The 284,103-nt window shown below is 39.8% G+C and overlaps 3 protein-coding genes across 6 annotated transcripts; 1 reads left to right on the forward strand and 2 right to left on the reverse strand.

Moving 5' to 3' along the window:
- Window positions 1-24,415: 24,415 nt before the first annotated feature.
- LAMC1 (laminin subunit gamma 1) lies at window positions 24,416-161,318 on the reverse strand. Its single transcript, XM_081323230.1, has 28 exons — window positions 160,820-161,318; window positions 93,531-93,835; window positions 85,301-85,431; window positions 80,774-80,940; window positions 74,711-74,899; window positions 69,348-69,465; window positions 69,059-69,157; window positions 68,259-68,395; window positions 63,912-64,034; window positions 63,613-63,802; window positions 61,435-61,547; window positions 57,908-58,129; window positions 57,166-57,354; window positions 52,090-52,335; window positions 50,338-50,491; window positions 48,320-48,462; window positions 45,738-45,916; window positions 45,245-45,401; window positions 43,640-43,845; window positions 40,680-40,759; window positions 39,210-39,347; window positions 35,224-35,368; window positions 33,739-33,888; window positions 32,776-32,890; window positions 30,655-30,854; window positions 29,756-29,914; window positions 29,253-29,352; window positions 24,416-27,734 (listed from the first exon to the last, which is right to left on the reverse strand). Exons 1-28 carry the CDS (start codon window positions 161,193-161,195, stop codon window positions 27,478-27,480), a joined length of 4,788 nt encoding a protein of 1,595 aa, XP_081179356.1. The 5' UTR covers window positions 161,196-161,318; the 3' UTR covers window positions 24,416-27,477.
- SHCBP1L (SHC binding and spindle associated 1 like) lies at window positions 161,203-213,914 on the forward strand. Its single transcript, XM_081323235.1, has 11 exons — window positions 161,203-161,380; window positions 190,092-190,593; window positions 192,015-192,164; window positions 193,097-193,311; window positions 196,511-196,597; window positions 197,151-197,369; window positions 200,420-200,525; window positions 202,710-202,866; window positions 203,990-204,237; window positions 210,970-211,092; window positions 213,664-213,914. Exons 2-11 carry the CDS (start codon window positions 190,330-190,332, stop codon window positions 213,895-213,897), a joined length of 1,803 nt encoding a protein of 600 aa, XP_081179361.1. The 5' UTR covers window positions 161,203-161,380; window positions 190,092-190,329; the 3' UTR covers window positions 213,898-213,914.
- A 13,789-nt stretch (window positions 213,915-227,703) lies between these two features.
- DHX9 (DExH-box helicase 9) lies at window positions 227,704-280,867 on the reverse strand. Of its 4 annotated transcripts, none has more exons than XM_081324967.1 (28): window positions 280,765-280,867; window positions 279,747-279,885; window positions 278,780-278,920; window positions 278,065-278,179; window positions 272,711-272,832; window positions 269,404-269,552; window positions 264,120-264,166; window positions 263,014-263,150; window positions 261,447-261,536; window positions 261,191-261,352; window positions 260,939-261,016; window positions 259,595-259,786; window positions 258,785-258,926; window positions 254,608-254,690; window positions 250,663-250,819; window positions 247,877-247,977; window positions 245,167-245,380; window positions 244,838-244,932; window positions 244,564-244,637; window positions 237,846-237,998; window positions 237,337-237,497; window positions 235,818-235,929; window positions 235,450-235,611; window positions 235,215-235,342; window positions 233,606-233,835; window positions 230,850-230,965; window positions 229,891-230,094; window positions 227,704-228,553 (listed from the first exon to the last, which is right to left on the reverse strand). In XM_081324967.1, exons 2-28 carry the CDS (start codon window positions 279,855-279,857, stop codon window positions 228,271-228,273), a joined length of 3,759 nt encoding a protein of 1,252 aa, XP_081181093.1. In that variant the 5' UTR covers window positions 279,858-279,885; window positions 280,765-280,867; the 3' UTR covers window positions 227,704-228,270. The 4 variants fall into 4 exon arrangements, with proteins under 4 accessions (XP_081181093.1, XP_081181095.1, XP_081181094.1 ...); XM_081324969.1 differs by lacking the exon at window positions 280,765-280,867 and adding an exon at window positions 280,483-280,675; XM_081324968.1 differs by lacking the exon at window positions 280,765-280,867 and adding an exon at window positions 280,353-280,675.
- Between the last annotated feature and the right edge of the window lie 3,236 nt (window positions 280,868-284,103).

Consider the following 284,103-nt stretch of genomic DNA (forward strand, 5'->3'; position numbering starts at 1 on the left):
TGGATTTTAACTTTAACTCAGTTTCATTATCTTCTTCAAGTTTCAAGTTTGAAATGGAGTAAAAATGGCACTGGAATGTTTCTCTCCTGTGTGAAGTGACTGTGTTTGAAAATTGTTATATTTCGCTACAAAGCAAGAGATTCAATTTGCAACTGACTTTATCCAGTATCGGATTTTGCTTATTTGAAAGCCTGTTCCCTTTTCTTCTTATTGAAGGTTAAGAACTTTGGGAGAATTGTTATTTTTTTCTTTCCCCCCCCCCCCTTTTTTTTTTCCTGAACTTTGATTCTGCTGGGTGAAAGAGGAAATCAAAACCTAAGAGATGGCTGCGAGACGTGGGGGAGGGCCTCCGCTTTCTAAGAATGTTATTTCCTCACCTATACCACAAGCTGCAGGGCAGACTTCGATGAAACCTACAGTACAACCACCCTCTCCCCCACCTCCTGCATTTACACTGACAGACATTCAGCAAGTTGTGATGCAGTCAACACAAGTTTTGAAACAAGAAATAGAGAAAACAAGGGAAGAATTTGTTAATCAAAACAACCAGATCAGGGAAGATATAGTGCTTGCACTCCAGGGTTTGGCTGCACATATAGAACGCCTGGATGTTCGTGTGGACTCAGTTATGGAGTATGTGGAGAATTTGGAAAATAAAATTATTGATGCTGAACAGAAGATTGATAGAGCAGAGGCCAAGATTGAAAGAAGACGAGGTTACTATATCAGAATACAAGAACATGGAGTTTGCTTTGCGTATTAGAGGCCTCAAAGAGAATCCTAAAGAAGATTTGGAATGGGAAATAGCATGAGCAGTGGCTCCTGTTTTGAAATGTGAACCTGAAGAACTGCTTAAGGAAATGGATAAGACATTTAGGGTTAACTCCTGGATTGCTAGGCAAAAAAGTCTACCTAGAGACGTAGTGATTTATTTTTCCAAAAGATCAACCAGAAATTCTATTATCCAGGCTTTTTATCGGGAAAAATTTCAGACTGCAGGCCAAGATATTATGATTTTAAAGGAGATACCTTCAAAAATTCTTAGAAAGAGGAAAGACTTTGCCTTTTTGTCTGATGAGCTTAAGGAGCGACAAATCCAGTTCAGATGGGAAATACCTATTGGAATTGTGGTAAATTATGAAGGGACCAGATACAGATTGGATACAATCTTAAAAGCAAAAGATTTCTACACTAAGGTCCTGAAAGCAGGTTTACCACCATCTCCCCGAATTAAAAGAACAGAAGCAAGACAAGATGATAAACAATTGAGTGAAGGGGCAATGTCATTGCCTCTTGAGGAGATGCAGAAGGCAGAGGCCATGGAGCAGAGTTTGGCATTAAAGGAAGATCCAAAAGAACAGAGGATGACAAGAGCTGCATATAAGCGTATGGAAAAAGAGCAAAAACAAAAGCCTGTAACTGGTCCAGTTACGCAAGATGCGGCCGTTTCAGAGCCTGTGGGAGGAGCACGTCCTAAGAGAGCAACAGCTGATCTTCAGGCCATGTTCCAAAGGCTCATGGTTACCAGAGATGGTGAAGTTCCTGACATGGAATGTTAATGGGTTAAATTCAACACAGAAAAGAAAGAAAGTATTTTTCTATCTGAAACAACATAAAATGACATTAGACACATATTGCATTAAAAGATCAAAAATATTTGATTAATTCCCGATTGGGAAAACATTTTGCATCTTTTGCTTTGGACAAGAAGGCTGGAGTGGTTATTTACTTAAGAAAAGACTTTTCGGCAAGATTGATTGAATCGGATAAACAAGGGAGATATGTTAGTATTGAATTAACACTACAAGGAAAGAAAGTTCTTCTTATTGGATTATATGCTCCAAATCAACAACAGCAAAAAAAATTAAAATTTTTACATCAGAGACTAATTGAACTGGATTACAAATCTGTTATTATGATGGGGGACTGGAATGGGGTTTTGGTGCCATCTGAAGACAAGAAGGGATCTTCTAAAAACTTTTTAAATTCAAAATTGCCTAAAGCTTTTTTTTATTTGAAGGAAGATCTGGAATTAAGAGATGTATGGCGGGAAAGGAATTTGAGAGATAGAGATTTTACTTTTTTTCGGATAGACATAAATCTTTCTCCAGGATTGACTTTATTTTGATTACTACTGATCTTTCTTCTTCGGTTAAGAACGTTAAGATTTTTCCTAGGACAATGTCTGACCATAGTCCTGTTTGGTTGGAGTTTTTTGCTGAAGACGCTAGTAGGAGATCCTGGAGGCTGAATGAGAATTTATTTACAAATGACTTGTTCTTGCAGAAATGTAGAAAACATATGAAAGAATTTTTTGTCACAAATATGCATAAAGGTACCTCGATGGAAATGGTTTGGGATGCTAGTAAAGCCTATATGAGAGGGGTTTTGATTTATATGAATAATGCTTATAGGCGTAAGCAAATGCAAAAACATTTAGATATTGAGGAAGAGATTAAAACTAAGGAGAAAAAGTTCATTTTGAATCCATTGGATAATAATTTAAAGATCTCAATACATTTATTGAAAGAACAATTTAATATGCTATTGGCTGATCAAGTAGCCACTAATTTGCGCTATGCCAAACACAATACTTTTTGTAACGCCAATAAGCCTGGTAGATGGTTGGCTTATCAATTAAGGAAAAAACAGAAATCACGTACTTAGATAAAATAGAATATAAAGGAAAAGAAGTCTAAAAGAAAAAAAAAGAAAATAAGGAAGCAAGAGGAGAGTCCTGTAGGTCTCAGAATTAGAAATCAGAAAATAATTCCAATCTGGATCACATGTACATGATACATCTATGAAATAATTTCATAAGACTAGCGCCCTCCCAGAAAAATAAATAGTCTACCTTCTACCCCAAAACTCTTATCAGAGTGATGATTTGAAAATCAAATGATCTGAACTTGAGACTCTCACTGTTATTGTTCTTCTGGACTTTTCTTTCCATTCTTCCTCCTGAAGCAGATTGTTCTTGAAATCAGTTCTGGTCAGGCAGAGTCACTTTCTTCTCCCATCCAGCCACATTTCCAAATTTCTCTGAATGTATTTCACACCTTCTGTACTTTACAATCTCAAAGCACCCTCCCCTCCACATGCAATATGTACACATACATCATGCACAAAATAGCAGGATACCTACAAGTTTGGTGTTCCAGTATAAAGACAATTAGAGAGGGTATCTGATCTTGCTAGTATAATGGGTTGGAATAAAATCAGAGATAAAATCTTTTATCTCTGTTTACTATATATTTAAGTTCACATATGTCCTTCCTTATATATTTGTATCCTTAAGAATGGAATTTTTGCCATAGTAGCAATCTGTGGCTGTGAATGACTAACTGTTCACAGAGTTCATGCCCTTAAAGGAGGCAGGATTTAAGGATATATGCTGCCATACCTTATCTCTCCCTGGTGTGAATGAAGGCCAGCTTCTTAGAATAACAATTAGGGCTCAATTTATACTGTATATCAGGTGTGTCAAACTGGCAGCCTGCTGGCCAGATGCCTCATGCCACACCCGCCCCAGCACTGCAAAGGCAAAAAAGGTCATGATACATCACATGACATGATCAAGTTTGGCTCCTGTGCTGTATATCAACATTGCTACTGCATGTTGCTTTTACATCACAAACATTAGCCATTGAACATTAGCCATCGCTCTTGCTTCCTTATCAATTGTAAAGCAATTCATTCTGCAATTCATTCTTCATTTGGGATCTTCTATCACTGTGTGCACCTACTCAGTCTTTGATGAATTTACTACATAAGTAGATCTTATACTTTGGCTCTTGCTTTTGACTTTTCTGGCTGCAAGAGACCAATGGCGCAAGACTAGCTGTAACCTACTAATTTTGGACTTATAAAACATGTAGACTTTCTCCAAGTTGTTGGCTTTCTTGATAGGTACACTGAGTGCTTCTGTACCGGAGACACATTCCTTGTGTTTCTAACCACAATTGGCCAAATAAAACATTCTATTCTGTTCTATGTGATTCATAACTATATTAGCATCCAAAGCCAAAATAGCCATGGAGGAATTGTGCCCAGTGACTTATTGAGGAAGGAGCTTTTCCACAATAGACTGGCAAAGCCAATTGGCGTTGTCCTGGAGGAACCCTAAATATTTATTTATTTATTTATTTATTTATTTATTTAATTTATAGCCTGCACAAGAAGTTTTCTATTGGGAGAAAAAAGAAAGTGTTGTTCTCAATTTGGACCACAGAAAAATCTGACCACCTGCTTAAACATTGCTAATAAAATTAACTTGAATTACTAAAGAAGATTTTTTTAAAAAGCAAATGAAGTGTGGGGGGGTGTTCCAGTTTGCTTTCATAATCACTGCAAATTTGGAATTAAGTAATGGAAATTATTCTGAAGAAGTGCCACAGATGGAAGTGTGATCTTGTGTATATGGTAATAAATGTGAACATCTACCTGTTTATTTAGGTACAACCTAAATGCCACTTAAATCATAATAAGTTCTTCCTCCCTTTTTTCAACAGGTTCCAGTTTGCCCCTATCAAGCATGAACTTCAGTTGTCTTGGCAGTTGATTTGAGTATGAGGGTTAATGTTTCAATTAATTTTGGGGACAATCCGTTGATTCTCTTTTTAAAAAAATCATTTGTTTTTGAAAATAAAAGTAGGCCAAGAAACTTCCGTTTCTGGTTGCTCCAGTCAACTGTGTGTAACATGTATGTGGAGGAAAAGGTAGTCTGAAATGTGGGGACAGAGTGTGTTTATTAAACAGACAACCACTGAGATCAAATAGTCTTTTTTGGAACCAATTGTCACTTTTATTTGTATTATACAGGTAGTCTTTTATGGACAACAATTCATTTAGTGACCATTTAAATGGCACTGAAAAAAGTGACATGACTATTTTTCATACTTATGACCATTGCAGCATCCCCATGGTTACATGGTCCAAATTCAGACGCTTGGCAACTGACTCATATTTATGATGGTTGCATTATCCCAGGATCATGTGATCATTTTTGTGACTTTCTGACAAGCAAGGTCAACGGGAAAGCCAGATTCATTTAATAACCATGTTACTAACTTAACAACTCCATTGATTCACTTAACAACTATGGCAAGAAAGTTCATAAAATGGGACAAAACTCTCTTAACAAATAGCTCACTTAGCAACAGAAATGTTGGGCTCAATTGTGGTCATAAATCAAGGACTACCTGTACTTCCTTGATTTATCCTGGCTGCCTTTCTCCCCAAAAGACAGCTAAGGCAGATTAAAATTTCATATAAATGTATTTAGTCTTGGGTAAGAACTTCAGATGTATCTTGAAGAATATTTAAATGACCAAATAACCTCAAAACTATTGGGAAGAGAAATTCCAGCAATAGTTGGTCAGTTAGTTAAAACATGCAGTACTTTCTGCTAGTGGGCTTTGTGGGCAAAAGATTGTCTTTGGCTTCAGCATTCAGAACTTACCTACATATTCACTACACATTCACAAATTCTTCATTTTAATTTAGTTTACAGCTTATTGCTTGGCCGACTCTTAGGAGTATCCATTTCCTAAAGGAGTGATAAGAGACAAAAAGTATATATACTGTGATTAGCAAGAGTTTGTTTTTCAAAGTCTGCAGACTGATTGAGAAAGATAATGTCTTTAAGTGCAGAGGAAACATTCTGAAATCCTTCTCTGTGTTTTTTTATTTGATCTATAGGTCTTTCATTTTGTATTAGGATGCCCAGACTCCCCATATGGAGTTCAATTTCCCTGTGTAAAGCTTCTACAGTATAAGACTGGTTGCTTATCCAAGTGGCAGTCTGGTATCATATACCTTGTATTTCAGTGATTTGGCTAGATGAAACTGTAGGAAGCCAGCAAACACGCCCCCCCCCCCGAGAATAAAATATTTTGGGGAATATTAAAAAAGGCAGGGTTGAATATTTCCCCTGAAGGAGAAATGTTAACAAAGGCAGAGAGCAGCCCCAGCCTCAAGCAAAAACAAGAAGAGATCAGTCTTTAGGAGATTTTGTGTACATTCAGAAAGATTGGGCTACTCTATTCATAAGCAAAAAGCAAACAGACTCCAGATAAGCAACAATCATCCTGCTTATTTGTCTGGTGTTAATTCCTGCTTATCTGGGTGTTGCCTACTGAAGAGGGAGTGTTCTAGGTCTTTTGGTTTCCTTCTTAGCTTTTTTTTATTGTCTCTTTTGAATGTGTGTAAATGTGATTTATTTCTATATGTTTTTTGTCTCTACATAATAAAAGACGTGAATCCCAGGCTCTGTCTAAATTCAATATTATAATGGCAGCTAAGACCCCCTTAGTCAAGCCATACTTGAACTGAGGCAGGCTGCACATATTCCCTCCCCCCCATTAAAAAAAAACCACAAATGTTTAACCAAATGAAAATATTGCTGCTTATGTTTAAGAAGATTGATGGATGTCCACAACAATATTAAACACTGAATTATTCTCACTATGGCACACTGAAACTATTTGCAAGCATTGCTAAAATATAGCAATGACTTTATCTAGGCATCAATGACTACCTCTTCACTCATATAAATTAGCCTCAGGGACTCCTTTCTTAAGCTTAGATTGGAGTCAAATTCCATTGCTGCGGGGCTGTGGCGGATAAAAGAGAAGACACGCCCTGCTGCTCAGTTCCAGTGATCAAGCAATATGAAACATCCTTGGCGAGACTGGGGCTGAGGTGTCAAGCAAGGCAGGAAAGTAGAGTCTCATTTGGCCTTGCCCTGTCTACATCCTCTCTGGAGAAGCACGCTCCCCAGTGAGGGTCAAAAGTCCTTGGGTAAACTGTATACAGTAATTCTTTTTCTTTCTAATGCTTTTCCTGCAAATGCAGAGTCCACTTTCTTCAGATCAACCAAGTGTTGATCCATTGGTTGTGATAGAAATTGACTGACTGTCTTGTCACCTGCGCTTAGTGTTGTGGGCTGAGAGAGTGACTGGCCCAAAGTCACTCTGCCATTTTTCACATCTAAGGCAGGATTAGAATTCACAGTCTCCTGATTTCCAGACTGGTGCCTTAACCTCTATAACATACCTGTCAAACCTGCGACATCACGTGATATCACACAACATATCAGAACTTTTTTCCCATTGCTGGCAATGGGGTGGGCGTGGTTTTGTCGTGACATGTCTGGCCCGTGGGCCGGCAATTTGACACCCCTGCTCTAGAACAATCTGGTTCTCATGTCTGTATGATCTATATAATACTAAAACTCTCATGTCTGATTTGTCATCTTCAATTGAGTGAAATTGGAAGAGAAGGGACAACAACTATTGAATGAAGGTAACTCAAGTGGACTAAGTTAACACAGTGCCGAGACCCATGACTCCAATGGAAATGAAATTTGAGGAATTTGTTGCCTCTTCAGTGCCACTGCACTGCTGCTGTTCAGCAACATTGCCCCCTTAGCATGGTCAGCTGCACTCACATGATCCTCATTTTTGATGTTCCTTGATGCTTCCGATAAGTCTATGGGGAAACTGCAAGAAACTGATATGATTGCTGATGCTTCTTGCTGTCTTCCCACTAGCAAAGTCCTTGCTTGTGGGAAGCTTGCAGGGAGAACATCAGTGGAAAATGCAGCAGAGAAGGTCACAAGTTGCTTGGGTAAGTCTCTCCCCACCACCACAGTGTCCTCCACTCCCTTTGCAGTCATACTGCACTAGACATTTACTCATTCCTTTGGTCCTTCCTGTTGTGTAGTGCGTTCTGGAGAGCAGGAAAGACGCCGGGATGATGAGTACAGCATAACAGCTCTTTATTAGGTGGAAGTGACTGTGTTGGGGAATAGGGGCTACCTGCACTCTACACAGCCAACCAATCAGATTGAACCTCTGTTTCCCGCCGAAACTGCTTCCCGCCAAAACAGTTACAGTTCAACGCCTCCTGGTGGTGACTCTTATACAAGTGCTTTAAAGGTAAAGGTAAAGGTTCCCCCGCACATGCGTGCTAGTCGTGCTCATCTCCGTTTCAAAGCCGAAGAGCCAGCACTTGTCCGAGGACGTCTCCGTGGTCATGTGGCCAGTATGACTAGACGCCAAAGGTGCACAGAACGCTGTTACCTTCCCACCATAGTGGTCCCTATTTTTCTACTTGCATTTTTACGTGCTTTTGAACTGCTAGGTTGGCAGAAGCTGGGACGAGTAACAGGGGCTCACTCTGTTACGCGGCACTTGGGACTCGACCCGCCAAACTGCCGACCTTCTGATCGACAAGCTCAGCGCCCTAACCCACTGAGCCACCGCGTCTAATTTACAAGTGCTTTAGATGTTCCTGAAAAGCCCAATACATAACACTTCCCCTACCCAGCAACAGCCACTTACTGCCTTCGGGGAAGGGAAGGAAGAACAAGGAGGGAAGGGAGGGAGAAACAGGAAGGATGAGAAGGAAAGGAGAAAAAAGGGAAGGGAGGAAGGACTGAAGCAATAAGGAGGAAGTTAAGGAAACGAGGGAGGGAAAGGAAAAAGGAAGTGAGAAGGGAAGGAAAAGAAGAAGAGGGAGGAGGGAGAGAGAAAAAGGATCGTTTGTTATGCTCCCTGCCATCCTCCCATGTGCAACATCAATGAGTAAACCAGCAGAATGTTGGATGTCACTCCCACTCCCAGCAATTTTTTTTTGCCTGCCCATGGTCATTCTTTTTCTCTGTTTGAGTATATGTCTCTGAAATGATGACCAGTGGGTTGTTGGTTGTCTGGTACATACAAAATGAGGACCTAGATTGTTGGAGGCAATAAACTGACTCTGTAAACTGCTTAGAGAGTGCTGTAAAGCACTCTGAAGCAGTATATAAGTCTAAGTGCCATTGCTATTAAAGATCAAAACCAAAGTGCCTTATTTTGGTCATTGACCAGCCAAATGTACTATAAAACATGGGAATAAAAGAACATAAATATCTAACAAGATCAATAAAAGACAATGGGATAAAGGATAAAGCTGAAACTTTCTGAGTTCAGGCAAACCACTTTGAACACTGACAATACTAAAGCTTCATTGAAGGTATCATTGTAAATAAAGTTTTTAAGCTGGATACAAATAAACAGAGGAGGCAACAATTATATTACTGCTATTACCAAACTTGGAGGAAGTTTAATCAAACTGTTCCTAGTGAGTACCTGTCAAATCCTACTGACTATTATTCAAAACCTATAAAATAGTGCATTGCTCTGGCCAATTAAAAATAATAATTGAGATAAAAGGGTCAGTACAGCCTGGATATTGAACTAATGAAAGTCATAGACAGTAAAGAAGCACATCAGGTGTTCTTTCAATGGCTCCTGAGTTAGGCATTAATTATGTGGGATTTTATGGAATCTGCCTAGACCGCAGGGGTCTTCAAACCTGGCCCTTTTATGACTTGTGGACTTCAACTCCCAGAATTCCTCAGCCAGCATGCCTGACTGAGAAATTCTGGGAGCTGAAGTCCACAAGTCATAAAAGGGCCAGGTTTGAAGACCCCCTGGCCTGGAGCTTTAATTTGGAGACTCTTGCAGTGTATGAGTGTCAGAGCCCTTCAAAGTTTTAATATGATGGTCAAATTAAGATGTCTAACAGACTTATGATGGTAACTTGGTTCTCTAGGACGGTAGTAGGAATTAGGCTGCATTCACTTTGATGTTTATCAAATATTTGTTTTCTGGGGCTCTTCCTAGTCAGCTCATTAGTACATGTCATTCATTAGTACATGAGTACAGGCACCATGGGGGTGGAGCTAGCTTGGATAGACAACAGACGCTGAATTTCTGCCTCCTCCAGACCATCGCAGAGAATTGATTAAGAAATATAACACCCAATTAAGGACTATGAAAAGTTAAGAGATTATGAAACGTGAGTTACTTCCCTTGCTTTCCTCCTGAAGTTTGGATTGTATTTGATTCAGTTTTGGACATTCTCCCAGAGAAGCTTTGAATCTGGATGTTTGACTAAGAGACTTGAGAGGCTTTTGAAGGCTGATGGGGAGAGGAGGGGCCCTATGATTGAAGACTGATAGGAGAAAGAATTTGGAGAGAGTTTAAAGGAGTACAGCTGAAAAGATAATAGCTGATTTATAAGTGTACACTGTGAAGGCCCATTACTCCCTCCTTTCAGTCCTGGAGAAAGTGAAAATATTAAACACCTTTAAGACAGAGCCTTGATAAGGCATGTGTAATAAAGATAGTTGCTGCCTTTAGATTTATTTATTTCCATTATGTTGCTTTCAGGGAGATAAGTTGATAAGGACAAGATAAAGGGAGGAAGTGACGTGTATGGACTATAGACTATGTAAAAATTCTTAGAAGGTTAAGAGCTCTTTTTTGGTGGTTGGATGTCAGATGGGAGAACATGATAAGGTGTTAAAAAGTTAGACAGCTATGATGCATCAGGTGAAAAATGATTTGATTGAGATATGTGATCGTCAGCATCGATCAAATTTAAGTATATGTAGAAAAGTGAAGAAAATGAAGCAAAATTTATTCAAGCAGTACTTTGGGCTACCTTGATCCTCCCAGATGTCCCCTTTACAAGTTATGATATTGATACAATATATAGAGTTGGCCCAAAAAGGTTGGGAAGAAAATTGTCGAGAGATATTGTGGTACGACTCTGGTCATTCGTAAAAAAAGAGCAATTGATGCGCAAATTGCGAAACATGTCATCTATAATGTTTGAGGGGCATCAGATACAAGTTTTTACAGATTTATGCAATGAAGCTTTACAAGTTTGTCAAATATTGAAGAAAAATAACATTAACTACAGCTGGGGATATCTGGGGTTTTTTAGATTTTCTTATGGTGGAAGGTTTTACAGAGTTGAAACAAAGGAGAAGGCAATGGAGAAATTAAGGGAGCACGGAATCATCAATAAAGAAGATCTACAGGAGAAAGGGAAGCTGGATGAAGCAACAGGAGTTACAAGTTCGTTGTAGAGATAGTATATAAGTATTTGTAATATTATAAAATATGTTTGGGTGTAGAAATTAAGGGTAAAGATGGTCAAGGGAGGTGGAGTGGGTGACTAAAGTCCTTGCAGAGATGGTTCCTCTTCCCCTCCCCCCCCCCCGGAGGCCTGAAGCAGCAGAGAGGAAGATCTCCTGAAGAAGGGAAGGGGGACAATATATATGTATATGGGTGGGTAAGAGGTTATTTATGTTTTGGACGATATGGTTACTTTGTAGTTTTAATTTTGTAAGAGATCAAAGGGAATATGTAATATAAGGAATAGATGGGGAAATCGTTGAAGGTAGCTACATGGAATGTACATGGCTTGGGGGAAAATATAAACAAGCAAGAATTGAAAAATCAATTAACAAAGAGAAAATAGATATTGTATTTTTACAAGAAACACATCAAAAGAAAGAAGGGGTGAATGAACTTAGGTTATATTGGGCTGATGTATATGAAAAGGCATTTGGTATATCAAAAGCAAGAGGGGTAGCAATCTTGGTAGCTAAAAGATGTGAATTTAAGATAAAAGCCATAAAAAGGGATGATATGGGAAGATTTCTTATAATTCAAAGCTTGATTTATGGACAAGAGGTCACTTTAGCAAATTGTATGCACCTAATACAAATCAGAAAGTTTTATAATAGGGTATATAAAGAAATAGAAGAAATAAAAAAGGTTATGTGATAATAGCAGGTGATTATAATATGGTTATGGATACAGGAATTGATAAATTTAATCCATCAAAAGCGGAAATAAAGTATAATAATACAGATTTAAGAAAATTTATTAATAGAAATAGATTAAAAGATATTTGGAGAGAATTACATGGCAATCAAAAGAGTTATACATATTTTTGTAGTAGACATAAAAATTTTACAAGAATAGACTATATATTTGTAACATCGGAAATATTATCTAAAATAATGAAAGCAGAGATAAAAATAATTAAAACATCAGATCATCCAATGGTAACTATGGAAATGGAAATAGATTTTGATTATAAACAGGTAAGTAGATGGAGAATGGATTCGAGGATTTTTAAAAATAAAGAGATTTTAGAGAAAATGGAAAGAGAATTAAAAGACATATGGACTATAAATGAAGAAGGAGGTAGTAATATAGGTGTAATATGGGATGCAATGAAAACAGAGGTAAGAGGTTTAGGGAGAAAATATTCTTATAATATAAAAAAACAAAAAGAGAAACATATAAAAAGGTTGGAGGAGGAAACTAAAGAACTAGAGTGTAAATATATAGAAAGTAGAGAGAATAGGTGTCATGGTTCCAACAGATGAAACTCTTCAAAGAACTTTGAGGTATTGTTTACCTTAAAGAATCTTTATTCAAGTAGCATAGCATCGGCAGGTCGATAGCAAAGCCAAAATCTGAATTGAAAATCTCCCCTGAGCACATAGTATCAAGCACAATTCCCTCCTCTAATTAACAGTCATAAATCACATTCTCCAATTAGTTTGAAATGCAGGCTTTCCCTCCTGTTCTCCAACCCGCCATTTCTTATCATCTCTTATTTCAAAAAAACCTTGGTTCTCACACTATTACAATATTGTTATGTCCAACTAACTCCCATACACATTCCTCCCCCTCCCCCCTAGTATCATCTAATTCCAACTCTAATTCTAAGAGTAAAACATAAGAAGGAAAATGGCTGCATCTCCATATGTTGTCAAAGCAAGAACATCCGATGTTAGCAACATCGACATCCGCCCCTGTTCTGTTCCAGCCTATGACCGGCCCTGTTTGAATGTCAGGGACAACCCCTTTTTATAGTCAACAGGCTGGAAAAAACTCAACCAAATTTATTTACAAAGAGTTCAAACAAGAGTTAAACCAAAAGTTCAAACAAGAGTTAAACAGGAATAACAGACCAGGACTCTAGCAGACGATCTTAAAACGGTTGCCTTCAGCAACCAGCACCTCCCACACCTTCCCCTTTTATCAGCAGTCCCAAGGTGTGGCTTCTCATTGCCTTCTCCCGAGTTGCCTCATTGCCTTCCTCTGTTCTGCTCTGCTGGATTCCCTCAGGCTCCTAGCATCCCTGAATAGATCCAGCTATGAATCATCTACATCCAATACCTCGTGCTCACACGGCTGAGTCTGAGGAGGAACATGACGGGAGGGGTCAGGCTGAGAGTCCTGCAGTGCATCAGAGCCTCCCTCTGATACCAAAGGCTCTCCAAACCCCTCCTCCTCCTCCTCTTCAGAATCATCAGACTCAGCTGCCGATACCACAGGCTGACTTTGAATCACAACAGCCCCCCCTTTAAAAAAGGACAGATCCTGTAATGTAAACAAGAGCATATGTTAGGGACTGTCTCTCGGTTTGTTAGGGTGTTTCCTATATAACCTTTTGATGATTTTGTCAACTTTCATATCACTAGATTTCACCCAAGTGGCTTCAGACAGCGAGTATCCCTTCCATTGTACTAGGTACTGCAATTTCCCTTTAAAAATTTGAGAATCAAAAATACACTTTACTTCATAGTGAGTCTGACCTGCCAGTACGAGGGGGCTGTGTGCCTTCTTAGGGGAGGTCTTAAAGTGGAGAACCGAAAAGATTTCAACAAGCTGTAATGGAAGACAGGGTGAACTCTCCCTAAAAGCCTAGGGAGTTTTAATTCTATGGTGACCGGGTTGATGATCTTTACGATGGGGAAAGGTTCCAAGAATTTTGGTCCTAATTTCTTGCTGGGTAATTTGAGGCGTAAATATTTAGTCAACAGATAAACCTTTTCCCCAACTTGGAATGTTCTTTGAGGAACCCTCTTTTTATCTGCCTGCTTTTTATAGGTCTCAGAAGTCTTTTTTAAAGCAGTTTTTGTGGCTCTCCAAACTTCTTCCCACCTCCTCACCCATTGATCAAGTGTCTGAGAAGCGGAGTGCACCTGAGGGTATTCCGGTATTGGGCTGAACTCTTTTCCTGTGGCTACTCTGAAAGGCATGAAGCCATTACTGCTATGAACAAAGTTATTGTAAGCCACCTCTGCAAAAGGAGGAGGTCGGTCCAGTTTGTTTATTGGTACAAAATATAGCATCTGAGATATTGCTCCACCATCTTGTTAGCAGATTCTGCAGTCCCATTAGTAGATGGGTGAAAAGCAGATGATATTTATTTATTATTTATTTATTTTATTTATTAAATTTTTATACCGCCCTTCTCCCAAAGGACTCAGGGCGGTGTACAGGGCAATAAATATCAAAATACAAATACAAAAGTTTAAAAAGATTAAATAATTATGCCCAATATAATACAATAATTAAAAACTATGCTAAAACCCAAACCCAAACCCCAAACCCATCAGACCAGGCCGGATTGTTCAAATAAATAGGTTTTTAGATCGCGTCGGAAGGAGCGAAGGTCGGGGGCCATCTGGAGCTCAACTGGCAAGCGGTTCCACAGGTCTGGCGCGCCCACAGAGAATGCCCTCCCCCTGGGGGCCACCAATCGACATTCTCTGATCAGAGGCACCCTGAGGAGGCCCTCTCTGTGGGAGCGCACTGGACGGAGGTAAGTTGACGCCGGCAGCAGGTGCTGCCGTAGGTAATCCGGACCCATGCCATGTAGGGCTTTATAGGTCATTATCAGCACCTTGAATCTCACCCGGAGGGCAACTGGCAGCCAATGCAACTCGCGGAGCAGAGGTGTAACATGGGAGTATTGGGAGACCCCCAACACCACTCGCGCGGCTGCATTCTGCACCAGCTGAAGCCTCCGAGTGGTCCTCAAGGGCAGCCCCATGTAGAGAGCATTGCAGTAGTCTAAACGAGAGGTCACAAGGACATGAGTGACTTTACGCAAGGCATCCCGGTCCAGATAGGGTTGCAACTGGCGCACCAGGCGAACCTGAGCGAAGGCCCCCCTAGTCACAGCTCCTATATGATCTTCTAAGGAGAGCTGTGAATCTAGGAGGACCCCCAAGATGTGAGCCCTATCTACGGGGGGTAATAACTCACCCCCCATGATTAGAGATGGAATAATCTGAATTTCCCGAGATGCCGGCACGCACAGCCACTCAGTCTTGTCAGGGTTGAGCTGAAGCCTGTTCCTCCCCATCCAGACCCAGACCGCCTCCAGGCAATGGGACATCACGTCGAGGGCATCACTGGGGTGGTTTGGGGTTGAAATAAAAAGCTGGGTATCATCAGCATACTGATGATAACCAACTCCAAAACCACGAATGATCTCACCCAGATGCTTCATGTAGATGTTGAACAGGAGGGGCGAGAGGACCGATCCCTGAGGAACTCCACAAACTAGAGGCCTCAAGGTCGACCTCTGCCCCCCTGCCAACACCGACTGCGAACGTCCCAGAAGGTAGGAGGAGAACCACTGAAGAACTGTGCCTCCCACTCCCAACCCCCTGAGACGCCGCAGCAAGATACCATGGTTGATGGTATCAAAAGCCGCTGAGAGGTCTAACAGGACTAGGACAGAGGAACAACCCCTGTCCCGAGCCCGCCAGAGATCATTCACCAGCGCGACCAATGCCGTCACCGTGCTGTACCTGGGCCTGAAACCCAATTGGTACGGGTCCAGATAATCAGCTTCCTCCAAGAACAAAGGGAGCTGATGCGCCACCACGCTCTCAACAACCTTCGCGAGAAAGCGAAGGTTGGAGACTGGACGAAAGTTATTTAATACAGCTGGGTCCAGGGCAGGCTTCTTGAGGAGGGGTCTCACCACCGCCTCCTTCAAGGCGGCGGGAAAACTACTCACTATTACAATATTACAATATCCCATACACTTTCCCCCTCCTCCCTCTCAGTATCATCTAATTCTAACTCTAAGAGTAAAACATAAGAAGGAAAATGGCTGCATCTCCATATGTTGTCAAAGCAAGAACATCCGATGTTAGCAGCATTGACAAAAGGATTGTGTTAGAATTATCAGGTAAAAGAAAAGAGTTGCAAAATATTAAGTTAGAATAGGTTCAAAGAAATCTAAATCTGACGATTTAGAAGCAAAGACACGGAAGATGATTTGGCAAAGAAAAAAAGCCAGAATAAGACTGAAAAGGAATGAGCTTGAGATCCACATATGGGACTTAAAACAGAACAGACCCAAATAGATAAGACCCGGACCGGTTCCAGAGGGCGCTTGGGCCTATACCTATCACCCTTACCCACAGCCCAGTCGATGCCCTGGTGGAAGCCTGGGAAACGGCTGCCGCCAGGGCACTCGACTGCGTTGTACCCATGCGACCTCTGACCCGTCGCAGATCCCGCTGGGCCCCATGGTTCTCTGTGGAGCTCCGGGAGATGAAGCGTCGGAGACGAGGTCTAGAGAGCGGTTGGAGGTCCAGCCGATCCGAGTCCGACCGATTGCAGTTAAGAACCTTTATAAAGTCTTATCTTGCGGCGATAAGGACGGCGAAGTCTAACTACCTTGCCGCCCTTATCGCGTCCGCAGATAATCGCCCGGCCGCCCTGTTTAGGGTGACGCGCTCCCTCCTTAACCAGGAGGTGAGAGAGGATCCCTTGCAGGGACGAGCCGAGGAGTTTAGTCATCATCTGGCGGACAAAATCGCTCTGATCTGGACCGGCTTGGACTCTGACTGGGCAGAGTCTGAGGTGGAGGAATCAGGCGGTCTTGAGCACGTTATCTGGACTGAGTTCGACCCTGTTTCCCCTGATGATGTGGACAGGATCATGGGGAGACTGAGCACCACCACCTGTTTGTTGGATCCGTGCCCCTCCTGGCTAGCTTATGCGGCTCGGGAGGGAACACGAGGCTGGTTCCATGCAGTAATAACTGCTTCTTTGAAGGAGGGTGTCTTTCCTGCCGCCTTGAAGGAGGCGGTGGTGAGACCCCTTCTCAAGAAGCCTGCTTTGGACCCGGCTGTTTTAAACAACTATCGTCCAGTCTCCAACCTTCGCTTTCTGGCGAAGGTTGTTGAGAGTGTGGTGGCGCACCAGCTCCCTCTGTTCCTGGAGGAAACTGATTATCTGGACCCGTACCAATCGGGCTTCAGGCCCGGACACAGCACGGAGACGGCATTGGTCGCGCTGGTGAATGATCTCTGGAGGGCCAGGGACAGGGGTTGCTCCTCTGTCCTGGTCCTATTAGATCTCTCAGCGGCGTTCGATACCATCGACCATGGTATCTTGCTGCGGCGTCTCAGGGGGCTGGGAGTGGGAGGCACCATTTTACGGTGGTTCTCCTCCTACCTCCAGGGCCGCTCGCAGTCGGTGTTGACAGGAGGGCAGAGATCCGCCCCGAGGTCTCTCATTTGTGGAGTTCCTCAGGGGTCGGTTCTCTCGCCCCTCCTGTTCAACATCTATATGAAGCCGCTGGGCGAGATCATTCGCGGTTTTGGGGTGGGGTATCACCAGTACGCTGATGATACCCAACTTTTTCTTTCCACCCCGGACCAACCCAGTGATGCCCTCTCCGTGATGTCCCGGTGCCTGGAGGCGGTTCAGGTCTGGATGGGGAGAAACAGGCTTCGTCTCAATCCCGCCAAGACTGAGTGGCTGTGCATATCGGCATCTCGGGTTAACCAAGTTATTCCATCCTTAATGATGGGGGGTGAGGTGTTACCCCCCGTTGATAGGGCTCGCAACCTGGGCGTTCTCCTGGATTCACGGCTCAATTTTGAAGACCATATAGGAGCCGTGACCAGGGGGGCTTTTGCCCAGGTTCGCCTGGTGCGCCAGTTGCGTCCCTATCTGGACCGAGACGCCCTACGCACAGTTACTCATGCGCTTGTGACCTCCTGCTTGGACTACTGTAACGCTCTCTACATGGGGCTGCCCTTGAAGACCACACGGAGGCTTCAACTGGTGCAGAATGCGGCCGCGCGAGTTGTAATGGGGGTCTCCCGATACTCCCATGTAACACCTCTACTCCGCGAGCTGCATTGGCTTCCGGTTGCCCTCCGGGTGAAATTCAAGGTGCTGGTTATTACCTATAAAGCCCTACATGGCCTGGGTCCGGGTTATTTGAGGGAACACCTGCTGCCGGCATCAAATACCCTTCGCCCAGTGCGCTCCCACAGGGAGGGTCTGCTCAGGGTTCCGCCGGTGAGAGATTGCCGGCGGGTGACACCCAGGGATAGGGCCTTCTCAGTGGGAGCGCCTGCCCTCTGGAACCAGCTGCCGGTGGAGCTGAGAACTGCCCCCGACCTCCGATCATTCCGCCGGGGCCTGAAGACCTGGCTCTTTGAGCTCTCGGGCCCAGGCTGAGGAGAAATTTTTAATTGGGGTTTTAATTGTGTACAGGGTTAATTTAATATTTTTTAATTCGGTTTTAACTTTTGTATGTTGGATTTTTTAATTCCCTGTAAACCGCCCTGAGTCCTCAGGGAAAGGGCGGTATATAAATATAACTACAATAAATATAACTACAATGTATTCTGAATATAAGATATTGTAATGTCTTGAGAAAAAGAAAATTTTAGTTATATAAAATTTAGAAGCATAAATACTAAAATAAGAATGGTATATTGTGTTATTAATTTTCTGAGGTGAATGGTAAAAATTAATATATAAGGTGTATATTCTAAACACTAGATTTTGTGAGGAATTGTCATAAAGGAATTGTGGTTAATTAAAAATTTGGGAAAAATAAATATAAATCATTAAATTTAAATATTAAGGGTAAACTAAAACTGAGAAAAGCTTATTAGATTACTGACAGGTTAGATAGTAGATATAAAGAGGGGGGAAAGGACATATTAAATATGAAGATAAAAGTTTTGGTCATTAAACTTGAGATTTTTCAAGACCTGAGAAAATATTACCTTATATTCTTAATTTGCTGATACAGATTGCGAGAGAAGAGGTATACTTTAAACATTAGACTGTGAGGGAACTCTGATAGAAATTGGGGTCATTTAAAACTTGGAAATGATAAAAATCAATGTTAAATTTAAAATATCAATGGAAAATTAAAATTAAAATTAAAATTAGGTCATTGATTGTCTAAAAGTTTGAATGTTAAATTAATTAAGATATGCATAAATTGAAGATTATTGGTGAATATTAGAAAGTTATTTTTTGCATGATTGATAAAGTAAGAATTTTATTGGTTTGTGAAAGAGACATGTACATATTAAGGGGGAAAGAGAATTAGTTATTGTCAAATTTTGAGATTGGTATGGATGATATTCAATTGTAATGGAATTATTGTACCCAATCACCACATTGCTTTTCCAATATGTAAATGTAATATGAGAAAATTAATAAAAAAACATATAAAAAAGAAATCTAATTTATTTAAATAGGGAATTTTATGAAAATAGTAATAAAAATTCTAGAATGTTGGCTAGAGCCACACGTTAAAAAGGCAAAAAGCCTGATTGGAGTAATAAAGAACGAAAAGGGAGAAAGATGTAACGTGATGAGAGAAAAATTGTTGATATTTCAGAAGTTTTTTTGAAAAGTTATATAAGGGAAAGGAAATAAATGTGAATGAAAGTCAGGCATATATAGAAAAGAATTTAAACTGAAAATTTGAGAATATGATAAAGAAATGATGGAATCACAAATAGAAGAGGAGATACTGGAAGTTATTAATAAATTGAAAATAGGTAAAGCACCAGGGTTAGATGGACTAGGTGCAGAATATTATAAAAATTTTAAAGGATTATTGGTGCCAAAGATGAGGTTAATGTTTAATAAAATAATGGAAGGGGAAATTATTCCAAGTTCCTGGAAGCAATCTCTGATAGTATTGATAGCGAAATCTAATAAAGATCTTACAAACCCAGGATCATATAGACCAATATCCCTTATTAATCAGGATGCTAAGATTTTTACAGCAATATTGCCAAATAGATTAAATACATTTATAGAGAATTATGTTAAAAATGATCAGCATGGATTTATAAGAGGCGAACAAATGTCAGATGTAGTAAGAAGGGTATTAAATAACATAAAGAATCAAAAATTAAAGGCTGGTTTATTAGCATTAGATGTATTTAAGGCCTTTGATTGTGTGGAATGGCCTACATTGAAGATATTAATAGAGAAGTTAGGCTTTGGAAAAAAGTTTAGAAAGGTGATAAATCAACTATACTGAGAGAATAAGGCGAGAATAGTTATAATTGATGGTGTTACAGAGACAATAACCTTAAGCTGGGGAATAAGACAGGGTTGCCCCTTATCCCCAGTTCTATTTGCATTATTGATGGAGGTTTTGGCAAATACAATCAGGAAAGATTCAATGATTGAAGGAATTGGTGTATATAAGAAAAATAAAATAAAATTATTTGCAGATGATACATTACTAACGTTTCAAAATCCCATAGCTACTATAGAGAGGGTATATTCACATTTGAATGAATTTGGGAAATATAGTGGATTGCAAATAAACTGGGAAAAATCAGAAATTATGTTATATAACCATAGTAAAGAAGAAATGGATGTATTGAAAGAAAAATATAAATTAAAAATAGTAGATAGTATTAGTATCAAATATTTAGGTATTGACATTCCAAAAAATATTCAAGAATTAAAGAAGATAAATTATGAGAAGTTAAAGAAAGCTATAAAAGATAAAATAGATAAATATGGAAAAGTAAAATTAACATGGTTTGGAAGAATTGCAGCAATAAAAATGAAAGTTTTACCAAAAATTAATTTTTTGTTTTGGATGATCCCAATTAAGTTTTGGAATTAAAAGAAAAACAGATTGCTGGAGGTGTATTGCAATGGAGGCAAGAGAGCAAGAATAAGCAAACCATTATGGTATGAACCATTAAAAAGGGTGGGCTGGGTCTTTCAAATATTAAAAATTATTGGGTAGCTAATCAATTAAGGGTGGTCCCAGATATTATAGCAGTAAATAGAGATTTATTATGGAGCAATATAGAGTTGAAGGAATTAAGGGAAATAGGTGATCCTATAGAAACATTGGTTTAAAAAGATATTTAAAAAATTGTTAAGAGAATTCAAAATCCCTTTTTAAAAAAATTGATAGAATTATGGAATAAATGGAGATATCGGTTAATGCCAGGAATTTCTCCTTTAACACCAGTGGTAGAAATGGAGAAATTCCCTAAGATTGAATTGACAGAATGGATTAGTAATTTTTAAAAAATCAGATATATAAATGGGAAGACTGGAAGAACAAGATAAAGAATATAATACAATTAAAGAATGTTTTATCAGATACTAAATTAAATTGGTTGAATTTAATACAGTTAGAGAAATGGATAAAAATGGAAGAAAAATTCAAGGTGAAAAATTAACAGTTAACAAAATTTGAAATGATTAAAAAAGAAAGTGAGGAAAATGAAGAATATATAGATAAAGGAAGAATTGGGAAAATATACAGAATATTAACTGAACTAGAAGATCAGGCAAAAGGTTTAAAATTAATCTGGGAAACAGATTTAGGAGAAATAAAGGATAAAGATTGGAAAAATATTTGGAACAGAAGAGTATATAAGAATATGTCAATTAGAGTTAAGGAAAATGGATATAAAGTGATATGGAAGTGGTACCTAACACCACGTAATTTAAATCAAATAGATGTTAAATATACAAATATTTGCTGGAGGTGTGAAAAAGAGGTAAATTTAGATATGTCGCCAAGGATTGCATTACTGTTACTGGTGGAAAAACAAGAAATAAATGAAGCAAAAAAGGAATTGATTGTAAATTTGATAATAGTAGCTAGATTAGTGATGGTTAAATATTGGAGACAGAATTGGGCTATTCAAAGAAATGAGTGGTATAATGAAATATGAAATATGGCAATAAATGAAATTAACAACAGAAATTAAATTTTAAAAAGGGATGATTAAAGTAAATAATTATAATGAAATATGGGATGATTTTATAAAAACAGTCTTGTTGGAAGGCAAAGGGAATAAACCTGCTCAAGAATATATGCTGTTTTGGAGGGGATAAGGGCACAATTGAAATGTATTGTATATTGTTAGTTGTTATATGAGAAAAAATATAAGTAATAAAAATGGTCTCCAGGGGGGCAGGTGCACTGTAGTATTTGTATTTTTATACTGTCTTTTAATTTAGATTTATATGTATTATGTTTGTATTATTTGTATTTGAATAAAATAAAATAAAGATAATGAGTACAGGCACCATAATGGTGCAGCTTCTCCTCAAAATCAATTTTTTTGATAGACAAGTCAGCTAACACATATTGTGGTTAATGCCAAGCCTTGGTCAATTTTAAGTAACCTTGCTCTCATATGAAGATCAACTTATGTTGATCTTCATATGAGAGCAAGGCATTGATGAAGACAGTTGAAGAATATTTTTTAGGAAATATTGGCTGAACAGAACCATCCTGTGAGAAGCTGGAATAAATATAAAAGCATTTGATAAAGGAACTGCACAGATGCCTTTGCTGAAATGAGCTTTATTGCAGCAGAAACAAACCAGGCATCCCAAGGATGGTAAAAGGCTTGAAGAATTGTTGCATAATGTCACATAATCTCTGTGGGTGTGCAAATTAGTCAGATATTTAGAGGTGTTTACTTGTTCTGTATTGTGCCCATTTACTGATAAGGAAACATTGGGAATGCTGTTAGGAATTCCTCTGAAGGATTTCCTCTTACTGGCCCCATCTGTTAAGTGTGAGTGAGCAATTTGATGGCCTAAGTCTGCAAGCTGTCTGAAATACAGATGCTCAAAATCAATACTATTAAATTTTGCCATTTGGAAGTAGGAAGCATTAAAAAGTTCTCTAATATACTTTAGCAGACTGCTGTTGTGGTTGTTTAAAAATGTAATTGCTTAGTTTAATCCACAAACCAAAGAACAGCCCAACACAACAATGAACCCTCCATACCTTCCAACATCAATCTCTGTCCACTGGCTTCTGGCCATTGAAAACATATTAAATGTGAAACACTGAATTTTGCAGCATTTTCCATCAATGATCTCAGGCCACAAATTCCACCAGTGGTATTCCTTAACATCATTCCTAGTTACTGGTATTCCCAGAGATTTCTGTCAATTCTGTCAACTCTTAAGTGCTGACAGTTTTTAATTAGTTGCCTATTAACCAGTCATTTGAATCATCAACTGTGAATTCACATATAAAGGTTATTAGTTGCATTGAGACCCAAACAGAGCTTCCTTATAGAATTATTTGACAGGTGCCTGACTCGCCTGTATATGTTACTAGGAACAATTCCTTCCAAACCTTTCCATTCCTAAAACTGACACAGGGGATCCAAAGGATTAGTGAGATCACAAGACCCAGCAAGATAGGCGGATGGGTTATGAATTCACAAATGACCAAAGAATTGCAGTTATAGTAACATTTGTATATTGTGATTAATGAATAAATAGCTTGCTCCTTATTTGAGAGTCTGTTCAATGTAAAGTGACAGAATAGGACAGCCCAGCCAGATCTCCAGTTAATTGTAGTAGGAACATACCTGGACAAAATGGTTGCTGATGCTGCCATTTCTCTTGTGAAGAGAGTGCAGAGAGGAAAGGGACAAGGCTCTTTGGCCAGCTCGTATCACAGTTGAATGATGGGCACAATCCATTTGGAGCAATACAGGGGAAAAGATTACATTCCGTCAATGGATCTTGAGGGCCAGAAATAAACACCAGTCCCAGGCAACGTAAGAGTTGAACAGTTTGAATAGAAAAGGGAGAGCATGACAGATATCCCAGAAATGAAATCCTATTACTCAGAGGTTGGGAGAAAGTAATATGTCTTGACTCAAGTGGAAGGCTGAAATCAAACCTGACAGAAAGTATCTGGGCAAGTAACGACTGTGTCCCTATGAAAAACATGGGAGTCTCTCTTTAGAAGACATTGGCTTTTCAGCTTGACATCACAGACACCAAAAAGGTTACTGTCTCTCTGTGTGGGTTTTGGTGGAGGGGAGGGGGAGAAAAGAGGAGAGTAAGCATGGGGCCAGGTCTTTACCTTAGATAAATCAGAAATGATAGAAACATTGGGGAATATGAGTAAGCCTTCTATAGAATGCTTCATCAGAGGCTTAGAATAAAAAGGTTTAAAAGGCAGAAATGGCCACAGGGTATGCCTTTATTGAAAAAGAGAATCAGGACTCAGTTTCATTTGAAAAAGATAGCCAAAACATGTATGCATAGGAAGCCCTTGTGAAAACCTCCCAGAAAGCCAACATAATCTGCTCTACCTCTTCCTGGAGGTGTTACGGAATTAAAATTTTCCATACTGGAAGGAACAAAAAAAAAAGCAGGCTCTGGAGGGAAAACATATCCCTCATAGATGGAGAGATTCATTTGGGTCAGGAGATACCCCAACAGATGAGATGGAATAACAGGGCAAAACCACAGCAAGTGTGATATAGTCAAATCCCTATTGATCTTCTCCAGGACACCGATTACTGAGAGCAGAAACAACCAGGGACTTGAGAAGAAACAGCTAGGAGAGCCCTCTTCACCTTCCCTACAGAATCTGTTGGCAACAGTGATCGCTTCATTTACACAATGGTAAAATGGGCCCCTTATCCCATCCCAGAAGCTTGATACAGACCAGCAATGCTTTCCAAATGAACAATCAAGAATCCAGAATATGAGGGGTTACAAATATTCAGACTTTATTATAAATAAGAAATACTGTTTTATACAAAAACTGCCAAGTGTTGCATTTTTATTGTTTGTGTTCACTGCTCCTTAAGCAGCAAGACCAGAGGTTGAAAGCAAAAAAAAAAGAAAAAAAAAGAAAGGGGGAGTGAAGGCACATACAGAGGTGCTCACAGCTGTTTGTGTGTGTGTTTTAAATGAGGGGAATTCTTCAGGAGGTGTTTCCTGTGGCACCTATTTGTATGCTTCTGTGAGCAACTGTTGCATTATTTTGTTATGCAAAGTAATAACTTGGACCTATACAAATGTGATAAAGGCTATTATTAACACAGTATTTGTAATTAAGAGATTCAATATAAAGTCTCATTTATTTAAAAAATAAAACAAAATCTGTTACTTAAACCCAGTTTGTTTTTTAAGGGAAAAAAGGGGGAAATGCTAGAAAGGCAATGAAAAGGCCAGAAGCACAGAATTTGAATTCAATTTTGTTACTTTAATATATATATATATATCTATATCTTCTTTTTTTGGCAGGTGATACTGTTAAAATGCAGCCATATGACTGGCTTGGTCAAATGGAAAATACTGGTGTCACTTTTGGATTAACTGCTTCATGTATGAATGCAAGGAGGACACAATTAAAGTTTGGGTGACCTGTTAGAATTGAAGGCACTAGAAAAACATAAACCAAAGCCGAAGCTGAATTTTGATTCTTTTGCACATGTTGAAAGCTGAGCTCAAGATCTGCTAATAGGCCTACAGCAACAATGTATGCCTGATAACAGTTTGAGAAATACACAAAGAGCTCATGTGCTTATAACCATTCTTAATTTCCTTTTGTGTAAAAATATGGTGTGCCTGGGAGGAAGGGATCTAGTTCAACCTGTTCCCTGAAATGATTGTCTTCTTTGGGGAAGATTTATCTGTGAAAATAAGAGCAATATTATATTTTCTACAGAAGCCTAGCAAGAAGCTCATAGCCATAACATCAGAATAAATTCAAATTGTTAATGGAAACCAACAAGGCAATCCAGATAAGCTTTGGAATTCAAGTGATATTTTGCTCCCACTATAAAAACGGGAGACAAATCCAGATCTGCTTCCTATTCTGCACCATGCTGAATCTCAGTGGACAAAGTATCATTAAAAGGGCCCAAAATATGTTAGCATTTCATGAGTGATAGGGCCCCAAATCCTTTGGGCATCAGTGCTGGTTTCAGAAGACATGGGCAAGAAGGTGGCCCTCCAGGGCAAAAAAATCTGAAGTTAGTGTCACGGAATATATTAAAGACTAGTATGGGAATGCAATGGGGCAGGTCTGGACAGAGGAAATGCTTGATCACCACCACCATCCCCTGCAAGGCACATCAAGAGAAAGGAGGAAAGGGCCTAAGTAGGATGTTAATTGTGAAGAAGTGAAGGGGAACTGTGCCTCTCCAGAAACAAGACCAATTATATTTCCACAGGGGAAGTGGAGAAAGAAACAGATGTCCTCACACAATAGCCATAATTTGAAACAAAGACATGAAACCCCCACATTCACACAAAAATATAACTTTGAAATAATTAATAGCACCAGTGTGTGTCAGATAATAAAAATTCTTCCCCTCTACACAAACGTACAAAGTTGCATAGTGTTGAAGGGTTGGTACACACAGTTCTCAAAAGGCAGGGGGGAGGGATGGAAGCATCAGACCACACTAACGAGGAAACAACAGAGGCCGGTATGATTTTCTCTAGTTCACAATGATGTATGAGAGATTATGAAGAAAACAAACCTTCTACCTACAAAGCTTTCCCAAATAGAAAAGGGGCAAAACGTCTGAACAGAACAGACATTCATTCTGAGTTGCAAGCAACTCAGCTAGTCAATACTGTAACTTCTATATGTTTGTCCCTAGAATTGGGCCTGGCCATTTTTCTTATTTTGCCAGGAAAAAAAAGAGAGTATATTGTACTTTATTGGGATCTGGTACTTTCAGGAAAGAGACATACTCTTCATGGCAAAACCACCTCTGACTTGATATAAAGAGAACTGAAAAATCTTTTGGGCTTGTTTTGACAAGATAAAAGTTACAACAGCTTAATATTTTGGAGGGAAACCTAGCAAGTAAAGTTCTTTCTGAATGAATTGTTTCCCCCCCCCCCCAAAAAAAAACATGAAATGTTAAAATCTCTTTTTCATTTTTAAGAGGAAAAAAATCTGTCCATCTTAATCCAGTGATAGGAACAATTCTGGCCACAAGCAGGTTTTTCCAATTAAAACTGAAGCACCTGACTTTATTCTTACAGGCCCAAATGCATGCCTGCTTTACCGGCTGAGCTTTAGCACCATGGAAAACTAATATACCACTCCTTCCTCAAGACTCCTCAAAAGCATTTCTGAGAACAGTCTCAGAAACAAGATATACATATACATATTGCACACTAGAAAGTTCTTAAAAGCTGGCAGCTGGCTACCAAAGCACTGAGTGGCTACTAGTCTAAGAATAGGCTCAACCTTTTCTCCTTGTTTGGGGAGAATGCTGATTCTGAAACCCACCTGCATTTCTTAGAATGGGTGGTTATCCTGGCCATTGCCATTTAATACTTTGGTAGCCAAACCGTTTCCTTCATAGATTAACAACAATTTGCAGGAGGGCAGGAGATACAGGAATGGAAAAGGGAATGGAAAAAAAGAGCTTGTGTTTGTGCCCTCCCTCACTTCAGTTCTCAGTACAAAGTCCATCATACTGTAAATTAAAATTTCTGAGAAAAAGAATGTAGAGTGTTTGAGCAGTGTATAGAGTGTATGTCTTCATATCTTTCTGATGCCCCAAGGCTGGTAATTAAATTGTTTTTAGTTCATATACTTGTATTCCCCCCAACCCCCGAACTAGGAAAGAATGGACTGAACTGTGTGGGAGATGAGGTCAAGGTCCTGAAGAACATCATCTAGGAATTAAGGCACTCCACAGCCAAAACTGTTTCACCAGTCACTGAGGGAATGCCCCCCCCTGCCCTTGGCACACCCTTAGGGTTTTTCAATGGATGGGGTATTGAAACAGCCACTTGGCAAGGTCTTCTTGATGTCCTCTAAATTGCCAATGTCTTTCAAAATGGTGTTGATATCCCTGTTATATTCACTGATGGCACTAGCTTGCTTTTCAGCGGCTTTCTCTAATTCGGATACTTTCCGGTCCAAATCACTATCCTTCATCTGATTTTTTGCAGCATTTAAAGTATCTTCAATCATGCTCAGCTGACTCTGGTCCACAGGTTCCACTCGCGCTACAGAGATAGAAAAGTACAAGTTAGGAAGCCCCCTCAATCTATTACAAAAAGTTATTTCCAATAATAATAACTCACTGTACCCAGAGAGAGAAACATCTGCTGCTACTTAGGATTGAACTCAGAGCCTCTAGACCACCGAACCGCTCCCTAAGGCTTCTCTCTCACATCATGGTTTAATTTTGCAGAGCAGCCATCACTCCAAGCTGAACCATACAAGATCTCAGCCAGTTGCAGGATACTGGAAGCTATGCAGCAAACTAGGCTACTGTATAATCGTCTCTCATTTGTACTGAGACACTTGGGAAGATTTTTTCTACTCAACCTTGCATTTTATTGCTCTGACCTTTTAAATACTATTGGAAGATGTGTGGAATTTTAGAGAAACAGACAGGTTCTATTTAGGATTTAAAAAAAAACCCTTAGACTTCTAGAAAGAGCTTGTGATACTCAAATAAAACTTATTTTTTCTCTAAAAAAGCAGATTGAAATATATGTTAAATCAAATATATGGTTCTGTGTTTCACAAAACTATTTGCTAGATTGTTGTCTGAAGAGCTGCTGTGTAAACAAAAACAAAAACAAATGAAAGTTCTCTTTGGCTCACAACATTAGTTTTGTGTTTTTTGGGTCCTGACCAAGGAAATCTCTGCTAAGCAATGGGTTTGGAAGGGGAAAAAAAGAAGTGTGAGGGATAGACTATTAACATATGAAAAAGAGGACATCCACAGGTAACGGATCTGTGTTCAATATACATACCAATGTAGTTTTAATATTTTTTTAAGTCTTGGTGATCCTTGTTTCTAGTTTTAAACATACCAATATAGAAAGACAAAAAATAAGCACAAGTGTTTAAAAAGGCCCAGGACATGAATGATTCAGCAGTGGCCATCAAAAGTGCTTCTGTGTTTCATTTAAGAAATTAATATGCTAGCATCAAATACAGTGTCAATTTTATGAGGATTACTATAGGTCTGTTACTCACATTATTTTTTTAATTTTTTTCATTAGCCTACATAGCCTCCTTCCCAATACGATAATTGAATATATGAAGGCTGTTACTTATATTTTAATTAATCAGAAATTTGGATTGCAAATTGCAATACTGTCTACTTGATAGTTCTGGGGTTGCCTGCTTATGTATCTTCATTTAAATCACCATACTCCATTCTAGATCTATATATTTTAGTATTTAGAATAAGTCCACAAGATGTTTAGATCAACTTTCCCAGCTGCTTCCAAGGTTAACATAGCTGTCGATACACACCAATGTTACTACTGAAAGTGCAGAGATAACCAGTCATGTTGAGAAGTACTATCATCCATCTTTCACAAACAATACATACTCCAAATGTTTAGATTATAACTCAAACACTGCTTGCCAAATATCCTTGCTAGCTAAGACTCATTAGTTGAGGATCAAAACACCTTGAAGATATAGCAAGAGGCAATAACCTGACTTGTTTATGGCAGAATTTTCTAGTAAATCATCATCTGAAAGGAAATAGGTATAAATACCTAATTTTTCAAGAAGTTCATTAATCATATTCAGCAAACTGTTCACGGAGTTCTTTGCCTTCTTTGCATTATCTTCTGCTTCCTGGGCTGCTTGTGTAGCCTGTAACATTAAATGTAAAGTATGCGTCTTATCCAATGACTCATGGGTAAACACACAGTTATGTGGAATGATACCATGTCCTAATACCAAACTTAGAGATTGAATTGGGATGTCCACTTTTACAAATGCCATGTTAAAATAATTGACTAACAATTGCACTAATATCCATTTTCTCTCATTGATGCTTAATGTCATGTCATTTGCATACGATGGCAAATGTCACCAGAAACAAGGTAGTCAAAGGAGGTATATTATGTGATTTCAGTGGTAAGAAGAGTTTTGCAATCTTATGACAAGAAACCTATGTACTTTTACCTTGTTAAAAAAAGATTAAGTATAGTACATTGTGATCTCTATAACGGATAAGAATCTTGGGGTTTTTTTAGCAATCACAGTTACTTACCATTCCTGCCATCATCATATCTTGATCCACACTTTGTTGCTTTTTGTTTAACTCTTTCTCTGCTTCTGTCAATTGCTTTAGCATGTCATCAACTTCTTTGTCTAACTCGGTAACAGTCTTAAAGGTGTTGTCTGCAATCTCCTTTGTAGCACTAGCATTCTAGAATTAGCAGAAATTAAATTCTTGAAGATACTGAACATATTCCAAGATTAGAAAATTAGACCAAAAGCCAAACAACACAGAGGACTGTTTACTTATTTCAACAGAGATCCATGTAGATTTGCACTTAACAGGTTCCTTAATTTAATAGTCTTATTAATGCCACAAGAACATTTATGAAAGATCTCAAGCTCTTTAGTCCAGGCAATCCAAAATTGTCGATGACTGTGACATTTGATCACAACAGTCCTCCTGTCCCATTTGTGAATCTTGGTAGTCTTTGTCATAATTTTCTCTAACTAAAGGGGAAAGCATTAGAGCATCTTGCACTAATCTTTCTCTTACACATGGTGTCTTGATCTAGGTCAGGGGTCTTCAAACTTGGCCCTTTTATGACTTGTGGACTTCAACTCCCAGAATTCCTCAGCCAGGCACACTGGCTGAGGAATTCTGAGAGTTGAAGTCCACAAGTCATAAAAGGGCCAAGTTTGAAGACTGCTGATCTAGGTGCTACTGAATTTCTTTTAATTGTTCAGCTGATATGGCTGGGCTACACACGTTCTCTTCCCATCTCCAGAAAGAGCTAGGCAACGGTCTTGCTAATAGGCTTTGCATTCTCCAAGAAAACTATAGAGGCCTGGGTTTATAGACAACACAATTCTGCCAAGAATTGGGGGAAGACACTGCTTTTTTAATGACTCAGAACTCTGCTACCAATATATATTTTTCCCATGACTTACATTATTTACAGATGTAGCAATTCTCTCAGCATCATCGGCTTTGTTTTTTGCTTCTCTGGCATCAGCAGCCGCATTGCCTAGTGTCAGTTCTGCTTGGCGGGTCTTACTATTTGCATCCATAATGGTCTGGGTAATGGCAGGAATTTTCCTAAGAGCTTCTTCAGCAGCAGTCTTGTTATCATTCACACGCTTATCGAAGTCTGAAACCAAGGGGGGGAAAGTGCAGCTACAGTAGATCATACAAAATCTGTTCAGTCCAACTTTTTAGTCCAATAGCAGTCAAATTAATCCCATTGACCGTTTGCAAAAGCAAAGATGAAAATCATAGTATTAATCCCAGGATGTCATAATCACCACTATCTGTTACTAACACTTTATTTCAACACTGAAATAAAAATAAAGGTCTCCCTTTTCCAGTTGTTTTCAACTCTAGGGGGTAGTACTCATCTCTGTTTCTTAACCAAAGGAGCCAACATTGTCCGAAGACATTTCCGTGGTCATGTGGCCATTATGATTTTACGCTGAGGCACATGGGACCCTGTTACCTTCCCACTGAAATGGTATCTATTCATTTACATGCTTTTGAAGTGCTAGGTTGGCAGGACCTGGGGCATGTAATGGGAACTCACCCCATCATGTTGGTGCTTGGATTTAAACCTGGGCCATCAGCTTTCCAGCTGACAGCTCAGCGCCTTGAAATATTATTTAGCTATCATTGGCTGACATATTTTCCCTACAGTATATTCTATAAGACATTCCCCCCATGTGAAGTGAACAACTCCTTTGTTTTATATTTGTTCCTAAAATCTTTATTTATATGTAGCTATAATTCTGAAGGAATTATGGCTTGTGTCTGAAATGCATGATGGAAACTTGCATCAGATGACTGTAATATCCCCACTTCATATTGTCCTTACCTGCCTTGCACATACTTATGCCCTAAAATGCTTTAAAACACAATTCCCATTGGCCCAATCAATGATCAGAGTTGATGATAACTGTGAACCAAAATTTAGGAAGAATTAAGACATGGAAGGCTGCCTTATTTTTACTGACAGTGACTATTCACAGTTTTAAATAGAAGATGTCTTTCTTATTACTATTTGGAGATACAGGGAGTTGAGCCTGGGAACATCTCCATGCAAAATGCATTTTCCACCACTGAGATGCAATTCCTGGAAAACAACAAGGGTCCACATGATTGTTTATTCTTCCTTTTAAAAAAATCTGGGAACACAGCATGAAGCAAGGAAATGAATTTTTCAGTGTTGCAGCCATTGCCCTTATTTCCAAGAACAGGCATTTTTAGGGGAAAAAATAGTGGTTAGTTTGAAGCATTCTAAGGTACTTTTGTGTCTTGCCTAGTTTTTTCTTGCTTGTTATTTGCATTTTGCTATTTTGTGTGTGCAGAGGTATTTTATCTATTATAGATATTTGTGTCTGGTATGTAAATCTTAAAGAATTATCAATTGTTTTTTCTTTTCTTTTTGTGAAGGTAAATATAGTTTGGCATTGGGACTCAGATCCCACTTCTGCCTTGTGTTCAAGTCCTTGTTCAAAAATTTGTTTCTGCGCCTCACTTTTCCTTTTATAAAACAGGTTTTATAGCAAAGAAATAATGATTTTTAAAAATTAAAAAGTAGTCTTAGGATCTGGAGATTAGGTCCTACATCTCCCTGACATTTGGCTCAGAGAGAAATTATGTTCCTTTTAGTCTATTGGTTTGTTTTTCTGGAAAGTCCATGTTTTATAATTGGCCACACTCACTATGGCATGTGTTTTGCAAGAATATTGCAAAGCTAGCAATATCCTCCAAGTAAAAAGTCTTAAAGGATTTAGGAACCTCTGCCCTTTTCTTTTTGCTGATTTCAATTACTAGTTCCTAGCCTTACTTACCAAGATTCCTGTCCATTCCCAGGAAACTGAATTCTGCCTTTCCCACAAAGTGAAACACAACTGTCCTTTCAACAGAATACATTCTACAGTAGAGGTAGAGATGGTAAGAACCAGAATAATAGACTTAGCAAGACAACAGCTTGATTCCTGCTCAAAGAGAAGTCTATTCTGGTAGGACATCCTGCCATTCTGTCACATGGTTCCTCAGGAAGTTAGGCTGCCTACCTTTCAAATTGTTGAGGATCTCATTGGCTTCCCGGAGTGTGTTGCTTCCCTTCTTGGCAGCTTCTTCAGCCAAAGCTTTGGCAGCATCTGCTCGAGCCAAAAGCTGATCAGCAGTCTAAGCAAATACACAGCAAGTTATCATATGTGCTGTTCTGACCCAAATTCTAATGTTCAAACAGCTTCAAAGAGAAAAGCAGTTTGCTCAAAAATGCAAAGTCATTTCTATATTTATTTCTATTCTATATGTATCTATACTAACAAAAAAGGCATGAGGCAGGGATAAAAACTTGGAAATCTAATTTACTGAGATCCCACTTTCTTTCTCATCTTAATTTTACTTGCAAAGGTAAGTCTAAAGAACAAAGTTTTATTATCCTTTATAAATAAATTTCACCTTTGATTTGGATAAAAAGGAAGGGTTGTTGTTTTTTGTCACTATCAAGAAAGTAATACCAGATTCAAGAAAGGATAAGGTCTCTAAACTACACAAAGTCCCCAACCCCCAGTCCATGGACCAGTACCGGTCCACAGCATGCCAGCAAGTAGGACGCACAAACAAGCAAAGCTCCATCCTTGGGATGCAGACAGTATTGAAAACCACACTCCCTCTGGTCCGTGGAAAAACCTTTCTCCATGGTACTGGCCCCTGCTGCCCAAAAAATTGGGGACCTCTGCTTTAGCCAATTGTTATCACATGAAAAAATATGTGGAATTACATGGTAGATTGGTATCATTCTAGTAGTTATAAAATGTAAATAAAACACAAATAAAAACAAGTGATGTGTACCAAACAATGTAGTCTTTATGCTGATAGACACTACATCTTCAAGAAAACGATCAAAGAGCATAATGAATTACCATTACAGTTCTGCAAAATGTGGTAAGTTATGAGTGGGTACGTACACAACACAGCGTATGTTCTTGACATATCAGGGACAAGAATATATGCTAGTTATAACTGACCTGCTGCTCTGTCTTGCCTTTCTCCAAAAGATTCTGAACTTCCAATTCTTTCTGTCTCATGTCTTCTCTCAGATCTTCATAATTTTTTAGTTTGTCTTTAATGAGCAGTTCTAATTCCTGAGCTTCCTCCTTGATGTTCTTTGCCTCATTCTGAAATATGGAGAAAAGGCAGGAAGAAAAACAGCTTCAGCGAATTTAAGAAACTTAAACTGATATTTCATCCTACACATTCAAGAGACTCTTTCTTATAAAACTATCAGCTGATGAACTGGATCAAACATGCCCCTTAAGGAGATTCCAGACCTGATGCAGATCTCATTGTGCTCTCTGTAGCAAATCTTTGATTAATGGAATGCTGAAGATGTTGTCTTCAAGAATACTCAAGAATCATAATCTTTTTCCACAATTTCTTTTTGAAACATTGCACAATTTAAATGGACTGGGCACTTGCCATTATGCCCAGTGCAAGCCTTCTCCTTCAACTCGTTTCCCCCCCTAATATATTAAGATGAAAGGGAGGGTTTTGCAATGTTTTAATAAGGCTGAAGGTATGCCTTGGATGGTGGTGAGTAATCAAAATACAGCAGATTTGACTTCCTATGGTTTCCACTATTTCTGTATAACCAAAAAAGGAAAACTGAACTAAGGAGGCCACTGTCTCTGCAAGGAAAAATCAGGGTTCCAAGATATTTCATAAGTGTCTTTCCAATCTATATATTTGTTTGTTGGTCCTAGGAGGTCCTAGGAGTAGAGACCTCAAAAAAAGCTAAATCATGGTGGAACCTGATTAGTAACTGGAAGGAAGATCTTTAGGAAATCCTGGGTGGTAAACTAGACTGGGAAGTAAAAAAATATTCTAGTATCAAGCTCTTATGACCAAGGAAGCTAGATTCACATAGTGAATTTTGAATCAGATTTAATGCCAAGAAAAAAGGGCTAGCTTATACTGTCCTGGAAACTAGATATATATACCACAGCCCTCTCTTTTTCTGGTTAGTACATTAAGACAGAGTAACTTTGAGCCATCTAATCCTTCTTTTCACAGACTCCTAATAGATGCCTTGTTTAAGAGTTAAATCTGAGAAAAAGTACTTGTGGTCCTCATCTATCCTGTTTTTAAAACCTTTCCCTTTCCCAGACCCAAGAATGCTGATACATTCAGAAGAAAATGAAAAGATCTGCATTTTCAAGAAAAGGACATGGATGTGTCTACACAAGCATCATTAAGACTGGATGTATTTGAGAACAACTTTAGCTACTTTCCAAATTGTATTCATGTTAGATAGCTTTAAAACATTCTACATACTTTGATTTAAATTTGGGGTTATTCCGTCTTTTTCATGATTTGTTTTAAAAAGCATTTCATAAATAATTCCTCAGCCAAAGTTAAACTTCAAGTATTGTCACCTAAGATATGCCAGTACAATTTTCAAGATTTGCTAACCATATCTAAATGCCTTCAGCAAGGAGCCCATCTCAAAATACCTCTAGCCCTGCAGTGTCTATGGATGGCAGAGTGGTCAGATTTGCGTAGATTTGTAGAGCTTTTTCTGCAGCTTCTTTTGCTTCTGCAGAGACCTTATTTGCCTGCTTTTCTAGGTCTCGGGCAATATTCTTTGCTTGGTTATACCTAAGAAACAAAAATATTCCATTAGTGTTCTTTGTGGTTTGCTCACCTAAGGCTGGAATGAGAAATGTCTTTGTAGCCAATGATAATTTGGAGGGAACGTTGAGATCTGCAATATGGGTAGGACCGTGTGTCACATGAAAGGAGGAGTTAAAGACTCCACACCTTTGATTTAAGAATATTGTTTTTTTCTTTGAGCTTGATGCTCAATTTTTGCCAAGAGAAAATAAAACTCAAATGGGAAGAGGCATTCAATGGCAGGGCACAAATTTGCCACAAAAAGCCCTTCTTCTTTATTTAAGCCCTTCTATTATCTGTTAAGGGACGCGGTGGCTCAGTGGGTTAGGACGCTGAGCTTGTCGATTAAAAGGTCGGCAGTTTGGCGGGTCAAATCCCAAGTGCCGCGTAACAGAGTGAGTACCTGTTACTCGTCCCAGCTTCTGCCAACCTAGCAGTTCGAAAGCACGTAAAAATGCAAGTAGAAAAATAGGGACTACTACGGTGGGAAGATAACAGCGTTCCGTGCCGGCCACATGACCACGGAGACGTCCTCGGACAAGCTCTTCGGCTCTTCGGCTCTTCGGCTTTGAAACGGAGATGAGCACCGGCCCCTAGAGTTGGAAACGACTAGCACGCATGTGCGGGGGAACCTTTACCTTTATTATCTGTTAAAAGGCAGAAAGGAAAACTTCCCCTCATTCCAATTTGACCTCTGGAGGCTATGTGAGTCCAAACTGAACCGTGAGAACAAAAACATGATATATTCTGTGATATCTTTACAGGTAGTCCTTGACTTACCACCATTAGTTTAGGGACAGTTACAAAGGCACTGAAAAAAGTGACTTTATGATCATTTTTTACACTTACGACCATTACAGCATCCCCATGGGCATATGATCAAAATTTGGGTGCATGGCAATTGACATGCATTTATGGCAGTTGCACTGCCCCAGGGTCATGTAATCACCATTTGCGACCTTCACAGCCAGCTTCTGACAAACGTAATGGGGTAAGCCAGATTCGCTTAATGACCGCATGATTCACTTAACATCTTTAGTGATTCACTTAACAATTCTGGCAAAAAAAGATTGTAAAATGGAGCACAAATCACTTAACAACTGTCTTGCTTAACAGTGGAGATTTTGGGTCCAACTGTGGTCATAAGTTGAGGACTATCTGTAATATAAAAAACCAAGGCAATACAACTGTTAATGTGCTCAATTTAAATCAAGAAAGCAACAAGCTCAAATCTGCCTTCTGCTTTGGAAGTTTATTGGCTGACATCAAGCCAATCCTTCTCAGCCTAATCCACCTCAGAGAGCTGTTGGTATAAGAATGAACTATGACGAAGGAGTATTTATGTATGTTGGTTTGAGTTCTTAGAAGAAAGGTGAGGCTCAAACATAACAAGTAAGTAATTAAATACATGTAGGATAACTTCCCAACATTTAAACAAGCCAAATTTCACTTTGTAGCTTTCTGTATTGTTAAAACTAGAAGTTAGTATTAATTTGCTTGAATCCATCTACTCCTTAATCCTCTAGCTTCCAAGTTTAATAGCAGTTCCAAGTTTATTGGAGCTGACAGCCACCAGCTTTTCTACAGAAACTATAGCAAACTATTTGGCTTCAAGTTTATGCTTTAAGACCTACATCTCTGGGGAATACATCTAAGCCAGTATTTCTTAACCTTAGCAGCTCTCAGGTATGTGGACTTCAACTCTAAATCTTAAGAATTAGTATGAGAGCAATGTAATTCCTAGAAACGTTCTATTCCTATTCTTATCCTTAAGACCCCCAAAGCAAGCCAAAACAGGCCAAAACAAAAAAATAAATGGGGGAGGGAGATTTGGATATATTGAAATGTGGCCATTTTAATTCTTTAATTTAATTCCAGCAGTGTGATCTCACGTTACTGGGACTAAACACAGCCTTTAGCTACTCAATAACCATGAAAAATGCTTTGAATTGGTCCTGGATCTTATTTGGTTCAATAAATCTTTATTTTAAAAATCGCTCATTTTCCCCCTGCAGCTTGCAAGGAGATCCGGCCAGATCCTGTGCTCTCTTGAAATGAGTTTCATAAGCAGCATGTAGCACTACTATTACAAGGTGTTTTACCAAGACGCTGTTAGGGCTTGGCAAAACATCTTTTGATGAAGTCATTGCTGGGATTCTAAAGCCAAAAGCTAAACACTTGCATTCTAAATCTTGGCTTTAATCTCAGATATACACCCAGATTGAGCAGCATCATTTCAAATGGGTTGATTTTTCTGAGGTGATTCCTCCCCCCTGCCCCAATCTTTTTTCCCCTGGATTAGTCAGTATAGCAGCAAAGCCAATAATACCCCTGCTGTTATTTGTTTTCACTGAAATGAATAATATGGGGCAGGTAAATTGAGAGAAAAACAGCAGTTAAGGCCAGACAGAAGAAAAGTGCTCACAGCCATAGTTTGTCAACTTGCCTGGTAAATTACTGCTTTTTAAAAAATGGTATTTACTACAGGGAAGCTAGAATTCATGTGGGTTCCTTGCGTAAGGGGATGATATGCTTTTTATTTATTTACTGGCAGGCAGGTAGCCTTGCCTGAAAAAAAAGCAGATTAAAAAATGATGGGGCTTCACTGGATTATTAAAAATAGAATGTTCAGGTTGATTTGTTGAGCTTTGGGTTTCAGATATGGATTTCTACAAATATTGGTTTCAGAGCAAGGAGTCTGATTGTTTCATACAACTGGAATCCTGGAAATTCTTCAAAGTTTTGCTTCTGTCAGAAGACAGCCAATTCTGAATAATCTAATGGAATGTCCCCAGTGCAGCTGTTTTATAGCAAGCTCAAACATATGTTTTGTTTCATATACATGGCTAGTGGTCATCCTTCTGAAGGTAGAAAGCTGCGTAAAAAGGAAATCATGGGTTATGAGTAATACTGATTGGTCACAATTTTTGGGGTATCTGAATATTTATTTATTCCAGAAAAATTCACCTGCTTACCACTTATCCTGGCCACTCTTGAAAGGTGACTGCAACACTATACTCATAGACAATGAGAACCATGCTAAGAGTCACAAGGCAGCTGTCATATACAACAGGGTTTGTGATCAGGGGGTCCCAGTAGGGATTAAAGGATTGTTGCTATTGTTATTGTAGTTGTTATTTTCTGTTTTGCTACTAGTATAAGCAGAAAGTAGTTGGGATATAGGATCTGTGATTGCATGCAGCAGCTGACAAAGGATCTCAGAAATCTCTTCTCCACCCCCACCCCTCAAGTCTATTGTTTTTCTTATCGCATTTCCTGATTTCCAATGATCTACCTCTTTTCCTCTATTCTTTATTCTTCCTCTCCACCTTATGTATATTTGATAATTTTATTAATCGATTGGGCGTCATTGAAATGGGACCCAGAAAAAGATATTTTCTGTTCTTTAAGCACTAGTTAGAACACATTGAAAGTTCTGTCCACAAATGCTTTTTACTGCATCATTACAACCTAAAAATAAATGATGAATAACAAGTATGTGCTTATTTCTATTTAATATATTTGCTCTTGAGAAATAGTTGTTTTGCTATAATGTTTCACTTCAATAACAAGAAACCTTAGCTAGCAAATGAGACAAGGAAGTTCTTGTTCTGTAAAATACAATTTGAAATAAGTTTAAGTGCTTTTGAAGACCCGTATAGTTCATAGATATCCCTCTTTGAATTCTTTAGACTGAGACAAGAATTAAAAAATAAAAAGAGAAACAGCTTTTCACAATTCTTTAAACCACCAATCTGAAAAGCAATTCAGATGTTTTAAAACAAAACAACCATGTGCATTAGAAGTTTCCATGTTTTAGACTTACTTTCTATTTAGGTCACCAATGTCATTCATTGTTTCATTCTCTCCTGCTAGTGTGTCCAAGAGTAGCTTATAAGCTTGTGATGATGTATGGTTTGCTTCTTTAGCTATTTTCTCAATATTATCTGCTTCCGCTTTATGCCTGGGACATAAAAGGGAAGGAAAACAAATGTTCTGAAGTATGCTACTATTTGTATTTTCCTTTCTAAGCATCATTATCATCATCATGTATGCATGGTTTCAAAGAGACCAATAATATGTCATCCTGTTTCAGTTTCAACTGCATGGCTTGAATTGTGCTTCTGTTGATAACTAACTCAATCCAAGTTAAACAAGAACCTGTTTCTGTGGCAAATACACCATCATGGAGATTCTGAGAATGGGGCTAATTTCTGGCCTAGCATCGTCCTCTGGAGAGCAAACACTAGTGCAGCCTTCATTGCACGTTATCCCAGCTCCATGCTTCCAATCACCTCTGCTTTCCACCTTTGACCTAACTCTGCAAATGCCTCCATTCCCAACTGTTGGAAAGGATTACCACAAAGATTCTCCTCTAAATCTTATGGCAAATTACATCATTCCCATTGTTCAACAGTATTGCTCAAACAGGAAATGAGTAATGCATAATGGGGGGGAGAGAGAGAGAAGGAGGTGAATGCCATGACAACAAATTAAAACTCAGTTTGCTAGAACATGTCCTCAAACCAAAAGATGGAGAGAAAAATCTAGCTGAGGCTTTAGTTTGAGCAAGTGAGTCGCAGAACGCCATAATCGCTGTAGAAATATACTGTAGATTAGAAATAAGATTTTTCACTCCCTCTGAGTCCCTTCTTACAAAATGTTTTCTATTTAGAATCAGAATCTATTAAGAATTAGAATTATATGATAAATATAAAATACAAGAGCAGCCCACATTTTCTGTGAATAGGAAAATCATGGGATTCCTTCATTTTTAATAAAAAAGTGGACAGCCTATTCTTTCCACTGAAAACTTTACAACTTTAAAGAGAAAAGCTGCATACACTAAATGCTCTTTTACAACCTATGTAATGCAGTATATATGTACTGTATGTATGTATCTGTATTTTTGCAACAGATAAGATGTAACTTTTAGCACAATTAAATAACCAGAAGCAACACAATTCAAAAAGAATAACAATGTATAACTGCCCCATTACAGGTTTCTTTCAATCAGTTCTTTTCAGAGCTGAAAAGAGAAGGGGATTGTTTTTTAAAAGGAGTGAGATGTGGGGATAGCAGAAAGAATATGGAAGAAGAGAACATTCCCTCCACAGAATTGAAGAGGAGACCTTAGGCTGAAGGAGATGTAGGGAAATTTACCATTTAATGCATGATGGACTTGGCAAAAAGTTTAAATAAAGTAGGGTGATGGCAGTCTACTGGGCTCCTCAACAATCTGCCAAATACAGGCATGGTTAAAATTATCCATGAGAATAAAGGGAGCATCTCTCACCGTTCAGCCAGTTGGCGAGCTTCTTCTGCCAGGACAGTCATGTTGTTGGGGTCACTGGTTGATTCAGGTGGAGTGATAGACTAAAAAAGGAACCATAAAACTTTCAAAAACCATGTATTGCATTTTACAATACTACAAGCAAATAACAGTTGCTTGTATCAGAGATAAGAAACAGAGAGGTGTTGCTAAATCAGGCAATCTAGTGTTGTTCATCTATTTTGTCTGGACCCTGCAGGGCTGAAGTTTGCAGTGCCATCATTTCCTGTGAGTTCTACCACATGTACACATTGTACATTAAAAAGCAATAAAGACAGAAAATGTATATCCTGATATTTTATGAGGGAAAAAATTATAATATTTGAAATCTGAGGTACAAATAATTGTTATCCAATTGCTGACAATTTATTATCTTTTAAAAATGTGATGAGAACACTAATACTGGTCTAATGATCACAAGGTTGAAATAGAAAAATTAGAAAATTCAACAAAGAAATAAATAACTGTCAAATTAATCAGACTGATGAAAACTGAGTTATATTTTTTCTGTATTCTTCTCTTCTAGGTACCAGTTTGTAAGTCAGAGCTTAAAATATGGGATTGAATATTAATTGTCTACAAAGCCCCATTCACAAAGCAGCTGTAAAAGAAATTGAATCGGTCACTGGAAATTCATGAAGCTGTTTTCAAATACAAGCAGAAACTGAGAAAGGCAGGGAGAAAGCAATGTTTTTCTGGCTATTCACTGTATTTGTTAAAAATACAGTAAAACAATTCATGATTGTTCTTAAAACAGTTTCACATGATGTACTGACAGAAAAAATGTCCAGGGGAAGAAAAGCACATCAGGAAACGTAGCCAGAAAACCTCGATTCTTGACCACTATGGAAAATCAGAGACTTGCAGAAAGAACTTATCAAGAAAAAATAAATACCTTTCAAGAGGAGACATAAGAGATGCTGCAACTAATTCAAACAACAATGACTTCAAACCACAAAGAAATCCAAAATAACTTTGAAAAAATAAACCAATCCATATCCAATTTAACTTTACAACAAAAAAATCCCAGGAAATAACAAAAGAGAAGGAGCAGATAAAACAGATTACTGAACACAAATTCAAGAATAGAGACTCAAAGATGAAACTTAATACAACAAAGAAGTATGATTTAACCCAAGTGGGGAAAAATTACAAGAAATATTGGTTTTGGAAAAGGCAACTTATACTTTAAGACCACAAGATAAATTTGAGGATAAGAAAAAAAACTGGTCAAAATGGATTGCAGAGACATCAGGAACATCACTAGAACTGGAAAGACAAAAAATGATAAGAGATACAGAGAGAAAAAGAATGAAAAAGATTTTCAACAAATATGAAAGAGCAAATGCCTCTTACAAAGATATTGTACTTGACTTATTTTTTATATCTACAGTGACACCTACAAGAATATGGAAAGACACTTTGATTCAGCAGAGTATACTGATTAAAGATATTGGGCAAAAGAAGAAGGCCAAAGTGAAAATTAAGAAAATCGATGATGGAACTTATCAGAGAGAATATTTAAAAAAGAAACACCTGTTTGAACATGGTTAAAGTAATAGAAAGTTTTTGGATATGAATTTTACTTTAAGAGGGACCAGTCCCTCAAAGAACATAGCACTCTCTCTTTCTTCACTTTTCTTTTCTTATTTCTTGATATATTTTTTACATGAGAAAAAATAGAATCAAATGTCTAAATGTAATTATCTTTGAGAAAATCTTAACGAGTAAGAATGTCTTGAATATTGTGGGAAAAACAAATGTAAACAAGAACTGTAAACGGGATCTATGATGAGGCAACCAGAATGACTAGATAGAAAAGAAATATTACATTCATGTGATTATTATTTGCGGAAATATTAGAAAAATATATATTCAATTGTTATCTATCAAAACAATAAGAATTGTATTAACTTAAGGTTGGTAAAAGAGAACATTATGGGAAGAAGAAGAAATCAAGTAAAGCTATTATGTGGACTATAGATCATAGAAACCAACTGTTTTAAATGTAAACCCAGACAACACACTGTTTACCGAATATTAAAGTAACCATGTTAAAAAATGAATAAAATATATTATATAAAAAAAGGAAACGCGTGCATGCTTATCTGTATGAGAGTGCAAATTATTTCAATAATGTTTCTTTACGAATACCAATCTTGGTATCAGATTGCAGAGAGAATTTTTTATATTCAGCCAAAGAGCAATGCAATGGGGCATTGCTTGATGGAGATGCTTCAATCCCAATCTCTGAAGTGGGGCTACAGAAAGAAGAAATGAGCCCGCTCAGGGCTTCTGAGATGGTCTCCTTGCATTGTTCAACTGCTTTGGTTTAATCGAAACATTTTCCACAGAAGACTATTAAAGCCAGTCCAGTACGTGCTTCCGAATGAGTTGACAGCATCACTCTGGTACCTAAATGAGGGGCTCCATGTTTTGTCAAGCCACCCTGAAGGAGTGCTTGTCAAAGGATTTATCAAGACCAAGAGACCCTTCAAGACTTTGCACATGCCCACACCAGCAGTGCTTGAAAATGTTCTGCAGCAGGGCCACTTTTTGTTCTGCACTGGGAGCCATCATATTCTATACATTGGACCATCTTGTGTAATGTCTCTTACTCAGCAAAAATATACCGCATCTTTAGTTCATTTGAGATTCTCATTGTAAGTCCATCTTACAATTTTACTAGGTATTGCTCGGCTTTCATCATTTCCCAGCATGATTTCACAACCACCACCCCCCCAAAAATGGCTAAACATTTTGGGGAGGAAATAAGCAATATTCATTATGCAAGTCAATGCCTGTAATAAAGATTTGATTCAGCAATATTCATTTTTGAAAAGCATCATTCTGGCACTTATGAAACCCTGATTAAGCCCATCGCAAGGTATGAAATGAAAAGAGAGAATGCAAATCTCACTCACCACATTGGCAATAGCCATCCTTGCCCTGTGGAGCATATTTGAAGCACTGTCAATTAGCCCCTCTGTGTTTTCCACCTGGCCCTGAGCTTGCTCAGCCAGGTTTTCTGTCTGTTTCACTGTATTCTGGATGTTCCTCAGCCGACCAAGTTGACTAGAAAGTGTTCTGTTAATTTCCTGCAGACGATCCATCAACCCCTGGTCGACATCTGGAATGAACAAAGGAACAAAAAATCACACAAAGAAATGGGCAAATACAAGTTTATTATCCCATGTTTTTATCACTAATTGATTTTATGAAATGAGAGAATGGACACCTCTTGTCTCAAACAGAAAAGTGACATAAATCCAATGAATAAATACAACAATGAAAGGAGATTGTGAACTTCTTTAAGGTTTTGCTGGGATTTGCCAAAATCATGACCATAGAAAATATGAAATACTGAGCATAGATTTTTACATAGGAGCTTCACAAAATGACCTTTCATCTCTAGAACAGTATGAGTTTTGTACATCTTCAAAGGAGAGAATTCTCCACTAGGATCAAATACAGCACACCAGATAATTCAGTAAGAAATGTTCCACTGTTGTTGTTTTTTTCAATTTATCTCTTCTGTAAAGTTTTTCACTTATCTCAAACACAAATCAAGTTAAATGTATCTGCTAACATACATGACCTTTTCTTTCCTTTTTCTTTTCTGAATGACACAGTATAGTTTTAAAATAACTAGAAGTAAAAATTTTAGGTTTTGTGGGCTTAATAATATTCTAAGAAGCACCACTGATATACATAAACAAGAAACTGAGAAGAAAACCCGCTCAACTTTGTTTCTATTGCTCAGAGTTTAGGACTGAAGTATTCCTCTAATCCTTTATTTCAAAGTACAGTGGGTATTAGTATATAGGCATGCATTTGATTTATCAGTTCCCACTTTCTCTGTGATGAGAGACATTTGAAAAGCTCAAGATAAATCTCTCTTTTGTAACTGAATCTTTGGATCATAAAGTTCGAAAATGGCCTTTAAACATAATCTATAATAGTTTAATTTAAATTTAATCTGATACAATACTTTGTAATATAATCATTAAAATGTAAAATGCAGTTCCAACTATTACTACTATCTCTAACATGGAGGCTTCTTTCTTCAGTGTTACTATCAAAACTATACCTCTTCTCCCACAATGGAAGAATGTACGACGATGATGATGAAGAAGAAGAAGAAATCTGCAGAGGGCAAAACTTTCATTAGACTAAATACAATCACTATATTTATGGCTGATTGGGAAGCCTTTATATTTTGCGTGAAACAGGAAAAAAAGCAAAAGCAATCATGATTTGTGGTTCTGATTCTGAAAAAAAACTGGATAAGAGAAAAAACTGAGCAAATAAATTGGAAAATTCTAATTCTTTCTGTCTCTCTTTCTGCACTTTTCCTTTTCTTCTTTCTTCCTTTGCTTTTTTAATTTTTATTAGTTTTTGTCAGGGTTTTTGTTTTTTTGAAAAACATTTATATATAAACACATATACACATAGGAATTGATTGCTTCTGAAATATATTATAGGCTGCTAAATGGTATAATTCAATTAACTGAAGATCGCTAACCTACCTTTGATACTTTGGGCATCTCGAAGTAAATTCATGACTTCTCTTTCAGCTTCTTTCAGTCTATCTTCAAAAGCCTGGTCAGTTATAACGTCATCACCTGTTCCTATGTTAGTTATAAGATTTTCCAGATCGCGCAGCCTCCCCCGTTGCTCCTCAACCTGAACAAATGAGACAACAGGGAACAACAAATCAATAAGACAAGTACACAGGTTTAGAAGGCTCCAGATAAAAAAAAGGATGAACAAAAAGATGCTGAAAATATGCAAAGTGGCTCAGGGAAGAATATACAGATTCCTGGAGCTGTTAATGTAGCTTTTGTATTATTCCGGTTGCTGCTGTTGCTTTTAAGTAGGCAACATTATATTTTTTGCCAGTAGTACATTTCTGTGCCAAGCACAAATGCATATCCTATTAATTTTCCCCATTATAAAAATAGGTAACCTCTAAATTGGCAAAATTAGCTATAAACTGGCAAATTTTGTTATCAGTATGACCTTATCTTTCACCAATCTGTAACATGCAGGACATTCTTGACAACCAGGCCAGGATCGATTGTAGAAGTAGTTTTCTTCACACTGGTCACAGCGGACTCCCACAAAGCCTTCTCTGCACTCACAGTGACCTTCTTCTTTGCACTGAAGGGAACGGGAACCTTCTGGGTTACAGTCACAAGCTGAGGGAACACAAGGCATTTAAATAATGGTTAGGGAAGAAGCACACGAAAAAAGAACAATCTGAAAAATCTTGTAATCTTGGGATATCTATAAGACCAATGAATTAACCTCTTTCAAAAGTCAATGGATTGGTGCTACTACTACACTATGGCCTTTAGCTACTAGGAAAATCTTTTCATTGCTCAGAAATTTGGGGCTCAATTGCAGTCATAAGTTAAGGACTACCTATTTATGGTTCCAGCTCTTCTGAAAGACAAAGTGGAACAAGGAAAGATTCTCTGATGTTGTTGTTGTGAACACAGCTTTCTGAAGCAACAATGATAGAAAGCAGTCTTTAAGTGAATCACCACAGGTTGAAAAATCACCTGACCTAGGTATGAGTCAGTTGTCAACCATCTGAATTTTGATCACATGATCATGGGGATGCTACAAAGTTCGTTAAGTGTGGAAAACAGTCACAAGTCGCTTTTTCAGTGCCATTGTTACTTAGAACGGCCACTAAATCAACTGTTGTAAGTGGAGGACTACCTGTACTCACACGAAGGAGAGGTTTATTATATCATCCTGCCCAAAACAGCTTTGGGACAGGAACTCACAAAATTTCTATCCAGTCTAGTCTGCTAGTTTGGACTTTGTAGCAGTTGCTGTCCTAAAATATCTTGTGGAAATATAGTCGAAAAAGTCTCCCATATGACATGCCAAGAAAATAACAGCAGTGAGGGATCCTGTCTAACCCTGATGGCTCATTTTTTTTATCCTGTCTGATTCACTATTCTATCATGAATATAGACTTACCATGAGTTACTTTACAACAATGATGCAGCAAATGTATCTGTAAATAGTCTGATTCAATGCGTCATACCTTTCCTACCTAGCCTCGGTTAGGGCGTGCCTCTCAGTGACTTTCAAATATATCTACATCTTTATCTATATATCTGCTAGTCAGAAATGCAAGATTCATAATCGTTCTGCACCTTTAAGGCACTGCGTTTGAAGAAATTTAACAGAGTACTTATACAGGTGTCCTCAACTTACAACCACAACTGAATCCAAAATTTCTCTTGCTAAGTGAGACAGTTGTTAACCGAATTTTGCCCCATTTGATGACCTTTCTTGCCACAGTTGTTAAACAAATCGCTGAAGTTGTTAAATCAGTCACACGGCTGTTAAGTGAATCAGGCTTCCCCATTGACTTTGCTGATCAGAAGTTCGCAAAAGGGGATCGCATGACCCTGGGATGCTGCAACCGTCATAAATATGAACCACTTGCCAAGCATCTGAATGTAAATCACATGACCCTGGGGATGCTGCAACGGTCATCAGTGTGAAAAACAGTCGCAAGATCCCTTTTTTCAGTGCCAAGCAAAGTCAATGGGGAAGCCAGATTTGCTTAACAACGTGATTCGCTTAACAACTGCAGTGATTTGCTGAACAACTATGGCATAAAATGGGGCAAAACTCATTTAACAACTGCCTTGCTTAGCAATGGAAATTTTGGGCTCAGTTATGGTCTGACAAAAGCAAATGTTTGCTCTACATTTTTGTTGTGTAATGTTCACATTCAGAGTTATATTTGCTATTGCTGTAATTTGTATTAGTGGTCCAAATGCCAGCTCCACTTACAAACCAGGGTATGTGACTTAGACTCAAAAGATTATGCTTCAATTAGTTTTCCCTCTTCCCATTTTGCATCAAATGACACCAGGCTGTATCCCAACAACATTTCAAACTGCCCTTACAGTTTTCCATCAATAAGTTTATGACACAGAACAACGGTAACTCCTCAAAAGGAGAAGAAGGAAGTAGGGTAATTATTTTGGAGATGACAAAAGAGAAAGCACTTGGCATTCCCAAAGCCAACTCTGGTCTATACGTCCCCCTCTGCAGGAAACTAGTGTTATATATGAAGTGGATCTATTCATCCAAGACTAATTTATTTATTTTTTTAAAGTAAGGAAATGGTGAGGATTAAATAAATAGGCATGTATGTCCTAAATTTTACACTTTCCACGTTCTCAATCCGAATTAGTAGCTAAAGGCCACATTCCGCAGCAACAGCGTAGGAGTGTAAGAGCCAAAAAACAGGTCAGTTCTGGAACAAAATTCAGGGCAAGTGTTTATGACAAGAAGCAGCAGATGGTCTACTAGTATATGCAATCTGAATGCCCTAGAGACAGAAAGCAAGACTCATATAACTGCAAAAACATCCTTGTTGGATTTGAAATGAGAAAACATGCAAGAGGCAGACAAAGGGGGGGGGAAGAATTAAACCTCTTGTGATGTCCAAGTCTAAGGAAACACTAATGGCAATAAACAGATTCTCCATACAGAGCAACAGAGATGGAAAACAAATGGATGAGGAAGGATTGGGACAGGAAATGCGTCTTCCCCACTCCCCTTACGTTTGCAGCCTTCAGGACCAAATCCAAAATGGTTGGCTTCACACCTCTCACAACGCTGGCCAGTAACGCCTGGCTGGCACTCGCATTGCCCAGTCTGAATGTCACAGTGGCCATTAGTGGAGCCCAGAGGATGGCAGTTACATCTAGTAGAGGAAGAACAATGCATACATCTCAATAGCAAGGAACAGAGGTAAGGAAACAAGACTGCATATGCCTGTCATTTTCTGATTTGACTAATATGTCATAAAAAACAAAACACGTTGCCCAAAAGGATGAAAGTATGGGATGAAAGACAGATGTCATTTGCCTACACAATTGGTCAAAAGGGAATGCAGCACTCACGATAAACCTCCAATTAGAAAATATCTACTTTCTGTGAATTAAACCAGTTTCAGTAATGCAGTATTTGAGGAACAATGAAGACTTTTACATTTAAATTTAATGGACAATCAAATGGTTTTAACACAAGGTGCCTATTATAAAATAAAATAAGAACAATATATAGGTAGTTCTCGCTTTTGAAGTTACAAGGGAGTCCCCTCCCCCCAAAAAAGCTACTTATGACCTGGTTCTGAAATTTCAATAGCTGCATACAGTACACCCCAATGTTCACCTGACTGCATTTTTGGCTCATTGCAAAAGCTCACCTTTATGGCCAGTTGCAGTATTCAGCAGTCATGTGATCATGATATGTCCAATGATATAATCAGTGCAAAAAAGTGATAAAATCAGATCCAGTCACATGGATGCCTTGATTTATGATGTCATGATTTATGGTTGTAAGTCAAAGACTATCTGTATTTGAACTAACTCTTAGTATCTTCTAAGCCTTGATAGAATTTTGAAAGCTTGTTTGGCATGAAATTTGAATTTCCTATCCTTCATTTTAGTCCAAAGTTTTTTGTTCCATATACAACCCTTCAGAAACATTATCTTCCTCTAAACTTGAAAATTGATACAGATAATGTAACTTCCTAGTTATATAATAAAATCTGAATCTCGTTATGGCTCTGGTCCTTTGCAAACAGGACAGTCTGACCGCTGTAGCTGCAATAAATAAATGAGAAAGCCTGATGTTTGTTGTTATTTCCACTCTCTATTTGACAAAGCCAGATACATGGACTCCGGGGATGGTTAGATTGGATACAGGTTTTGAAGGACATCAGGGAGCGAGGACAGATTGCCTGATCCCCACAGGCCTCCCTTTCTGAAGTCAGCATTTAAAAATTGAAAAGACGTAGCCTCTAAGAAACTAAATTCTCAGATCGGTTCCTCTGCCCCCACTTTAATGTTGAAAGTTTCTCTGTCCTTAAAGAATAGTTCGCTTTCTGTTCTTTTCCTTTTAAATGATTTGCAAGTGAAGTAAGGTAAAGACGAAGACTCCTCAAGCAGACTTCAACTTCTGGGGATTTTGATGTCCATGCAGTTTTCTCAAGAAAGGGGTTTCCTATTGTGTTTTGTGATGCTTTTTCATCTCCTGGTCCATCCTGCCCCCTTGCTATTCAATCTAGCTTCCCATTCAAGCATCAGCCACACTGAACCCTGCTCAGCTTTTAGAGAACATCAAAGTTGGCTAGGTGCTGCCATCTGCTGCTGACTAATGGGAAGGTCCAACAACAAAAATAAATCAATAGTCAACGGCCACAGCAACTATCTTGTACGTTTGCATGCTGCTCAGTTGAAAGTGCTACACACAGTAGCAATCAGAAAAGAACTCTGCTTTATGGGATTAACAGTTTAAAATGCACCAGTGGCAGGAGAAGCAGAAATAACTGGGGAAGAAAGTTGACAAACATAATTTCATGTATTGAGGCTTCATTTCAGAAAAGGTAAGGCAGTATCGTTATTTTATGAAGGGGAGACTGACGGGGCAACCTGCTGGAGATGGCTTTCTTTAAAAGTCAATTTTCATAGCTGGTTTTAACGAAAGCGCCTCTATTCTTGGGAAACCTGGCTGATGCTGTCCCATCCTCCAGGCCACCAGTAGTCAATTCCAGCATCAGGAAAGAAGAGCTCACCTTTCACAGCCACGCCCACTTTGCAGGTTGTAGAAACCTGGTTCGCAGGAGCTGCAGTCCCTCTCTGTGACATGTGAAAGGCATTCACACTGGCCTGTTACCTGATTGCAGCTTCTCTGTAAATTTGCTGTGCCGTAAGGATTACAACTGCAAGCTACAAGAATAAAAGCAAGAAAGGCATCAGGACGGGATTTCCAACGAGAAGTAATTCAGAGGACAATTGCAGGAAGCCTAGGGGGCACTGCAATTCCCATTTTCACGCTTCGAAAATAGGAACCCCTTTGAGTGCAAGAGGGTCATTAGGCAAAGGAAATGGAGAACCTCCAGTTTAGTTTTTAGTGTCTTTGCTCACCAAATATGTGCCTACATATTGCAATGCATCTCAGTGGGATAAAAGAGAAAGAATACTTGGCACAAACTATAAACAAAGTGTTCCTCCAGGGATGGGGTGGGGGAACCATTTCTTCTGATCACATCACAAACAATGTATAAATACACAAGTTGACAAACATAAGCCCACTTTGGTCAAGCCTTTGGATGGAATAAGTAAATCCTCCACTCTTCTCCAGGTTCCAAAAGTTTCTGCAGGCATCGGTTGATGGACAGATGAGGATTTTAGATTATTTTCAGGGTGTAACTGAGACATCTTTCTAGTAGTCAATTTTCTGCATGGGGTATTTCAAATATTGAAAGATGCCTCAAAAGAAAAGTTAAGAGGATTGTTCTTTATTATATTTGCTCCTTTATATTAACATTAGATTCTAATACTAATTAGTTTAGAGGAAAGCTACCAAGATGGTGGGGAAGCCAAATTCTATGAGGAAGGGTAAAGGAATTATCTTTCATTCAGCAGACTCAGATTCCACCAAAGCTTCTGTGCAAACCCTACAGATATGCTAGACAGACAATTTATGTAAGCATAGCTCTATGAGAGCAGCTTCTGAAGGAAGGTCTTTGCTTGCTCTTAAGCTACTGTTGGGGGTGTGTCGTGGAGAAGAGCTTTCCTCCTGATGAAAGGGGCAGACTGATATCCTAGAACAGGGGTCGGCAACCTAAAACACTCAAAGAGCCATTTGGACCTGTTTCTCACAGAAAACATTGGGAGCCACAAAACCCTTTTGACATCTAAAATAAAGATAACACCGCATATATCCTTTTTTTACCTTTATGCTATGTATAAAAAAACTATAGTGTGTTGCATTTATGAAATCAATGAACTGCTACAAAGAAAACAAATTTTTATGCCAGACAAAGAGGAGAAAAAAACCTTTCTCCTTCATCCCAACAGGTGAAAACAATTTTAGTAGCTTATCTAGCATCTTTAAATACACCATAATTATCCCCATACCTCATCTCTTAAAGTGGTGTGTGTGTGTGTGTGTGTGTGTGTGTGTGTGAGAGAGAGAGAGAGAGAGAGAGAGAGAGAGAGAGAGATGGATGCTGCTTTCTGCGGAGACGCAGCGCAAGGATAGGGAGCCCGCCCAATAAGCTTGTCGGAGAACAGCGTGAGGCAGAAGATCGGAGACACACACACACACACAGAGAGAGAGAGAGAGAGAGAGAGAGAGAGAGAGAGAGAGAGAGAGAGAGAGAAGGGAAGCACAAGTGCCTCTCTCTGTCTCTGTCTGCAAATGGTGGAGGAGGACTGGGAGCCGCAGTAGAAGGCTGAAAGAGCCGCGGGTTGCCGACCTGTGTTCTAGAAGATCATTGGACTGTGACAAAGGCATTACTAACTGAGAAAAATCCACCTACCTTTGCACTTATCCTCCGGATTCTGAGCTAAGGGATTCCCAAAGAAGCCATCTTTGCATCGGTCACAGTAGAAACCAGCTGTGTTATAAATGCACTTCAAACATTCTCCTGTCAAGCGGTTGCAATTTCCAACTGCGTTGGGATCAATGTTGTCACTGCATTGGCAGAGGCGGCAGAGCCTGACAGGGCCATTTTGGCCAAGAGGGTCTCCAAAATAACCATCATCACACAGCTCACACCTTTTACCTGCAGGCCCAGGAAACAGATATATTAGAACATGCAAAAATAAATAAATAAATACTGTAATCCATGCAAAAAATGGGTAAGGCAGGAAAAGTAGCTGAAAAATTATGGAAAACTTCCATTTTTCAGTCCCAACAGTGAAATCAAAGGATAAATGCTTACAGAACTGTAACCAATATGGGCTGACTGAAAAGGACAGACTTCAAGGAATGCCAAGGCTTCCTGAAACAGTACAGGTAGTCCTTGACTTACAACCACAATTGAACCCCAAAATTATGTTGCTAAGTGAGTCAGTTAATTGAGTTTTGCCCCCTTTTATGACCTTTCTTGCCACAGTGAATCACTGCAGTTGTTAAGTTAGTAACACGGTTAAGAGAATCTACCCCATTGAGTTTTTTTCAGAAGGTCGCAAAAGTTGATCACGTGAACCCAGGACACTCCAACACTCATAAATATGAGTCAGTTGCCAAGTATCTGAAATTGATCACATGAACATGGAGATGATGCAATGCAAAGTTGTGAAAAATGGTCATCAGTCACTTTTTTTCAGTGCATTTGTAATATTGAATGATCACTAAATGAACTGTTGTAAATCAAGGACTACCTGTAATTGAAAAACCCAATAAATAAGCTTGCTCATTAAAAATACAGCTCAATGAGGGCTCAGTATCCTTAAGAGCAGACATGTCAAACACAAGGCCCGGGGACTGGATCTGGCCCGCAAAGTGGTTTCATGTGGCCCGCAAAGCCATCCTGGAAAGAGTGAGGGAACGTCCCCCGCTGCCTTGGCCCTGGCCGGCCGGGAGCCAATGTACAATTTCGTGATGGCCATCTATGCTGAAACGCATTCAGTCTTAGCTCCACAAGGCTATCTGGAAATAGCGAGGGAGCAGCCCCTGCTGCATCATCCCCGCCCCCTGGGCGTGCGCTGGGCAGGTATCACCCTTTGTGAAGAATGAAGAAATGTACCATCGCCTGGAAATGGCCAGCACATGGCTCTGCCTACTTCAGGCAGGCTAGGGGCTGGGCAGCGTTGTGCTTCTCTTCAGATTCATGCCACCCGGCTCAGCCTCTCAGCACTGTGAGACCGCCCCACCGCCTGCCAAAACCGGGGCAGGCTGGGGGCTGGGTAGCATTGCACAGGTAACATCAACTCTCATGCTGCTCATGGCATCCCCTCCCCCAGAGCCCACCAAGCCGGATATGTGAAGTAGGCAAGGGCCCTGTGCTGGCCACTTCCAGGCGATGGTGCATTTCTTCATTCCTCACGAAGGATGACATTTCCCCAGCTACGTTTCTTGCCTGTTTTTCTCCCTCCCTCATCTCAAATATTTTCCCACCACTCTTAGGAAGGAAGGAAGGGAGGGAGGGAGGGAGGGAGGAAGGAGAGGGAGGGTCTGAGGGAAGTCTTGCCTTAGTCCTGCCCTGCTGCCCTTTCACCATCCTCTTGCCCCCTCCTCCTGGACTATCCTGGGGGGTCTCCCATCCTATTGCTAAGGAAGCTTTGGATACAAAGCCAGATCTCCTCACATGGAGAGGGAGTGGGCCTCCCTCTTGACTTTGCCCTCGTACCCATCATGAGCAACCTGGCTAAGGAGAGCAAGCACAGCAGAAACAGCCTTGAGGAGGAGGTAAGTGCAGCTGGGCGCCCCCTTGGGGAAGTGGGACTGGGCTTAGTGCCACGGGTGCTTGAGGGCTGGGCTGGGCATTTGACCTCCGTGCCACCGTCCAGCCCCACCCCCCGCATGGCCTGAGAGGAACAGTGAGGCTCCTCCAGTGGACCATGTCTTGGCACTTGCCTCAGTCCCATCTCCTTCTGCCAGAGACCCTCAGATCTGTCCCACTCCTGCCCAGGCCCCCATAGGCACCCTTGACACGAACGATGTAGAGCTGGCCATGCCCATCCAGTAGGCCACACGCACTCCAGCCACGCCTACCCAGTAGGCCGTGCCCACCCGGGTCCCCCAAGGGCAACTGCAATGCTGATGCAGCTCTCAATGAAATTGAGTTTGACACCCCTGCTTAAGAGGCATTATGTACTGTGTCAAAAAAGTGAAACAGAAGATGACAACAAGGCGTAATGTCAGTTGGATTAGAAGTGCTTTAAAGTTCCTTCCAGACCTATGATTCTATATTCTAGGAATGACTAGAACCCTGAAGGAATCTTTCCCAAGACGTGCTTATTTGTTATTCAGATCTTTTTGTACAGAGACAGAAGCACAATTTGGCTTACCAGTTATACACCAATTATAACAACAACAAAGGAAGAGAAGAAAGAAGCTTGTCCAAAGCCAATGAAAACACTTAGGAAATAAGGATTACATTTTCCATTCATAAATACAATATTTTAACCAGACGCTTTGGAAATAATGCTCCAATTATTAAAACACCCACTGCAAAGCACCAAAAATGACCATTGAGGCAGTCCAGACATAAAAACTCTCCTCTGTAGTTTCATGAAATGACTACATTGCAACCTTTTTTAACAAGACTTAACTTGGGCAGCCACTAGATAAGTTGCTCATTTTCTAGCAATAGCTATGTCTTGCAATAATTACTTGGCATCTTCCTTCCATTATTAATTGGTTCAAATTGGTTTCCCTGTATTTTAAGTTTTGTATCTGTGTTTATTGGTCTGAAGATGGTGATGGCAAAAAGAAATAGAAGGAAATGCTGAGTAATAAAATACAGAAATACAGGAAGTTTCTTTTAAAAACTATTCTTACTGATAACGGGAAGGGAAGGGAAGAGACGGGAGTGACAAACTGACATGCGATATGGATTTCAAGTGACATGCAGAAGCTGCATAGAACAACCAATAAATTTATTGCTGTTTGAAAATGGGAATGTACTTACTTTGACCAAGCTATAGCTGGTAACAAATTCCAGACATAAGTAGCAGAGCAAAAACAAAGAAAAGGCAAAAAGAACATAAACCATCATCTGACAAGAAGAAACATTAGAAGAATGGAAAGATCAAAGGCTAAATGGAAACCAGAGTTTAACAACACAATTCAGTAACGTTTCAAAGGAACTTCCTTAAACAACCTTTTCCCAACCTGGGCATTCTCTAAATGTGCAGACATCAACTTCTAGAATTTCTGAGCTAGCAGACCTACTGCTGATAATTTGGATAGCTGGAAAAGTGCCAAATTTGGGGAAATCTGGGATATAAGAAACGAGACTTAATAGCAACATTAAGAGGGAAAACCACAATTCATTTTATAATCTAAGAGGGAGGCAAAAATATTTCAGGAAAAAGTACATAAAAGGAGAACCAATTTATCATATACTTAGTAGGATGCTTTTTGCTCTACATCAGGGGCCCCTAACCCCCGGTCCGTGGACCACACTGGTCTGCAGCATGCCAACAACCGGTCCGCACAAACAAGCAAAGCCCTATCCATGGGATGCAGGCAGCACACAAAATCACGCCCCCTCTGGTCCGTGAAAAAACCTTTCTCCACAGAACTGGTCCCTGGTACCCAAAAGTTTGGGACCCGCTGTTTTACATCATAGAATATTTATCCTAATGGGTTCCAAATATGCATTAGGTTACATGAATTTTTCCACTTTTTAAAAAGGTTTTCTTTACACTAAGTGCATAGGGTTCCTACACAAAATGGGATCATTTATAGACTGAGATCACCCATTTAAAGTTTTGAAAAGTGTAAGCATGCACTAAGCTCTAAATGCCACCTTTCTATAAAATCCGTAGCTTCTAGGTTATGGTAATGGTTATCTACCGTAGCAATCGATAGGAGAGATAAAAAAAGAGAAACAAAGAGCCTTCAGAGAAATCAGGATTTAGGCCTGAAGCACGACTGTTCAGACTGATAAGAAAAAATAAAATAAAGAACACTGGACACACCCTCAATAAATCCAGCATTCAGAAATGCACAGCAAAGTTTATTTTGTATTTACTTTTACCAGTCAGACAAGTTGGGTCATGGACAGACACTCTGTGCAACCATCTGAAAGCTGCCTCCTCCAAGAGTGACACATTTGCCAAGATTGGCCAATTTCTTTATTCCTTGGGGTCAATTCTGACATTGTTCAGTCATTAAAAAGAAAAGAAAAAGGAGTGTAATTTCTTCCACCAGCTGTAATGGTGATTGGGTCCAAGCATTTACTGAGCCCATTTTTAAAATGCTATTTTTCTTATGCTTTCCTGGAAACCTGCCATACATGTTTTTGAAACTGAGCTTTTCTATTTTAATGGGCCTAAGGTTGATTTCTGTACTGAACGGGTAACCAGGGTCAACATATGAAATTCTGCTGGGGAAATAAATTCTTTGCCCTAGGAAAGAGAGGGAGGGAGGGAGGGAGGGAGGGAGGGAGGGAGGGAGGGAGGGAGGGAGGAAGGGAGGAAGGAAGGAAGGAAGGAAGGAAGGAAGGAAGGAAGGAAGGAAGGAAGGAAGGAAGGAAGGAAGGAAGGAAGGAAGGGGGCAAGAGTTGTTATTAACATCACTGCCTCATCCAGTAATTTGAGTTAGGATTGCCTAAAGAAACTGGGCAAAGTTCCTATTTTTATGTTTTTGACCAGATGATTGCCCTAGCTCCAAGGCTGTCATAGGAATTGCATTTCCAGAATGATCGATCCAGATATTGCCATTTCCATCATTACTCAAATAATTCTCCTTTGCTTGTTTGTTGAATAAAAATGAGATTCAGTATGGTTGAATTTTGGAAACATTTGCTGAAAAAAACATAGAACAAATTCATAAGACTACTTTCTCTTTGTATCCCCACTCTCAATTACTCCTCTATCCAGCAGTGCAACAGAGATTGCCAAAGCTACGCCTTCATAATGAGAATTCAACAAGAGCATACCTGTGGTTCCAGCTGGACAACTGGTACAGACCACTTCCTTGGTCTTGGGAACTACAGCACAGCTTGACCCCCCGGGACAGGGACATGGCTGGCAATCTGAGGAGGTAGCTGTGGTGGCATCACCATAGTAACCATCACTGCACTTCTCACAGTGAGGACCTGCAGTGTTATCTCTGCAGTCACATGCTCCTGGGGGTAAAGAGAGGAAAGCTTATCATCCAGAGGCTGAAACTCTAGGGCAGCTATCTCATAGGAGATTCTCCTGAGGTTGCACAATACCCTGTTTTAGAGGCAGACAAGGGAAAGGTGTAGATAAAGCAACATGCTTTTATGCGTAAAAGAATGGAACATGACATTTAAATACTAAAATAAAGAATATTAGATTAGGGCATTCATTTAAGGTGAGTCTAGGTCACGGGTATCAAACTGCCGGCCCAGGGGTCAGATGCGTCATCGGGAAGCCACGTCCACCCTATTGCCAGCAATGGCGAAAAAGCTCCATACGTTACACGACGTCATGTGACATTGCAAGTTTGACATGTCTAGTCTACGTCAATGTTTCTCAACCTTGGCAACTAGAAGATGTGTGGATTTCAACTCCCAGAATTCCCTCACCAGGTGAAGTCCATTTATCTTTAAGATATCAAGGTTGAGTAGCACTAATCTAGATAATCATTACATTCAAGACATCAAAGAGCAAACAAAACCTAACACCAACAGTGTCCCCCATGATTCTTTTTACCAGATTCAGGGTTGCAGGTTTCACTGTGCCCATTGCAGAAACATGGCACACAAGGACTATAGGGTCCGAGATTTGGAGTCTCCCTTCTGTAGCCCTGGGCACAGAGTTCACAGAACTGCCCCAAGTATCCTGCGGGACACACACAATTCTCCACCCAAGTTGCTGGTGTTCCAGGCCCAGGGTGAGCGCTCACGATAGTAACATCATCCAAATACCCAGCACCTAAAGAAAAAAATAATAAAGATGAGTAAGATGTACAGAAGTTGTTGATAGCCTCCATAACACAGTAAAGCAGCTCCACTGCTTCCAGACAAGGCACACAAAAGTACAGAACTGGATTTGTTTAGAGTTTCCAGCCATAGCCACAAGTTATTTTTTCTACTAGCTTTCCCATTTGCATTGTTTTCTGACTGGCTGATATGAAAGAAGAGAAAAGAGTTCCATGAAGCAACATCTCAAGTGTCACCAATAACCTTCTTTTACTATTCACAGCATTTTCTCCCATATTTTTAAATTGATATCTGGGAAGGGAGCAGAGAGTCTGTCTTGTGGGTTTCAACTTGACATAAGCCCCCAATTGGTTGGTATATCTCATTTCTATGTCTTAAGAATCCAGGATTGCTAGTGATTTATAATCTTAACAACATAAACAGAGCATTTAAACATGCACATGTGCACACACAATAAAATACAATTACAGAACAACTAAACATTAAGAAAACCAAGATAATGGCATCCGGCCCTCTCAATTCCTGGCAAATAGATGGGGAAGAAATGGAGGTAGTGACAAATTTTATTTTCCTGGGCTCCAAGATCACTGCAGACAGGGACTGCAGCCAAGAAATTAAAAGACGTTTGCTTCTGGGGAGGAAAGCCATGGCAAATTTAGACAGCACACTAAAAAGCAGAGACATCACCCTGCCAACAAAAGTGTATATAGTCAAGGCTATGGTCTTTCCAGTTGCAATGTATGGCTGTGAAAGTTGGACCATAAGAAAGGCTGAGCAACAAAGAATTGAGGTCTTTGAACTATGGTGCTGGAGAAGACTCCTGCAAGTCCCTTGGACTGCAAGGCGATCAAACCTGTCAATCCTAGAGGAGATCAACCCTGACTGCTCTTTAGAAGGCCAGATCCTGAAGTTGAAACTCAAGTACTTTGGCCACCTAATGAGAAGGAAGGACTCACTGGAGAAGAGTCTAATGCTGGGAAAGGTTGAGGGCAAGAGAAGAAGGGAACGACAGAGAATGAAGTGGCTGGATGGAGTCACTGAAGCAGTAGGTGTGAGCCTAAATGGACTCCAGAAGATGGTAGAGGACAGGAAGGCCTGGAGGAACATTGTCCATGGGTTCGCGATGGTTCAGATACGACTTCGCAGCTAACAACAACAACAATAGAACAACACTTCTGTCATAATTTAAAGCATCAAGTACATTTATCCAGCATTTATCCAAACTTATTTCCAAGACCCTAAGGAATAATTGTGCATTCCTAATACTTTGGCTGCTTTGTTCTTCTTTGTGTCAGAATTAGAGATGATTGGGGTTGCATGTCAAAATGTATCTTCCGCACTGGTCAAAAAGTTGTATGGCAAAAATACTGTATAAAACAATCATTGGGGGTCTTTTTGATTGTTAAAACATTGGATTTACAGGTCATGCTTGCACCCTGCCAAGTGTGCTACTCTAACGTGCTGCTTCAATGTTTTAACTAACCAGTGTAGTCTGTTGCCTTAGGAAAAGGATTCGAGGAGATTCACTTAGTTCCCATTCAACACAATGATATACTTCCATCCAAGACATTTTGTGAAGTTATTAACATTCAAGCATTAACACCCAGGCAAAGGTTATTTTCTAACAAATGAACCACATGCTATAATAATTTCTTGGTCTGGAGCCAAGGTGAGGAAGAGGACCCTGGCCATCTTCCTTTACTCACTGGATTAGCCCTTCCTTTGCCTCAATCATGGTTTTGCCTTAGATAGCAACAAAAGGGAATTATGATGCTGGGTCCCCTCATAATCAATCAAGACTTATCAATCCACCCCAATTTATAGTTTTAAATCAAAGATTTTGGAATATTCTATTCTTGTATTTTTTTTTAAAAAAATCACAATATAATTATAATTAGAAAGGAAAGAGAGGTATTACAGTTAAGGGCATAGGGCACATTTTCTTTTATTTGTAAGAAGCTGCCCATCTCACATGAAGTGACTCTGGGTAGCACACAATAAAACCAAGGATTACAACATTTTGCCAACCCATCTGGTTCCTAATTTGTAAGCAAAGTGTTCAAGGAGTTAGTATTACTTTAAGACCAGGGCCTACCCATGATGTCAAGTTACCAATGTGGGCCAATGTCTTGCCTTTGTACAGTAAAGGCTGAGAGGCACACAGGTGTGGCAACCAGCCAAACATTCTCCCTGTAAAAGCATGGGTGGGTAAGGAATGCAAGAAACTTATTTACACACACCATTCCTTCTGCATATATCCTCAGGGGGAAAAAAACCTGGAGCAACTCCCACCTTTGCAGATTGACAGATGGATTGGTATTTCAGGGCTGAATTAATGTTCCACTTTGAGGAAGTTCAGCAAAACCAGGCATTCTAGAGAAAAGAGCATTTCCTTCCCCCTTCTCTCTTAGCTTTCAACTCAACCAACACTGGATTCCTCCTCAAAACTGGGCTTGCCCTATAACTGCTGCCTCAGAACAGCTTGAAGAACAGCTGTGCCTCACGTACACCACAACTTCTACGGTGCTGGCTGTTGATGTAGAATTGTTTATATCTGGAGTGGTAGTTCCAGCCACAACCTTAGGTGAGCCTGCATGTTAACAATAGAAGAATGTAAACCATATCAGAATCTCTCTGGTCTCCCTTGTGAAGTCATTTCCTCCTTAGGTATGTGGAGTCCTTTAATGCAACTATATGTCCGTGTGCTATATTTTTGGCAACCTCTTTATCACCCTGATTTAAGAAGCCCCAGATAAGTTTTGTATTTTGGGTATAGGTGGCAAGCTACTATGCATACTGAGCTCATTCAAACTGCAAACGTTCAGGGATAGGGTGGGATGGCATCATAAGGAAAAAGTGAAGAATTCTAATACATCAACTCTTCAATGTGGAGATATTACTATAACCAATTTTATGAAATGGTTAGAAGGATTGTAATCAAGGAATGTTCTTAGATAAGGATGCACATTCTCTCAGTCTAATGACCCCTTTGGGCTTTGTTTGTTGAAAATTGTACCATAAATGAGTGGGGCCACCATTTATGCAATAAAATAGTTAACACTACAATATTTTTTAAAAAAAGAAAAGAAACAGGCATGGAACATAAAACCAACTAATCAAGCTCCATCTTTCTGATTAAAGCAAAGACTTGTTTGAACAAAATGGTTTTGTCATGCAACAAAACATTTCAAGAAACACTACAAACATTCCAAGAATTCTATAAAGTAGATGCAACTGCAAAGAAAGGTATTTCTTGACATTCATTCAGTTTGATTTCACCAATTATCACCAACTTACTTCTCTCACTGTAGATCCCACGAATCTTGATAGCTGTTAAGTTATGGAGCAACTTTTGGAATTCAAAGGGAGTGAGAGAAGGCCTCCAGGGGTAATCTGTTGCTTCATGGAGCCTAAAGGGAAGTAACATTGAAACAGTTTTAAATGCCAAAGAATTAACTTGAGTGGTGGACATATTTGCTTTTAAATGAGATTTGCCTTATATTATTGGGTAGCAGCATCTCTCTCTTTTGCTAGGGTTCATTAAAAAAAGTCCATATGTGTTTGCCTTTTTCTTTCTCTGTCCTTGGGCAAGTAAATATTCACAACTTCCCAATCACTTCCTGCATTTGCACTTCAGACTAACACAAGTTAAAACATAGGAAACAGCCACTGTTACCCTGTTTCCCCAAAAATAAGACCGGGGCTTATATTAATTTTGCTCCAAAACATGCATTAGAGCTTATTTTCCAGTTAGGGCTAATATTTGGGGAAATACGGTACTAAATGTGTCCATCTGGCTGACAATCTTAAGTGGGGCTTATTTTGGGGGTGGGGCTTATATTACAAGCATCCTGAAAAATCACGCTAGGGCTTATTTCATGGTTGGGTCTTATATTCGGGAAAACACTGTAGTTAGTCACCTGAACAGAGGACCCATTACCTACCCAACAACATGGTCATAAACAAATCTATTGTAGGCTATAGATATGTACTTTGTAAGGACAGAGGTATTTTGCTTCACCTCTTAATCCATCAACTAAAAACAGTTCCCCTCTCTGCTGTTTAGGAAACAGACAGAAGGTACATTCGAGTCTGAACAAGACTTCTGCATGTATCGGGTATTACTTACTCCTCACCCATTCCCTAGGACTAGGACGCTAAGACATCTTTAATGCAAGCCTGATCAAACACTCTTAACTTTTTGGAGAGGAAAGAAAGAATGGGGTCCATAACAAGGGTGGCAGAGATGCGAAGGAGATAAGGTCATGTCACAGACATAAGTAGCACCAGCATTGGTGTTTTTTTCTTTCTAGTTGCAGATGGGTGGAATTGAAACTATATTACTCATACATTATTTTTGCTCAAAGGGGCAGGAAACCATGCCTTCAATTTTTAGCAATTCTGTATGAAGGAAACTCTAAAACAATCAGACACACGTAGCTCTGAGGCCTGGAGTTGACTACTTCTGTTTTAGTGGTTTGATTTCAGTCTGCAAAACCTGCCTTCTGGACCATGCTTTCCAGCAAGCCCATCTAAAGTCATTCCAATGTCCAGGACAGGATAGGACAGAAAATTATGCACAGGAAAGAGACTAGCTAGAGAAAGGTGCTTGAGTTTACTGTTGAAACCAAGCTGTTTTTTTCATATAAACTGCCTAGATGGGAGATCGGCTAAAAGCACATATAATGTGTGGTGTGGAGGAGGGGAGGGAGAATGAGGAAAATCAAGATAAAGGCTGCTTCCTATCAATTTGCAACTGCTGCTTTCAACTATATCACTCATATAGCCTTCCTGCACATCTAACCTTACTGATTTGAAGCTTCAATCAACTTAAAAAGAAATGCTAAATTGCTGGACTTAATGTTTTAATAGAATGTTCAGCTGAAAACTCAGTGATAGTTAAATGCTTACAGCAGCATGGCTTTAAAACCAGCAGAGCAATAGCAAATATTATTTTTCCTCTATTAAAGTTAATGAGAGTGCAAAGTGCTTAGTTTTGGCTGGGTTGTAGCACTCTCCACTCCCTGCTGTACATAATTAGTTGATCGGTGAGGGGCTGTTCTGCCCCAAGTATTTTTAAAAATAAAATCTTACATAACCATTAAATCCATCATAAAAGCAGCTGTCCTCTCAAGTATAGAAGAAAATAAATATTTCAATATAGTGTTCTCTGCCACATTATTACTATCACAGAGCAAAAGATGATAAGAGTTGTATCTCTAAAAACTGCAGTTAAAGAACCACAATTTGGTATTTTTTTTTCAAAATAACAGATTTTAGTAACTTCTAATTCCTCAAGGACTTATAAAAATCATTCATTTTGCACTATTCATTGACAATTTAAGATAAAAAAATATTCCATTTATAGTAATTTGTTCTAATATTTTAAGCTGTGCAAATAAAGAGCTTTAACCAGAATCTTTTCCTCCAGGGAGTCCTGACATTTTCCAGATTAGAAAATACAGACACCTTTACCTGAATGAATATTTCAGAATGTTCTCGCTGGGATAGGAGTTGCCTTGAGCAATCAAAGGTATAGATACTCTTAGTCCAGCACCTTCAAGGATTATGTCCTCAGCAGACAGGCGAGTGTCCCGCTTATCGACCCGAAAAGAGAATGACAGGTTTTGCCCATAACTTAGCATTTGATTTCCAAGGAATTTGCCTGAGACAAAAGCAACAAAACCCACATTCAAGTAAAGGTAAAATGTAGAAAGTTTATTGGCGAACATACTTATATAGTCTATGTATAAATAATCATTCTTCCTTTGTACCTGGTGCAATGAAGTAGATGGGAAAAGGTGTATCTGAGATTATGGATATTTCTTGAGTCTCAGGTATCCAGCGAATTGAGATTTCAGAGCCATCTCTCTGTTCTGCATGCCAGTTTTCCTTTCCTGAAAACCACAAGAAGAAACCATCTTATGTTAAAAGTTGAATTCGCTCTACTTAATACATTTGAGAAATAACTTGAATATCCACTTGCTTTGTGAATTCTATCATGAAAAAGAAACAATTTCAACACTGATTGAAAATAGTTTATTACACAAGCCATGTAGCAAGAAAAATCCTGCTTCAGGGATTATAGAAATTGCCAGCGCGTGTGTTATTAAACTGGTAAGGATAGATAGACGACTTGATTTTATCCATAAGAGTTTATTTATCATATTTAGAGACTTGCCCAGAGTTGCTCTGTGAGTGAGATGGGTGGTCTCTAAATCTGATAAATGAATGAATAAATAAATAAAAATCTTGGGTTATTAAGCTTGGGTTATTAAGTCTAAATTGGAGCAGAACAGGTCTAATTCAGCCATCTGGTACTTTGTCTCCTTCACAAATGTTGAGATTATCTCTACTCACAAAGTAGCAATGAAAAGAAAATATCAATGTGTCTAGTCAATGGACTTTTATTGATAATTTGATCAACCACAATTTTATATATGTACAATGAAGTAGCTACAATTTTCATTTTTCTACTCTTTTCCAATCATATCATTTGCAAGTTATGAGCAGAACTATTTGCTTATGCTTATTGGTTACACATGTTCAGTATATTATTTCATGCAATAAATCTTCTCTTACTTTGCTTCTTACCTACAGCAGATAAACCCACTCTAAAATTAAAAGTTTTACCAGATAGCAAAACTCACAAAGCAATAACTAAAGGTAAAGTTTCCCCCGCACATGCGTGCTAGTCGTTTCCGACTCTAGGGGCCGGTGCTCATCTCCGTTTCAAAGCCAAAGAGCCAGCGCTTGTCCGAGGACGTCTCCGTGGTCATGTGGCCGGCATGACTGGACGCCAAAGGCGCACGGAACGCTGTTACCTTCCCACCGTAGTGGTCCCTATTTTTCTACTTGCATTTTTACGTGCTTTCGAACTGCTAGGTTGGCAGAAGCTGGGACGAGTAACAGGCGCTCACTCTGTTACGCGGCACTCGGGATTCGACCCGCCAAACTGCCGACCTTCCGATCGACAAGCTCAGCGTCCTAACCCACTGAGCCACTGCGTCCCTATGCTAATCTGGAAGCAACAAATCAAAATAGAGCTTGACATTACAAACACATCCAATTTTGGGTTTGTTTTATCTGTCGTGCAGACCAGATTGTGAGACAGAGGTACGTGGCTTAATACAGAGCTTTTCAAATTGTGTGTCATGGAAACCTAGGGCTAAATAAAGAGTTAAATAAATAAACATGATTTTCAATAACTGGAATTTGCTTCTTGATCAAGGGTTCCAGGACTATTTTTAAACTGACAGCTTCTATGGCCTGAAAAAAAGTTAAGAACCTTTGTCATTAATTGATGGTTATCACAATGCCTGAACAAATGTTCACATCATAAACATGCAACAACTGTTGCAACAACTGTAAAGCTAAGGGGAGTCAGTTTTTGTAATCTCAAGGCCCCAATAGTCTCAGAGGAGCACTATTTAATATTTTCAAAGGTGGCTGACTCTTTAATAAAGTTGCCTAATTTAGCAGCATATAATGCTGAGTGGAGTGAAGAATGCATGCCTAATGATATGATGGGTAAGGGCTAAAACAACAATTTGTTTCTTGAGAGAACTCCTCAAGATATCAACTGATCGTACACTTTTCCCTATTCAGTACTTACAATGGACAATATAAAGAAATACATCTGGTATTACATGAATACTTTTGTATGCATGTGTGCCTTCAAGTCAGTCTTACTCCTGGGGACTGTGGAAAAGTCCTTTCAGTTTTCTTGGCAGGATTTCAGAAATAGTTTCCCATTGCCTCCTTATACAATTGAGAGAGTCTAATGTCACTCAACTGGCTTTGTGCCTAAGGTGGAACTAGAACTCACAATCCCCTGATTTCTACCCTGATGTCTTAGCCACTACACTAAACTGTCTCTCTTCAGTCAGCATAGATCTGCCATTTCTTCCTCTCTAATCATTCTTCACAAGATGCTATTCAGTGTATCAATTTTCTCTGAAAAGAAGAGAATGGAATTCTGAAAATAATTTAAGTTATTTGATTTTCTCGTTACTACTTGAAGAAATATTTATATCCTCAAGGTCTAAGGCAGGACTCAAGCTGGTCTTCAAGTTTCTAATCTGATACTTTAACCTCTGTATCAAATTGCTTCTCTTTATGTATACTACTGTCTACAAAATAAAAAGAACATTGCTATTAGGTGAAAGGTACACGGTGAGATGAGACAGTGGAAGACCTAATGTAAAAAGATCCCCCAAATGATGCTATGTGCAAAGGTTTGAACACTGACATTCTGGAAAGTAAAATCACAGGAGAAATTTTCAGGAGGTGACGGAATACCGGTAGAATGTTTAAAATCTTGTAAAATTATGCTAATCGATAAGCAGATATGGAAAAAAACATTACAAGTGACCATGTGATTGGGGGAAAATTATATTCTAAAAAATAAAAGAGCAATACTAAAGAATGTTCCCAACAATTGCACTTATCTCACATGCTCAAAATGTTGCAATCCAGACTTCAACAATTCATAAAATGAAAATTGCCACATGGATAAGATGGGTTTAATGGAAGCAGAGGCAGCCAAGATCACATGGTGACATATGAAGGATAAGGAATAGGAGAAAAAAGTTTTAAAAATATATATATTTAATGCTTTACTAATTACATTAAGGCTGTTGACTATGCAAATCACAACAAATTAGGGATGGTTCAGGGGATAGCAGGCCACCTCATCTGCTATTGAAGAATTGGTTACTTGACCAGGAAGGAATCATTAGAATGAAATATGGAATGGTTAAATAGTTCCACATTGATAAAAAGAGTGTGCCAAGGTTGCTTATTGTCAGCCTTGTTTATTTAACTTGTACAGAGAATATATTATGAGAAATATTTGACTAGGAGAAACAGACAACAGAATTAAAATTGCTGGGATAAACATCTATATATCCTTTTAATAGCTGAAAGTGAGGAGGATCCAACTAAACTCTTGCTGAAGAGGAAAGAAAAAAACAAAGCTAGTCTACTGTTCAATTTTAACCAAAAATACACACACACACACACACACACACACACACACACACCCTCAGATGATGTTAATGGGCAATGCTAATAACCAAATGGATATAGGCAGAAAAGAAGCTGAAGTAATAAGCAGATCTGAACTCACAGGCTCAGAAATTCAAAGGAATTGTGACTGTAACCATAAAAGAAAGACAAGCGCTTTCAGAGAAAGGTTTTGACAGAATTAGACATCATATGATTGAAGTGTAAAGACACCACACGGACAACAAGGGTAAATATTGTGAAGGCTCCAGTTTCCCTAGTTGTAACCGTGGCTGTGAAAGGTGGACCAGCATGAAGGGAGAGTGAAGAAAAACAGATTTCCTGAACTGGAGCATTGATCTGGAGGAAAATTTTGAGAATACCTTGGATTGAAAAAAGAACAAATCACTCAATATTAGCGGAAATAAAACTAGACTGTTCAATAAAAAAATGAATAATAAAGCTAAGTTTAAATAGTTTAGAAATATAATGTGAAAGTAAGAGTCCCTGGATAAGATTCCAATGCTTGGAAAAATGAAAGACAATTAGAAAAATATGGCAAAAGAAGATGGTTACATAAACATAGCCTTAAAAGAATTCAAACAAGCATTGCTAACAGTCCTGATGAACTGAATAACTGAAAAACAACAACAAAACTTGCTATTATACTTTGATTTTTAAAAGGTTCTGGAATTGCAAAGATTAAAAAAAAACTATTCTTGGCCATACAACAGACAACTCTGAGCCAAGCTACGAAGCAACTGAAGCTGAAAGTTAGAAGTTGTACAATACAATTGATTACATAGCACCTACTTAAAAGATTATAGCTTGTTACGGCATAATTACATGTTTCATTCTCCTAATTTCTTAACAAACTGACTTTATTTAAAATTAGCATAGGCAAGTTAATTTGATCTAACGTCTATTTTATTTTATTAATTTCAAGTGTATCTTAGTTTTTATTACTGGAAGACGAAGTATATTATATCATGTTATATTTTGAATGCACATGAATTCTTCTGCTGAAAATAAAATAAATTGATGAATGGGTTCAAAGTATTATGGCTTACAGGGCATGATAATCTAATCCAAGGAAAACTGAAGTTTAAACTTACCTGTTTGGAAGGTGGAGGTAATTTTGGAGGTACTGTATCCAATAGCATTGGTACAAACAGAGGAATGTCCAAAACAGAAACAGGGAATACATCCCCTAGGATTGTCAGAATCCAGATTAAAAAAGCCAGGCTTACATCTAAAAGTAAAAGAAAACACTGAAATCCATAACCTGTCTTTTCTGCTTTTGCATTCATATATTTAGGAAAGACTTTAAGCTGGGCTAAAAGCCATATCTATAATACATTATGCACACCAGTGACAGAATTTCACGCTAAAATGTTATAGCATTCCCCTTCATTTAAAATCACAGCCAGCATCCTGAGAAAATGCTGTGAGATGAAAATAAAAGAAGGCAGAATTTACACTGACAATTCTGACCACTAAACAAAAGGAGCTTTGAGTATAGAGATTTACCTACAATGAGCATATCTTTGTGTTGACTATATCTATGCACTGAAGGAAGGCATTTCTACAGATATGCTCACGTACAGGGAAGGCTAATGACCTGAATCTGTCACAATCAACTGAATCCACTTTATGTTTTCTACAACAGTATTATCATATTATGGCAATGCTAGTACTTTCTATAGCAAATCCTACTGCTACAAAAGTCTTTTTTTTTCAGAAACAGACACATAGTTCTGAATGGGCTGCACTTCTGCAAGTTGGATAGCAAAAATCTAGGCAGGCGGACTGGAATACGGCATATCTGCCAAGAGTCACTTCCCCAATAATAGTAGGGAGGATACAAGAACACAATCAGTTCAGCACTTGATTCCACATACTGACATTGTTTTACCTTTCACAGTTGAACCCTTCCACGTTGTCCTTACAAGTGCAACGCCCTGTTTCTACATTGCACTCATCTGTGCTGCCAGCTGGATTGCAAGAGCAGCGTCTGAACAAGAAGAAAGAAGACTAGTTGGAACACTGGAAAGAATGAAGAAACCACATTTCAAGAGGCTGGAACCAGAGATGTGCAAATGTTCTAACATGGATTGCTTGATCCTCTAATAGAAGAGTTTGCACACATCTAGACACAAGTCTCTCCATCTTCACCTTTACTTATAGGATCAGGTCACGTTTACCTGCATCCAGCCTCTGTAAGAGAATGGAAGCCAGGCTGACATCTATCACACTTGTCACCCATTACACCAAGTTTACAACTGCAGCGTCCATAATTGTCACACTGTGTGCTGAGGGAGCCTGTGAAAACAAAACAAGTACACTTAGAAGTCCTTTCCCACAAAAATCCATTTTTAGTTTTCTCTTAATAATTCCTTTTGCAAAATTTAGAAAGGAAAAGCTTTTCCAGCTACAGTTATTTTTATTTATTTTTAAATAAATTCATTTCAAAAACAATTTTACCTGGAAAAAATGAGGGAGGGAGGGAAGGAAGGAAGGGTGAATTTCTGATATTGTACTTTTAAAATAATTTTGTAAGAATGTAGTAATGTTGAATAATTTCCTCAATTTCCACAAAATCTCGGCATTGCCACTAGTAATATGTAGTAGTTTGAATACATTATCTCCAGTATAATCTAGAAAGAGTTTGGTTAATGTAGTGCATTTTAGAGAACAGCACCATTTAAGAATAATTTATAAATTATGCAAATAATCTGAAATACAAATTCAGATGAAATACATAAAACTGATTCACAGAGTGCGGTAGAAACTGGATTGCAAACTTGCTGAATGACAAAATCAGTTGCTACTGTGGGGCAATTTTTATTGCACTTCTTCTTTAATTATGCTGCTCTCTTGCTTCCCATCTTACTCTTCATTTCCCCACAATGACCCATTACTTGGGATTAATCTCCATTTTACTATTATCATTTGATGACAACTGCATAATAAGCTGAAAGAGAGTTGGAGGGGACTAGAGAGCGTTTGGAGATCCAGTCGATCCGAGTCTGACCGAGCACAGTTAAGATCTTTCACTAGATCTTATCTTGTGGAAATGGAGGTGGGGAAGCATACTTACTTTGCCACCCTCATTTCGTCCGCAGATAATTGCCCGGCCGCCCTGTTTAGGGTAACCGGCTCCCTTTTAAATCAAGGGACAGGAGAAGATCCCTTGCGGGGACGGGCTAAGGAGTTTAGTCAGCGGCTCGGGAGGTTACACGAGGCTGGTTCCAGGCAGTGATCAATGCTTCTTTGAGTGAGAGGTGCTTCCCTGCCACTTTGAAGGAGGCGGTGGTGAGGCCCCTCCTCAAGAAACCTGCTCTGGACCCAGCTATTTTAAATAATTTTTGTCCTGTCTCCAACCTTTGCTTTCTTGCGAAGGTTGTTGAGAGCGTGGTGGCACAGCAGCTTTCGTTGGTCCTAGAGGAAACTGAGTATCTGGATCCGTACCAATTGGGTTTCAGGCCTGGGTACAGCACGGAGACGGCATTGGTCACGCTGGTGGATGATCTCTGGCGGGCTCGGGATAGGGGTTATTCCTCTGTCCTGGTCCTATTAGATCTCTCAGCGACTTTTGATACCATCGACCATGGTATCTTGCTGCGACGTCTCCGGGGGTTGGGAGTGGGAGGCACTGTTCTACGGTGGTTTTCCTCCTACCTCTTGGGCCGTTCGCAGACGGTGTTGGCAGGAGGACAGAGGTCAACCCCGAGGCCCCTTGATTGTGAGGTGCCTCAGGGGTCGGTCCTCTCTCCCCTCCTGTTCAACATCTATATGAAGCCACTGGGTGAGATCATATGTGGTTTCGGAGTGAGGTATCATCAATATGCTGATGATACCCAGCTTTTCATCTCCACTCCGAACCAACCCAGTGATGCCCTCGACGTGATGTCCCGTTGCCTGGAAGCGGTAAGAATCTGGATGGGGAAGAACAGGCTCCAACTCAACCCAGCCAAGACCAAGTGGCTCCACGTATCGGCATCTCGTGTTGTCCAAGATTTACCATCTTTGGTTATGGGGGGAGAGGTGTTGCCTCCCGTTGATAGGGCGCGCAACTTAGGCATCCTCCTGGATGCACGACTCAATTTAGAACATCATATAGGAGTCATGGCCAGGGGGGCATTTGCCCAGGTTCGCCTGGTGCGCCAGTTGCGCCCCTATCTGGACCGAGATGCCTTACGTACAGTCACTCATGCACTCGTCACCTCCCGTATAGATTACTGCAACGCTCTCTACATGGGGCTGCCCTTGAAGACCACCCGGAGGCTTCAGCTGGTGGAGAATGCGGCCGCGTGGGTTGTGATGGGAGCATCCTGATACTCCCATATTACACCCCTCCTGCGTGGGCTGCATTGGTTGCCAGTTGCCCTTCGGGTGAGGTTCAAGGTGCTGGTTCTTACCTATAAAGCCCTACATGGCTTAGGCCTGGGATATTTACAGGACCATCTGCTGCCAGGAATGACTTCCCATCGCCCTGTGCGCTCACTCAGGGCGCCGTCGGCCAGACAATGTCGGCTGGCAACCCCCAGGGCGAGGGCCTTCTCTGTTGGGGCGCCTGCCCTCTGGAATCAGCTCCCCCGAGAACTTCGGATGGCCCCAGATCTCCGGTCCTTTCATCGTGACCTAAAGACATACCTTTTCTAACTGGCCGACCTGGACTGAAGATGGGGGTTTTAATTTTGTTTTAATTTTTATTGGTTTTTAGTGGGGCTTTGTAAATTTAATCTCTTTTAATATTTGTATTTATTGTGTTATTGTTGTTTTATTGTTGTTAGCCGCCCTGAGTCCTTCGGGAGATAGGGCAGCATATAAGTCCCATAATTAAATTAAATTAAATTAAATTGCACCCAATCACTTGCCCAACTGTGGAGTATGTATTTGAGGAAGTTTGTAAGATAATTTGGGATCCAGCAGGAGGAATCTGACGCTGAATAGGAGACACAAATCTCCCCTTTCTTACTTAGCAAGAGGCTGCAAATTGTAAAATATACCACTTTTGGATTATGTAATTCAATGCACAAAAGAAATGTCACAAGGAAGTAAAGTCCAGATGTACATAGATTAAGTTGCAAAAAAATAATTCTCAGTGGAATCTGATTTTTTAAAAAAACAAACATGAGGAAATCTGATTTTAAAAAATCAATTAGGGCTTCTACTGGTTTGGAAGAGAACAAACAAATTTTTAAACACTCAGTTCGGGTTTTATATTCATTCATGTCTTACTGGTGACTTGATTCAGGGCAAAGGATCCAATAACTACGTTCAAGAATTCTGTGTCATGACAAGTTCCAATGATTTACTTAGTGGCAAAGATACCTTTTCCCTGACCAAATAAATCAGGGGTGTCAAACTGCTGGCCCGCAGGCCAGTTGCATCATACGGAGGCCACGCCTACCCCAGCTCCAGCAATGCAAAGTCGCCATTCGTTGCAACCTGTCAGGTGATGCGGCAAGTTTGACACCCGTGAAATAGATGAAGCAACTCTTGGTGATTTTATTCTGCATTTGTGCATTTCTACTTGTGGTTTTCATTCAGAGTTGATTGATAAACTGGGGAGATGTCAGCTGTGAGTCTCCTGTTTGGAATTCATTTCATTACATCTGAGCCATAATCAAACCTTTTAGAGAGATACTGTCTCTAAAAGATATCAATTTCTGAAACTGATTCAGTAGTCAACAGATAGGATTTCTAGATATCTGAATGAAATGGAGGAACTATTTCCCCATATCTAAAATAGCGTGAGTTCTGTTGTTTCCTATTATTAACTTAAGTCAATTATTTCAACTCTTTAAGCTAATTTACAATGCAAATATATCCAAGTGGAATGCATTCAACTGTTTATTTTGCTTTTCAAGTACAGAAAATATCAATACTTTAGAGTCCTCATCTTTGACATTCTTAGATCACTAGGATTCCTAATCAACGTAGCTGAAATTATTGCTGTATTGAAATTATGGGAACTGCTATCCCAACATTTTTTGAGAGTGTTAATTTGGGCAAAGAGAAACTAACTCCTGATTTTTAAAGATGTCTTTAATTCATTTTTAGGGATTTTTTTCCAAACAGAATCAACCCCCAGAATTTAAACAAAAGGGAGTTATTTAGCTTATTGAAGCCTTTAGCATATACAATCAACATACTTCTTTCTAGTCTATAATTATTTAGAAATAATTACTTAGATAAAAATATTATCTTAAATTAACCCCAAATACACACTGATTGCCTGTGTGCCATGAAATTTATTAAAGGGTTTTACTAAGGTTTGTAAATTATTCGTGAATGCATGATAAAACATGATAACTCTACATTGATGCTGCGCTATTTATACTTGAAACAAAATCAAAACAATTTGCATCAGCCTGTATTTGGAGATCTCAGCTTGATACAGTAAATGATTTTTAAATTAAAAATTTTTTAAATTGGATGTCTTGACTGAGAGTACGTATAACTTATTTGAAGCTTTCAGTCACTTATCTAGATCCCATATTAATGTCCAAATGCAAACGTCCGCACATCATGCTTATCAGAGCGATTAAGATAGACATTGAGGACACACCTGGATATTTGAAGCCCAAAGGATCATTTAACTTCAAACTACAGGTAGTCCTTTCTTAGCAACCATTCGTTTAGCAACTCCTTGAAGTTACATTGGCACTGAAAAAAGTAACTTACAATTGGTCCTTGCACTTATGTCTTTCACAGCATCCCCATGATCATATGATTGTGATTTGGGCCTTTGACAATCACTGCACATTTATAATAATCGCAATGTCCCATGTTCATATAATCACCATCTGTGTCCTTCCAGCAAGCAAAGTCAATGTGGAAGCCAGTAGGAATTTGCAAGTCATGGTCAGATGATACTGTCGCATAACAGTGTAACTGCCATCACTAACCGGGATGGTCACGTGGTGTTTTTTGCTTCATTACTGTTTTGCTTAGCAACAGAATTGATGGTCCCAATTAAGGTCATAAAGCGAGGCCTATCTGTAGTGCTTTCAGCTTTCTCCCCAATTACCAAAACTTGGCCATGTTTTCCTCACATTTTGAATTAGAAAACCCATGAAAACTCCAGCAAAATTCTCCAAATAAACTTAAAATAGTTCTAAAGTAACAAGATTCACCTCTTACCCCTACCAGGTCTAATATAGCCTTGACTACTTTGCATTAATGTTGAGTTCGATGTAGCCTTTGGCTGTAGGGGGGAAAAAATAAAATGTGACCTAAAGCCATCCAAAGTTATCCATCCCTAATTGAGATCCTAAAACTAAGCCCTAAATTTAGACCTTTGTAGTGTAGTTTTTCAACTTGCAGATACTCTTTCCCATATACTTGCCATTCTGGCCATAGCACCTTGCTTTCCACTTTAATGCAGTTTACCAAGATCTCCAATCGCATACATTATGATTTAATGCAAACCTTTTTCTATTATACGACTCCAGTACTTGTAAACCTGGAAGTGTGCTAAGAATGTCGTTTCAATACTATGGAAAATATTATTATAGAATAAGTGAAAATGCAGAAAACCAGTATCCTTAACCCTTACCCACAGGACTGCAGTTACATGGCAAGCAATCCGCCTCACTCCCCAGGCGGTAGAAGTTCTCCCGACATCTCTCACAATTAGGTCCATCAGTGTTACCAAAACAGCCTGTGCAGTGTCCACCATGACCGGTGGATCGGTACAGCTCAGGATCAAAGTAACACTCCTGTGATCGTCCATTGCAGCTACAGCCTGTGTGTAGGAGAGCACAAAACCAGGTTAGTTTAAAAGGCTGTGAGGCGTGTGTGCACAGGGGGTTAAAATTCTTTTCCAAACTGTCAACTTAACATTGCAACATTGCTGACAGATCTGGGAACTCAAGTTCTCTTAAAATAAGAGTTAAGGCAATTAGAATGCCCCCAAAATTAAAAGTGACAGGCAGAGGGTGGACAACTAAATTATTACTACCTATTTGTGGTGACAGAATCATTTTTTCTTCAATGAAATCTCTATTTTTATCATGTTGAAAACATGAATCACTTCTTTCATTCCCCTTTAGAGGCTGCTTTTAAAGAAATAAAATAAAACAACATTACTGTGGTTTCTCTTTTTCTACTTCACAGGGATACCACAAGTACCACAGAAAGACAGTATCAGTGATACTCCTGGATTAGACAGTTCAAGCTCTGACTACAGCAGAAGACCTTAAATTGGATTTAAATGAGAAAGATAAAAAAACCTAGGTCAAATATTACCAACTTCCAGATGTGTTGGACTTTAATTCTCATAATTTATTTCCCATTCATTCAAAGCCAGAATGGCCTTTGGTTATACTACTTTGAATTAAGAAACACAGAAGGGCCAGGATGATTGGATTCCTTGCTACACCCTCCCAGTATGAAAAACAAAAAAATTAGTAGAGCTTTTTCTTTCATAACTCAAGTTAATTTCTCCCAAATCTTGAGTGCAAATCAAGATATGAGAATCTGTACTGAAGATGCTTCAATGGAAAACTCTGAACTCCTCCTGTGCATGGGTTCTTTACTAAACCTTGGCTTACAAGCAGAAAATGGTCCATGTGATCAATTTGTACATCTGTATAATTGGGAATACAGAATAAAATCATGGCCTAAGAGAATAATGGAGTTTAGGCTGCCAATCCACTAATTCTAAATAGTGGTCTCTTCTTTCCAGCTAAGTAGATAAGGAATAAAACTACTTGGGGTGGGGGTGGGGGTGGGTGGATTTGTATTCTGTAATGTGAAATATGGTGCAACTGCACTGTTTCCACTTGACATGGTTGACTTGATTACACACTACAAAGTAACTAGCACACCGACTGAATGTTGGGCTTGGGAGATGTTGCTGAAGTTTCCACCGGACTGTCTTCCCAGCTGTGCTACAGTTTCTACCCTTCCCACAGCCCTCCCACACAGTTACTCTGCTCTCTGGCATGCAAACTTCAGGGAAAGATAACAATGAGACCAGACTCCCCCCAGCTGCATCCTGTGAGAAAAAATATATGTGCTTCTGCTTTTTTTAGTATAGACAGATGTAACTGCTCATGTCTAGGATGTGAAGCAGAACAAGAGCCATTAACCACCATTGGCTTTATTAAGTTTTCAGCTGAAGTCACAGATTTACATGGACGAATTCATTCTGAAAATATTCTTTTAATTTCACCAAGCTTTAGTATTGAATTTTCAAACCTGTGGATTAGGCTGCACTTCTCTCAACAAGAAAAAAAGTATGATATAGTTTCAAAAAACAAATTACTCTGGAGTTTACTTACTTCAATGTAGATAGTAATTTCAACCCATGGTCAATAGGTGTGCAACAGCAGCATACAAAGCATGCCATGGATAAATGCTGGTATTCTAGGCTAAAAGCTATGGCATTAACTTCCCAAGCCCCATTCCATGTCTGGTTGGCCAAAGAAAGTGCTATATATTAAGCTATCACCAGGCTCATTCTATAATTCTCAGGAGGATACCTATCCATTACACATAAAGGCTCATTGCTCTAGATCAGGGGTGTCAAACTGCTGGCCCACAGGCTGACCACTCACCCCATTGCCGGCAATGGAAAAAAAAGTCATGATATGTCACAACATGTCATGTGACGTTGCGAGTTTGACACCCCTGCTCTAGATCAGAGGTTATCAAAAGTCGTGAAACTATGATTTGTTACTTAAAGGATTTAGCCTAACAATGCAATTTATCTTGAAGGTCTTTTGTTGAAAATTATTTGTGGATTATATTTATACCTATTTTTGAGCAAGAGAGAAACCTGAAGCACTATTTTTGGGGGAAACTTAAAATATTCTCTTAACTCTTTCTGGGACCTGCTCCCTACTTTCTAGCCTGTGTTTGGCAAGGGAGTGACAAAAAGCTCCAATGGTGAGCATCTTACAACTGCAAAAGATAATCTGGATCAGGGTGAATACAGATAGTCCTCAACTTATAACCATTTGTTTAGTGACCATTCAAAATTACAACAGCACTGAAAAAAGTAACTTATGATAGTTTTTCATACTTATAACTGTTGCAGCATCTTTATGGTTGTCTGATCAAAATTCAAGTACTTGGCAGCTGGCAGGTATTTATAACAGTTGCATTGTCCTGGGGCACAGGTCGGCAACCCGCAGCTCTGGAGCTGCCATTTGCAGAGAGAGACAGAGACAGAGAGAGGCACTTGCGCTTCCTCTCTTCCCCCCCCCCTCTCTCTCTCTCTCTCTCTGTGTGTGTGTGTGTGTGTGTGTGTGTGTGTGTGTGTGTGTGTGTAAAAAAGAGAGTGGTCTTATGCTGTTCTCCAACAAGCTAGGCGGGGCTCCTGCCTTTGCTGCATCTCCACAGGAAGTAGGAAGCAGCAGAAAGCAGCATATCTCTCTCTCTCTCTCTCTCTCCCCCTCCCTCCCTCCCCCTCTCCCCTCCTCTCTCTCCCTCTCTCCTATCTTCTGCTCACCTGGCAAGCTGGCTTCACGCTGTTCTCCGACAAGCTGACAAGCTTATTAGGCGGGGCTCCTGCCTTTGCTGCGTCTCCACAGGAAGTAGGAAGCAGCAGAAAGCAGCATATCTCTCTCTCTCTCTCTCTCTCTCTCTCTCTCTCTCCCTCCCTCCCTCCCTCCCTCCCCCTCTCCCCTCCTCTCTCTCCCTCTCTCCGATCTTCTGCTCACCTGGCAAGCTGGCTTCACGCTGTTCTCCGACAAGCTGACAAGCTTATTAGGCGGGGCTCCTGCCTTTGCTGTGTCTCTGCAGGAAGTAGAAAGCAGCAGAAAGCAGCATATCTCTCTCTCTCTCTCTCTCTCTCTCTCTCTCTCTCTCTCACACACACACACACACACACACACACACACACACACACACACTGAGTGGGGGAAGAGGACTGGCAGACCAAGGGCAGGAGAGCCAGCCCAATAAGAATGTGTGTCAGCTTGTCGGAGAACAGTGTGAAGCCAGCTTGCCAGGTGAGCAGAAGATCGGAGAGAGGGAAAGAGAGGGGGGGGAGTGGGGGAGAGAGGAAGGGAGGGAGGGAGAGAGAGAGAGAGAGAGAGAGAGAGAGAGAGAGAGAGAAACTCATGCACAGTAGCCTCTATTTCTTTTTAATTAAACTCTTCAATCAAGGGCCCTCCTGCACACACGTAAGTTTTGCTTTTCTCTGGGAAATGGGTCCAAGTGGCTCTTTGAGTGTTTAAGGTTGCCGACCCCTGTCCTAGGGTCATGTGATCCCCATCTGCAACCTTCCCAGCTGGTTTCTGACAAACAAAGTCAATGGAGAAGTCAGATTCACTTAACAACTGGAAAATTCACTTAACAACTGCCATTATTCGCTTAACTGTGGCAACAAGGGTTGTAAAGTGGGACAAAACTCACTGAACAACTGTCTTGCTTTTAACAACAGAAATGTTGTGCTCACTTGTGGTCAAAAATTGAGGTTTACCTGTATTATAATTTGGTTTAGCAGAAAAACTATCTCTTTTTCCTCCATATCACTGTCACAGATGCTGAACTAGAGAACAGATGTTGAATTAAGTTATTTTCAGCTCACTGAGCAGTTTTTTGGAAGTAACTAAGAGGAGTAGACTGTTCCCAAGATCTCAGAAACTGATGCTACTACTACATGCTAAATCACAGTCCTTGGTCTAAGAAATCTTCATTGCCTCGAGCTCAGATCCTGAGTTACAGGAAATACAGATCTGTGGTCCAGGAAAGCAGCCCTCTCCTAAATATTCCTTTCCTACCTTGCCTCATGTCCTTACACCATTCAACTGATTTTTTTTTCTTGCTGCTTTGTCCAATTGCTTATACAGCAAGAAAAAGCTTTACCTGTCATTGCCAGATTCCATAAGTTGTGCTCTATTCTATGGAGAAGTAGAGCTTAAAACAGGACTGTTTTTATAGCATGCAGTTCTCACCAAAAATACAATATTCTTTATCTGAGCTTCAACCAAAATGCTAAAAAAAAGATTCTAAATTGTATGTGTTTTCAATGTTTACGGGCCAAAAGAAATCTTTGCAGATCAAAATCAAAACCAAAGCAGAAAGACAGAACTGTATGTCAGCAACTAAGTGAAAGAAGTCACTTTGTTAAGTGCTTTTATTTCTTGTTTTGAAGTTTTTTTCCTACAAGTAGATCAGAAATTTCGTTCCTAATGAAGTTATGAAGAAAAAAAGGGATATTTGCCAGAAGATATACTGATACTGTCACCTTATAACAGATGTTCAGGTGTCATTATGTCACTACTCAGCTATATACTTACAACAAAGTATTGTAAGCCAGCTCTGCAATTCTTTTTGTTACCACCAGGTTTCTAAGAATATTAGAATATTGGCCGATTAATTTTAAAAAAAAACCAGTCACTTGAACCTCTTTGGTTGTGGTGAAAATTGTAGGTTTCAGAGCTAATTTTAACATGGACAAATCACTCAACCTACCCTGTGACTGTAAACTGATTTTCTAGCAATCAACTGTTGTCAATCAAACAATCATATTTTTGGGGGGAATCAGCATTTTACTTTCTTATCAACACTTTGTGAGGTGCAAATTAGAATCCATTTCTCAGATCACTTTATTTTCTATACTTATTTCTTTTAATATATATGTTGTTATTTGTGTGTTTGACACAATTCTGCAGAAATTCCAAAAACAATGGAGTTTTTCAGCTTTGAGAAAACCATTACCACTGTTACCTTTCAGCCAAAGAGTTTATGATGTCTTTAAAGTTCATGGATGTGAACAAGGGCACCTTATGAAGGGGGGGTCATAAATGCCAAGATGGTGGGTTTGACTGTGTGATCAAAGGCTGTGTGCGACAAACAATCAGGGCTTTGATCATACAGTTGTATTTCTCATTTTGACTCTTTTGACTCTCCACACTGTGGACATCCTGGATGGAGATAATATTTACAGAAGCCTTAGAAGCTGCAGAGATTTCAAAATACAATTTCAAGTAATCAAGAAACAAGGTTCAAACACATTTCATGGCATCTTGATACTTTTTAGTATTATTAGCATCAACAGAATATAAGAAAAAATTGAGGACCAGCTGTTTATCTGCTGTATTTGAATACTTCCCTATTCTTGAGATTTTTTAAAAAAATCTGGGTCATTTTATCTATTTATTTTGGCACACTGAACAATGTGTTCAGTTACAGATAGTTGAACCCAGAAGACCATACTAAATCAAAATATATCAAGTTGAACCCAGAAGACCATACTAAATCAAAATATATCAAGGAGAACTGCACTTTTATTTCACAAGTTAGATTTGCCAAAAATAAACAGAGAGAACAAACAAGTAGTAGGTTAATGTGATCTAGTTTTAAGATACCAACAGGAACATTACCTAACTTTCTGCAATTCCCAAGACATTTTTATCACACACAAAGAGATAACATGAACAAAGACATGTAGGATAAAGTTAAAAATATGCTATGCTTCTGCACTGATACAGAATAGCCAAGGCAGGAAGTACTACAACTTGCCAAGAGGAAAAAGGAAGAAAACTTATTGAAGGCACTTAAAATTGGCTACCACTCCCTTGATAGTAGGAAGTGGTGAAATAATTTGGCAGAAAGGTTTGTGATAAAACCATATTATTTAAAAACAACCCCAATATACACTTACGCAAACATTCATTGGCACTCTCAGCTGTTGCTCTTCGCCAAGGCCGGTCATTGTAGAAAGGAAGGCATTTCTCACAGTCAACCCCAAAGGTATTGTGTTTGCAATTGCAAGCAAGCTTTCCATATTCATTCTTCACACACTCGCTTGCATGGCCATTACATTTGCATCTATAAGGCAAAAACAGGTTTTAGGAAAACTATATACAGTCTGTCCTCCAGCAGTCTAGTCTTCCCACATAAGCAAAGACTGACTCATTATCAGAGAGATTGCAGGACTTGAATGTTCCCACCAGAAGAGAGATCTTGCTACAGTGCAAGCTTCTTAATAAAAAGGACTGAGAGCATAAGCTCAGTTTTGTCAATGATTGCCCATACCAAACCAAGATTGCAATTAAAAAAATACCAAGTTTTTGACATCTCCAATTTAAAAATGTGGTTTAATAATGTGACTGTCATAAGGTGCATTTAAAAATTCCACCATGCTGGTCTCCCAAAGTTCCTATCTGGATCCAAATTACCACACCTGTCCTCCTTTTACAACTGCAGATGATTTTTTCCCAGCAAGCCAAGAGATGGACAAAGACCAATTCTGCTTCAGAATACAAGCTGCAACCACAGCTTACATCTTTAGCCAAATTTGCTGTTTTTTTGCACTTCATCCTTAAAAATAAGGGCTATCTGTTGAAGTTGGCAGCTATTCAGAGATATATATTGACTAAAAGTTTAAAATCTAGTTCTCTGGTGAAGAGCCTATGGCACATGTGCCACAGGTGGCACGCAAAGCCGTCCCTGTGTTCATGTGCGCCATCACCCCAGAGGGAGGCAGGGCCGGGCTGCTCCCCTCCCCCTCTCCACGTGCGCCAGTGCTTTCGCTTTCCTTCTCTGCACCGGGAGTCAGGGAGCAGCTGCAAGAATTGGCGGGGAGAGGTGAGAAGCCAGAAGCAGTGCTGAGAAAGAGGTGTCAAGACGAGCTCAAGGGCCAGGGAGGGAATGGGGGAAAAAGATCGCTCTTGTCACGATCACCCTTCTGCTGGCCACTGGGAAGCCTGGTGGCATGGTTTGGCATGGCTACACTGAAAAACTCCAGCGCCCCGGACTTGCAAGTGAGTTTTGGTGCTCCCCAGGCGGCAGTGGCAGGGCGATCTGTGTGGGGGGTGGGGGAGAAATGGCAGTGGCAGCACAATGATCTGTGCGGGGGGGAAACGGGCGGCAGGGCAATCCGTGCGGGGAGGAAACAGTGGCAGCAGCAGGGCACTCTGTGCGGCAGCTCGGCCAGGGCTCGCGGAACCGTCCGCTCCACACTTTCCATTCCCTGAGGCACCAATCTTCCCTCCCCCCGCCATGGCAGGCTGCCACTCCCCACACTGTGGGCTGCCTTTGCGGCCCCTGGGAGTCAAAAGCCGGCTGTGACCACTTCACCCCTGGTCAGAAGGCACCGGCCACCCAGGGCACGGGGTGGCGGGGGTTCTGCTCTCCCAAAAGGCCACCAACTCCTGGCTGGCAACCTGCCCAGCGGCCCTGCCCTGTCAGCGCCTGGTTGGGGCTGGAGGTGGAGAGGCCACGCCGGGGATCTGGCCATCACCGCCCAAGCCTCGTGCTGAGCAGAGGACTGAGCCTCATCAGAGGCTTCCTGGCTGAGGCTGCGGAGGGGCACCCAGCAGGGCAGGGCAGCTGCTCATGTGCGGAACCCCTAGATGGCCACCGGGTGGCGGCGAGATGGCCTGGCTTCCCCTCATCACTGCTGCCCATCTGGGCTTTGCAACCCAGCGCCCCCCTCCCCCCACAGCTTGTAAGGCCAGGGTCGCAGCTGGAGCGCAGGCATGGCCAGAGCCACTCAGCCCTCCGGCTGCCTCCTCCCGGCCATGCGGCGGATCCTGCAGCACTGCCTGCCACTTTTAAGAGGAGTGGCCGTGAGGGAGGCTCCTGCCACAGGACTCCAGGCAAACAAAGGTTGGCCCACCGTGCCTGCCTGCCCACTTCTTTCAGAGCTGCACAGAGTCCCCCCTGCACACATGGGTGGCGGTCCCCCATGCGGTGGCAGAGTGATCCATGTGGTGGGTGGGGGGGAAAACCTGCCCCACTTGTTCCATGGCCACTTTTGGCTGAGCCGCATTGCAGCAGCATTGGGCACAATACGCGAGGCGGCAAACAGCTGCGTCACGCCAAAACTGGCCGTTTGCCACCTCCTGCCCAGTGCCACTGCCATGAGGCCGCAAAAGAAGCCAGGCAGAGGTAAGGAACCGGGTCAGGGCTCTGTGAGGGTTGGATTGGGGCGGTGGGAGAACGGCACTCTGCGAGGGTTGGGTCAGACGCATATGGGGCTGCTGTCTCACTTTCCATGCCGTACCAGGTTGGACTGGGCACGGAGCCTCCTCGCCGCTTTTTCCCCCATGGACATCGGGAGGGGAGGGCCCACCCCACCTACCACTTGTCCCAGGGCACCTGCCACCATCCCCGCTCTCCAGCCCATCACTGGCCAGCCAGGCGCAGATGGAGGCCGGAGGAGAGCGAGAGCCGTGGCTGCCTGGCTCCTCTGCCTGATGATGCTTGCAGGATAGAGGAGGAGGGCTGGCTGGGGACCGGCGCAGGGCTGCCCACAGGGGGAATCTGACCAGCCCCAGCCTGGGGGGGAGAGGTCGAGGGAGCCTGAAAGGAGGCATCCCGGTGCACCCAGCTGGCCGGCGATGGGCTGGAGAGCGTGGGATGGCGACAGCTGCCGCAGGACAAGTGGTAGTGGGGTGGGTACTCTTGATGTCCATGGGGGAAGAAGCCGTGAGGAGGCTCCGTACCCAGTCCAGCCCAGTCCCAGCATGGAAAACAAGGCAGCAGCCCCATGTGCGTCCCCATGCACGAGCATGCCCCCGCCCTGCCAGGCAAGTGGAGCCACGGTATCTGCAGCAGAAGAGCGTAAGTAGGCAGCGGAAGGCACGAGGAGCCCCAATCCCAGCACAGCCCCTCCCCACTCTCCTCCGCTCCCCACAGAAGAGCTGAGGGGCTCAGGAGGCTCCCCCCATCCCCCCAGGGAAGAAAACCATCGCAAGACACTCTTCTGTTTTAATTTTTTTTCCTTGTTGCTTTTTGGAGTTTTCATCCTGCTTTCGTGAGATGGCAGCATTTGGGAGGGGGTGTAGCTGCCCCCTTTCCCCCCAAGCCATCAGCTGAGCAAGACGCCCTCCTGTCCACTGCTCCACCCACCAGAGACCCCCTGGATCTCCCCCAACCCTGCCCGGCCCCCACAGGCATCCCTCCCCAGGAGCAACATCGAGCTGGCCATGCCCACCCTGGCCACGCCCACCCAGTCTGCTGTGACCACCATAGCCACACCCACCCAGTGGGCCACACCCACCCGGCACCCGGCGATACATCAATGGGTTTGGGGTTGCAGTTTGGACACTTGATCTCTAAAAGGTTCGCCACCACTGATCTAGTCTCACGTGTCTCTGATTGAATATATTAAGCTCCATTTCTTGCTTACTGACTTCTGAATTATTTACATAACATTTTAGAAGTAAGTACTTTACAAACTTAGTTGCTTTGCTGTGCCCAAGATTCTAATAGTGAACATTATTCAATTTCCATTTTACAGGCAAGGACAATGACATATAATGAGGGCCATAAATTCCGTTGAAAGCCAATATGAAATGTTAAATCATCCAGCATATGATCATAACTATCCCTTTGCCTATGCACCCTGAAACACTGGGGAAGGGCAAGCATGTAACATTTTTGGAAGCATGAACAAGATCAGTCTGTAAAGCAGTTTCAAAGTAAAGAAATACACATCCCTAAGATATGGGAATGCATGATGGACTGGGAAGCTCAACTTTTATTTTACCAATGGATGTGCCTCCCCTTCTCCCATCTGTCTTCCCCTCTCCCATCTGCATTTGAGGGTATGGATATTGGCCAATCTTACAAGACTGCTAAGGAAGGTGTTGCTATGAGTAATGTTATTGGAAAAGTAGTAGATAAGTTTTTAAGAAAGACTTTTGGCTTACAAACAGAGCCAGAAGGTAGAGAAGGAGTTGTAATTAATGGAAAATACCAAAGTGAAATAACAAGAGACTTTTCTTCTATGTGATAATCATATTAGCCACATTAGGACAGATACTGTAATTAAATCAGTGGCTGTACTTTTACCATAGTAAGCATATAACAGTTAAAAGCAAGACATTTATTTTCATAGGGATCCAAACTGAGATGAAATTCAGTATGAATAAAATTCAAAGACACCTTATGGATACAGAAATAGTGCTTGGATCAATTAAATATTAATGTAAAGTTACAGTAACATTTTTATTATATCACATTTATTTTAATGAACATGCATTTTAAAAAGCCTGTCTCAAAGAGAGGCTGAAATCATGCCAAAGCCCTAAAATAGCATTTTTCAACCTCAGCAATCTTAAGATGTATGGATTTTAACTCCCAGAAAACCCCATCCTGCATGAGAGTTTGAGAAATACTGCCCTAAGCAAGCAATTATTTAAGCTATTAGAAAGAGAATCACTTGGGATTCATTACTTACCGGCCACCCACAGCAAAATCAGAAATTGCGTAATAATAGGATTTGAGAACCTTGGGGTCATTAAATACTTCGTCTCCAAAGGTATTCAGGCGATTGAGGCTTACTCGGATATCTGTAGCTGTCACCCACTCCTACAAGAGAAAATGGAAGTTAAACCACATAATCTAAATCAGTTATGACCAAGAAAACCACAGGAAAAGCTTAATACACACAAAAGCCACTGCTTTCCAAACATGAAGAAACCAAGGTCATTCAAATCATTCTTTCTCAAGCTTAGCAACTTTTGAGTTGTGTACATCTTAAAGTTGCTGAGGCTAAGAAACACTGATTTAAAGGAAGTGGGAGGAAGGAAAATAAGAGCCACAAGTATGAGAGTAGTGGTGGTGTAGAAGAGATGGAAAAGGAACTAAAATATGGGCTAGAATGATGTAGAAAAGGACACTTACTAAAGACAAAACAGAGAAAGATCTTTTTGAATACAGTTTAAAAATACTAGACTAATTCCTTTTTAGTAAAAGATACTACCAGAGACCCAACTGTTACATGACATCACATACAGCAAAAAATTACTGGTATTTTTTCCCCAAAGAATCCCAATTTGCCATGAAATACGTTGAAACTGACATAAGCAAATGACATCCAACATTCTTTTTTTAAAACAAGTTTTATTAATTTTTCAATTTTACATCAAAATATGAAAATGTTTAGAAAGCAACGTGATGATTGGGTAATCAATAGTCCAGTAACAAAATCATTTGTACCTATCCCAGGTTAAATCATCTAAAATTCCCTCTCTGTTTCCCATAATTACTATGTCACAATCAAGTTAATATTTATAGTTATAACACAATCAGTTAAGATATTTATCAATATATTTTTACTTATAGTTATCATGTCCTGTTTTTAAGATTTTACCAATTTTCAATTACGGTGTTCCAATTTAGCCTTTAAGATCCATAGTATTTAACTTTCAGGTAACCCAGATTTCCCCTATTTCATTATAGTTATCATATCTAAAATACACATATTGCTTAGTTAGATACCTTCTTATTTTATATCACAAATACAGATATATTCCATTTGTCCATATATCACAGATATATTCCATTTGTCATCCCAGTACCTCATCACTTACTAATAAAGTATCCTTTATTGTCTCAATCTAACTTCCATATTATAAGTCAAAACTATATTCTAATAGCTAATTTTAATTTCCCTTGAAGTCTAAATCCTAAATATTAAATCAAATAATATCTTTTAAAGTCTCCCCTTGACCCATTAAGTAAAATTTTAGGCTCTTCCATTATAGAAAAAAATGGGGGGAAAAACCACATTTTTTTAAAGTCTAACTCTGGCTTTCTTTTTGTGCCAAGCAGGCTTCCATACTAGTGCCTTTAAATCCTCAAATGGATCTCCCTTCATTCCTACACATTATTTGAATCAAGGGAGACCATCCAGTTGTCAATTTTTCAAAGGAATTGGCCCCTTTGTAATCATTAAATTGTTGCTCTGATAGTTCAAGTCTCTGTGTTTGGATCAGTATATTTGTCATCAGTTCAGTCTGGTCTTCTTCTTCCAGTTTCATCTGGCTTGGGTGAGAGGTCATGTCCAGAGTTGAAGTTGTGTGGTTGTCTAAGTTTTCAGTATGTTGTAGTTGTAAGTCTTTAGAACCCTCCATCTTAGTGTTGTTTTCTTCAGTTTGTGTTGTTTTTGGGGTTGCAGGTTCTATAGTTGAGATCAAGGTTTGGCTATCGAGGTTCTCAGTAGATTGTACTTGTTGTTCTTTAAAGTACTCTGTCTTGATATTAATTTCTTCCTCTTCTATTGCTTTTTGGATTGTAGATTTGTCAGTTGGAATCAGGGCTTCATTTTGTAAATTTAGGCTGGCACCTTTGTCTTTCAGTCTGGATTTTGTAATTTCAAGGATTGTTTCAAGTATAAGTTTATAGTTAAGTTGTGGATAGTATTCCTCCATTTATAAGGTGTTTACAGATAGTTCTTTAGTGGAGGCTATTTTTAATAGAAGTCAGTGAATGTCCACCTCCACTATTCCTGGGAGTTGTTTTCTCCACCAGCTGTTTCAAATTCTTATCTTTTTTAGATAATACCAAGGTCAGCTAGGCTGTAGCCAGGTCTCACAGTAAAAGGTAAATTTCCTTGCTGTTCCAGGCTTCACCACAAGATGTCCTTAGTAGCATATAAAATCCTTTTCCAAGCTCCAGTTAAGCTTTTATCCAGTTTAAATTTTTCCTCTTTTTTTCCAGCTTAACAAGTAGATAGGGTAATAGGTCCCCGTAGAAATAGGAACTTTTTGGGACCCCAAATATCCAAAAGGAGCAAGTCCAATTTTTTAGTTGTTTAATTTAGTTATAGTTTTCTTTCTTTTCAAAGCTTTAAATCCCCGAGTAGGCAGATGCCGCTATTCCAAAGGGGGGGGGGAAGAAATTTTCAAAACGCTCCCACAGGAAAGTAGTTGGGGGAATAAGAAAGGTAGGGTCTCACCCAGTTCCTCCACGTTGCTTTCTTCGTGCTTGTTAGTGCTTTTGGCTTCTGGCTGGTACTGCTTGATGTTTGGCCATGTTGATGGCCGATCTTTTCTTCGTCGGTCCAGAGAAACTGCTCTGGATCAAATGGAGGGGTTGATGCTCCTCTGTGATCAGTCGGAGGGCCTCCTCATGGTCGTCACCCATCCAGCGCGACTTTCGACCCTTTTCAGGGTCTTCCAATAGAGGAAAACTGGGTGGCGGGGAGGAGAGCTCTCTGTGCATGTCTGCCAGCGCCACGAACACAAACCGGAAGCCCAACATCCAACATTCTTAGTTCTATAGTCCCTAGGACAGATGCTTTGCTTTTGATGTATTGTAATTTCACATGTTTGAGTGAGTTTACTTACTTTTGGGGTTAAACAGTTATTTAAATCTTTATTTAAGGATCATCTCTTCTGAGCAATGATATAATTAACAAAAAACAGATATCCCTTCCAGTCTTGCATCTTTTTTGTGTTTGTGTGAGATCATAAAAGGAAGCAATAGCCATCTATTGTCTTCCTGCTGTTTTTCAAATCTTTGGTGCATAATTGAGCATCTTCAATAATTAGTGCATCTTCCAAAATAAAGCTAATAATGCATATGAAATGTTTTGTTCAAAACAAAGTCATTATAGCATGAGACCACACATCATTCAAACCTTTGTTGCAATGTATCAGATCTCCAACAATTATTCAGACCATCAATTCCTTAATACAAGTTGCATAAATATTCCATGCATTGTAAATATTAATAATTTTAAATTCATACAGGTATGGCCCATAGATGTCAGAATCCAAACTTCCACTGACATTCAATACTCCAAGCATCCCTAAACTTCGGAATATCTAGTTTAGTGTGTTCTAATTTATTTTTTATTAATAGCTATTTACAATTATTTTGTAAAGAATATGATACCTGTTTCCCTGTATTTCTATTACTGCAAAGGGTTCTGAACAACTTTTTTGTTTACTATATGAAATGTTTCTATATACATGCAGACATACAGAGATGGAGACTCCCCAGCCTAAATTGCTATTTTGAAATATCATGTAACATGAATTAATTCATCAGAAATGCATGCTATGTGTGTGGGAGGAAACATGTCTACACATTTTTGGAAAAATTATTTTCAGTGAAGATTTGTGATATTATCTGGACTTTAAAGGATTAGCAGCAGAAAGATCAGTTGGTCTCTGTACATAACAAATGGAAGCCTCTGCATATTTGGAATATTAGAACATCTTGAAAAGGTTGACTTGCTATCAATTTTGAAAACATGATTGTGACAGTATGTATATACCAATTTTCTATGCCCAATACCCAATTTTGTCCACTTTTCACTTTCTGGGGAAAATCAATCAAGGGACACTGAGCACTGTTTCTATGAAATAAAAGGAAGAAGGAATTATTAACCTGTACAGTGTTAATTTTTATTATTTACAAGCTGGATTTCGGAGGGCATACGACACAAATCCTGAGCTCCAAACATTTACTTAGAAGTAATTGCCCAGCTCAACAAGCAGAATCTTCAAATTTAGATAGCTTATGCTTCAAAACTTTCCTCTAAGTTGCATTTCTGATTAAATTATGGCTTTCTTTTATCCTTAGTCTCAATTAAGAAATTCATATAGTTTGCTTCTGTTGAATGATCTTAACATTATCAATTTTGATTTCAAGTCCACATTCTAATTCTTCAGCCAGATTTGCCCCTAGTGGCCATGCCGACCACCAAGCTTCTAGCTGAGAAATGGGCACTCTTTGGGATAGTCTCTGTGATCAAGTAGAAATCTTAATCAGTTTGTTCATTGTATCATCAAACTCTTAATGTTCAGGGGGCATGAAATGGGCAAGCTAATTGGCTTACAAAGTGGAAGACCTGGCAAAGATATGTCAATGAAAATCCTAATGGCTAGAGCAGTGATGGTGAACCTTTTAGAGACCGAGTGCCCAAACTGCAACCCAAAACCCACTTATTATCGTCGGGTGCCAGGTGGGCATGGCCCATTGGGTGGGTGTGGCCCATTGGGTGGGCGTGGCCCATTGTGTGGGCGTGGCTGTGGTGGTAACAGCAGACTGGGTGGGACTAAAAAGTTCAATCAATCAATTCCAACTCTGCAAGATCTTTTTTTTCCCCGTGAGAAGTTGAAATTGAGTGATTGAACCTTTTTTTTTTTTGCACATAGTGGCGGAGGCCTAAAGCGAAAAGGTTTTATAAAACCCAGCTGAAGGCCTAGGACTGGGGCAATGGCAAGTGTGCCCACAGAGAGGGCTCTGCGTGCCACCTGTGGCATGCGTGCCATAGGTTCACCACCACAAGGCTAGAGGGTTGTGACTTTGTCAATCCTGTGAATCACAATCTTTGTGCACTGCATCTTGCCTATGTTTAAAGACCAGAATCAATACAGAATCATCTACTAAGCAAATGTAATTATTTTTGCAAACCTTTTTGACATGGTTTTACAGCTAACAAAGCTCAACAATTATATTCCCAGTCACAAATGCTTTGCAGTTCCATTTGTTGTATACTGTTACTTTTTGTAAGCGCCCAGATTGTTGACCCAGATTGTTGACCCAGATTGTTGGGGGCAATTAAGCTGACTTTGTAATAATGCCGCTTGGAGGTGTGTGTGAAAGCCCTAATAAGCAGGCATATACATAGAATGAAGGCTACTGCTAAGCCTGTAAGCCACCCTGAGTCTTCGGAGAAGGGCGGGATATAAATGGAATTAAAATAAAATAAAAATAAAGAAATAAATATGCAAAAGCAAACAGTTTAATCTTCCCCAGTGGGTGCCTTCCACACATGGGTTGGAATTATGGTTCTTCTGCAAGGTGCAATGGGGAGGCTAATACAGTGCATCATTTAATGGACATTTAACCAAGCTGAGTGGGCTTAGTTCCAACCTCAGATCCTTATATGGTTGTGTTTTTTTGCTCCATGTTTTTTCTAATTTTTCTCCACTCCATCTCTCTTTATCTTGGGCAAAACAAGTTACGTTTGCTTGAGGCAAGGATTACTACATATACGGAAAGCAAAACAAGCAGCATGGAAGCATGGTACAAAGAACACCAGTCACTGTCTAGAATTACACTGAAGCCATCTCACTACCCGCATTATAATCAAGTTATATCCCTATGAATGTGGGGATAGAGTGGAATTTAGTGCTGTGACACACCTTCCCTGCCCTCTGTCCCAAACCATCTAGAATGCTTCCCAGTTCTCAATCCAAAAATTGCAGGAGAAAATAAAAGAATTTAAAAACATAGATAAGTACTGGGGTTTCCTTTTCCACAAATATACACCTAGAATGTCCAAAACACACTGTAAATACAATGTGTACTATGTTGGTGTGTAATTTTTATTCCCTGCTCGGTCTCGTTGTCTTTGCCATGGTTCATTTGCTACCCATAGTTGTTCAAATGGATGTCCACCTTGAACTTCTGCTGCCTGTCAGAACTAAAAACAACTACTGTCACCATGCTTTTAGTAAAACTGAACAATCACTACATAACAGCATTTATGTTCACAGTATCTCAAACTCTTCCTGTTCATTTCATGTAGAATAGATTTAAAATTATGTTAACAATAACTTGAAAAGGAAGTGAATGGATCCCACAAGAGAAAACAAATATCATTACAATTCAGTGCAAAACTTTTTTCCCTTAAAAGGGAAAGTCTGGATTTCTCATTAGAGGTGTGAATCATTATAAATTTAACTAGTCAAAAGTTGGCACTGATTTTCTCCCACCAAAATGCTAGAATCTGGACTATGGACCAGGGGAGCAATTAAAACACTCTCCTAGTTTTACACCTAGTCTTGTTTTGAATTCAGTATATGCAGAAATATATGCACTCACTGCCCTAGTACAAGTAAAGAATTGTGACCTCTAGTCCAGACTGGTTTGTTCGTAATCCAAAATCTTTTTATTACATGCTAAAAGTTGCTTTACAGAAACTTCTGAAGGCAGCATACTTTATACTTTTCTTGCCTACGTGCATATGCATGCATTCTCCCCAACTGACACAAAATTGCCTCTCCACTCTTCATATAGGTAGTTCTTGACTTATTAATGGAGATGCAATTATGGTCATAAGTTGTGATGGACATTAAATAGCACAGGGCTGTGCCCAATTTTATGGACTTTTTTGCAGTGGTTATTAAATGAGTGCATGTCATACAGCAAATGCTGAAGTCATTAAGCAAATGCTGTGGTCAATTAAGTAAATCCATTACAGGTAGTCCTTGAATTACGAGTGTAATGGAGCCTGCTCATTTCACTGGTAACTCGAAAACTTGTAGAGTGAATGTTGTATGTTGAACGAGATCACTCCCTTGCTAATTAAGACGCACGTGGCTCATTAAGTGAACATGAAGTATCTCAAGGTGGGAAAGGCCATGGATGGCCTAGTGATGGAACAGGTCTCCCTGAACCCCTAAGATACCTCATGCTTCCCCTTCCCTTCCTGCCACACCAGATTCCCCTGGAAAAGATCTGTCTCCTCTCTGCGGTTCCTGCTGCTGCCCGGATCTGAGGCCAGGGGATGCTTGCGCAGCCCTCACATGGCCCAATCCAGGCTCTGGAGGCCTTTTCCAGGCAGCTGCCACCCAGATCTGAAGCTGGGGGACACTTACATAGCTCTCCAGCAGCCCATTTCCAGGTTGCAGCAGCCTGGAAAAGTCTTCCGGTGCCTGGATTGGGCAGGGGGGGGGCTGTGAAACCGTCCCCTGGCCTCAGATCTGGGCAGCAGCAACCTAAAAAAGGCCTCCAGAGCCCAGATCCATCCTCTGGAGGTACACTGAAGCATTCCCCCAGCTTTGGTTCCATCCTCTGTTGAAGAGATCAGAGGCCTAAAGTACCATGAGATCATACGAGATCAGTAGCGTGAGATCTCGCCCCACTGATCTTGTGTGATCTTGCATTACTTTAGGCCTCTATTCTCTGTGAATGCACCAAAGGCCTGGAGCAGCCAAGAAAGTGAAGGATCTCAATCTTCGCAGGGTGGAGATGGGGCGGGGGTGGGGAGGGAAGGAATAACCAAAGTGAACGCTCGTAACTGGGGGATTACCTGTATTTGCTCTGGAGCATTTTTGTTGGAAAGGGGAAGTAAATGTCAGTAAATCACAATCATATGACTGTGAGGTGCTTCAAATGGCCATAAATATGGACTGGTTGTTGAGTGTTCAAAATATGGTCACGTGACTGTGAAAAGAGGGAGGGGCACTGCAACTTCAAATCTGGGTCATAAATAACTTTTTGGAGAGGTCTGTTTTAAGTTGAGGACTGACTGAATAGGAACCTGCACATAGAGAAGTTAATGCTTCCTCCCCCATCTTGATTTCCTCCCTATGTATATTATCTTTAGCAACCAAGTCAAGTGTCAAGTAAGTTTTGGAAAGGATTTATAGGGAGGGATAGCAAGGAAGTATGATCCTTCTCTTGCATTCTTTATTTGTGAAATAGCCATGACAGTAGGCAAAAATGGAGAGAAAGTGAGTTTGCTGGTGCCACTAAAGATCTTTTGATGTTATACCCTGGTTGACCACCTATGAACTAAGCATGCCAATAGTCTATATAGGACCCACTCTGAAAAGAATGAAAGGTGTCAGTTTCCCTAGGAAAAAAGAGATTGACGAGATTTTGGAACTTAAGAAATGAAACACGTCAGACTTAGTCTTTTATCCAATTCCAAGTTTTCTTACCTGCAAGACAGGACTGTTATCAAAGTTATAAGCACTGGGCCTTCCCTCCAGGGTTGAGAAGGCCACATTGCCACCAGTGAGTGGTGAGATGTCACTGAACTCATCTGTACAAACGGCCTGCTGTTCATCTTCCCAACTCTTGACAAAACCTCGATTGGGTTTGTGATATGTTTTCTCACAGGAGCCACTGTAATATTGGTAGGGCACCCATGGACCATCTTCCTGAGTGCGCTTGTAAATGGCAAAACTCTCTGGACGGCTGGTATGGAACTTTAGGCGTACATAGGTAATATCAAAGGCTTTTCCTACAAAGAAGAAAACAAAAAAGATATTGGCAATGCAGTCAAAGCTGTTAAGTTATTTTTGCTTGATGGTAACATACTGATGTAAATTTTACTATCATTAATTTGCTCTTTTTTGATGCCATTATCTTGGAAGCCTTACAGACAAAGAAGCAATTTGAACATTCTGAAAATAAAGCAAGCAGGCAAGCACAAATGTTGTAGTACCTAGATAAGAATGGGTATTTTTTGCACTGCATTTTTTGTTTTTACTTTTGGTGTGGCATAGTATGCATGCAGCCCAGGAGAATCTGAGCTGGAAATCCTTGTTCAAGCTTCATTTCAGGATTAAGCTGTATGTTGCCCTAACAATGTGACTAATCTATCAGTTTTATGTCTGTATATCCTGTGGGCTTGATATTTATTTATTTAAAATAGGCACTGTAAAAAAATGCCAAGATAATATTTGTCAAGCACTTTATTTAAATGATACTTTTTTCCAGTTCACTACAAGGGGAAAAAAGGTTCCCACAAACTCAACTCCTGTACAAGTGAATTCAATGCTGCTGACAATGGAAGAATAAGATTTATTCTCCTGTAATGTATATTCTCCATAGAAGATAATATACTGTCCTTCCACTTTCATTTTCCCCACAGTCCACAGATGATATGAAAAATGCTGAAGCTAAGCCAGAGAACTGGTGCAAACAGCCTCCTGGTGTTACAATTGGCATCTCAGTCACTTCATCATTTCATGTCAAGGTATCAAGGAAATATTTTAACAAGCTAAAACCTAACCATGCTAGGAAGGAAAAAGCACATAGGAAGCTCCTTTGACATTATATCTTCGTGGATAATCAAATAAATAATAGCATGGGGTTTACAAGCCTTATTAAGACATAAAATATGAGTATGCACCCCACTCCTTTCCCATAGTGATGTAAAAAATTTCCATTGCCACCCCTCCGGATTCTTTTAGTTGCTGGTGTATCTCCAAATATAGCTAATAAATGTCACATAAACTATTATGAGATATTCTCTTTCTGGGAATCTGTGTCACTCCAAAACTTTTCTTTTTTCAAACCATTTGTTCAATGTTCTTCTTCTGATAAACTTTTCTGTATGTTCTGTAACAAATCCCGGAACTATGAAGATTATCCAAGAAATAACCTGGCATTCTTCAGCTGTTTGAGATTTACAGCTCCTGTAATCACTGATCATTAGCAAAATCGACTAGTACAAATGAGAATGGCACTCCCAAGTATCTGCATTCCCTTCTTCTAATCTATGTTTTTGGGAAATTCTTGCAAGCCTCCAAAATTACAACTATTACACCACAGAGTTTAAAATTTGTCTAAAGTTTCCACCAAATGTTTTCTAATTTAAAAAAAATGCTCTTACTTGACCAAACGCAGACAATTCTTACCTAATCTAAAAAATCAGAATAAAAGCTCTTTTTAATTCTAGGACAAATGCTGCCTTAATGTACAATCATCACCCACATGAACTGAGAATGTTTGTAGAAGGGTGGTTCTCAACTTTTTTATATCTTATGTGGCACCGGTCATTCTGTCAAATACCATGGGGTCCCCATCACAAACAAAACAAAATGTTTATCTTTCCCAGAAAGTCTATCTGTATGTTTGCAAATATTGTAGAATTCCAGAACATTGTATTTAATGTTTTAGTAAAAAGCTTCAATGATTTAACATGGGTCCCATTTAAGATTGGTTACAGAAACTTTCCTCAGCTGGGTCCCCTTCAAGATGTTAATGCTAAATATAGAATTCTCCAGTTAACATGACCACTGCTGGGAATTTTGGAAATCAAAAGTCCATACCTCAGGAGAACGTTATGATTTGGAAAAACTCATGTTAGGATATAGTCCACATTCTTATTTGGCTGTTTGCAGATATTCTGTTCACAAACCATTTAATGCACAGCATATCCAGCCTTGACTGGTCCACATTCAGACTGAGATTTGTATTTTGCTAAGAATGGACCAAATACAGATCAAAATTTGAGCACTTATTCAATATATGTATATCCCTGATGGAGATGTTTCACAAGATGAATGACTCATAATTGGTGAAGTAACAGAAAAGTTTTTTTATAAAAGGTAAAAGTTTCCCCTGTCTAGTCATACGGGATGGTATTCATCTCATTTCCTAGTCAAGTGAGCCAGCATGGTCCAAAGATACTTCCATGGTCATGTGGCTGGCATGACTATATGCTGAGGTGCACAGAACACTGTGTTACCTTCCCACTGAAGTGATGCTTATTTATCTACTTGCATTTGCACGCTTTCAAACAGCTAGGTGGGCAGAAGCTGGGCCAAGTCATGGCAGCTCACCCTGTGATACAGTGCTTAGGTCTCTAACTGCTGACTTTCCAGTCAACAAGCCCAACATCTTGAGGCTTGGCTATGCTGTGCCTCAGGAGTAGCACATAAGAGAAGGTAGGAAGGGAAGAAGAAATTGGGAAAATTGGTGGGTGAGCCATTGTATAGCCCAGGAGTAGGCAACCTCGGCTCTTTTATGACTCATGGACTTCAACTCCCAGAATTCCTAAGCCAGCTGGCTCAGGAATTCTGGGAGTTGAAGTCCATGAGTCGTAAAAGAGCTGAGGTTGCCTACCCCTGGTATAGCCAATGTAGGAGCATGCAGAGGTGAAAGGGAGAACTGAATGAAGCACATCAGCCTAGCCAGCTTGCTCTGTCAGATCTTCCTATTTTGTTTTGCTTTATTTGCCTCAACCTGCAACTATCTAAACATTGAGTTTCCGCTCCACTGAACCATCGTCACCCCTAAACAGTTCAAAAGAAACTGAACCATTCTGTGTTTATTTTGAGCCCAAACCAAAACCCATTTCCTATTTCAGCCCCCCTAGTAACTCTCTGTGTTAATGGAAAATATTGTAAGAAGGAAGCTGAGGAGATTTTGTGTGGATATTCCAAGAGACTCTTCAGCAACAAGACCAAAAGAAGATAACAGTACTACATATTCAAGAGCCAAGCTGAAATTGCAACACATTGGAGTGAATTCTCATTCCAGCGAGAATGTTCTCAGCTATAAGAAATATACAGCGCAGAAGGAAGGGACAAAATTTGGGTATAGCAACAAGGAGAAGGAATCTAGCATTCATTTAAGCAGACAAAAACAATGCAATTAATTCTACAAAAGTCCACTAATGTAGCATGAAGATTTTTATAGCTTTAGGATCTATGCACAAAATCACCCCTCGCTCTAAAAGGAATAAGTCAGTCAAGGGAAAAAAAACCACACAAAGGCAGACACACCCTTTTCTGAACTGTAAATAAAACAAACATTCCTAAGCTTTGGGGTTCAAGAACACAGGCACTTCTGTTAAAGAAACACTTTCAGAAATTTTCACCAATGCCTTGACAGCCTTCTATTACATAGTAGCAAGAAAGGACAGTGCTTATTGTTTCCAAGCTTTGGCATGATAGAAGCTCGGCTGTCTGTCTGGATGGACAACAGGGAAACATTTTACTCAATCAAGACAAAAGAAGTCTGAGCTATTCACAGCATAGTCGGCCATCCACTACAGCATGGGCTGAATCCTAGGGACATGAAGATAAATGAACTTGTAAAGCAGTTAAGAACTAGAGGGGAAGTGCCACTGTGGAATCAGAAATATTTAATAAGAATTATAACAGTGGAAAAGGCTTATAAAAATGCTTCAGAAAAACCACTGTCAATCTCAATCTTTCTTGGCTATGAGAAAATTTCCCAGAACAAGGTATACAGCTGTACACCAGCTGTTACTATTTCACATCAGACAGGGCAGTATGCATGCATGCATGTCCACATACACACACTCATATCCAACAAATGACTTCTGCAACCAGGGAGGGAGGGGGGGAGAGGGAGAGAGAGAGAGAGAGAGAGAGACAGAGACAGAGACAGAGACAGAGAGAGAGACAGAGATTACCCTTTGCCTTAACCACTAACCATAGTAGCATTATTTTTCTATATATGCAGTTCAAACCTAACAGAATTCATAGCTGCTTCTAGCACAGCAGACATCCCAAATTACATGGATTTTGTAGGTTTTCAGTCAGAATTACCAATCATGCCTCATTTTAATGCACAAATGATCAAACTAGGATCAACCAATAAATCCAACTCCCTAACCAAACTGAAATCCTAATTAATTAAATAATTAAAGAATCTATGAGAGATAGCTATTTTAAGCCAATTTTAATACATCTAATACAATGGAACCATCACTTCCTTGACATAGGTATTTGCACTTGGCATAAAGTGAATTATTTGTGCATTGTAATATTATAACACACACTCCATCTTTTCATATTTACACAGTGATGTTGCCACAAGTACATAACGATTAACATATAACACTTTTGGGCACCTGAGTTCCCTGATATTAACAAGAATTTTTTTTCCTAAATAAGGTTTTAGCAAAACACCAAGGATTTTTTTAAAAAAGAACTACCATAACAAGTGTTCATATGGAAAACCTTAATTCACATGGAGATGTGCTTTGCACGCAGTGTGACACAGGACTTCCTAGCATGATGAGAGATCCATGCAAAGAATGCCATCCATCCAGATGCTGGTCTGAGTTCCCTGCCAGCATTGCCCAGCTCCTTAACATACAGATTTGCAATAGGGAAAGAGGGGAAATGCTGCAGTTTTTTCACCTAAGTTTATTTACAGGTATTTTGGGTTCATGTGAGGACCTTGTAGCAGGGTATAATAATTAATGCAAACTTCACTAACTCGTTTGCAATGTTCTGAACTTCCTGACATTTTACCAGTAATACGCAGAAGAAAGCCAATTTTACACATATCTTCCTTTCCCTGCCTTTACGGTGGCAGCAAAATAAACTGTCACTTCAAATACCATGACACAATAACCAGGGTATGCGTACAAATTATATTCATACTCTAGGGTTTTTTCCTAACACAAAGGTACACATATTTGAGCCCATAGACAATTGTATGAAAAATTTGAGTGGTTTTACTAGCAAAAGAGCAGCATAACTGGACTAGCAGTTCTTGGCTACATGCAGTACTAGCTGCATTGTGATGATGATAGGTAAAACTGTTGTAATTTAAATCCTTTTGATATCAGTGGAAAGTACAGGGAACCCTCATTTAAGGACCACAATTGAGCCTGGAATTTTCAACTACAGTATAACAAGTGTAGGTCCAATATGAGGACTTTGTACAGAAATATATATGTTTCCTAGCTATAGGAAACAAGGTCTGAAAAAGCAAAAATTCTTAAGCTTTGATCTGAAAAATAAATAAAAATTATAAGACATTTTGAAAAGGAGTGATGTCAATTGAACTGAACAGAAATCACTAAAATTAATTAAGAATCTAAGAATTCATACAAGATTTTCCTGTCTTTTTCCAACGGCTGCAGCTAAAAACCTGTCCCCAAATATTGGCTGGCCTCTAGAAGAACAGAACATCAGAATCTAAAAACAAACAAACAAATAAGCAAACTATGAAACTCACAGGAAGTTGCAAGAGTAGAGAAAAGAAATCGGATTAATAATAAGAACCTCTTTATGACTTCTCCTTCCTTGATCAGGATAAAGTTGATGCCCCTTAAGCAAAGAAAAGTAAGAGAAATATGAATTTTGATATCAGGAACAAGGAGAGAATTCAGTCTTTGTTTTATACAAAGCAATAAAAGTATAGATGAGAAAGATAAAATAGAGAGCTTCTCTGCAACCCCTTTGTGTCTATTCACTTCAGTGAATGCTATTTTTATCCAATCCCTCTTCAAATGTTACCATTTCCATGAAGCCCTGAAAAAAAGATTTTGGACCCATTTCTTATTGGTATGACTAACTAAAAAACTATTAAAAAATAACTAACTAAAAAATTAAAAAAGAAAAAATATTATTCCTGCCTTTAACCCTTCCTTCACTTTCTCTGATATTTCTCTATCATGATTTTTACATTGTAAGCCCCTTGAAATACTAACACCTTATTTTTGAAATATGCTAATTATGATTGTTACCAAAATAATCTGAATATCAACCATACTTATTTCATTCTGCAAAATTGTTGACCATAACATGAAATTTAAATGGCCTGCTAAGCATAGAAGTTTTCCACAGATAAAAGCAAAGCACAGAAAGATTTGCAAAGTACTGTATCTTAAAAATTACCCTGACGTATTATTGTTTTGTATGTCAACCATGGAAGCTGGCTAACATGAAAGCTCCCAACTGTGCTGTGTTGCTGAAGGACTGCAGGGAAGGACATTCAAAAACTGGTTTTCTTTTCCTACATGCACAACAGGACCTTGGGAAAAAGTGGACAAAATTAAAGATGCTAAAACGCTTTGAAGTCTGTTCTTCAGCCATCACTGATGAGAAGAGCCTGCTTTTCACTCCCACCCAAATCTCACACAATTCAAATAAGGAAGGAAAACAGAAGAGGAGCAGGCAAATACAAGGGAGGCAAAATGTAAGCTTTTTGTCCAAGATAGCTGGTAAGTGGGTTATATAGAAAATACACCTTACTTTTATAGATCTTATTCTGAAAAGAATGTGAATTTATTAAATATTTCTATTCCTTTCGCACAGAATAGACATTATCCTGGATATAATTGTATATATATCTACAAATTGACTTAGCTATTATTAATTGGTTAGCACTCCAGGTTGGAATTCTACAAGTTTCATTGCTCAGTACTGTAACCAGGAGCATAAAACTGGGGAAAGTTTTTATCCAAATAACTGATCCTTCCCATTGAATAATTCCTATTCAATGTTCTAAAATTAATTACTTCCATGCTTAAGTGCCAAAGCAAACTACTTCATTTCAGCCACAAGGTCATTGCCAAAATATGAGGTTAACTAAACTTAACTAAATTAATAGAACCAGTGAGAGAACAGATTCACCCAGAGGTCTCTAACAGACCTTCTGGGAAGATTTTTAAAGCAAGGCAGGTAACCAGAGTCAACTTCAGTATAGGCTGCAGGTCTGTACTATAGAAAAAAGTCTGATAGGATGAGTTGGTGGGGATTTTCATGACAGCACAGATTTGCAGAATAAGAGAAGCAGAAATCCCAATAATGTACAAAATGAAAAATTAGTGCCAACCCCCCAATAAAAAGTATTGATTTCACCCAAGATGCTGTAAAATAATTTAAGGTTCTCTTGCTTGAGCAGGGGGTTGGACTAGAAGACCTCCAAGGTCCCTTCCAGCTCTATTCTATTCTGTTCTAATGTCTAAAGTATGATCAATCTATTACAAATAGCAAAGGTTTATACATTAGTATTATTATGGTTTGGGACCAGATTACCTTTGGGACTATCTACTGTTCTGCCCAGTTCGATAGGAGGAGCCATCAGCTAAGAAATGTTGCTGATGGAGACCAAGAAAAGGATCTTTTCTGACTTAAGTGCCTAGATATTTCACTGCCTCTGAGATTACCTTAGTCTGCTGGCCTTTCACAAGGTCCTGAAAACTTGACACAACTTGCCAATTTTTCAAGACCTGGGATCCTAGGTATGTGATAAAGATCGTTTTGGATTGCTTTATAATGTTCAGCTGCTGTATGTTTTTATTTCTATGTTACTGTATGTATTTTATCTATTTTATTGTAAACTGCATAGTCACATATATGAGGCAGGATTATATATATGTATCAAATATAATTAATAAATAAACATCTCAGAATTTAACACAGAAATGGTGAATCTGAAAGAAGGCAAGATTCACATAAAGGTTTTTTTTAAAAAAATATATAAAACCATTTCTCCTTCAATGATTTTGCCTAGAAACACTGCTTCTGCCTGGAAAGCCTAGGTTGACATTTGTCATCTATGCTTCACAGTGCATACTTGACAGTTAGTTATGCAGAGGGAGAGCGCCCTTGAAGAATATAACTTCAAGGCCATGCTAATTTCCTGCCTCTTTATGTGTGAGTACAGAACATTGCTGGCAGCAAGGGCCTGACTGAGATGTCCCACTATACATAAAACTGTTGTTGTTAGTTGCGAAGTCGTGTCCAACCCATCGCGACCCCATGGACAATGTTCCTCCAGGCCTTCCTGTCCTCTACCATCTTCTGGAGTCCATTTAGGCTCATGCCTACTGCTTTAGTGACTCCATCCAGCCACCTCTGTCGTCCCCTTCTTCTCTTGCCCTCAACCTTTCCCAGCATTAGGCTTTTCTCCAATGAGTCCTTCCTTCTCATTAGGTGGCCAAAGTATTTGAGTTACATACAATTAATAAGTGCTAAAACAATCAGCACCTACCCTTTTTCACTTTATACAAATTTTCTACAAAGAAAGAAATTGGTTTCATAGAGTCAGCAAAACTGGAAGCATGGGAATTAGGTCTGGAGAGATGTTGACCTCTTATACTAATTGGCAAATTGATGACTGTTGGGCTTTCAGACAAAGACAATGTACTATATGAAAAATATTTTATTTGTTATAGGGTCAGATTCTTTCCAAGAAAGACCTTGGTAACTATTCATCAACCTATTCATTAGGTAGCAAAATAGATGGAGAAACCAGGATGAATTAGCGATAAGGTTCATTCTAGGCATGTGCAAAACTCCGTTTTATGAAATAATCTAGAGAATGCCAGAATATGATGGTTTCAGTTGTCACAGAGAGCATTCCAGATGAAAAACACCTATTTAGGCATTAGATTATCCCTGGAATATATTGAAGCAGAACATTTTCTTTAGAAATCATAGAACAATCCCCTGAAATGCACAGCCTGGAAGAGGAGTAAAATGTTTCATTGGGGGAGCAAAATATTTTGGGAGTCCTCGGGAATATTCTATTCCTGAAACTAGTGAACTTTGTACAATCTTGACATCCTCTAATAAAGTCAATTAAATTTATGTATTAGAGAATGGGATAGAACCTCGATTTAAGGCACCTTGGAAGACTACAGTAGAGGCATATTCAAAGATACACTGTCTCTTGTGGCAAGAAAGGAGGGATCTTCATGTGAAAGGCCATGCACAACTAAAGTCTGGAAGTGGTCAGCACCCCAAGATTACAGAGGGAAGGAGGCAGAACAGGCATTGTGGGTTAACTGTGATGTCGTATAGGCTTATCAATCATCCCAATGAATGGAAACTAAGTAGATAACTGAGATGCTTGAATAGAAGGGGATGAAAAAAGAATATGAAGCTGATGATCAAAGCACATTAGGCTCAGTATTATGCATCATATGCAATCTCAGGAACATAAGGAATTATCCAGACCATGAAAAGCCTGATGACAAGAGGCTCATTATCCAAACCATAGAAAAGATTTATGGCTCATATGAGGATGTAGAATGGAAGGAAACCAGAGAAAGACATTCTCCAAAGGCAGAATGGTTGCTAGGGAGCTCGTTTTGGTCCAATAATCACAATACTGAGCATGGAGGGGTACTAGGGAGAACAATCTATTATGTGTTCTTGTCTGTAAAACTGACTGTCAAGTTTGAGGAGATTCAGATAAAAGTATATAGTCCAAATCCAGCAGCAGTCTTACTGGTAGAATCAAAGATGGGGGCAATTGCTATGGTGATGCATCAGCAGCTGCAGAATTGGGGGGGGAGAGGGGGGGTTCTGAGAAACATCTTTTTGTCTTTTCCTTCTGATTGGGACTGATTGTAACACATTTTTTAGAAGATTTGGGTTGTGTAAGAGATTTCCTTGGTGCCAGGAGATTAGAACCTGAAATGTGGTTGAAACAAGGCTGCTATCAACTTTTATGACATAACAAAAACTTTGGGTGAAGATAAAGGTAGGAACTTCAGGGGAGGATAAATTTCAGAATCTGCAGCTCTAAAAACGTACTCCATAGTGACCTGTAAACGAGAAGAGCTATTGCATCAAACATGTTTGACAAATGCCTGCCAATGCTTAAGACAGTCTACTATGTGAGTTTCCCCAAACCACAAGACAAAGGTTTTGTCCATTTGAGGAAAGAAATTTGGCATTTACAGAATGGGAGCATCAAAGTGTGCATGAATTAGACAAGGATAACCTGTCTCCAACTTCCCTCATGCCCCACACAGGCAGTATGTCAAGTAATGAAATATTATGTACACGAGTACATTAAAACTACCGTATATACTTGAGTATAAGCCGAATTTTTCAGCCCACTTTTTGGGCTGAAAAAATCCACTTCGGCTTATACTCCAGTGAACAAAAAAAAAAAAGAACTTACCGAGGACTTGCGCGCGGCCGAGGCTTCGGTGCTTCCGGGATCGCGCGCACCTCTCCCAAGCCGCCGCCGTCCAGAGACCTGCCGAAGTTTGGGGAGGTTTGGGGAGGTGCGCGCGCACCTCCCCAAACCTCCCCAAACGTCGGCAGGTCTCCGGACCTCCGCGCCCTGCCTGCCGGCGGAGGGTGGATCCGCGCTCCGCAAGCCTCTGCCGGCGGCAGGGTGCGGATCCAGCCGGCGGCAGAGGCTTGCGGAGCGCGGATCCACCCTCCGCCGGCATGCAGGCAAATCCTGCTAAAGGGCTTTTCCCCCCCACTGGATCCGCGCTCCGCAAGCCTCTGCCGCCGGCGGAGGGTGGATCCGCGCTCCGCAAGCCTCTGCCAGCGGCAGGGCGCGGATCCAGCCGGCGGCAGAGGCTTGCGGAGCGCGGATCCACCCTCCGCCGGCATGCAGGCAAATCCTGCTAAAGGGCTTTTCCCCCCCACTGGATCCGCGCTCCGCAAGCCTCTGCCGCCGGCTGGATCCGCGCCCTGCCGCCGGCAGAGGCTTGCGGAGCGCGGATCCACCCTCCGCCGGCGGCAGAGGCTTGCGGAGCGCGGATCCACCCTCCGCCGGCGGCAGAGGCTTGCAGAGCGCGGATCCAGTGGGGGGGAAAAGCCCTTTAGCAGGATTTGCCTGCATGCCGGCGGAGGGTGGATCCGCGCTCCGCAAGCCTCTGCCGCCGGCTGGATCCGCGCCCTGCCGCCGGCAGAGGCTTGCGGAGCGCGGATCCACCCTCCGCCGGCGGCAGAGGCTTGCGGAGCGCGGATCCAGTGGGGGGGAAAAGCCCTTTAGCAGGATTTGCCTGCATGCCGGCGGAGGGTGGATCCGCGCTCCGCAAGCCTCTGCATAACTACATAAAGAATGTAAAATTACATAGATCATTAAATTTGGTTTCAATAGACATTTGACTTTAATACAACGCCATTCCCATAACTGGACTATAACTTTGAATCTTTACTACTGAAAAATAAAGTGGGAAATATAACTGTGCACTGAAAAATAAAGTGGGAAATATAATATTGGTAATATGTTAAGGAATTAAATCAGAAACATGTCTGAAATCAAAAGTTGTAGGATCCTAAAAATAATCTTCACTTTATTTGATTTCAAATCACTTCCCCTATCTATAAATCTAAACTTCAGTCTTATTAACACAAAACTGATTTGCTTCCCTTCTTTGTGGCAAGCCTACTATGGAAATGCTTGATCTCTCAAACAGTACTTCATCATGGATTACACCCTCACTGAAATCTGCTACTCACTTTTTATCATTCACAATTCAAACAAATGGAGATTGCTTTCCATTGCACTCCAGAATGCTTTTGATAAGGAGAATATCTGTAGCTCAGGGCTGAAATGAGAGGTCCTTGGTTGTTTTCTTACAGACTTTTCATTACCCAAACTAGGTAACATCATCGGTGCTAGTCCTAGTTTGGGTAACAAAACCTTTGCAAGAAAACAACCAAGTTCAGAAAGCACCAAGGATCCCTGTTTTGATTTTTTTTTTTCAGACATGCTGGGGAAAGTTGAAATCCCACTTCATTTCAGTCCCTTTAACCACTGGCTAATGTTCTTGGGGAAGTAAACCTGGATCTGACTGGGTGCACTTGAAACAGAAAACAAACAGCTCCTCAATCACTCCGGCCTGTGAAAGCCTTTACACCAATTGACTATTGGGCCAATCCCAAATTTTGCCTTTATTCAGATGCCAAAAATACTAAGGATGGGTAAAGGATGGGCTTTCTGCTAAAAAAGAAAATACTGCTTTCCGAAGCAAAAAAGGATTAGCTTTATTCAATATGAGAGTCCTACGTGCTGTAGTTTACATTTACTTAAAAGGTATTTATCACCTCCAGTTAGTAGCTTAAATATTTTATTTGACAAATTGGGTATGTCTAGTCTAATGAAGAGAAGGGTGAGGGGTGACATGATAGCAGTGTTCCAGTATCTCAGGGGTGGCCACAAAGAAGAGGGAGTCAAGCTATTCTCCAAAGCGCCTGAAGGCAGGACAAGAAGCAATGGATGGAAACTAATCAAGGAGAGAAGCAACCTAGAACTAAGAGAAACTTCCTGACAGTCAGAACAATTAACCAGTGGAACAGGTTAAAACTGCCTTTTGCAATTGACTAATGGCGAATTTGTCAATGCTAATGGTGTTCAAGTGGTGCTCTAGTTGTTTTGGGATTGCACCCAAGGTGCCTATTACTATTGGTACTGCCGTTGCTTGCCTTTGCCACAGTCTTTCTATTTGTATTTGTAGGTCTTTGTATTTTGTTATCTTCTCCAGTTCTTTCTCATCTATTCTGCTGTCTCCAGGCACTGCCACGTCCACTATCCAGACTTTTTTGTCTTTCTTATCGACAATTATTAAGTCAAGGGTGTTATGTTGCAGGTGCTTGTCTGTTTGAATTCTGAAGTCCCAGAGCAGTTTAACTTTATCATTTTCTATGACTTTCTCTATTTTATGATCCCACCCGTTCTTGCTTACAGGCAAATGATATTTCTTGCAGATCTTCCAATGCACCATTGTTGCTACTTTGTCATGCCGCTGCTTGTAGTCAGTCTGTGCGATCTTCCTGCAGCAGCTTACCAGGTGGTCCATTGTTTCTTCAGCTTTTTTGCATAGGCGGCACTTACTGTCTGTTGCTGTCTTCTCAATTTTGACTTTGTATGCATTTGTCCTTAAGGCTTGGTCTTGTACAGCCAGAATTAGTCCCTTGGTCTCTTTCTTCAACTTTCCTGCTCTTAGCCATTGCCAGGTGTTGTTATTATCTGCTTTCCCAGCTATTTTTTTAATGTACTGGCCATGTAGTGCTTTGTCTTCCCATGCTTCTATTCTGTTCTTCATTTGGTCTTTCTTGTACGTCAGTTTGGTCTCTCCAGTAGTCAGTAAGCCTTCCTGATACACTAATTTCAGTGCATCTTCATCATTGTCCTTCAGATATTCTGCATCAGCTACCACACCAGTTAACAATTTGAAAGTTGTTGGTAAGCAGGTAATTGGCCTGGTGTTGCCCCTTTTGCTGGATTTTTCATTATTAGGTAGGTTTTCCCAGTTGTTAGCCACTTTTCAATTTCTCCTCCTTGTAGTATATTGTTGAATTGCTTGGCAATGAGTTAGATGTTTCAACCAAAACCCATGCAGTTCATCTTCACCTGGTGCTGACCAATCTTTGATCTTCCTTGCTCTTTTTTCTACCATTTTTGTTGGTATTACTAGATCTTTTATTTTATTTTAAATCTTCTGTTTTATTTGCATCCACCTCCTTTAACCAACCCGCATCCTTGTTGTGTTTCTTTGGGTTATCCCATATCTGCTTCCAGAACTGCACTGTTTCTTCCTTGTCAGGTACTGACTGATTCATTACAGTTTCTCCATTGATGGATTGGTAGAAACGTCTCTGATTGGATTGAAATTGGAGGTTCTGCCTATAATTTGCAATTCAAGCTTCGTATCTACTGATTTTCCTGGCTATAACTGTTATTTGCTGCTTTATTATTTCCTTGATCTTCCTTGTTTCTAAGTGGTATTTCTTGATTAGGTATTCTTTGGTCTTCTTGTTCTTCAGCTTCTTTTCTTTCATCTGTTCTAGCTTGCTTACATGTGATCTTAACTTGCTGACCTTATTTTCTACTCTAACCTTCCATTTTTGTGGTGCACCGTTTGTTTATTTTTCTTCTTTGTTGATTTTGCATCCCAGGTATTCAGTTATAATTGCAGCTGTGCTGTACATTAGTTGGTTTGTTTCTTGCAGTGAATTGGTGCTTATACTTGATATTGCAGTATTTGCACCTTTTAATGTTTGTGCTAGCTGTTTCTTTGGAACAAGCTTCAATGCAGGCAGCCTTATTCTGTTATTTTTGTGCTGTTCTAGATGCTCAGTTATTCTTTGTTTCAATTCTTTAATTTCTTTAGTTAAAGAGATTTGTTCTTCCTGAGGAAAAGGCACCTGGTTTCCAAACAGTTGTATATCTCTGCTGGATTCCTTCACTGCCAACTCCTTCTGGCTTGCCTCTACATTCTGAATTACTTCTGGCAAGGCCCTGATTTCTTTGCCCTGGGTAAACCTTTGCAGTTCATCCAATTCTGTTTCTGTGAATACTTTATTTCGTATTATAAATCGGCATTGATCTGCTAGTCTCTGTTCTGTTATTTCTGATTCTGAATGTTGTTCTTTCCAGAACTGGTGCATTCATTTTAGATATCCTCTTTTTATTGGACTTGATCTGTAATAACAGATCATTATTTCTTTGTTTTCAATCACTGTGTATTTGCGACGGGTAAACACCTTTTCTTCCAGTAATTCTGCAGCTGCTGGCCCTGGCTGCTCAGCCAACAGTCCCGAGTCCTGTAACCCATTTTTCACCAGATGTTCAGGAACCCCAACCTCTAGCGTGGACCTTGTTAACCCGGGCAACATCCGAGCCAGTATGGCATTCTGAAATTTACGTCTCACCATGTTTTTTATGGGAGAGACACTCTTTGTCTGACTCCTCTTATGAGACCTGTCCAGTATGGTTGAACCTCTGGCATAGTTCTCATCTTCTTCAGAGTACACAAGCCCCATAACCACGTCAAGATAGTGCCTCACTGGGGTTGTTGTTGTTGTTGTTAAATATACACACATTGAATAGTAGAAATAGCACTTCAAATGTTTTCCAGAGGACATTCATCATCACTTATGATTGCAAAAAGTACATGAAAACAGTCCAGTTATTGCAGTCTCAACACTATAGTCCTCATTTAGCAACCACAATTGGTATCAGCAAATTGATTGCTAAACAAAGCTGTTACTAAGGTAAACCATGACTCTACTTATGATTTTACTTCAGCTTTCCTTTTCTTTACAGACCTGCAAAGACCACAAATAAAAGAATGTCTAGTTTAATGAAGAGAAGGACGAGGGGTGACATGACAGCAGTGTTCCAATATCTGAGGGGTGGCCAAAAGGCAGAGGGGGGGCAGGTTGTTCTCCAAAGCACCAGAGGGAAGGACAAGAAACAACGGTTGGAAACTAATCAAAGAGAGAAGCAACCTGGAATTAAGGAGAAACTTCCTGACAGTGAGGACAATCAACCAATGGAACAGCTTGCCTCCAAAAATCATGGGCACTCCATCACTGGAGATTTTTAAGAAGAGACTAGACACTCACCTGTCTGAGATGGTGTAGGTTCTCCTGCTTGAGCAGGGGCTGGACTAGAAGACTTCCAAGGTCCCTTCCAGTTCTATTCTATTCTACTGAATTGGTTGTAAAGTTACTTTTTTATCACTGTTCCAACTGTGAACAGTCGCTAAATGAGAATTAAGGCTGTTCAAAGTCTGTTATAAACATATTTGATTTGATAAATGAGGGGTTCTTCTAATTAACCTTATGAAAGCAGAGGAGCTTTCCAAAGTCTTCCCAACCAAACACTTAGAAGAGAGGAGAGAATATCTGCTATCCCTGAATTGGGAGAAAATGTACCTTTCTTCCTACAACCAGAAAATTGTAGGCTCTATAGTAATCAGTGATACCTATCCCATTGCATCTTGTGGTCAGTGGCAAATGATGAAGCAACAAGACCAGAGGCAGCCCCTGGATGAAATTTGGTCCATTTGGAAAGAAAAATGAAAGACACAATGGCTATTATCATATCACTTAAGGACAGTCTTGAGGCTGAGATTTTCAGAGTAGATCTCTGACTGAATTAGTTACACACCAAGACAAAACTGCATTGGACATGTAAGCTCAGAACAAGCAAATTCAACAAAACCTTTTAAAAATCTCCCTACCAAATCTATGTTTGCCTGTAACTGTTGTGCTTAACTGAATTCTACTGATTTGGCAGAAAACATACTATATAAATGCAATGAAAAACTAAGCTTGGATATAACATTAAACACTTTTGAAGCATCTCCCTCTCCCTGTTCTCTTTGCCTTTGAGTCAGTGTTGACTCCTGACAACTGCCTGGACATGTCCCTGTAGTTTTCTTGGCAAAATTTCAGAAGAAATTTGCCTTTGCCTTCCTCCTAGGGCTGAGATAGAGTGAGTAGCTCAAAGTCACCCAGCTGGTTTTATGTCCAAGACAGAACTTGAACTCACAGACTCCTGGTTTGTAGCCTGGTGTCTTAACCACTACACCAAAAATGGCTTAGAAGTACATCCCACTGGTATTTGTTTTTATCATGCTTCACAAGTTAGGTCAAGATCTCAATAAAAAGAGCTATTTGTTGTATGCCACCCAGACATTCTTGTTTGTGAGATGGACAGCCGAGGGAGGGAGGGAGAGAGGGAGGGAGGGAGGGAGAGAGGGAGAAAAAGGCAGACAGACTGACTGACTCTACGGAAGTTCTGGAAAATCTACTCTTCAAGGGTTTTTTTCAATCATCCCTGTCATTAGTGTGAACTACAACAAGCTGTGTTTAGAAAGGGACAGATTTCTCATTCTTTGGCCCATGAATCAGCACTCGAACATTAGTTCTTCTCTAGTTTTGTAAAAAATAACTTCAGACAGAATATGTTAACCATGGTAGAGCTCTACATGGTAATACAGTAAATATACTTAGGGAAAAGACAACTCATCATTTTCAGATTCTTGCAGAGACTGTATTGGAGCAGGCACTGAAAAAAGCAGTACTAATCTAGATACCTTTAATGCAGAACTACCTTGTGAGTCAGTTTGTTTTCACCTGTTTTGCCATTAGGTTAATTTTCAAAAATAATATTAAAGACCACCAAAGGCTGACAGAAGGAAATGACTTCCAGAGGGGAGAGAGGTTTCAAGACAGATCCACGCCTCTACATAAACATTAAAGGAAGTGCTGTAGCCTTGGAATCTATTATTAATACAGAGAAAGGAAAAAGTAAGTAAAGATGCTGTGTTAAGTGAATAAAGGAAGAATGCCCCTTTCGTGTCTTCAAAGCACAAAAGCTCTCTTGTTCCCTTGCAATTCAGAACGGATGGATAATTTATATCACAAACTATCCCTGCCAGCTGGCTTGCCTACTACAAATGACAGATTGTGAGGATTGCCTTCATAAGATAAGCCTGAATTGAAATTCTCCTAGTCTTATGTTCTTCTCTGTTGCGTGAATTTTTGGCAATACTTCCCCAAACCCAGCACAAATCACTTAATAACAATGCTAGCCTGACTCTGAGGCCAAAAGCTCATCTAAGGAAATTTGGGGAAGCATATATGTGTGGGGGGAGAAAATGCTACTTGAGCGAGAAAACAGCCATGGGAGAGCTTGTTGCTGCCAAGATGCACTGCCACAACCAACAGTAAAAAAATCTTCTGAAACAGCCACAAATTCTCTCTTGTTGACAGATACTAAAAATCAGCCATATAATTTTCATTACCTATATTGCCCTTCCAATCTCTTGTTTTAATTATCAGCAGTACTAAGAACTAGCTTGAATTGCAGCCTGATTTCTGTTCGTAACTATTGGATTGCCTGAGCACATTTAATCCCTAAAATAATCTATCCCAGCCTCCATTCAGACACACAAATCCATATTCCAAAAGTTTACCTCCCTACCCTTGTAGACAGAAACTCATCTGCAACAAGGAATACAGTGTCAGTATATTTCCACATGTCAAAAAGGTCCACGATAACAAGTGAATATACAATCCTAATTTAGAATATAACAGCTAGAAAGCTGTATTTTTCCTTTCCAATAAAAGGAAAATAAAGGTTAACCCACCAGCCACCCCAAACCTCATTTTCCTTAACTCTAGCTCTTTCCAAGTACAGAGTGAGACATAAGAAGTTTGGCATGCAGCTTTAACACAGGACTATGACCACACAAGGGGTGTTCTGTTCCATTTGGTCCTTTCAGATTAAGCACAATGGAAACATTTATCTGTGCAAAGCATGGAACCCTTTTAACATGGTTATTCTCACCCATCATTGCAATGGCTCTCAGCTGAGACCAACACAGTGTGCTGGCATGCTGAATCTTCTTACAGAAATGCTAGCGAATCAATTTAAACACATCCTAGGGAGGGTAATTTCTGGATAAATCTATACAAGAAATATCAATTTTGATTAGTCCTTAGAAAGCCTAAAAGAAAACACAACTTACCTGTTAGTACGTTGATTGTGCCAAGTAATTGAGGATGATTAAGACAAGAGGCTAACACAGGAAGTCCTAAAACTCTTTTACTCCAATATTATTTTTTTAATCTCAGAACAAAATTGGGGAAAATAATAGTGGAGAAGGCAAATTGGCAGGGAACAAGCATAGGAAGGAAAAAGGTTTAAATCTTTTCTCACTTTTTGACATGAAATCAGACTTCTCTTTACCCTTTATTCTTTTGGCTCACTCTACTGAGAAAACATACATTTACCACAAAGATGCATGTGGTTTCATTTTAGCCATTCTCCTTGTTTGAGCCTGAAAACAAGAGCTTTCTAAGATTTTAGTGCTATTTTTCCATATGTGGTGGAGGCACTGGAAGAGAGGAAGCAGAACAGTGAAGTGGGCAGACAAAATAAATCTCAGATGAGTAGAGGAGGTGGTAGCTATTTTCCAGAAATGTTTTGCAACGCTGCCATAATGTTTGGCTGTAACACTGTTTATAGGGCTGCACTCCAATATGAAAACAACATAAGATACCATTAGTTACATACATTAGGAAGCAAAAAAAAGTCCAGATATTTTGGATAATAAACCTCAGGTGTTTAATCCAATGCAAAAACAATTGAGAGTTCTTATATTTTATTTTTCAACTTCCTCTAACTCTTCTCCTATATGTCACAGACCTCTTTAATATATATAAAATTCACACACATCTATTAGAATTAGCCCCCTCAGGTTCAAATTAAAGGCTACTTAAAATTTTATCTTTTAAAAATTTTGTCTAATCTTATCTTGGAGATATTGATTTGTTATTTTCAATTAATACTAAACCTAATTAAAGGAATATATAGAATTAATTAGTTAAGTCTGTGAATAAACCAAAATTGTGAAGAATTTTTTTTAAATGATCTTTTTAAAAGAAAACATATGTCATAGCATGTCTATAGTATCAAAAAAGGTCCATGTTAGCCACCTATGAATTTGTAAATAATATCAAAGATTGAAAAGGAAAAACTACTGCACAGTTAATTAATCAAAAGCACTTATTTGATCGAAAAGATAATAAGCTTAACTTGAAAAGTTAATCAAACTTAATTTACTCAGTATTGAAGCCTTATTTTAAATGAACATTAATCATGTTCAGGGAAGAAGGCAAAAAAACCGCACATTTTTTCAGAGAAAGCAGAGAAAGCAGAAGCTAAATCTAAGGTATGAAATGGGCAAATAACAAACTGGTAGAACACATAACCTGCCTATTCATGAAGTCCTGTCCCCCAAGAATCCTGCTGTGGCAATGAACTTCAATTGTGCCCTTGTCCCAATCTTCAAATGCAATATTCAGACCTAGGACACCATGTACGATGTAGTACCTAGCTAGGAACACAGTGTCAAAGTATACCACTGTAATTCTACCCCTCTTGCAAGTCTATGTGCATATCTGCACATGCATGCACACAAACACACACATCAGGTCCCTGTTATTCTGTGGAGCACCTGAATGGGCAAAGCTTAGCAAGACTGAGGTCTCACTATAGTCTCACTATAGTCTCTTGTGAGTCAGGCCCATGCTCATCCAGGATTAAATCCCCTTTCAGGCTCCCCCTCCCTCCCTCTTTTTCAGAGGTCACAGGAGGGGTCTGGCTTTAAGACCTTTTGATGGTGTTGTCCCACCCTTAGAAGGTGGGGGGGAATCATTGCTCTCCAGGGCAGCTTACTTGATGTCAACAGTGATGTTTTTTGAATGCTACGCAAACTTTTCTTTTGTTTCTCTACATCAGAGATAGACAACTATGGGCCCTCTGGGTGTTTAATGACTTTAATTCCTGGCAGGAATCTCCAGCTGCTGTTGCAATTCATTATTACATTCTTCCACATATTCTTAAATGCTGGTGACTTAAGAGCTTTTTGGTTGGTGGGGGAAAAGGAGGAAAAATCTATTGTTATTATTGTTAATTTAGCGTTCTAGATGCTAGTACCATTTGAAGCATTTCCAGCACAAAGCCCACTGTGTATGACAATACTGTCATAAAGAAGGGGGATGGGGAGACCATCCCATTCGTTTAAAAAAGGCCATTTTTGCCATTTGGAAACAAATCTGTGCTATCTACAAAGTTCCATCTTTAAGCAAGAATGGAACAGGAAACAGTGGGACCCGCTGGGAAATTTAGCAAGACCTTCAGGATACTAAAGCTACATTAAAACTCCCACCACCCCATTAGCTCATGCATTCTTTTAATGTGGTCTGGAACAAAGAGCCCATTGAGTTTGGCATGTAGGCGGCCTTAGACAGCATTGAGCTGTCTAACACATTATTCTGTGACAATCTGGTGTAAGACTGAGCTCTTGATTCAAGTCAATTTTTCTTATAATTGCTGCTCACTCTGTTACGCCAGGAAGCAGCTGCCTTTTGCCTTGGTCCATTCAGAGAAAAGTGTTCTCTCCCTCTCTTTCACACACGCACGCTTTCTTTCTCACATATGCAGACACAACAATGGTATTTAAAAAGCAGAAAGTTCACAATTTTTTCTTACGCATTTTACTTCTAAAATCTAAAATCCAATTCAGTGGAAACTACAAGCTACTCACGCTTAGAAAAACCAACACAGGATATTCTTAATAAACAGGGATCCATAAGTTATTGTGCCTATAACTTGATGGAAATCAATCAAAAATTTGGAACATGGGGTGCAGTGGGGAAAAAGAGAGAAGGTTAAGGAAACGTATTTGCAAAGCTATAAATTTAGCCAGAATAAAGTCAGACATGTACTAAGTCTACTTTGCAACATGTGTCTCTGGAACACAATACAGGTAGTACGTGACTTATAACAGTTCATTTAGTGACCATTCGAAGTTACAGCAGTGAAAAAAAAGGCTTATGAGTGTTTTTCGCACTTACAACCATTGCAGCATCCCCGTGGTCATGTGATCAAAATTCAGAAGCTTGGCAACTGACTCATAGTTATGTCAGTTGCAGTGTCCCAGAATCATCTGACAAGCAAAGTCAATGGGAAAGCCAGATTCACTTCAAAACCATATTACTAACTTAACAACTGCAGTGATTCACTTAATAACTGTGGCAATAAAGGTCATAAAATGGGGAAAAATTTACTTAACAAATGTCTCACTTAGCAACAGAAATTTTGGGCTCAAAAGTGGTCATAAGTCGAGGACTACCTATAGATGTATATTCTTCTAACTACAGCTTGCAAGCTTTTACAGTAGTAAAGCTACTTGCAAGAGAAAAGAATGTCAAATAGAAAAATAATGCAATAAGTCAAATGCAGCATAAAAGGGGCGTTGTCTTACCTGAACGCCTTTTCTCAGCATGATGACGGAGAATCCATGAATGGGTTAACTCTGTCTTCCTGCCCAATTAGACTAAGTCAGTCAAACTTGCCACGTCTCTCCTGGGCCGGGACACCTCCCAGTCATGACGAAGGCAAAGCAAATGATGACAGTCCAATGTGTTGTCTCCTATACCCCTGACACAGGACCTGACGGACACTAAGGGGTGGGTGTGGATTCTCCATCATGCTCTGAAAATACCGGCCTTGAATCTTGGCTGGTGGACGGACCAGGATGGGGAACCTGGTCAGGACCAATCTTAGCAGTAGCGCTGGCCTTATGAAGCAGAGATTTAAAGAGTGCCGGATTGAATAGACCAACAAAGGGGGGGGAGGATCCGGAGTAAGATCCCCATCCTCTGAGAGCGGCATTTCCATTGGGTCATACTCCTCAGAAAAAGATACTCCGCTGCGAGGAGACCGGGCGGGAGAAATAGGGTCAGAATATTCTGGTGCTCCCAACTGGACTTAGTCTAATTGGGCAGGAAGACAGAGTTGAGGCCACCGATTCGGATGTACCGTATTTTCCGGCGTATAAGACGACTGGGCGTATAAGACGACCCCCTACATTTCCTGTTAAATTATAGGGTTTGGGCTATACTCGCCGTATAAGACTACCCCTCTTCCAACGCACACCAAATAAAAATTAAAAAACATCAGATTTGATTTTAATATGGTAATTTTAATTCAAATGCTTATGACATGCAGGTGCTTAGTAGGAAAACTGTCACTTATAAACATAAGGCTGTTTGTCATCAAACATGTAAACATAAAACAGTGCAAGTGGATTAAACTATAATAATAATAATAATAATAATAATAATAATAATAATAATAATAATAATAATGTTGGAGGGGACCTTGGAGGTCATCTAGTCCAACCCCCTGCTAAGGCAGGAAACCCTATACCATTTCAGACAAATGGCTGTCCAGTCTCTTCTTAAAAACTTCCAGTGTTGGAGCATTCACCACTTCTGCAGGCAGGTTGTTCCACTGGTTAATTGTTCTAACTGTCAGGAAGTTTCTCCTTAGTTCTAGGTTGCTTCTCTCCTTGACTAGTTTCCATCCATTGCTTCTTGTCCTGCTTTCAGGTGCTTTGGAGAATAGCTTGGCTCCCTCTTCTTTGTGGCAGCCCCTGAGATATTGGATCACTGCTATCATGTCACCCCTCACCCTTCTCTTCGTTAAACTACACATACCCAATTCCAGCAACCGTTTCCTATTTTCCTAATTCACTTTTTCACTTTTCCTAATTAACTCTAAAGCTTTCCCTGCGCAGAGCCTTAAGTAACACCAGCTGCCTGCAATTAGTGCAGGTTCGCATCCCACCAGGCTCAAGGTTGACTCAGCTTTCCATCCTTCCAAGGTAGGTAAAATGAGGACCCAGATTGTTGGGGGCAATAAGCTGACTTTGTAATAATGCTGCTGGGGGGGGTGTGAAAGCCCTAATAAACAGGCATATACACAGAATGAAGGCTATTGCTAAGCACATTGATTTGTGCTTTAAATTGTAAGCCACCCTGAGTCTTCGGAGAAGGGCAGGATATAAATGGGATTTTTTTAAAAAAAGACCAAATGGGAGATCCGCTCCAGGTTTTCCAGCCAGCCCTGTCCCTAAATTTTCAGCATCCAGCGTATAAGACGACCCCTGACTTTTGAGATGATTTTCATGGGTTAAAAAGTAGTCTTATACACCGGAAAATACGGTATACCTTTGTTGACGTTGTAAGGCCAATCCCTGGGCAACCGCCCTGGAGATCAGAGCTGAAACTGCTCTGGCGACCACACTCCCTCTGCCTCTGAGGCATCAGTCAGATACCTGGTCCCTGGGTAAAGGAAACCATCTGCTCCTGCTCAGCCCTGAGAAGATAAGGTTTGTCATCATCATCCCCCTTCGGAGACCAGACCCTTTGGGCAGACGAGGGAGGAGGAGCAAGCTGTGGCCCAAATACAGATTCCTCTGCCAGAGAAGAGTCCTGTTCAGTGCCCATCGTGCCGTTTCTGGGCCTTGGCAAACTGCCTTTCTAAGGCCTGGTGCCTCCTGCTGGCCTCTTTCTCTGACACCTTGGAGGACCTTTTGCCAGAGATGGCCTTGGCATTGGCCTTGAGCTTTCCAGCAGCCTCCAGTTTGGAGGACTTATGCTTTGGTTGCGCAGGAGTGTTGGAGGCACTGTATGAAGCCTGAGGTGTGGTGTTGTCTGCCATCACAATTGGGAGATATCTCAGTGGAATGTTGAGAGGGATCTCAAACAGAGGAGCAGAGTACTAATCTGAGGCTGTGTGCCACTCCCAGGGATCAATAAGTACTCTATGGCAATGGTGGCTGCAGGACCAACTTAATGGACAACTGGCACACCTGCAAAGCTCCTGATGGACCTAAGACCAGTTGAAGCACCTTTGGAGCACAGGCCAAGTCTACTGTGGCGGCGGATCACCTCGGTGATAACAGCCAGCTCACTAGTCCTAGTTGGTGGTGGTGAGGCCAAGAATGGCACGGCCAGCACACATCTTCTGTTGGAATGGACAATGAGATAGCTAGGTTGAGGCCTAGAGCTACAGTTGAAGCCTCCTATACTTGACCATCCACTTTGAAAGGTTTGGGGCAAGGCAAACAATGATTGTGCTACAGTCAGAAGGGATCTGAACTCAGAACCCTCTGCACTGATTGGGAGATGAGGAGCCTGAAAAAGAACCCCTGCAAACTGGCCAGAGGCTCAGGGACCAACTTCCCTGAGCTGAAAGGCAAGGTAAGCACCTTTGAAGCCTGTTTTTTTGCGGGGGGGGGCTGAAATCTACCCCCCTTCTCAGAAGCTAGCAAACAAGGCTGCACAAGCCTTTTCAGAGGAAAAGCAATGCGATAGTGGTACCCAAAATGGCAGCCACTACTACTGATAGTGAAAAAAGAGAAGCAACCTGTCCTTCCACCTTAATTCAGGAGAAGGCAGGCAGTTCTGAGCCCCTTCATGTGCCTCTGATGCTATCAGCACGCTGAAAAAGGCAGCAAAGCCTTTCTGACGAAGAGCCTCCTCTTGGCCAGCTGCTGGTAAGCTGGAATTCAAAATGGCGGCCACAACTAGCGTGCCGCAAAAGAACAGCCTAGGACTTGTGAGAGAAAGATAAGATCCTGAAAAGAACTACAGCGAAAGCTATCTAATTGAGAAACCTTCCCCACGGACTTGCAACAGTGAAAACAGTTGAGACCTCCGGAAGGCAAACTCGATTCTGAAAGGAACTACAGCAAATGCTATCTAATTGAAGAATCCACGAAGGGGGAAAAAATACATATGACCTGCTTAATTACCCAGAAGAGATGACTCAGCAAGATTCTGGAGCCAAAATTACCACATCTATTCTGGGCACAGACTAAGTCATGACTGGGAGGTGTCCTGGCCCAGGAGAGGTGTGGCAAGTTTGACTGACTTAGTCTAATTGGGCAGGAAGACAGAGTTAACCCATTCGTGGATTCTCCATCTATCATGCTGGAGAATCAGCCCGACAATTGCTTGGAAGGCAACAAATAAATGCCTGTGTGGATGCCTTATCACTTCCCGTCTTATGTTCTGTTTATTTAGTAAGGATATTTTCTGATTTTATTGAGGATGTTTTATTTTTTACATCCAACATTAAATGCCAGTGTGATGGTACAGTTAAAGTGCTGGAATAAAAGCCCATAAATCCAGGATCCAAGCTACCCTTAACCATGAAAACTCACTCAAATCCTTCTCCTCAGACAACCCACATAGGATTGTTGTTGTGGGAAAAATTAGAAGTTGAGAAAGCTACATATGCTGCCTTAAGCTCCTGAATGAAAAGGCATGGTATAAATCAAACAATAAATCCAAGAGAAAACTTGTTATTTGCACAAGGCCATCCAAATCAGGATTAGAATTGTTTTACCATTCTGGCTTTAGGAGGTTCATGTAACTGAGAAAGAATAAATTTCTGATTTTTGGAAGCCTGGAAGAGTTAAACCATTTGCCAAATGAGTTACCAATACAAAAACTGTTGTCATGCTACATGGCTGTTCACCAGCCTGGCTGAGAATTCTACATCAGGGTTCTCCAGCCATTTTTTGATTGGGGGGATCTTACCTGGAAGGTTGAGGGCATGTTTAGCCCTTTAACAGCAGGCTGCTTATTCAAAATAGATACTACAGCAGACATGTCAAACACAAGGCCCGGGGCCGAATCCGGCCCGTGAAGTGGTTTCATGTGGCCCGCGAAGCCATCCTGGAAACAGTGAGGGAACGGCCCCCACTGCCTTGGCCCTGGCCCAGAGACCCTCAGATCTGTCCCACTCCTGCCCAGGCCCCCATAGGCACCCTTGATGCAAATGATGTAGAGCTGGCCACGCCCACCCAGTAGGCTACACACACTCTAGCCATGCCCACCCAGTAGGCCACGCCCACCCTGGCCATACCCACCCGGCCCCCTGAGGGCAACCGCAATGCTGATGCGGCCCTCAATGAAATTGAGTTTGACACCCCTGTACTACAGTGAGCACTGCCAGTTACCAAGTACCAATTTATCAAAAGACTACCTTTTATCTTCTCTATCTCCCCCCCCCCCCACCATACACGCACACATTCTTGCCACTTTTCCATATAGGTGGGTCACCTCCAAATAAGATACTGGGCTCCTCAGCTTTATTTCCTAAAAAAGCTTATGGGCTTATTTGGGAATATAAATACATTACAGAAAACAAAGATGATACTTAAGATTGTTGCCAGCATGCCTGGCTGAGAAATTCTGGGAGTTGAAGTCCATAAGTCATTAAAAGGCCAAGTTTGAAGACCCCTGCTTCTCTTCTTCTGTTGTTGTACCGTATTGAGTTTTTGAGGACATTTTTAATATATAGAAATGCAAGTGGGGAAAAAAATCTAATAACAGGGAGACTGTTGACATATCAGCATCACTGGGCACCATTTTGGGGACCTAGCTGTATGTAGTCCTCAACTGCAATTGAGCTCAAAATTTATGTTGCTAAGTCAGAAATTTCTTAAGTGAGTTTTGCCCCATTTTACAACTTTTCTTGCCACATTTATTAACTGAATCACTGCAGTTGTTAAATTAGTAACAATATAAATCATGTGACTATGGGGATACTGCAATGTTCATAAGTGTGAAAAATTGTCATGAGTCACTTTTTAGTGCTGTTGTAATTTCAAATGATCACCGAATGAACTGTTGAAAGTCAAGGACTACCTGTACACAATTACTGAGAGAAACATGACATGCATGGTATTAGATGAACACTTCAATAATGATAGGATCATAATTTCAGCTGGGACAAGAACACTTAAGAACAAATCCATCTTAACTGCTAATTTTATCTATTACAAGACACATTATCAAGCTCCTGCAAAGCCAAACATTCCAGATGGAAAGAGAGGCCTGTACATTTTGAAAAGCAGAAGCAAATTTTAATCAGCTAATCTGTTCACCACTGATTTCCCAGTGAGCAGGGAAACAAATATTGCAATTCGTTTCCTTGATGGGTTTCCCAGCTCTGGTGGCATTTACATTATTGTAAACATGCATTGTTTAATGCAGTTAGACACTGCTGTAATTCAAGGTAAACTTTTCCTGAAATATATGCTGTTCCAACGCAAACACAATGAGATTTAGTTGAAAAGCACCCTACTTGATTGCTGGCCACACCTGAAATAAAAAGTGTTATTGCAAATGATATGAAGTCATCGATGGCACAGGTTAGAAAACACTCTTGGCTACAATCCTGAATTAAAACTGAAGACCAATGACCCACAGCTTTTAAATTTAAACTCATCTGTGCTTAGAGTTTGCATCTGAAGAGATAGATAAAAAGGCTATGGTATCTTGCCTGAATTTAGAGAGAGATTGTATGTCTCAAAGCTGCACAAGCTGCCACATCTTTACACTCCTCCAACTCCTGACAGAGTTGTTGGCTAGCAGCCACAGTACAGTGCACTGAAATAACCCCATCTTAATATGTCACCTGGGAAAAGTCTATGACTATTCTAGAATAACCTCTGCTGAAATGAGAAAAAATGCTACACCATTTTGGCAACTAAGAGTCACAACAGTACTGCAGTTTCAGAAATAGAGGGTATTTATACAAATAAGTGTCCTTTGCAGTCTAAAAATCTTGATGTTTAAAATCTTGATTATAAAAACATTTACCAGAAAACATAAAATTAACCAATTCAACAACTTTAGCTGCAGCATGAATCCACAGTTGCACCTTTTCCATCTTTCTCTCTTACTCAGGGGTCCCCAACCCCCGGTCCATGGACTGGCACCAGTCCACAGCATGCCATAAACCGGTCGGCGCAAACAAGCAAATCCCCATCCGCGGGATGCAGACAGTATATGAAACCACTACGTCCCCTCCAGTCCACAGGAAAAACCTCTCTCCCCGGAACCAGTCTCTGGTGCTCAAAAGATTGGGGACCTCTGCTCTTACTCACTTAATCAGGATGTTATGCAGTATTCAACAGAAAGTCCATGTTTTATTAAATATTCTGTGCAAAACCTTCCACTGAATGCTTCAGTTGTTTTCCATATACTGTCTAAATAACTGGGTCAAAAACAAATATTGCCAATCATTTCAACTGTAAGGGTTACCCAAGATTGATAAATTTTTGAGCTGTGATTCTATAATCTCAGGTGTTCCATAGACAGATAAGAGAGGATAGGCCAGAAAAACTGACCATCTCCAATTCATAGAATTCTACGTAGACTAGCGCCTTAGCATAAATGTGTATGTGTATCTATATTCAACCAAGGGTCAAGAGATTATAGACATTATTTTAGATTGTAAGTTTATGATTGTGGTTTATGCAACCACTGAGTTATATGCAAGTATTAAGAATTATCACATACAGCCTGACATATTTTTCTTCTCTACGAAGCGTACAAAACTTGTTTTGCATTATTCTTGGCCACAAATTTAGTCACAGGCACAGTGATATCAACAATATTATATTAGGTATAAATATTCCGTAAATTATTTCCCTAAATGCTAACATGCACCTGCTAAATAGCCTTTTAAAAACAGTATTCAATTTATCAATCTGAGCTATAGTGCCAAAGACAACTAATTCCTAGTACAACAGACACGATAAAACATTTGATTCTAATCAGATCAATGGTCCAATATTTTGACAATTGTTTGTCAACTACAACTGATAAATAATTTTAAAAAGTTAAACGATTTAAAGGAATTGAGCAATCAGAATTCTGCCAACGAAATAATAGTTTGTAATGTCATGCAGCTGGTGTGATACTATATTTTTTCCCATACAAAAATCTGAATTATAGAAATTTTCATCCAAAACCATTTTTTAAATGTATGGTTCTTTTCCCAAGACAAAAAGCTGCACTGGAAAAATATCCAAGAATCTCCTATATTCTGTTCTTGGCAAGCAGTTTCCCTTTATAACTGATGCTAGCTTCTGATGAATTTTTAAAAGAAAAGGCTGAACTTATTCTTCACTCTCCTTAGTCAGTTACTAGACCAGATTACAAACCATGGTTTTAAGATTACAAATAATCCTCAGCCAAAGGCTCTCCTATCATTTCAAAATTAAAAAGCACACTTCCTCCAAAAATTGTCACTCAACGCATCTTTGGAGATAGATGGGAATTCAACTCAATTTTATGCCAAAGGGGATTGGAAGGCAAAGGGAAAGTATCCTGTTTACCTTGGAATGTGCAAAGCAAGCTACCTCTGTACACCATGAGTAGCATATGCATAAAAATCAGTGCTTTCAAAAGATTTATCTGCTTGTTATCTGGTTACTAAAGCTCATTTAATGACTGCCTTATTTACTGTTCATTACAACAGTGATAAAAAAGTTAACTTTACTATCACATTTATGGCCTTGGTAAGTGGTCTATAAAGGAAAGGAAAGTTGAAGTTAAGTACATAAGCACAGTCACTGTTTCACTTAGTGACCACTTTGCTTAATAACCAAGTTTCTCTTCCCAATTGGGGTAGCTAAACAAGGACTACCTGTAACATAATTCCAACAGCATCTTAAACTACCAGATATAAAATAGGAGTAACACCACCACAGCTCCGGTTATGCACAACAGAATGCCAATTTAGATGAAGGCACGATTAACCCAATATGTCAACCTAGCATCTTACAGGGATCTTAGGCATCTCCAATATAAATAAACTTTCTCTGATTTTGATATATTCTTCGTGTTTTGAATTCAACTGACAGAATTCTCAGAGTAGGTATGACAGAACTTGGGAAAAGTTAATATGGTCTACCACAACATTTTGTATCTCCATTTCAGTTTCTAGTCTCAATTTGTTACAGTTCTATCAATGATTTCTATATTTCTATTCTATACCATTTTTGTAATTACCTTTCTCCCAATGCAAGGATTTCAGAACAGTGAATGTTCCTTACTTTGTGGAAGAATTTCCCCCAAGATATTTGTTGTTTGCTTCTCCTACTACATTTTAAGCTGTGCTCAGAATTACTTTTTGGATAAAAATTGGTCTTCGTTCACTGGCAGGCATCCAAATATCTACCAGCTTGCAAGGAGCAAACGTTCTTGGCCTTTAGTGAAACTCACATTGCTTGTTCTTAACTATGGCAGAGGTTAAAAATAGCAGGACAGATTGTACAAATAAGAAAACCTGGCTTTTCCAAGCCCCATAAATGTATCAAAGAGTTGAAGAAATTTGTTTGACTAACAGAATGAATCTGGGCAGCAAGCTGAGACAATGTTTGTGCCTCTGCCCACTGGATAGTTTAGAGTGGGGTTATTATATTATGTTATATATTATAACACAGAATACAGAATATAATACATTCTGGTCGATTTTAAAGGTGTTTAAATATATTTGAAAATATGTTGTAGCTCCCATTAATTCAAATTCTTCAAAACAAGGCAATCTGTCTATCTAATTTATAATGCCACCCAATTCAAATAAAGTGATTCTGACCAGCATAAAAAACAAACAGTAAGGTAAAACCAAAACAAGTCCGCCATATAAAATGGCAACATAAAAAACAACCAAAAAGGACTCTCACTCAACTGGTTCCCAGTGCCTGGGAGAAGAGCAGGATTTAACAACTTTCTTAGACAGCATACTTGGGTTGTTATATATCCAGGAATAGAAGAGGGGAGCACAGATTGTTCCAGAACACAGGGGTAACCACTCGAGTCCTACAAAATGACAAGATTTAAAAATGAGCATAGAGCTTGCGTTTGTGGTTGGTTGTGTATGGGGAGATGTTCTTCAGAGAAGGTAGTCTTTCAAATAACTTGGTCCCATGCCATGTAAACTTCCTGATGGTTTCCAAGGACAGCCCCATGTAGGCTACATTACAAAAGTCCAGTCAGGAGTGACCCAGGTGTGAGTGACTACAAACATTATTCTCTATCCCTTGAGTGCAGCCTCTGGAAATATCCAGATTGTGGGATATATCTCTAAATCTACACATCCAAATGGACTAGCTAGGGGAAAGTTGAATTTTTCCCTTCATTTCCATTCAAAATGGAATAAGGTCACAGTAATCAGAGTAACATTTTTCATATTCAATTTGGAATCCTTATTTCTCCCACTGTTACCCAACTTCCTTTGTTATCTCCTGATTAAATTGATGTTGCAAACTCTTTGGGAAACTTGCAATTTTTCAATGTTTACAGAATTCTTAATATGTTGCTTAAAATGTTGCATAATCAGCTTTTTTTCCTCTGTGCATCTGTTGCATATCTGCATATTTATTTTTATTTAAATATATATTTAGACTGCTTTTCAAGGTACAGTATTTTGACTGGGAGCCACCAGAGTTTGTTATAAGATGGGCAGCTATATAAATGTTTAAAATAAATACATATGCAACTGTCAGTATGTCAGTACTACATTAAATTTTATCAGCAACTATGATTTCAGACAGAACAACAAAGCACCTAGAAATCTCTCACAAAACTGCAGCACACAGATATTACTGGTCTGAGGAACATTTCATATAATTAAAATCAAAGAAAGCAAAAAACTCTCCAGTTTCCATGCTATTACTCAAGTATGACCAAGAAACAAACAGAACTCAGGATTGCATTAAGTAATAAGCATTTGGTTGACTCTTACTTTGATTTTTATCCACAAGGATGAATCCTAGCTAGGAGCATCTTTAATGGAGAAGGATGGAGGACACTGGGTTTGTGGAGCTTCCCAAATGCTTCAGGAGTTGAATTTAAGAGGGGAAAAAAAACATAATGCAAACATTGATATCTCAAAGGAAGCTTCTGGCTTGCTCTCACTTTCCTCAAAAATTATACCTAGTTCAAGAAGTAGCCCATTCAGATGAACAGTTTATGCCAACCCTTTATCAATTCTCAATTAAAGCTACTAATTTTAGTAAGGATGAAACGGAAACCTTTACTAACTCAAAATATTCAAGATAACAAAAGGGTCTGCAAAGTTAAAGCAGAAATTCCATATAGTTTCTTTGAACAATGATCCTGAAAAAGATACATCCTTCATATTTCCAGGTGGGAATGGTCACCAGGAGGTCTGCCAAGTTCATACTTTGAGTAGATCAGCTACATCTGTTCACTGGCCCAGTGTCTAAACATCTGACAAAGCACATCTTGTCCTGTTATTTTACTTTGCTTCTTTGGAGTGGTTTATTTTCCTCTGTTTTTTAGAATATCACAGCTGCAGCTAAAAAACAATCTCTCTGTAGAAATCCCAATGGATACTGGGCTGCAGAACACTATGGAAAGTATGGATCATTGTCCTCCATAACTCAAATAAATGGCCACATGTCCATATTGCAAAACAGTACCAATCCCTACTCCTAAACTCAAATATCCTAAATCAAAGGAGATCTGACTCCCAAGGAACACTGCAGGGAAGGGAAGGAGAGAGGAAGCTACCTCTTGGCATGGAAATATTAATTCTGATTCCAAAGTCAGCAGGTCATTTACAAGGCAAGAAAACATGTGTCCATCTAAATAAATACCTAACAGTTTTAAAAACATTTCAAAAATTGCTACCTTGTGCTCTATGTGCTTTAAGCAAATTCAGTTTAGAGACAGGGAATGAGGTAGAACGTGAGACCATGTCTAGTTTTTAATCACAGTTGTACTTTTAACAGCCCAATTTTCTAAACAATAACTTAAATTTACACATATGTAAATTTGGAGCTTATGGAGCGAAGGAACTGGATGAGGCTGTTGGCAGGCCCAGAGGAAGAGAGAGAGGCTTTTGGAGGAGTTGGCAGCGTGCTCCAGGGGCGAAAAGAAGCAAGGCCTCTTTAAGGAAAAGGTGGAAGAGTCAGGATCAGAAAAAGGAAAGAAGGCGAGGTTGTCAGAATACAAGCGAATTTGAGGGCTAATCCACATGGAGCCCCATTTCCATCTGCCCTGTTTGCCATCGTTCACTCCCTAGAGACTAAAATGGACAATGTGAAATTTGAGCAGGCCCCGAACAAGGAGTATATATCGGAGGTGGTGACCCTTTGAGAGCTGTATGCAACGAAATTTCATTTTGATGTATGCCAATTGGTGTACATTCAAAGTGACAATAAAGTTATCATCATCATCATATGTATGTAAACCAAATCAAGAGGCTCCATTTAATTTTATGATTGAACCTGATTAAATATACTGAAAATTGCAGCTAAAGCATCACTGTAGTCTTTGCTGCTACCCTCAAAGACAAAATATAAGGGGAAAAATGGAGAAGCATAACAAGCAATTAAAGAATAATGCAAAAATGTGAATACACACCCAGTCCAGGACTAATATTTTTGCAAACAGAAAACCACAGAGAACCACAAATAAAATAGAACTGGGTCTTGTTCCAAACACAGACCATAAAAAGGCAGACTAGATGTAAACCTTATGTGCCAGCAGTCTCTAAGAACCAGCCTCATAGTTAGGATGATCTTTCCCTCTGGAATGAGCAATGTCACAACAACTCATCCTATTACTTCTGTTACCTCGACAGCCCTAAAAGATGTTTACTTTAAAATGAAACTTAATGAAACTTTACTCCAGCCATTTCTTTGGACTAACCACAATCAGAACAGATTGTTAAGTCACTGATACATTTCAAGGGTCTCTTCCACCAAAGGTTCCTAATGCAGACTCTATTGCAGTTCTGGGTCTTGTTTTCCATGCCAGTATGTTCCCTATTCCTGACTCTGGCAGCTTTCTTACAGGATCCCAGTCTTTCTCCTCACCACAGCCATTCTGTTTCCTGGGATGTTATTGAGAAATCAGCAACATTTGCTCTGCAGTATGTCCAGGACAGATCATTCCACAATTCTGGTACTTGGGATCACTTTCATGACAGGCAAAGGAGTTTTACCTGGAAGCATCTGCGTTCAAACCATCTGCTTTACTTCCCAGTTACAACCTCTTCATTCCAGCTTCCTCTTTCTTCCCAAACCATGAATATATTCATTATGCAGGCCACAAACCACAAGGCAATGTTCAACAGATTGCATAACACAATTCATGTACCACATAATGAATACTACCATTCTAACAGAAGCAACTGAAATAGTTTACCAAGAAATGTAATTTTAGCATAATCTGCCTCTGTATGCAGATGTAGTGGAAGATCTATAATACTGCATCAGTAATTACACAAATGCTAGCAGAGCTCTCTTTTTTATTAATTAGTCATAATGACTATATTTGAACAATGAATGAAGTCACTTTATAGACTTATGGCATTCAGACTGATGCAAACAACATCTTTTAAGCATTGTGTCTTTAGCAAACATTTCCAAAACAAAGCATTCTGGATACATTTGAAAGATAAACAGGCACTTTACAGCCTAACCTTTAAGTTAGGAAGTATATAAAGTATATAAAACTATCTCATGATCCCTTTCTCAGTAGTCAGCAGAACTTATGGATAGTGTCTAGAGCAAAAAACCCCACATTTAAAACGAGTGGCAAGATGATATCTGGGCAGGATCTATCCAGTCCTGAAGCAAAGGCAGCTTAAGTGGAAGGGTCAACTCCATCATTGGGGTTGTGGGAAATAACAAAACCCAGATTTCTGTAAATGTACTGAAGAAGTTAATGAAACAAATTTAAAGTGCTTTGGTCTTTCTTTCCCAACGCACTTAAGCAACAGCCCAGATAACTGACTGTGTGGGCCAAATTTATCAACTACCCGTTGAAGTTTAAAATATTTTTAGAGATGCAACAGCTGACCTTTTAAACTGCAATGCAGAAGATGAAGCCACTTGCTCTGCAGCCCATCTACTGGTTATTCCTGTTTCTCTGAGGCTGACCGCTTGGAAGGACTGGAGAGAAAGTACAGTTCTCTATACAGGTACAATTTACTTCCCTGTTTAGCGACCATTCAAAGTTATGATGGTGCTGAAAAAGTTATTTTACAACCGGTCCTTGTACTTATGTCAAAGTCCCCGTAGTCATTTGGATTTCGGTTAATTGCAATCAGTGGTCGTTTATGACAGTCACAGCATTCCATGGTCATGTGATCACTATTTGCATACTTCACAGCTGGCTTCCAACAAGTAGAGTCAATGGAGAAGATTGCAGAAAAATTGCAAGTCACAGGTATGTGACATCAATTATAATGGCTGTGGGTGATTTACTCAACGACCACAGCAGGCATGAGGCCATGAGTCCAACAGTCACATGATGTTTTGTTTAACAACTGTGTCACTTCACAATAGAGTTGCCAGTCCCAATTGTGATTGTTAAGCGAGAACGACCTTTGAAGGCTTTTATTTTCCTCTTCCCAGTTAAACCATGATTAAACTCTTCCTATGATCCATAAACAAGAAAATGCAAGGATCCAATCTGGGCCAGTCACCGGGACCAGAGGTTTTGTCTTCCAAGCTTTTGGACTCATGCTGGAGTCCATCTTCAGGGAACTTCTCTCTAGCAGTATGTGTAATATTTGTAATATTTATATGGTACCTCTTGTATTTGGCTTTTTAGAAGTTGATTGGAGTGTGTTGATGGCTGGCTTTTAAGTCATTAGCTGTCGTTTGCTTGTGCTGCCTAGCCCTCACCTTCTAAGTACTTGATAGGCTGGTGGTAAATCATCACCCCTGTTGATTGATGAGGGGCCTGTTTCTCAGGCTTCAATCACTTCCCTGGCTGTTTTTGTGCCTGCTCGTTCAACAATCTTAGTAGTTGCAAACTTGAATGTGTCCTTGTTCATTGCAATTTGAGGATACCAATGAGTTTGGGTGTCCTTGTCTAACCACTCGCCTGTGTTCTTGCAATCTGGAGGTTAGCTTCCTCCCTGTCTGTCCTACATAGTCACAGGGACAATCCATGCAGGGGATTCAGTAAATTGCATAGCAAGTATATCCCACCACCAAGCAATCTTTACAATGCATAATTTGTCCTTGTATGGTATCCTCTGGGTGGTGTGCAATGTCCACTTGCAGATCTCAGAAGCTGCATTCTACAGTTTCCAAAATGTTTTTGATGTATGGCAGGGTATGCCATGTGATCAATCTTTTCCCTTATTTCTTCCTTTCTCTCCCTACTGTATGTGCAGACATCTTTTGACGAATGATTGTGGTTATCCATACTGCTTGAATTGTTCATGTAGGTACTTGCTGTCTAGCTGTTTGGGTTGCTGGGACTCCAGCACCAGTCCGAAAGCTCAGAAGACAAAACCTCATGGTCCTGGTGACTGACCCAGATTGGTTCCTACAACGTTATCCTGGGACATGCATATTCACCTTCATTAGTAAGAAAATGCAACCTCAAAGCATCCCTAGTGGAATGGGATAGTAGCAGCAGTTTGATGCCATTTTACATGAGTTCAAAACATGAATACTGGCGAGTGTCAGCCTTCCTCAACTTTCAGGCAGTGCTTTTTATGTTTGGGCGGGTACCTCTGAATCAGTGTGGACTTCTGGCAGTTTTATTGGCAGCATTTCAAGTGATTTGCCTTTGCCTTCTTCCTAGGGATGAGTATGTGTGACTGGCCCAAGGTCACTCAGCAGGCAAAACTGGAACTTAAGGCCTCCCCATTTCTAATCACTACACCAAACTGGCTCTCTTCAGTCAGCTTACAGCTACTATTTCTTTTTCTCTAATCAGTCTTCACAAACTGCTATTCACTGTGCCAATTTTCTATGAAAAGGAGAGAATGGAATTCTGGAAGTAATTGAAGTTTGTTTGATTTTCTCAGTTACTATTTGAATAAATATTTATTTCATCAGAATTTTTTTTAACATGCCAGACCTAATTCTGCCAAGAGTTTTTAATTCTTTGCTATCTCTTTCTCATACAAACTCCATAATAGGAAAAATGAGTGCCAAAACTATTCATAACTGCTGCTGCTTTGTGGGAGGAGGGCCATATTAATTTGTGGTAGCTAACAATCAAGAGGAGCTGGGAAGCAATTTTTCAGACAAGTATTTTCTGAAAAGGCATAAATAACTTTTTATGTAGTTCATGAAAACTAGTGCCTTTTAACAAAATCTATTAGTCTGAAAAAGGCATTACCACACTTCTTTGGACAAACCTTTATCATTTATCAGAACCAAATTTAGAGAAACTGAGATTCAAGATAGGGAAAGGAGTGAGACAGGGTGCCTGTTTACCTCTGGAATGAAAACGGCATAAGAATTGCAGGATTGGAAGAGACGATATCAAAACAAAAGTAGAGGTGAAAATTAACCATGTGAGATATGCAGACAACAACACTTTTCAAGCCAAGAGTAAAGACTTAGAAAAGCTTGTTATGAAGTCAAACTGGAAAGTGAAAAATGAACATTAAGCACAATATTAAGAATTCAAAAATAATATCTTTGCTAAAAGGTTTCACTTAGCATTTGAATAAGTAGCGGATTTATATGATGTATAATTAGCTTGTAGTTATTTTATTAAGAGTTAAAGTGTGATAGAATTTAATATCTTATTGTTGTTTGCATATTTTAGATTATGTTTGTTTGTATTTTTATACCCTGTATTTAGCTCTGGGAAGTCGGGGAGGGGGGAGGGGAGGGAAGAGTTGAGGAGGTTTGGGGAGAGGGGAGGGGGAGGGGAGGGGTTTTGTATTCAAAAATGTATTGTAAAACTTTTCAATAAAAATAATAATAATAACATCTTTGCTTACTTGACAGAGAAGAAAAGGAAATGGAAGACAGTTTTGTTTTCTTAGGTTTAACAACAATTAAAACTAGACAACGATGGAGAACTTAAACAGGAAATTAAGCCTTGGAAGGAAAGCAATGTCATGAAGGGTTAGACTATTTCCATATCAGTAAAAAATCTGAATGCTTAATTCAATATTTTCTCAGTAATGTATGGCTAGGAAAGCTGGCCACTTCAAATTACAGATTTGAAGACAATAACTATAAGCACCACGGGCTCGAAGAAGGACCAATTTGTGAGTCCTGGGCCAAATCAAGGCTGATTTTTTTTCTTGTTTGCTTAGTAAACAAAAATTCCTATTTGTAAACAGATAATGTTCCTAATAATGTACCAGAGCAAAAGATTACAGTATGTTTAGCAAGACTGAAGGAAGTGGGAAACAATGGATAAGAAGAGTAGATGAGATCAAAGAATGTCCTTGGACGAGCTATGAATTACTTCTTATCTTCAAATACTGAATGAACAGAGAACCAAAAGTAAATGTGGACAGAAACAGAGATCTGGCAAAGTAATGGAATCACTAATTTTTGTCTCCTGGGACCATTATATAGCAACCCACATCTATAAGTAAAATGCTAAAATTTCATTTTCACATAAATCTAAACAATGAAAAGTTAACATGATAATAAATATGTTGTGAGTAGTACTTGGAGGGTAGTGGCATGTGGCTAACTGACATTATGATCTAGAAAAGGCTTACAGAACAGGACAAAATTAGCAAGCAATTTTTAGAAATTCTTTGTTTCTATTACTGTATTTACTTAAATTGAATGACATCCCTCCTGTAATGTTACCCAGCCTCACACATGCTTCAAGTATTTCAAGCTACTGCTTCAGATGAACATTTTTGTTGCAATGTTACATGGCCAAATATATAACCCATGATTCTAAACCCAGTAGCAGGGACCAATGGAACACACATTGATCACCATATCTGAACACTCATTAAGTGACAAGAATAGAATATAATAGAATAATAACTTTATTGTCACCTTGAATGTATGCTAATCGGCATACATTAAAATGAAATTTCGTTGCATTCGGCTCTGAAAGGGTCACCACCTCCAATATACACTACATAAATATGACATACATATATAAATAAATATTATAATCTTGCAAGTTTACCAGATGGATGGCATAGGGAACAAAGCTATTACAGAATCGGGTAGACCTGCTGGAAATACTTCAAAACCTCCTCCCAGAGGAGAGCAACAGAAACAGACCGTAAAATGGGTGTGTGGGGTCTCTAACCATGCTTTGAGCTCTAAGCACATAGTACTTATAAGCAGCATCCTGAATAGCAGGGAGCAAGCTTCCTATGATCTTCTCAGCTGTCCTTACCATTCTCTGTATGGACTTTCTATCTTGAGGCACTGCTGCCACCAAACCAGACAGTGATGCAGTTTGTTAAAATGCTTTCAATCATGCCTCTGTAAAAAGTGGCCAGGACAGAAAGATGTGCTCTCCTCATCTAACGCAGGAAATGCAGATGCTGGTTTGCACGCTTCACTAAGGATGACCAATTCAGACAGTTAGTTATCTGCATCCCCAGATACTTAATACTGTTGACCACCTCTACAGCTGCATCCTTCTTGGTGCAGCAGAGTTTACCCCATTGTTTGCAAGTTCTGGAAGCTCACAATCAATAAAGGTAAAGGTAAAGGTTCCCCCGCACATGCGTGCTAGTCGTTTCCAACTCTAGGGGCCGGTGCTCATCTCCGTTTCAAAGCCGAAGAGCCAGCGCTTGTCCGAGGATGTCTCCGTGGTCATGTGGCCGGCATGACTAGACGCCAAAGGCGCACGGAACGCTGTTACCTTCCCACCGTAGTGGTCCCTATTTTTCTACTTGCATTTTTACGTGCTTTCGAACTGCTAGGTTGGCAGAAGCTGGGACGAGTAATAAGCGCTCACTCTGCTACGCAGCACTCGGGATTCAACCCGCCAAACTAAACATACTAAACAAACTAAACATACTAAACAAACTAAACATACTAAACCCCTACAAATTTTCTAAAGATTTTGTTGCTCAAATTGAACAGGCCATGCATGCATCCATATTCATAGGTAAAGGTAAAGGTAAAGGTTCCCCCGCACATGCGTGCTAGTCGTTTCCGACTCTAAGGGCCGGTGCTCATCTCCGTTTCAAAGCCAAAGAGCCAGCGCTTGTCTGAGGACATCTCCGTGGTCATGACTAGACGCCAAAGGCGCACGGAACGCTGTTACCTTCCCACCGTAGTGGTCCCTATTTTTCTACTTGCATTTTTACGTGCTTTCGAACTGCTAGGTTGGCAGAAGCTGGGACGAGTAATAAGCGCTCACTCTGCTACGCAGCACTCGGGATTCAACCCGCCAAACTAAACATACTAAACAAACTAAACATACTAAACAAACTAAACATACTAAACCCCTACAAATTTTCTAAAGATTTTGTTGCTCAAATTGAACAGGCCATGCATGCATCCATATTCATAGGTAAAGGTAAAGGTAAAGGTTCCCCCGCACATGCGTGCTAGTCGTTTCCGACTCTAAGGGCCGGTGCTCATCTCCGTTTCAAAGCCAAAGAGCCAGCGCTTGTCTGAGGACATCTCCGTGGTCATGACTAGACGCCAAAGGCGCACGGAACGCTGTTACCTTCCCACCGGAGTGGTCCCTATTTTTCTACTTGCATTTTTACGTGCTTTCGAACTGCTAGGTTGGCAGAAGCTGGGACGAGTAACAGGCGCTCACTCTGTTACGCGGCACTCGGGATTCGACCCGCCAAACTGCCGACCTTCTGATCGACAGGCTCAGCATCCTAACCCACTGAGCCACCGCCTATTCCATATTCATAGTGGCATTCTAATGTTTATATCAACATCAGAGTTTTTACTGTATATATTTTGATAATTTAATATCAGTTCATTTGGTTTTCCTACAATCTTAACATGTGAGAAGAGAAATGCCAGTATTGGATAAGGATTTCTTTATTCTTAAATCTATTCAATTTCTCTCTCTCTCTCTTAAAATGCATTTTTTGCTTTTGTAGGTTGCTTATGAGGAAAAATGTAACTATCTTTCTATCACTATATCTGATGCTGGTTCTAAGCTAGTTATAGCAAAGCATGAGAAGTACAATGAAATACTGCAGCATCTGTCTACATGAGGAATGTGGCTATTAATCATTACAGTCAGCCTGGATCGGGAATCTTTTCTAATTGTTAACAACTTTACTGATTGAGTGGCTATTTCAAAGATTTGAAGATTATATTTTAATGGATGAATATTGTATATTGCTATCCATACAGCTACATACATGAAACTACATCTAAATTCTGCATCACTGCCAAGTCATACCAGGTGGTTATGAAAGAGAAGAGAATGATATTCCGATTCACAGATCTCCTACAGCACAGGTGTCAAACCTGATTGTGTCATGTAATTTATCGTGACATTATCGCAAAGTTTTTTGCCTTTGCGGAGCCAGGATGCGCATGGCCTACACGTGACACATCCAGCCTGCAGGCTGCCAGTTTCACACCCCTGTCGTACAGCATCTCTTTGAAACAAAGCAAAACCAGGCAAGTATAGTCAAACATATTCCATGTTGAGTTCTCAAGGAATAAATGTATTCAGAAATAGAATCAAAACAAACAATACACAGATTTAGGCAAAACTTAAGATGCAGAAGACATCAAAAGTATACTAACGTTTCTGAGAAACAATCTCCTTTGTTGGCTGGAGTCACACATAATGCTTAATCTTAAACTATGGAATACAAGCCACATTATTTTAGTACAATGTGTGAACAGTCAATACATAGCATAGTGTGGTTCATTTCCTTACAGCTTAGAATAATACATGAACCCATCCCTTGCGTTAATTAGATTACTATGCTTGTTAAACAAATCATGGTTTAAGCAAATCACAATACATAATGTGTCAACCCAACCAGCAAACACTGGAACTAGGGAGACCCAGGTTCTAGACCCACAGAAGCTCTTTGGGTCTGTCACTCTCCCTCTCAATCCAACCTACTTCATAGGTTTCTTTTTGTGGGCAAAAACCGGATTATAAATGACGCTTTGAGCTCCAGAACAAAAGGCAGGAGATACATTTATAAGAAAGCATAGGGTTAGTTCTAGAACAGTTGAGTTCCATGCAAAACCACTTAATTTAATGTTTACAGACGTGTGCACATGCAATATTTAATAATGTATACTCTGACAGAGAAAAAAGGCCCAGCAATCATTAAAAAATAAGTGCTTTTCCTAAGTAAGTCCTTACTGTTAGATGATTCATTTTAGCAACCACAGAACTTCTCATATTTAAAGTCATGGAACTGTTGGCATTTTACTTAATGTAATGGTTCCATGCCTTGCAATATATAGAGCAGCACTGAAAAGTTACATCTATACTTTTGCAGATTCCTCTTAATAATTTTATTCATGGCAAGTTAAACAAATTGCAGCTTAAACTCCTGCCAAAGAAATGGGCATTATTTGTGCCAGATTTCTTTGCTAATTTTTGCATTACGGTAGTAATTTCATGAAAAGAACACATTTCTGTTTCAGCAAGTAGCATTTTTTAATATTGCTCCCTGTGATCTCTTTAAGGAAAATGAATCCCATGACTGCCTGACTCTCATGACTCAAGACTTCTCCACTCCCTTGAAAGGTTCTCCCTTCACAAAGCCAAGCAATGTAAAACTATCTAAGGTGCCTGCCTTCCAAGTACCTTATGGCTTTAGTTACATTTCATCTTTTAATATATTTCTCAAGAGCAACCAACAGATTATTCATAAATTCCTTCAAACTATTCCTAAAGCTAATACAATAGACAGTAGAAAGCTATGTGTTTCACTAGAATGTAATATGAATATTCAAACTGTTACAAATGGACAACCCAAACAAAATTCCCACCCAGAAGAAAATAGCTAAAATCAATAAATAAAAGTGATCGCTAGGCATCAGAAACAGGGACTACGTTGTCCTGAGTCCGCCTGCATGTAATATATGTAGGTTTTCAGCCACTTCATCCCAGACTACAAACTTTCAATTGGCTCAGTCCAGGTATGGACTGTGGGCAATTCAAACTGGAGACAATTTCAATCTTATACTTAAAAAGACAATTTATGATTTTGAACGAATCAGCATTTGGGGCATGTTGCCCACTGAAATGAAGCAAGTCTAGTTAAGTGACATATTGACCAAGATAATGGACAACAAAGGTAGATAATTCCATGCGGCTTCCAACTGAATCAGTTCCAGTGGAATTAGAGTCACAAAGCTATGTCATGCTTACCTATTCCCTACAGAGGTTGACTGGAAGAAGTCAAAGCCAGAGCAATGAATCATGCAGAGATTAGATAAGAAAGTACACTCCTCTATTTCCTACTAAACAGAGCAACAGCTACCACAATAAAAGGACAACAAAGGCTTTCAAAGAGGCCAAATTCCTCATGACTTTCCTATTAGTTTTTATACAAAAATATAAATATTACATTGTGATTTCAGGTACTTTCCACTTTGATTCAGATTTAATAGAAACTAATTTAACTGTATGTGTCAGGAAGCACCCAACAAAGTCACTTTTTCATTTATTGATCATTACTTATTATTTACTGTTATTTTCTCAGTTATCATAAGATACTACAAATCAATCCTTATCCATTATTCTTTTAAAAAAGCTTGATGCCTTGTGATTCCATTACTGTACCTCATTTTGAACAACTCTGTTTTTACTAATCTTCAAACTTGAGTTTTATTTTATCCATTTTTTAAAAAAATCTTAATATTTTAAATGGCTTGACTGATAAGTGTTATAGTGTTTCATATACCTTATATCCTATTTAAGAATGCAATTTTCAACAAGCTTCTTTAAAAACAGAACACTAGCACAATATAGGTTTATTGTATATCATGCTAAACCATACCTTTTATCAGAGATTATTTTAATTACAATTTCTAAATTAGCCATAGTGACTTAGATTGTGTTAAAGCCATAAATTGCCCAGATGTTTTGGAGATCTCCCATCATTCCTCAACTACAGCTATGTTGCTAGGACTGACATGAGTTGTACAGAAAAACCACATGGAAAGTTCCAGATTGGGAAAGGCTGTTTTATAAGCCACTCATGAGCAATTTAGTAACAACTGTTTATATAATCCTCAACAGAAGCCAGGCAGTATTTGAATTCCAATGTGACAGATTTGAATTATTACCTCTTGTCTACCACTCAGCAGCAGTTAGAAGGCTTCAATGAGATTAATATCCATTAACACTGTAACGTACATTTAGAAACAGATTCAAGAGACCAAAGTCTACTCTTCTCCATTTCCAATCAACCCTGTAACATAAAACCATATGGGAGCCATTGTTTTGCTTCTATGGTTTGTAGAAAGTTTTGTAGAAGCTTATCAAGAAAACAGGAGCATCAGATAAACTTCCCAGAATGTTTTCCTTAAACCACCACAGTTTTTCTTTTTTCTTTTTATTTAGTTTTTATTAATTTTTTATCGAAGTATAAAATACAATGAAAAAAGCGTAGAAAACTGAAAAGAAAGGGAGGGGGGAAAGGGGAGATAGTGTAAAGGAGAAAAGAAAAGTTTTTCTTATACCAGTTGATGAAATGGTCTAACAAAGATAGCAAGCCAAGGAACATATTTGTGGCTCTGAAATCAGAGACTCAATCACATGGAGCTCTTGAACCTTAATGTCTGATGACCAAAACATCTAAATCAGGGCTTTTCAACCAGTGGTACAGGTACCACCTGTGGTACATTGGCACCTGGCAGGTGGTACGCGACCAACCTAGAAAAGTGGTAGCTGGTGGGGGGGGGAGGATGAGCTGAACCAGTAGCAGCACCGCACAAGCCTGAGTGAGAGATGGCTGGGGCTGCAGGGCTGTCAGGGGCTCAGCAGAAGTGCCAGGATCAGCGCCAGGCCCCAGCTTTTGCTGAGCCCAGAAGAAGCACCGATCAGCTGGAATGTTGCAGCATCTCCAGGGTCTTGTGATTTACATTCAGATGCTTGGCAACTGATTCATATTTATGACGGTCACAGTGTCTCAGGGTCATGTAAAGTGACCAAAACCTGCTGCAACCACCCAGCAGAGGGGGGGGATAAAAACCAAACACCCTCCCACCCCACCCCCGCTGCCAATCCTCAACAGAAATGCTCACAATAATTAAAATCTCGGCCAGGAGGAAAAGCATCGCCGTGCGGGCAGGCAGGTGTCTTGCTCGGCTGTGGCTTGCAGGGCACTTTTTTCAGTGCCATTGTAACTTCGAACAGTCACTAAGCGAACTGTTGTAAGTCGAGGACTACCTGTACTTCATCACATTTTTTCCTTTTTTTTTTTGATCATCAAGTTTTTGACACCTTGCTAGGGGACTGGTGGTACTTGAATGTTGCCATATCCTAAAAGTGGTACAATGGGTGAAAAGGTTGAAAAGCCCTGATCTATAATACCATCAAACATCCACATCTGCCTATCCCAGGTCCTTGGTAAGGACTCGATAGGTAGACAAAAATGCCAAATCCAGTTTGAACATCTGGCTGACTGTGCGATGAATAATAATAATAATAATAATAATAATAATAATAATAATAATAATAATAATAATAATAATAATGATGATGATGATGATGATGATGATGATGTGGCTGTATAAGAGAGGACAGGTACACGCAGAGCAAGCCTAAGCAGCCCAACTTCTGCACCTCTCCGAAAGCAAAGTTCCAGTTTATGTGTTCCATGAAATTGCAAGGCAGAATCCATAAGTAGGTAGTCTTTGACTTATGACCAATCGCTTAATGACAGTTCAATGGACCCTCCAAAAACTACTTATATATAACATGTTTTTGAAGATACAACAACTTCACTCCCTCTCCCCTCCCCCCCAGTCATGTGATTGTGTTATTGATGCTTGGCATTTGGCTCACTTTTATTGCTGTTTGAAGCATCCCACCATCACCTTCGCAACATCCTTGTTGGTTTCTTGCATTTATCTTTGGTCTCCAGCAAAAATGCCCATTGGGAAAAATTGATTCACTCTATGACACCTTGCTAGGCAAGTGGTGGTACTCAAGATGTTGCCATATCCTAAAAGTGGTACAATGGGTGAAAAGGTTGAAAAGCCCCGATCTAAATGATCTATCACCAGATAACAGAGGAACAGGCAACCAAAGTGCCAGATGTTACCAGCACCCAATCAACCAGATCATAGTGGAAACAATAGGATTTTGGAGCTCTGCAATATTTAACATGCCACAGCATCCACATGTTGGGATGGCAGCACAGAATATATTCTTTGAAAAGCTTTAAAGCAGATGCTACTGTAGAGATCTTTTACTGCCCCAAATTAAGACACATTACAGTACAACATGTGGCTGCTAAATAAACTCAAATATATGCCATTTTAAACACTATGTTACAGAAGTCCTGAAAAAGAGTGCCTCTACCATCTATTGCTCCTGATCTCTACTTCAGGTATGTCATGCTCCATGTTTGTCCTTAAGAGTGACTTTTGGGGAAGAGTTCAAGTGTCATTATGGCTGTTTCCTGGCCTGAAGTTTGTTTCTAGAGTTCAGAATTCACTGGTAATTTCTTACTATGTTATATATCTGGACATTGCTTTAATACCACTACTTAGATGTTTATATCAGATTCTCTGATGTAAGGACAAAATTATGGCATTTATGTGATTGCATAGTCACAGACATTGCATTTTGGCATCTTGCCATTTCCTGGAAACCCCACTAATTTGGCAGTTAATTTCACAGGCTGTACAGCCACTTTTTTAACATGGGCACCACCTAGATGTGTGGTCCTCCACTTCAGACTTCCCAATCAGCATAAACGCTGCTAAAAAGATTGCATATCTTGGTTGGGAAAGGCTCCGTTATAGTATGCATGTCACACCCAAAATTAATGGCTGAATTCAAATATTCTCCATAAAAAATAAATTTAGGCTGCAATCTCTATTCATTTACCTGTGATTAAACTGGGAAGGAACTCCAGTTTAAAAGGAAGATAGGGTTGTTCTAGTAAAAAAACATTTTATCCAAACAAATGCAAAATATTACATAGAAATGTATATTAGAATGCTTGGAACTATTTTCAGATGTACGCAACTGAATACCATACTTTTTTCTCTAATTACTTTAAGAAAAATCATGAAGGCATTGAAGGCAGACAACTAATGATAAAACTTTAAATGCATACATAGTCACACACATATACCCCATGTTAGGGGCAGGGATCAAGAAAAAAATAATAATTACAAGCTTAATGATAGAAATGGCATGCCAGCTGCCCAATCTGACTGACATCATGAAAGCAACACATCAGGGTATTTGAGGGCAAATGTATTCAACCAGAATGAAGATGCTTAATAGAGATGCTTTCTGTCAATATCCTCTTGCAATCTTTCAGATCTGCACCAATGAGCCAGCAACAACTTGCACAATACTTCTGAAAGACTTGTAAACAAACATTAGGTTTCCAACAGCAATTGCAAGTCCATAAACAAATCTTCCTGCAGCTGCAGCACAGCTGGTCCAAACATCTTTGAGATTCTTGTGTTAATCCCTATGTGTTATAAACAAGAACACAAACTGTCCTCGAAGTGGAAAAAAAGGATCTTGTAAATTGCACAATTCAGGTAAGTCCCAGCCTCCTTTCTGTCCATCTGCTGAATTTGACAGCCTTCTTTTCAGCAAGATTAGCACAGAAATAAATAAATCAAAAGGAAGGACAGACATTAGTGATTAACTGCTCCTTCAGTACTATGCTGAGGTATAAACATGTAAACATAAGCGTAATTTTTGAAATTACAAATTAGCTGTCCGCACATATACCTTTACCCATGGTTAACAAACCCACAGTTTATCTAGTCTAATATTCTTGTTTTAAACAATATACCAAACCATAAACTAACCACAGGTTCACAACACTCTATACAAGTAGTCTTCAACTTACAACAGTTCATTTGGTGACCGTTCAAAGTTACAACGGCAGTGAAAAATGTGACATGTGATCGTTTTTATCAACTTCAGTGATTCCCTTAACAACTGTGCCAAGAAAAGTCATAAAATGGGGCAAAACTCACTTAAATGTCTTGCTTAACAACAGAAATTTTGGGCTCAATTCTGGTCAAAAGTCGAAAACTACCTATATGAAAAAGCAGTTGACAGCGTTATGATTCAGTATGCTATTTGAATAGTGGCAAAATCACTTTTACATTATTCTACTCAGTACAAACTAGAAGAAAACCTTTAACAAGTTAATATTCCAACAGCTTTTTTCCAACATACCGTTATAACTTGAACTATCATAGTTGCTAAAAGAATAGCAAGAAAATAGCTCTGCAGAAAGTACACAAACTCATTTTTTTGGCTTGATATATTTCTCCATCATAAGAAGTGTCTCACCAAGGAAAATAAATGGGAGGGCACTTTTACAACCTGTTCACCAAGAAACTTATGTTATTATGCACATTATAAATAATTACACATCATTCCTTTCAACTGAATCAAATCAGAGAAAGGAAAATATTAGAAGGTGATATCAAAAAGCATTTAGCTGACATCCCCACCAATGCAGGAAATGCTTTGCAGTAACATCCCTGACAATTTATCTAGGTCTACTTAAAAGCACATGAAGAAGAAGGCTCTAATAATTTCCCATAACAATTTGCTCCTGTGCCTTAGCTGTTCAATATTATAATCAACTATATACAAAGGAACAAAAAGATATATAAACAGTCGAGTCCATAATATGGGATTATTTCATGTCATTCAAATTAATTTATTCCTAGAAATTCACGCCCTACACTTCAAAGGAAATCTGTGAGAAAGATTTTCAAGATTCTAACATCTATGCTGAACACTTTGTATTTTCTTGGGAGGACAATGGGGTATAAATTGATTAACTGACATAAACGATGCATATTTTTTCCTCTTTTTCTAGGTGTCTCCAAAACTGTATCACAGAAATAATCCTGGGAATGTCCATGCACACTTTTAAACACAGGATCAGATAGCATTCAATGCATTCCACTACAAATCTGCTCTATTTTTCAGCTTCTGCCAAAATAACTTTCTGTGAAGTAATAAAACTCATGTTCACCAGCTTTTCCCCACACTCTATTGGTTGTGGTAATTCTTAGTTTGAGTTTGTGACTAGAGTACAAATTCATTCATAAACAGATAATTTTCCAATGACAAGCAAAAAAATTATAATGCAGTTTTCTCAGTCATTTCAGTTTTCTAAGTGGAAGGATTTGAGAGCTCCATTACATAAACCTCTATTTGCAGATGAAAGCAATACTAAACAGATAAGTTTACCTTTTCAACTAAGAGGGAAAATAATCCTTTGCAAATTATCAACTTCTAAGAAGATAAAAGTAGTCCTCGACTAACAACAGTTTAGTGACATTTGAAGTTACAACGGCATTGGAAAAAGTGACATGACCACTTTTCACACTTACAACCATTTTGGCATCTTCATGGTCACATGATCAAAATTCAGACACTTGGCATTTGGTTCATATTTACAACGGTCGCAGTGTCTCAGGGTCATGTGATCACTTTTTGAGACTACCTGACAAGTAAAATCAAACAATAGCAATAGCCATGTTATTTACTTAACAACTGCAGTGATTCACTTAACAATTAAGCAAGAAAGTTCATAAAATGAAGCAAAACTCACTTGACAAATGACTCACTTTGCAACAGAAATTTTGGGTTCAATTGTGGTTGTAAGTCAAGGACTACCTGTACTGCTCTGAACCTTTCTGCTCTGAATGGACAACCCTAGCCTAGCCTGGAATATCATACCCTTTTCTTTCTATTTCGAAGGGCTCTGAATTCTGTTTGCCACCAAAGAAAGCTTCAGCTGGTGAATGAGTACCTGGGTGGTTCTCCTTCCCAAATGGTTAATTGCCCTGTGAATCTGTTCAGAGTTCCAGGCACAAACATCCAGAGGACCAAGGTTACTGGTCCTTTCCTCCACTTGCATCCTAGCAAGATGAGCTAAGTTTGGTATGGAATGAACTTAACACACATACCTGTTCACAACTCACCATTTATTTGGGGATATTTGATTATTTAATAATTCATCATATGGAAAACTCTAGGATAAATTCCCTGGCATAACTGAACTGGTCTCTCAAACTGAACTCCATTTTTAACTTACTCTTTCATTTTCATGTAATCTTTCTGAATATCTCAATCAATCCACCCAACTATCATGAAGTACTATATATAAAATGTGCTGAGCCCAATTTTGTTTTTGCTTATTTATTGAACAAATTTATATGACTGCCCAACTCAAACACAGGTGACCCTGGGTGGCTTTAAAAATCTGTAACATAAAAGCCATCAACTCACCACTACCACCATTACTCAAGCTGCAGCAATACAATCAAATCAACCATTTGATCAGCTCCATTCGTGGTCCCCAGGCCCACTGACAAAGCCATATCTTCAGGGCCTTTTGGAAAAGCAGCAAAGTTTTCAACAATTCTTCTGATCAATATTCCTACACATGCTAGGGCTAACAGCTAACTTCATGGTAAATTTTAAAATGATCCTGTGCCTCTGTACCACGACATCAGCACATGAAAGAAATCCAGTGTTTTTGCCAAAACGTTTTTCCTCTTCCCTCCCTTTGAAGCTCTGTCCCCTGAAACCTGCTTCAGAGGGTTCCTCGAATTTCAAAAGCAAATTTCAGGTGGGGGGGGACTATAGGAAAGAAGAGGCATTCAATCTGCCAAGAATTCTGCTGAGGGAAGGATGCATGGATGTGGATGGGGTGGGAAAAGGGAGGAGGGAGAATAGGAGGGAAGATCACCAGTGGTTTTATTTTGCATTAGCTAAACCTTAACATATAACCTTATATTAAGGCAGCACAAACAAGCCATGATGCCTCACACAGTTATGGTGACTGTTAGAAAGAGGTACATGGATTACATACTGTATATAGTTTGAAGAAAGTTAAGAATCTACCTCCTGTATACATAGTTTATTTGAAGATGCCAGATTATTTAACTCACCAGAAGAAAACCAATATGCTAAATATGATTAATGTTTTCTTCCAAAAGGCAAAGCAAAAGAGATGGTTGAGACTGTGAGTAAAAAAAAAATCAGAGTGTGAGAAACTAGCTGTATGTACAGATGTATGTATAACTAGGCTGCTTAAAAAGCAGAAGAGCAGTGAGTCGTGTAATGCAATTTAATCAGTTAACTCCTGCCTGGAGGGGGCATTAAGAGGGAGTGGGAGAAAAGAAACTTTTCTAAAATTCCCAGCCCTATGTATGGTCATCACCAGCCATAATCTCTAAAAAACACAGCATTGATTTCCTTCCTTCCTTTACTTTCCTTCTGATAAAAAGTGGCAATATTAATAAGGCAACCCAACGACATAGATCTGCTTAAGCCAAATAAAAGTAGTAGACCCAACAAACCTACATCAAGAGTTAGGATCAAAGTACAGAATATTCCTAATCCCTTTGCTGAGATTACTTAAATTCTCTTCATTTCAGGCAGGGAGAAAATGCTGTTGACATTAGTTAATGAGGAATTAGAATCTTTTGTGATATTCTGCAAATCCCCCCCAAATTAATGAAGTGATTCCCATCTAAATTCTACCAACTTCTTTTTTAGACCTCTCCCTAATGCTGAAGAGTGAATACTGAAGCATATTTTGGTACAACAGAGTATTTGCCCTTTCTGCAAAAGATGCCAACTATCTAACCTCTCAAAAATTAATAAAAATGTCACAAGTCCGTTCCAGACAACCCTGAAAATCTCTAAAGGGATTTGATCTAACATAAAAGTCTTATTTCTGCTTTTCCTATTGAAGGGTCTGTCCTTTTAATAGTATACCAAGATAATGCTCTACTAAAATAATAAGTGGATATTGGACTGTTGTGAAATCACCAACATCAACATAAGTCAGGAAGTCTTTGGCCCCAGATTAGACTAAACTTGTATATGATTTTAGGAGCTGCATAAGACTGAGTGATTATCAAAGTAAATAAACAGGTGTAGAATCGAGTATATTCTGATCTGATATAAATTCAGTACCTAGTATTGTACAATAAGATGGTTAGGCCAGATTTATACAACCTTGTGTTCTTTAAATTAGAACGCAAAGATCCATAAAGTAGAACCAATTGAACACTTTTCAACATCTGCACACCCTTGAACAAAGCACACTTTGTTCTTGGCTTACCTGATCTAACCATGTGTGAATAGGGTGAAGTGGCTATTAGTCTTTTAGTAAAACAAGGCAAAATTCAAGAGTATCCCTATTCTCTCCTTTTACTGTTACATAAATTAGTGATGGGAGGGAGGGGGTTGCTAGAACAAAGGAAATGGAGAGAGGATTACCCTTCCCTACCTTGGTATGTAACAAGTCTGATATCTGACAGAGCACAGTGGATCTGCTTTTTCCATTTCAAAGTTCAAGATACCAGACACTGCAAAAGTTGCTAGGATAGCAACTGGGCAGGATGGGACAGCAAACCATGGCCAATACAAATTTTCCATTGTGTATTTCTTGGCTATCCATGGATATCTGAGATTAACGCTGAAGATAACTTGCAAATAATGCAAATTCATTTCTGGATTTATGGAGCAAACACATTTTTGAGAACAAATTTAACCCAAAAATCTGTTTTGTATATAACAACTAAGCTCAACTCCTCACATAAAATTCCACTTAAAATTAATCAAATTTTCATCACTTTAATTGCCTGATTTGATGAGATGGACAAAGATTATTTTTTTTTGCTGCTATGGTAGTAGGAAATACTTGATCAAGTATATCGCTCCACCAAGAGCTAAGCAAAACTCAAGTGATTTTTCACTATTTTATACCATTGTGGTAAACAAGCCATCTTAAATAATTTTAAAATTGTCTGTGGAGCACAAAAGTGCTACTGTTTAATGCACTGCAGGTAATCCTCAACTTACAGTCACAACTGGGATTGGAATTTCCCTCATAAGTAAAACCAGGTCTTGTCACGTACTTTACGATCATTTTTACCATAGCTGTTAAGCAAATCACACAGTCCTTAAGCAAAGGACTGGTTTCCCCAATTGACTTTGCTTATTGGAAGCTGGCTGGGAAGACTGCAAACCATGATCACATGACAAGATGCTGCAACCATCCTAAATGTCAGTTACCTAGTGCCTGAATTGCAATCACAGTACCATGGAGTTGATGTGATGGTTGTAAACATGAGAACGGTCATAGGTCACTTTTTCTGAAGCCATTAAACAAATAGTTGTAAATCGAGGACTACCTGTATTATATTTACAAAAAGATATTTGTAAAACAAATTATACTGCAAGTAATAATTTAAAATAATATGTTAGCTAAAATTGTATTATTTCATTATTTAGGATTACCTATTTTGTCATTAGCCTAAATAAGATTCACTCTTAATTATGCTCCAACATAGGAATCTATTAGACAAAATCTGTATGATTTAATATTTTTCTTAGGGTTTCTCATTTGGCAATGTCTTTAATGGATGTTCACATAACTTTCAAGGAAGACTATTAATAGGCAGGGCTAGTTACCTATTCCACAATTTCTGAAAGCATAGAATGAAAAGAAATAAAATACTGAGCACATAAAGATTTCCAGTCTTGTGACTAGAGAAAAAAGTCAAGAGTAGTGTTGGCTATGCCATATGAATCTTTGAAGTCAAAAAGTACACAAGATTTCCTGTTGGAAGGATTTTCATGTCCTTCCTGTTGTCAGGATTTTTATATCCTTCCTGATAACAAACAGAAACAGTTATATGCAGAATAAGCAAGAAGTAAGCTATGTTTAGTTAACTAGTTTAAAAAGCTTACAATTCATATAAACATTTTGTTTTCTTTTGGTTTGTATCATTTGTATTTTTAGATATATAACTTCTTTAACAGTAGTTGAAATGAAATTAATCTATTTTATCATTTGCATTATTTGTATTATCACTTTTATTTGATTCAAAAACTCAACACAGTTATAGATACACATACAACTGTTCAATTAACTAATTAAAACAATTAACTATTAACTAATTAGAATTAAAATGCATGCAATAGTTTTAAATACCCATCTGAACTACTAATTCTTTTCCTTTCACCTAAATATTGTGTTGTGTACATTTCAGAAAACTCACCAAGAAATACCTTCTTACTTCCCAGTTACTTGCAAATCTGTTCAAACAGTAATCAGATTATAACTTCAGCAAAACGAAAAGTCATTATGCATACTTCCTCTCCACAGATGCCACATGCAGGATGCCAGAGCTGGCCTGCTCCATTATTCCTGATTGACTTGATAAGTAGTGACTTTATTTACTGCCAGGGTTCTGTACAAGGGCTTAAATCCCTTTGTTCTTCTCACTGTGTTTTATTAGCACAACAAACACAAATGGAAGAGAACCCTACACAAGAATCAGTGTATCTGAGGTCCCTAGATACCGGTGCTACATACGGTAATTGAAACAAAAGAAGAAAACATTGTGCTTGTGCTCACCTGCCTTCAAAATGATTCCAAACCATTCCTAGGAAGGATACTGTATTGGGATTTTTTTTTAAGTTAAAGTGCTTTTTTTTGCTGCTGTGGAGTCTCTTGACAACTGTGCCTGGACAAGTCCCTACAGTTTTCTTGGCAAGATTTTCGGATGTGGTTTACTACTGCCTTCCTCTTACATTTGAAACAGAAATGACTGGCCCAAAGCCACCTAGATGGTAAAGGCAGGATTACATCTCACAATCTCCTGGTCTCTAACCTTGTGCCCTTAATTGCTCTTCAGGGCAGTGTTCCTCAACCTTGAAAACTTTTAAGATGCGTGGACTCTAACTCCCAGAATTCCCATGCTGTTTGGGTCGCGCCCCGCCACTGCCTCCCAAGCCAGCCGATGCGCATGAAAATTCTGGACAGAAGGCGAAGGTGGAGCTTGGGAGGCAGTGGCGGGACGCAGCACAGCCACAGCAGAATTCCCTCCACCAGAGCCAGCTGCGTGCTATTTAACCCTAAGCTTCTGGACCAGAGCCTCAGTCTGGTAAGGAGGCAGAAGCTCCAGGCAGGGATGGCGGCCACAACAGGGCAGGGCAGGCAATGAGTGGAGTGCTCTGCCGCTTCCCCCTCAGAGATGCAAGCGCAAGGCAGCTCTGAGGCAGTGCCTGTCTCCTTTAAGCCCGCCAAGGCTCCGGTCTGGTGCTTAGGGTTAAATAGCGCACAGCTGGCACCAGCCAGGCTGTCCCAGGATTCTGCTGTTCCTCACGGCAGCAGCACCAGTGCGCCTCGTGGCCTCCTGCTCCATTGCAGCCACAAGCAACCAGACAGTGGGACAGAGTGGGTAGGTGGCTGCAAAATAAGACATCCCCTGAAAATAAGCCCTAATGGGTCTTTTGGTCACCCCAAAAATATAAGACCAAGTCTTATTTTTGGGGAAACACAGTATGTAGGACAAACAGGGAGGAAGCTAACCACTAGATTGCAAGAACACAAGAGAGCAGTCAATGAGGAGACTCAAACTCACTGGTAGCTTCACATACAAGGACATACATTCAATTCTGCACCTATTATGATTGTTGGTCATGTAGGTACAAAGATAGCCAGAGAAATGACTGAAGCCTGGGAAACAGGCCCCTTGTCAGTCAACAGGAGTGATGATTTACCAACAGCTTATCAAGTACTTAGGATCCAAGGAGTTGGCAGCACAAGAAAACAACAGCCAATCGCCAGCTACCAAACATACCAATCAACCAAAAGGAAAGCACCATATAAATATGAAGCATAGACTAGCCCAAAGGACATATTCTGGTAGAGAGAAGTTCCCGGAGGAACAAGGTTTACCACCAGGTTATCAAGTACTTAGGATCCAAAGACTTGGCAGCACAAAGAAACAATAACCAATCACCAGCCATCAACACAACAATCAGTCAAAAGGAAGGCATCATATAAATAGGAAGCATAGAATAGCCCAAAGCAAATAGAGAGAAGTTCTCTGAGGATAGGCTCCAGCAAAGCTGGTCCCAATGACCAACCCAGATTGGATCTTGCGACATTATCCTGGGACACCTATATTTGCCTTCATTCATCACAAAAGATACTGCCTATTTCTGGGGTATAGAGATAATCATTTTAAATACTTACATAGAGATTTCAGGATTGCTGAAATAATATATACTGTGATGTATCATGGCCTTGCTCAAATATTTCTATCTTCTATTTATAGTATTGTAGCATGCATAGTAAAGATAAACTGAAAATAGAATTTGGGTTGCATTACAAAATTCACTGTTTTAGAGCTGTGGTATAACAAAAGCCATAGTAACACAAGCCAAAGTCTTTTACTGCTTACAGTCCAGGCTTCTAAGTAACATTTCACCACTATTTGAAATTTATCAGAATATCAAAGAAGTGCATTTTTCATCTTCCTCTATTCCCCATAAACAGCTCATCTATTCAACTCAGCATCTTTGTATTAAGTGTGTTATGTTCCAATCATATAAACAAGCATTTTTCAATTTCTTACTTCTCATGTTCTCAACAGCAACTCATCTCTAACAAATAACAATCCTTTCAAAACAGTAAGAGAATGTTTTATAAACCTGGAAAAAAGTCTAAGACCTCATTCCACTTCTCTTTAGTGTACAATACATACAAATGACTGGTATGGGAGTGTGTAAATAAGCAGGCTATAAAAGATATCCTAGAAACGTTTCTGGATTTATATGCCAACCAGTAAAAAAGTGTTTTAAAGATCCTAGTAAATACTGTCCTCACATAAATGTTACTATACTTGATATAATCAACAGAGAGATTGGACAAAGAAAATATAATCTTCTAACTATCAAATCAAAACTATTACAGCCACAGAAAATCTCTTAACTTTAATGAAGTAATCATCACTGTGGCTCCTCTAAATATCCCATTAAATGATTAAATCTAACTACAAAGTGCTCTGATGTTTGAATTGATATATCATGGGTTCCAGTTAGTCACTACGTGCTTTCCAGTAGGTTTGCAAACCACTGGTGGCAACAGCGCAAAATAATGCCTAAGGCATGGTGAATCATTCTATTTAAAGTACATCTTCAGAAACCCTTTTAACGTAAGCGCAAAAGTATTAAGAGCAGATAAAAGGTAACATTAAAAATGTCAAGGGACAGCTAGAAGTGCCTGCACTATCAATAAATCCCTCTGTCACAAGTCTGTCCAAGACCACAAATAGCAGCTATTTTGTATAGCAAAATGCCACACAGTCACCTCCTTCTTCTCCTTAAATAATTTCCCACTCATTCTATTCCTGAAAATAAATTCTCAGCCATGCTTAGTATTATCAAGTGTCTCTTGGTGTGAGAAAAGCATGTAGGGAGAGAGGTTTGGAGAGAAAAAAATGGAGGTTCAGGGCAGAGATCAAGAGCTGTACAGCAACTTTATATAATTGAGGTGAACAACTGCTGGCCATTTTTTTAAAAAAAAATGATTCCTTAAGTACTCAAGTTGGAACCTGCACCGTGTAAATCAGCCTTTGTAAGTCTAACTAAAATAGTGTCCCCTCAGGGCTCCGCAAATACCTCAGTGAAATCACTAAAGCTATTCCCAGATCTTGAGTTAACAAAGTCTCCAAAGGATTTCCTGACAGAATGTACAGTTAGAGATAGTTCTCAGATTTCCCCCAATTATGTGCATATTCTAAGAAAGATTAATAAGCATACAGTTGACGTTTCAGCTGACACTCTAACAGACACATATTCAAGAGCAAGTCCTCTATGTTCAATGAGAGTGGATTTTCAATTACAGCCTAGGAGTCCCACTTCAATTTATCGAGTATAAAACCTGATGCTTTACTGGGATTTTCTATCACTAGTATAAGGTAAAGGTAAAGGTTCCACCGCACATGCTCATCTCCATTTCAAAGCCGAAGAGCCAGCGCTTGTCCAAGGACGTCTCCATGGTCATGTGGCTGGCATGACTAGACGCCAAAGGTGCACGGAACGCTGTTACCTTCCCACTGTAGTGGTCCCTATTTTTCTACTTGCATTTTTACATGCTTTCAAACTGCTAGGTTGGCAGAAGCTGGGACGAGTAACAGGTGCTCACTCTGTTACACGGCACTCGGGATTCGACCCGCCAAACTGCTGACCTTCTGATCGACAAGCTCAGCGTCCTAACCCACTGAGCCACTGCGTCCCTTATATCACTAGTATACACAACAACAATTTTAGCTAAATAGGACTCATCATTATTTTAATAACAAGGTTAGGTGCAACTTTGAAAATAATCACCATGGATAAATGTACAGGTTGGAGTGCCAAGTGTGGTTAATTTGTTCATCACTTGGGAATTCCACCAATATTGTCTCTTAAATTATTCATTCAAGTCTGTGTGTTCCTTTTTCTTCCCACAACTATGCTATAGTCCAGTTGAAACAAACGTATAGTTGAAAGACTAGTACTAGCAACTGAGCGGAAGTGGTGGTGGTGGTGGTGGTGGTGGAGGAGGAGGAGGAGGAGGAGGTGGAGGAGGAGGAGGAGGAGGAGGAGGAGGAGGAGGAAACTCTCCAATGGAAGACCTAGTGATTGAAAGATAGAGCCAGAAAAGACTAGAGAGAGACTGATGTTAGAGAGGAAATAGGACAAAGAGGGAGAGAATATGTGGGTGGGTAGTCAGAACCTACAGAAGTGAAGAAAACTAAAATTCATAGATTGGAAAAAACAAGCCAAATCTTTGGCTGTAAGCCAGTGATTTGTTTTCATTGCAGGAAACAAAAATAAGTTCCTATGCAGTTCAAAAAAGACGCACACTGTGTACAGTAAAGCAGTTAATATGCTGCAATCCAGTTTAAAGTTATTTTCATTCTTGTACTATTATGTTACATTTTTGTCAGAAAAATATACCTGCATAAACCCTAATCATTATTTCCTAATCTAGTGCAATTCTAAGTATCCTAACTCTTCATGGTTGGGCTTATTACTTTAAGATGGAAACTAATTAAAAGAAAAACAACCCCACTAGATCTGCAATTCAAAAGGATAACTTCTAAAAGGAGACTGTATACTAGAGGTTTCTACACTGTATTATGAGTCCTGATTTACTTCTTTCCCCTTCAAATTTAAATAGAAGGAAAGATTTCTGTAAATAAAACACAATGATATTCCACATTTATAAAGTAATTGGGGAATTAAAAGTAACATATCTTTGCAATCCTCACAATATAACTTAAAATGGGCTAACAAATAGGGAGCTCCAACAATGACAGCCTTGCTTATGGAGTGAATCTTATGGATGAGATTGGCTGTCCAACCAAACTATAGCGCCAACATTAATTTGATTCTCTTACACTAAGCAAGAAGAAAGGGAGAAGTCATTTGAAGTTCAAATAGTTCCCCTGCAACAGATACTAGAAGGCATTCCCTCAGATCTCAATACTTGGAGAAAGACCTCCTTGGTTGTCCTCATGACCTACCTGGTCTATAATGGCAGAGATTTTTTTTTACTGTTACCCTGATTGCAAATTGGTTAAGGCCTTGTATCTATAAACCCAAGCCTAGTGCAGTATCCTTGGTTTGTACCAGGGTAGTTACTTCAACCACATGTGCCAAGTCATGTACCCTACTCAATAATTCGGCCAACACATCCTGCAACATCTGGACGATGTGCAAAGGCTGTTCTACATGCAGCACATTATCATTTAAATATGAGACTACTAGTATCTGTACAAATGTTGCTAAGTCATCCCTGTCCAGGAATATGCACAGTTGGTATGTGTATACAAACTGAAGTGGGAAGAGGTGCTCCTAGGTAGCCAAAGAAGCCAACTGGCCTTCTAAAGACAATGATGACTCCAGAAGTACCTCGAAACTAGGCACTGGTACATATTATTGGGACCATGTGATACAGCCAAGGAGTAAGAAGCAGCCCATCTATAAGAGAAAGGAGAATTACTGCGGCTACCCCAATGTGGCCAAATGTGTTGAATTTGATCTAGATGAAACAGGACAAATCAGCATTCAACTGTCAATAAGAAATTCAGGGACACTGACCTCTTTAGAATAAGTATTAAAAAAGAGGTAAACCATGAGAAAGAAACTGCATACTGCTCTCAGCTCTATTCCAAAAATGTAATTACAATATTAGGAGACTGAATGACATCAATAGAAACACAAACTTGCAAAAAAGCTATAAGGCAAAATACTAAATCTGTTTCTGAGTTACAGAAATACTAAGTCAATATCCGATTACCAACTAGTAACTTTAAAATGAATTGCTTCTAAGTATTTTGCATATCTGGATCACTGCTCTATCAGTAAATTATTTATCTTCACCTGAAGAGACAAGAGTTCAGCCAAATTTATATTTAAATAGTAGAGCTCTGAATCAAATCAAGAATCTACTTACTGAGCACAAGGCATAAAAGTTGCTCAGCTTGGTTGTTCTCTATACTAAATGACTCACAAAATGCATGAAAATTTCCAGCTGAGGACCATTGTCTTTGTCTGCTCCTTACTGCTCCCTCTAGAAATGTGTGGCACTCAATACAATACAGCAAAGCAGAATCACAGCAGTCCCATGGAGAACATTTAGGGAGAAGCTTCCTCACTAACAGAGCAATCTTTTATATTACATCTTTTCTCTAGGGAAGGGACTAGGAATGGAGTACAAATTCAGAAGCTTTGAGAAACATTAACACCTTCAAGGAGACAGCCAGGGTAGCATAGAGGTTAAAAATGATGGATTAGGAATGGGGAGACCCAGGTTCAATTTCATCCTCAACCATGAAAGCTCACTAAGTGACTTTGACTAGTCACCCTCCCTCAGCCCAAACCTGCTTTATAAAGTTGTTGAGGGGATAAAGTAGAGGTTGGAGAGCTGTGTCTGCTGCCTTGATTTCCTGGAGAAAAGGTAGGATATAAATCTAATAAAAGACATAAGTGAACCTTTGACATCTAATGCCATATCTGAGTGTCCATAGAAGAAACCTTCATGTAAAGGCAAAATATGCTGTTAAGCATCATTCATAGTGATTATATCACCCATCAATACTGCTGCCGTACTGCAAAAAGTATCAAACAAGACACCACACTCCTCAATTCTGCCTTACCTGCAACTGAGCACTCTAATGGCGCATGCTATGATAAAGCAATTGCTGGCTTCCCTTCCTACTGACCACAGCTATCAAACCATGGACTGTTCTGCCCCAAAGATTAGCTACAGTTTGTTTCTCTTGCAATAAGACAGTGGGAATGGGGAGAATGGGTCACGCTTCAAGAAGAGCAAATAAGGGTCAGAAAATATCACTCGTAAGTGTAATTATAATGGAAAATTCTTGCTTACCATGTCATAGCATCTATTGAATTTAAAAAAGGAATAAACTTACAGTGTACAAAAAACACACCTTTGTCAATCTAATCTAGTGAAATAGATTTTTCATTTTTAATTTTCTCCAACTGCAATAAATACAGACCCAGCCATGCCACTCATTCCAGACTTGAAATAAATTAATCCAAGGAGAATGGCTAGCGATAGAGATAACATGTTGGACTATGGAAAAAGCTTTAATGTTGTGTCAACAGGTCTTTTGGTGTGTGTGTTTTTTACCCACTTTGACAGAGAGCTGCATAATCAGCTGGGTCACAAGCTCTCCACGAGTCTACAAGAACCTTGGCAACAAAGAAGAACAAATGGAAGTGAAGCAAGAAGGGGAAAAACAGGTCATGAAATAGACCTCTTATGAGCAATGGAAAGAAATTACAGTTGGTCCTCACTTAACAACCATTTGGTCAAAGACAATTCAAACTTAGGACAGTGCTGGATGAATGGTATTTATGACTGGCCCTCAAAACTTCAGCTGTTGCAGCATCCCTGCAGTCATGTGATCACAATTTGCCATCTTCTTTGCTGGCTTCCTATAAGCAAAGTGAGTGAGGAAGTGGGCAAGAGGATGCAAACAGAGATCACATGACCTTCTTGCTTAATGATCCACAATGGTTCACTTAGCCAGCAGGAGTGCCAGAATTTATGTCATTAAGCAGTCATGTAACATTGTGCTTTTTGACCATGTTGTTTAACAACAAAAATTCTGGTCCCAATTTATCATTGATAAATGAGGGCTATCTGAAGTATTTGGGTTATTTAAATTGTCTTCCATTCTAATCTGTCTTTAAAATTACACTAATAGAAAGCTATTTCCAAACAACACTAAGCTGATTTAAGGAAAATTTAGTTTCTCTGTGCATTTAACCACAGTAACAATTTCAAGAATAGACAGCCCAACTTTTACTGCCACAAATGACAGAAATTGATAGCATTTGGAATATGGCCTTTCCCTAAGCTGATGCCTTCCAGATATGATGAAACAACAATTCCCAGGCAACACGGCAGCAATTATAATTTATACTAACAAAAGCTGTGCAGCTATCTGCAACTACTATTCATGGGCTCAACTACATTGTTAATATAACTGAATTTTTTTAAAAAATGAACTGTATGCACTTCAAACCAGTTCTTCACTCCCTTCTTCTGCATGCATTTTAATTGCCTGCAGAGCGCTTCAAGAGGAGATTACAGGTAGTCCTTGACTTCTGATCACAATTGGGACTAGAAGTTGTTACAAAGCAATGCAGGCATTAAATGATTTATCACGTGACTGACTCTGATTTTAGAAGCTTTTTTGTCTTGGCCATTAAGCAAATCACACAGCCATTTAAGGGAATGCAGCTTCCCTCACTGACATTGCTTGACAGGAGCTAGTTGGGAAGGCTGCAAAAAGATCTCATGGTCCTAGGATGCTGCAACCATCGTAAATACATGCCAATCTCAAGCACCAGACTTGCAATCATATGACTATGGGGATGTTGCAATTATTGAAAGAATGAGACCTGGTTCCAAGTCACTTTTTTCAATACTGTCATAACTTTGAACAGCCACTAAATGAATGTTTTAAGTCTAGGACTACATATATAAGATATCTAGAATGCAGACTAGATTAGAAAGTCCAAACCACAAGAAAGCAATGGCAAACCACGTCCATACAGTGGCCAAGAAAACTGCAGAAAGTGTATTTACATGAATATTCTGGGGGGAAAAAGATCCTGTGTAGGTAGTTCTTGCTCAGTGACAATATGGCAACTTGGTTGCTAAGTGGCACAGCTAAGTGTAAAATATGTGACCCCAAACTTATTATTTTCTTGTACCTTCTCTTTTAATTCTGCTTGTCACAAGTTGGTTGCAAAGGCCACAAGCGGCAATCATATGACTGCAGGGACACTGCAACTTTCATAAATGGGAGGACTGGTTGCAAAGCTATTTTTTACACTGTGTAACCTGAAACAGTTGCTAAAGGCAGCCAGTAAGAGAAGGCTACCTGCACTGCCTTCACTGAGAGCCAGTTTCTATAGCAGTTAAAGCATGAGGCAATCAGGAAACCACAAGTTCTAGTCCTGCCTTATGCACAAATCCAGCTGAGTAACCTTTGACCAATCACTCTCTCTCACCCCTAGGAAGCAGGCAATGGCAAACCACTTGAAATCTTGCCTAGAAAACTGCAGGGACTTATCCAGTCAATCAACACTCAAAGGTACAAGAAAAAAAATCTATCTCCTTTCATTAAAGCTTATCAGGATATTTTTAACTTACGCATTCATTTTATATTGACCAATAATCTCAGAAATATGTTAAGTAGATTTCCAGAGTGCAATTCTTTTGGGGGTCTGCAAATTTTGTGAGTCAGAAATAAACAATTCTCTGTTAATATTAGGAACGTTTTAGTAATATTGACATTTTAAACAAGTTTTACAATTAACCCAATGCCGTAATTAAACCTGCCCCAAGAAATGGCAACAAAGTAGAAAATATTTTTTTAATATAGTCAGATTAATAAGTCACTGTTGCGTTCCCGTTTACCATCCAGATAATAGAAACTCAAACATCCTCCTTCAAAACATGAAATGCATGCAGGCAAAATTCAGGGCAATTGCTAAATGAACAACTGTTCTGTTTTGTTTCTTTCTGCTGATCATAATATTTGAATAAAAGTCCTCCCAAGAACACTTACTGCATCACAGGTGTGCAAACATTTGAATGTTTGCAGTCAGGAAGTGTCAAAAGCATCCTTCCGAAATGATTACTTTGTCGTTAAAAAAAAAGTTCATTTTTTTAAAAGCCTACATTGAAGACTTCAAAATCTCTCTCCACCACACACATTGTTCAAAGCAAACCCAAGAAAGGATAAATCCAGCATGGAATAACCTAAGATACTGCCTCAACAATTTATTATTTCTTTCAGACAACTCATTTCCTTTGTATTTTGCCTAGGATGGGATAAACTATGGAACTGCTTTGTTACCTATTTAAATTCCATTTGAGTACCACAAGGCTACAATTTAACCTTTGAGACCGAATACTTCTTTGAAGTATTTAGTCTATCCAGATGTACAAAGGTGACATGGAAGTGTTCCCCTCCACCGATTTCCCTAAAGCAACAAGCCTTTGTGTGGTGATTGTTCTAACTTTTCTACATTTAGGTTGCTGTCTCAAGTCAATCTTTAACCTGAAAGTCTCCCCTTACCCCAAATTTTTTTCCCAAGGAAGACAGATTTGTAAAACTGGACAAGTAACTGGACAAGTAACCCTCCAGTATTTTCAAGAAAGCAGAAAGGAATTAGGTTAAGTGACAGGAAAGTTAAGATTCCTGCCACAATGGCGAGGAATGGTGGTGGAAGAGTTAAGAAAAGGAAATTGAGTCCTTGTTCAGGAAAATGAAGAATGCATGTTCAACCAACACAGGAAATGAGAAAAGGAGAAAACTGTTACTTTATAAAAGATACAGGGGAAAAAATAAATCTGCTTTCAGGCAAAAGTACTCAGGATTGATGTGAAAGAAACTGTTACTGAGAAATAATAAATGAGAGGGCAAAAACTAAAATCCTTTGTGTGTAGTTATCCACAATGTCAAAGTTTAGCAACTCAGGTCCAACTAGCTGCATGTTTCTCTTTTAGCCAGGGAAAGATGCAAGACCAGTGAGGCTCATTAATGCCTCCCTTTCCTAAGTGTAAGGAGAGAAAGGACCATAAGTGTCAGAAAGGAACTGATAAAATGACAGAGGGTTAGAGTTCAGGAGCACTATAATGATGGACACTTGCATGAGTAGATGTCAGATGTCAGGTTATTTACTTTCAGAATCTTTTAATTAAAAAATCAATTAAATCCAATATACCCAGAGGATGCCAGGTTGGAAGAGTTCACAGAATTAAGTTGGTTAGGATTAACAGAGTGAAGCACCAATGTAATCACAGAACAGTGATCTAACAATGGGTGCTGAGTTACCAATGCTGACTGTCCATGCAATTCACTGGCTAAGGACAAATCGGTAACCAGGTTCATGTATCATACTCAGCATAGTATAGCTTTATTTTTAGCTCAGCGTATTCCACCAAACTGTGATTTAAAAAACCACAATTTGTTAAACATTCTGGTAGACAGAAGTTCCATGGGGATGGGCTCCAGCATGAGTCCAAAAGCTCAGAAGACTAAACCTTTTGTCTGGGTGACTGACCCAGATTGGAACCCACAAACCATAGTTTAGCTAAACTGTGAACCAAGCCTCTGTCTAAGCCCATTCTTTGCAGGTTATAGGGATATGGTAGGAAAGTTCGCATTCATGCATTTGACCATGAATTTAGCGGAGGAAGAGTGGGACATCAATATGAATAACAGGGAAGCATCATGGTATGCCCAATGTGCCACTGAGGCTCATTTTCAATAGTTTAAAGCAAACTTTCTCAACCTGGTATCCCCCATACTTCTGGATCTCAACTAGTTTTTCCTAGCTAGGGTAATGCACTGGAATGCACAAGGCTGGAGAAGACTTAGATGAACAAACAGCAAGATATGGAAATTATACTCTTAAATTTAAAGTAAAAAATCCTCATCTTCGCGCATTTAAAAAAACACATACAAATGGCTTTTGATAAGTAACTATTATTGTGGTACTCCTGCAAATTATATAATTGCACCCATTCTGAAAGGCATCCAGAACTTGTGCTTTTCCACAGGCTCCCTCTGCTACTGCCCAAGGCATGGAAATCTAGCAACTTAAATGTACATTAATTATAAACTATGTAATTAGTATGTAAACTACAGCCACTGACTTATACCTGGTAGTTTTCCAGATCTGGCAGTGAACACAATGGCTATTTACACTACTAATTGCCCCCACTGGACAAAACAAGTGAAAGTATATGCCTCTCTTCATGTTGGGTGTGGCTGCTATTTCAATGCATTTGGATTTCTCTAATTTGTAAAATGAAGTTTCTTTGTCTCCTACACACCTGTTTTAGTAAGCAGCAACCAAAGCCAATAACGCAGAGTTTCCTTCCATCACCCTTTTTTTGGGGGGGGGAATCCATTAAGAAATCAAGATGCTGTGCAGACACCCACTCAACTTTAATAGACACAATTTGAAAAGTATGGCAAACAATTTCTACACACAAGGCACCCAGAGCCCTTATTGTGTATGGAAAATCATTTTTACAACTGTATTGGGAAAACTGTGTGTATGGGTGGGGGGGGGACTAAGATATTTTGGCAGGCTACTGAAAAGAAATAATGTACATGGTTAGAAGAAACTGCCAATTGTGCTATTTGATTCTCTTTCCCACATTACTCTGGGCAAGGTGCAGTACAGAGATCCTGCATTTATTCATTGTCTTTTTCCCCCATTCCATGCTTAACATCCCATCACTTGGAACACAACTTCCTGGTTCTCAGATATCAAGAAGCAGCAGAAGCAGCTCTCCCAACTCACCCCAAGTTACAAATGGGACCTAACTGTACACCAGTTAAGAGAGTGGGAGCATAAAGTTATTTCATTTCCTGTTCCACTGAAAAAGAAATCAACCACATCGACGATCAAAGAGGAAACTACCTTCCAACATCTGCTTACTAGAATCCTTAATAAAAATTTCAACGGCATCCCCAGAGTTTCACAGCGGACGATCGCTGTTCAGAGGCCTAGCTCTTCGCAAGCTCCTGCCCCGGAGATGCTACACAACCCAAGCGTCGGCAGTGAACGGAGACATGAAAGAAAAAAGCACACCGATGCCTTGCCAAACTTGGTAGCCGCGATGCAGCAGCGACACTGACCCAAAGGCCCCATGGGTCAGGAGAGGGTCCCTCTTGAGGGCTCCTCCGAGACCCCCTAGTCCACTCCGGCCCCGCCCGGCTGGTGCCACTCACCGAGATGGAGGGTCAGATTAATGGTGCTGGGGTACTGGACGCCGGCCAGCATGGTCTGGCTCTGCCACCAGGTGGTGTCGGCCTGGTTGTTGTAGTCGGTGAGGAAGGCAGCGCCGTGCTGCAGGTGAGGCTGGGACGCGTCGCACAGGTGGCAGGACTTGGTGACCCCAGTGACGCCGGTCTGCACGCAGTATTCCTCGGCCGGTCTGCCGCACGTGTTAGTGGCCACCACGGTGGCATTGAAAGCCGCGTTGACGAACTCGGGCATGCAGCGCTGGGGCCGCCCGCTCTGCTCATCCGCGCACTCGTCCATGGCGCCGCCGCACGGCCCGATCAGCAGCAGCCAGAGCAGCCCAAGCTTCAAGCGGACGTCCATCCTGCCGCTTTTCCTTCCCTCTCTAAAGCCCAGAGCGAGCGCCCACCTTCAAGGGTGACTCCCCGCAAAAGCAACTCGCCTGCTCGCTCGCCCGCTCGCCCGCCCGCCCTTTGCTCCCGCTCTCTCTCCCAAGGAAAAGAGGGCCCGGCTCGCTGCAGCAGCGCTCACATCCACCAACTAGGCATGTAAGTTGTAGAACACACATACACACGCACGCAACCTCCGCTCCGCTCTCTTTGCTAAAGGGTGGGGGCACCGCGTTGCACGCTGGGATACGCAGCCCTCCAGCAGAGGCGGGGGAGAGGGAGAGAGGGCTTGACCAGGGTCGTTGTAGGCGCGGGCTTTCCCCCCACCCCTTTGGAATGCCCTGAGTGGGGGAAGGATTCCCGCGTGGGAACTTTCTGCCAAACAGAAAAAAAACTCGCAGGCGAAGAAAGGAAGAGATAGCAAGCAAATCCCCAACTTCCTACTAAGCCGCCAGGCCAAGCCAGGCCATTTATTTATTTATGTATTTATTTATTTGGAATAAATCAAAGTTGTCGGAAGCGCTGCAAAGAGCAGCGGAGGCGATGACTTTAGTCCCGGCCCCTTGGCTGCAAGGAATGGTAGCTTCTTGCCTAGTTGCGCATTTTTTACGCGGAAGGAAGTCCTGCAGAATCCCAGGGAACTTATTTCCAAGTAAGGAAAGCGCAGCAGTTTTGAAGTTGTGGTCTAACTTGGAAATATTGTACAGTACGATTCCGTTCTCCGCTCCGTTTGCAAACTCGCCAGCTCTGATTTCTCAACTGTACGGTTGGTTTTATAAACAGCTTTACTAAAAATAAATAAATGCTTGGATCTCTCAGCGTGCGAATAAAAAAGATACGTTTACACTACCGCTCTATGGGAAGATGTAACCCCGAATTTTGTTCCATTTAAAACATACCCGAATTTAAGACTTTGTGGAAGTTAAAAGCGGGAAGCCCTTTTGATTAAGTTTTACTCTCCGCACATAATAGTCACAACAAGATTTTCAGTGTTTATTCGAATATGAGTCAATTTGATTTCAATCCCATGTCCTTCAAATCTATCTATATTTAGTCTGTCTGTTAGATAGGAACAGTCTCTGATAACCCAGTACAAATGAATAAAGCATCCTAGTCACCAATCTTTTCACACATGCATTCAGATTTGAAGGTGAAACAGCCAATAGTTGAATTACACTCTTAAGTATCTTGACTAGTAATCTAAGTACAGTAATCTAATCATGCTTTCTTAAATGTTAAAGTCATCCTATAGGGAAAAAATCTTATTGAGATAAATCAGTAGTATTCTAAAAATGTTTTAAATCATTCATAATTCAATCATTTAGAAAAATACCCAAAAGTTCCCATGAAGTGATCAGATAGTACATCTTTTAAAATGCATGTCCTTACATTTCAATTTTGAGATGCATACTCTCTAGCTATTTTACATACATATTATACACTTTTTATTTATTAGATTTTTATCTTGCCTTTATTACTTTATAAGTAACTCAAATTAGTGAAGATATCTAATAGTTCTCCTATTTTCCCCACAACAACCACCTTGTGAGGTGGGTTGGGATGAGAGAGAATGACTGGCCCAAAGTCACCCAGCCCACTTCCATGCCTAAAGCAGGATTAGAACTCAGTGTCTCCCAGTTTCTAGTCTGATGTGTTCACCACCAAAGCAAACAGGCTCTGATTTAGTATAAATTTTCAAGAGATTTGAAGGTTCTGGGATCACAGTTAATTACCATAATACTAAAGTGATTATAGCAAATAATATAATATACACATAGGTTTTTGGTGTAGGTAATTGAAGCCCCCTTCTGGATAATATGGTTATGCGTTTATTGCTGTCAAGTTTGTGTCATTTTTTGTCATTGTTTGTCCTTTTTTATCCTTGTATTTCTTTAATTGTTCTATGTGTTTTTAACTCTGAATCTCCAACTCATTGGGAGTGAGGCAGCATAAGCTGCCTGAATAAATAAGGCATATGGGCAGATTCATTATTGACACTATACATTTTGGATACCACTTATACACCACTATTCCAACATTTAAAGAAGAATGTGAAGATCCTGTCCCAAGTAGCCAACTATTTCTATTTTAACAGAGAAGAAAGGGAACAAAAAAGAAAAACAATAATCTTGCTAGTCGGGTTAACATGAACGCATGTAATTATTTATTTAGGAAAAATCTTAAATTCAGTCTCACACTTCATTTACAACAAATCAAACTGTAAGTCAACTTTGACTTTCACCCTCCTTTAAAACTAAAAGGACGCCTATCAATTGTTTAAACGAAGCAAAGTGATCATGGAACTGTAGTCCCTTCTGATTCTGTAGTATGTATGATTTGATGATATGTATCCTTCCAAACATTCACCAGTCACATAAGCACTTCATTTGTTTAAATGAATATTCGGTGGGGAACATTACATATACGATTTAACCCAAAGCCATTTAAAAATGATATCAACTTAGTCCTCAACTTACAACAGTTTATGACTGTTTTTTACATTTATGACCATTGCAGCATCCCCAGGGTCATACGATCAAAATTCAGATGCTTGGCAACTGAGTCATATTTATGACTGGTCGCAGTGTCCCAGGGGTCCTCATTTTACCTCATCACATTTTGCGATCCTCTGACAAGCAAAGTCAATGGGGAAGCTAGATTCACTTAAAAACCTATACTACCAACTTAATAACTGCAGTGATTCATTTAACAACTTTGGCAAGAAAGGTCATTAAATGGAGCAAAACTCACTTAACAAATCTTTCACATAGCAACAGAAATGTTGGGCTCAATTGTCTCAAGTTGAGGACTACCTATAAAAAGTGTAGAGTGCTGTAAACCACTGTGAAGCAGTATATGATATTAATCAGCATAATATATTTAAAAGTCAGAGATAAATGAAGCCCACTTATATTACAAGCTGAATTCCTAAAAAATTATTTGAAAGTCTGCATTCTTGCCTATTTATTGGGGGGGGGCGGAACCTAATTCAAATGTTCATAAACAATATGTGAAGAATTTATTCTGCAAATCAAGGTGGCTTTAGCCTGATTTGCTAAAGATGCCTGAAAACTACACAGTTCTTAATACAGGAGTGGAAAGATTCCAAATATCCTAGGTCAAAAGAAAATACACATTTTTGCCCCCAAACTATGGCAATAATAGGGCAAGCCCTAATTATGTACTTCCAGTTCTTAAGTTGCATTTCCAAGTTAAAGAATTAGAGAGTGCCTGGCTCTTGAACAGTCTAGAGGGCATTTTGACAATAAGCAGCAATAAACAGCAGTAATTACGGTAATCCTTTAGCAAACAGAACATTTACAGAGAACTGATAAAGGTAGAATTTAATGACATGATCTCTTTTTGTGATCTAATTTAGATTGTGACTGGGGCTGGTTACTCTAAGCTCAACCAATATCCCTATGAAGAATCTTGTTTTAGATGTAAAAGAATCCATCCAATTCAGCAGTGCTTATTATTTCCCATAAGGTTAACTAATAGCTATTGAAATTTGGGTGTTTAAAATATATAGTAAACTTAATAGATGTTCTTGGTATGGAAACTAAAGTTTTGATGATTCCAGGCATTATGAATCAAGGTAATCCTAATTGCATTTCAGATTCTTATTCTCAACCATGAAGTGTGACAAGATGTTATCTTATTTTTATGTATTAACTGCATTGTTACACTGCCTCCAGCAGCTTTTCACACAAAAAATTCTTAGTTGTTTTTTAAAGCAATCAGTAATAGATATTGCTGCTGATATCAATGTATAAACATAAACAGCCAAATGACAGAACATTTCCCTTTCTCTTTTTCCTATTTAATTTATCCTTTTAGATGTGATCTGGTCTAAACAATAGCTTCATCATCTCTGCAGTAGATTGTTCCTGTCAGACAGAGCTAAGGACTAGTTCTGATTTATTGCCCCTAAGTCAGAGACAGTTATCACCATGGAATCTCCATAGCTCTTTTAAGATTCAGGAATGCAAACAAAGATTGAGTTAGCTGTTGTGTAAGATCTCTGTTTGCTTTTTAAGGAAGACAGGCTGGGCAGGGAAGGCAAACTGACTTCTGTTTAGAACTCAGGTACAAATTGATGAGGAAAGGAATTAAAGACAGTTTGTGCCTTTTGTTTTTAGTTTTTATTACACAAAGACCATCATACAAGTATTAGTGACATGGCAGATTTATTAGCTGTAATACAGCATAAAAATAAAACATTTTGAAATCTGATGCTTTAATACATATTTTTACAAGTTTACAAATTTTTAGAAATAGAGCCTGAAAACGATTTAGCTAATTGTGACTACAAGGAATTTTATTTTTCACAGGACAAATATGATTTTTTTTCTCTGTCGCAAATAGGGAAAGTGGTGTCCCATTGTTGCTGTTGCTTTAATACGCATGGATTATTATTATTATCTTTATAAATAAGGGATGCAAATCAGACTGCAGAAACTACAGATGTATCTCATTGCTGTCCACTGCATGCAAGATCTTTGCCCACACTCTCCTGAATAGACCTGTCACTGTCTCAGAAAGGAACTTCTCAGAGGCACTGTGGCTTTTAGTCAGAATGGAATATAGCAGACATCATATTTGCCATAAGGCAAGTCCAGGAGAAGTGCATTGAACAGAGCATGACTCTTTACTTTCTCTTCATTGACCTGAAAAAGCCATTTGACACTGTAAACAGAGAGGCTCTCTTGATCATCCTGAGACATTATAGATGTTCAAGGAAATTCATGAAGTTGATTTAGCTACTCCACAATGGAATGACAGGACAAGTTATTTACAATGGCGATATATCAACTGCATTTGCCCTTTCCAGAAATGTAAAAAATGATTTCCTACTCAATCTGTTTTTCACTTGCATGTTGTCACAAGCTGTCCAGTGTCTGAAGGAGGAGTGTATATCAGGCACCAACTGAATAACTTTTTGATGACTCTCTTTTTGATCTTTGCTACTTGAGTACCTGGGTGAAATGCTTTTATACAAGAAGCCTGATGACTGTGCACGCCTGGTGCACAAAGAAAGTGATCTACAATTGATGCTGAACAAATTTGCAGATGCTGCTATGTACTTCAGCTTGACTATTAGGCTGAACAAGACTAAAGTACTTTACCAGCCTGGGAAGAAAAAAAAAGTACTTTACCAGCCTGTCATGGTTCCGATAGACGAGACCAGTAAAAACAGAACTGCAAGACAAGAGGTTTCCTTAAAGAACATGTCTATTGGCTACAAAGTATCAGCACAATCAAAAGTGAAACCAAGACTCAAGTTCCCTCCCAAAGGTTACAATGTTACAAAGTTGAAATTCCCACCCCAGTAATATGTCATTAATCACATTCCCCAATAAACTACTTTGGCAGGCTCTCTAATAGAAGCTCCACCCTGCCAAAACTCAGGCAGCAATGACCTTGGTTCCCACAGGACAATTTATTGTTTTGTCTAATCTTAAAAGTACACATCCCTCCTCCCAATTCTGTGGCAACCGAAAACTAAGCGGAAATGGCTTCAAACAAATTCGTTTGCAGTGTTGACATAGCCTCTTCCAAATATCAACCCCATAGAACCAAAAATCACTTGATAACACCCAGCTGACAAATGTAAAAGCTTCAAATACTTGGTAAACATCTTCTTCTTGAGCAATGTGTTTTTGGACAAAGACATTGACTCCAGGATCAGCAAGGCCAGCTAGACACTAAGACAGCTGCATACTAGAGTGCTCAGTGAACACAACATCCATATCTCTACAAAGCTGAAAGTCTACAGAGCCACGGTTATCCATTCACATTCACTATATGGATGTGAGTCTTGGTCTCTGAACCAAAAGCACATCAAACAACAGAAGAAATTTCACATGCACACTCTGCTCCCTCCTTAGCCTTTATTGGCAAGACTGTGTCTCCAATCTGGAGGTCTTGAATGGTGTGGAGTCCACCAATCCTTGATGATCAAAGCCCAGCTAACATGGATGGGACCTATAATCAGAATGCACAGAACTGCTGTGTGCCTTGTCACTTGATCTATAGTGCACTGGAGATGACCATGCAAGCACTACAAAGTCTGTGAAAGAAACCCTATGTCACTGTGACATCCAGCCAAGAGAAGTAGAAGCTGCTGCTGACAGAACATGCTGGTGATATGAAGCCTCCAATGACTTTGAAAACAGATAGAAAACATCAGGGACATCACAGAATAACACCCACAGTTATTACAGCAATGGATTTCCAGTGCCCCCATTATGCTAGACTTTGCATTTCGAGACTGGGACTGCAAAGCCAATTCCATGTCCACAAATAAACTGCAGAACATTGTATCTTCTTCAAATAAGAAAAATAATTAATAATTAAATATCTATGACATCACCTTCTTTTAGTCTCATGGCAGAAGATGTAAGAATTAGAAGACAGGAATTAAAACATTCATGGTACAACATAGTATGACAAATTTATTATTTACAATAATGTAACTAATAATATATACATAGTGTCAGGACCCACTTCAATCCCACATCTTAAGAAAGCAGAACTCTTGGAAACAGTTTCTTCCAAAAGGAACTTTTATTAAGAGTAGTTGATAGCAGGCATAATAGACAGGATCTGAGATTTCCCATGCAGAGCGATAGATTAAAGTATCCTCATGCAAGACCCCACCCCATAGTCCGCCCAGCTGGTGTGGGACAGCCAATCCCCAGGTGTTAGGTCCATCGTGACAGTTTAGGTAGATAAAGTTCAGAGAGAGAGATAACGCAGGAAGCAAACTGTTACATTGTAGCACATAGAGGACACAGAGGCAATAAACAAAAGCAAAAGGTTACATTGTAGTGGATAGAGGAAGCAGAGGCAATAAACCCGTGGGCACATCCCACCTCCCCCTTGGGAGTATGGCAGAGCCGAGGGAAAGGTGATGTTTGGTTTGGGGTCAGAGGGGATAGATAGAAATGAAATGAAATAGGAATGGGTTCTGACACACAGTAAGAATAAAACAGTAAAACAGCCATGATGAACCATAAACACTAAAATGTCCATGGGAAACAGAATAACAAAGCCAATAACATTCAAATAGCAGATTATATTAAGAATCATTTCATGATAATTATACAACACTGTTTATTTCATAATTCATCATAACAATCATTAACAACATTGTATAATAATTATACTACAATGGTCTTCATTTCATAATTCTCAGTAAAAGAAGACGATATAATTTCAGAAGAGTTCAATCTTCAGTGCTTTCTAGAAGGCCAGTATAGTGGAGTCTAAGATATTGCACATAATACCTTATTATGATATTGTTCAGTATTGGCTGAGAGCACAGTATGAACCAAGATTTTACCATATGTGTAAAATAAGTTTGTTCAAAATATGTTAAACCAGGATTAGTGACATGTGAACCCAGCCACTATCTATGAATAGCAATAACTCTAATTATCCAGCATGCTAAGCCATTACATGGTTTCTTTGTTTTGGCTTAGTTTGAAATGTGAATCTAGCCAGTTATGGTTTATTCAATAAAGCACAGTTAAGCAAATTATTTTTACCTGTGATGCATACATACATAATTCATTATTTACATTTTGACCAGCTCAAGAGAGGTAAATGATACTAATATCAGTCACCTGTTCAGCAAGAAAAGAGTGGTACCTTGTAGAAGCCCTGGGTTTTTATGTAGCACAACAGTGCCCCCAAAAGTTTTGATAAATTGATCTTGTGCTGAGAAACCTGCATTGATAGAATTACTAAATTCTGTTTTTTTATTTCTTTATCTAATAATCCTAGAAGAAAAATTTCTGGTTTCCAATGTAAGTCTGTTTTTAAAATCTTCTGAATTACATAGATAGAATTACTGTTTGGTTTACTCACAAATTTCATCTGCAATGCAATCTTTTTCTACAACAGTGAACATAATAAAAACTAATTAATCACAATTCACTATAGGGAACATAGAAAGGTGGGTTTAATCACTAAATGCTATTCTAATTTGCTGTCTAAGCCAATGACATCAGAGATGACAATACATAGTTGGATTGGGCAAAGCAACAGTTAGGCTTCCTGGAGTGTCTAACTTTCATTTATCCTGTACATTCTATAAAGCTGAGGACAGTCCTAAAAAAAAAAGCAAGGAGAGCCTACCTGACAACACCCAATAAATAGATTTAACAGGTGATTTGCATCTAGTTGTCCTTTTGGCAATAATCCTGAATGTATACTGGAACTCCAGATCTTATTTAAGGATAAAAGGTAAAGGTAAAGGTTCCCCCGCACATGCGTGCTACTCGTTTCTGACTCTAGGGGCCGGTGCTCATCTCCGTTTCAAAGCCGAAGAGCCAGCGCTTGTCCGAGGATGTCTCCGTGGTCATGTGGCCAGCATGACTAGATGCCAAAGGATATATTTATATATATTTAAGGGTATAGTGTACTTATTTCAGCTAGTCTGAGTTCATCCTCAGCTTTCCCTGCCAATTATGGCACAAACAGGTGCAGGTAATCATTTTTATATAAGAGGCACAGAAGAAGGAAATGGGAGGAGAAAAGAGTGATGTGGGAAGGAGGTTCTCCAAAGTTCCTTATATGTTTTTCCTCCATTTCTGTGTCTTGTCATTTGGGGTGATTTGGAACATGGATCTTGTGTTTTGAAGATTAGGCATAGGAAGAAGCAGGAGGGGAATCTTGCAGTGATTTTTCCTTTCAGAAGAACAGCCATGTACAGAAATTAGCTCAACTCATTCAGATGTAGATTCTGCAACCTCTTAGATGGGTAACTTGTCAGAAAATTAAATTCATACCAGTTTTCTGATTTGAAGTACATGTAAGCCAAGCAACTGGATCACTGCAAGAAACCTAATGCATGTTTATATCTTCATCTGTAACCATAAAAAACTGGAAATGATAATTTGAAGTGATGATCCAAATTTTACCACATGCTTGTATCCATCAGGGGAAGCCAAACAGTGGCAATATTCTGTATTTATGTTTAGCAATGCTACTTTTAAGATGAATCATTGAGCAAATTATGTGATAAATTATGCTCCACAGCCAGGAAACTGAAAACTAAAATCAATATCTTGGTAAACATATTCCAGATGTGATCAGTAACAATGTTCCAGTGTTCTCCCATATCATCCAAAATGTTGTTCCATAAGGCAACACAGGACCAGAATAATGCTAAACCTCTTATTAGACTTGGGCTTTCCATCCTTCATCTGGAACTGAGTCCACGTGACAAAAGAAGGGTGTAAGTGCTTGGATAATAAATGCATGTAAGCAAGCAGAACTTATAATATTGGACATTCCCAAGGCCTCAGGCTACAGATGATGTTCAATACATTTTGGGTCATTAATATTGAGAATCTGTGCTTAATAATGGATCTTCTTAATAAAAGGAGCCATTCTTAATTTTAGCTTTCAAAAGAATCCTAGAGTGCAGGTGCACATTTCTGGATAGCTTTTCTGTTTGTAATACAGCAATCTACAATATAAAATCTAAAACAAGCAGAAGAGAAGATGTGCTGTAGCCAAAAAATTACTGTTGTTAAAATGTTCTATTAACATAAAAATGTGCTTCATTTTGGCTGTCTTACACTTTATAAAAGAGCATTCATTTATCTAGGGGATTTGGATTTTTGTGATTTATCCTGTACTATATCCCAGAATTTTAGAAAATGCCATTGTATATTGATTACTATTCAGGGCCACCATTGTAAGGGACTATTAAATGGCCTATGATTCTGATGCATTTTCAAAATACCAGTGAAAGGGGGAAATAGGTCACTATGTTAGCTGCAATTATAACATACATACTCAGTAAACCAACTGTATATTTTTCTCCCCTGATGAGCTGACACTAATCTCTCAGGGTTGAGATCCCTCTTAACTGTCTCCCACTGCAAATAGGTGTTCTCACTTCCCCCATCTCATCTATGAGGTAAGTCTCACAAAGTTAATGTCACAAATGGACCTTGTGCAATCACAACCTTTTTACTTCTGATAAAATCTGCCAAGGATTCTGTTGTTACTCAACAACCAGGGCTGTAGAATGGCTCAGAAGTGTAGTATGGAAGCAAAACTGCTCCCAATCCAAACTAAGTCATGATTCCCACCTGCCTGTACTGCTAAGTCTTATAAAATGAACAAAATAAAGTGTCTCATTATTAGACTTTGGCTAATTAAAATATAGCTTTAAAAGAATATGGACTGATGCAGTCTACAAAGAGAAGCGACATAGGAATGATTGGTATCAAGAGAAACACATTATCTCTGCTAAATTGAAAACAAGACCTATTGCTGTGAAAATAGTACTACTTGATAGCTAGGAATAGGGCTGTTATGGGATGGCAGATAAACACTGCCAAAAAATGATGCAAGAAGTCTGAGCTGCTACTTCCTTCCATAACTTTCTGGATAGTCTTGGAGTAGGGAGCAGTAGATCCAAGTCACCACCTGCAGTGATAGCCTGTTAGAGCATGCTACAATTTTAAAAGCATTTGCCATGACTATTCCCATATGATGATATGGCTTGGAGCCCTGAATAGTTATGGAAGAAGAGGAGCCATGTTTTTGTTCTTCTTCAATGAATGGCAATCATGAGGAGGAACTCAAAAGTCCAGCAGTGCCATTCAAACTACTTTCCATCTTCTTATGCACCCTGTGGGGCCACCTTAAAATTGAAAATTGCTTCCACCTGGCCAGAGTGTCTAAATGCCATCTCCCCCTTTACAGACCTGAATTTATGCCCCTATATTGCAAAAAGGAAAGCCATTTGCAAATACAGCTTCAGTTCCCTGAAGATTTAACACTTGGAAAACTCCTTGTAAGTAATCCTTGGGGAAAGCCACAAAGCGCAGGGGGAAGTACATCATTCCCCTATCTTCTAAGAAAAACTGCTGGGACCAGAAGGAACAGGTTTACTCTAGTATAATTTAAGAAAAATAGATTCCCTCAGAAGTATCCAGAGACTTTTTTTTCTCTTTCTCTCTGTAACCTTCTGAAAATCCTCTCATTTGGGAATGGAATTGATATTGATTGATTGAAAAGGTTTTCAAATAGAATCCTAAGACTAATTAGAATTCAAATCAAACATAGCAGCCAGACTTGAAATTGCACTTTTCCGCCTGAAGAGCCAAGGCAGAGAAAAACTAGAATAAATCAAGATTTTTTTCTCTTTTCCAGTTGCATGCAGATGATTTAATCTTGGAAGACTTACAGTGGGAGGAGGAAAAGGAAAAGTACAACCCTGTGCTTCTTATCCCCAGGGTTCTGTTGTTCCACTCATAGAATAACCTGAAGCTTTGTAGGACCAGGGCTTTTTTTCTCATAGAACGCTCAGAACGGAGTTCCGGCACCTTTTTTGGATGGAACCTTGTAGGGTAGGCAAGGCAAGCTGTATGACATGTGTGAGTTCCAGCACCTTTTTCTTTTACAAAAAAAGCACTGTGCAATAGATGAATTTGCCAGGAATCCATTACTGTTTGATGAATGAAGAACTGGAGGCTCTTAGGCAACTTTGCAAAAAAGTGTAACCAGATAGAGGCAGCTTCTTTTTCTGACCAAGGTATAGTAGGAGGTTCCATAACTTATCCAAACACAACTGACTTTGACACAGAAGACATGGCTTCCCACTGGATCCTCAAAGGGAAGTTTAGAGAAAAGAGAACAACAGGTAAAGACCAATGTTTTTGAGCAAGAAAGATTGTACTGATTGGGAACTTATGGAGAAACTGAGATTTGTCATGAGAAGAGTATCTCCCTGAGCCCTGGATGGGTTACTTGGAATTCCAACTTTAAACTAAAAGTTCAATTGATGTTGGCTTTGGCTCACTTTGTCATGATCACAATACTTGACTTTTGTCTCCATTTGGACTCTGTTTCTATTGCCTGTGGATTCATCAACATCTTGGATTTACATTGGACTTTGTGTCTCCCAGGGCAATGCCTGTCTGTGAAACAGAAAGCTTAGAATTAGTGGCCTACTACTAAATAGGGTTTTCTTGCAGAACCTTTCTGTGCCAAATGACTGAATAATTGCTACTGTATTCACTGTCATTTCACCTTACCTTTCCAGCTACTAGTCATTCAGTCAGATTTACTGAGCTTGCCAATTGATTCCCCACAGACTTAGTTTCTATGCTGTGCTGTTTTTCTGGAGGCTCCATGCTTGAATGTGAAGTGTGTTTCTGATGATTCTTTGCCTTTCTGAGAAAGAACATTCTCCAAAAGAATCTTCTCGTGAGTAAATAAGACCCTAGTGACATTCCAGGACTCTGTCAACTCCAGTTTCAGCATGTTTGATATCAAACTGTTGTTTACTCACTGTTAGTCTTTGTCCTTACCTCTCTTGTTGCTGGTTCTTTTCCTAGATTTGGGGAGGTGTGTGTGAATGTGAACTCCACTGTGTGCATGTGAATCTATCTGAGAACAAAGATCCCTCTGGAGCAATGATTAATGAAGCAGGCTTTAAACTATAACAGAAAAAACTTTTAAGAAAATATGTTGTAGAGAAAGGGAAAACCTAAACCTACCGATAATTAACAACATCCTACCAAGAGGAAAAACAGCATGTGTTCCAGACATATGTACCTGGGGGGAAAAGGAAGAAATGATCTAAGATTGGTGATATTATAGAGAAAGAGTAGGTAGACTAACAGGTAAATGAGACACAAAATAAATCCCTAGTTCTTACCAACACTTCACTGACTTTTATGAACAACACATCATGAACTACTGAAGAAACCACACTTATAATGAGGGGCGGGCAAAGGCAGATAGATACCTACCCTGAAGAAGACTCTAATCAATGTTTGAGCTGCTCTGATTTAATGTGAATCCCTCACAGTTGCAGATGAATCCATACTATAAGTCAGATTTGAGAGAGAGAAATTATGATCATTGAAGTAAAATACTGGGTCTAAATAAAGTAGAGGTTGGATAGAATGCAAACCAGCATACAGAAACAAGATAAAAAAAACATTTCCTCTTAAATAAACAGTAAAACCTTTTCTCATACTGATCCTTATCCAATAGGCAGGGGATTTAAATTCTGAGCCTAGTGATAAGCCCCAAACATGCCATTGTGTCTTTGAGTGTGAGATCCTGGCCACTGTAATTTATAACGGATGGGTGGCCTTCATTGGCTGGGAATCTAGATCTTACCCAGAATTAGAAGGGTTTAAGGGTGAACTGGGAGCATTTTACCTTCTAGGGGGCTCATCCACCTTTATTTTGCCAGTTTCAACTTGCAAACACTGCTGTTGGAATACTGGAAGAGCTATAAACAGGGATGCTGGGCATCCTGTTTAGCCTGTGGTTTATGGTGTGACATAATACCCAATCTGAGCCATGTTGACAGGAAAAGGCATGGATTGTGATATGTTAGAATTGAAAGTCATGAGATTATAATACATACACAAAATCCCAGAATGATAGAAAATACTGTTGTCGCATAGTTATTACTATTCAGAGCCACACTAAGGTATGTGATTGTGATGTATTTTCAAAAATAGTGATGAAATGGGAAATGAATCTCTATTTAGAGAATTCAAGTCCTACATGGTAAAGATAATGAATATCTCGAGGCAAAATTGACTAGAGTGGAAATACCAATGGTGTGATTCAAGCATCATAAAAGTGTGGAAACACTTTACCTTTCCCTTCATCCTTTTGTGACTGGATCCATTTAGTTTTTCTTGGAAATGCTGTAGAAGTAGTTTGCTATTACTTCCTTTAGGATTTTTGATAAGACAGCACGCACCCCCCCACCCCCCAAAGGTTTAGAACGTTTAGAATAGTTCAGGGATACATCCTTTGAATATTTCAAACCTAGAGGATTTTCACTGCTGTATCTGCTTTTTTCTGAGACAGCATGAACTGGTGGTCCTGTTCCAGGAGATTTCCATGTAATACTGATGCATAACAGTTTAATCCTCCCAGAAGAGCATTAATAGCAGCCCTACCACAGAGGCATTCCTCTCATTCTTCTGTAAATATCAGCATATGCCAAACAACACCATTTGCCCATTTTGAATTGAAAGATGATTGGCTCTGTTTGATAATCACACACATGGTGATTCTGCATATTCTTGACAGTTGACAAGAATAACGCATATGCTAAGTTAGACAGTTGTTAACAATTAGATTAGAATCCCACTTTTATAAAAAAAAGTTGCAGCACCAAATTTATTCTGCAAATAGGTTTTATGCTTGTTGGTTAGCTAGATAGATTTTACTGACTGGTGTGCAATTTTCACTTCATGACAAGCCTTCAATTCCTGGCTTAGTTTCAGCTGGTTCAAGCTTGCTCATCAATCATGTTATAGAGTATATCTGAAGAACAAACTGAAATAGACTCATGATGAATTTGACTGACCATGGGAAGAAAACAAAAAAACAACAACCCCAAAACAGCTTGGTAACAGCAACAGAGAGCTGTATAAAACATAAGATAAAATAGAAATAGACTAAAATAGAAATTCCATAAAATAGAAGGGAAAATAACAATCTAATAACAACCACTCCAAGATCTGGACATCTTATACCCTCTTGTGGACAAGCTGCAGATAGAAACTTAGCAACTTTATTAGTGATATACTGTAGTAGGATTTCAATCAGTCAATTCTCTTTATTGGGTCATGGAGTCCAACCACCACATATTGGTATAGATGACAAGCGCATATACTGTAGCTTAGATCACCACCACCCAAATTCTTTAACAATCAGTCTTGGCATATTCATATTTCTTTATTACTTCATTTCCTTCCTTGCTTTGTTTGTTTTCTTTTCAGATCATTGTGTCATGGTTCCGATTAATGAGACAGATCAAAGAACATTCAGGCATTGTTTTTCTAAAAAGTCTATAATAATGAGAACGAAGCATCGGCACTCATGGATGGATGTCAGAATCTGAATTCTCCTCCCCTGAACACATCGTATCATACACAATTTCCTCCCTTAATTACGTGTCATAAATCACATTCTCCAATTAGTTTAACATGCAAAGTTTCACTTCGTTTCTGCAGCGTGCCATTCCTTATCTTATTAAAAACAACCAGATTAGTATTCTCCCCCACCCCAGCTTCATTGATTCAAAGCAAAACAGTTTAAAGGAAAAGGCTGCCTCTTATATTGTCAGAGCAAAAACATCCAATGTTTGCAGCATTGACACATTGCTTATATGCTACTAAATGCATATAGGGTCCATGAATTTCACAATAAAATTTTTAACAGCATACCAGTTCTTCTTACTTAATTTTGCATAAAATGTTGCTTACCCTAAGCGGGTATAGCATGAAGGGTATGTACTGTATGTACATATGCTGCTCTACAGCCATAATTTCTCTTGAGAGCAAACTGACCTCACAAAGATGTTTCGAGTCAACTATGTCATTGCCAGTTTAGTTCTGTTATAATGAGAGGTTTCTGTTTTAATAACTATTAAACTATTGAGGGAGGTTTTCTAAACTATCGCCCATAACCACCACCATCACCACCCCTGGTTGTCCCAAATTTTAAAAAATAATTTTATCAGTTAATGTGATGTTTGCCCATTTAGCAAGCATTCTACTATTGGAATTTTTTGATAGACAAGGGTGAAAGATAGAGAAGGAGGGAGCTCTCTATCCTCCATGGTATTAAAAAATAACTGAAACTAGCTTCCAAAAATATGATTCTCCATTTCCATCTCTCCACTACTAATACTCCAGATTTAATGAGGATATGACTGCTGAGTAAGATCACTATAAGCTTGCGTTTCTGTGATATTGGAAAAATTAGTAGCATAAAGTTTATATAGTCTAGCTTTAAACCTACCTATATGATTGTACTGATATTGGTCATTTGTGTGAATAGTCTAAAAATGCTTCCAGTTTGCGAACATTTCTCTTATATAGAAAAATGCAACCTTGTTAAAGATAAGAGAGGTACTTTATTATTTTTCCATTTGATAACATTACAGAGGAAGTTTATTTTTATTTTAAACTTTGATGTAGGCACTACCCAAAAAATTAAATAACCATAGTATTAAAATAGTCAGTTTCCATTTCAGGTATAAAGATAAACTTGTTTGTTTTTCAAACACTAGCAGTGGTGCTGATATGCAAACTATTAAACATATTGTGCAAGATTGCCCATGATGTGCATTTTCTGGTTCCCTAGAAGAACTGCATGAAGCAATGCCAGAGACAATCATTAGCTGGATAGCTGAATTGGACATCCAGTTAAGAGGTCACTGCTGTACCCCCATAGACATTTTGTATATAATTATTTGGATTTACTTCTCTGTTTACTTCTCTTTTGTCATGTTCTCATTTTATGCTAAATAATAAATATTAATAACTAAGAGGCAGTCTACATTGGCAGAGCTAGGCCTTTTAGGCAAAAAAATGTTTTATATCTTCCCAAAGGCATTTTCCTGGCAGTGCTAGGATGCTAGGATGCAAAAAACAGTGGAGCAGGTGGCTGTTGAACATCTGTGACTAAAAAAGATCCAAGAGGCAGTGCACAAAGTTCTTCAAAAAGGGCAATACACCTTTGGGACTTGACACTTCACATCTCCCAAAGAAGAAAAAATAAAATACATTACTGAACATGAGGAAAGGGGTATCTACCAGTACTTCAGGAACTAACCAGGCACCTATCTTGCCGTCCTGATGATAGAGATGCATAGGACAGCTGCCTTGGGATCTTGAAAGGAAGAGGGAATGCAAGCCTAGCTCAACTTCCTTTGAACAGAAATAGCATATCTCCAAGTATCAGACATTGGTGACAGTAAGGTTCAAAAGTAACTATAAACTCGCTGTATGGACTGTATGATTCACTAGTGTGGTTCTAAGAGGCAGCCTCATGGCCTTGAATCGATCTCATGCCAACTGTTGCTCTTTCTAGGACTTCAGAGACAAAAGCAGATTCTCTCCAAATTAAGGAGAAGAGGAGGATCAAAAATTCCAATGTTTTCTGCTAGTATGCTTTCTGTTGAAAATCAGTACATCACTGTTGGAAAAAAGCAGAAAATCATGCAATTTTGATATGATTAAGCTTAGTATCTTTCTGGCCATGTACAGATGTCACTGAAAAGTGTCACATACTTAATCTATAGCCAAGAAATTAAAAGCGGAGACTTGGGGCATCTGTTTGGAGGCACAACATTTATCTAGCTGGAATGGAAAAAGGCTGACCAAACCGGTCCAGGGCAGCAACTTCTTCCCAAAGGAAAACTCTGATGCTTTGGCTCCCTTAATAGCCAGATCTCATAAGACTTGGAACTTGGTTAAAAGAGGGTTGTGTGACTTGGGGTTCAGCACCTTTAAGCTATAGAGCATTTTATTTTGACAGAAAGAATTTTTTCTGGCCTGGATTTCTATATATGAAATGATGTCTGAAGCTAAAATCCCAGGTAGATAACTTCTTTACTCTCTCTTTCTCTCTGTCCTTAAACTCAGCACCATCTAACAATACTTTAGGATGCAGAAAATGGTGTCTGCACCTAAGCAGCTTGGAGGGAGGAATGGCAGGGGGGAAAAATCAACACTATGACAACACAAGGCAAATTGGACTAGAAGTTGACCAAGAGCTGCATCAGTGAGTCTTGCCCAGTCAGCTAGCTTAGTGGAGCTAAAAAGATGAGAAATATGCAGCTTTCGTGATTTGTCTGATAGCTTCCTAGATATATTTTCCTGGCAATGGCATATATAGAAAAGATGGAGCAGATGACCTTTAACAGGATCCCCAAGGAGGCCTCTCATGTCCTTGGGAATTCTAATGACTTTATGACGTCATCCATCCAACTGACAGGCTAAACTGTCAGTTACTATCAGTTATCAGTTACCAGAGTAAAGATGTCTTCCAAGATGTAAGTTGTTTTTCAGAAGGGCTGTTTTGGACAATAGAGACCTTCCCTGTTTTTGTAGTCAATTTATTAGGATGGTATTCCAAGGAAGAAAATGTTTTTTTTGTAGGAAAGAGGAGCAGAGAGAAGATGTGCTCATGAAAACGCCCAGTTCCTTTTGTTGTTACTTTTAATTACTGATCAATTTTAATCATGTGGGATCACACATTTCCTTTAACTTGCCATAAATTATGCATGTTTTCTTAGATTGCCTCTTCTTCTGCCTCTCTGCAGTAGGATTTTCTCAGTGTTTTTTCTTGTTTGGGGGAAGGGGGGAAGGTGTGTGTGGAAGGTGGTTGTAGAAGACCTCTGTGAGCTGATATTCAAAGCTGTCCAGAAGGAACAATACATCTTCTGCAAGATACCAGTCACTATGTGCAGCAAAGGAGAAAAAAAATGTTGATATCAGGCCCCAAACAACTCATGGAGCATTGTGATTGGAAGACCTTTTGCCCTGGAATGGGGGAACTGAGAAAGGATAGATAGGGAAGAAATGGCTCTTTACAGAGATTTATACAAAAGGAACTCTCTCTTCCCAGAAATACAGCACAGGCCAAATCTTTTCTGATCCACTGTGAATCAGTTCCTACTGAAGCTCCTCTGCGTGCACTGCATTCCCGTGAGGTTTTCTGCCTTCCATTGGAGCTGCCTCTTAATTCTTTGCCTTAAATTCACATTGGCAAATTTAGACCATCATTTGCCTAAAGATCTGAGAAGCGTAACTAGTCAGAATAGTTATAAAGAAAGAAATGAATTCTGATGTTAAGGAAGTATCTTAATGTTGTGATAGAGGCACAAGGAAGGTGGCTTCACCTAAGTAGAAATAATGGTGCGAGCTGACCCAACAGACAGGGATGTAGGGACACGCACTGACAACGTGCTTCCAAAAGTCTGTGACTGCATCAATCAGTCTGGCTCAAGCAGCAAGTTTAATGGAATTTCCACATTAAGAAGCAGTATATCTCAAAAGCCATGCCTCCTGGGCAACAAAATGGGGAAAAGGCTGTTTTTGTGATTTTAGGGGGTCTAACTATCCAAAGACATCAGATGTCTGGCTTTGCTGGGATGCAAACATTTTGTACCAGGTGGTCATTGTTAATAATGCTCAATGGCAAGGACACCTGGAATCTCTTTGAAAAGCCCAGGGCTTTTGTGAACTCATCCATCTACTCCTGGGTTTAATTCTCAGTTACACACTGTCCTCAGTGAGTGAAAACTTCCCTTTTAAGATGTCAGTTGAATTTCACAAGAGCTGCTGGGCTCTGGACATTTTCATTCCTTATTGGTGTTAAAAGATTGTGATGATTATTTTTCCAATTGATCAGGAAATGACATTCCTAAAACATCAGTTTTAACCCAGAAGTACTATTTTCCCCTTTGGGCTTTTTTTCATCATAGGGATATTTTTACCAGATTGAAGTATGTTCAAATGAATCAAATTGACTCTGGAAAATATGCTTTACTCCATTTCTTTCCTTAGATTCCTTCTTCTCTATTGTAGGGGATTTTTAAACTGTGTTTCCTGTTTTGGAAGAAAACTGAGGAAGGCTGGGACCATAAAGGTTCAATTGAATCAAAGTGATTCTGGAAAAACTGCTTTAGTCCATTCCCTTCCTTAGATTCCTTCTTCTGTGTTCTGGGGAATTTTAAAACTGTTTTTCCTGTTTGGGGAGAAAACCAAGGAAGGCTGGGACCATAAACGATCAAGGAATTGATGTTCAAACTTCTCCAGAAACAACAACATGCCATCTAGAGGTCAGTACCAAGTCTCCTTGGGAAAAATAAGCAAAATTTATTATTGATATGGAACTCTAAAAAGCCGAGTGGTGTGGTGAGTAGATGCATAAGTTTGGGATGGGACATTAGAGTTCCCTCAGAGTGGACTTCTCAATGGAAGGTTAAACAGGAGCCACTTCTGCATCATTTCAGATTCAAGGCTGGACATTGAGACAGGGCAGAGGGTAAACTGTTCCTCACCCACCAAGCACCCCTTCTCTTGAAGCTCCCGAGTCCACACTGACTTCCCACAAGTTCTTCTGCTTCCATGGGACTATTCTGTGAAACTTCCAGATTGTTCAGTGGCACTTATCTACATATTGACAAATGGAGAGGAGAATATAGAGAGCACCTGTCTCTCCTTTCTTAGATTTCCCCGCAAAGGACAGCCCAAGGAAAAGGAAGCTCCTCCTCAGGAAAAAAGACCTCCAGCAAGAACAGAAGGCACCACTTGAGGCTGCCTGTGTCAGAAGAGACCTGCGGAACAGCCAAAATCTGTGGCAAAAGGTCCATAAGAGGACTATCAAGGCAACACAAACAGTAGTATGTAATGGTAAGTGATAGGGACCTTGAGGGACAATGAGTAAAGATGCTACCCTTCTCTTAGCTGTTACTTATAGGAGATGAAGCAGCCCCTATTTAGAATGTTAAACACTGTGATTGCATGTGTGGTTACTTTGGGGAACTGAGGAAGAGGTGCTGGCTAGGAAACAATCAGAAAAGAGAGTCAGGAGCCCCTAGTCGCTTAACGGTCAAAGGAAGAAAGTTAGAAAGGACACTAATTGATCAAGTGTCTAAAGATGGATGCAGGCCTGGGAAAGGTGATCATCTAGCCCCTCCTTGAAGTGATGCACTAGGGATTGCTCAGGCCACCTTTTTATCCGACCTGCCACCTCGGGGCTATCATTGTAATCCCGCCACCTGGAGTCATCACGGTGGCAGTGCCTGTCGAAGGATTGCGATAACCGACGCCAACCAGGGTTTCTCCAGTGGCTGAAGCTTTTGTGTTGTGATCGGCACTCTGGAGTCTTGGAGGAGCAGCGCGGACTTGGTCTGCCATGTTTAGAGTGGCAGCCGGGACTCTCCCTCCTCACAGGGTTGGAGGTTAATGCTGGTGGCTTTGAAGACAGGGAAGCCACCTGTGCTCCATTGGTGGGGGTGGGGCTTCTCTTAGGCACAGATTGGCGACAGCCTCGCTGGTCATCATGTTCACTGGCATGCAAAAAGTGAGAAAGTTGCTCCCCGCTCACCTCCAGGCCCTCGAACCTCTCCATCAACTTCACCACTGATTGGCTATGGACTGTGGACAGGTACTTCCATTCTCCAGAATCCTCAGTGGTCGCCAATCTTTTGGCTCCCCGATGGTCCGGGGAGCATGATCCTCGAGAGGCTCCTGCTTGCAAGTCAGCCTCGGACGCTTTCGAAGAACCTGCCTTTGGCAGGTTGCCTCGAGGTGCTTGGAGTCTCCACTGGGCAGGGTCCACCCCGATGACCAGATCAGGTGTCGTGCCTTTGGTGTTGCCCCCAGCTGTAAGGCATCAAAAGTTTCTTTCTCTGCCTGTGCGCTGGCTTGCGTTCCCTCCGCTGAGGTAGCAGCCATGACTGAGGTGCTGGTTACAGGTGTTTTTTCCTCTTCCATGCTGAGATCTTCCCTGAGTCTTTGTCAGCCTATCCCTTGACTTAGGGAAGGTGACTGGAGCTCAGAACCCCAAGGTGGTCAATTTTTGGCTTAATGTCATGGTTCCGATAGATGAAACCCATCAAAAGAATTTCAAGGCAAGAATTCTTCCTTAAAGAACATTTTATTCAGCAAACAAAGTATCGGCACTACATAGTTGAACCCAAAACTAATTTCCCTTCCTCTGGGTACAAAGTAACAAATTGTAATTCCCACCAACAAGCAGTCATAAATCATGTTCTCCAATGAGCCTGAAACGCGGGCTTTCTCCCCAGCTCCTCAGCCCACCAAAATGTTATCAATTCGTCCTTGTGTTCTCACAAAGCAGCGTTTATTATTATGGCTAGCTGAGCTCAAGCATTCATCTCAACTCTCCATTCTGCATCTGATTTCTAAATAGGAGAAAAAGCATGTTAAAAGCAAAAAGAGAAAATGGCTGCGATTTTCATCAGTTGTCAGAGCGGGAACATCCAATGTTTACAGCGTTGACATCTTTATGCATATATGTTTTTATTTTTGTATTGCGTTCTTAATCTGTTTCTTTTATGATTGTTTGCCACCAGAGTCACTTACTTGAGATATATAAATTGAATAAATAAATACACTTTGGAATCTATTCCTTCATTTGTTTTCCTAAAGAACTTGGGCTGCTTTTCTATTTTTCGTTTTTTAAAAAAAATCTGTGTTTGTTTTACTATCAGAAAAACAAAACAATTATCCATAAAAAGTAGTGTCAAAGCAAATTCTGAAATTATTTTCAAATGGAGCAAGAGTAGAAATCTTGCATAAAGATGTGTAATAGAAGTATTGATGACACAGGGAGCCCCAATATCAGTGCCAATAGGTAGGCTCTCTGGTGTGATACTGCACTGCTATCTAGGCTGATTTCTCTAATACTGTAGCATGATCTTAAGCACATTTGGCAAAATACATAATCATTTAATGAGCTTATTTTTCTGTGAATTATTCAGAATATTTTCCTAGAATTTCCCTTTGGTCTGTGGAAAGAATGCATGAAAGAAAAAGAAAAAATATAAAGTTGTGTGATGTCGAAGACAATTTGCTTGTCTTTCCTCATCATCATCAGGTGATTTTGCAAGTCATAACCTAGATTTTGTGAACTGACATACCATAGAATGCCAACAACTAGATAAAATCGAATATTACCCTGCCAGGATTCAGGCTCTGCATAGAGCATTTCCTAAAAACTTTTTATCGTTAATGACTAGTTCCTCCCATATTCATTTATTTTACAATATTATAAAATTATATAAATGCTATTTTAAGAAGTATTTCAGTATTCCTTGAAAAAAATGCAATATAAAAGTATCTTTATTTAAGAACTGGTAACTTGGACTCTACACCTGAATGTATCAGTTTTTTCCACGGGTTGAGGAATGATTTTCAGCATCAGAATTTTTAAAAAAATCATTTGAGCGATTGTATTTAAGTCTGCTCAATAATCATAGTGATTTATATGGTATACACAATGGAAGGGTAAGAAATATTTTTAAAAAGGTATTACTTTTAAAAAGTCACTTAACTTTCCATACATTTTTATATGTAAACACTCATTTTGTATTTTTCATACATACACAATACATAAGCTCTTCAGGTTTATTAAACCTTCAGACAGTTACTTGTGCCCTGCTCACCTTGTGATTGGATTATTGAAATGCAGTGTATATAGTGCTACCCTTGAAGACCCCATGGAGGATACAACTGGTCCAAAATGGCCACCTTAAGTATGCCTATATGTCACCACTGCTATGTGAGTGGCATTGGTTGACAGTTGGTTTCCAAGTGCAATTCAAGATGCTAGTTATTACCTGTTAGATCCTGTACTATATGGATATCTGATAAATGACTTGTCTTCAATCATTTCTGCCTGCCCAGTACATTCTGGCAGAGTAAGTGCCTCTATATCCTCTTCATTAAACATTGTCATCTTGTGGGGCCAAGGAAGTGTGACTTTTCTATTGCAGCTCCCATCCTCTGGAACAGCATCCCTTTAGGAAGGTGTCCTCTCTCCTGGAGTTCTAGAAAGCCCTGAAAATTTGGCCCCAGGCCTGGTTCTGACGTTTTATTTTTTGTCTAGGGCCGTGTTCTGCTTTATTTGATTTTTCTGTTTATAAGTTATTTTTAAAATAGTGTATTTTTTTAAATATCCCATCTTTATTTTTCCAAATAACTCAGGATGGTGAATATACCCAACAAACCTTCGTCCTCCTATTTTTACCATAACCACCACCCTTTGAGGTGAAGTTGGGCTGAGAGTGAGTGACTGGCTTCCATGGCTAAAGTAGAACTAGAAATCATGATTCCCTGCTTTCTAGCTTGGTACCTTAACCACCACACCAAACTGGCTCTCTGTATAATATAGGCTAAAAAAATCTGGCTACAACATACAAATGGAAAAGAGGGGGAAAAAGAGAATTTGTATAAAATGGTGTCTCATTGGTATTTGTCACCAGAAAAAAATTGTCTAAAATGTAAAAATACTTCGAATTCAGACTGAAAATAAGAACAAGAAGGGATTTTTATCATGCTTGGTGAACATGTAGAAAAAGTTTTTAAAATGGATTAAAATGCATTTATTAATTTAGAACATAAAGTAACCAGTCCTATCAAAGCTGTGGTCCAAGAGCTTCTCGAGGATATACATGGCAACTAAATTTTTAACCTGGAATGTTAATGGACTAAACTCACCGCAGAAGAGGAAGAAAGTTTTTCAATATTTAAAACAATTTAAGATAGATGTTATATGCCTGCAAGAAACGCATATTAGAGTTTTGGATCAAAAGTATTTATTGAACTCGAGGCTGGGTACGCAATTTGTTGCTTCTGCAGAGAATAAGAAAAATGGAGTGGTTGTTTATGTTAAAAGTGCCTTAACAGCGGACCTAATTGAAGCAGATAAGCATGGAAGATATGTTATGATCGAGCTGTTGTTTGAAGGTAAAAAGACGCTTTTAGTTGGATTATATGCTCCAAATCAACAACAAGCTGACTTTTTTAGTTTACTTCATACAAAGCTTACCCAGTTGGATTATAAATCCTTTATTTTTATGGGGGACTGGAATGGAGTTATGGATGTACAGTTGGATAAGGCTGGAGCCTTTAAACGCATTCCAAGTCACGCTAGACTGCCTAAATCTTTTTTTGAAATGAAGGATGACCTGGAATTGCGAGATATTTGGCGTGAGAGACATTTGCGGGAGAAGGATTATACATTTTATTCTGATAGACACCAATCTTTTTCGAGGATTGATTTTATTTTGTTGACTAATGATCTTCTTTTGAGAACTAAAAAGGTGAAAATCTGCGCAAGAATTATCTCTGATCACAGTCCAGTGTGGTTGGAGATTGATAAGGAAAGAGGAGATAGACGCTCATGGCGCGTAAATGAGAATTTGTTTAGAAATCAGAGAAATGTGGAAGAATGCAAACAGCGGATGAAGGATTTTTTTGAGATGAATATGAATAAGGGTACCTCTATGGATATGGTTTGGGATGCTAGCAAGGCCTATATGAGAGGGGTGTTGATATATATGAATAATAGACATAGACGTGCAGTGGAAACTAGAAGGAAAGAACTGGAGAATGAAATAAAGGAAAAAGAAAAGGCTTTGATTTTGAACCCAGAGGAGGTGAAGATCAAGGAGGCTATTAGACTGTTACGAGGACAATTTGATAAATTAATGGCTGATCAAGTGGCGACCAATCTGCGGTTTGCTAGGCATAATACTTTTTGCAATGCTAATAAGCCAGGCAGATGGTTGGCTTATAGACTGAGGAAAAAACAAAGGGCATCTAATATAGATAAGATTGAGCATAAAGGAAGGGTTGTGTATCAACAGAATCTTATTAAGGATGCCTTTGTGGATTTTTATTCGAAATTATATACTAAAGAGGACATTAATGCAAAAGATATTGATACGTATTTGGAGAAGGCTAGCATCCCGGTTCTTACGCAAGTACAAAAAGAGGGGATTAACCAACTGATTACAGAAGAAGAAATTTTTACAGCTATTAAGGAACTGAAGGTGGATAAAGCACCAGGCACTGATGGCTTGACTGCGGCCTATTATAAAAACTTACAATTAGAGATGATAAAACCGTTAAAGGAACTGTTCCAGACAATCCAGAGGGGGGGAAAGGTGCCCCCGTCTTGGAGAACAGCTTTTATCTCTTTGATTCCGAAGGAAGACCAGGATGCTACTTTAGTTAAAAATTACAGACCGATATCGCTTTTAAATACAGATTATAAGATATTTGCTAAGGTTTTGGCTAATAGACTGATGAGGGTTCTGCAACAGGTGATTCATGGGGACCAAACGGGGTTTATTGGTGGAAGACAAATGAAAACTAATGTGAGACATATAGTTGATGTGTTAGAGTTTTTGGAAAGGCACAACCAGATCTCTGCTGCGCTAATCTTTTTAGATGCTGAAAAGGCTTTTGATCAATTGAACTGGCAATTTTTGTTGAAAGTTTTAGACAAAATGGATTTTGGGGAAAAATTTTTACAACCGATTAGGGCATTATACCAAAAACAAACTGCCCGAATTATAGTTAACAATAGTTTGACAACAGTATGTAATATTGAGAAGGGCACAAGGCAAGGCTGTCCGCTATCGCCCTTGTTATTTATATTAACATTAGAGATATTATTGGTTAAGATTCGGAATTCGGAAAAAATTAAGGGGATACAAGTTGGAGATCAGGATTACAGATTGAGAGCATTTGCAGATGATCTGGTTGTTACAGTGACCCAGCCAGAGAACTCTGTTGTGGACCTGATGGAGATAATAACACAATATGGGAAGGTTTCTGGATTTAAAGTAAATATACAGAAAACTAAAATTTTGGCTAGAAATATGACAGTTTCGCAGAAGGCTCTCCTAGAAGGATTAACTGGATTTGAGATTGTTAAAAGGGTTAAATATTTGGGGGTGATTTTGTCGCCCTCTAATACAAAGCTATATAAAAATAATTATGAAAAGTTATGGGGGAAAATTCAAAAAGAACTGGAGAGTTGGGAAAAATTGCAATTGTCTTTGTTGGGACGGATTGCAGCAGTGAAAATGAATGTCCTGCCCAAATTTTTATTCTTATTTCAAATGATACCGATTCTTAAGAAAGACTCTAACTTGGAGGAATGGCAGCGTGGTATCAATAAATTTGTGTGGGCAGGGAAAAAGCCACGAGTTAAACTTAAGATTATGCAGGATACTCGTGAGAGAGGTGGCCTTAAAATGCCTAATTTTAAATTATATTATGAAGCTGCTGCACTAGTAGGAATAAGTGATTGGATTAATTTGACACAATCGAGGTTATTAAATCTTGAGGGCCATGATCTGTTGTTTGGCTGGCATGCATATTTGTTGTATGATAAGAAGGTAGATACTGTGTTTAGGATGCATATTTTAAGACAGGCATTGCTGAGAGTTTGGAAGAAGTATAGACATAAGTTAAGCAGCAAGATACCATTGTGGGCAATCCCAAAACACGCAATAGAAAATATACATGCTGGTTTCAAACATGATGAGACTACTTACAAGGAAATTTTAAGTTTGGAAAGGAATATTTGGTGCTTGAAATCATATAGTTTCTTGCGAGAAGAGAAGGTTGTTCAGACTTGGTTTCAATATATTCAGTTACAGGCCAGGTGGAAAGAAGACCAAAAAAATGGATTTGCAACGACTGATGAAAATTTGATAAAGCAAATTAGAAATCAAGGACCAGCACATATTAAACGGATATATCTTGCATTGATAGAGATCGATTCAGAAACAGAGCTTGTTAAGGATTGTATGATAAAATGGGCCCAAAACATTCAGGAAGTTATTACAATGGACACGTGGGAAAAGATCTGGGTGAGGAATGTAAAATTCACTCAAGCTCAAAGTTTAAGAGAGAACTTTTACAAAATGTTTTATAGATGGCATCTAGATCCTAAAAAGCTTGCAAGTATGTATCCGAATTATCAGCCTAAATGTTGGAGGTGTGGTGATGAAGAGGCAACATATTTTCACATATGGTGGACATGTAAAAAGGTCAAGGCTTTCTGGATAAAAGTCTGGTGGAATATGCAGAAGATTTTTAAACGGAGGATAAAGTTTTGTCCGCAATTTTTTTTGTTGGGAATAATTGTTGACGCTACAGTTGTGGACTCTAAGTTGATGTTGAATTTAGTTACGGCAGCAAGACTTTTGATAGGTCAATATTGGAAGAAAGAGGAACTGCCGACTATACAAGAGTGGATTTTAAAGGTTTCCGACTTGGCAGAGATGGCGAAGATTTCGGCCTATTTGAAAGATTACTCGCAAGAACATTATATTATGGAATGGAGAAAATGGATTGAGTTTATCCAGAATAAGTATAGGGTCAAGAAGTTTTATCTAGCATTTGAATAAGTCTTCTTTCGTTTTCTTTTTTCTTTTTTTATTTTGTCTTCTATATATATTTAATAATGCTAAGTTTTGTTTGATCCTATATAAGTTAGAGAGTGAGGGATTTTAGAATTTATAGTTGTTAGTATATGGTTGTTTATGATTGCTTTTTTATATATATATACCTTGTATTTAGCTCTGGGAAGTCCGGGGGGGGAGGGGGGTTAGGGGGAGGTGGGGGGGGAGGAGGGAGGGGGGGAGGGGGGGGAAGGGGGGAGGTAGGGAGGGGAGGAGGGAGGGGGAAGGGGGTTTTTTAAAGGAAAACTGTATTTTTAAAACTTTTCAATAAAAAAAATAAATAAATATTAATTTAGAACATTTTAACCATTAATATACTGAATCCAGAGATGTTTATTTTGAGACTGATTGAGAGGAAAAACACATAGAACATTGTTTTCATATATGGTAACAGCAGCAAGGCTATTGCGATGATGGAAAGATTTGACATTACCCATAATGGAAGAATAGACGGTGAAAATAATGGAATTTGTGAGATGGCAAAATTAAGAGTTTGATTTGAAAAAAAGATCCGGATTAATTTGAGTTTATATTTTTGTCTTTCTTTTCTTTCTGCGCTTTTAGCTTTGTTCTCTTTTTCTTTCCTCTTTTTCTCATCTTTTTTAGTTACTGTTAGCTTTAATCTTGTTTAAAAAATTAAGTTATATATGGTAACAGCAGCAAGGCTGTTGCGATGATGGAAAGATTTGACATTACCCATAATGGAAGAATAGATGGTGAAAATAATGGAATTTGTAAGATGGCAAAATTAACAGTTTGATTTGGAAAAAAGATCCGGATTAATTTGAGAGTTTATGTTTTTGTCTTTCTTTTCTTTCTGCACTTTTAGCTTTGTTCTCTTTTTCTTTCCTCCTTTTTTCTCCTCTTTTTTAGTTACTGTTAGCTTTAATCTTGTTTAAAAAATTAAGTTATAAAAAATGTAAGTCAGCTCCCGGAAGGAGTTGTTACGATCTTTGAGTTTTCCAAATTGAAGCAATATTGATCAGTTGCTCCATTTTTTCAATTTCTCTGTTTATGTAAGCACCAACTGTTTCTTTATACATTCTTTGTTTTTAGAACTGGAATTCGGCAGCGAATACGCTTCGATAGAGTGCGGAGGGAGACGGTGGAGCACGTAAGCGTTTGAAGACAACAGCTAACGGCTCTGTGTGACCACGGGCACGCGCCTTCCGACCCTCTGATTGGTTGCGGGGCTCGAAGCGCTATAGTCCTTCAATAATTAGTTCCCGTCGAGCGAACGGTGTGACGTCCTCGTGGAGGTCGCGCGCCAGAAAAGGCGCGAGCAGTAGAAGAGATGGCGTCGAGCGCTTCTGACCAACTACAGAAGGAAAGTGGGCCCAAAGAAGAAGAAAAAGGAGCTGCCGGCACGTCTTCTGTCTCATTGGAGAGCCCACCTCGAAAGGCGAAGGACCACCGTCTCTTTCGTCTCGGCGGGGAGGAAGACCACGGGGAGGAGGAAACTGAGCCGCTGCCGCGGGAATTCCCCTCTTACCTGGGAGCGCTGACCGGCCGGGAGAAAGCGGCCCTGTATTGTGACGACCTCTTGAAGGGTTGCAAGGTGGGTCGGAAGCGGTGAAAGCGCGGCCTGTCCCGGAGAACCCTTCCCTCTGCCCCGGCCTCATGTGACAGTGGCAGCTTTCTGTACTTCTTCGAAGGGATCCATTGAAATGTATAAATTATGCTTGCCTATTTCTACCTGTGTTTTTCCAGAGAGGAACGTACGGAAGGGATGTTTTTTTTAAATGTTCATTTTCTGAACGTCTGTGTGTGTGAGAGAGTGAAAGAGAGAAACCTCTCAATATTAAAACATGCAGTTTGTTATGGTTAACAGAATATGGATCACTATAGATAAAACTGTTTTTTTTTCCAGATAAAACATACCAGAGATACCATATAAGGTAGTTGAAAAGTGTTCTGTACCAAAGCATCCCTAAGCCTTTTGGACATGTTTGAATCTGATTCTCAAAAAGAGATGCAGTCCCTCTTCAATTCTACCCCTCCTCTGTCATCACTATATTTTGTATATGGAATCAGTAATACTAAACAGAAAATGGACTTCTTTAAAATGTTTTATCCACAGGATTTTCTCCACTACCAAGTTAAAGTGCTGATTACCCACCCTTCAGGTGGCAGTAAATTGGAGTAGCATGAAATGACTTGCTCCTATTGCCAGTCCTTATCCTAGTGATAGTGCTTCTGCTTTGACGCACTGCTGACTGATGCTGTCCCGATTTTCCATACTCAGTGATTGATGAGCAAAAATATTGGTTTCAGTGCATCAGCAGCTGATGATAAAAACATTCACCTGTCATGGCACTGATTGGGGCAGGTCTGAATTCATTACTACAACTGTCTTCTCTAAGCTCTTACACCAGGGGTGTCAAACTTGCAACGTCACGTGACATGTCACAACATATTGTGACTTTTTTTCATTGCTGGCAGTGGGGTTTCAGGTTTCAGCATGACACATCCGACCCGTGGGCCAGCAGTTTGACACCCCTGTCTTACACAATACCTCAAGAACCGTAGTGGCACAGTGGTTGGAATGCAGTACTGCAGGCTAACTCACTGTTCAGTTCGATTCTGACCGGCTCAAGGTTGACTCAGTCTTCCATCCTTCCGTGGTTGGTAAAATGAAGACCTAGATTGTTGGGGGCCATATGGTGACTCTGTAAACTGCTTAGAGAAGACTGTAAAGCACCGTGAAGTGGTATATAAGTAAGTGCTATTGCTATTCTGGGATAAGAAAACCATAAGAATAAAAAGACAGCACTATAGTGAAGGGTTTGTGTCCTTTTATTTATATTATAAGCTGTCTTGCAACTGACCAATAGTGAATTTGTCGATGCTGATGATGTTATTAAAATTTTTATTTTCTGCCCATCTTGTAGTTTGAGGCAACTAACAAATACAGCTCTAACATTGAATAAACGTGCTACTTTGGACATTATATGTATATATATTTCTGTTATTTAAAAGGCAGAGGATGCCAGTGAAGCTGTGAGTAAGTATCTTGTAGAAAAACTGAAGATGAAGGAAAATTGGCTTGGAATTTGGAAAACCAACCCAGAACTTTTTTTTGTCAATTCTGAAGAAATTCCCATACCTTTTATTGGGGTGCTTGTTGAGGTAATTAAATGTATTTTAATATTATTTAGAAGCTTTCTAATAAAACTATCATCACAAAGACTCTCAAGGTCTTGCATAACTTCTGCCAACCAGACATGATGGTCTTTTTTTTAAATGGAGACCATCCAATCCATAGATAGTGGCTGGATTTGACATAGTGAATTTTGATTATAGCACTTTTTAAAAGCTTTTATGGCTTAAATAATTAATGCATAGAATGGTTTAAATGTTATTGTATGCCAGTATAATGGGTAGAGCTTTTCCAGGCATAAGACCTTCCACCTATATAAGTTGTATATGTTCTCTGGGGCTTCACATCTGTTATGCTAGCTGTACTTCATTATATATTTTTTCTTTCCAGCAGAGAAAAAATACTATCTCTGATAAGTTGTTGATTGGATATGAAGGTTTTTCTGGGTCCCATATTGCAATCTCCAAATTAATTTATTGATAATAGTAGAGGTTTTTAGAATAGCAAATTGCTGTATGTGAGGTATTTAAAAGTTATAATCTCATCTGCTTATGCTTCAGTCTTTCAAAAGGTTGCTCCTTTGCTTCAGTTTAGAAAAATCATTCCTCCTACCCTAAAGATTGATGCATGCTGCAGTTACATGCTGAGTTGACTATTTTTGTATACATGTGAATGAGATTTGTTTGTGAAAGTGGCCCCTGGAAAACTTTGTAACACAGTGATCCTGTGTACCACAGACATGAACTGTCTTCACTCAGGAGGACAAGAGGCCACAATAAATTCTGTATCCGTGCTATGTTTCAGTTATGCATGGGAGAGGTGGAAGAACTACTGTATATTTCAAATATATGACTGCCCTGAACTGGGTTTCTATATTATAAAAGACAAAAGAATTAGGAAATATAGAAGTCTTAACATCACCTTTATTTTTAAATTGTTTTATTTCTGTTTTACATTCTAGGTTACTTGTAAACTGCCCAGCAATCCTTCAGCTAATTTCAATGTTTCCGTATCTATAGCTGAACCTTTTTCCTCTAATATTGCAAATATTCCAAAACAGTTAGTTGATGAGATATTAGAAGAAATGGACTATTGTGTGCCTCTTTTAGAAATATATCCTGTTGAGGGACAGGATAATGTAGTGTTTAATATAGCCAAGGCTTTAGAAATTGTGAGGTATGTTTTTCTCGGACTTAATTATGAATGTTTAACATTTTTAATATATGTTTCTTATAATATTAAGATGATGTTAATTTGATGTTAATATGTATTTGTAATTAATATGTTGATTATAAAGCTAAAATATTTTATTAAGATTCAGATATTATAAACATTTATTTCACAACTTCTAAAAATGGGGAAGAATTCAGTAACCATAGAGCCCATAAAGTGTGCCCTAGCATCACTTTGAAATTTTGGAGATTTGTTACCAACAATACTGAGATGGATGGATAAGCAATAAAAAAGAATACTTTACTAGAATACAGTGGGCTTAAGATTTTTAATGATTTAATTCTGCTAAATGGTGATATTGCTTCTGTATGTATTAATAGCTACTAAGAACTTGTCACTTCTTTTTTGAACTGTAGTACATAAATTTAATAAATAAAATATACTCAGTATTCCAAATGAAATCTAAGCAAGGCAGAGTACAGTGGAGCAACTCCTTCCCATGATCTGGATTCTGTAATCCTAGTATTGTAGCCCATGGTAACATTTGCCTGTTTAGCAACTACATTTTTAACGTGGTTTTACTAGGATACCCAGTTCCCTTTCACATGTATTGCTTTCCAACTGCAGAGCTTCACATTTCTCTCAGTTATTATCATCTCCAAGATGTAAATCACACCAGGTTAAGACTGCTTTTTTTTAAGATTGACTATAGTAAAAGAGTTGTGCAAGTCTGATTGTGCTTTACCCATTCCTTTGTGAAACTGATATAAATTGGTGTCTCTCTGTGTGTGTGTGTGTATTGTCTGTGTATACTATGTATACCTGCTTCATTGTTGGATTTAAGCAATATTTACCCCTTTATTGCTTTGAAATTAAGGATCTCCTCTATCCATGGCATTCTCTACATTAAAATCCATCCTGTTCATTTAATCCTATTGCTTAGATATGATGATGATGATGACGACGATGATAATAATAATAATAATAATAATAATAATAATAATAATAATAATAATATACCACTCTAATGGCAGAAAGTGAAGAAGAACTAAAGAGCCTCTTGTTGCGGGTGAAGAAGGAGAGTGCAAAAGTTGGGTTGAAACTAAACATTAAGAAAACTAAGATCATGGCATCCGGCCCTCTCAATTCCTGGCAAATAGATGGGGAAGAAATGGAGGTAGTGACAGATTTTATTTTCCTGGGCTCCAAGATCACTGCAGATGGAGACTGTAGCTAAGAAATTAAAAGACGCTTGCTCCTCAGGAGGAAAGCCATGATAAATCTAGACAGCACACTAAAAAGCAGAGACATCACCCTGTCAACAAAAGTGCGTATAGTCAAGGCTATGGTCTTCCCAGTTGCAATGTATGGCAGTGAAAGTTGGACCATAAGAAAGGCCAAGCGCCAAAGAATTGAGGCCTTTGAGCTATGGTGCTGGAGAAGACTCCTGCGAGTCCCTTGGACTGCAAGGCGATCAAACCAGTCAGTCCTAGAGGAGATCAACCCTGACTGCTCTTTAGAAGGCCAGATCCTGAAGTTGAAACTCAAATACGTTGGCCACCTAATGAGAAGAAAGGACTCACTGGAGAAGAGCCTAATGCTGGGAAAGACTGAGGGCAAGAGAAGAAGGGGACGACAGAGATTGAGGTAGCTGGATGGAGTCACTGAAGCAGTAGGCGTGAGCTTAAATGGACTCCAGAAGATGGTAGAGGACAGGAAGGCCTGGAGGAACATTGTCCATAGGGTCGTGATGGGTCGGACACAACTTCGCAGCTAACAACAATGTTGGAACTTGGAGGTCATCTAATCCAACCCCTTGCTCAGGCAGGAAACTTTATCATTTCAGACAAATGGCTGTTCAGTCTCTTCTTAAAAACTTCCAGTGTTGGAGCATTCACCGCTTCTGGAGGCAGTTCTTCCACTGGTTACTTGTTCTAACTGTCAGGAAGTTTCTCCTAAGTTCTAGGGTGCTTCTCTCCTTGACTAGTTTCCATCCATTGCTTCTTGTCCTGCCTTTGGGCGCTTTGGAGCTTGACTCCCTCTTCTTTGTGGCAGCCCCTGAGATATTGGAACACTGCTATCATGTCACCCCTCACCCTTCTCTTTGTTAAACTACACATACCCAATTCCAGCAACTGTTCCTTATATGTTTTAGCTTCCAGACCTCTAATCATCTTTGTTGCTCTTCTCTGTACTCTTTCTAGAGTCTCAACATCTTTTTTACATCGTGGTGACCAAAACGACGCAGTATTCCAAGTGTGGCCTTACCAAGGCATTGTAAAGTGGTATTAATACTTCATGTGATCTTGATTCTATCCCTCTGTTAATGCAGCCTAGCATTGTGTTGGCTTTTTTGGCAGTTGCAGCACACTGAATCCTTTCTGATCTAAAGTATTAATGCCCCTTTCAGCTTTATGTCATCTGTATACTTTATAAGTATTCTCTGAAATTCTTGAAAGTGTTGATAAAATAGTTGAATAGGACAGAGCCCTTTAGTAATCCACTCAGTTTTTGCCTTCCAGCTGAAGTGGAACTATTGATGAGCTCTCTGGCTTTGGACATTTTGCCAACTATGTGTCCATCTAACAGTAATCTCCTGTGGACCTTATTTTACCATTTTATTAAACAGAATATTATGAGGCACTCTCTAAAAGATTCTGCAGATGTCCCCAACTTTTTGGTCACCAGGGAGTGGTTACATGGAGAGAGGTTTTTCCGTGGACCGGAGGGGATGTGGTTTTGTGTGCTACCTGCATCCTGCAGATGGGGCTTTCCTTGTTTGTGCAGACAGGTTGCTGGCATGCTGCGGACTGGTACTGGTCCACAGACCAGGAGTTCAGGACCCCTGCACTACAGTATGTTGATGGTATCCCCCAATTTAAAATAATTATTAAGAATATTTAAGAATACCAAAAACATATATAGAGAGAGCCACATTTGTTGAAGTAGCTTGTAAAATAAAAAAAGGAAACTGGTTATAAAATGATGATTCAGTTGTGAAATGAACAATGTAATATGCACCATCTATGATAGCATAAATAATACATTAACAGAAAGGGGTCAACCTATAGATACTGTTCTATTTAAACAGAAAATATTACAACAAAGGTCACTTTCTATATTTTGTAATACTTTTTCACTCCCTGAACCCTTTTTATAGAACATTAAATATAAATGTAATATCACTATGGTTTTTACTTAGATTTTTCTATGACTTCCTTTGGAGAGATTGGGATGATGATGAAAATAGTGAGACCTATGCTGCATTAATAGAAGAGAGAATTAAAATGTAAGTAGAATAGGCTTAATACTCTGGACGTAAAGTGTTAAGCCAGAATTTTAACAATCATACTTGGAGTAGTGCTAGAAGCTTTCATATTAAAACAATTCCCTACCAATATAACATATAAACTCTCTCGACATCCACATTAAAGGTAACTTTTTTCATAGTAAAGCAGCCTGTGTGAACATATCTTCACTCAGCCTTCCATCCTTCCAAGGTCAGTAAAATGAGGACTCTGATTCTTGGGGGCAATATGCTGACTCTATAAGCTGCTTAGTGCTATAAAGCACTGTGAAGGTGTATATAAGTCTAAGTGCTATTGCTACCCCAACCTGCAGGACCTGCTGGAACAACCTCTTCTTCACATATTCAAGTTGCCATTATTCAGTGCTCCTGTTATACACATGGGGTTCAAATTTACACTTCGGGGTTACGGTGGGGATTGCTCTGTAGCATTCCAGTATATAGTCATCACCTTATTTGCAGTTACAGAAATTAAAAATGGATTTTATTATATGCATTTTCAAAAGTTGAATTTCTATTTGTCTTTCTTTTTTAGTTGGTGTGATATTCAGAATGGAATTATTCCAGCTCCAATTGCCCATCGGTTTAGAAGAAATTTGGAAAAATATAAGAGCATGCATTTGGAATTAATTCAATACCAGAGTAACATCAAAGAGGAGCCCACAGCAGAAGAAGCTGTTGAATGTTGGAAAAAATACTATGAACAAATAATGCTCTGTGGCTTGTTGAAAATATGGGAAGATTTACGTTTAAGGTAATTTTGTTTGTTGTGTTATCTAATTTTTTATTTGAGAACTGTCAACATGATTTTGTTTTCATTATTACATGATGGCTTAGTCGTAAATTTGCTAATTCTTTAATGCTATTCTTGGCATCCCTTTCATGGATTACTGCCTTGTGGCAAAGGGGCTTGTGTAATTCAATGAAGCTATGAGCTATGCTGTGCAGGGCCACCCAAGACGGACAGGTCATAGTAGAGAGTTCTGACAAAACGTGATCTACTGGTGAAGGAAATGGCAACCCACTCCAGTATTTTTGCCATGAAAACCCCATGGACAGTACCAAAAGGCAAAAAGATATGACGCTGGAAGATGAGCCCCTCAGGTCGGAAGGCGTCCTATATGAGGTGGATAGATGGAGTCACTGAAGCAGTAGGTGTGAGCTTAAATGGACTCCAGAAGATGGTAGAGGACAGGAAGGCCTGGAGGAACATTGTCCATGGGGTCGCGATGGGTCGGACACGACTTCGCAACTAACAACAAAAATTCTTGACATGTTTTTTTCAGAAATAAATTCCATTGAATTCAGTGTTTATGATGGCCACGTATGCTGATAGGGGATTGATTCAATGTATTATAATTTTAGCTATGATTCTATGCAGACTGACTAATGCTGAGCCAAATTTGTGTATTCATATTTCAAATTATTAGCAATATACAGTATGTTGATAAGAGGGCACTGTTGTAATTGAAGTGTTTTTACAAGGAGCATTGGTACAGTAAGTTTTACTTTGGCCATTATTTTTTCATTACTTAAAATAGATCAACATTTTTACTAATAAAAGTTTCTATTACAGATTTTGCAGTACAGACAGGAATATTTTTGTTAAAATGTATTTATTTAATGCACAGTATTTTTTGCTTTTGTTTTAGGAGTCCAGTATGATATATGTAATACTCTGGACTCTCACTTTTATCCATGACAACTCAAATTGGTTAGAATAACTGGCCTAAAATCATTGGTGAGCTTCCATGACTCTGGGTAGATTTGAATCTGGGTCTTCCCAGTGCCAGTCCAATACTTTAACATTACATTGCTTTGTCATGAGAGGGTAGTATATATCAGAAATATTATTCAAATATTATTTAAGCTACAGTTTAATTTTTGAGTATTTAAAACACATTTTATTTTTTCAAAAGAGAATATACCGTATTTTCCGGCGTATAAGACGACTGGGCGTATAAGACGACCCCCTACATTTCCTGTTAAATTATAGGGTTTGGGCTATACTCGCCGTATAAGACTACCCCTCTTCCAACGCACACCAAATAAAAATTAAAAAACATCAGATTTGATTTTAATATGGTAATTTTAATTCAAATGCTTATGACATGCAGGTGCTTAGTAGGAAAACTGTCACTTATAAACATAAGGCTGTTTGTCATCAAACATGTAAACATAAAACAGTGCAAGTGGATTAAACTATAATAATAATAATAGTAATAGTAATAGTAATAATAATAATAATAATAATAATAATAATAATAATAATAAGAAGAAGAAGAAGAAGAAGAAGAAGAAGAAGAAGAAGAAGAAGAAGTAGTAGTAGTTGGAGGGGACCTTGGAGGTCATCTCGTCCAACCCCCTGCTAAGGCAGGAAACCCTATACCATTTCAGACAAATGGCTGTCCAGTCTCTTCTTAAAAACTTCCAGTGTTGGAGCATTCACCACTTCTGGAGGCAGGTTGTTCCACTGGTTAATTGTTCTAACTGTCAGGAAGTTTCTCCTTAGTTCTAGGTTGCTTCTCTCCTTGACTAGTTTCCATCCATTGCTTCTTGTCCTGCTTTCAGGTGCTTTGGAGAATAGCTTGGCTCCCTCTTCTTTGTGGCAGCCCCTGAGATATTGGATCCCTGCTATCATGTCACCCCTCACCCTTCTCTTTGTTAAACTACACATACCCAATTCCAGCAACCGTTCCCTATTTTCCTAATTCACTTTTTCACTTTTCCTAATTCACTCTAAAGCTTTCCCTGCGCAGAGCCTTAAGTAAAACCAGCTGCCTGCAATTAGTGCAGGTTCGCATCCCACCAGGCTCAAGGTTAACTCAGCTTTCCATCCTTCCAAGGTAGGTAAAATGAGGACCCAGATTGTTGGGGGCAATAAGCTGACTTTGTAATAATGCTGCTTGGGGTGTGTGTGTGAAAGCCCTAATAAACAGGCATATACACAGAATGAAGGCTATTGCTAAGCACATTGATTTGTGCTTTAAATTGTAAGCCACCCTGAGTCTTCGGAGAAGGGCAGGATATAAATATATAAATGGGATTTTTTTTAAAAAAAAGACCAAATGGGAGATCCGCTCCAGGTTTTCCAGCCAGCCCGCCCAGTTCCTGAGTCAAATGTGTCCTTAGAGCTAAGCCATTGCTCTGGCTGCTGCCTTCCCCACCTGCCTTTCAAGTTGGGATATACTACAGCTGGTCTTCAACTTTAGAAGGAAAGACGCCCAGACCCCAGCCTGTAAAAAATCACAGACTGCAGCTTCTTCTCCAATTGGTCCCGCTTTTCCTGCGCAGACTAAATGGGAGATCCGCTCCAGGTTTTCCAGCCAGCTCTGTCCCTAAATTTTCAGCACCCGGCGTATAAGACGACCCCTGACTTTTGAGAAGATTTTCATGGGTTAAAAAGTAGTCTTATACGCCGGAATCTACGGTATTAGGATTTCTGGCTTAACTTTTTAATGTGGTCCATATATTATTTCAATTATAGGTGAGCCCTGTCAAAAAGTAAAAATCTTAAAAATTTAATTTCTTTACACATATATTTGGGATGTGTTTTCTGAAGCGGATTTCTCTGCCTTTTGTATATAAAAGAATTTCAGGTTGCTATGATGGAAGCAGAAAGCCTTTTTTCCTCAAGTGGGGCATATTTATATTTAAGACATCATATTATTATATTTATTTTAAAGAGCTAATTAAAGCCTTATTCTGTATTCTGCCTGTACTGTCTAATCTGTGGTATGTATGACATTGGTGGGGAACCACTAGTGTAAAGTTAATTGTGATAGAGTTCATTTTAAATTTCAGAGCTCATGGACCTCTGGCCCCAAGAATACTGAAGCGTAGAAAAGGACACCGACAAGATGGAAAAACTGTAACTTACATTGTTGCAAAAACAGTGGTGGTAGAATTGGTAAGAAATTTTCAAGGGAAAGATAGATGTTCCTTAATGCTGCATGGACTAGCAGAAGCCTTTTGTATAACATGTATAGTTATACAAAGAGGTATAATTTGGCATTAAGACCATTCTTTCTGGTTATTGGGAAGATATTTGCTCTGTTTCAATGTATTTTTCAGTGCCATAATAAAAAGATGATAGTTACGTGCTTGGTGCACTTATACAAAAGTCTGTACAACAGGAGTAATGCTATTATATAGATATTTCATAAACCTTAGCAAAAGCGTTCTTGCAGGGAAGAACTGTCTTAGCAAAAACTTGCAAACGCTAGTTCAATATAGTAACTTAGATTTTAAAACTACTAATAAATAAAAATTGGATATGTTTTATAAAAGTGCAGAAAATATTTTTATGTTGTATTGCAATATAATACTCTCAATATATAATATAACTACTGAAAATTAAGTTTTATTACATACCTTGGGATTCGTTCCCTAGGAATACTTAAAGAACTGAAATAAACTTAAGAATGATTGAAACATTATTTGAATGTTGTGTTAAACTTCTAAATTTTATCTTAAGGCAACTCTAAAAAAGTAAATAGCAATAACAATAGCATTTATGTACCACTTCATAGAGCTTTACAGCCCTCTAAGCAGTTTACAGAGTCAGCATATTCCACTGGTGTCATTGCAGAGGCAGTCCTGCAACAGTTAGAGCCCTGGGTGATGTCCACGTATCGCCCCAAGTTTTGGGTGAGATACGTGGACGACACTTTTGTGATCGTCAGAAGGCAGGACAAGGACAGGCTGATGAGGAAGCTCAATTCCATCTATCCTGATACCCGCTTTACTGCAGAAGAGACCAATGGGGCTTTGGCCTTTTTAGATGTGTTGGTTAGACGTCAACCTGATGGCTCGTTACACGCATCGGTCTACTGTAAATCCACCCATATGGACAGGATACTTCAATACGAAAGTAATCACCCCACAACCCATAAGGCCAGCTGTATTAGGACCCTCTTTAGACGTATAGACATGCATTGCAGCACGAATAAGGCAAAAAGGGAAGAAAGATGCCACCTTTATTGTGTCTGCAGAAACAACGGGTATCCACCTAACTTCATTTGACAATACAGCAGGCCAGGTGAACCTACCCGCCATCAATGTGAAAATGCCTTAACATCACAGATAACACTGCCTTCCATCCACAGTGTATCCGAGGCCACAGCGCGCATGCTAGCCCCTCACAAGGTCGGTGTTACCCACAGACCTGATCGGACTTTACGAGCTTGTGTCAGGTGCCCTAAAGATACACTCCCCAATGAAGAAAAATTCTCGGTCGTGTACAAGATGTCATGCCAAAATTGCAATTACATTGGGGAGATGGCAAAACGACTAAGGACTAGAGTGCACGAAAACAAGCTTGCTATTAGAAGACAAGAACAACATTCACAGGTGTGGGCACACATGGCTACACATAACCATGTCTTTAATCTAACGGACCGAGGCAATTGCCAGTGACAACACCTAAGGCAGCCGCTTGTTTAAGGAAGCTTGGTTTTCAAACCACTCCTCTATCAACCGGCACATAGACCTCCCCCCGGCATACCAGGCACTAAGGAATTGGGAAGAGGAACGACGTGCGTGATATAGAGGCAAACAGTGCAAGCACTTACAGAGCGCCTCATTGTATCAAAATCAAGATTGCACAAATACACAACCACACTGCATTGTAGAATACGGAAGAAGAGAAACAACTATTTAGAACCTCTGGTATAAGAACACGGGCAATGACTAGAGCTATGGCTATAACACATGGAACTGTCAGCAATCCACTTTTGACAACAGACACCCAGGGACAATTACATCCCCCAAAAACGGATGCGTGACAACTCAAAGGAATATGGCCAGCCTCAACAAACACCGGTGACGCACTCCATGAGCGGAGTGCAGATACCAACAGTATAAACATGATCTCCCCACCCCAGCGTTTCCATCCTAACAAAGTTGGCAGTTAGCCAACGAAAGCTTGATTTTTTAGCAATAAAAACTTGTTTTAGTTTTTCTTATTGCATCCCAGTGTTTGCTTACTTTGTTAATTTTAATATGCCTGGGATTCGCATTTTTAATCTTATCAAGGAATATATATATATATATATATTAAAAACTGATGCTTTTTTCTCTTTCATATGTCTAGGCTAAAGAATTATCCTCTGATACAGTTGTTCAACAGATTGAGAACCTAAACATAGCTTTGGACAGCTGTTATAGTGGTGATAATGTGCTTATTTTCCCTGGAGAATATAAAGCAGCAAACTTGTCCATGTTAACTGAAGATATTATTATTAAAGGCAGTAGTATGCTTTTTCCTTTTTTGCATTTAAAGTTGCCAAATTGAAAGAATGTTGTAATTTTTTATTGAGGTGAAAGAAAATGTTGGATATAACAGTTTGCCTTGGTTTTTAAATTTTTAAGAAACTTACTTAAATATGAAAACATTTCTCATTTTAATCCATCACAGCTTCTTAATGCATGAATAAAGTAATTGCATATATACACAATATATTGAAATCATTTGGATAACTAAAATCATTGTGGGAACTATTCTGTGATCCTACAAGTTCAACCTCAACTTCCCCAATACCAGCACTTGGAGTCTGGCAATGTTCTAATACTTTCAAAGGTTAGAACTTCCCAAAAGAGAGCATTTAAATTAATCATTTGGCTGCTCTTAAACATTTTCTTTCCTATTGCTTGTGATAGAAGGGAAGAATTTTTTATAAATGAAGCCAAGAAAGAGAAGTTGGAAGAAGCTTTTCCATTTTCATTTTTTAATACTTTGAAAAAGCCAGTTTGCTCTAACTTGAATTTGTTTGTTGAGGAAAAAGATAAAAAGAGAAGATTTGGTGTAGTTTTTATGTGTGCATGTACTTTTAACAAGTGGGATAAAATAATAATTTATGTTAATATTTAATAATATGTAATAATTATAGGCAGAATTTCTCTTTTTTCAAGTTGGGAAAAATGAGCATAAAGTATCATGGCTATTGTCCCTGATTATGTTTGATCAGCATATGTGCACCCTGGACTGTTAAATCAGGCAAGGAATTGCCTACTGCATATGTCTACATGTTCTCATAGGATTGCATTAAAATTTTTTAACTGTACCACTTTAGCACTACCATATATATCATATTTGATATTTATGAAATAGGGTGTTAACTTAAAAAACTTAGAAACAGTATTCTTTCTATCTATCGCTCTATTGGTCTATCAATCTATTTGATGTATTAGGTTTCTTTGCTGCCCAGACTTGCCTCGAGGAAACCCTAGGCAGCTTACTTATAAAAACTATAAAACCGTAAAACATGTCTATTTCTGAAAACAATAAAATAGAATTACAGTTATGCTTTCACTGTTGGAGGTATTAAAATACTAAGTTGCTTTTTAATATAATTTTCTCCTTTTCTTCAGGAGTTGGAAAACCAGAGGAAATTGTGATAGTTTCAGAACCTGCTAATGAGAGTTTTGTAGTATCTAGAGCTAAAAATGTCAAATTCATGAATATTACATTGCTTCAGCAAGGGACTGTTGATGGAATTATTGTAGTTGAATCTGGACACACAGTTTTGGAGAATTGTATATTGAAGTGTGAAGGAACTGGTATTTGTGTACTTGTCGGGGCTTCACTGACGGTTACAAATAGTGAAATTACTGGAGCACAGGTATTTTCTTTTTCTGTTCATTCAAGATGCAGCACGTATGCATGAATGTAAAATATTTACTTAGGTTGAATATTGCTAAACACATTGATTTGTGCTTTAGATTGTAAGCCGCCCTGAGTCTTCGGAGAAGGGCGGGATATAAATGGGATTTTAAAAAAAAGTACCTGCACATTAGAAGGGGGAAAGAGGCAACACAAAATTTATTTGCTGCCATTTAGTAATCATCATTTTTGCAGTCTCAGTCTGGTAGCCCTGAGATTTCAATTATTTTCCAAACAATTTTTTAAATATCTTGGCCCTCCTCAAATTCTTTCCAAAACATGAAGCTAATGAGGTGTAAGACAGGTTCCAAAGGCAGTCCTAACTAGTATTTCTTTTCTAGATTTGGTTTAATGTAAATGTTGATTGTTGAGTGACCTTGGAGTTTCCTAATGCAATAAGCTCGTCACTTTATCCTTAATTATTAAATATTTTACGTACTACTAGATGGCAGCAAAAACTGTTGTTAGTTGCAAAGTCATGTCTAACCCATGGACAACGTTCCTCCAGGCCTTCCTGTCCTCTACCATCTTTTGGAGTCCATTTAAGCTCACGCCTACTGCTTCATTGACTCCATCCAGCCACCTCATTCTTGGTCGTCCCATTCTTCTATTGTCCTCAGTCTTTCCCAGCGTTAGGCTCTTCTCCAGTGAGTCCTTCCTTCTCATTAGGTGGCCAAAGTATTTGAGTTTCAACTTCAGCATCTGGCCTTCTAAAGAGCAGTCAGGGTTGATCTCCTCCAGGACTGACTGGTTTGATCGCCTTGCAGTCCAAGAGACTCTCAGGAGTCTTCTCCAGCACCATAGTTCAAAGGCCTCAATTCTTTGGCTCTCAGCCTTTCTTATGGTCCAACTTTCACTGCCATACATTGCAACTGGGAAGACCATAGCCTTGACTATACGCACTTTTGTTGACAGAGTGATGTCTCTGCTTTTTAGTGTGCTGTCTAGATTTGCCATAGCTTTCCTCCCCAGAAGCAAGCGTCTTTTAATTTCTTGGGTGCAGTCCCCATCTGCGGTGAACTTGGAGCCCAGGAAAATAAAATCTGTCACTACCTCCATTTCTTCCCCATCTATTTGCCAGGAATCGAGAGGGCCAGATGCCATGATCTTGGTTTTCTTAATGTTGAGTTTCAAGCCCACTTTTGCACTCTTCTTCTTCACCTGCATCAAGAGGCTCTTTAGTTCCTCTTCACCTTCTGCCATTAGAGTGGTATCATCTGCATATCTTAGGTTGTTGATATTTCTTTGGGCAATCTTAATTCCAACTTTTGATTGATGTAGCCTTGCCTTTCTCATGATGTGCTCTGCATATAAGTTAAACAGGCAGGGCGACAGTATACAGCCTTGCTGGACTCCTTTCCCAATTTTGAACCAATCAGTGGTTCCGTGTCCAGTTCTCACTGTTGCTTCTTGACCTGCATATAGGTTTCTCAAGAGACAAATAAGGTGGTCTGGTACTCCCATCTCTTTAAGAACTTGTCACAATTTGTTGTGATCCACACAATCAAAGGCTTTAGCATAGTCAATGAAGCAGAAGTAGATGTTTTTCTGGAACTTCCTAGCTTTCTCCATGTCCAGCGTATGTTGGCAATTTGATCTCTATTTCCTCTGCCTCTCTGAAATCCTTCCTGTATCTCTGGTAGTTTTCGATCCACATACTGCCGGAGTCTAACTTACAGGATTTTAAGCATAACTTTAGTGCAATGGTGCAATAGTTTGAACATTCTTTGGCATTGCCTTTCTTTGGAATTGGAATGTAAACTGACCTTTTCTAGTCCTGTGGCCACTGTTGAGTTTTCCAAATTTGCTGGCAAATTGAGTGTAGCACTTTTACTGCATTGGCTTTTAAGATAATGATTAGCTCAGCTGGAATACTGTCACCTCCACTAGCTTTGTTGTTGCTCAGATTTCCTAAGGTCCATTTCACTTCACCTTCTAGGATGTCTGGTTCGGGGTCAGTGACCACCTAGTCGTGGTTATCTGGGACATCAAGCTCGTTCTTCTATAGTTCTTCTGTGTAGTTTTACTACCTCTTAATCTCTTCTGCCTCTATTAGGTCCCTGCCATTTTGGTCCTTTAACATACCCATCTTTGCATGAAACATTCCCTTCATATCTCCAATTTTCTGGGAAGAGATCTCTGGTCGTCCCTATTCTATTGTTTTCTTCTATTTCTTTGCACTGTTCATTTAAGAAAGCATTCTTATCTCTTCTAGCTATTCTCTGGAATTCTGCATTCAATTGGGTCCATAATTCTTCAGGCACTCTGTGTCTATCAGATCTAATTCCTTAAATCTTTTTGTCACCTCTACTGTGTATTCATCAGGGATATGATTTACGGTAGTTCATATCGGAGTGGCCTAGTGCTTTTCCCTACTTTCTTCAATTTAAGCCTAAATTTTGCAACAAGAAGCTCATGATCTGAGCCACAGTCAGCTCCTGGTCTTGTTTTTACTGACAGTATAGAGCTTCTCCATCTTCGGCTGCAGAGCACATAGTCAATCTGATTTCTGTGTTGGCTGTCTGGTGATGTCCATGTGTAGAGCCGTCTTTTGGGCTGTTGGAAAAAAGTGTTTGCTAATACCATCATATTCTCTTGACAAAATTTTATCAGCCTGTGCCTTGCTTCATTTTGTACTCCAAGGCCAAACCTGCCTGTTATTCCAGTTATCTTTTTGCTTCCTACTTTAGCATTCCAATCCCCCATGATGATAAGGACATCTTTTTTTGGTGTTAGTTCTATAAGGTGCTGTCGGGCTTCATAGAACTGGTCAGTTTCATCCTCTTCAGCACCAGTGTTCGGGGCATATACCTGGACTACTGTGATATTGCATGGTTTGCCTTGGATTCGCACTGAGATCATTCTGTCATTTGGGGGATTGTGTCCCAGTATTGCTTTTCCTACTCTTTTATTGACTATGAAGGCTACTCCATTTCTTCTGAGGGATTCTTGCCCGCAGTAGTATACCTGATGGTCATCTGAATTAAATTCACCCATTCCTGATTCCTAAGATGTCGATGTTCAGTCTTGTCATCTCTTGTTTAACCACGTCCAGCTTGCTTTGATTCATGGATCTTACATTCCAGGTTCCTATGGAGAAAAAATCTTTACAGCATCGGACTTTCCTTTCACCACTAGATACATACATCCACAGCTGAGCGTCCTTTCGGCTTTCGCCCAGTCGCTTCATTCTTTCTGGCGCTACTAGTACTAGCCCTCTGCTCTTCCCCAGTAGCATATTGGATGCCTTCTGACCTGAGAGGCTCATCTTCCATCGTCATATCTTTTTGCCTTTTGGTACTGTCCATGGGGTTTTCATGGCAAAGATACTGGAGTCGGTTGCCATTTCCTTCTCCAGTGGATCACATTTTGTCAGAACTCTCTGCTATGACCTGTCTGTCTTGGGTGGCTCTGCACGGCATAGCTCATAGCTTCATTGAGTTACGCAAGCCCCTTTGCCGTGACAAGGCAGTAATCCACAAAAGGGAGCAAAAACTATAGGTATAGCCTTTAGGCTTTTAAAGGCTATGAACTAAACATTTTTCCCTTGTTTTTCTGTATCTTTGGGTTCCTTTTCCTCTAGGCTGCAACATATTTTTATCCCTTTTTAAAAAGATATTTATCCACAATATTGCCAATAAATACATTTGAACAATAGGCAAGTAAAATTAATTATTTGAGGGGTGATTGAATTCATACTTTTGGGCAGAGCATTTAGAGCCTAGAGGAAAGATAAGTCAATTTATTCAATGTAAAGTTTGTGCTGTAATTTGGAGAATGGCTGTGTAGCATTTCTGCAAAAAATCAAATTGTGGAAATTCTCCCTCTATAAAAATTTTGCCAACACCCCAGCACAGTGAAATTACATTTTATGTCATTTTTAAAGATTTTTGTATCTTGGAAATGATTATTAAAAAGATATTTAGCAGTTATATTTCATCCACTCCTGTTAAGGGAGGTGAGAGTCATAAAATTGGTTCTTGATGCAGTAGAAACAGTAGATGCTTCAAGGAAACCCTTACTGTAGATTTGTTATTGACTGTGGTTCCAAGAAGAGGAAATTGGAAAACATTTTCAGTCTAAATATTTAAAGATTATAGGTAGTCCTTGACTTATAAACACTATTGAGACAGAAATGTCTGTCATAAGTCACTCCAATTGTAAGTCAAGTTGGATTTTACAACAATTTTACTGCAGAAATTAAATAAATTCATGATTGTTAAGTGAATCCAGCTTCCCCAGTGGCCATGTTTTCCAAATCATATCATATACAGTGAGGGAAAAAATATTTGATCCTCTACTGGTTTTGTACATTTGCCCACTGACAAAGAAATGATCAGTCTATATTTTTAGTGGTAGGTTTATTTTAACAGAGAGAGAGACAGAATAACAACAAAATCCAGAAAAACACATTTCAAAAAAGTTATAAATTGATTTGCATTTTAATGAGTGAAATCAGTATTTGATCCCCTATCGATCAGCAAGATTTCTGGCTCCCAGGTATCTTTTATACAGGTACTGAGATGAGATTAGGAGCACTCTCTTAAAGGGAGTGTTCCTAATCTCACTTTGTTACCTGTATAAAAGACACCTGTCCACAGAAGCAATCAATCAGATTCCAAACTCTCCACCATGGCCAAGACCAAAGAGCTGTCCAAGGATGTCAGGGACAAGATTGTAGACCTACGCAAGGCTGGAATGGGCTACAAGACTATCGCCAAGCCACTTGGTGAGAAGGTGACAACAATTAGTGTGATTATTCGGAAATGGAAGAAATACCAAATATCTGCCAATCGCCCTTGGTCTGGGGCTTCATGCAAGATCTCACCTCGTGGAGTTTCAATGATCATGAGAATGGTGAGGAATCAGCCCAGAATTGTACGGGAGTATCTTGTCAATGATCTGAAGGCGGTTGGGACCATAGCCACCAAGAAAACAATTGGTAACATGCTACGCTGTGAAATCCTGTAATCCTGTAGCACCCGCAAGGTCCCCCTGCTCAAGAAAGCACATATATGGGCCTGTCTGAAGTTTGCCAATGAACATCTGAATGATTCAGAGAACTGGGTGAAAATGTTATGGTCAGAAAAGACCAAAATCGAGCTCTTTGGCATCAACTCAATTCATGTTAGGAGGAGGAATGCTGCCTATGACCCCAAGAACTGAAACATGGAGGTGAAAACATGCTTTGGGAGTGTTTTTCTGCTAAGGGGACAGGACAACTTCACTGCATCAAAGGGACGATGGATGGGGCCATGTACCGTCAAATCGGGTGAGAATCTCCTTCCCTCAGCCAGGCATTGAAAATGGGTCATGGATGGATATTTCAGCATGGCAATGACCTAAAACACAAGGCCAAGGCAACAAAGGAGTGGCTTAAGAAGAAGCACATTAAGGTCCTGTAGTGGCCTAGCCAGTCTCCAGACCTTAATCCCATAGAAAATCTGGAGATACAGAATATTTTCAAACATGGAATTTATTTTATCAGTGGTTGGAAAAAAAGGGTAGAGACTAAGAATGTAACTTGTATTATGAAGCAAACAAATTAACCCAGACAACACAATGTTTATTAAGCACTAATCAAATGTAATATTTTTTTATTTTTTTTTTTGAAAAAAATCTGGAGGGAGCTGAAGGTTCGAGCTGCCAAACATCAGCCTCGAAACCTTAAATGACTTGGAGAGGATCTGCAAAGAGGAGTGAGACAAAATCCCTCTTAAGATGCATGCAAACCTGGTGGCCAACTACAAGAAACATCTGACCTCTATGATTATCAACAAGGATTTTGCCACCAAGTACTAAGTCATGTTTTGTGAAGGGGTCAAATACTTATTTCACTCATTAAAATGCAAATCAATTTATAACTTTTGAAATGTGTTTTTGTGGTTTTTTTGTTGTTATTCTGTCTCTCTGTTAAAATAAACCTACCATTAAAATTATAGATCGATCATTTCTCTGTCAGTGGGTAAATGTACAAAATCAGCAGGGGATCAAATAATTTTTCCCCTCACTGTAACTGCATGATGCTGCAAGTAATCAAAAATGTGAGCTGGTTTCCAAGTGCCCCAACTGTGGTCAGATGACCATGGGAGTATTTAATTTTTGTGGAGGAAAAAGTAGAGGCAATAATCAAAGTAGCTGTAATCACAGCACACGTGACAGCAGATAAGACACTTGGGGGGGTGTTGGAAGTTTTATTTGCTTTTTAAGCAACCTAAAAACTAAAAATTAGGGATTATGTACCCCATCATGATTGGAAAGTGCTACTGATTTTCATCACCTGGGTTTAAACCTTAAAGGGCATTAAAGGTAATAGAAAAGGAGTTATTCTTGTGTATTGCATTGGGAGAACTTAAGCCATTGTGGCTTATAATTATGACAGGATGATTCCAGTATGATTCAGCCAGCTCAAAAAGATATTTGGTGAACTAAATATATAAGGAAAGATAACATGAGTTATGGACATTTTATGTCTATGATTTATTTAGTTACATTTTGCTACTGCATCTTTAAGAAGAAAAACTTATTTTGATTTCCTTTTGTTTTTGTTGATGGCTATTTTGGGTATTATTAAAGGAAAAATTTTTCTCCATTTTCTTTCTTCTGACTAACCAGATCTCATTTTCCTTTGCAATGAACTATGAGAATTTTTATTCATGACTGCTACATTAAATTTTGTTTTTATACCCAGGGACCTGGTGTTGAGTTATATCCAGGAAGTGTGGCTACCTTGGAGGATAGCAAAATTCACCATTGCAATAACTTCAGAACGAGTGACTCTTTACGGGGTAGTCTTGGTGGAATTAACATAAAGGTAAATCATTGCTGACAGTAGATTGTCACTCATAAACTGATGCTCACATTGTAGCATCAGCCATTTGTTTAAACTTAATTCGCTAAACTTCATTTACAAATTTCAATAATGAGGTTTTTTCAAATAGTTGCGCTAAACTTCATTTACAAATTTCAATAATGAGGTTTTTTCAAATAGTTGATCTTTCTGCCTCGGGCACGTTGCTAATGTAAAAAACAAGCAATATTTTTAGACTTGTGAGGTAGCTTGTTTAATGTACCTATTTTCTTCCTTAGTACCCTCCTAGTTGACAAATAGAACAGAGTTAGAAGGGACCTTAGAGGTCTTCTAGTCCAACCCCCTCACTCAGGCAGGAGACCATATAATATTCCAGAAAAATGGCTGTCCAATGGCTGTCTTCCTAACAACCTCCAATGATGGAACATCTGCAGCTTCTGGAGGCAAGCTGATTAATTATTCTCATTGTCAGGAAAGTTCTTAGTTCTAGGTTGGATTTCTCCTTGACTAATTTTCATCTGTTACTTCTTGTCCTGTCCTCAGGTGCTTTGGAGAATAGGTTGATCCCCTATTCTGATAGGCTCTCAAATATTGGAAGACTGCTGTCATGTCACCTCCTAATTCTTAACTTCATTAGACTAGAAATCCCCAGTTCCTGCAACATTCATCACAGGTTTTGGCCTCCAGCTTCTCATCTTCGTTGCTCTTCTTTGCACTCTTTCTAGAGTCTCAATATCTTTTGTTGTATCATGACCAAAACTGGACACAGTATTCCAAACATGGTCTTACGAAAGCAGTATAAAGTAGTACTAACACTTCACCTGACCTTGATACTGTCCTCTGTTGATGCAGCCTAGAACTGCTTTATTATTATTATTTCGGCAGCTGTAGCACACTACTGGTTCATGTTTAAGTTGTCTACTAGGACAGGGCTTTTCAACCTTTTCACCGATTGTACCACTTTTAGAACATGGCAATATTCGAGTACCACCAGTTGCCTAGCAAGGTGTCAAAAACTTGATCACCACAAAAAAAGGGAAAAAAGTGATAAAGTACAGGTAGTCCTTAACTTACAACAGTTCGCTTAGTGACTGTTCAAAGTTACAACGGCTCTGAAAAAGTGATTTATGACCATATTTCACACTTATGACCGTTGCAGCATCCCCAGGGTCATGTGATTTACATTCGGATGCTTGACAACCAATTCATATTTATGGTGGTCACATTGTCCCAAGGTCATGTGATCCCCTTTTGCAACCTTCTGACAAGCAAAGTAAGTGGGGAAACCAGATTCACTTAACCATGTTACTAATTTAACAACTGCAGTGATTCACTTAACAACTGTGGCAAGAAAAGTCATAAAATGGGGCAAAACTCATTTAACAAATTTCTCACGCCTCCTTTTATATCCTCTCTTCTTTCCCCCTTTTATATTCTCTCTTCTCTCCCCCTTATCAGGACCTGAGCAATGCCTTGCACAGCTCCAGCTGAATCTCCACCTGAAGACTGCATGAGGCTGCCTACCACCCCTAAGGCTGCCGCCATTCAGCTGGAGCTACGTGTGCTGATCCTGGGCTCTCCGCAGGACCCAGGCAATGCCTCGCATAGCTCCAGCTGACTTTCCCACAAGCCTGTGCGGCGCTGCCACCGCTTTACCTCATCCACTTTTACACTTTTTTTTACGGTGCTGTTCAACCTGTTGTACACGTACCACCGGTTGAAAAGCCCTGCACTAGGACTCTTAAATCCTTCCCAGTTACTGCTGTTGAGCCACGTACCTCCTATCCCACACCTGTGCATTTGGCTTTTCTTGCCTAAGTGTAAAGTCTTATTTTCTCACCACTGAATTGCATTTTGTTGGATAGAGCCCAGTGTTCAAGTCTATCAAGATCTTTCTAGATCTTGAATATCTTCTAAAGTGTTGGCTATTCTCCTCATCTAAATTGTTTATGAAAATATTGAGGACTGGGCCTCAAACAGAACCTTGGAGCACCCTATTACATACTTCCCTCCATGTAAATGCAGTTCTATTAAATACTATACATTGAGTGCAGTTGTTCCATCAGTTACAAATCCATCTGATGGTGATGCTGTCTAACCCATATTTGCCTATCTTGCCAAGTAGTAGATTATGGTCTACTTTATCAAATGCCTTACTGAAGTCCAAATAAATTATGTCCACAGCATTTCCCTTGTCCACTAATTTAGTCATCTTGTCAAAGAATTTAAAACAAAAAGTGAAATGATTGATCCTGCCTACTTGGGAGGGCATTGGGATTGTAAATAGGTTTTGCAGAGCCACGCTTGAGCTATGAGTTAAGGCACTCTTGTCCTAAACCATATGCAATGGTCTACTTTTTGCAATTGGCAGGACTCATACTATATGCTAAACTAAAAGCCTCTCCTCTCCCCCCAAAGTAAATCACAACTAAACCCAGCTTGTGAACTTAGTTGTACTCTGCATCAAATATCAGTGAGAGAGAGAGACTGGGAAATTTGAAATGATGCCCATGTTTATATAGATGACTAAGTTGAAAAAAGATTAAAATTATTAAAATATTAATTCTTTAACAGATTCTCCCTGCTCCTAAACTAAAGATGAAAAATAACCAAATTTACAGTAACAATGGTTATGGAGTGACAATTATGAAGCCTTTTGAACAGCTGGGCACTACAACAGAAGAAACAATGGAATGTGCTGCAGGAGGAGATGTAGAAGATTCTGTTTCTAAACTGATGCAGGAACTGACCCTTCAGATAAATTCAAATACACTGGAAGACATTAAGGGCATCAGCATAGTTAACTGAAGCTGCAGACTCTCATGATTTCAGCTATGTCCTACAGCATATTAAAAAATTGCTGTATAATAAATACTGTTAAAGCAATAGCTTTATAAACATTTCATATGTAAAAAGAAAGCTGAAAAGTGGTATGAATACATTTAAATTTTTCTTATCTAATAGCTTCCTGTATCAGTCATTGAATAAATCAAAGGATTGAATTCTATATGTATCTTTCCATCATATTCATATATATTGTTACTTAGGAATGTAATCTTTCAAAGGTTAGGATAGACTGGCTTTAGGAAAAAGTGAAAATCAATTCATTGAATCTACTCTGCTTATCAACTTTATTTTAATACATTATAATTAGCAATATTAGATACCAAGACAAATAGAAAATTTATTTTACTGGTCCCCATAAAATGTAAGCATTATATTAATTTTAAAAATAAGGGAGAAACTGCATCATTAGAAATAGTCCTAATTTGTAAAGCTGAGACAAGGACTTCTCTGTCTATATTGCAGCGTGGGATAGCATCTATTGTAGATACAAGGTTGGCTCAAAAATCATACTCAAAAAATATTCATCAGTCATTCTTCACCAAATTGGAGAGGAATTGAATGGGATGACTGATTTTTAATAATATTTTGAATGAAGAAAGATACTTAATAGATTTATAGATGACACAATACTTAGTGGGAAAGCTAATGTGTTAACTTCTTAAAAATTTGTAGTACTGCAGTACTAAATAAAGATAAAGAATTATATATTCCAGTAAATTAACTTCTTACACAGCTGCAGCTGCAGTTTTCTTGAGCTTTACATACTGGAAGGTTTGGATTCATTCTCAGACCTACAAGGTAGAAGTGATGGCAGTGAATTCAATCTTCTTTGTACACTCACAAGCTCGATCAAATAAATTTGATTTGTTTGTAAGGGCCCTAAAGGGTAAACCCTAAGAAACATGCAGTAAATGTAGGCTTCCGGTTTGCCACGTGGCTGCCATGGACACCTAGAAGATGAGCTCAGTTTTTCTCATTCAGTTTTGCATCGCTGGGGGCCCCTGAAGAGAGTCGAAAGTCGCTCTGTAGGGGCAAGGAGGGACCATCATGGGAGAGCAATAGCTCTCTCACGCTAGAGCCGGTGCAGCCCTCCAAACTGGTGAACAAAAGACCGGCTATAGTAATATGGCTCGTCACTAGGCTGTAGACAGCCGAAGTCACACTTTCCATCAGGCAACCTTAAAGCAGCGCGGAAGAGACTGGGTGAGATCTACCTCTCTTAAATCCTAATTATCTTTTGTACCTGCATAAGCTGCTTAAGTACTTTCCCCCCACTCCCCCGGTGCAGAGGGAAGGGGGATTTCCTCCCTCCCTCTAGAAAAAGTGGCGACTGACTAGTCGGAGTTTTAAAATGTTGGAAAAATTAATTGGATCCCAATCAGAATTTTATTTCCTAAAATTTGTGGACTAAAAGATTTTCTATTCCTTATTCTGTATTTTTATTTTTACTGAAGATCTGGGTTTTTATTTATAAAACAAAAGCAAAACTGAAAAAATTAAAATAACTTTAGGGCTCAAAGGACAGCTTCTAATGGCGGGAACGACATCTTGTGGCTAAACTTGATATTTCAATTTGTTATTTCTTAAAAGAAATTTGGTTGACAGCCCAGAAAATAGAAAAGACACCTGCAACCTTGAAACATTAGAAACTTAGTTGTGCTCCTAAACCAGTGGGGCAGGAGAACAAATTTTCTTTTTGAAATCCCTGACTGTAAAACTTCTAGTCTAGCACACTATCATGGAAGAAAATCAGAAACAGACTTTTCTGATGGAGGAGGATCAGGAGCAAATTCTTTACATGTTGAAAGAATTTGGAGAAATTCTTTCAACATGTAAAGAATTTGCTCCTGATCCTCCTCCATCAGAAAATTCTCATAGCTGGTGAAGAAATGAGGCTATAGAAAGAAACCAGAAGGCAGCCTGGACTTGCAAACTCAAACTTTAATCACAACTAAAGAATTACCTATACAGAACACAACAGAAAAGGTAGAATAATTAAATACTACAACAGAAGACTTAATTGCTCAACATACACAGATAAAGGAAAATCCGGAAAAGAAACAGATAATATGGGAAAAAGAGAAGATTTTCTATATAAACCAGAAAGAAACAGGTGCAAGAAGAAGAACAGACGGAAAAGAAGACAACCATGTTGAGATGGAAAAACAAAGGGATGACCTCCTAGAACGGCTAGTTCTCTCAAAAAAAATGGTGACTAGGTGGTATCTTCAATGTCAAATAAAAAATAACAATATAAGGAGATCTGTTTGATGACTCAAAAGCATGGACATGGAAAATGATTTGGCAAAGAAAGCTACAATAAGACTGAAGAAGAATGGGATTTTGGTCTACTTATAAGAATTAAAATGGAATAGACAAACAGATAAGATGTTTACTTTGAATATGAACTGAGATAAAGGAAATTTTAGCCATTTAAAATTAGAAATATAAGTATTGATAATTAAATTTGAATACTGATTTGTTAATAATGGTCATATAAAGGTGATTAAGATGTATATTAGCTAAAGAAAATTGAAGAATGTAACGTATTTTTATGTAACATTAAGAATAAAATTTATTAGCTTAAATACAATATAATAGATACAAAGAGGAGGAGAGAGGAAGTATTAAACATTGAACTAAAATTTTGGTCATTAATTTAAGATATTTGAAAATTACTAGAAAATAAATATATGGTATTATTAATTTGTTGCTGTAAATGGCAAGAATGAAAATAGGTAAGACATGTATCCTGAACATCAGATTTTGTGAGGAATTGTGATAAAGGGAATTGGGGTCATTAGGCCTACTTATGAGAATTAAAATGGAATAGACTCAAATAGCCAGGATGCATACTTTGAACATGAACTGAGATAAAGAAAATTTTAGCCATTTAAAATTCAGAAGTATAAATATTGATAATTAAGTTTGAATATTGATTGTTTATAATGGTTATGTAAAGGTGATTAAGATATATATACCGGTAAGCTAAAGGAAATTGAATAATGTACTTTTATGTAGCATTAAGAATAAAAATTAGCTTAAATACAAGATAGATACGAAGAGGAGGAGAGACGAAGTATTAAACATTGAAATAAAAGAAATTTTGGTGACTAATTTAAGATATTTGGAAATCATTAGAATATAAAAATATACTGTATTATTAATAAGTTGATGTAAATGGCAAAAATGTAAACAGATAAAGATGTGTATCCTGAACATCAGATTTTGTGAGGAATTGTGATAAAGGGAATTGGGGTCATTTATAATTTGGAAATGAACAATATTAAACGTTAAATCTAAATGTTAATGGTAAATCAAAATTGGGGAAAAGTCATTAGGTTATTGTCTAAAAGATTGTTAGTATAAATAAGAAATATAAACTAAAAACTTGATAAAAGGTAAGAAAGTTGCTTCTATGTGATTATTAGAATAAAAATTGTATAAATTCAAATATGAGTGTATATTAAGAGGAAAAGAGGAAATATATACTGTTATTAGGTTGAGATTTGTACTAATCATATTTGTATGTAATTGGATTATTGTAACTCAGTCGCCACGTTGCTTTTCTATTATGTAGTTGTGATATTAGAAAACCAATAAAATTTATAATAGTAAAAAAGACATGCAGTAAATGTATTTTACTGAACTAATCAATTTTAATTCATTTTATTTTAATGAATTAATTACTTAGTCAAAATGCCATCCATATTGTGAATTAATGTGATGTATGAACCCAACCACATCTGTATACATTCAGACCTTTATCCACTGAGGTCAGTGAACATAAGCCATAATCAACTTAGAAAAATAGATGAGCATAATGAACATTTTATTGGGTGAGAAAATAATTCCCTCTTCTCTGAAAAATGCAATAATTTATTCAAATAGTTACTATTTTGTGTTCTTATATATGTAATTATAGGCCATATTTATTTGATTTCTATCTCCCTTTTTATAGCAAAATGATTGAAACCCTAGTTGCAGAATGCATTTGGGATGGTATATACTATCCTAGCTCATTATGGCTGAGTAGTATTTAGGACAGCAGCTCCCAACCTTTTCTATACCCCATACCCCTAGAACGCTTCTAATATATTCTCACACCCCTTACAAAAGTCCGAAATAACAAATTATGCATATACACTATAATTTTGAAACTTCTAAACCCAAGTTTTCGCACCTCCTGGAATATCATTTCGCACCCCTATTTGGGAACCCCTGATTTAGGGGGTAGATATTTAATTTATACATTAGTGTTCTGCTCAGATGAGCATTCAGAGTGGTTAGCGAAGATGAAAATGGATAAAAAAGAACCCAGCATCTATTCATTTTCAAACAATAGATGACACTAAAAATGATCTGTCTCGTAGAAGTTAGCATTCTGAAATTATACATTCATGTGTTCTAGTGCAGACGACACCCTCATAAATTGTAGGATATTACTGTTGGAGCTGTGTTGGCCATGGCTAATAAGTCCCTTCCAATGTTTTTTGCCTTGAGCAAAAAATATTAGAATATGTGATATTAGAATATAACTGCTTTGCTTTAAGTCTCTGGATAATTCAGGAATATTGGGGGGGGGGCTTTTTTTGTTAGCTTCCAACCAAGCAACTGTTTTTTTCAGCAGTCATCCAAGGACCATTCCCAAATCAATGAAGTAATGATTCTCATCTATGAGCTGATGATTCCTTATCTATATACAGGTGAAACTCGAAAAATTAGAATATCGTGCAAAAGTTCATTTATTTCAGTAATGTAACTTAAAAGGGGAAACTAATATATGAGATAGACTCATTACATGCAAAGCAAGATAGTTCAAGCCATGATTTGTCATAATTGTGATGATTATGGCGTACAGCTCATGAAAACCCCAAATCCACAATCTCAGAAAATTAGAATATTACATGCAATCAATAAAACAAGGAGTGTACATAGAACAATATCAGACCTCTGAAAAGTACAAGCATGCATATGTACTCAGTACTTGGTTTGGGCCCCTTTTGCAGCAATTACTGCCTCAATGCGGCGTGGCATGGAAGCTATCAGCCTGTGGCACTGCTGAGGTATTATGGAAGACCAGGATGCTTCAATAGCGGCCTTCAGCTCTTCTGCATTGTTCGGTCTCATGTCTCTCATCTTTCTCTTGGCAATGCCCCATAGATTCTCTATGGGGTTCAGGTCAGGTGAGTTTGCTGGCCAATCAAGCACAGTAATCCCACGGTCATTGAACCAGGTTTTGGTGCTTTTGGCAGTGTGGGCAGGTGCCAAGTCCTGCTGGAAAATGAAGCTTGTCTGCGGAAGGAAGCATGAAGTACTCCAAAATCTCCTGGTAGACAGCTGTGTTGACCCTGGACTTAATGAAGCACAGTGGACCAACACCAGCAGATGACATGGCTCCCCAAATCAACACAGACTGTGGAAACTTCACACTGGACTTCAAGCATCTTGCAGTGTGTGCCTGTCCATTCTTCCTCCAGACTCTGGGTCCTTGGTTTCCAAATGAGATGCAAAAGTTGCTCTCGTCAGAAAAGAGGACTTTGGACCACTGAGCAACAGACCAGGTCTGTTTTTCTTTAGCCCAGGTAAGACGCTTCTGACATTGTTGTTCAGGAGTGGCTCTGAGAAGAGGAATATGACATTTGAAGCCCATGTCCAGGATCCGTCTGTGTGTGGTGGCTCTTGATGCACTGACTGCAGCCTCAGTCCACTCCTTGTGAAAGTCCCCAACACTTTTGAATGGCCTTTTCCTGACAATCCTCTCCAGGCTGCGGTCATCCCTGCTGCTTGTGCACCTTTTTCTTCCACACTTTTCCCTTCCACATAACTTTCTATTAATGTGCTTTGATACAGCACTTTGGGAACATCCAAATTCTTTTGCAATTACCTTTTGAGGCTTTCCCTCCTTATGGAGGGTGTCAATGATGGTTTTCTGCACAACTGTCAGGTCAGCAGTCTTCCCCATGATTGTGATTCCTACTGAACCAGACTGAGAGACCATTTAAAGGCTCAGGAACCCTTTGCAGGTGTTATGGCTTAATTAGCTGATTAGAGTGGGACACTTTGAGCCTAGAATATTGCACCTTTTCACAATATTCTAATTTTCTGAGATTGTGGATTTGGGGTTTTCATGAGGTGTACGCCATAATCATCACAATTACGGTATGACAAATCACGTCTTGAACTATCTTGCTTTGCATGAAATGAGTCTATCTCATATATTAGTTTCCCCTTTTAAGTTGCATTACTGAAATAAATGAACTTTTGCACGATATTCTAATTTTTCGAGTTTCACCTGTATGTCCTGCTTCCACCATTGATCATGCAACTTTGCCCAGGATTGTCTTCAAACATCTGAAATACTTTTAGGTTTCTTAGGTACTGAGCAAACTCCACATTTCCATTCCATAGAAGAGTGGCTATTGAATACTTGAATTTTTTTTAGGTTAATATATTCCAGAAGTAGCATTAATGGTGAAAGCCATTTGAGCGTAACAATTTGTTCAAGTATATTAGTGATTGTGAAAGTAATTGTTACAGAAATGGAACAGTCTAGTAATTGAATTCATCCACTTGTTCAATTGGTTCATCTCTAAGAGCAAGATTAAACTATGTGCCATCAACTGTCACACTGGTCTTTTTTGTGTATCTTTCTACTCTTGCTTATATCCGATAGTTCCTGTTCTGATTCCTCTATGAAAATATCATTGGCATATGCTGTATATCATTGGCATATGCTGTATCTATGAAGCTCAGCTCATCCACTTCACATTGAACTCTTGTACAACCAACTTTCCCCCAATATCTACTTCTAAAACTCTCATCATAACCTAGAAAAGGGCAAAAGGGTGCTTCATAGGGTAACAGTTTTTGAAGTAAGAAACCTCAAATAGGATAACTTACAGAATGTTAACAAAATCCAGGACCCATGACTCCTGAGGAAATGAAATTTGGGAAAGTTGTGGCTGCATCAATGCTACTGGCTGCTGCTGCTGCTGCAATCACATAATCTTCATTTTCAATGTTTTGTGACTTTCCCAGCCCGTCTTGCTATCCCTCAGTCCTTTCCACCTCCAGCAACAGACATTTATCTATCTGCAGGAAAGTAGGAACAGGGAGAAAGGAACCCCATACACCTTTCCTGGCCCATGCCACCCATGTTCCCCCAACCTGAGCTTGCTGTCTATGCCTCCCCCAATCCATGCAGCACCTTCTCTGCACCTCATGAATCCTTCCTGGCTTGCGCCACCTCGCACCTTCCCTGACCCACACTTCTTGCAGTTGTTGTGATTCAGGGTCAGCCTGTGGGGTTGGCAGTTGGGTCGGACGATTCAGAGGAGGAGGAGGGGGGTGTTGGAGAGGTTGCTGAGGGTGTTGGAGAGCTTGCTGATGAGAGCCCTCAGCCAGGCCCCTCCCACCTGGTTACGATGCTGTGTGAGCCTGACAGCGTGGATGAAGATGACCCACAGCTGGCCCTGTTCAAGGACGCCTGACGCAGGAGGCAGTCAATCAGGAGTAAACAGAGGAAGGCAATGGGGCACCTCGGAAGGAGGCAGAGAGAAGCCACGCCCTGAACTGTTTAAAAGGGGAATGCGTGGGAGGGCTGGTTTGCTGAAGGCAACCGTTTGAATAGCTCCTGTTTCATGGTTCGTGTCTTGTTTTTGCTCTGTTTGCTTTTGTGTCCATAAATTTGGCAGGCTTAGTTCCAGCCTCTTGCCTTCTTGTAAAGGGGTTGTCCCTGCCTTATCTGCAGGGCCGGTAGTAGGCTGGTACAGAACAGTTTGCCTTCAGCCTCCCACCCCTTACTATTATTATGGAGCAGCTACGTGCTGAGAATGCCCAGCTCGCCCAGCAACTCACTTTGTTGGCAGCTCAGGTGGCTCAATTGCAAGCTCAGGTCCATGCTGCACCCCCATCATCACCCCACCCAGGAGAAAATGCCAAGTTGCGATGCCGGATAAATTTACTGGCAATCCAGAACTGTTTCCTGCTTTCCTGGGACAATGCCAGCTCTTTATCAGCGTGAGAGCAGCTGATTTCCCCACTGACCAGGATAAGGTGGGGTTTGTGTTAAGCCTTCTTTCGGGTGATGCAGCTCATTGGGGCACGCCTCTGCTGGCTCAACCTAGTCCATTGTTGGACAACTTTGTGGGGTTTTGTGATCATATGCGTCTGATGTATGAGGACCCTATAAAGACGCAGACTGCTACTCGACGCCTGAAAGCTCTGAGGCAGGGTCAACGCCCCCTACAGGGCTATATCAGCGATTTTCGGCTGCTTAGCCAGGATTCCGCCTGGAATGAGGCTGCGCTTGTGGATGCCTTCCAGGATGGATTGTCGGAGGAGATGTTGGATGAGCTGGCCCGTGTGGATATTCCCTCAGACCTGAATTGGCTGATCCATCTCTGCCTGCGGATCGATGCTCGGTTGCAGCACCGAAGGACTCGCCGTGCCACCCCACAGACCCCTGCAGCCCCTGTTGTGCGTGAGACCCCAGTTCAAAAGGAGGAGCCAATGGAGCTGGGTGCCACCAGGTCTCGTCTATCGGTGACTGAAATGAACAGACGACGATCGGGGGGGGGGTTGTGTTTTTACTGCGGGGACCCTGGGCATTTGGCTGCTTTTTGCCCAAAGAAGCGACAGCGGGCATCAGTGACCGAGTCTCCCTGAGAAAGTCCCCCTACTTTTCTGTCGGTAAATGCCCTGAGCCCGATCTAGATGGTGTGATAGATCAGGCGTCCCACAACAACACTGAGCGACGTCTTTCCGATGCTGCCTGTGGACCTCCACGGCATCTGATATTAGAGGCACGTCTGATCCTTCCTGGCAAGCCAGAAGGGATTCCAGTCCATGCCTTAATTGACTCTGGGGCCACCACAAATTTTATGGACTCAGCATTTGTGGCCAAATGGGCTGTTCCCCAGTGCCCGGTGGAACCGCCCATGTTAGTGGAGACTATCGATGGTCGAGTGCTCCTGTCTGGGCCAATTACGGCCACCACGCAACCATTATGTATGGCCATCAGTTCCCATGTGGAGGCCATCCAGTTCTATATCACCTCAGATCTGCATTTCCCCGTGGTCTTGGGACTGGCGTGGCTCCGGGCACATGACCCACAGATCTATTGGTCACAGAACTTGGTCACCTTCCCAAGCTTGCAGTGTGTGGACCACTCCCGCCATATCTGTGCCGGCCAGGGGGAGGGTACCCCAGGGGTTTCCTTGCCTCCCAAACTGTACGACTTTGCTGATGTGTTCAGCGAGACAGAGGCGGATCAATTACCCCCACACAGGCCCTATGACTGCCCCATTGATTTAGTCCCTGATGCGCCTCTCCCAGTGTGGCGTTTGTACTCCATGTCGGACCCCGAGTTGGCTGCATTGCGGGACTTTCTGGAGAAGAATTTGGCTCGCGGTTTCATCCGGCCTTCGTCCTCGCCAGTGTCTGCACCCGTGCTCTTTGTCAAAAAGAAGTCCGGCAAATTGCGGCTTTGCTGCGATTATAGGAAACTCAACGCCATCACGGTGCGCAATCGTTACCCGCTGCCCCTCATCCCCGAACTCTTGGACGGACTCCGGGAGGCTAAGATCTTCACGAAACTGGACCTGCGTGGAGCTTACAACCTCGTCTGGGTTCGGCCGGGTGATGAGTGGAAGACGGCGTTTGGTACTCGTTATGGACATTTTGAGTACACGGTGATGCCGTTTGGCCTGACCAATGCCCCCGTGTTTCAGCATTTCATGAACAACATTTTCCGGGATTTGTTGGATCAGTTTGTCGTGATCTACTTGGACGACATCCTGATCTACTCCCCGTCGCGTGAGGTGCACCATCAGCATCTTTATCAGGTCCTGCATTGACTCCGAGAACATCGGCTGTTTGCCAAGTTGGAGAAGTGCCAGTTCTACCGGGTGACCATCGATTTCCTGGGTCACCGCATTTCTCCTGAGGGCATCACCATGGAGCCGAGTAAGGTTGAGTCTTTGCAGAGTTGGCAACCCCTACGTCGTGTGAAGGATGTTCAGCGACTTCTTGGGTTCGCCAACTATTAACGAGCTTTCATCCCTGGGTTTGCTCCTTTGACAGCCCCCCTCACCCGGCTCCTGCAGAAGAAGACTCGGTTTCAGTGGAACGCTCCAGAACAACGTGCTTTCCAGACTTTGAAGGAAGCCTTCATGAAGGAGCCCATCTTGAAGCATCCTGAACCGAAACGGCCATTTTTTGTGGAGGCAGACGCCTCCAACATTGCCATTGGGGCGGTGTTACTCCAGGCAACGACGCCCAGTGGTACCCTCTTCCCTTGCACGTACCATTCACGAAAACTGAACCCTTCGGAGCGCAATTATACAATCTGGGAGAAGGAGCTGCTGGCCATCAAAGTGGCGTTCGAGGCCTGGAGGCATCATCTGGAGGGAGCGCTGCATCAAATCGAGGTCCGGACGGACCATAAGAATTTGGAAAGCCTGCAGACCGCTCGGAATTTGAACCAACGCCAGATCCGGTGGTCTCTTTTCTTTGCGAGTTTCGACTTCCGAGTTCGGTACATACCTAGTGGGCACAATCAAAGAGCGGATGCTCTGTCCAGGAAACCTGAATATTCCCGAGTGGAAGACAAGCTTCTGCCCAGGACAGTGATCCCCGTCGAGTCTTTTGCTGCGGTGCGGGAGCCGGTTGATATACGGGCTCGGATCTGGGAGGCACAGCAGCAGGTGTGGGTGGATCAGCGGAAGGAGGAGGTGGGGCCAGATTCTCCTTGGACGGTCACGGATGGACTCTTGTATTATCATGACCGGCTCTACGTTCCGGGAGGGCCACTCAGGGGACTCATCCTCAGCCAGTGTCACGATAACCCGGTGGCGGGGCATTTTGGCCTGTTCAAGACCCTGAACCTGGTCTCCCGTACCTTCTGGTGGCCCCGAGTCCGACACGACGTCCAGTCCTATGTCACCTCCTGCATCCCATGCAGGCAGGCTAAGTCAGCGACAGGGGCCCCGCCTGGATTACTGCAGCCTTTGCCAACACCCAAAAGACCCTGGGGGGCTGTGTCCATGGACGTCTTGATGGATTTACCCCCATCCTCTGGTTTTACGACAGTGTATGTGGTGGTGAACATGCTGACCAAGATGGCGCACTTCATCCCCTGTCGCGGCTTACCGTTGTATGTTCATTCAGCAGGTGTTTCGGCTGCACGGCCTCCCTGATAGAGTCGTCTCTGATAGGGGGCCCCAGTTTACAGCCCGCTTCTGGCAGGAGTTGATGCATGCGTTGGATATCAAGATTTGCCTCTCGTCCGCGCATCATCCTCAAACTGACGGGGGAACCGAGAAGGTCATCGGTATCCTGGTACAATATCTGCGCTGCTACGTCAATCTGCAGCAAAACAATTAGGTGGACTATCTGGCCATAGCTGAGTTTGCATTTAACAATTCGCAGCACACCTCCACACAGATGACACCGTTCTTGGCCAATGTGGGATATCACCCCCGGTTTTTCCCCTTCTCCCATGGACTCACCGGAGCCGGCAGCGAACGACTTCATGGCAGAGTTACAGGCGATCCATCGATTGGTGCGACTTCAGTTAGAGAAGGCCAAGGCCGATTACAAAAGGTTTGCTGACCGGTCAAGGCAGGATATGCCTCCACTATCGGTGGGAGATCGGGTCTGGTTGTCCACCAGGAACCTACCGTCAACACGGCCGGTGAGAAAGTTAGATCACCGATATTTAGGACCGTTCCCAGTCGAGGCTGTCATCAATCCGGTTGCCTATCGCTTAACTCTGCCACGCTCCCTGCGCGTACACCCAGTTTTTCATCGGTCTGTTGGTCCCCGAGCAACCGGCCTGTCCACTCCGAGCGGAACCTCCCCCATCAGGACCTCGTGATGGAGACAGCACCCCCGAGTACGAGGTCGCCAGCATCAGGGACTCCTGTTGGCTGAAAGGTCGTTTCCAGTACCTGATTGAATGGAAAGGCTACGGACCAGAGGAGTTCACCTGGGAAGACGCGACCGCCGTTCATGCCCCTGCGTTGGTGACCGCTTTTCATGAACAATTTCCATCCCGACCGCATCCGGATTGGCAGACCCGGAAGAGCCCTGCGGTGCGGGATAGTGTTGTGATTCAGGGTCAGCCTGTGGGTACGGCAGTTGGGTCGGACTCAGAGGAGGAGGAGGGGGGTGTTGGAGAGGCTGCTGAGGGTGTTGGAGAGCTTGCTGATGAGAGCCCTCAGCCAGGCCCCTCCCACCTGGTTACGATGCAGACCCAGCTGTGTGAGCCTGACAGCGTGGATGAAGATGACCCACAGCTGGCCCTGTTCAAGGACGCCCGACGCAGGAGGTAGTCAATCAGGAGTAAACAGAGGAAGGCAATGGGGCACCTCGGAAGGAAGCAGAGAGAAGCCACGCCCTGAACTGTTTAAAAGGGGAATGCGTGGGAGGGCTGGTTTGCTGAAGGCAACCGTTTGAATAGCTCCTGTTTCATGGTTCGTGTCTTGTTTTTGCTGTTTGCTTTTGTGTCCATAAATTTGGCAGGCTTAGTTCCAGCCTCTTGCCTTCTTGTAAAGGGGTTGTCCCTGCCTTATCTGCAGGGCCGGTAGTAGGCTGGTACAGAACAGCAGTCCTTCTGCACACTTTCCCCAACCCATGTAGCTTGGATACCCTCACAGTCTTACTGAACTACACTTCCGCTACCACCCTCACCCGCACCCCATCCCTAGCTTGCATACAGCATTTATTATACACTCTTCAGACACCCTTCCCAACCCACGCACCCCCATACACCAAGAAAACAAAGGGGAAACATCCCAGTGGTGCATGGGCTGTCTAGTCCAACCTACTACCACATTGAATAACAATCTGGAGTCCTGGTGGACACTTTCAAAGACACTCAGGAATTTGTACATGTTCCTTGAGTATTTGCCTGGCAGAAAAAAAATTGGTCCACATAGCCAAGGTCTGATTTAAAGCTGTACTACACTGGCTATAGGAGAGTTCTTATAACCCGCGCAAGGACCTTTTCAATTAGATAGGACTAATTTCATGAGTTTTCACATTGTGAAATATATCAGCAAGTTTCTAATCAACTGGGACTCATTCTCTTTTTCAATGCTATTGGGAATGGCCAGTAAATATAATCAATTATTTCAGTACCTGCAACTTGACCATCAAACAACTGAAATCCGGCAAGAATGTAACTAAACAGAAGTACACTCCAAAGAGTTAACAAATATTTCAGTCATGCCCACTAGCGTATGAAGGCAGTTTGGTGTAGTAGTTAAGGCATCAAGTTAGAAACCAGAAGACTCTGCAAGAGGTGTTACTTGGGTCGGAGAGGCTGCACAAATTGTCAGTACAAGCACAGAGGGGCAAGAGGAGGGTGTACAGGTGTGGGGGACACATCCCAGTGACTTGTGATCTTCCCTGCCACCTTCCCTTTTGATTTTCTGGGAAAACTGGCAGGGGAGGTGGTAAATGGCAATCAAGGCATCTCAGGGCACTTGGCAATGGTCCTAAGTCCAAACAGGTTGCCAAGCACCCAGACTGCAATCACATGCCCCGGCTGCTGGGATGGCTGGAACTTCAAGGGCTTGTTATAACCACCCTTCATTCAGTATTTTCATAACTTCAGTCACTGAACAAATGGTCCTAAGCCAAGGAATATCTGTAGTTGAGGCTGAACTCTCTACATCTTTTAGAAAAGGATAGATAGTATGTATTTTGAGTTGGCAGTTTAGTCACTTGGTAGGTGCTCAATAAATGATGCTTACTATATTTTGTGAAATTTTTGGAGTTTTTATTTTAGAAGTTGCAGTATGTGACAAACATGTGAACAGATAAAGAACTTTAAGCTCCTAACTTACAATCCTAGTACCAAAGGCATAAATCAACTCACAGTTTTTGATCATACAACTAACAATGAAAAATTCAAGCCTATATCTAGGACTAATCCCTTAAAAATTAACAACTTCATTAGGATCAAAATAAACATATAAAATTAAAGCAATGTGAATACTGCATATGAATATCATTTGAAATTAATATTTCAAAGTATGATGAACTAAATCAGGAAGAGATCTGTATTACAAATAAAGAAATGTATGGAATAAAATAAGTTCATGCATACTTTTATTCTGGATTTACTAACATTTAAGGATGCCTATGCTTTGAATACAGCCAAAATGATGCTTCAGAATGGCAAAGGCTACTGGCACCATCTTGACCCTAAACTTATTTTCCAGAGATCAAGTGTTTACCATGGAACCCAAGGAAGGACTGAACTTCTTTAAGCTCCTTTTCAACTTTAGATCCAAACAGCAACATATCTTCACTAGCATTTTTTCAGTAACCACTCCACCCTCCTCTAAATCCACCACCTCTATTTCCTCCAGTTTGATATCCTCCACCTGAACCTTGAAAACCTCCACTACCTCGAAATCCCCCTCCAGCCCCCCTTGAATATCCTCTTCCCCCAGAAACACCACGGTAAGAATTATATCCACCACGATATCCGCCTCCATATCCACCCTGGTAGCCCCCCCGATAGCCAGTTCCACTTCTTCCTCGGTAGCCACCTCCACCGTCATATCGAGCCATTTTAGGTGGACGAGGTCCATCGCCAAATCTAGGAATAAAAATTAGAACTCTTGTGGTTATCTGCAAAGATGAATAAGTGCAATCCTCCAAATACACAATTGTGTGTATATTCCAAGAAACACTTAATTAAGTGTGAAAAAACTGTCCCTTTGTCTTTAAGAAAGTAATACATTTTGATGATAGTTTTAACAGTCAAAAATTCCCTATACTATTTATTTTATAAAAGGTATACTTTTATCCATGTATGTACCTGAAGTGTCCCATAATCACCATATTTTAAAATTCACATTTTTAAAAAACAAACTGAAGACTGGTGCCATCATATTTTTAAATCCTTTTTGTTATACTTGTTTTATTCTTTGTCAAACTAGTTCACTAATATGAATTCCTGTGGATCCCATGTTTATTCATTGTATCACCTGTCTATTTCTACTTTATACTCTCTATAAGCTTAATCCACACAAGACTGAATGGCTGTACGTACCGGCATCTCGGGAAATTCAGTTCATTTCATCTTTAACTATGGGGGGTGTATAAATAAAGATTTGCCCCATGTTTGGGGCCTAGCAAGGTAATCTAAATAGTTAACATTTGAAACATATCTTCCCTTGCAGAAAAAAAAAAAAAAAGCTAACAGAGCGAGAGGGACCTTGTGGCTTAGAGGCAAATAACACTGCCTTGTATGCAATCAGCCCAGGTTCGAATCTCAGAAGGGTATAGCTGACTGATGACGACTAAGGAATCAGAAATGCATCTCAGTTTCCCTTTAATTCTTTGTTAGTAATTTACACAAATATATGAATTGTCCGGTGTGACTACTGCCTGTTTGATAGCCTTCAAGATAGGCTGAAAACAGGAAATAAAGATTTGCCCCATGTTTGGGGCCTAGCAAGGTAATCTAAATAGTTAACATTTGAAATATATATATATATATATATATATATATATATATATATATATATATATATATATATATATATATATATATATATATATATATATATATATATATATATATATATATATATATATATATATATATATATATATATATATATATGTATGTATGTATGTATGTATGTATGTATATATGTATATATGTATATATGTATATGTGTATATATGTATATATATGTATATGTGTATATATATATATGTGTATGTATATATATATACACACACACATATATGTATGTATGTATGTATGTATATATATATATGTATGTATGTATGTGTATGTATATGTATATGTATATATATATAAAAGTTTCTGGTTAAAGGAGGCTTCTTTCAAACCTCAGGTGAACCAAATTATCAAAAAATAAGTATTTCATTATGATTCTAAGCTAACCGCTTGAAACTAACCTCATGTTGCCACCTACTGCAAGATTAATCCCAGCAGCCAGGGGTTTGGAGATTTCAGAAATTACATTCAGCATGTGTTTGTTCATATGGTCTATGTCACTGATGATTTCTGGATTTTTTGTTACTTCTACCACGAGAGCTTCCATTGCTGCACGCAAAGAAATAATACAGGCAGCTGCACTGTGCGGCATCCTCAGTTTGATCCTAAAGCAAAGAAAGCAATTTAACAAATGAAAATTTCTTTTCCTATCTACTAAGTTTCTTAGACTTCTATAAAAAGAGACTCCTGAAAAGATACTTCACAAGAGAACTTGAATTGTCTTGTTCTAAAGACCAACACTACAACAGTAGTTTCAACTGCAATGAAGACAGGAAAAGAAACCAGAGCAAAGTAGTGCAACTCTTTTCCAAGCAATAAAAAGTACATATATTTAACAAGAACTACTAAAGTATTATGAGGGACACGGTGGCTCAGTGGGTTAGGATGCTGAGCTTGTCTATCAGAAGATCGGGAGTTTGGCGGGTTGAATCCCGAGTGCCGTGTAACAGAGTGAGCGCCTGTTACTCGTCCCAGCTTCTGCCAACCTAGCAGTTCAAAAGCACATAAAAATGCAAGTAGAAAAATAGGGACCACTACGGTCGGAAGGTAACAGCGTTCCGTGCACCTTTGGCGTCTACTCATGCCGGCCACATGACCATGGAGACATCCTCGGACAAGCGCTGGCTCTTCGGCTTTGAAATGGAGATGAGCACCGGCCCCTAGAGTTGGAAACGACTAGCACGCATGTGCGGGGGAACCTTTACCTTTACTAAAGTATTATGTCACTTAAAACAAGAATAAGCTGAGCTTATGTTTTTCCTTATGAATTTCTTTTAAATTAAACCAGTTACTAAGTTTCACAATCCCCCCTGTCCACTCACACCACCTTTATAATGTAAAGTCAGCCAAAGGATCATACCAGTCATCTAATGTAATAATCTCTCCATCAGATGCCACTTTCTTTGAGCCAAAGAGAAGCAGCTGCAAAGGGCTCACCAAGGTCATTGCTTTGGCCGAGATAGCTCGTGTCCGAATCTGCAGAAAGATGTGTACATAATCTATTGTATAATATGAAATATAACAACTTTCTATTATTTACTCAACTGCTCAGAGAGGTATTGGATTCCCATACATTGGATGTCCTCAAGTGGTATTAAGACCACCATCTATGTGATGCTTTAACTTATTTAAATGTGCTGTCCCAGCAGATGACGGCACCTACCTGACCTTCACGAATCTTTAAAAAGTCAAGTTGGCTTGAATCTGCTTAATATTTGAATGGGACGGCTGTACTGCTCCCACTCGTCTTGACTTTCCACAATCTACTTAAGATCTGGTTGTTCTCCCAAGCACTGGACTAGAAGGGCGGGGGGGGGGGGGGAAGCGTCTTTGGATGTTTCTGTTTTAAGATTTTAGTCATTGTCCTTTTTTTGATAAATTTTGTTTTCTTTGAGTTTTTATCTGTAAGTCACCCAGGAGGGGAGCAGTCTCAAAACTGAAATATTAAACAAATACTTAAGCAGGAAACAAGATCACAATAAAGCACACGTCCATAAAGTCCATTTTGTAAATCTGGTATAATTAAAACATAATTATTTATTAATAAAATATATGTGCTGATTAAACTGTTAAACAAAATGAATTGTTTTGAATCTGCAGTAAGCCAGCATGTTCCAGAGGTTCTGCTAATGCATTTCAAAACAGCCAGTTTGCCCTGGACCCGGCTATTTTGAACAACTATTGTCCGGTCTCCAACCTTCGCTTTCTTGCGAAGGTGGTTGAGAGCGTGGTGGCACTTCAGCTCCCTCTGTTCCTGGAGGAAACTGATTATCTGGACCCATAACAATTGGGCTTCAGGACCGGGTACAGCACGGAGACGGCATTGGTTGCGCTGGTGAATGATCTCTGCTGGGCTCGGGACGGGTTGTTCCTCTGTCCTAGTCCTATTAGACCTCTCAGTGGCTTTTGATACCATCGATCATGGTATCCTACTGCGGCGTCTCAGGGGGTTGGGAATGGGGGGCACTGTTTTACAGTGGTTCTCTTCCTACCTCCTGGGCCGCTCGCAGTCGGTGTTGGCGGGAGGGCAGAGGTCTGCCCCGAGGCCTCTCGTTTGTGGAGTTCCTCATGGGTCGGTCCTCTCTCCCCTCTTATTCAACAACTATATGAAGCTGCTGGGTGAGCTCATTCGTGGTTTTGGGGTGGGGTATCATCAGTATGCTGATGATACCCAGCTTTTTCTTTCCACCACGAACCAACCCAGTGATGCCCTTGAAGTGATGTCCCGTTGCCTGGAGGCGGTCCGGGTTTGGATGGGGAGAAACAGGCTTCGTCTCAATCCTGCCAAGACTGAGTGGCTGTGCATATCGGCATCTCAGACTAACCAATTTTTTCCATCGTTAACTATGGGGGGTGAGGTGTTACCCCCCGTTGATAGGGCCCGCAACTTGGGCGTCCTCCTGGATTCACAGCTCAGTTTGGAAGATCATATAGGAGCTGTGGCCAGGGGGGCTTTTGCCCAGGTTCGCCTGGTGCGCCAGTTACGGCCCTATGTGGACCGAGATGCCCTACGCACAGTCACCCATGCGCTCGTGACCTCCTGGCTAGACTACTGCAATGCTCTCTACATGGGGCTGCCCCTGAGGACCACTCGGAGGCTTCAGCTGGTGCAGAATGCAGCCGCGCGAGTTGTGATGGGAGTCTCCCGATACTCCCATGTAACACCTCTTCTCTGCGAGCTGCATTGGCTTCCAGTTGCCCTCCGGGTGAGATTCAAGGTGCTGGTGATGACCTATAAAGTCCTAAATGGCTTGGGTCCGGGATATCTGAGGGAACACCTGCTGCCAGCATCAATTTCCCATCGTCCTGTGCGTTCCCACAGGGAGGGCCTCCTCAGGGTACCGCCGGTCAAGGATTGCCGACGGGCGATCCCCAGGGGGAGGGCGTTCTCTGTGGGCGCGCCTGCCCTATGGAATCAACTGCCAACGGAACTCCGGACTGCCCCTGACCTTCGTTCATTTCGCCGGGACCTAAAAACCTGGCTCTTTGAGCTATCTGGTCTGGACTGAGGGGTTTAATGTTTTTAAATTGTGATTTTAATTTTTGCGGCTAGACTTAATTTTATTTTATTTTAATTTTATATTGTATTGTTTTTAAATTTTGCCTTGTAAACCGCCCTGAGTCCTTTGGGAGTAGGGAAGTATATAAACCGAATTAATAAATAAATAATGTAAATGCTGCCGTGTTGTTCTGGGTTCAGGTAAGGCAAACCTGGTATATATCTCTCCCTCTTTGTTTAACAATTTCCAATGGCGTACAATCTTCCAATCCTATTTTTGGAGCTGCTCCCCTTCCTTCTCCCTTCTACCACTGCTCCACTATAGCACATGACCATGACCTACCTGCCCTTCTTCCCTGACCCACTGATGTCCTTGTCTTTTTCCTTCCTTCCCTGCCTAGGGCCCTAGACCATCAAAGAGGTCCATTTTGTTCCATACAAAGTTTAATACTTGCATATTTTAGGCCAGGCACTGATCAATCAAAACCGGCTGTTCTGCATACAAAATGATTCACAAGTGGCATCTTTCTGATACATCTGCATGTCACCTAATGTCTCAATATTCAAAGACTACATGGACGTTTGACAGTCCAAGGGTCTTTTTTTCATAATTTTACCTTTTCTCCAAAAACAAAGAAAGGAGAAGGATACTTCATATCCTGGCTGCTGAATGGGCAGTTAACAGAGGATTTGTGAATGAGAGCATTACGTCCTTCGGTAGTGAGAATCTTCCTCTTTTCTTTGTGAAAGCAGACATTGGGATACAGGCCAAAAGCCAGCAGAGAGATCACAACATCCAGGTTGTTATCTGGTCCACTGTTGTTGAACACCTGAGTCATTAAACTCTCTAGAAAGAGACCAAAAAAAGGGCATTTCTCAGCATCTTACCAACAATACACAAAACTAATTATATAAACTGAATAGTATTTCAATGTTTGAAACTTTTCAATCCATGCCTGTTCTTCAAGAATGCATGAACTCAAAGCACACATAAATTCTATTAAATAGTTTTGTTTGCAATGCATAAATTAAAGATTACTTATTATTTTAACATAATGTACACTGTGGAAAGCTTATTTTTCCCTCAGGCAAAAAAACACCATATACTTTACGTAACAGCTATAGTATGTATAGAACAACATAAATTCTTCTCATATTCTTTGAAATCCGGATTGTTTATGTAAATTACTTCAAAATGAGATTAAAAGTAACATGAAATAAAATGATAGAAATTATTTCTGCAGAGAAACCATAAGATTTTGAAAAAGTTATAGAACTTTTTACTATTTATCTTTATGTGTGTGGGGAGTACACACACAGATACAGGCAGGCAGGTAGACACACATGCAACACATTCACTCTTTCTACCTCCACATCCAGAAACCTTAAAGCATGATCAAACTATATGTAATAAGAAATATAGCTTAGTCTATCAGGTTCAGAATATATGAAAATGCTGTCACAAATACTGTAGCTACATGTAGTCCACACTTAATTACTGTAATTGGGACCAGCAATTCCACTGCTAAACTAAGTGATCATTAACTGGAAGCCATGGGCATGCTATGCAAACATCTGATACTACTATCTTAAAATCTCTTCCTCTCCAATCTTTCTGCTTTGTAAGGGTGAGGGGGAGAGAAAAAAAAAGTAAGCAATTTCTGTAGGCAATCTTTTGCCTGACCCTTACCGCTGACTCAGTTACACTGCTTTCGATGTGTACAGCAGCAAACAGCTTAGTCTCTTGCAATTTCTTCCTCTCTAACGTCTCTGCTAAATAGGGGGGGGGGAAGCTTGGGGAAAGATTAGGCAAAGAAGACTGTCTACAGAAATCACTTGCCTTTTTTTCCCCTACCACCCTTGCAGAGTGGAGAGATTGGAGAAAAAGTAACCTATTTGTGTAAGGTGCCTCTGGCTCCTAGGCCACGGCTACTGGCATGACTGCATTGCTTTTGATGTGTAGAACAGCAATCAGTTTACTCTCCTGAAATCACATTCCACTCTTTCTACTCTGCAAGTGAGGAAAAAAGAAAAAAAAAACCCACCAAAAGCATAGGCACAGGACAATGCATACTGAGTATAATGGTGATCATGTGATTGAGGGACACTGTGAAAATGGTAAGCGGGCCATAAAGCTTTTTCTTTTTCTTTGAATGGTTACAAAACTAATGGTCCATAAGCAGGAACTTCCTTCCCATTCATACAAAGTTTTTCTTTACTTTTTACCTTCTGGGAATCCAGAGTTAACCAGAATCTCTTTCAGCTGTACTTTGGCTTCCCAGGTCATTCTGAGCGTTGCCATATTGAGTCTCTTAAACTCACAGAAACGAATTTCAGCATTTTCTCCACCCATTCTGCAAAAAAATGGCTAAGAATCAGTCAAGTTACTCCACGGAAGTGTAACATGCTGAGCTTTCTATATAAAGTAGGATGCCTTATGTATTGCCCTAAATCAAACTACCTTGCATTATCCCAGGCTTGGAAGACTGAGAGGAGGGCCACGTGATCGGAGAACCGGTTTCCAGCAAAATTCCTATGCACGTAACCCAGCCTTTTACCCTCACTGATGAATGGCTCAGGGAAGCAGGTAGCAGCAGAGATAGTACACACAGCATCACCAACACTGGAAGAAAAAGGAGAAAATCAGCTGAGCTACACTGCAATATAACAAATGGCACTCTTCAGCAGAAGGAATGAATGGGACAAAGGCTGCTGATGAGATTCACTTTATTGTTCCTAGGTAAACATGACTTTATCAGAAAATTAATTCTCTTCATCCAGAGTCCCCCCTCCTTTTCCCTCGTTACTTTTGAATTTATTATCACTTACTAAAATATGCACCCCATTATCATCATTTTGCCAAGTCGAGGTTCAATGGGGAGCCTTGCTAAAATTCTCCCAAGAGGGGTCAGTTCATCATTGGAATCCAGGGCATCAAGCTCTAAAATAAAAGCATAAGTAAAAAAAGTAGTTTTTTTCAACTACTTTTTTTCATCAGTTATTGTGGTGAAATATTTAAATTTGTGAAGATGAAAATGAAATAAAAGGCTGATACATTGCTGCCACACTGCTCATTAATTTTACAAAAGTGAAGGAGTGCTGAATACTGTTGAAAACATAATGCTCAGTTCTATAGACTGTAATCTGGTCCTTGCAATGACAATTCTTACAAAGTTGTGAAAACACCCTGACTTTTTATTTCCATATTATCCGTGTTCAAATTTTGATCTCTCACTTAAGTGATAATATAACTTAGCAGATCAGATATTTAGTTTTGCTACTCTGAAATGGACATAAAACAGCACAAATGAGTTTTTCAAATCTATACTTCAAGTGATTCAACTCTTCTTCTCTTTTCCATTCAGTATACTGTGTAGACCAATACAAAATAGACCAGTAAAAGCAGAGTGTGATTTGTGTTGCTCAGTAGATAACAATTTTGGTAATTAGAAGGTCCACAGCTGATCAAACCCCTAACAGAGGATTAGTTAGGAAGAAGAAAACCATCCTGTATTAGGAATTTTGTTGAGAACAGATTAGAGTGCTATGTAATAGCAAAACTTCAAGCAGACTGAAAAGCACAAGTCAAAAGGTTTTTGAAAGGGATCTGTGTGAATGGCATTTCAGAAAGGGACCTAGAAATTACAGGACCTGGGAATGCAAAAGGTAACATTTTAGAAACAAAAGAAGAATTAAATCTGTTCTGGGATTTTGCAAAGATAGTTAACAGCCTCCACCAGTTTACAGAAAGCAATATTTTTATTTTTTTTATTTTAATTCCATTTATATCCCGCCCTTCTCCTAAGACTCAGGGCGGCTTACAAGCTTAGCAGTAATATAACTGCTAGAGGTAATTCATTTAGGCATCAAAAACAGATGCTAAGCTTAACAGCTACCTACATTAAGCTATTCCTAGTTACTATATGAATTAATAGCTTTATGCCCAGAGTAAACATTTGACGCCCTTCTAAATGTCATGACAACAACACTAGCACATATTCACTACCTTATATGGCATTAATCCTGTCCTATGGAACAGCCTCCCCTTTGAAACATAGCTACCTCTACTCTATTGATCTTTTGCAAGTTTCAGAAGATATGAATCTTGCCTCAGTTACTGGAATTAGGATGTTAATACAGGGGCTCTGGTATAAGTGTATATTAGTGATTTTGTAGCTTTATTGAGCCTCAGTGTAGCTTTATTTAGTTTCTTGGTTTAACAGAATCCCATGCTTTTCTCTTCTTGGATGCCCAAGTTTTGCCTAGAAGGCCAGCAATATAAATCAGATAAATAAACAAAGTGGAGCTATGAAAATATGCACCGTATTTTCATTGACAAGACAGATACCTCGGAGTGTATGCTCAGCTTCAATCACTGCATCCAAAGGGGGCGGCTCGATAGCTTTGGCCAGAAATTGTCCAATCCCGCCTAGTCTTAACAGCTTGATGCTCAAAGCAATTTCATGCAGTGGTGTTCGAAACATTTCGGGGGTCATGTGAGTCTCGAGTCTGAAAGTAAAGGGACATTTCGGATATATTCATCTCTATAGCTGATGCTACAATCGCTCGCTAATAATGACCTCCAAGTTGTTTTTGATATTTACCTTCTCATCCCACAACTCTTTATAAAAACTACTGCCATGTCATACAACAAATACATAAACTTGCTTTGCACTATCAGTTATTAATGCTGTAAATCTGCTGTTGGCTCACACAGTACCAGTGACTGCATGTCACATACACCCTACCCATCCCACACTCTTAATTTCTCTTCTCTCAGCTCAGTTTCAATTTGTTTTTCCACATCAATTACTTAACAGACCCCAGAATATCTAGAAACGTAGAGTATGAGCCTACCTTTCAAAACGTGCTCTGCTGCAAAGATGGAAGCAGAATCCAGGACGGACACGACCAGCCCGTCCTTTCCGTTGCTCCAGATTTGTTTTTGAGGCCCACACAGTGGCATAATTGGTCATGTTGTTATGAGCAGTGAATAGTTTAACTTTCTGTCTGTTGGTTGGAAAAAAATACTAAATTAACTCCTTAATATTGGGAGATCATTTTCACAAACAAGAGGCAGCATCTCAAACTTGTAAAAAAAAAGCACTGGATAATATTCTGCAGCGAATGACAAGATCAATCTTGTTAGATACAACTTTGTGAACCCTACTAGCCTTAACAGGCGATGGCACCTAAGTGACTATAGTAGATCTTGGGGGGGGAAAACTAAGTAAGGATGGATTTGGTTAGTGTGTGGATAAGTGTCAGAAAATCTGAAGGCTGCACTAGGAAGTCATTCACTCATCCATCTCTCCCCCAGAATGGGAATGGCAACGGCAACCAAAGTCTGTACTGCAGCCAAGGACATGCACCCGTTTACAGAGACATCAGAAGCTGAACTTGAGAGAGATGAGCTTTTCAAACTGAAATGAAAATTAGTCTATTTGATCTTCATCTAAAGCTAATACAGCTATGTAGGCTACAATTTCATTCAAACCCTGACTCTTCTATCTTCTCCATTTGCCACTTCTCTACAGATCTCCTGCCCTATTTCACTGGTTTCTTTTATTTGCTTTAGGAAAAGAAGCAGGTGGTACAATGAAAAGCCTGAACAAAAAGAAGGGGAACCAAATCATTATGAAAAATGTGAATCTGAAACTTAACCTAGTCTAAACCTAACTAAAAATAATTACTGTATAATGATTTTCTAAAAGACGCTTTTAGTTGGATTATATGCTCCTAATCAACAACAAGCTGATTTTTTTAGTTTACTTCACACAAAGCTTACTCAGTTGGATTATAAATCGTTTATTTTTATGGGGGACTGGAGTGGTGTTTTGGATGTACAGATGGATAAGGCTGGTTCTTTTAAACACGTTCCAAGTCATGCTAGACTGCCTAAATCCTTTTTTGAAATGAAGGATGACTTGGAACTGCGAGATATTTGGCGTGAAATACATTTACATGAAAAGGATTATACTTTTTTTTCTGATAGACATCAATCTTTCTCCAGGATCGATTTTATTTTGCTGACTAATGACTTTTTTTCAAGGATTAAAAAGGTGAAGATATGTGCAAGAACTATTTCTGATCACAGCCCAGTCTGGCTAGAGATTAATAAGGAGAATAGAGATAGGCGCTCGTGGCGCGTAAATGAGAATTTGTTTAGAAATCAGAGAAATGTGGAAGAATGTAAACAGCGGATGAAGGATTTTTTTGAAATTAATATGAACAAAGACACTTCTATGGACATGGTTTGGGATGCTAGCAAGGCCTATATGAGAGGGGTGTTGATATATATGAACAATAAACATAGACGTATTTTGGAAGCCAGGAGGAAAGAATTGGAGAATGAAATTAAGGAAAAAGAAAAGGCTTTGATTTTGAATCCAGTGGATGTGAAGACTAAGGAGGTTATTAAGCTATTAAAAGGACAATTTGATAAATTAATGGCTGACCAAGTGGCAACCAATTTGCGGTTTGCCAGGCACAAAACCTTTTGCAATGCTAATAAACCAGGTAGATGGTTAGCTTATAGACTGAGGAAAAAGCAAAGGGCTTCTAATATAGATAAAATTGAGCATAAGGGAAGGGTTGTGTTTCAACAGGATCTTATTAAGGAGGCCTTTCTGGACTTTTATTCTAAATTATATGCTAAGGAGAAGATTAATGGAAAAGATATTGATGTATATTTGGAGAATGCTAGCATCCCGGTTCTTACGCAAGAACAAAAAGAGGGGATTAATCAAATGATAACAGAAGAAGAAATTCTTATAGCAATTAAGGAATTGAAGGTGGACAAAGCGCCAGGCACGGATGGTTTGACTGCGGCTTATTACAAAAATTTACAATTAGAGATGATAAAACCGTTAAAGGAACTGTTCCAGACAATTCAGAGGGGGGGAAAGGTGCCTCCGTCTTGGAGAACTGCTTTTATTTCTTTGATTCCGAAGGAAGACCAAGATGCTACTCAAGTTAAAAATTATAGACCGATATCGCTTTTAAATACAGATTACAAGATATTTGCTAAGGTGTTGGCTAATAGATTGATGAGGGTTCTGCAACAGACGATTCATGGGGACCAAACGGAGTTTATTAGTGGTAGGCAAATGAAAAATAATGTGAGGCATATAGTTGATGTGTTAGAGTTTTTGGAAAGGAATAACCAGATCCCTGCGGCGCTAATTTTTTTAGATGCTGAAAAAGCTTTTGATCAATTGAATTGGCAATTTTTGATGAAAGTCTTGGATAAAATGAATTTTGGGGATAATTTTTTGCAACCAATTAGGGCATTATATCAAAAACAAACTGCCCGAATAATAGTTAATAATAGCCTGACAGAAGCATGTAATATTGAGAAGGGCACAAGGCAAGGGTGTCCGTTATCGCCCTTGTTATTTGTACTAACATTGGAGATATTGTTGGTTAAAATACGGAATTCGGAAAAAATTAAGGGTATACAAATTAGAGATCAGGATTATAGATTGAGAGCGTTCGCAGACGATCTGGTTGTTACAGTGACCCAGCCGGAGAACTCTGTTGTGGACCTGATGGAGATAATAATACAATATGGGAAGGTTTCTGGATTTAAAGTTAATACACAAAAAACTAAAATTCTGGCCAAAAATATGACAGCTTCGCAAAAGGCTCTCTTAGGATTAACTGGATTTGAGATTGTTAAAAGGGTTAAATATTTGGGGGTGCTTTTGTCGCCCTCTAATACAAAGTTATATAAAAATAACTATGAAAAACTATGGGGGAAAATTCAAAAAGAAATGGAGAGTTGGGAAAAATTGCAATTGTCTTTGTTGGGGCGAATCGCAGCAGTGAAAATGAATGTCCTGCCTAAATTCTTATTTTTATTTCAAATGATACCGGTTCTTAAGAAAGATTCTAACTTGGAGGAATGGCAGCGCGGTATCAATAAATTTGTATGGGCAGGGAAAAGGCCACGAGTTAAACTAAAGATAATACAGGATACTCGTGAAAGAGGTGGTCTTAAAATGCCTAATTTTAAATTATATTATGAAGCTGCTGCTTTAGCAGGAATAAGTGATTGGATCAATTTGACACAAGAGAGATTATTACATCTTGAGGGCCATGACTTGTTGTTTGACTGGCATGCATATTTGTTGTATGATAAGAAGGTAGATAATGTCTTTAGAGTGCATATTTTAAGACAGGCATTGTTGAGGGTTTGGAAGAAGTACAGACATAAATTAGATTGTAAGATACCATTGTGGGCAATCCCAAAACACGCAATAGAAAACATACATGCTGGTTTCAAACACGATGTGACTACGTACAAGGAGATTCTAAGCTTGCAAAGAAATGTTTGGTGTTTGAAACCATATAGTCTCTTGCGAGATGAGAAGATTGTTCAGACTTGGTTTCAATATACTCAGCTACGGGCCAGGTGGAAAGAAGATCAGAAAAATGGTTTTACAATGACTGATGAAAATCTGATAAAGCAAATCAGAAATCAGGGTCCAGCACATATTAAACAGATATATCTTGCCTTGATAGAAATTGACTCAGAAACAGAACTCGTTAAGGATTGTATGATTAAATGGGCCCAAAATATCCAAGAAGTTATTACAATGGACACATGGGAAAGGATTTGGGTGAGGAACGTAAAATTCACACAAGCTCAAAATTTAAGAGAAAATTTTTATAAAATGTTTTACAGATGGCATTTAGATCCTAAAAAGCTGGCAAGTATGTATCCGAGCTATCAGCCTAAATGCTGGAGGTGTGGTGAAGAAGATGCAACATATTTTCATATATGGTGGACTTGTAAAAAGGTTAAGGCCTTTTGGATAAAAATTTGGTGGAACATGCAGAAGATTTTCAAGCAAAGGATAAAGTTTTGTCCGCAACTTTTTTTGTTGGGTATAATTACAGATGCTACGGTTGTGGACACTAAGCTGATGTTGAATTTAATTACGGCAGCAAGACTCTTAATAGGCCAATATTGGAAGAAGGAGGAACTGCCGACTGTAGAAGAATGGACTTTAAAGGTTTCTGACCTGGCAGAGATGGCAAAGATCTCGGCTTATTTGAAAGATCACTCGCAAGAACGTTATGTTATGGAGTGGAGAAAATGGATTGAGTATATCCAGAACAAATATGGGACTAAGAAGTTTCATGTAGCATTTGAATAAGTCTTCCTTTTCTTTCTCCTCTTTTTTTCTCTTTTCCTTTTTTTTATATATCTTATATTAATAGTGTTTGTAATTACCCTATATGAGCTAGAGAGAGATGGATTTCAGAGTTTATGGTTGTTAGCATATGAATGTCTACGATTGTTTTTTTTTTGGTTTTTTATACCTTGTACTTAGCTCTGGGAAGTCGGGGTGGGAGGGGTGGGAGGGGTAGGGAGGGAGGGATAGGGGAGGGCTAGGGGGGATTGTTAAAGATAAAATGTATGATAAAACTTTTCAATAAAAAAAAATGATTTCTTGTAAGAAAACTACAATAGTATCATTGTTCAAGTGCATGTTCAAAATCCAAGCTAAAACAAAAGAAGAAAGCTATCCAGCTTCCAAATTATGATCTTCAAAGCATATCCACCGGCTTTAAGGAGAGTGCTGAGATCAACTCTGAAGCCCTAAAGCTCACTGATGAGCAACTGTGGACTCAAAAAAATGTTAAGAGACTGCCAAAAAACCCTAAGAATTACAAGAAATTTAAAAAAAATGTTAGGCTAGATAGTGGAAATTTGTGAAGAAGCAACCCAAATCAATAAAGTTAATGATCTCATGAAGGAGTTTACTAAGACATTTCAAACAACTGCTAGGAGGTAACGGGCAGTAATATAATGATATCTACAAAAAGACTGAAGATGGAAAGAGATATGGAAAAACAAGGGAAGTTTTCTAGCATCTTTGAATTCAGAAGAACACTCCAATCTGAAGTAGTTTGTTAAATGATGCCAATAAACAGATGTTAGTGGAGAAAAAAATCAGATATAGAATTGTAACAGTACATAATGTAGTATAATAATGAAAATCTGTACAACAGAAATGCCAACTTCCAAGATACTTTTGAAGACTATTTTGACTACAGGCAACCATACTACTGGAAGATGAAGTCAGATCAGCACTCTCTGCTTATTACTAAGTGGAAAGGCTACAGGAATTGATATATCGCTTACAAAAATACAGCACATAAAACAGGGGTCCCCAACCCCTGGGCTGCAGCCCACTACCAGTCTTTGAACCTTTCAGAACCAGGCTGCAGAAGTGGCAGGCGAGATCACACGCACACATCCCCACTCACATGAGCAGCAGGCACAACCATCCCCTCACACACACACACCCCTCTGCAGTCTGCAAAACTGAAAAGGTTGGGGAACTCTGACATAAAAGACTCACTTAAGGTTCTAACCACATTACACTAACAAATGTGAAAAACAACACTGGCCAAAAATTAGAAGTCTACATATTAATACCAAAAAAAGAGAAACTTAATAGACTGTAAAAACTATTGCACAATATCCTTAATTTCATATGCTAGCAAGATAATCTCAAGATCATTTAACACCTGAAAACAGAAGTACCTATTTCTCAAATGTGTTTCAACAAAGGCTAAGACATAAGAATCAGCACTGCATGCTTAATAATTCAGAAAATCAGAGAATGCCAAAAAGTTGTCAACATTTCATTCATTGAAAAGCACTCGATTTGTCATAGTTCCAATAGATGAAACCCATTAAAAGAACTTCAAGGCAAGAATTCTTCCTCAAAGAACATTTTATTCAGGAAACTAAGTATCGGCACTACATAGTTGAACCCCAAAACTAGATTCCCTTCCCCCAAATACAAAGTAACAAATTGCAATTCCCACCCTCCAATAAGCTGTCATAAATCATTCTCCAATTAGCCTGAAACTCCAGTGCTAACAGTTCGTCCTTGGGTTCCCACAAAGCAGCTTATTATTATGGCTAGCTGAGCTCATCCCAACCTCCCTTCTGCACCTGATCTCTAAATAGAAGAAAAAGCATGTTAAAAGCAAAGCGAAAATGGCTGCGATTTTCATCAGTCGTCAGAGTGGGAACATCCAATGTTTACAGTGTTGACACGATTGTCTTGACCACAACAACTTGTGGATTGTCATTAGGAAAATGGGCTACTAGAACATCTCATTATTCTAACGATAAATCTAAAAACAGGGCATAAGATCATAATCAGGAGAAAACATGGTGAAACAGATTGGTTCCCAACTGGCAAAGAGCTAGGCATGGCTACATACTTTCTCCCTAGTTATTCAGCTCTCATCATTGTGGTCAAATCTATATGCTGCTATATACAACACAAAGCTGGACTGAAAAAAAGACAATATGCTGCTATATACAACACAAAGCTGGACTGAAAAAAACACAAGTATGAATTTAAAACTGGAGAAAGAAACATGAATTATCTGCAGTGTTGACAATACTACAGCAAATGGACACTTGAATGTCTGAGAACATAGATGCAAATCCAGTAGCAGAAATCAGAAAGCACAAAAAATACAATTAAATGCAATGAAGAGAGCAAACACAAGCACAGGAAGTAGCTTCAGAACAACTCACTTGCAAGAATCAATAACATAGACCACATCATTGATAGTTATGCTGGTCTCTGCAATATTGGTTGATAAGATCACCTAGGGAGACAAACAATATTGTATGCTTGAATACAAGGCTGGATTCACAAATACACTCTCCCACCCGAACTCTCCAAATGTGTTGGGATTAAACCTTCCCAATGCCATGCTTTATACAAATTCCAGGAACAACCATTATAAACCAACTTGAAGGCTGCAAGATGGAAATGGTTGAGCTACACCTATTTCAAGAGGTTCACCTTGGTGATTCCAGGGGCCACTGGATCAAATACTTTGCGCTGCTCTTCTCGGGGTATCTGGGAATGCAGAGGAAGAACTCGGTATCTCTGGCTTCCTACAGTAAGAGTGGAGGGAGCAAAATATTTTAAGCAAGCTCATTTCATTTGTATATCTCCTATTTTAAATAGTACATCTCCTTTTCACCAATTAGACATCCAGAGTTGCTAGACAGTGAGATGGGTGGCATATAAATTTAATAAATAAGTTTCACTCCTCCATACATAAGGAAAGCTCTTTCAGCTTTATGATCACCTCAGGGGAAAAAAATACAGCTGAAAATTGCTTGTACCAAAGTGTGGATTCATTTCCAGGTATTTCTGCATAGTGTATATCAGATTCCAGCCAGGCAAGAAGACAAGGACTGCCCCAGTGACATTCAAGGTCTCAATATATTTCAACAAAGCCTCTATGAGTTCAAAAGGAGTTTCCTTCTCATTCATCTGGGCCATGCGGCTTTTTGTTTCTGGGCCATATTCATCACTACAGATAAGGTTGCAATTTGCCTAGAGGAAAATTGAAATAATGAAATGACCATATGCAAATAACAAAGCTCAGACAGCACAAATGATTCCACCATTCAACTAAGTCATGCATATCCTCTTCTATTAGAAAATTTTATATATAATGCATGTGAGAGAGGGGGTTTGAAGATGCCCAGTTTGAGATTATATTATGATGCAGTTGTTATCAACAATTAGTGATTGGTTCAATTTAATGGATGAAAGAATATTGAATATTGAGGGGTATGATTTATTGTATGGATGGCATGCGTATTTATTTTATGACAAAAAGGTGGATAATATTTTTAAGACTCATATCTTAAGGAACGCTTTGCTCCGAGTTTGGAAAAAGTACCAATATATATTAAATAATAAAATACCTATATGGGCAATACCTAGACATGCAATAGGAAATATAAATGTGGAGCAGAAACAAGATGTGATTACTTATCAAGAACTTCTTAGGATGGAAGGGAATATTTTGAAACTGAAATCTTTAAATGTTTCAGCCATTTGTCAGCCATTTGTCTGAAATGGTATAGGGTTTCCTGCCTTAGCAGGGGGTTGGACTAGATGACCTCCAAGGTCCCTTCCAACTACTTCTTCTTCTTCTTCTTCTTCTTCTTCTTCTTCTTCTTCTTCTTCTTCTTCTTCTTCTTCTTCTTCTTCTTCTTCTTCTTCTTCTTCTTATTATTATTATTATTATTATTATTATTATTATTATTCTTATTCTTATTATTCTTATTCTTATTATTATTATTATTATTATTATTATATTATTATTATTATTATTTTAAAGGAAGAAAAGATAGTACAGACTTGGTTTCAGTTTATACAATTACAAGCTAGATGGATAGAAGATCAGAAAATTGGTATAGTAAAAGTTGATGAAAATTTGATAAAGCAAATTAGAGATCAAAGTCAATCGCATATAAAAAGTTTATATAATGCTCTTATAGAGATTGATTCAGAATCGGAGTTAGTTAAAGACTGTATGATAAAATGGGCTCAGAATATTCAAGAGCCCATAATGATGGATACTTGGGGAAAAATTTGGGTTAGAAATGTAAAATTTACACAAGCACAAAACCTAAGAGAGAATTTTTACAAGATGTTTTATAGATGGCATTTAGATCCTAAAAAGTTAGCATGTATGTATCCAAATCAACCACCTAAGTGTTGGAGATGTGGTAGTGAAGAGACAACTTATTATCATATATGGTGGACATGTCAAAATGTTAAAGCCTTTTGGATAAAAATATGGTGGATTTTTCAGAAAGTCTTTAAGAAAAAAATAAGATTTACTCCGCAGCTATTCTTATTGGGGATTATTTCGGATTGTACTGTTATAGAAACTAAATTAATGTTACACTTAATAACGGCAGCCAGACTGTTGGTGGCGCAACATTGGAAGAAAGAAGATTTACCTACAATAGAACAATGGATACTTAAAGTAATGGACGTAGCTGAAATGGCAAACGTTTCAGCATATTTGAAAGAACAGTCACAAGAAAAATATATTTTGGAATGGAAAAGATGGATTGATTATATTCAGAATAAATATGGGACTAAAAAGTTTCAAATAGCATATGAATAATTTTTACAATTATAGAAGTGGAAGGTTTGTTAACGTTGTAATAGATATTTAGCATATGTTTGCATAAGATTGCTATATGTAATACCCTGTATTCTGCTTTGGGAAGTCTGGGGGGGGGGGAAGGCTGATGGGGAGGGGGGGGTTATTATTAAAAATTTTGTAAAACTTTTCAATTAAAAAATATATATAATACAATAGTGACAGTACTATTATACAAATCACTGCTGGGAGATTGAAACAGCAGAAAGACACATGAGCACTCCAAATCAAAACGGACTGCAATGATTGACTCAAAATAATCGTCCTAAGTCCACTATTAGCTCAATAAAGTGCCCTATGTTTCAAATACAAACAGTATATACCAGTGATGGTGAACCTTTTAGAAACCAAGTGCCCAAACTGCAACCCAAAACCCACTTATTTATCGTCGTGTGCCGGGTGGGCATGGCCCATTGGGTGGGCGTGGCTGCGGTGGTAACGGCAGACTGGGTGGGACTAAAAATTCAATCAATCAATTCCAACTTTGCGAGATCTTTTTTTCCCAGCGAGAAGTTGAAATTGATTGATTGATGGAACCTTTTTTCCCCCACATGGCAACAGAGGCCTAAAGTGCAAAGGTTTTATAAAACCCGGCTGAAGGCTTAGGACTGGGGTGACGGCACACGTGCCCACAGAAAGAGCTCTGCGTGCCACCAGTGGCACACATAACATAGGTTCTCCACCACGGGTATATACTTTATTTTGCTTAGTATAACAAGAAACAATAAAGCTCAAAGCACTATACCAAGACATATGCCATTATAACAGATGTATAACCATGCATGCTTTATTATCATAATTCTAGCTTTCATAGGCAATATTGCAATTTTATTTGGACTAAAAATCCTTAACAACACACTTACATCATCATCTTCAGTACCTTCTTCATCCTTATCTTTCTTTTTCTTATCCTTCGGTGGAGGAATAAATTTAGTCATTTGAATACAGTCTTCCAGAAAATATTCTACAACCAAAAAGAGTAAGATTACTGTAGAAATCCTCTGATCAGCTGAAGTGCCAGTTTCTGTTGGCATTTCCAAAAAGACGTATACAGTAGTGGCCAAAATTGTAGAAACTTTTTGGGAAAAGTGTATTTTTGAGCTTTGTTGGCTAATAACACCACTTTTTTTGGAGTAGTAACATAAAATTATATAACAGTGGAAAGATAATTTAATCAAGAATGTAATGCAACAAACTTTGTTCAATTATCTGTACTGTACAGTTGCAAGAAAAAGTATGTGAACCCTTTGGGATTATGTGGAGTTTTGCATGAATTGGCCATAAAATGTGCTCTAAACGTCATGTAAGTCACAACAATAGAAAAACACAGTCTGCTTAAAATAATACTACACAAACATTAGCTGTTGTCATGTTTTAATTGAACATAAGATGGAAACATTCACAGTGCAGGGTGGAAAAAGTATGTGAACCCCTAGCCCGGGGGTAGGCAACCTCGGCTCTTTTATGACTCATGGACTTCAACTCCCAGAATTCCTGAGCCAGCCAAGCTGGCTCAGGAATTCTGGGAGTTGAAGTCCATGAGTCATAAAAGAGCCGAGGTTGCCTACCCCTGCCCTAGCCTAATGACTTCTCCAAGAGCTAATTGGAGCCAGGAGTGAGCCAACCTTGACTCCAATCAGTGTGATGATATTGGAAGTGTTGCTGACAGCTGTCCTGCCCTTTTTGTAGTTTACTGGTCTCAAGAAGCACTATCTGATGTGAACCATGCCTCGCAGAAAAGAGCTCTCAGAAGACCTATGATCAAGAATTGTTGACTTGCATGAAACTGGAAAGGGTTACAAAAGTATCTCCAAAAGCCTTGATGTTCATGTGTCCACGGTAAGACAGACCGTCTACAAATGGAGAAAGTTTAGCACTGTTGCTACTCTCCCTAGGCGTGGTCGTCCTGTAAAAATGACTGCAAGAGCACAGCGCATAATCCTTAATGAGGTAAAGAAGAATCCTAGAGTGTCAGCTAAAGACCTACAGAAATCTCTGGCACATGCTAACATTTTTGTTGACACTTCTACAATAAGGAAAACATTAAACAAGAATGGAGTACATGGGAGGACACCACGGAGGAAGCCACTGCTGTCCAAAAAAAATATTGCAGCACGTTTGAAGTTTGCAAAAGAGCACCTGGATGTTCCACAGCACTACTGGCAAAATATACTGTGGACAGATGAAACCAAAATTGAGTTGTTTGGGAAAAACACACAACACTGTGTGGAGAAAAAAAGGCACAGCACACCAACATCAAAACCTCATCCCCGCTGTAAAACATGGCGGAGGGAGCATCATGGTTTGGGGCTGCTTTGCTGCCTCAGGGCCTGGACGGATTGTTGTCATTGATGGGAATATAAATTCCAGAGTTTATCAGGACATTTTGCAAGAAAACGTACGACCATCTGTCCGCCAACTGAAGCTCCGCAGAGGATGGGTGATGCAACAGGACAATGACTCAAAGCATACAAGTAATTCAACAAAACAATGGCTTCAACAGAACAGAATACGCCTTCTGGAGTGGCCCAGTCAGAGTCCTGACCTCAACCCGATTGAAATGCTGTGGCATGACCTTAAGAGAGCAATTCACACCAGACATCCCAAGAATATTGCTACACTGAAACAGTTTTGTGAAGAGGAGTGGTCCAAAATTACTCCAGATCGTTGTGCAGGTCTGATCTGCAACTACAGGAAACGTTTGGTTGAGGTTATTGCTGCCAAAGGAGGGTCAACCAGTTATTAAGTCCAAAGGTTCACATACTTTTTCCACCCTTCACTGTGAATGTTTCCATCTTATGTTCAATTAAAACATGACAACAGCTAATGTTTGTGTAGTATTATTTTAAGCAGACTGTTTTTCTATTGTTGTGACTTACATGACGTTTAGAGCGCATTTTATGGCCAATTCATGCAAAACTCCACGTAATTCCAAAGGGTTCACATACTTTTTCTTGCAACTGTATTCTATGAAAGGTTATAGCCAAATAAGCAGAAAAAGGAAGTGCAACTTGCTTAGGTTGATTAGGTAGCTTTTTTTCATCTGATTCTAGCCAATGAGCATGAGTGTTTAGAGAGCCAGAAAGCGATGTAAAATAGTATTATTAAGTGAACCAGGCTACAGTTATAAAGATTATTAGAAGAAAAAGTAGTGGAAACTTAACCAAAGGTGGCATTTCTACTGTACAGTTTTCCCAAAAGGTTTCCACAATTTTGGCCATTACCGTATAGTTATTTGCTAGATTTATATTTTGCATTTCTTCCTGGAAAATTCCTTGGCACTCCATCAACTTTTTTCCCCTCGGCAACAAAGTTGTCTGTAGGTAACCCTCAAAATCCTAAAGTTGAAGACTCATAACAACACATTCACAGACATAAAAAAGGATAAAAGTAATACTTTTGAAGCCTATTTTTTCTTCATCAATGAAGAAAAACTCTGTCTATATATATAACATTAAATCATTATTTTCATTCTTCCATGCTTTTTGGTGTTCAAATGTAACCATATCATCTCTCTATTAACATAAATCATAAAAAATCATGCAAATAGCTCAAAATCACACAAGTGGCTCAAGCTTCTCTATTATCCCCCCCCCAAAAAAAAGAAACAGGAAAATTTTTTTGAATGTTTCATTAGGCAGGTGTTTACCTTGAACTGCATAGGTTCTACCGAATACTTCAATAATAGGGCAATTAAAAAAATATTCACAGAACATGCTAGTATCAATAGTGGCAGACATGAGAATAACCCGGATTTCAGGATAGGTTTGAACAACATCCCGCAGAACTACCAAAAGAAAATCAGTCTGTAAAAGAAAAAAAAGGGCTGTCCTTTAATAGGTTTTTAAAAAATGCAAGTAATTAACATATTTAAGGTTATCAACTTCATCTCACTTTACATACCACCATTCAGTGGTATATAACTAACCGAAGTATTTTTATGTATATACACAAATTATTCAAAGCAGTTTGTACAATTTTCTGGCAATCTCAATTAATGTATTTGTCACACTGGGATGAGACTCTTTTGAACTAGAGCTGCACTGCTTTGTAAGGGTGGCAACTGACACACACAAAAAAGCAGTGGAGGCATTTTTAAAACTAAATATTGTGACACTCTTTACAGCAAATATTTACAAAACTGTTCCAGCATTCAACCAGTATTAAGTTTCTTCCTAAGCCTCCCTTTCAGAGACTATCCCATTCTTTCACTTCTGCTTCTTCTCCCATTCTCTCCATCTCTCTCCTCTGTTTCTGGGCCTCACAAGAAACCATCTGAAAAGAATAGACTGGAATTTACTTTAATGTGCTCAGCGTGGCTTCAGTTCCTCCTGGAACTGCTCAGCCAAACATCTACTACCGTAGTTTCCGGCGTATAAGATGACTTTTTAACCCATGAAAATCTTCTCAAAAGTCAGGGGTCGTCTTATCCGCCGGGTGCTGAAACTTTAGGGACAGGGCTGGCTGGAAAACCTGGAGCGGATCTTCCATTTAGTCTGCGCAGGGAAAGCGGGACCAATTGGAGTAGAAGCTGCAGTCTGTGATTTTTTACAGGCTGGGGTCTGGGCGTCTTTCCTTCTAAAGTTGAAGAGCAGCTGTAGGCAAGTGGGGAATGCAAGAGCAACTTGAAAGGCAGGTGGGGAATGCCATAGCCAGAGCAGCTGCTTAGCTCTAAGGACACATTTGACTCAGAAACTGGGCGGGCTGGCTGGAAAACCTGGAGCGGATCTCCCATTTGGTCTTTTTTTTTTAAATCCCATTTATATCCCGCCCTTCTCCGAAGACTCAGGGCGGCTTACAATTTAAAGCACAAATCAATGTGCTTAGCAATAGCCTTCATTCTATGTATATGCCTGCTTATTAGAGCTTTCACCCCCCCACAAGCAGCATTATTACAAAGTCAGCTTATTGCTCCCAACAATCTGAGTCCTCATTTTACCTACCTCGGAAGGATGGAAGGCTGACTCAACCTTGAGCCTGGTGGGATGCGAACCTGCACTAATTGCAGGCAGCTGGTGTTACTTAAGGCTCTGCGCAGGGAAAGCTTTAGAGTGAATTAGGAAAAGTGAAAAAGTGAATTAGGAAAATAGGAAACGGTTGCTGGAATTGGGTATGTGTAGTTTAACAAAGAGAAGGGTGAGGGGTGACATGATAGCAGTGATCCAATATCTCAGGGGCTGCCACAAAGAAGAGGGAGCCAAGCTATTCTCCAAAGCACCTGAAAGCAGGACAAGAAGCAATGGATGGAAACTAGTAAAGGAGAGAAGCAACCTAGAACTAAGGAGAAACTTCCTGATAGTTAGAACAATTAACCAGTGGAACACCCTGCCTCCAGAAGTGGTGAATGCTCCAACACTGGAAGTTTTTAAGAAGAGACTGGACAGCCATTTGTCTGAAATGGTATAGGGTTTCCTGCCTTAACAGGGGGTTGGACTAGATGACCTCCAAGGTCCCCTCCAACGTATTATTATTATTATTATTATTATTATTATTATTATTATTATTATTATTATTAAGTTTAATCCACTTGCACTGTTTTATGTTTACATGTTTGATGACAAACAGCCTTATGTTTATAAGTGACAGTTTTCCTACTAAGTACCTGCATGTCATAAGCATTTGAATTAAAATTACCATATTAAAATCAAATCTGATGTTTTTTAATTTTTATTTGGTGTACGTTGGAAGAGGGGTAGTCTTATACGGCGAGTATAGCCCAAACCCTATAATTTAACAGGAAATGTAGGGGGTCGTCTTATACGCCCAGTCGTCTTATACGCCGGAAAATACGGTACTATTACATTGAAGGGAGAACGCCTCTTGGGGTTTTCTGTCCATTCCTTCTCCAGAGACCCAAGCTGCCCCACCAACAGCCAGTCTCCTCTTTCCATTCTGAGATCTTAGGTGAAGCTGCTATCTACAGCAAAATAGGTCCCTCCTTCCCATTCCTGGGTCTTGGGTGGAGCTCTAATCCCTCTGGGTCTTCACTTCTCTTCTGCCAGGGAAACCACCCCGGACCTTTCTTCTCCCTGTCTAACCATAAACCAAAACAAATTTCTACACATTTAACCTTCTGTCTCCAGTCACTCTGTACACGTACTTTTTATCTCCTCTCCTTCGGTCTCTCTCGCTCTCCAATGTTAGGTTGTATCAGCCGCATATCTTCCAACAACTGAGGAGGTCAGTGTCCCCCACAGAGCTCTAGTCTCCAACAATTATATACAAGGCTGAACCAAGGGCATTCCTGTCACAAAATCTCTCTATACCACAGGTCTGCAACCCGCGGCTCTGGAGCCGCATGCGGCTCTTTCAGCCGTCTCCTGCGGCTCCCAGTCCTCTGCCATGTGCAGTCCCCCCCCAAAAAAGTGGGACTAAAAAAGTTCAACCAATCAATTCAAATATGCAGGGTAGGTGCATATCTCGCCTTGGCTCCACTCTTCAGTCAAACCCTGTTCTGCGCATGTGCGCATGTACGTGCACGCGCACATATTTTTTGCGGCTCCCAGTTTTTCCTTTTGTGAGGGAACCGGTTCCAAGTGGCTCTTTCACTGTTTCAGGTTGCTGACCCCTGCTCTATACCAACCCTGGCTAGGAGCCAGGTCAATTAATCAATGGTAATGAGAATGCTGCCTTTCAAGATCAGCATTGAGCTGTTTTTTCTCCCTCTTTTACTTACTACAATGGCTAAGTCACATCAGCAGTCATGCCAGATCACAAACCCATATGCCACAATATTCTTCGTATAATGTAAGCAAAGTAACGATGCTTTGTAGATGTGACCTATAAGGGTTATTTTTTAACCATCATATTATAACTATGAGTGCATTGTGATCCAAACTTCCAAGATTATGTTGCTACTTCTAGTTATTTATTGTATGATAAATATTAGAACAGTGCAATGATCCTGTTTCAAAAGAAAAAAAATGTTTTCAGAGGCATAGGGGCACTCAAGTCATAGCTGGTGGCAGCTCTTTTAAAAATAGCTTGTGCAGCTCCTTCTCATGATTCCAGGAAAAGTGTGATCAACTTAAGCAGGAGTCAGCATGGATTACTGTACTTTTCTAATAGTTACTGATACTGGATGCAATACAGTAGATGGTATTTTTCAGATTTGTTCAAGATTATTAGATTTTTATCCTGTTTTTTTATATATAACTCAAGGTGGCAAACATAATACTCCTGCCTCTTATTTCCCAACAATCCTGTGAGGTGGGTTGGGCTGAAAAACACAGTCACCAAGACAGCTTTCATGCCTAAGGGAGGGCTAGAGGCCAGTGTCCTGGTTTCAAAGCCATCACCTTAACCACACTGGCTAGAACTTAACAGCTGTACAAGGTTATTTTACTTATGTTTTTCCTCCTACAGGGGAGTAATGTTTAGTTTAGATAACTGTAAGAAGTTATATGTGAACAAAGCAACTATTTAAAAAATGCCCAATTTTAATGTAAAAATAATATGGATATTATTATTACTTGGTAGAATGAAACAACATGATGACAGAAATTGTGCTCACTTTCATATGGCACAACAGCAGAAACATTTACATAATGTATAGCAAATAAGCTCTGCTTGGATAGATTAAAAGCTTACTCACATTAATATCTCTCTCATGAATTTCATCCACTATGACGTGACTGATTCCACGAATACCAGCTTCCAGCTTTCTCAGGAGGACACCTTAAAAACAGGTCTTTATCAATGAGGATGGATTAATTAGGGCAAATGATTCCTTTTACAGAACATATTAGGGAAGACACTGTAACACAACATATTGTTACTGTGAACATATCATGGAAATCCATTCTAATCATGGTTTGTTAAACTAGCCAAATGCCATCAAACTGAGTGATATAAACAAGCAAAGTAATGCTGTGGTCTGCCAATTCATTTATTTTTCTTCTTTCCTTTTAGCAGTTCTTACTCTACACTGGTGGGTAAAAGGAAAGTCCGATGCTGTAAAGATTTTTTCTCCATAGGAACCTGGAATGTAAGATCCATGAATCAAGGAAAGCTGGACGTGGTCAAACAAGAGATGACAAGACTGAACATCGACATCTTAGGAATCAGCGAACCAAAATGGACAGGAATGGGTGAATTTAATTCAGATGACCATCAGGTATACTACTGCGGGCAAGAATCCCTCAGAAGAAATGGAGTAGCCTTCATAGTCAATAAAAGAGTAGGAGAAGCAATACTGGGATACAATCCCCAAAATGACAGAATGATCTCAGTTTGAATCCAAGGCAAATCATTCAATATCACAGTAGTCCAAGTCTATGCCCCAACCACCGGTGCTGAAGAAGATGAAATTGACCGGTTCTATGAAGCCCGACAGCACCTTATAGAACTAACACCAAAAAATGATGTCCTTATCATCATGGGGGATTGGAATGCTAAAGTAGAAAGCCAAAAGATAACCAGAATAACAGGCAAGTTTGGCCTTGGAGTGCAAAATGAAGCAGGGCACAGGCTGAGAGAATTTTGTCAAGAGAATACGATGGTCATAGCAAACACTCTTTTCCAACCACCCAAGAGACGGCTTTACACATGGACATCACCAGACGGTCAACACAGAAATCAGACTGACTATGTGCTCTGCAGCCAAAGATGGAGAAGCTCTATACAGTCAGTAAAAACAAAACCAGGAGCTGACAGTGGCTCAGACCATGAGCTTCTCGTTGCAAAGTTTAGGCTTAAACTGAAGAAAGTAGGGGAAAGCACTAGGCCACTCAGGTATGAATTAAATCATATCCCTGTTGAATATACAGTAGAGGTGACAAACAGATTTAAGGAATTAGATCTGATAGACAGAGTGCCTGAAGAACTATGGACAGAGGTTCGCAACATTGTACAAGAGGTAGCAACTAAAACCATCCCAAAGAAAAAGAAATGCAAGAAAGCAAAATGGCTGTCTGAGGAAGCTTTGCAAATAGCTGAGGAAAGGAGGGAAGCGAAAGGCAAGGGAGAAAAAGAAAGATACGCCCAATTGAATGCAGAATTCCAGAGAATAGCTAGAAGAGATAAGAATGCCTTCTTAAATGAACAGTGCAAAGAAATAGAAGAAAACAATAGAATAGGGAGGACTAGAGATCTCTTCAAGAAAATTGGACAGATGAAGGGAATGTTTCATGCAAAAATGGGCATGATAAAGGACCAAAATGGCAAGGACCTAACAGAGGCAGAAGAGATTAAGAAGAGGTGGCAAAATTACACAGAACTATACAAGAATGAGCTTAATGTCCCTGATAATCACATTGAGGTGGTCACTGACCTCGAGCCAGATATCCTAGAATGTAAAGTGAAGTGGGTCTTAGAAAAGCTGAGCAACAACAAAGCTAGTGGAGGTGACAGTATTCCAGCTGAGCTATTCAAAATCTTAAAAAGACAATGCAGTAAAAGTGCTACACTCAATTTGCCAGCAAATTTGGAAAACTCAACAGTGGCCACAGGATTGGAAAAGATCAGTTTACATTCCAATTCCAAAGAAAGGCAGTGCCAAAAAATGTTCAAACTATCGCACCATTGCACTCATTTCACATGCTAGTAAAATTGTGCTTAAAATTCTACAAGCCAGACTCCAGCAGTATGTGGATCGAGAACTACCAGAAGTACAGGCAGGATTTCAAAGAGGCAGAGGAACTAGAGATCAAATTGCCAATATACGCTGGATCATGGAAAAAGCTAGGGAGTTCCAGAAAAACATCTACTGCTTCATTGACAATGCTAAAGCCTTTGATTGTGTGCATCATAACAAACTCTGGCAAGTTCTTAGAGAGATGGGAGTTCCAGACCATCTTATTTGCCTCTTGAGAAACCTATATGCGGGTCAAGAAGCAACAGTGAGAACTGGACACGGAACCACTGATTGGTTCAAAATTGGGAAAGGAGTCCGGCAAGGCTGTATACTGTCGCCCTGCCTGTTTAACTTATATGAAGAGCACATCATGAGAAAGGCAGGGCTAGATGAATCAAAAGTTGGAATTAAAATTGCCGGGAGAAATATCAACAACTTAAGATATGCAGATGATACCACTCTAATGGCAGAAAGTGAAGGAGAACTAAAGAGCCTCTTGTTGCGGGTGAAGAAGGAGAGTGCAAAGGTTGGGTTGAAACTTAACATTAAGAAAACCAAGATCATGGCATCCGGCCCTCTCAATTCCTGGCAAATAGATAGAGAAGAAATGGAGATAGTGACAGATTTTATTTTCCTGGGCTCCAAGATCACCGCAGATGGGGACTGCAGCCAAGAAATTAAAAGACGCTTGCTTCTGGGAAGGACAGCCATAGCAAATCTAGACAGCACACTAAAAAGCAGAGACATCAACCTGTCAACAAAAGTGCGTATAGTCAAGGCCATGGTATTCCCAGTTGCAATGTATGGCAGTGAAAGTTGGACAATAAGAAAGGCTGAGTGCCAAAGAATTGAGGCCTTTGAACTATGGTGCTGGAGAAGACTCCTGTGAGTCCCTTGGACTGCTAGGCGATCAAACCGGTCAGTCCTAGAGGACATCAACCCTGACTGCTCTTTAGAAGGCCAGATCCTGACCACCTAATGAGAAGGAAGGACTCACTGGAGAAGAGCTTAATGCTGGGAAAGATTGAGGGCAATAGAAGGGGACGACAGAGAATGAGGTGGCTGGATGGAGTCACTGAAGCAGTAGGCGTGAGCTTAAATGGACTCCAGAAGATGGTAGAGGACAAGAAGGCCTGGAGGAACATTGTCCATGGGGTCGCAATGGGTCGGACACGACTTCGCAGCTAACAACATCCTATACTGTGGAAAGCTTATAAGATAAAAACAATTTACAACGCAGGAACTAAATAAAAATCTTTCTAAATCTTATCCTTGATTTCAATTCATTATGGGTAGTAACAACAAAGGGTAGAAACAAAACATCCCACAACTACTTACAATTGCTGCCATCTGTATGGCAGTTATTTACAGTAGTGGCCAAAATTGTGGAAACCTTTTGGGAAAAGTATATTTTTGAAGTTTGATGGCTAATAACACCACTTTTTTTGCAGTAGTACCACAAAATTATATATCAGTGGAAAGATAATTTAATGAAGAATGTAATGCAACATAGTTTGTTCAATTATCTGTACTGTATTCTATGAAAGGTTATAGCCAAATAACCAGAAAAAGGAAGCACAACTTGCTTAAGTTGATATCAGGTAGCTTTCCTTCATCTGATTGTAGCCAATGAGCACCAATGTTTAGAGAACCAATCAGGTGTCATGCTGTTTTGGCAATGAGCCAATCAGATCATAGTAGGATTCAGTTATTGATGTCATGTATTGAAGCTGAGAGGAGGACATTTGTCAGTGTGTTACATGATCGCTATCAAGTTGGTTGGGTTTTTTTGTGTTCTTTCATTTAGTGAGCTTGTAAAATGTAATAAAATTAAAGGTGCAAAGAATTGACTGGTTGCCCAGAAAGCAATGTAAAATGGTATTATTAAGTGAACAAGGCTACAGTTATAAAAATTATTAGAAGGAAAATTGGTGGAAACCTAACTAAAGGTAGCATTTCTACTGTACACTTTTCCCAAAATGTTTCCACAATTTTGGCCACTACTGTAGTATCCAAACGAGCACAGCCCAATACAAAACAAAATGCTTTCATTTCAACCATCTCTGAATGGATAGGAAGCACATGGAACAAATGTTTCTAGCATCAGCCATTTCATGTTCTCCAAGGGAAATATGAGATCCTCTATTTTTTGTCAAATTCTATTAACCACTCTATCATTTTAACAAGCAACACCCACCTACAGTGCAGAACATCACACTGGCATGTGGCCGGGGAAGCACAGATTCAAAGCGAACACTGTAGCCACAACTATTTCCAGGTTCTTCTCCTCTTTCATAAGCAACTCTTTCTGCTACAGAGACAGCACTGATCCTCCTAGGCTGTGTAGAAAAAATACCACAGGTTGAGTAAGCATCCTGTTATCACCTCATAAAAAGGAACAAGTCCATCAAGAATAATCACAGAACTGATCCAAGTTACACAAACATGCAGGATTTGTATAGATGTCCTGAGAATTTGAAATTCAAACATAATTATTTGCAGTTATTTGTATGTATAAATGTGCTTAAATATTCACACTGGTAAGTCAGTGCTTTTTTTGTAAAAGAAAAAGGTGCCGGAACTCACACGTCATACAACCTGCCTTGCCTACCCTACAAGCTTCCATCCAAAAAAGGTGCCGGAACTCCGTTCTGAGCGTTCTATGACAAAAAAAGCCCCGCTGGTAATTAACAATATAAAATACTGCTTCAGGTATTGCCTTTATAAATAAATAAGTTTATCCAAAATTTATTTGGGAGATGGAAACAAGAACTATGGATATGAAGCACTTTAGATAAAAAAGAGAAAGTAGTAGTACTTCAATCTGTTTACCATATGAATTCAAGAAAAAACGCAGCATCTATGAGGGGTCAACATTCTTGATGTACACACTCATGTCTGCTACAAAGCATCTTTTCAAGCTTTGGATCTATCAGAAAGTAACTTCAATGCCATTAATGTTAAATAGTAGGCTAACTGGAAATATTGGCTTGAATAAGTTTTTCACCTGAGTGACAACAATATTACACTCTGCAGCTCTTCCACTGTGGATGCATTCATCCAAGATGTACTGTGGAACCTGTGTGGTTTTGCCACAACCTGTAGCCCCACGGATGATCACAACAGAGCTGTGATGTATAGCATTTAGGATTTCTCGCTCAAAGTTCTTCACAGGCAGGGTTTCCCTCTCTTGGAGAATCTGAGACAGGAAAACGTTCACTGTTAGTATTATGCAATTATGATCTGCTAAATAATTGTTCATTTGTAAGTACTTCTCTGAATGTATCTGTTTAGCAAACTACTGTCCTTCACGTTCTGTGACTATAACATTTTAAAAGCTCTAAACATGCTCTTCAGCTTACTGAAAACATAAATATGTTAGGTAAACTCAATGAGACATCATCATTTCAGAGTTACTTCCATATCTAACCAGAGCAGACATGTCAAACACAAGGCCTGGGGGCCGGATCTGGCCCGCCAAGTGGTTTCACGTGGCCCACGAAGCCATCCTGGAAACAGTGAGGGAACGGCCCCCACTGCCTTGGCCCTGGCCCAGAGACCCTCCTTCTGCCAGAGACCCTCAAATCTGTCCCACTCCTGCCCAGGCCCCCATAGGCACCCTTGATGCGAATGATGTAGAGCTGGCCATGCCCACCCAGTAGGCCATACGCACTCTAGCCACGCCCACCCAGTAGGCCATGCCCACCCTGGCCATACCCACCCACCCCCCTGAGGGCAACCGCAATGCTGATGCGGCCCTCAATGAAATTGAGTTTGACACCCCTGAACCAGAGAAACAGAATGACCCATGTGTGTGGGGGGGGAGGGGGTACAGAAAGCAGTGGAAGCAGGAGACTTGACTTCCTGCCAGCTTCCCCACTGAGTTTCCTTGTGTAAACTTTCCTTTCTTCTATTTCCAGAAGCAGGCAAATGGGTGCTATTGGGTGAGGAAGGGAGCAATGGATTGCAAAACTGGCTAGGAACTGTCATGGAATGTTGAGAATGAAGATCATGTGACCACAGCAGTAGCCCTATAGCAGTCAGTAGCACTGAAGCAGCCACAGCTTTCCCAATTTCATTCTCTTGGGAGTCATAGGTCCCAGATTTTGGTCACATTTTGTTAGCCCATTTGAGGTACCTTGGTTCAAAATTGTTGCCCTATGATACACCTTTTCACCCAATTAAATTTTAAGAAATCTATAGACAGAAATACATACTCTTCTTTTCAGAAATGCAGAAGACTGGATAAATCCACACACACACACACACACACACACCTTTGTTTGGCCCTCTATTTTAAGGTATAGCATACCCTTAAGGAATCTACAAATTCAAGTAACTGCACACTTACTTTCTGTAGTTCCTGGTCATTTTCCAGCTGATACAAGAGGTTGCTCTTTATGTCTATGCTTATCTGTTCTGGTGTAGCCTGGAAACAGAAGATAATTAAATGTATAGTTCATCTATTTCTAAAGAAACTTTTTTATGCTTCAGAATGGTGCGTGTGCAGTATAATTTTTTTTAATATAAATAGAAATAAACAGAAAAATAGAAACTGATGATAAACAAGGGATTTATGAGAAGTTATAAATTGCAGACTTACATACGCCAGAGGACCCTCATCAATATTGCAGCTAGTCCATGGATTCCAGTTTGATTGAGGTGGGGACCATGGCACAACTCCCGTTTGATTCTGCTTCTGGGATGGTTCAAAGTGAGCTAACTTTCCAATGCTGAGAAGAACGGGTAAACTGGGATCCTCAGGCTGCCAAGTTAAAAAAAAAACAATGGCTGTGAAAACTCTAACAAAATTCAAGGAAAGGAAAGGAAAGGAAATGCATTCTTGAATACATACTCACTGGTGAAATGACTTCAAGTTGCATTTCATCTACAATTCCCTTCAACTGGTTTTCCAAATTAGAAGTGAGATTGACATCATAAGGTTCTACCTATTGAATTAAAATGAACATCCAAAATAATCACATAAAATTAATCTCAGACAATAAAACAAATAAAATATGTTGAATTATTTACTAGCACTGAAAAAATTGCACAGAGAAAGGTTATGGAATATTCATGGCCCATAATACAATTACCTAAAATCATCAACACATAAATATCTTAAAAAACAAATATTATGCACCACATTTAAATCCACCCATATAAAAAACCTAAACAAGAGACAATAAGAATGGTAACAGGAAGCATACACATATTTGTACATATTATAAAGGGACATCATAGCAGGAAAAACACTTCTAACATATTTTAATACTTGACTCTCCAAATGACTTTTTGGTTGATATGAAATTTGGGAGTATCTTATTATCTAGAAGTGGTGAATGCTCCAACACTGGAAGTTTTTAAGAAGAGACTGGACAGCCATTTGCCTGAAATGGTATAGGGTTTCCTTCCTGAGCAGGGAGTTGGACTAGATGACCTCCAAGATCCCTTCCAACAACTACTACTACTTCTTCTTCTTCTCTTTCTTCTTCTTAATTTATTATTATTATTATTATTATTATTATTATTATTATTATTATTATTATTATTATTATTATTATTTCCACTATATGTATTAATTTAAAAATATTGTTTCTTTAGCTTAGTTATCCCATTATTGAAATACTTTTATTTCCCCAGGAAAATAGAATGGCATTGCAATATCATAGCTATTTACATAAGGGAAACTATTTATACCTGGTTCCACAAATTTCTAAATCGTATATAGCCAGTCCTTGACTACCACTCAAAATTACAGCAGCACTCTAAAAATGGGATTATGATTAGTCCTTGAAGTTCTAGCTTAGCTACTGGAGCATCCAGGTGGTCATGTGATGTTATGTGGGTGTCCAGTTCACAATGCAACAGTGGCAGTCACATGATCATTGTATGCTACCTTCTCTGCCAGCTTCCCACAAAGAAAGTCAATGGGAAGCCAGCAGGGAAGGTTATATAATAAGTTGCTCCTGCTGCTTTTTCTCCCAAGGAACCTGCTATGGAATAGCGGATCTCATACTCTATGGTGCCCACCATTCTGTAGTATGCACCTTCCTCAAACTGCATGTGATCCGCCCTGCCCATCCTCCGGCTTCAGTTGGTGCACCCATGCACCATAACATCTGCCTACAGCACATCTTCTCTCCTTGCTTGAAATTCCCACCTCTTCCCACTTAACAACCCACATGGTCCTGGGGTTATGATGCCCACTAAGCAATACAATCAATGACATTGAGCTTTAGGACTAGATTATTTAGGACAGTAATACCAGTTAGTCCCAATTGCTACCATAACCCAAGGACTACCTGTTTGCACTTTTCTTTGTATCCTGCTTTTCAGGACTACAATATTCCCAAAGGGGATCACAAACAAGTCAAACAATATGTACTAATGAACCAGTTACAGAATATTATCTGCAAAACTCACCGATTCGCCTTCCTTCTTCTTGGTTTGTCCAGAATAAGCCTCAATGATGCTCAAATGATAGAGCTGTCTGACCAGAGAAAGAGCACAGGATTGTGCTGCCAGCTTTTTATTTGAGCCATGCTCCCGAGCAAAGATTCCTGAAATAGAGGAATGCTACCTCTGAGAGCAATTAACCAAAGGCAATCCTTTTATTCCTTTGCTTTAGAATCCTGTTTCCCAACAGTAGCAACTTCCAGGTCTGTAGACTTCAGCTCTCAGAATTATCATCAACAACCATGCTGGCCATGAAATTTTGGGATTTGAAGTCCACATATCTAGAAAATGCCAAGCTTAAGAAACAGTGCTTTATTTAGAATAAAAAAGTTAAAACACAACCATAGTCAAAACTGCCTAAAAATCATCCATGCGTGAGCTTCGAAATTTTACAGGTAACAGCAATTTTTAGGAACGTTGCCTTTAGATTGCGATATAGCTACAGTATTTTTAGTAACAATATAGACAGGAATTTTTTCAACTGTGTATAATGACAATTCCATGGGATGCGGTGGCTCAGTGGGTTAGGACGCTGAGCTTGTTGATCAGAAGGTCGGCAGTTTGGCGGGTCGAATCCCGAGTGCCGCGTAACAGAGTGAGCACCTGTTACTCATCCCAGCTTCTGCCAACCTAGCAGTTCGAAAGCACATAAAAATGCAAGTAGAAAAATAGGGACCACTATGGTGGGAAGGTAACAGCATTCCGTGCACCTTTGGTGTCTAGTCATGCCGGCCACATGACCACGGAGACGTCCTCGGACAAATGCTGGCTCTTCGGCTTTGAAACGGAGATGAGCACCGGCCCCTAGAGTCGGAAACGACTAGCACGCATGTGCGGGGGAACCTTTACCTTTACCTTTAATGACAATTCCAGGCACTGGGGGCTTGCGGGAAAGGGTATTTCATACTTTTAATCAGTCTGAAGGTTTTTTAATTACAAACTCCTAATCAACAAGCATTCTAGTATGCTGAATCAATTCAGGTTCACTAATTTCTCTAAATGGACAAGAATTCTTTTAAATTGGATTGATATATTATGTCATGATGTTTACTTCCAGTAAGACAAGGACTTACTTCTGCCCAGCTGTTTGACATAAATAGTCATTTCTGCAATGAAGCTCCTGCAACACATTCAAAGAAGGCAGCATTAGTGCTTTAGTTCTTGGAGACCAAAACAAGGGATTTGCAACATAGTTGTCTAACAAAATGCTGTGATAAAATGCATTAACATTCAAATATTCACACACTGAGTTAGAATTTACATTTAAAAATAATTCTACCGTGAAGCGACACTAGCGAGTAGTTCTTTCAAACATGTACAATTCCCATCATGCCTTGGGGTTATTATATTGCTGAAAGAATTTGGTTTCTGTAATCTGTATTTCTTGGGAGCAATGATAGTTTAACAGATGAACCATGAAGCTCTTAAATGAATATGTAACTAGGATTAAAGAGTCCATGCAAAATAAAAAAAATATTTTGGACTGAAATTTATTGGATCTTTCTGCAGACTAAAAAAACCAAAGGCCCCAGATCACATTACAAATGCTTAACTAGAATTCTGCTTGCCTCTGGAGCCAATATATGATTAGACTGGCTAGATCCATACCTTTCTTTCTATAAAGGCAGTACACTGCTAACAAGATATCCAAGGAAAATATGCTCAAATTTGGGACTTGCTTCCAATAAAACAATTAATACAAATAGCCCCATGTGATTATTTCAATATGTTGTACGATCTGATCAGAGCCAGAAATACTCTTATTTGGTAAAATACATTTATACTGTGATAATTTACAGAGATGAGCACCGGCCCCTAGAGTCGGAAACGACTAGCATGCATGTGCGGGGGAACCTTTACTTTTACCTAATTTACCTAAACATTTTTAGTGAACAAGGTTCTAGTATGTTTACTTTGAATATGCATTTATCCACAGATACTGATCTTCAAATCTGATGCATTATCTAGGGGGTCCTCTTGTACTCCCCGCTGTGTGAATATCAGGCGATAGCAATGGCCAGGAGGGCCTTTGCATATCTTAAGAGTTGTGTGCCTGTTGCACCCATTCTTGGATTGAAAGTCTTTACTCACACTCATGCCCTCGTGATCTCTCATTGGATTGTTGCAATGTGTTCTAATGGGGCTGCCCTTGAAAAGCATTCAGAGGCTTCAAATAGTGCAGAATGCAGCTGCACAGGGAGCAAATGGTGTCAGATATTCAACACATGTAACACCAGTATGCTTCCCAGTGTAATTCAAAGTGGTTATCACCTTTAAAGCCCTTCATGGCTTGGGGGCGGGTTACCTAAGTCATTTCTACCTGTCTAATTCGATCTGGCAGCTTAGCTGTGTTACGGGTCCCATCAGCCAATGAATACCAGCTGTCAGGGACCAGGAGACATACCTTGTCTATCATAGCTCCTGCCCTCTGAAACATTCTCCCTTCAGAGATCAGGATGATCCGGACCTTGCTGTTCTTTTTTTAAGGCCTTGAAGATTTGGTTGTGTGCTCAGGCCTGGCCCCCCAAGTGTATTAAGGGACTCGTTTCATGGTTGCATTAACATCCATGGTTATAGTTCTACTTGGTGCCATACATTTTAGTATTGTTATAATTGTTTTAAATTTGTTTTTATATTCTATGCTGTATGCCGCCCAATGTCATTTGTTGAGATGGACGGCTATAGAAATCAAATCAATTCAATCAATCAAATGCATACTTTTAAAAAGCATTATGGATAAGCCCATCCACTGATAAACTGAACTGAGATTTTTAGGTGCATTTTGGCACCTAAAATTCTCAGTTTATCTACAAGTATATGCGGTAGATGCTTGTTTAAAAAGTTCTTTGCTCTACAGATGACTCTAGCTACGTAAACATGCATACAAACAGGCTATTAGTTATTCTAAGGAAATACGTTTACTTTTAAACATTTTAGGACTGTTAAAGAAGCTTGAGATCAGATACTCAATATCACAGGAGCTAGATTGATCATTCTGAGCATTTCTTCTGGAAAGTGATATGAATTTAGCCAGGCTTTGCAAAGATCACTAGATTTAAAATCTTGCAGAGACAATCTCCACAGATATTTTTTTAAGACAATAACTGTAATGTGTCGAGTATTCTTATTATGCTATAGTAAAAGTAATTTATATGTAAAGCTATGTCAAGATATTAGTTATTTCACTGCAGACAAAAATAACAAACAAACTAGATGATAATAAGAGTTTATTCTTAGCTCCTTCCTAAACCACCAATGAACTGACCTTCAGGCACAGCGGCTTCATGAATCAGAAGGCCACTGGCTCTCAGGGACAAACAGCCACCCCTTTCATTAATGACACCGATGCCAGTATGTTTCTCAGCCAGGCTTAAATTCAGCACTCAATTCTTTTCCTCCACCTGGGGGGGGAACAACGACACCAGAAATCAGTTTACAATAGAGTCCCATGTGATTGCTTAGTACAGCCTAAGCAGCAGCACATGTGTGAACAAGCAAAAATCTCTGGTGTCGCAGTTGCCACCCCATTCAGCATAGCACTTAGACTGGATTACTATTGAAGTCCTTTTCCTGATGGAGAATCAATTTTGTGCAACAGGGAAATGCTCTTTTAAAAAAAATACATGTATAGTAGTTTCCAGATTTACACATTCACCAACATAATTATGTTGTAATTAAGTACCTACTGCGTTCCATTATGTGGAACAGGGAAATCACCACCACTGTATTTCTACAAAACATTTCCCCCCATTTCACAAAATAAACTAATTAATAACTTAGTAATTAATACAATACTAATCAAATCTTTATTGCACAACCAACCTACTACAGCACTGAGCATATACTCTCCCTACCATCCCATGCAAATAGGAAGAAATTTGAAGTACAAACTGCCAGTTTTCAATTAACCAATTATTCATTAATGTGAATTTCTGTCAGTTTGAACTGTGACTGATGACTGAACAAAAAATGATTCATTCTGGTTTGTTAGAACCACAAAGCCATTCAATTTAAGATAAATAGACTTTGATTCTGAGTATAACAGAGAATTTTAGTTAATTGGGAAACAAAAGACTACAATCTCTGGCATGGCACCTGAAAGAGCAGAAAAGGAGGAACCATAAGAGCCAAAGGCTTAAGGAGGTTATATCAAATCTATATCAACAAAATAAAGTTCAGGTGTGTTTAGTGGAATTTAATTCTAAACATACATGCCAATTTTGTATCTTTGTTGTAAGTTCTGAAGCTGAAAAGGTTTAATGCTATTGAATTACTATATCTGAAAGTATATTGAAATATTGATATTCCAATATTACTAATTTCCAAATTAAGAAATTAATTTGTTTAAATGTACCATTTCAATGTTCCACCCCCTTCACTTTTCTTCCATATATAGATGAACCCATTTCAACTACTGTCAGTTACTGGGAAAGAAACTGAAAAAGAAGGTTTGGAAAATTTCTCTGTTTGCTCATTTTAAAAACCTCACATCATTATTTTAAAAAGAAAATGGAAAACAAGGTATATGGTACTTACACAGGTTTGATATAACTGACACTACATTCATAATTCTTCTTTTTAAAGCTATGCCAATTTATGCCTAAAAAATTGGATACCCCATAGTAAGTTCATTTATTTATTTAGAAGATGTTTTTAACATAAATTTCTTCTTTAGAGATGCAAGAGATCCATCCAAGCCTTCCTGGGAGTAACAAATCCTAAACCCTGGAATGCTTTTCGGAAAACAGCAAACAGACCGAGAAACATACTGTCATCCATGCCTCCATCTTCACCAAGTAAATATTAAATAAAGCTTGTACTTGGAAAAAAGAACATAACAGGCAGAACTTCAAGAGCTATACAGGAGAAAATCTAAAATGGTAATTTTATGAAAAAATTAAGACAAGTGCATTTTTCTGGGCAAACTGTTGGAAAACTCTTAGCTATTCATTTCTAAATGTCAGACTGCTGATAAACATACAGCAATACTATTAATAAATATGATAATCCTGATTGTATACAACAACTGCACAAAGAACTATCTTTTATGGAAGCTGAAAGAAAAATGACATGAAGTGTTTCAATTCAAAAATTGAATCCAACTCTGAATTTACTAATCAAACTAGATCAGGCATCACCTATCATTTGTTGGAGTCAAACTAGGAAGTTGTTCTTGGTAGCTTTTCTCCTTCTGTCTTTCCCCTTTTAAATATTGAATCCAAAGCTATGTACAATTCTATTTTCCTGTTAAAATGTTCAGAGAACTGTATATTTCATTTTTAGAAAGTAGATGTAAAAGCAAATGTTTAGCTAGATTTTTTTTCAGAGTAATGTTCATGAAAAAATATGAGTGAAATACTAACAAAATAAACATGAAGTAAAACAAAACCAAAATTGATAAAGTTATTATAAGGTGAATAGCTTCGCCTTGGTTAATTTTGGATGTATGAAGGACAAAGAGAAACAGCTGGACAACTGAAGGCAAAGACAGAGGAGAGAGAATTATTTATCAGTCTAATATATATTTACTCAATAATATATTTACTACTTCAGCCTTAATATTATAAGGATCTTTGCAATAGCAATTAAATATCAAACACACTTCAAAAATCAAGGCTTGACTGACAAGCAACTTTATATTATAAACCTCTTCTGGGATTACACAAAGGTAAATGCATCTCCAAACAAATGGGATTAAAATAAACATCAGGCATGTAAAACAAATACAAATTAGAACTCTGTTTTGGTATGTATACACTAGCTTTCTACATGTAACAATTTTTATCTTCCCTACTCTTTTAAAATCCCAGTAATATTCTACCATGAGTTTTTGTTCAAATTGTAATTTAGATTTTAACAGGCTGATTTTTTTAACAGGCTGAATTTTTTTCACATATCACATTAGCAAATATTTTTGCCGTGATCTTCTGCTTTTCAAATTTAATAAGATATTGTATGACTTATATAGATTGTGAGACAAAACTAAGCACATTTTATAAATCTTACTACAAAAAACTATTTCAAAATTCAAGCAAACAGGGCAAGAAATAATACTCATTGGTTAAATTATTTAGGACAGGGTGTCAAACTTGCGGCCCGTGGGCCAGATGCGTCATGTGCAGGCCACACCCACCCTGGCTCCACAAAGGCAAAAAAGTCACGATATGTCATGTGGCGTGATCAAGTCTGACACCCATGATTTAGGCCATTTAAATGAAACAGCCCATGCTTCTTTAATTATTCTGCAAAACCATTAAGGTATCTCTCCATTTAGAGATGAAGAGCATACAACCAGCTACTAACAAGTAAAATGTTTTTCAATAACATCATCAGCTTTATGAAGAAAAACTACCAAACCTGTTGTGATCAGGTCCCACTTGAGTGTATTTATATTCGCCTTGGATTTTCTCCTTTTGGAAAAACTGATTCAGACGGGCTTTAGCATTCTCCAAAGTCCAATTTCCATGAAGGCCAGCATTTAAATCAATTTCTTCTGACTCCAAGGTCTAGTAGCAAGAAACAATTGATTTTAAATTGCTACAAATACCACTCTTAATTTGCTTACATGTTACTGTAAAAAAATTATGTTTCAACACTATATTCTTACTTGAAATCTTACTCCCTAGAACAGGGGTGTCAAACTGCCGGCCTGCGGGCCAGTTTCATCATACCAAAGCTGTGCGCACCCCATTGCCAGCAATACAAAGAGTCGAGATACGTCACAATATGTCACGTGACATGGCGAGTTTGACACCCATGCCCTAGAATGTACAGCATTATTGTACTATAATTCAGATATATTACTACAATTTTGGATAGCAAAATAATAACTAAACCTAAACATTATTTGTACTATCTGTTAATCAGAGTAAAAATGTCAAAATTTTAGCATGATTATATGAAGTGTTTTATATATATAATATAGGATTATATCTGTGCTAAAGTACATTACTCTTGTATTGTCTTGTTTTACTTAAAACAAGAAAACCATAGCTCTGTTGACAAAGTATTATTATTATTATTATTATTATTATTATTATTATTATTATTATTATTATTATTATTATTATTATATTTATATACCGCCCTTTCCCGAAGGACTCAGGGCGGTTTACAGGGTGATTAAAAAACCAAGATACAAAAGTTAAAAACAAATTTAAAAAAATTATATTTGTCCCTGCATAAATAAAACCCCAGTTAAAATTAAGATTAATCCTCAGCCTGGGCCAGAGAGCTCGAAGAGCCAGGTCTTCAGGTCCTGGCGGAATGAACGGAGGTCGGGGGCAGTCCTCAGCTCCACTGGCAGCTGGTTCCAAAGGGCAGGCGCCCCCACTGAGAAGGCCCTATCCCTGGGTGTCGTCCGCCGGCAATCTCTTACCGGTGGCACCCTGAGAAGACCCTCCCTGTGGGAGCGCACTGGACGAAGGGAACTTGATGCCGGCAGCAGGTGTTCCCTCAGATATCCCGGACCCAAGCCATTTAGGGCTTTATAGGTCATCACCAGCACCTTGAATCTCACCCGGAGGGCAACCGGAAGCCAATGCAGCTCGCGGAGTAGAGGTGTTACATGGGAGTATCGGGAAACCCCCATCACAACACGCGCGGCCGCATTCTGCACCAGCTGAAGCCTCCAAGTGGTCCTCAAGGGCAGCCCCATGTAGAGTGCGTTGCAGTAGTCTAAACGGGAGGTCACGAGCGCATGAGTGACTGTGCGTAGGGCATCTCGGTCCAGATAGGGTCGCAACTGGCGCACCAGGCGAACCTGGGCAAAAGCCCCCCTGGTCACGGCTCCTATATGGTCTTCAAAATTGAGTCGTGAATCCAGGAGGACGCCCAAGTTGCGAGCCCTATCAACGGGGGGTAACACCTCACCCCCCATCGTTAGAGATGGAATAGTCTGGTTGACCCGAGATGCCGATATGCACAGCCACTCAGTCTTGGCGGGATTGAGACGAAGCCTGTTTCTCCCCATCCAGACCTGGACCGCCTCCAGGCACCGGGACATCACGGCGAGGGCATCGCTGGGTTGGTTCGGGGTGGAAAGAAAAAGTTGGGTATCATCAGCGTACTGATGATACCCCACCCCGAAACCACGAATGAGCTCACCCAGCGGCTTCATATAGATGTTGAAAAGGAGGGGCGAGAGAACCGACCCCTGAGGAACTCCACAAATGAGAGGCCTCGGGGCGGATCTCTGCCCTCCCGTCAACACCGACTGCGAACGGCCCAGGAGATAGGAGAACCACCGTAAAACGGTGCCTCCCACTCCCAACCCCCTGAGACGCCGCAGTAGGATACCATGGTCGATGGTATCAAAAGCCGCTGAGAGATCTAATAGGACCAGGACAGAGGAGCAACCCCTGTCCCGAGCCCTCCAGAGATCATTCACCAGCGCGACCAATGCCGTCTCCGTGCTGTATCCGGGCCTGAAACCCGATTGGTACGGGTCCAGATAATCAGTTTCCTCCAGGAACAGAGGAAGCTGATGCGCCACCACACTCTCAACAACCTTCGCCAAAAAGCGAAGGTTGGAGACTGGACGATAGTTATTTAAAACAGCCGGGTCCAGGGCAGGCTTCTTGAGGAGGGGTCTCACCACCGCCTCCTTCAAGGCGGCAGGGAAGACACCCTCCTTCAAAGAAGCAGTTATTACTGCGTGGAACCAGCCTCGTGTCCCTTCCCGGGCCGCATAAGCTAGCCAGGAGGGGCACGGATCCAACAAACAGGTGGTGGCGCTCAGCCTCCCCATGATCCTGTCCACATCATCAGGGGAAACAGGATCGAACTCAGTCCAGATAACATGCTCAAGACCGTCCGATTCCTCCACATCAGACTCTGCCCAGTCAGAGTGCAGACCGGTCCGGATCTGAGCGATTTTGTCCGCCAGATGATGACTAAACTCCTCGGCTCGTCCCCGTAAGGGATCCTCCCTCACCTCCTGATTAAGGAGGGAGCGAGTTACCCTAAACAGGGCGGCCGGGCGATTATCTGCGGACGCAATAAGGGCAGCGAAGTAGTTAGACTTCGCCGTCCTTATCGCCGCAAGATAAGACCTTATAAAGGTTCTTAACTGCAATCGGTCAGATTCGGATCGGCTGGACCTCCAACCGCTCTCTAGACCCCGTCTCCGACGCTTCATCTCCCGCAGCTCCGCAGAGAACCATGGAGCCCAACGGGATCTGCGCCGGGTCAGAGGTCGCAAGGGTACAACACAGTCAAGTGCCCCGGCGGCTGCCCTTTCCCAGGCATCCACCAGGACATCGACTGGGCTGTGGGTAAGGGTGATGGGTATAGGCCCAAGCACCCTCTGGAACCGTTCCGGGTCCATTAGGCGCCTGGGGCGGAACCACCTGGTCGGTTCCGCAGCCCAGCAGCGGGGGGTGGCATAACGGAAGACCAGCCGCAGGAGGTAATGATCTGACCATGACAGGGGAGCAATGGTGAACCCCCATCCAGATCATCCAGCCACTGTCCAGATAGGAACACCAGGTCGAGAGTATGATCCCCCACATGAGTCGGGCCCTCAATAACTTGGGTCAGCCCCATGGCCGTCATGGAGGCCATGAACTCCCGGGCTAACTCAGACGACCCTCCCAGTGAAGGCAGAATTTTCATTTATAATGAAAATTAGGCTTGGTTAATAAGTCGAGAAAAAAATCCTTACAGCCTGGACCTCCTGTTCTTCCTTCCGGGAATAATAATCGTTCAAGTTAGCTCCACGGTCCCACTGAGCTCCCCCATAGCCAGAATTTCCAACTGTTGTTTCAGTAGAAATAGCAGCAGCATCTAGCAATGGGAGGAAAAAAAACATGTTTACTAATAGAATTAACATCTGTGATGCAGATAATTTTAATATAAATATCCGAACCTCACAAATCCTGTCTTTGTCCTGTCCTAATAAGCCTCATTTGGAAATGTGGCAATACAGCACCCTTATTAGTAAAGAAAGTAATGGACATTTGCTTGCTGAACAGCTTTCAAGATTGACTATATACCGTATATACTTGAGTATAAGCCGAATTTTTCAGCCCACTTTTGGGCTGAAAAAATCCACTTCGGCTTATACTCCAGTGAACAAAAAAAAAGAACTTACCGAGGACTTGCGCGCGGCCGAGGCTTCGGTGCTTCTGGGATCGCGCGCACCTCTCCCAAGCCGCCGCCGTCCGGAGACCTGCCGAAGTTTGGGGAGGTTTGGGGAGGTGCGCGCGCACCTCCCCAAACCTCCCCAAACGTCGGCAGGTCTCCGGACCTCCGCGCCCTGCCTGCCTGCTTCTTTCCGCTGCCTGGCTGCCCTACGATGTAACCCGCTTCATGATAGAGTGCGACGCCTGCAAGGACTGGTTTCATGGCAGGTAACACAAAGCGGGTGGATCCGCGCTCCGTAAGCCTCTGCCGGCGGCAGGGCGCGGATCCAGCCGGCGGCAGAGGCTTGCGGAGCGCGGATCCAGTGGGGGGGAAAAGCCCTTTAGCAGGATTTGCCTGCATGCCGGCGGAGGGTGGATCCGCGCTCCGCAAGCCTCTGCCGCCGGCTGGATCCGCGCCCTGCCGCCGGCAGAGGCTTGCGGAGCACGGATCCAGTGGGGGGGAAAAGCCCTTTAGCAGGATTTGCCTGCATGCCGGCGGAGGGTGGATCCGCGCTCCGCAAGCCTCTGCTGGCGGCAGGGCGCGGATCCAGCCGGCGGCAGAGGCTTGTGGAGCACGGATCCAGCCTCCGCCGGCATGCAGGCAAATCCTGCTAAAGGGCTTTTCCCCCCCACTGGATCCGCGCTCCGCAAGCCTCTGCCGCCGGCTGGATCCGCGCCCTGCCGCCGGCAGAGGCTTGCGGAGCGCGGATCCAGTGGAGGGGGAAAAGCCCTTTAGCAGGATTTGCCTGCATGCCGGCGGAGGCTGGATCCACCTTGTTCTCTCGTCTCAGCGGAGACTTGTTTCGGGGGATCCAGCCTCTGTCACACACACACACACACACACAAGCGGCAAAAGCGGGGGGGGGGGGAGAGAGAAACGCCTTGTTCTCTCGTCTCAGCGGAGACTTGTTTCGGGGGATCCAGCCTCTGTCACACACACACACACACACACACAAGCGGCAAAAGCGGGGGGGGAGAGAGAAACGCCTTGTTCTCTCGTCTCAGCGGAGACTTGTTTCGGGGGATCCAGCCTCTGTCACACACACACACACACACACACACAAACACACACACAAGCGGCAAAAGCGGGGGGGGGAGAGAGAGAAACGCCTTGTTCTCTCGTCTCAGCGGAGACTTGTTTCGGGGGATCCAGCCTCTGTCACACACACACACACACACACACACACACACAAGCGGCAAAAGCGGGGGGGGGAGAGAGAAACGCCTTGTTCTCTCGTCTCAGCGGAGACTTGTTTCGGGGGATCCAGCCTCTGTCACACACACACACACACACACACACACACAAGCGGCAAAAGCGGGGGGGGGGGAGAGAAACGCCTTGTTCTCTCGTCTCAGCGGAGACTTGTTTCGGGGGATCCAGCCTGTCACACACACACACACACAAGCGGCAAAAGCGGGGGGGGGGGGGGGGAGAGAAACGCCTTGTTCTCTCGTCTCAGCGGAGACTTGTTTCGGGGGATCCAGCCTCTTGTCACACACACACACACACACACAAACACACACACAAGCGGCAAAAGCGGGGGGGGGAGAGAGAAACGCCTTGTTCTCTCGTCTCAGCGGAGACTTGTTTCGGGGGATCCAGCCTGTCACACACACACACACACACACACACAAGCGGCAAAAGCGGGGGGGGGGGGAAGAGAAACGCCTTGTTCTCTCGTCTCAGCGGAGACTTGTTTCGGGGGATCCAGCCTCTGTCACAGGGCAGCTGACAGAAAGGGGCGGCAGAAGCTGCATCCCCCGAAAGAAGTCTTCGCCGAGAAAATGGGCGCTGAGATTTTCTCGACGAAGACTCACCTTCTCCCGTTCACCTTCAGCAGCTCCGCCAGGCCCGTCCAGTGCCCTGCTAGCAGAGCTTGACAAATGCAAAAGCTGCTTTGGTTAAACACTGGAAGGTTTAGTGATTAACCCACCCCACCCAGTCTTCTTGCTGTTTTTCCCCATCCTCACTCCTACCCACATGGGCTCTCTGCCTCTTCTACTACTTCTTTTTCTTTCTTTCTTTTTTGCTGAGGTGTGCGTCTCTCTCTCTCTCTCTCTCTCTCTCTCTCTCTCTCTCTCTCTCTCTCTCTCTGTGGTGTGTTATCTCGAACCAGATGGGATGGCAAAGTCAAATGCAAATGGGGATCTTGCAGATCTTGCCCTGCCTTTCCCCCCACGGTTACCTTCTGTTCTTGATGAGCTCACGAGTGCTCAAGGACAAAATAGGGCTGGGCAGAGCCGGCAGTTAAAAATAGGATGCAGATAAAAGGAAAGGTAAGGAGGGGTTCAGGTTGAGAGGAGAGGCTGCGTAGCCTTAGTGTAACTCCTGTGTGGGCTGACTGGGTTGCCTCCGATGGGCTCTGACAGTGGAACAGAATGGAATAGAAAATATGGAATGGATTGGAACAGAACGTAGAACAGAACAGAATAGAATAGAATAGAAATATAGAAAGTGAATAGAATAGAATAGAAAAGAAAAGAAATATAGAAAGTGAATAGAATAGAATAGAATAGAATAGAATAGAAATATAGAAAGTGAATGGAATAGAATAGAATAGAATAGAAATATAGAAAGTGAATAGAATAGAATAGAATAGAATAGAATAGAATAGAATAGAATAGAATAGAATAGAGAATGGTAATAAGAATAGAATGGAATGGAATGGAATGGAATGGAATGGAATAGAATAGAATAGAATAGAATAGAATAGAATAGAATAGAAATATAGAAAGTGAATGGAATAGAATAGAATAGAATAGAATAGAATAGAATAGAATAGAATAGAAATATAGAAAGTGAATGGAATAGAATAGAATAGAATAGAATAGAGAATGGTAATAAGAATAGAATGGAATGGAATGGAATGGAATGGAATGGAATGGAATAGAATAGAATAGAATAGAATAGAATAGAAATATAGAAAGTGAATGGAATAGAATAGAATAGAATAGAATAGAATAGAATAGAATAGAATAGAATAGAAATATAGAAAGTGAATAGAATAGAATAGAATAGAATAGAAATATAGAAAGAGAATAGAATAGAATAGAATAGAATAGAATAGAATAGAATAGAATAGAATAGAATAGAATAGAATAGAGCTGGAAGGGACCTTGGAGGTCTTCTAGTCCAGCCCCTTGCTCAAGCAGGAGGACCTATACCAGTGGTGGTGAACCTATGGCACGCCTGCCAGAGGTGGCACTCAGAGCCCTCTCTGTTGGCACGTGCGCCACCACCGCTGCCAGCAGCAGGTCCTTGTCGGTTGGTGGACTGGAAGAAAAGGGAGGGGGAAGCATTTTACATGCGTGTATGCGTGCACGGGGCCACGAGCAGGCACATGCTGCAAAGGGGGCGGGGCTAGTGCCTGCGTGATACTCACTAGCCCAGCCCCGTTCTCACGTGGTGCGGTGCCTTGTATCTGCACCCTGCGGCGCGGCGGTTGGCGTTTTTGTGCCTTGCGGTACAGTGGCCCATTTTTTGCTCCCCCTTTTTTTCGTGCCAGAGGCAGCACTCAGAGGCGCCTCCCTGTCCCCTCCCCCGAGGGCACCAGAATGCCGATGCTGCCTTGGCACTTTGTGATAAACAAGTGGGTTTTGGCTTGCGGTTTGGGCACTCGGTCTCTAAAAGTTTCGCCACCACTGACCGATACCATCTCAGACAGGTGAATGTCCAGTCTCTTCTTAAAAACCTCCAGTGATGGAGCACTCTTGATTTCTGGTGGCAAGCTGTTCCACTGGGCAGCTGAGAGAAAGGGGCGGCAGAAGCTGCATCCCCCGAAAGAAGTCTTCGCCGAGAAAATGGGCACTGAGACGCCTCATTCTCTCGCTCAGCGGAGACTTCTTTCGCGAGATCCAGCCTCTTCCGTGCTGCACCGAGAGAACAGCAAGCCGCCCCATTCTCTCAGCGGAGCACTCCACCGCCCCATTCTCTCGGCGGCTTGCCACCCCGTTCTCTCATCTCAGCAGAGACGTCTTTCGGGGGATCCAGCCTCCAGCTGCTGCATTTCCCAGCCTCGGCTTATACTCGAGTCAATAACTTTTTCCAGTTTTTGGGGGTAAAATTGGGGGTCTCGGCTTATACTCGAGTCGGCTTATACTCAAGTATATACGGTAATTTGTGATTATATCAAATTCAACAGATGTGAGAACAGTGACAACTAGATCTTTATTTATCGTAATGACTCCTAATAAAGTAGAAGAAACAGGAATTGTAGCTTAGGTCTGGGGAAAGGAGGAAGAGGGTTCATTCTCTCTATTTACAAGATATTTAAAGTTGGTCAACTCTATCTTTTTAAATTACTTGTTTTAAGTGTGAAAGAATACATGCCAAATATAAATAGATGTTTGATTTTTTTGTGATTAGAAATTCCAGTTTTTCTCTAATCCCAAGGACAAGTATTTCAGGAATTTAGATTAGGAAAAAATGCAGGAAAAAAGAATTATTTTAGCTTTTTCTCCAAATTTTGTTTACCCTGCTTCCTGATATTTGGAGGTCTGTAAAGCAGAGTATAAAGAACTTTAAAATAAAATGAATAAACTTTAGAAATATCATATAGATCTGTTTACCTGTTTAAATCTTTTATACTATAGTTTTATGCATTATAAGATGCCCAGAGCTGTGTAACAATGACAAGGATGGCGAATAAATTTAATAAACAAAAAGAAATTCAGAAACTTTGACATTTGAATCTATGTGAATCAACTTTTTGCTAAAGGAAAACACAGGTTTTATAAATACAGAAAAATATTTTGTCAAGAACTCTGATGTGAATCCAGATTAAGTATAAAAAAGCCACTATGTCAGTCAGTTAATTATTATGTTGGATGCCTAATAAGCACAGTTTTAATTTGTTTGGTAACATACTGAGTGTGCAGAGGTTGAATGACTTACCTGTTTCTGATTTGAGAGCCAAATGAGGGGGAGCTGGCCCTCCCAGAGGAATGTCAGGTCCATCTCCAACTTCTGCTCCAGAGGCACCTTCAGTTGGCGTACCCACTGCTCCTGCCTAAGCATGATCAAAAGCTCTGTAGAAGTGCAATCTGAACTCCTATTATAGAGTATATTTTCAAGCCAGACACATCCTCAAGAATTACTGTATAGCAGTAATGTATAAATTATAACAGTAATTTTGTTACTAAGAAAGAATGTAGCCTTTAAGTTGAGTAATTAAAAAAAACGTTAACATTTTTAAAGGTGCAAAATGTCCTTCATGAAATCTAAGCCTCTAATCCTGAATGCACATATAATATATAAATTCCATTGAATTCTAAACAAAAAATATTTCTGAATAAATGCCATTCTTTCTCCCAGTGGTGTCTTTTTTCCTTTTCAAAATAAATTTTGTATAATTCAAAATATTCAGTATCTGAAAGGAAGGACAGAAAGCAACTTCTATGGAGAGAAAAGAAAAAATTGTGACTTCCAAATATGGTCTCTCTTAAAATAGATTTTGAAAAAAAGTTTCAAGTATTGCTATTAATAAAAATACTGCTTTATACTGCCTCTCCTCCCCAAATAGCAAAATAGTGTGCAAAGTAACAAACAACAACATAACCACTATAAATGATAAAATAACACATATTCTGCAGATGGTAGCATAACTTACTCCAAAAGCTGGAATTTCTTCACTTTTGATTTCATTCACTCGAACAAGATAATTAAGGAAGTCTCTTGCAGCATTAGTCTGAGCATCTTTCTTGTTGGTGGAATTGCCCATACCAATATAGTTGAAGCCTGTCACACGAACCTATTATATGTAAATATATTGCTAAATAACTTCAGCAACATATGTGCTTGTTGTATAAAGTTCAGAACAAGATGAAATTAACACAGCAGTGCAAGTCTTCTTAAAGCAACCTTAATCCTACAGCAAACCCTACAGCAGGATTTGTATTTGCAGCTTCCATGGTCTATTTGACATAAAAGTGCAATTCAGATGAGATCAGTAGCAATATGTACTGCTGCTCTTACCCAACAACAATTGCACACTTGTTCAATTCACTCTATGACCAACTTTTTTGGATTAGTCAAATGATCAATAGAGGTTCTGATTTTTTTCCATTATGACCCAAGTCTCTACCTCTGCTTTCTTTCCAGCAAGTTCCAGTCATGATGCAAATATAAAAAATAAATCTTTCCTCTAAATTAGATTTTTCTAAGTATCAGATATTATATCATTTAAATGTTTTAGCTATCATTTCATTATACTTTAGATATTTTTGTTTCATTTTGCAAGCCACCTTAATGTTCAACTTTCAGGTGGGATGGAATCTGAATGAAGTAACAAAGGCATAATTTATGTAGGTAAATCATTTTTAGTATTATTAATTTAACTAGGAAGGCTAAACACATGCTTAACTCTCCCTGAAATATAGGACTCAAACAAGGGTTTAACCTGGACTGGCTTGTACCGGTATCTAAATAAATACATTTCATTTCTAAGTCTTTCTCCCTCTATTTCTAGCTAAGGCAACTTTTGTAGCCCTCTATGTAATACAAGTTTAGAAAGTTTAGATAAATCTTTGTGAAAGGAGCTGGTGAATAATTATTCCAGGCAGTCATTACATGCTCACCTCACACACAAATTTCTGCCTGTTCTTGTTGCCCACGGCACGGATCTCATAAGCAATGGTGATTTTTCGCTTGCCACACCAAGCATATAGGAAATTCTTCACATCCCCCATGGCAGAAGCAGCCTGAGGAAGATGGAACCTATGGAGTAAAATTAGAAAGCATTAGACTTCCAATGTATTTGTACTGAAACAAACCTTCTCACCAATGGAATGGAAACATACATACACATTCAATTTCAAGTAAAAGTAAATACAGGAAATCATAGCCTCCTGGTTCTTATATGTATTATTTATTAATCATATTTTTCCTATTTTACCAACAGAGCTAAAGTGACACTAACAAATATCTCTACCACCTTATAGCTAACTTTTACATCAGAAACAATTTTGGAAGGGAACAATGAGCCATTAAAAGCCTTACATGTGGGACAAATTACCACCCGACAAGCCCATTTTCCACTGGTCTGTTAGCTGCTAATTCAGATACTAGGAAAGGGTCTCTGCAATTTCAGGAAAACAGAATTTTCCTATTCCAGTTAAAATACCTCTCTATTCCATCTATTTGCTTAACTCAAATCTTGTATTCAATCGAATGGAGGTGCACACCTTGTAGTGAAATCCTAGGTAGGTTTGCTCTTTTTTATTGCAGCTAATGAGATCAATGGATCAATTGACCCCTTCCCACCCAACTTCAGAGATGCTGAACAATCCAAAGCAGTCTGACACTACCACATACAATGGAAGCTGTAGCCTAATGCATCTGAAGAGGGGCAGCTGTTGTTATCGCCACCTCTATGGAAAAAGAGCTGCGTTTCCCTCTACTGCGCTGGTCTACTGCGCATGCTCTTCGCCGTTAACCTTTTTCTCTCTTCCCTCTGAACATCCGGATTCTGCTCGCGTTCGTCGCGTCTGCGCACTCCTTCCCCAAATTTCATGGTCTGTTTATATCCGGAAACCAACGGCCTCATTGCGTAAAAATACATATGTATAAGTTATTTTTTAAAAAAATAGACACAACCTGGTCTGGCCTGACTTCGTTTCGAGCAAGGCGAGACAGCACCGGAGGCCCTTCAACCCACTCAGGCCCCTCTCGCAGACTCCCGTTCTCAGCACATCCTCAACATGGCGGCGGCTTTACGCTTGCGCAGAGCAAAACTGCACGATTAACGGCCTAGTTTCGAAGAATGTCTCTGCGGAAGTACGATGAGTGAAGCGCCTCCTGTGGCAGGACATAGAATTGCAAGATACGATAGGGCAGGGGTAGGCAACCTTGGCTCTTTTATGACTCGTGGACTTCAACTCCCAGAATTCCTCAGCCAGCTATGCTGAGGGGAAAGGGAGGTTTCCAAGCTGAGCCATGCTGCCTCAGGAATTCTGGGAGTTGAAGTCCACGAGTCATAAAAGAGCCAAGGTTGCCCACCCCTGTGATAGGAGAACGGCGTGTATAGGCTTTCTGAATGGGAATTGTGTAATATATTCGTTCATGGAAATTACATAAAAAATATAAATGATGAGAAAAAGCTCATAGAACTCGTCCTTGGGGACCAGATGATGATAGATAACATGCTAAGATATCATCATAGAAGCCCTATTGATAATGATTTGAGTTAAGCAAATAGATGGAATAGAGAGGTATTTTAACTGGAATAGGAAAATTCTGTTTTCCTGAAATTGCAGAGACCCTTTCCTAGTATCTGAATTAGCAGCTAACAAACCAGTGGAAAATAGGCTTTACAGGTCAAGGACTATTTCACAAGTTCATGAAGTATTGCTTCATACATGATTGCAGGTTGGGGAGTGAGAACCATAGAGGTAACTTAGTGAAACGCTGAGGGTGCAGGCTCAGTATAAGGTTATATGTATATAAAAGCAGCATGGTGATTATTTTACGTGGCAACAGAAAATCCTCCTGTTGGTAAATTACAAGGGTATAGAATTCTATTGACTTTGCTCAAGCCCAGATATAATTATTGGTTTAATTCGGCTTTATATTTGAGCCCTTGTGGCAATTTCTTTTAAGAGAATATCATCATTCAAATCTGCTGTGGACTTGTTTTTCAAGTGCATTTAAATCTTCACCCAGAATTTACATTTTCATAACAAAGTGCTCTCTTAAACATTTTGAAAGCAGAGAACCTTGCCAAATTAGAAAAATATGTATCAATGAACAAGCTCCGCTTTTATGGAGTCTTGATTAATCAAAGTGCCATCAGATCAGTGTGTCTATAGAGATTCTCAGTCATCCAGGTCATCATGGTTGTTCCAAAGGTGCTTTTTCAAGAGACAACTGGACTTTCTTGTTTTTCTTTGAAGAGGTTTTGCTTCTCATCCAAGAAGCTTCTTCAGCTTTGACTGGATGGTGGGGAACAAAAGGATTTATATTCCTTGCAGACTGCTGTTCATTTGCATTCTTTTAGAGAGTTATTGAGACCACTTGGAAATTTGTCTGTTTCCTCAGAATCACCTGAATAGTGCAAATGGGTGTGGAGCCTTCTTGGAACTGCTGAAAGGACTATGTTGTGAAGCTGTGGTCCCTGCAGAATATTCTGAGTTGACTTTTAGTGACCACACAGATATACCTACACCAGAGGTATGTTTGAAAATTATTAGTTGAGGGGATATGTTAGAGTTGATTAATTAAATCTTCTGCATCAACTGTGATTGATGAGTAACATTTTATATGTTGGAAGAATAAGTGAAGGCCCATGAAATTAAATAAGCAGTCTAGGGTTGGTTGTAATTCAGTGATGATACACTGCCACAGTTTGAGCTAGGCAGGAATGTAGATAACAATGAATGCTATGATGCTCTGTAAAATTTAACAGATGCTAGTCTGGTCTTTTCACTTAATTTCTCTGGGTGCAAACGATATCCTATTCAACAAACTGGAACAAATATATGGTTACATATATTTATTTACAAGTCCACTTAACTTGTGAAAACAGGAAGAGTCACTTTTCATCAGAATCACAATTCTAATCCAAAATGTTAGATTTGGTCCCAGTTGGTGGTATCCAGAAATACTAATATATGCAATAAACACTCACTGGGCACCCAGTATGTTCATTGCCCTTGTTAAAAGAATCTTAGTTTTTAAAAATTGGAACATTAACATATGGCAAAACAGAATACCTGCTCAAGTATAATCTGCCTTTCTAGGAATACATTTCTTTGTGCTTATCTATACCCCAGAAGCATACGTAGGCAGTAAAATAGAAGACAGTTGTAGATCTCTGTGTAATATTGAACTATACTCGTTGCCTGGGGGTGGGGGAGTGGAAGATAGTAGAAACATCTTGGAAAGTTAGACAGTTATGAGAACATCCTGAACTTACAGCTCCTGCTTGAATAGCAGGTGTCAGTTGTGACCAGGAGCAACTTTGTGCAAGTCCATCTTATGTATCAGCTGTGGTCTTCACTAGAATGGGGGGGGGGCTTCAGAAAATCACATGCCCTATTCAACTTAATAAATTGCTGCAACATGTTCTACCAAGTGCTGCCTTTGAAGACTGCTCAGAGGTTACAGCTAGTCCAGAATATAGTGGTGTCAGCAGTGTGGGTGTGCCACAATATGCCTGTATCACTGCTGTTCAACCCTACTAAGTTGGGTTCCAGGTGCAATTCAAGCCCTTTATGCCATAGGGCAGGGGTAGGCAACCTTGGCTCTTTTATGACTTATGGACTTCAACTTCCAGAATTCCAGAGTCAGCATGGCTGGTTCAGGAATTCTGGGTATTGAAGTCCACAAGTCATAAAAGAGCCAAGGCTGCCTACCACTGCCATAGGGCCTGGTTATATGAAGGACTGCAATTTCCAGTAATTTCTGCCTGCCCAATAAAATTGGGCAGAATGGGCATTCTTTAGGTCCCTTCACTGGGATCTGGAAAACCTGCCTTAACTGTTTTAATACCTGCCCATACAGCTCATACAGTCAGGAATTCCTCTTTATGTTTGGCCTGGCAATGGATCTGTTCTGCCCCTTGAGTCAATAAAAAATAAGCCAACCCACCTTCTTCAAGTATTTGAAGACACTACTACATGTTCCCTTCACTTGTCTTTCCTGTAGTCCAATCATTTAACTATTCCTCAAAGGGTTTGGTTTCCAGATCCTTCATCATTTCAGTAACCCCCTGTGAACTTGCTCTAAAGCAGACATGTCAAACACAAGGCCCGGGGGCCGAATCAGGCCCGCGAAGTGGTTTCATGCAGCCCGCAAAGCCATCCTGGAAACAGTGAGGGAACAGCCCCCACTGCCTTGGCCCTGGCCCAGAGACCCTCCTTCTGCCAGAGACCCTCAGATCTGTCCCACTCCTGCCGAGGCCCCCATAGGCACCCTTGATGCGAATGATGTAGAGCT

The sequence above is a fragment of the Vipera berus genome (genome assembly GCF_964194415.1).
Source record: "Vipera berus genome assembly, chromosome: 3".
Taxonomy (NCBI): Eukaryota; Metazoa; Chordata; class Lepidosauria; order Squamata; family Viperidae; genus Vipera; species Vipera berus.

Excerpts from the sequence above, each read along its gene's own strand:
- LAMC1 (XM_081323230.1), bottom strand. The coding sequence starts at position 161,195 with ATGGACGTCCGCTTGAAGCTTGGGCTGCTCTGGCTGCTGCTGATCGGG. Across the intron at positions 74,900-80,773 it reads GAGTGCCAATGAATGTTTGC|GCTGTAGCTGCAATGGACGA; the intron begins GTAAGTGTATAT and ends TCCTACACACAG. Across the intron at positions 68,396-69,058 it reads GAAGGGTTCAACTGTGAAAG|ATGTAAGCCTGGCTTTTTTA; the intron begins GTAAAACAATGT and ends TTTTACTTTTAG.
- SHCBP1L (XM_081323235.1), top strand. The coding sequence starts at position 190,330 with ATGGCGTCGAGCGCTTCTGACCAACTACAGAAGGAAAGTGGGCCCAAA. Across the intron at positions 197,370-200,419 it reads TGGGAAGATTTACGTTTAAG|AGCTCATGGACCTCTGGCCC; the intron begins GTAATTTTGTTT and ends TTTAAATTTCAG. Across the intron at positions 202,867-203,989 it reads AGATATTATTATTAAAGGCA|TTGGAAAACCAGAGGAAATT; the intron begins GTAGTATGCTTT and ends TTTCTTCAGGAG.
- DHX9 (XM_081324967.1), bottom strand. The coding sequence starts at position 279,857 with ATGGGGGATGTGAAGAATTTCCTATATGCTTGGTGTGGCAAGCGAAAA. Across the intron at positions 272,833-278,064 it reads GGCTCTCAAATCAGAAACAG|ATGCTGCTGCTATTTCTACT; the intron begins GTAAGTCATTCA and ends TCCCATTGCTAG. Across the intron at positions 258,927-259,594 it reads GTAATATTGTTGTCACTCAG|CCTAGGAGGATCAGTGCTGT; the intron begins GTGAAAAACTTA and ends TTTTCTACACAG.